General features: G+C 35.5%; 1 pseudogene; it reads right to left on the bottom strand.

Annotated features, from left to right (window-relative positions):
- Positions 1 to 160,442: 160,442 nt before the first annotated feature.
- LOC122128170 lies at positions 160,443 to 175,414 on the bottom strand (annotated as a pseudogene).
- Between the last annotated feature and the right edge of the window lie 112,944 nt (positions 175,415 to 288,358).

Genomic DNA, 288,358 nt, shown 5'->3' with positions numbered 1-288,358 from the left:
CACTAAAATACAAATTTTAAACACAATTACTCCACCTAACTTTCGCATCTTAGTTTAGTAACACAGCATATTGTAGAGTGTTAGTCATTTCTCTTCCTCATCATGTGATAAGTAGGAACTGTGGCTCACTGCTACTGCCCAGAATTTTTAAGGAGGATAACACAGCATATCACTAGTTTTTGAGGTCAAATTCAAATTTTCAAGGATAGTTTTTACTGAATATACTTATTTTTTCACCATTGTACATTTGAAAAATCTAAGTATATCCATCTGGATTTCAGCTAACATAATTCCATGCACTTTGATAATTTTAAAAAAGTAAACTAAAAAATTTTTTAAATAAATGTGGCTATGTATAAACTGGAAAATTTCTTCAGGAATTCAATATGAAGTCATCTGTGCTGTTGTCTGAAATAAATCATAATTACAATTTATGCAATAAAATTACCATGAATGTTTATTAAATGCTGTTGAAATTTGAGAATGGTTTAAAAGTTTTATCATCATTTACTTCCTTTAATAAGTAATGACCAATTTTCCACTCTACTGAGCTCAATTTCCAGTCATATAGATTTGTATTTACAATTTATTTAAATAGGAATCTTTGGGCTCGTATTAAAGGACACTAACTTTGCTTTTTAATACCTCTTACCACACATTCTTTTACATTTTATTTCTTGTTTGTCTTAATCCCTTCAACACACTCGGCTGTTCGCACTTTGGAAGGGAGACAGTTGGTTTCATCATAATTTTATCTTCATTGTTAATTGCAGCCCAGAGTTCATAATAAGCACTTATGAAATAATTGTTAAATGAAAAATAAATGAATAATATAGGATAGTATAGTGATGACTGAAAATGTAGACTAGGGTGGGAGCGCACCTTTCCACAGAAACAGTGTTAAAGCTAATGTTGTAAAAGTTCACTTTATGAAGTTGGGCTCCGGTGGCTCACACCTGTAATCCTAGCTACTCAGGAGGCTGATACTGAACATTACTGTTTGAATCCATCTCAGACAGCAAAGTCCATGCAAGTATTATCTGTGGCTCAAGTAGAGCTCTAGTCTTGAACAAAAAAGCTCAGAGACAGTGCATAGGCCTTGAGTTCAAGCCCTAAGACTGTCGCTCACCATTAATACACTTTATCAGAACTGTAGAAAATAGTAAAAGGTTTAATGCAATCAAGGAACACTGAAAGAAAGCTAAAGAAATGAACAGCTTTCAGAGATACATGCTGTGGTCTTTCAGTGTAGGTCTCCTCTATTTCTCTACCTGGAAAAATGCTGGTCTTCAAAGATGGCAGTCCATGTTCCTATTGTATTTGGCTCACAGGGAAGCAAAGTTGATATTGCTATAGAAAATTCTATTTGTATTAAAATGTCTAGAATTTCTATAAAGGACTGATATGTAGTGATTGCTTTTGCTTCATCTAATTCCAAATATCGTCAGAGCAGCAAAGAAGAGACAATTCCTCAGAAACATTAAAGTCAAATGAACAAGATGTTGTTGCTTGGAGCAACTGGTTATAACTCAGCAAAAGTATTGACATGCTGAAAGCCTACATAGAAAAAGTGAGAACAGACTTATTTGCAAGTATAAGGATTTTGTAAAATCCTTATGTACAACAAGGAATCTAGAAAAATCTATCAACTGGCCACAGTGGCTTATGCCTATAATCCCAGCTAGGTGAGAGACGGAAATCAGAAGGATCACACAAGGCCAGCCTATGCAAAATGTCAGCAAAAACTCCCCATTTTAACAAATGAGTTCTGTTCTGTGGCTCATGCTTGGAATCTTGCCTACTCAGAAGGTATATGTAGCAAGGACGGAAGTCTAAGGCCATGTCAGGCAAAAATGTGAAGCCCTATCCAAAAGAAATAAACTAAAGCTAAAAGGGGAAGCCCTTTTTGTGATAAAAGTCACTTAACATACACAAATCCCTAAATTCAAACTCCAATACTGCCGCACAGATACACACACACACACACACACACACACACACACACACACACACACACACACAAAGATAGGTCAGTGCCCAAGGCCTAACCAGGCATAAAATCGAAACCAAACACAACAAAGAAATCCTGCAACATAGTGTGTTGTACATCTCATTGTTACAATGGGTCAGTCTGTATTTAAACATTGTGTTTTTCCCCTTCCCCTCCCCAAATTATATTGATATCAAATACAGTGAAAACAGGGTTTATATCCTGGGAGAGGAACATAAAAAGCAACAAAAAGACCACATGGTACCTTATAAATATGTTAGAAACAATAGCAAGAAAGAAAAAAAATAACACTGTGTCGTTCAAAAACGAACTTTACAATTTAGACAGGGGGTGGGGGTAGTTGTGAAGGTGGGAGGGAAGGGATGGTAGGGGAAAAACAAAGGAGGAGGCAACAATGCTTGATAAGAAATGTACTCATTACCTTGCTCATGTGATTGTAACCCCTCTGTACAGTATTTTCACAATAAAAAAGAACTTATTTAAAAAAAAAAAGAAAACCTGCAAAGCTAAAACAACCTTATGCTTTCACTTCAAGATGATTTTTAGGGTCAGGAAAAGTGAGAGGTGAGCACTTAGGAAGAGCGTGAAGCACCTAGCCACACATTGAAGGGAAGATCCAACCTATCCACTCAGCAAAAACCGCAGAAACTGGCAAAGTTCTTTTCCGCTGGGGTCATTGAAAGAAATCTGTGTGATCACAGCCTAAATGACAGACTATAGAGATCACATGTGAACAGAGATGCCATTCTTTTTAAATCCCTGTAAAACAGTCAGAAACTAAAAATGTATGCCTGGCACAAATATGGTTTCTTTTAGCACAGCCCATGACCATTTGATTGTGAACCACTTAGTTGCTAATTTTAACAGGTAATTTTAGCAGGTAGTTTAAAGAGGCAGCTTCCTGTGCCCTAGTCAGATTGAATGAATCAAAATCTCAGGAGGTAGGCTCAATATATTCTTTATAGCAATCTCTATAGGTGATTTGTATACACGGCAAAGTTTGAAGAATTCTACTCTAGTATGATGAAAGATAATGCTATTAATCACATTATCTTCTGACTTTCCCAAAAGCTGATTGAAAATGAACAGTGATTACTGTGGAAAATTTGAGCCTCCAAATGGAGTTTTAAACCTGTAACACAGTGGAAATTAACACTCAAGAAATCAGACTTTAAAAAAACTAAACCAATGGGTGTTGATATAATTTTCTTTCTATAAATGTAACAATGATGAGATTTATGTCTTCTTTTCTGTCTTGGAAACCTCAGTTGTTCCTTCTGACAATCTCCAGTGAAATAAGGTTGCTGGATTAAAAGTGTTTCTCTCTCTCTCTCTCTCTCCCTCCCTCTCTCTCTCTCTCTCTCTCTCTCTCTCTCTCTCTCTCTCTCTCTCTCCCTCTCTCCCTCCTTGTCTCTCTGAAATCTTTTAAGGTAAAATAGTAGTAGTGCAATTGCAATTTATCATGCTGTAATTTCTTTACAAATGTAATTTTGTCAAATTTATATTCATTAAAATATTTGGAGTTTTAGTAATGTTGCTGAATTTGCATTCTGCAAATACTTAGAGGGTTAAAATTAATTTTTATGTTTCAGAGATACTGCATTACTTATAAAGGAAAATTCAAAGCCCCTGTAAATGATCACATGGTAAGTGCAAATAATTGTGAGCTGACAATATTGCTGAATTAAATAAAAAAACAACCTTTAAGAATTTTAGATTATTACCTTACTGTAACTAAAACTGATCTGCTTTATTCTTTTACATATTATGTATGTACAATATAAAATTCATGACTTATGGCAAGAAATTCAGTTCATAATGTCTCAAGTCTTGACATTCATATGAAGAGGGAAATAGCATATGTGTCAAATGATTATAATATATGTCACTGCTGATTTGAAGTTCATAGTGGTGGACAGGCTCAGTTGTAAGCACCATTAGCAACAAATCAGTCAGAGACATGGAATAAGATTCATTTTGATTGGAAAATTGGTGAATATCATGACAACATTAAAATAATGTCCTCAATACAGCCTCAAACAGAGATGCCTAGGGATAGTAAAGGACTCTTAAAGTTGACCTTCACATGCTAGACATTCTGAACAAATGACTAGAGGATATTGTGCTATTGCCAGGATGCAGGCCATTGGTACCATCCTTGCTTAATTGAAATTTAACCGAACCCCAATGACAGTATAAAATAAATGTTTGCTTTTACAGTTTCACTCAATAATCTAGGTAACATTAAGTATAGTAATGAGTTTTTAAACACATCAAGGCACAATATATCAATAAAATAATTAATAAACTGATATCATTAATATTAAAAACTCCACTAAGACAATGTTAAGATAATAAAATGGCATCCTACAGAATAGGAGAAAATATTGGCACAAAAAAGCCCAGTTGAAAGTAGAGGTGCACCTCAAAGGGTAGAGTACCAGCCTTGAGCTGAATGCTCTCCATTTTGAGCTGGATTATCTATTCATAATTTACTTAAAATTTCTTTCTTTTCATCACCAATATTTATTTAAATATAGTGTGTTGTTTCCTGTTGTTCTATGACCTTCTTTTTTCTTTTTATCTTCCTATCTGCTCCTGTTCACTGGGACAGAAAATTGGAAAAGGCCTCCATTATCTGCCACAGTATAAATATAATGTAATGGAAATCCATGGTATTGAGTTCCTTGAATTGCCAGACTATTAATACTTTAAGGACTTATAGGACAATATTTGTGCATAATATTAATTTTAACTTTGATCACACTATGTTTTAATTTAGCACTATAAGACTATGCAGTGAATTATCAAAAGAAAAGCTAGAACTTTTTAAGCCATTTTAATAGATTGAAATTACATGTATATTTTACATATTTATCCTAATTTGAGTGCTCAATATCAACTTATACATTTTAAAATCAGAATGAGTTTATTTCTGAAATTTGTTAATACACTACAAAAATATTGTGTATTTCAAATACATTCAGTTTTAAAGACTAGAGTTTAAGCATATGTATTATTGTTCATATCCCAAAATTATCCTAAGGAATTTCCAAAGATGTTCTCCAAAATAATTACTCATTTTTCCTTTGTATTTAATTTATATCTCCTATGTTAAATGTCATAAAAATTTTAACATATTGTGAAATGTAGTATTTCCATTATTTTTATTCTACAGTATATAGCTCAAGGGTTCCCTAAAACTAAACCATAGATTTACATATAAATATGTATATTTATATACTCATATTTATGATTTTAAAATTTATTTGCAAATATAAGAAGGAATGATGAGAAAGCCATACCAGGAAAGTTTCATATTCATAAAATAACTTATATTCTGATATAATAAATATAAGCATATAAAGTTGCAGAAGTAATTTAAAATAATTAATAAGTAGAATACAAAGGACACAGTAGAAGTCACACTGGTTAATTAATTTTTAAATCTATTTTTAATTTTTTTATTGTAAAGATACTGTACAGAGGCGTTACAGTTACATGAATAAGGTAATGAGTATATTTCCTATTGAGCATTGTTACCCCCACATTCGCTTTTCCCCTACCATCCCTTCTCTCCCCTTCTCCTCATGTTTAGTGAATGTTTTAAAAAGAATTCTAGATCCAAGTTGACAGATTGAACAGTACTCCAAAAATGGAAATCAGGCAATAATAATGAAGATTTAATGAAAGAGTACCACAGTCATGAATATATTAAATATTAAACACACTACAACCACACAAAACTGATTGTCCATTTATTTTCCTTATACAATATACAATTTAAGTAGTGCTTAGTTCTTACAATTATTGTCACTGATAGACCAAATGACAGTAATTAAAATTTTTAATGGATATGAGACATAATTTGTGGTTCTGTTAACAGTGAAAGAAAAAGAATATCACAATAATCACATTTTTTAAACTTCAAGCTAATTTAACTTCTTATTCTCTTCCAGTGATTTAAAAAAAATAAATAATATATTTGAGACCATATTTTGCATCCTTGGCTGAATGCTTCTTAATTAAAGAAATGCTTTCTAAATAAATTAGGTAAAATACTGAAATACTTTTCAAGAAGCATTGAGCTTACATTGCATTTAAATGACTGATTATTATTTAAAATTTGCTGACAAAATTTGAATCCAAAATAATTTAAAAATATTTAATTTTAAAAGTATGCAGTATTTCACTTGAAATAAAAATACATTACCAGATAAGAATTGTTAAGGGGCTGTTAATTGTTGTTTCTTTCTATGGATTTTCTGGACTGTAATTCATTTAATTCTGATTTAAATGTAATTATTTGTTTCTGTCTACTGGATTGGTGTTTAGCCTTTGCTCCTTTTCTAGGAGCTTCAGCTGTCTCCTTAAATTGTTGATTTCAGATCTCTCCAGTTTGTTGATTTAGGAACTCAGAGCTATAAACTTGCCTCTGAGTACTGCCTTTGCTGTGTCCCAGAGGAGCTCGTAATTTGTGTGTTCATTTTTATCTTCATTGCTGTTGTTTTTAAAGTACTATGTGATTTTTTTTGTTTCTTGTGTATATTCTTCCCCCATAGTACAACCCCTGTTTTCACTGTAGTTGATTCCCTTGCCTTACATCTTGTATATACATTTTTCTAATTTGGGGAGGGGAAGGGAAATAACAAAAAGATGAAATAAGGATACAGGTTGATCCATTGTAACAAAGAGATGTACAAGTCACTACGTTGAAAACGAACTTTACAATTTTGTTGAGGGGGGAGGGAGGAGTTGGGGAGATAGGGAGAAAGGGATGGTAGGGGAAAAACAAAGGAGGGGTAACAATGCTCGATTGGAAATGTATTCATTACCTTACTCGTGTAACTGTAACCCCTCTATACAGTATCTTTACAATAAAAAATGTATATTAAAAAAGAAATAAATACGTTACCAGTGATATGAATCACTTATATGTTTTATTCTTTTGGATATATATCAGACTTTTGACTTAAAAGTTTTTTTTTCCCTTTCAGAGACATTTTGGGCAATGAAATTCTCTGAGTCTGGTGATAGTGGAATTATTTACTTTTGTGTCAATTGCTATTTCTAGGTGAAATTGAAGTCTGCTGTAAGTCCAATTTAGTATTACAGTACTTATATTTTATATAATATGTTACAATATAAATAATAGTTAAAGTGATAATATAAGGGAAATGCAATCTCCCTTTCAAACTCATGAGTCTTCTGAGATTTGAATAGTACTCAGCAAGCAGTATTTTTTTCAGTTATAGAGAGATAAAATAATAACTAGGGCATGATATGATTTAAACAGTCTGAATTCTATGATTCAAGTACTTGGGACAAATGTGTTATAACATGAATGTATTGAGGATCTGAAATATCCCAGAAACACAAAAGGACTTGTTTTGAATTTTATTTTTATTAGTATTATTATTATTTGTGTTTTTAACTTTATTTTTATTTTCCTGGTATCAGGGCTTGAATCCTGAGCTTTTGTGCTCTACCTTGACTTTCTTGCGCATACTGGAGCTCTACCACCTAAGCCATGTCTCTTGACTAATATTTAAAATATATTATTTTTAAGTAGTTGTACAAAAAGAGTTTCAACATGTCCATTTACAAATACAATGTATAGTAACCAATGAAGCCCAACTTTTGCTAGGTAATTGGTGACAGTGTCACAGACTTTTCTATCCTGGCTAGCTTTAAACCACAGTCCAAAAGAACCCAGCCTTCTGAGTTGCTAAAATGTGAGCCACTGGCAACAACCTTTGGCTTGAATTTTAGACAGTCATCTTGTGCCCTCATAGTTTCTCTCTTAAGACTACAATTCTTTGGAAGAATAAAATAGTTTTCCTAATTTGCTTAGTCCATGTCTGTTTACTTCTTTCTCTTAAATCCTAGAATTATCAACTCTGTCTCTGATGTATTTCAATGATAAAATGATAAAACAGATATAATGGAGTTTTTATGAGACAGATTATAATGGAATAGGTTCAACATTTTACAATAGTGCCATTTCTATTGCTTAAATTTTAAAATACTCATTTATAATACATGACATTTTGACTATTATGAACCAGCTCCACTTAATTCAATCAATTCAATTCAATACACCATGGTCAGTACATTTAATGACCTTCTGTGTTTTCACCTATTCAGGAGTGGCAGTATGTTGTTGGGCCCTAGGAAATTAGGATTTTTTTTTTAAAATCCTCTTTTTCATCTCCAGCTCCCTGTAGGAAATATCATGCTGGGAGCAGAAATAGCCAACCCTGAGAAGCTGGTCTCTGGCACCAGTAGAAGGCTTTATATTTTAACTCTGGAAACTAGGGCTCATAACTAAATCAACAATATGTATATATTTTGGCTTTTGTTTCAATGCTTCTGTAATGTATAGACAGACTGAATTGCTGTGTCTCCAGTACTGACCAAACATTTGTTGATAGTCCGGAGGGTGGAGCACCTATGCCCCTTGAGATTCTTTATTTCTTGCTTTACTATCTATCACCTATGTTGCCCTCATCTGAATGGTCAATTCTGTAATTTTACCTGCAATGGAAAGCTAACTGATTCCATTTAAACCATGATTTGAAGTTGCATACATGATCTTACATCCTGTTGGTGAAAAATCAACTATGTCAGGCATGAGCTACATAGTAAGGTTTTGTTTCAAAAACAACACCCTAAAGCCCAAATAAAATACATGAAAAACTTCTATTACTAAAGGAGGAAGAAAATATTTGGGTAGACATTTAATAGTTTCTGTTGTATTTCTCTGTGGATTAATAAGGTATACCATATATTTATTCATCCAGAAATATTTATTGAGGTTGGACCTTGTGGCATATTCTATAATCTCAACTACTTGGGTGGTGAAGGAAGGAGGATTGCAAATTGGAGGCCAGCCTGGGCAAGGATTAATTGACATTAGATTTCAGAGATAAAAGCTGAGAAACTTAGTAACAGGGGTCATAGCTCAAGTGGTAGAGAACTTGCATTGCATTCTGAGACTTTTGGTTCAATTAGTAGAACCATAAGAGAAGGAGGAAGAGTTAAAGGGAGGAAGAGGAGGAGGAGGAGGAACAAGATGAGAAGGAGGAGGGCGAGGAGGAGGGAGGAGGAGGAAGAGGAGAAAGAGGAGGAAGCATTTATTGATATTGTATTCTACATCAAATATTTAGCCTAGGAATATATCTCAGTGGTAGGCCACTTGCCTAGCATGCCTAAAATTATGTTTTATTCCCAGCACTGCAAATAAAGAAGTAAACAAATCAATCAACCAATTAATTAATTAATTGGAATCTATTTCTGGGATTAGGAACACAGGGATGATAGAAACTTTTTTCATCATATTCCATCATTCCTCTTCATCCACCAGGTTAGTTTGCCCTCTGTATGACACAACCTTATTTAGCTTCAGATCAAAGGGTCAAATATATATGCCTCCTTTATACTCCATGTGATTGATTAGGATTAGTGTGGCTAGCAATTAGAAATTTCTCATTAATTGAGATATTTTCTAGGACACAGAATTATCTGATGATAAAACTAGAAAGGTTATGGGAAAACCAAGATGATGAGTTACCAGAGTTTGCTAACTATCTCTCTCCAAGTCTTTTGGGTAAATTATTCTCCACATTTTCATAGTTTCTATATTCCTGTTCCTAACATTTTCTACCATGCCCCATCTTCCAGATTAAAAGCCATCAGTATCTATTCCAGATTATTTTCTCCACTGTTTCAATAATCCATGAAATTAAGTAAGCGATTTATCTTTATAATAATTCAACCATTATTTCACTTAAGCTGAGTTGTAAAGGTGATGATTTGTTTGAAGTCATATAGCATGAGACTACCAAATATTAGATATGAGTCTAGACTAATCTGTTGGATTTTCTACTTGGTTTGATTCTGTCACATTTTTATTGTTTTCCAATAGTTATATTCACTACATATGAATAACATATTAGGTTGTAACACATTAAGTAGCCAACTTTATTAGGCAGAATAGTCAGTCATTGAAATTATATGGTATAGTTATACTTTAGACCTCCAATCTACTGTGAATTTGCAACAAATGACTTCTTGTTTGAATTTGTCAATTGCTTTTCCATTTTATTAAATATCTTAGGGACAGTGTGTCTAGTTTATTATAAGTATTAACCTATTGTGTTCTTCCGTATGCTATCACTGTCTTCTTCATGATCTTATAATATTCCCTCAATCATCTGTCCCTTGTTCCAGGTGGAATCAATCAAGACTGGTTTATGAATAATTTCCCCACGCTCCTTTTGCAGTCAGAACATAGAGACTGGAGTTATAAAACACAAAAAAAATGTGTTATCTGTGTTTCTTTTCTTTTCTTTTCTTTTTCTTTTGGAGATAGAGTCTTACACGTCATCCAGGCTAATCTCAAACTTGCAATTATCCTGTTTCAGCCTCCTGAGTACAATAATTTCAGGCATGCGTCACTACACTTGGCTAGGGGAGGCTCTTAATTCATTTTTGCGGGGCATGTATTCTTCATTCTTTTCCTCTAAAAGACTGGGTTTTTTTTATACATTCTTACCGAATTATGAATCTGTCTTAGTCATTATCAACCAATCTGTTGTTTACCTTGTGAAATCCATAATGTCTTTTAGTATTGTTCAGACAAAAGTGCCCTTGCTTACAACTATAACTTAGACAGTATCCATGGTAGACTCAGTAACTATTAAATATTTTTTAGGTAAACCAATGAAAAATGTTATCAAAAATTCTTTTACCACTTCTACTGATGAGATAAAAGTAGAGAGCTATGAAGTGAATATTATCATATATATCCAACTATATCCCATAATTCTTTCAAAAGTAAACAAAGTTTTGGACATAGCAAACAAATTCTTTTTATTTATCAATCAGTATTGCATTTTAGAAGATAAAATGACAATACTACGAGGAATAAGTAATTTTAATGATGTTATTTAAATAGATATCATGTCTTTTATTTGAATGTTCTAATTTTGTAATTAGGGACAAACAATATTAGTGACATGAAGCTTAAGTTAAGAAAATTGGAAATATCTACATAGAAAGCTTAGATACCTGATTAAGTTTCATTGTAAAATATTCTATTGTCAACTTCCTCAGTTACTATTTAACTTATGCAATTATTTGTTTAGCTTCAAAATGGATAGATAAAATTAGTCAGTCCCACTTATATTGGAAATGTTATCATAATCTAGGCCCATGATTTGGTTTCCTGAAATTATTAAATAAATTATGGAAATACAATGTTTCTTGATAATAATTCCTGAAAGCCTTTCTTTAGTTTATAGGAAAATTGGGAACACATAGTGTATTAACCTCAGAGTTCAAAGGTGTAACATTTAGCTGCCAAAATTCAGAGCTGAGGTAATTTTTTAAAGTATTTTATGATCAAAATAGAACACAATTTTAATAAGTACGCAAATTATATTTATGATACCCTGGAAATGGCCAGTCTCATTCAGACATGGAAAGATTGTTTTGTATAATCTTGCTATACTTAGCTCAGTTTAATGGTTGATTAAGTTTCATTGTAGAAGCTTAAATGAGATTAAGTGTTCAAGTCTTCATTTCTATTTGAAACCTAACCTGATTAATGAAAATTATTCTATGCACAAAGGAAAGGATAATGAAATGCTTAATATATTCTTACTGTTACCTTCTGAGATTTTATATAAAAGAAATTATAAATCTGATCATAGAATTGATTAAAAGTTGCTATCCAAGAAACAAATCTAATTTTTCCTAGATGGGTGAGAGCTATTTGGAAGCTTCTCACATTATTTGGGGGAATTTGAAAAGTATATTAAGAAAACAATCTCTCTCAAATAGATCTTGAAACACCTTTTTAAAATTTAGCTCTAATTTTACCATGTCATTGTTGTTCATCATGAAAAATAACAATGTTGAATATAAATATATGGAAGGTTTGCAGGCCTATCTTTACCAATCATTACCTTTTAACTACTTTTTTCCCCTCTCCTGAGTGCTACAAGCTTAAAAAGATGGTCTGTCATTGGGTTTAAAAACACTTCAATTTCTAACTGTTCTTTCTGTATTCTAAAACACATCCTGCAATACAAAATCAGCCAACTGCCATACAACTTCAATTTTTTTTCTCTCTGTATGGTATCAGAATACTTATTTAAAAAACCAACACTCTCTTTTCTGCTAGTTTCTTTTCTTTATTTCTTGCTGTCCTTAAAAGCATCTGGAGTTAACTTATTCCCTGTCCCTTCCCTCAGTCTGACTGTGCAACAAATGGCCCACAATTGTTTGTTTCTTGTCTTGCTGAATATTTATGAAAGGGCAAGCCTGATTACAATTCTAAATGTGATTTTATTTCTTACTAGATGCAAAGCAAATCAGCTTGTTTTCCCCTTATGTGTAATTGAATTATAGTTCATTCAAGAAAATTAAATACTGTCCAAGAGAGTTGTGTTTTCCATGCCATTTTGTAATTCCTGCTGTCTCAAATCCCTTATGGTAGAAATTAAAGCACTTCTCTCTGAATTGGACTCAGATAGGATTCTAGGAGTGATAATTAATCACACTCTTGTCTTCCTCTTCTGAATTTAAAATAAACTGAGAAGTAGATATAGAAATAAGGCAGATGGAGATAATAATGTCAGCTTAATCATTTATAAAGATGAATTATAAAGAGGCCTGGAACTGTGAACACAATGGGCTTGTTGGTATCTACCACCAAAAGTGGATGTATTCACCATAAAATGGAAAGCTGTAGACTTTCTGAAAGTTAAGGTACTCACAAAGAGAAAAGAAGAAAATATGTGTTGGTTTCTAAACTGATTATATTAGAAGAGCAAAAGGAATCTACTCAACTGTTGGATGTTCCCTTCCTTAACTCATATACATTAGTCAGATATACTGCCTTTCCAGCTACTAATTGTATGTGAGAGGAATAAATTGAAAATGGAATATTTTCCTTCCACACTTCTCTGTCTAAACCTGCTGGGTAGGACATAAAATTCCACACCACTTACTGTTCATCTGTCTCCTTTTGTTGTCTTCATCTTTTATCCACAGTCCAATAAGACTATCAAGTCTTATTAAATGAAAATACCCAGATTTTTATAATCCTTCACTCTTCAGGGTGATTGCTTTAACATCTTTATTATTCAACAATGGCCTAGCGAACATCTTTGCTGACAAATAAGCTTAGCCTCAAGGATGCCAAAATTACCAAAATACAGACTCTTTTCTCAAGCTGTTCAAAGGGCATCTATCAATCATGTTATTATACATATATACTATTTGAAATCACTTAATAATGACTTATTCAGAAGATTATTTTCCTGAAATATTTAGATTATGTCTTACTGGGTCACTTTTACAAGTTTACAAAATGATTATAATTAGAATTTTCTACATTTGTATTTCCTGTGTACTCTCCATCCAGATGTACTTTGTGCTTCTCTGGGGGATTATTTTTATGACTTTTTCTATGACACTTTGTCTATAGAAGTAGTTCACTGCTTAACTGTATATGAGTCAGACAACCTGAGTTGTTAGTCTCTGTAAGACCTTGAGAAAATAATTTATCTCATTATAAATTCATTTATTTCACATAGTTTCTTGAACTATATTATAAATCTGATGAAAGTATCTGTTTCATAGACCATTGTTGATTACTAAATATGCAAAAGTGTGCTTAGTTCTTATAAAATGCCTGATTCTTAGTGAGTATTCAGTGATAGATAACTCCACTACTATCATTTAAAGTTCTGGTTCAAAATCATATATTACTGATGCACAGAAGAATCCATTTTCCATCTTTAGCTACTAACACATGGTTTTCTCAGTGTCATTCAGTGTATTCTCTCAGAGTTACACAAAAAAAGAACTGAAAAATGGGATACTAAATCTTGGATAGTCTGAAATTGGATGTTACACTGCAGATGAAATATTTATTTCCAAGCTGCCTTTACATTTATTTCTGATACATTGTTAACAAAAAAAGCTGGAAAGATCAACAAGCATGTGGCTACTTTCAACACTTAATTCTTACTATATTATTTACTAATCTTACAATCATAGCAAGGAAAATGAACTTATTTCTAATCATCAAAATGTCTGATCTATTAAATGACCTTATGAAAGCAAAATAAAAACATGCAAATGGAGTGCTCCTTGAATAAGACATGTAATTTTACAAAAATAATAAGCATTAACAGATGACATTTTAAAAAATTAAATGTATCAAGAAAAAAGCTTCTAGTAGATTTTCTATCATCTTCTGTTCTCCTTCAATACCTTATAATCTTCAAAGACTTCATCTATTTATGTTTATTATGCTATGCTTTCACACAACAGTGTATATATAATATTATATATGTATAATATATACATATGTAATAGTATAATGTAATAATATGATACATACATAACATAATATTATAATACAATACATCCATAATATTTAATTTCTATAACTTATTTATAATATCATATATTTACATACAATTTAGACAGAGTAAAATCACCAAATTTAGAGAGCATGAATAACAAATTTCATTATGTTTTTATATACATTTTTGAGATATTTTCATTGGATTTGCAGCAAGGTATATTTTTTACAGATTGAAATGGATATTTCTTGAATGTTTTAATAATTAAATAGTTTAAAATTATTATTAAATTTTATAAAATATTTGTTTTTATTACTTACTGATATTTTGGTTAACTCAGTCATTGTCCTGAGAAAATTCAACAAAGTGACAGGAATTCTTGGCCAAGGTTGATTCCACTCTATGGTTTGTTTGCAGCATGATTCAGGAACTAATTTAAATAACAATATACAGCTACTAACCCCTTTTATTCAATATTATTGTTTTCTGTCACATCCTAACGATGTTTGCCATTATTGTCTTATGACACTATTTTCTTATATGTACATATTTATGTTTATATATGTAGCCTATGATCTGTGAGCCTTTGAAACTGTTTGACTTAAACATTGTGTATATTTGCTATGGATTTGAATTCAATCTTGAAATGATAAGTAATAATTCTAGTTGCCAGGATTATTTTTTACAAATCTTTATTTTACATAGCAGAATATTTCATAATTTGAATCTACATATCCACTGACCCTTCTGCAAATCACCTGAACTAATGTGGAGTTTTCACCTTCCCTTCAGATCTCTCTCAGTTTACTACTAAATGAACATACAACTTCCAATCTTAAACATTGAACTGTCTCCTGTTTTTTATAGAAGTAAGAAAAACTACTTGTACCTTGAATTGTCTGTCTCTTGCTTACTTTGCTGATCCATCTCTCACTCTGCTTCATCTACATAATTTTTTAAATCGTAGAGCTTGTTTCTACCATTCACAGTTCCTACAAGATGCTTCAATGAATAAAAGGCACTTTCTAGCTCTACATCTGCCTAACTTTCACTCATCCCTCAGTATTAGTGGATTGATCTCCTCACTGTAAACCTGAGTCTCTGTACTATGCTTTCATAGATTCTTTTTCTCTTCCATTATGGCAGCTACCACAGTTGTAATATTAAAAATGATTGCTTCATGAATATACAATAACTTTTCTTTTGATTAAAAGTACACAATATTTGTTGGATGAATTAAAAATGGAAAACATATATGACTAATAAGAAAAATATTATAAAATAATATTTTGGTCTACAATTGGTTGCATGAATTTCATGATAGCCAGAAAGTTCAACTGTGTTGACAGCTACAGCTATTGATGATTGGTTGGAAACTATCCTTGAATGGGAGATAGTTGAAAATAGGAGGTGTTTTGAGATGACATCTATGTTATTATACAAAAATACAAAAAAATATACATGGACAGTTGGGTGCCCTTAGCTCACATTTTTAATTCTAGGAAGCTGATATCTGAGGATTGTAGTTAGAAGAAAGCCCAGGTAGGAAAATCCATGAGATATTTATATCCAATTAACCAGCAAAAAAAAGCCAGAATTAGGGCCATGGTTCAAGTGGTAAAACACTAGCATTGAGCAAAAATGCCCAGGAACAGTGCCCATAGCCTGAGTTGAAGCCACATACAATTAGCACAGTATAAATGTGTGAATTTTTGTGTGTGTCTCTGTGTGTGTGTATGTAGAAAAAATATGGAAGCAAAATAAATATTCACCTATATTAAATACTGTTTTCATAACTGATTACTTTATTGTGAGTTTGCTAAAATAAACAGAAATGACATTTTAACCTGATATTAAAAGGTTACTTAATACTACTAAGAACAACTGAGTTGAAATATTGGAAGGTAATTTTTAAATACATGTAGAAGTCTACATTTGAAATATCTAAAATCTGGAAATCTACATAGTGTCCCTCTACTTGCAACCCACATGATGGAATGCATTAAAACTTTTCTCAGCTAGTGCAAGTGGCTCACACCTGTAATCCTAGCTACTTGGGAGGTTGAGATCTGAGGATTACAGTTTGAAGCCAGTCCAGGCAGGAAAGTCTATGGGATTCTTATCTCCAATTAACCACCAAAAATCCAGAAGTGGAGCTGTGGTTGTAGAGAGATAGTCTTGAGCAAAAAATACTCACTGACAGGGAGTTTCTCAGTTCAAGCCCCACAACACACACACACACACACACACACACACACACACACACACACACACACACACACACACCACATCTTTTCTCCCTAGTACTTTTTAAAAAAGCATACACTTCCTTTTATCAAAAGTATTCAAAGCTCCTTATAGCTTATGAGGAGTGGTATCTCAATTATGTATGCTGTCCACAGTCCAAGTCCACTCAGATTTTGCAAGTTTTCTCTTCTCAGTTTCAAAACGATCCTTTGCTTCAGTTGTATACAAAGAATCACTATTTACAAAGCCTATGTTATGTATCCATCTATCATTTACCTTAAGCTCCCCAAATACCTTCTCTATACCAATTTAAATTCTGTTTCAAATTCACATACCACTTTGACTTCTATAGCTCTTCCACAGAAAAAAGGTGGTTTACTTCATTTTTAACTTATGTAGAGAAAAGCATGCTTTTAAATGTATGCATACATATAATTGCATACTATATGGAGTACAGTTCTGAGTTTAAACACAATCTATAGATTCCTATAACTACCACCAAAATAAAGACATAGAAAAATCACATCAATTTTTTCTTTTTTTTCTTGTTGCACATTTGTAGTTAAATGCGCTCTCATCCTTAATTCCTGGTGATCCCAAAGCTGCTCTCAATGTCTATAGATTTACATTTTCTTACAATTTCATATGAATGTAATGTTTTAAAACTTTTTTCATTATTCATGTACCTCTGTTATACACACACACATATGTCTCTAGGTATTATGAATTCAGTTACAATAAATATATGTATATAGGTCATTGTGTTAAAATGTTTTCATTTCTCTGAATAAATAGTTGGTAATGCTGGTGCTGGGAAGGGCTATGTCAAAATATATTGGATCCAAAGTCATTTTGCATTACTACCATCACTGTTTGAAATTTCCCAGGATTCTACATCATTCTATATACATAGAATTGCAAATTCTTTTTTTAAGGTAAAATCTATTATTCTAATAGATACATTGTGAAATGTCCTTGTGGTTTTACTTTCTATCTTCCCTAGTTTTTACTTATGTTGAACATCTTTTTGTGTAATTAATTGACATCATTAAAATGTTGGTAATTTTTGTGTTGATGCTCTTGAAGACTACTGACATTTATTGCAATTTTATTACAGTTTATTTCTCTAGTTTGAGTGTTAGGATGATTGTAGGCTCATAAAACAATATGGAAAATGTTGCCCTCACTTTCTACTCTGTATTTTCTGAAAGAGATTATTTATGATTGATTTTATTTCTACTTTAGAAAATTGAATGTTAAAGCTTTTGTTATGGAATATTCTTTTTGCTGTAAACATCTTTTATTATTAAAATGATGACTATATACAGACAGTGGACTATTTAAATTTTCTAACTATTTTTTGTAAAGTTTGAGTGGTTTGTGTCTCAAAAGAAATCGCTCTATTTCATCTAAGTTGTTGCATTTATATATACATATATATATGATGTAATGTCTTCTTGGCTTCATGTCGGTGAAATGTAAGAAGTATAATTTTTGTTTTGTTATTTCCATTAACTTTTTGTGTGAGTGCTAATATTGGGACTTGAACTCAGGGCCTTATTATCTTGCTCAGCTTTTTCAATCATGGTAGACACTCTTCCAATTAAGGCATGCCACATTTTGCTAGTTAATTGATGATGGAATCTCAAGGACTTTTCTGCCTAGGCGGGCTTTGAAACACAATCCTCCAATCTCAGCCTTGTAAGTAGCAAGAATTACAGACATGAGCCACCAGTATGTGGCTCCATTAATTTTTTAATTGGTGATACTGAGTTTGAAGTCAACAGTTTATGCTTGCTAGATAGGCACTCTGCTATTGGAACCATATATCCAGTGTGTATTTATTTATTTTTAGCTATTTTCCTGATATGGTCTTGTTTGTATTTTTTCTCAGGATGACTTCAACCTGTAATCCTTGCTATCTCATTCATCCATAAAGGATTATAGGCTAGATGTAACACAGCTGGACTCTCTTGCTATTTTAAAATACCATGTATCCATATTTTACTGCCATGTCACCTTGACACAGCCATTATTTTCACATGCATACATGGTATCTGTGTGATTATTTTCTTTAGCATAATTTGAAATTCTACATTGTACCATGTACTGGCAGTTTATTTTTCTTAACTAGTAATATTTTATTGGCTCATGCATATAGTGGAACATAGCTAGCTATTATCAGTGATGGACATTTGATTCTTTCTTATATGTGTGTACTATGAATATTGTATTTATAATCATTTGTGTAAAAGTGTGTTGTAAATATATGTCTTCAAATCTCTTGGCCATGAGTCTCAGAATAAAATTCATAGATCATTCCATAAATTTATGTGTAATTTTTAGTGTTGCATATTAGGCTGTAAAATAGTGATATTTTTTACCTTCAAACCATGTATAAGCAGTCCAAATTTTCTACATCCTTGCCAGCACTTATTATCATTTTAATTATAGTTATTTTAGTTTGTTTGAAGTCATAGTTAGCATTTGCATTTCTTCAAATGACTACTGATGAGTATCTTTTTATGTGCTTATAGGGTATTTTTCTACCTTCTTTGAAGTGATATCTATTCACGTTTGTCCACACTTTACATGGATTATTTTTCTTCTCATGGTTTAGTATTAATAGCTTTTAATTCATTTTATATAGGTCACGTACGATACAAATTACTAAAATTCTCTTCCATTATATGGTACATTTTTTTCTTTTATGATGGTTTCTTTTGAAGCACACATGTGTAGTATTGAAGTTTAATTCATTTATGTTTTCATTGTGATAGTTGTGCTTTTGATAAACATGTTCAAGATACCACTGTTTCATCTGAGTCCATTAAGAATGCACTTACATTTTTCCCCCAAAGCTTATAACACTGACGATTTCATCTAAGTTTCAGGTACACTTTTATCTGATTTTTGTGTGTCATGTGAGACAAAGGGTTCAATGTGCATTTTTAGCATCTAGCTACACAATTGCCTCCGTACCTTTTACTGAAAAAAATGCATTTTTTTCTACTGAACTGTAGCAACAACCTCAATTCTCTATAATCATATAGATGTATTAAGTATTCTCAGTCATACAACATTGATCTTTATGCTTCCTAACTTCATTTTATTGGTACTTAGATAACTCATAAACAGCTGGAACTGGAGACGTGGCCCAAGTAATAGAGGACCAGGTATGAGTGAAAAAGTTGAACAAGAGCATGAGAACCTGAGTTCAAGCCCCAATACAAACATAGAGGAGGGAGGATAGGGAGAGGGAGTGAGAGAAACAACCAAAAGATGGGAGAAAAAAAGAATTACCAGTTTAATGAACGAAAGATTAATATTCAGAATCCAGAAAATATACAGCTCAAAAAACTCTAAATAGCCAAAATTATCTAATTAATAAATGAACAATTGAGTTGAATAGACAGTTCTCAAGAAAATCAATATCAGTGGCTAATAAATAAGTGGAGAATTGTCAACATCCTTAACCATAAGGGAAATGTAGATTAAAACTACATGAAGATTCCATAAAAACTCAGACAGACTAGAATTCACCTAGAAAAGAAACAATAAATGCTGAAAAGGATTCAGGGGTAGAGGAAACCTCACTAAGTGTTCATGTGAATGAAATCAGTATGGACATTCTTCAGAAAACTAAAAATAGATTTACCCTATGATTGTACTAGACCACTCTTTAGCACTTACCTAAAAGAGTATAAAAAAGATACAAAAATGTACCTGTATGTCATTTTTATTGTATCTCTATTCACAATGGCCTAACTCTGGAATGAGCCAAGTTGTTCAATATGTTTTTTTTTTCACAAACAGAAATTTTAACTTTTGTAAGGTTTAAATATAGTTGGCAAAATAGATAAAAGAGGCATAGCCAAGGAATTGCAGAACAAGAGAAGAGTTTGTATAATGACATAGAAGCATTAGCCAATATATAGTATTTGAAATGTCATGGGGAATTAGAACTATTGTAGCTTATCGTGGCACAAATGAAACTGGGAACAGATGAAGCAGGATAGATTTTCATTGACAAGCCCTTAAAAAGAGAACTTTATAAGTCTCTAGAGTTTCGGATTTACCTCATATTTTTTGGCCTTTTGAGAAGATACAAGTGACTCTGACAATATTCTTCAATAATGTGTTCAAATGAGAATTATTATAAGGATTAATTATTTTAAGGATTAATTCCAGTCATCTGTATCCCTAATATTTGCATTGGTTACCACAAATGTTACTTCTTATTATATTCATCTCTCTTAGTGCCAAGATTATGAACTTCTACAACAAACTAGTCAATAACTTCAAGAGAAAATGATAAATGTTAGTATTTCAATTGGTAATTGAATAACTGGCAATACATAAATGCATCTTGAAGATCTTGTTGTTCAAATGCATAGGTGATCGACATTTAACACAGTAAAACTAAAGCATTTTCAAAAGTGGGATATGTTTTTCTGGTAAATACATAGAAGCTATTAAGTATCCAATATCCTCAAAAATATATAACCAAGTCTGAATAATTGTGATTAGTTAACCTCCCCAAATGGGAGACCATGATAGATTTTCGTATCTCTTCCATTAAAAATACCTTTAACTTATTTCACAAGTATTTGAAGTTATAGGATCATATATTTTTCTAAGTATAGGTTGTTAATCGACTACAGAGTGAATTTTATTATCTTTTTATTTATAAAAACTATTTGAGTCAATTCGTACCATATATGATAAACAGGACCTCAAATCATAAGACTTTGTTGAAAAATGGAATAGCCAAGTATTGGTCAGCCCAAATGACCCGGAATGGAACAGAAAAGCTATATTTAAATCATGTAGATTATATACCTAATATTTATATATTATATATTATTTATACATTGTAATTATATATTGTCTATATATATGCATACATACTTACATACATATGTACATACATAAATACAGTGTGAAAATTTGGCTTGGTCATGGGAGTCAGAAAAATTTCCCCAGAAGAGGTATTTGAAAGCTTGTCAAGAAGTGAAGTGTGAAGAGGAGGTGAATAAACTTCTCAGCTCTCATACAGAAAGATTCACATGAGCAAAAAATTATTTGATGGCAACAAAGCAAAACATACAAGGAACTAGAAAGGACAGGCTAAAGAAAAGCAGATGGCAAATAGCTACTAGAGAAGTTGGCCACATGTTATAACAAATGTTCTTGGAAACCAGCATACATTGAAGAAGGAAAATCAAATTTAGTAGTTGATAGAGACAGAAACTAAACTGTAGTATAGAATCCACAAAAGCTTCAGATTAAACTCAAACTGGCATAGCCCTTCAATGCAATCTCAATTTGGACTAAAAAGATCTACTTTTCATATCTGTTTTGTCTGACTACTGCATGCAAGCAGCCTTCTAGAGGAAAGAGGTGGGCTTTTGAATAAACCAATTATCTTCACCTTAATTCTTTCCTTCTTAAAAAGTGACCTGGGGAGAATATTATAATGTCAATATACCTATCCATGTCTACCCATTTTCCAGATATCAACCTAATAATCTTTTGGTTATTTTTTAAGCATAGTGGATAGGCAGAAATATGTTCCTCTAACAACAGCACAGCTGTTCTCTTTAGTAATAGTCCACATTGTTGTTGCTACGTGCAATATCTGCTCTTTCCATTAGCTTGAGTAAAATGAGATAAAGAACCACATCCATTTTGATCAAACATTATATCCAAAACAACCAACACAGTGGTGGTAATGGCGATCTTTATTTTTATACAAGCAAAACAAAACAAAAACCAATTGTATCCATTTATGTGGAGTCTTTTCATAGTAACTGTTTATCATCTTTTAATGAATTAAGCTGCTCCAAAGAAACAGGAACATGAATAGGAACTCTTGCTCCCATAATTGATAACTGTTCCACAAAACTTTACAAATTTCACCAGGTTTTGAATATTCTCCTTGCAATCAGGAACCGAAAAAGGAATTTCCACTTTTTGGTAGGCATTTTTTTTATGATCTTATTTATTTACTCTGAGTCCATTTTAGAAATTCTTTATCACAAATTTCCAGTATAGGTGAGAATTATCTAAACAGACGCTAAATATATTCTCCTTTAAATATGATGCAATGAATTGGTTACATAGCTTGTATGAGCCTTAAGTAATTAAAATTATCTTTATTCTTTCTTCACTGTAGAAAACATTCCAGGGTTCAGTATAATTGAGCTATGATATGGTGTCCTAATTAATTAATCATCCCAGAAAATTATCCTGCATATAAATTAGTGAAAATAGAGCAATAAAACCATTTCTATTAAAAAATAACACAAGTTCCAGCCCCTATTTCCTCATTTGTGATTGAGCTTGATAGATGTAATTAATAATTAAATCATCATTTATAGAAAAGTACAATAAAATTTTAAAAATAATCTCTGGATGACACAGAAAAACTTCAGCAAAGATTTTAAAGTAAATGAATGAGTCTTAAGTGATAATATCACAACTATCATTACTACTTAATAGAAAAAGCAATTATTCATTGTCTTTAAATCTATCTGAATTTACTGTTTTAATCTCTGCCTACAGATATATCCCATAGATCCACGGTCACATAATACCACATAATACTGAATATACAATTTAATTCAGGTGTCAATGTGACCCTTTATTCTGATTTTAGGAGTAATAGTCTAACTTACATAAGCTTTATGATAGCATTTATATTAATGCAAAAGCTAATATGCTGTGCATGTTATTTACTCATGATATTTGCATCTTTCTCCCAGTAATAAATTGGAAGCTCAATTTTCATGTTTTATTCCCCACTTTTATACATTTTCCCCAATCCAATTCCAAATTGATTTGCATACTACATTTCTGCATTTCTCTGGCTTTTAAGAGAGTAATTACAAATTAATTTCTTCTGACTACCATATACTTTAGTTTTATCTTTTCATTGATAATGTCAATTCTTTTCATGCATTTGTGGTAGTTTAGTTATGGTTAGGACTTAAAAATAGATGGTGTATGATCCAGTTTTTAATGTAATTAGGTCTACTTCCTTATGCCATGGTTTTTAAATGGCATAAAAATAGTTTTGTATATTTGTAAGAAACAAAAAGCAAGAAATAATTCTGCTTCATAGCTAATAATTGAGTTAATTATTCATTAATATTCTCAGAATGTTGTTAGGCATTTCATTCAAATACCAGCTTTTAATTTTTTATTTAGATATAGCTCTCCAAGTATTAATTAGGAAAATAACTTCAAAAGAAATATAAAATAAGACCTAGTTTTTAACTTTCAATAAATATTTCCAAGGGATAAATACATCCAATTGGAATCCTATAATATTGGTAGTGTTTATCAAATAAATTTAAAACAGAAAGTAAAATAAGACTTCTGCACCAAATTTTGATAGTATTCTTTTAAAAATGAATTATTTAAAATTTTTATGTAATCCAGAAATACCGACAGCATTTTATATAAAGACTTTATATCTCGGTTTAACTAGCTCTGAGAATATAATCACTCATCTCTGTACATAGATACTGGAACATTAGAAAAATACTAAATAATTTTCTTCATAAATTAGAGTTGATGTGTGGATTTGGAATGCATTTTTAGTATTGTTTAATGATTGAAGTTCTTTCATGAGGGTAAAATTACAGGTTGGCCATGCCCACTGTTATTTGAAAGATTAGAAGAGCTGAATGATCAAAATGACTTGCTTTTATGACTGATAGCTCATGATGAGTGTTGGCTAGAAGCTCAACAGGAACTGCCAACAATAGTGCCTACATGTCATTTCTTTGTTATTTCTATTCCAAGTCATTATAATTGTGTGCATGGTGGTTATTTCCACAATGTATATTCTAAGAGATCCAGGTGGGAGATGCACGGTATTTTAGCACTGTCCTTGAAAGTTCCAGTGTCTCTTTAATTGCATTCTTCTAGTTAAAAGGCAGTAAGTAGTTAGATTGATATTTAAAAAAATGGAACATAGACACTATTTTCAATGGAAAAAGTATCAAAAATGTGCAGCAATATTTTGATGAAGTATGCTTACTTGAGTATTTCCAGCTTCTACGACAGCAAAGTCTTTCCACATTCTTGCTCTCTATTGTCAACAGCAGATAGATAGCCTTTAAGTAACAAGGCTGAGATCATGGTAGATAGCATTGCTAAGCTACAGAGAGGAGTAAATTTATGTTTTATTCCTAGGTAGTTTTCTGGCATATTGAAAACTGTCATTTGCCTCATATCATCTGTCTTTAAATTTATGTAAGATGACCCAAGCTGAACATTGGTGGCTCCTGCTACTCAGGAGGCTGAAATTTGGGGACTGTGGTTCAAATCCAGCCCAAACAGGAAAATCTGTGAGACTCTTATCTTCCATAAACTACTAAAAAAGGCTGACATTGTAAAGAGCTACTCTTGAACAAAAAAAGCTTGGGGATAGCTTCTGTGATCTGAATATAAACCCCAGGACTAGAATATATATATATATATATATATATATATATATATATATACATACATACATATATATATATATGTATATAGTAACACAATTATATGAATATATCTATTATATCTAGCTTGTTTTCCAGCCCTGAGAAGAATATATCCTGGTAAATGCTAGAAATTTGCAGTCCCTGTAGTTTAAGAAAATATGTGAGTAATATATAAGAAGCACAATGGCATAACAGAAACATCTACTAATACTCCAAACTTGACTAAATTCTTCATGAATACATTGAATACCTCCCTTTTCTACAAGGCTCAAGAGTTAAGTGCTGATATAGAATTACTCCAATTTCCCAAGGCCTACAGATTTTTCTTGTTTACATAGGATGCCAGAAAGGGAAAAGGAAGAAAAATACTTGGCCAGCTAGGTAGTATGAGTATATCGACTTGTAAATTAAACCTTTTTATGGTATTTGGTGTCTTTAGAGAGGAGGAAAAGGGATTAGAGGAGACTATTTAAAGAACACATTTCACTTTCATAGATTTCCATTATAAGGAAGGGCCAAAATTTATCAAGAGATCATTTTAAACATCATAATTGAGGGCTGTAAACTGTTTTGAAGACAATATAAAACCATAATAGAGTTCAAATATCAAAGCATCTCATTTATTACTTGTAATGATAATATTATGAAGCAAAAGAACTAAAGGTACTTCATTTCCAGGAAAAGCAAGCATTATGACAGGACTTGAGCCTTCTTACATATTTATCTGTGATCACATTTTCCCTATTCTATCATCCCTTCCTGTGGATAACAGAATAATAATAATAATAACCAAACTTTATTGTATGTCTACTAAGAGTTTAAATTAATAATTTAGTTAATACAATTTTACAATGGTACTACAAAGTAGATAGATGTCTCCAATTTATCTGAATATGCACACATTTATCACTGTCATAATGAAGATAGTTTATTAGACTTAGTACATAGCAGAGTGTCCATTTAATAAAGATCTATCAGACACTGTTTTTCCCCTTTTAAGAACCTGAGTTGGATACTAAAGCAATAAAAATAAAGCATGATTAATTAATAAATAGTTGCACAGATTTAATCTGGGCTTGTTGAACAGATTACAATGATTGTGGACTGAAAAAGAATTATGTACTTTAAACAGTAAAATCTTCACTATCCATTTTTTCAGTTTGTAAACATAACATTTAGAATTAAATAGGACAAAGCAGAGCATATGACTTTTGTGTTCAGAAATTTAAAAAATACTGTATAAACAAAAGTAATGATTGATGTGTGAAAAAGAGATGTCAATACTCTATTCAGAATATCACAAGGATAAATAAATTTTTAGCCAAAAAGCATGTTAAAATATCAATGAATAAAAAATTACTATGAAGAGGTATCAACAGAATAAGGAATCTGTCTAGCTTTGCTAAGCAGGATTTTTTTCTATGATGGAATTTGACTAGGAGAAACACAGAAAGGCAAGGTACTGATTTAGATGAGGAAAAAGTTCACAGGTACCTTATATTTTCGTTGAGAGAAATCTTATCATTTCCCTCCAACTGCATCTTAACAGAAATACTCCACTTTCCTATCCCACTCCACCATGGAATTCTGAAAATCTCAGATTGAGAGATCTTCCGACTTATGATGGGCAAAAAAAGAGAGCAGCTCTGCTCGGTGACATTTTCAATATATAATGGACTAGAGAAAATTATATATTCCATTTCTTTTAATTCACTCTGGAAGTAGCTTTGGTAGATATAGTCAGAATGATCATTCTACTGGTACTATAATTTAAGAAGTACTTATTGCAGAAAAGGATATTTATAAAAAAATATTTGCCATTGTATATTAGGGTCTTATTGTATTAAGATTTTTACTTATAAAGCAAGCTACTCTTTCTTCCTCACCCAACCAATCCTTTCCAACATACATAAAATTCCATATAATTTAAATCAGGAAACTTCTATTTCGATAGATAGATAGATAACTTTTATATAGGTATATCTTTATATAGTATATTATGTATAAATTTTGTGCTTCTATGCATCTTGTTTAATAAAATGAATGTATGACTAAAAATATAACTCAATATAAAAGCTATCACTGGGTGGAGGAGAACATTCCCTTCCCAGAGAAATGAGCAAATTCCCATTAAAAAGAAACTGTTTGGGCTAGGTAACAGTTATATTAATGTAGATGAATATAGGGTTTTACAAGCCTCAAAGGGTTATATAGCTGAGGAAGGACCAACATAAAAAGCAAGAAAATAATTTTGGAAATAAGTTGTATGATATTCAATCAGGGACAATAACATTCCCTTGATCAATATTGGAAAACTTGTGAAGCAGTTTTTGTTTGGGTGCTACAGATGCTTAAAGCTTCAAGGAAGAGATACTCAACCTTCCTCTATCTTCAGAACTCTGCGGATAACTAGGATCATTATTCATTTTCCAACTCTCAAAACAGTCAGCATTGAAACTCAAGCCATCACAATGTCCCTCTTCCTTGACACAGTCACTAATTGTTTTCTAATAAAAATCTATAGTAATATTCCATCAGCACTCACTTGAAAATCCCCATTTTCTGTGTCATGCTTTTTTTGGCGGGGCGAATATTTTTATTTTCTTTAAGTAGTTATACAAAGGAGTTGCATTCAATAGAGAAGTTTATGAACACAGTGTGTCTTGATCAATGCCACCCTATTTAACATTCTCACCCATACCTCCTACTCTACCCTTTTCTTCACTTTTCTTAATTTTTAGGTTATGTATTTAATTTTTTGCCACTTAACAAAGCATATTGATCTGTGTCATCCCTTCAATGTCTTCAACTCCCTTGGACCCACACCTTCTCTTATTTTTTCTCAATTTTGTGGGATATACAAAGCATTCTTGCTTACAATCTATTCCTTTCTCCCATTCATTCTTCTGCCCATTTCCCTTTGGCCCAACCCTTTCCCCTTGCAAGTACCCATTTCTTGGTACTTTTTTGTTGTGCTTTGACTTAGTCTTTCTTTTATTTTTTTATTGTGAACATACTGTACAGATGGGTTACAATTACATGGGCAAGATAATGAGTAAATTTCCTATAAAGCATTGCAGCCTCCTCCTTTGTTTACCCTTCACATCCCTTCCCAGCCTCCCCTCGCAGCCCCACCCAATCATCCCTCCCCCCACCAAAGTTGTAAAGTTCGTTTTCAACATGACAACTTGTACTTCTCATTGTTGCAACAGGTCCACCTGTATCCTTATTTAAACGACTTGTTTTTCCCCTTCCCCTTCACAAATTATACTGACATCAAATATAGTGAAAGCAGGGGTTATATTGTGGGGGAAGGACATAAAAAGCAACAAAGAAATAATCTTATAAATGCATTAGAAACAAATGCATGAAAGAAAAAAAACATTTAAATACATATCTAAGGGTTCATTTTCCTAACATCACATTATCTGACATTTTCTGCTTGGCTCATACATATACTAGATATTGCAAATAAGGGAAACCATGGGACCTATGTTTCTTTGGGCCTGGCTTACTTCACTTAATATAATTTTTTCCAAGCCTTTCCATTTCATAACAAATGGGGCAATGTCATTCTTTCTGATGGAGGCATAGAATTCCATTGTGTATATATAACACATTTTCTTGATCCATTCATCTACTGAGGGGCATCTGGGTTGCTTCCATATCTTAGCTATGGTAAATAATGCTGCAATAAACATAGTTGTGCTGGTAGCTTTAGTGTGGTCTTGTTTGTAAACATTTGGGTAAATGCCCAAAAGTGGGATTGCTGGGTCATAGGGGAGCTCTATGTGAAGTCTTTTGAGGAACCTCCATACTGCTTTCCAAAGTGGTTGAACAAGTTTACACTCCCACCAACAGTGAAGTAAGGTTCCCTTCTGTCCACATCCCCTACAGTATCTGTTGTTATTAGAGTTCTTGATTATAGCCATTCTAACTGGGGTGAGGTGGTATCTCAATGTTGTTTTGATTTGCATTTCTTTTATGGCTAGGGAGGTTGAGCATTTCTTCATGTGTCTATTGGCCATCCTTCTGTCCTCTTCAGAGAAGTTTCTCTTTAAGTCTCTAGCCCACTTGTTTATTGGGCAGTTGTTTCTTTGAAGATTTGTTGTTGGGGGATTTAATTTTTTGAGTTTCAGGTATATTTTAGATATGAGACCCTTGTCCCTTGTATGGCTAGTGAAGATCTTCTCCCAATCCGTGGGCTTTCTAATGATCTTGCTAGCTATGTCCTTTGCCATGCAGAAGGTCTGGAACTTCATGCAATCCCATTTGTCCAACCTTTCTTTGATTTGTTGTGTTTTTGGGTCTCTATTAAGAAAATTTCGGCCTGTGCCAAGCAGACCTAGGGTTTCTCCTATTCCATCCTGTGATGTTTTCAGAATGTCTGCTTTGACTCCGAGGTCTTTGATCCATTTGGAGTTGATTCTTGTGCAGGGTGATAAAGATCTAGCTTTAGTTTTCTACAGGTGATTAACCAATTTTGCCAGCACCATTTACTGAAGAGGCTGTCTTTCTTCCATTCTATTTTTTTAGCTCCCTTTTCGAAGATTAGATGGCTATGGGTCTGTAGGTTCATTTCTGGGTTTTCAATTCTATTCCATTGGTCCTGAGGTCTGTTCTTGTGCCAGTACCAAGCTGTTTTGAATACTGTGGCTTTATAGTAGAGTTTGAAATTTGGTATTGATATTCCTCCAGCAGTGTTCTTTCCGTTGAGGAGCGTTTTTGCTATTCAGGGTTGTTTATTGTTCCATAGGACGTTTTGGATTGCGTCTTCTATTTCCTTGAAGAATGAGGTTGGAATTTTGATAGGTACCGCATTGAATTTGTAGGTAGCCTTGGGAAGTATTGCCATTTTCACGATGTTAATCTTTCCAATCCAGGAGCATGGGAGGTTTTTGCCATTTTCTAAGTTCTGTGTTGATTTCCTTTTTCAAGTTTTTTAAAGTTTTCATCAAGGTCCTTCACTTCTATAGTCAAGTTAATTCCTAGGTATTTTATTTTTTGTTTTTATTTATTACAAATGCAGTTGCTTTCTTAATTTCAGCCACACTTTTCTCATTGTTGGCATACAGAAAAGCCATTGATTTTTGGGGGTTAATTTTATAACCTGCTACTTTGCCAAAGTTTTGAATCAGCTTGAGTAATTTGGGAGTGGAGTTTATGGGATTCTTTAAATACAAGATCATGTCATCTGTAAAGAGGGAGAGTTTTATTTCTTCTTTCCCTATTTGGATCCCATTTATGTGTGCATCTTGTTTTATTGCTGTAGCTAGGCATTCTAATACTAGATTGAAGAGAAGTGGAGAGAGTGGACATCCTTGTCTTGTTCCTGAGTTAAGAGGAAATGGCTTTAGTTTTTCACCATTAAGTACAATGCTGGCTGTAGGTTTGTCATATACAGCCTTTATTGTATTGAGGAATGTTCCATGAATTTGTAATTTTTCCAAAACCTTCATCATGAAGCGGTGTTGGATCTTGTCGAATGCTTTTTCTGCATCTATTGAGATAACCATGTGGTTCTTATTCTTGCTCCTGTTGATGTGATGAATAATATTAATTGATTTGTGTATATTGAACCAGCTTTGCATCCCTGAAATGAATCTTGTTTGATTGTGGTGTATGATTTTTTGGATGAATTTTTGAAGTCGATTGGCCAAAATTCTGTTGAGAAGTTTTGCATCAATGTTCGGATGACAGATTTCACAACCAGCAGGTGACGTTTTGCATCAAGGTCAGTCAACCACAATTTCATGTTCCAGCTCATCAGCCTAGTTCAAGTGAAAAGAGGATTTTTACCTTATTCCTCCATGGAATGCAGCTCTAGCTTCTAATATCCTATTTGAATTTACCATTTGGAAACTAAGTTCTCCATATTTCTAGTTTAAAAGCCCTGTTAATTTTAGGTGTTTATTTAAGAAAGTTGATTGACACCTTTTAATATTCTGTATGATGGAAAAATGACATTGTACTATTTCTTTCTTTGGAATCTCAAGCATAGTTTGGCAAAGCAAGAGCTCAGTAACATTGAAAAATTTAAAAGTTAAGTATATAGACTAAAAAACTTGATTGAAATCTGATAAAATGAAAGTGTAATAAATAATGGTTATTATTTTTGCATATGTATAGATTTTATTTTTGTCCATTTAACAAAGCGGTTCATGAAAACAATAAATCTTGATCTAGGTCACCCTTTCAACATTCTCACCCATCGTCTCGCCCTGTGAGAGAAGGAATGGCCCTTCTCTCACTGTTCTTAATTTTGTAAAATACACGTTGGATTCTTGCCTGCATTTTAACCCCTTTCCTAATTTACATTAGTCTACCCCCTTACCCTTGATCACACTTTTGAATACCTGTTTCTTATTTTTTTTTATCCATACAGTGAAACATTAATCAGTGACATAGCTTGCTCAGTTCCATAGGTAGCCTTATTGTTCTTTTTGAAATTTAATTAAAATGTAGACTATATTAAAGGAAATAGTGTATAATTTACTATGGCTCTTCACATTTCTCTCTGATTTCAGATCTTCAATTTTAGCAATACAAATGACTGGGTTATATTTTTTAAGAATACTTGCTCTTTACAATTACACATTTTATTTTTTGGTTATATGCTACATAAGCTTCATATTAATATATTCATTTTTTTAAACTTCAAATAAAGGAGTCATATTATTTAATGAAATAATTAAGATATACTTTGAGGAATTAATTCACCATCAACATGATATTTGTTTTTGAATACAGTTATTATATCTCTACTTCTTATGTTGACAATATTTACAATTTGTATCTAGGACATGTCAACTCTAATCTTTGTGATAATTTATTTTTACTTATATTGCATATTGTGAATTGTCTTTCTGTTGGAGTAAAATAAAATAGAATGAAATTGGCTCAGCCAGAGACTTATCTACAGTATGACTCATGAAAATAATATAAGTACGTAATAGACCGCATAGAGTTATTTCAAGCTCAAGGTCCATTATTGATAACTAGATAATTAGAGGGGAAAACACATTACAAAAGGATACTATTTAAAGTAGAATTCTCCATGACAATTTTATGATACCAATACATTTATTCCTTAGGTACATAATATTTATCTTTTATATGATGAGATATTTGTAAGATTTTTTAAAAAAGATTATTAGTTGCCTTTAAATATCTAATTTTAAAATTCTGCTCCAGACTGAGCTTCTTGAAAATGGCATCTCTGACTTATCTCTCATGTGTTGTGCCATTCAGAGGTAACAAAATATCAAAGCAATTATCATAACGATAATGACCATAATAATCTTTCTGTGTGCCAACTGCTGATCTGATGGAGCTTTTATAGGAGATATTTCTAATAGAAGAGAAAATTTAAGTACAAAAAGCTTAAGTAAATTGCCCAAAGTCATGTACCTAGATAGATCTAGGACTGTAAACTGGACTGTCCACATCTACAAACCAGACTCTCACATATTCTTCCAACAATCCTCAACATCCATTTACTGAGTATAACAGCGAGATATCACCAGGATTTCCCCTGCTGTCTTTTTTCTTAAAAATGAAGCCTTCTTTAATTTTTTTAATTTAAAATTTTTTTTATTGTTGTTATAGAGTTGCTATACCGAGGGATTATAGTTACATGAATCAGGTAATGAGGACAATTCTTTTTGAATCATGTATCATTTTCCTTCACTCTGTCCCAGTTTTTCCCTCCTGTCCCCACCCACAAGATGTACTGTTCATTTTCACATACGGTCTAGTAAGTAAAGGAAAAAAGATATATTTACATATATATATATATATATATATATACATATATATGTTGTCATTATTTTTGTTTTGTTTTCCTTTTTTCTTGTTATTTATTTGTATTTAGGAGGGTGGGGGCACACAACAAGGTGGAACAGCTGGGCGGAGGTGACTCACTCCTGTAATCCTAGCTACTCAGGACGCTGAGATCTGAGGATCAAGGTTCAAAGCCAGCCCAGGCAGGAAAGTCTGTGAGACTCTTATCTCCAATAAACCACTAGAAAACAGGAAGTGGCTCAAGTGGTAGAGCTCTAGTCTTGAGTTGAGAGAGCTAAGGGACAGCGCCCAGACCCAAAGTTCAAGCCCCATGACCGACCAGTAAAAAAAAGTGGAACAAAGGGTGATCAAATACAACAGTGGTATTCACTAAACACTATGTAGAAAATGACCTCTGTTGTCTCTCTCTGTGTTTTAGTAATAGACATGTCCTCAGAGGCTACACAGTGCCTTCTAATTACATCTAAGCCAGAGATTTGGATTTATAATTTCTCATCTGTAAAATCATGCACAGTGCTCTACCACCATTATTCTACTCAAATGTCTTTGATTGGAAATCTCTATCATGAATATAGTCAACCTTGACATGAAAGTCTTAAATGAAAATCACTAAAATCTTAAATGTCACTCAGTGCATTTGGGATTATGGTAATGTATCTGCAGGATCAAGAATCTTTAATGTGTCTATAAAGTTTTCAAAGTGTTGTCATCTCAGTAGGGAGTAGAAAATGAAGGGGAGTGAGCAACTATCAGAACGGAATACAAATCTAAACAGAACACTTTGTGCCAGCTGTTGTAGCCAATCAGTTTACATTTAAATTTACTTACAAATGACTGAATTTTCAATTGCAATACAGTTCGAAGGTCTATAGGGATGACATTTGTTTTCTTTGTATAATGTAAACATGAGACTGGATTAAACAAATCTTTAGAACTTCAATTTGTCACTCTGAGACCAAAACTGTTTTTAATTTTAAAAAATCTCCTGATTATTATTCTGTAGTGGTCTGTAAAGTAACATGTATCAGGTTCACAGCTGCACACTTTAATGTTTAAGTGTAGGCCTATTGCAGCAGGATATAAAACAAAAGAATGTAGTAATGATCAAATTTAGTAGGTGGATATTTTCACTATGTCCCAGAAATCTTTGAGTCATGCAATGCATAGTTCCTATATGATAGTGATATAATTTGTTTTAAACATCTGATTAGAACTTTTCCATTTTGATACAGATAGAAATCTCATCAATGTAGAATTTAAGTTGTAAATAAACATTAAAAAATAGAACTTGCATAAATATACACAATGGAATTATATGCTTCCATCAGAAAGAATGACATTGACCCATTTGAAAGGAAATGGAAAGACCTGGAAAGATTACATTAAGTGAAGTAAGCTAGTCCTTAAAAAAGTAGGTTGCATGGTTTCCCTCATTTGTAATAACCAGAATATGTCCATGATATTCTTAACAGGGGATCAAAATAGTCCAACTTCTAAGTGCATAGGGCCATATGTAATGAAGCATAGCAACGTGAACTCCAAGAATTAGAAACAAAAGGTTCTTATTATGTCCTGTATGCAGTTATTTCTCTTTTTTTTTCTGTTTCAGTTTTCTGTACCCTTTGTCTGGTATATGTTTATCCAATCAGTGTAAGGGAAAGAGAATCACAGAACCAGCAGGACAAAGGATGATCTACTGCAACAATAATACTCACTTGACACTATGTTGGAAATGAGTGACACAACTTGGGTGGGGAAGAGGAATTGGGAAGGGTAAGGGAGAAAATGAGGGAGGGGGTAATAGTGTTTAAAAAGAAATATACTCATTACTTTACTCATGTAAGCCCCCTGTTCATCACCTTTACAATAAAGATACTAAAAAACAAAAGAAATAATACTGAGCTCTACAGAAGCAATAGGCAAGGATGCCTAATGCTACTGAAGGCATTTAATCAACTTTGAAGAAAATATTTCAGTTAAAGATCCCAATTAAAGAACAAATATTACCTCTCAAAAGTCAAATTATTTCAATTGTTCTGTTTTGTTTTAGTTTTATTTTGACAAGCCAGTTAATTATTTACAGAATATCAACATATCCGTCAATACAGTAGAAAGAAGAAAAACCAATAAAGCAATTCAGATATTGATAGATTCTCTATAATATGCCTTTCCAAGAATGCTACTAAGATAAAAATTTGAGGGCAGGAATGTGGCTTAGTAGTAGGGTGTTTGCCTAGCATGCATGAAACCCTGGTTTTGATTCCTCAGTGCCACATAAACAGAAAAAGCCAGAAGTGGTGCTGTGGCTCAAGTGGTAGAGTGCTAGGCTTGAGCCAAAGAAGCTCAGAGACAGTGCCCAGGCTCTGAGTTCAAGCCCCAGGACTGGCCAAAAAAAAAAAAGACATTTTGGTAATTTTGGAAATTTTGACTATAGCATAGAATATTACAAAATATTTTGAAAAGCTGAAGTGAAATAAGTTAAAATATTTTAGATTGAACAATAAAGTGGAACATTACATATTAAATATACAAAATCTATTGAATTATTAACTGCAAATTTAAATATAATTTTCAAATTATACAAATAGGCAAAATTTATATCAGCTGTCACAGAGTATTTACTAGCACTTTAGAATAAATACTATTTTCAACTTATTTCTGAAAAGATATCTATTATTATTATCTGTTTCCTCAACAGTTACAAAAGACATATTGTCACATGAGAACACACATGTTCAATTGCCACAGTCATTTCTCATCTTCATAAACAGGCATTCTTGGGTTAAAAAAGTTGAACAACTGTTTTACCTAATAGAGAAAGGAGAAAATACTGAATATTTCTTCAAATATATTTGTATTTTTTTATTTTGAGAATCCTTACAATAGCACTAATAAAAATATTTTCTCTGTAGTCTTGCTGTACATATATGTTTTGATTTCAGTAATTTTTGTATGCACCTGTTCAGAAAAAGAACATACTTTCAAGAGTATTAAATAATTTTTAAAATTAAAGCTGCAAATGAAGATATTGTTCATTTTTACTTGTCATAAAATTGACAGTTATAAATTTAACTACCTAAACATTTTAACAACAAAATCTTTCTGGTTTCTCTTTGTTGATTTGATAATTAAATCACTAATAACAGAAATGGATGTTTTAAGTGAAGGAATTCAGTGACATATGGTATTGACTGAGAATGTTTGCAGTTAGTCTATGATGGTACAAATTTTGAGTGCTCCTATGAGGAAAATTGCAATTGAAACATGTTTAAGCAATCACTAATTATGTTTTATTTTGCCATGGAAAATCCTAAATATATGTTAAGTAGAATAATTAATTTCTACTCCTCATGCACATCAACATTATTAGCCATTTTTATGTCCATCTCCTTCTCAAATTACCATATTATTTGGAGAAAACCCTGGATGGCAATCATCTGAAAATATTTCCTGTTAATCACTAAAAGTTAAAAATAATAACCAGGAACCATTACCACATCTAAAATTAAACAATAATTCCTTTATATGTAATCAAATCTCAACGAGTATACAAATTTTCAAGTTTTATAATTATCGTATTTTAAACTTATACTTTAAATATAACTACAAGAGGTTGAAAAAAAACAGTATATACAAACCTGTGAACTTTTCCTCCAATGCTTACATGTGAATTAATTGTATCAAAACAAGAAACTTTATAGTAATACAATATCTTTAATTCTAACACCAATATTACTGAATTTTCATTACTTTCTATGCATTGGGTGTGTCTGTTTGTGATTGTAGCTCCAGGCAATTTGAGCCCATGTATAGATTTGTGTAACTACAGCATCAAAAATGAAATTGAACTGTTGTGCCACCACAAAAAACGTATAGTCCAGCTAAATCTTGTAACATCCTCCCTGCCTCTGTCAACCATTGTTCTCATTTTCACACACGTAGTTTTTAAATAGAGAATGTTCATGTAAATGAAGTCAAATATGATATAATCTTTTGAGATTATCTATTGATACCAACCATGATGTCTTTTGAGATTCATCCAAGTTACTGCATGTGTCAAAACCAAGAATATTTTAAGGATAAAAAACTTTTGTCTTTTTTACTTCAGAGCCTGGATCTTAACAATATCATGCTGTCCATCATGAAAGATATGAAGAAATTTTTAAAAATAAGCTAATCTAGAATGAATATGTTGTATTTATTATAATATTAGTATTTTTAAATTCACTTGAAGAGTTAAAAAATTTTTGAAAAATTAGAAACTGTATGTACTCTATGCTGTTTTATTTAGAAGAAGATAATTACTTGGGCATCTTTTAATTGAATAATGCCCCAAAGTTTAAAAATCATATCAATAAGCTCTATAATTTAACTAGCAATTAAAGCACACTAAGATTCTAACCTATTCATCCTGACCTGTTCCTTTCAATTATTAAGCAAGGCAAGTGGCACTAGCTTTGAGGAACTGAAATTAACTCATTCACATGGGTAAATAATTCAGTGATAATTAAAAAGAATGCTTAATCTGCCAAACTTTGCATTGTGGGCTTTGTAAATCTAAAATTGTTTATGACATATGAAGACTATCAGAATAGCACAATGAAAATTTCAATATGTCTATCAAAGTAATATTCATACATAAATTTCTACAATAATTAAAACAACCCTTGTATATAATATGTGTTTCTATGCTTTGTTATTAAAGGACTCAAACATTAATATAAAATTGTAGGAAGTGACATTGTAAGCATGTGCATGCACACACACACACACACACGCACACACACACACATTGGGGCTGCTGTTCTCCCAAAACCAAATCCTATTAAAAGCATGACTTTCAAGCACACATGGAACATTCTCCAAGATATATCATATACTAGGCCACACAAGCTATAACAAAATTAAGACTGAAATCATATCAAGTGACTTTTCTGACCACAAGAGTATAGAACCAGAAATGAGTAGCAAGGATGTACCATGTGATTTTTTTGTTTCTTTGGTATGTTCTTCCCCAATGGTATAACCCCTGTTTTCACTGTATTTGATTCCAGTGCCCTGAACCTTGTATATACATTTTTTCTAATTTGGAGCGGGGAAGAGAAATAACAAAAAACTAAAATAAGGATACAGGTTGACCCATTGTAATAACGAGATGTACAAGACACTATGTTGAAAACGAACTTTACAACTTCGTTGAGAGGGGAGGGAAGGAAGAATTGGGGGGAGGTGGGAAGGAAAAGGATGGTAGGGGAAAAACAAAGGAGGGAGTAAAAATGCTCAATTAGAAATGTATTTATTACCTTATTCATGTAACTGTAAACCCTCTGTACAGTATTTTTACAAGAAAAAAAAGAAATAAAAAGATAATGCTGAAAAAAGATGCATTGTATACATAAACTTTTTGTTAAATGGCAAAAATTTAATATATAACTTAAAATTAAGATATGTAAGGGAATGGGTGGGTGGGAGGGGTGAGTGAGAATGTTGAAAGGGGTGACTGATCAAAATGCATCATGTTCATAAACTGCTTTAGTGAATGGCAACTCCTTTGTACAACTACTTAAAGATTACATATATATATATATATATATATATTAATTTTTGGTCGTGGGGCCTGAACTCTGGGCTTGGGCACTGTCCCTCAGCTCTTCAGCTCAAGGCTAGCGCTCTACCACTTGAGCCATAGTGCCATTTCTGGCTTTAATTTTTCTGATTATGTGGTTCTGAGGAATCAAACCCAGGGCCTCAAGCATGCAAGGCAAGCACTCTACCACTGAGCCACCATCCCAGCCCCAATAAAAATGTACCCCTGTTTTCACTGTATTTGATGTTGGTATAGTTTGTGGAGGGGAAAGGGAAAAAACAAATTGTTTAAATGGGGATACAGGTAGACCCATTGCAACAATGAGATATACAAGATGTTATGTCGAAAAACGAACTTTACAACTTTGGCGCGGAGGGGGGGGGGGGGAGGGGGAGGGGTGTGTAGGTGGGGGGCAGGGGAGATGGAAAAGGATGGGAAGGGGAAACAAAGAACGAGGCAACAATGCTTGATAAGAAATGTACTCATTAGCTTGCTCATTTAATTGTAACCCCTCTGTATGGTATTTCACAATTTAAAAAATCCCTATTACTAGTTAAAAAATATTTTTAAAAAAGAAAAAAGAAGAAATGAGTAGCAGGAAGATTTTGGAAAGTTCACAATATAGATATATAAACATCTTTCTGAAAGATAACTGGATAAATAAAATGTTTACTAGAATAATAAGATAGATAGATAGATAGATAGATAGATAGATAGATAGATAGATAGATAGATAGATAGATAGATAGATAGATAGTAGCTGGTGAGGATATGTCCTTACCATGTAGAGACTAGCTTTAGCACCATCCCTAGTAAGAAATCTCTTTCAGACTTCTTTTTTGCTTTTTTTTTTTTTTGGTCAGTCATGGGGCTTGAACTCTGGGCCGGGGCACTGTCCCTCAGTTCTTCAGTTCAAGGGGAGCACTGTGCACTTGAGCCACAGCACCACTTCTTTTTCTTTTTCTTTTTGATTATAATCTTCGATCTGTTCTTATTACTGTGGGATTTTTCTGAACATACTTGAACCATATTAATTTTTATATGTATTATTCATAATTAATTGCCTAAATAACTATTCAGAGGAAAATAATCAGAAATGAAAATCTGATACTTTATGCATTACTGAGCTATACTTGGTTTTAATCAAATATAAGTTCAATATCTATTGGTTTAGTGTTTAAAAGTGGCTTTATTCCATTCTTGATTAATAATTACAATTCCCTTGGCTATTCATAGCTGAACATTACTTCAGTTTATGTTTTACTATGTTGTTCCTTATTAACATACTATACATTAGTTAAAATAAAATAAAAACTCAGAATCATGGCTTACTCATTCAAGTATAAATTATTGACTATATAAGTGTCTAAGGTGAAATGAAGATGGTTTGTGCCTCAATTTAGCAGTGCTGAGATAAAGAGAACATTCCAGAAACAAATCTATTTCAGTAATTGAACAGCTTGAACATTTTAATTATTTTATATATGCTTATTTTTGGATGAATCCTTATGGATTCATAGGGTACTATAAGTGATGCCAATGCCACATTAAACTTTCAAAATGATGATTGTGAGAAAGGAAGAAATTTTCTTCCATGTTTGATTAACATATTTTTCAAGTTCTTGACTGTCTTTATCATTGATACTTTGATACAAGTAGATACAAAAATAAAAGACATCAGTGAGCTGTTCATATTTCATATTTTGGTCAGAATATATAAGATTCTGAATATTATGGCATATTTAAGTAAAGATTATAAATATAGTATATATGTATGTATACATACATATTTCTAGTGGTTGACATTATGAATAATAATGTTTTACTGAAAAGATAATATACTTTTGGCTCAAGTGGGAATAATTTTGAACTTCAATAGTCATAGCTTAAAAATTACATTATTTTTGCAGCAAAATGAGTGACAATGACAATTTCTATTCATTTCTTTTAGATAAAAGACTGTGTTTAGTTGAGGAAAAATAGTAACTACAGTTATCTTCTCATTTTATGTTCACTGAGCCATATTAATTTCCCCTATAACCTTATTATTACCAGAACTTTAAATAAAAGTTCACAATATGTCAGGCATGTTGGCTCAATACTTTAAACCTAGATACTTTGGAGGTTCTGATTGGGGGAATAGCACTTTGAGACAAGCCCAGGGAAGATATTTCTATGTAACCATTTCAGTGGAAGAATCTGGACATGGTGTTCTGTGCACATCAGCTATCGTGGGCAATATAAATCAGAGGATAACAGTGTAGGCTAGCATTAGCAATCATGAGACCATATTTCAAAAATAAGATTAAAAGGGATAGAGTTGTGGTTCAGTACAAAAGCTGCTCCCTAGTGATCAGAAAGTCTTGAGTTCAAACACTGACAGAAAGAAAGAAAGAAAGAAAGAAAGCAAGAAAGAAAGAAAGCAAGAAAGAAAGATAGCAAGAAAGAAAAAAGAAAGAGAGAGAAAGAAAGAAAGAGAAAGAAAGAAAGAAAAAGAAAAGGAGAAAAGAGAAAATTCCTTCTAGATAAAAAAGGCAGCTATCTGAGGAAACCAAAAGCAGGTAGATTGAAAACCAAATTAAGAATTTGAATAATAGCCCACAATGGAAATACATATAATTTTTCTTTTATTGTCTGACCTTCATACTATCAGAACAGTGCAGGATGTACTGACATGAAAAACCACACATCTCTGGTAAAGAGAACAAGTATAATAGTCTTATGTGTGAACCAATGTAGGAGGAATCCTCCTGGTTTGCTTTCCCTCTGTCCTTTTCAGTGTGGCTCTGTGGACAGCTTCAGGCATAAACATGGACAACTCTAGCCACAATAGGAATATTTCAACCACCAAAAGAAGATATATTTCTTTGGTTAGAGGAAACGTAAAATGGGACCCTTATGTGCAAAGAGTATGGCAAAAAAGTATTTATTTTCTTTATTTTTTCTTTCACTACCATGTCCTGAAAGTGACTTCATCATAATAGAATTTAACAGTATTGTGAAAAGTTAGAGATCTAACAGAACCCCCCTTTCTCACCAGAGGAGTCAATTGATTACCCATGTAATTCTAGCTATTCAGGAGGCTGAACTATGTGCTGTTCAAAGCCAGCTTGGGTAGGAAAGTCTGTGCAAGATTATTATCACCAATAAACTACACAGAAAAAAAATAAGTTGCTCTGTGGCTCAAGCTGTAGAGTGCTAGCCTTGAATAAGAGAAGTTCAGGGACAATGTCCATACCCTGAGTTCAAGCCCAAGGACCAGTGCATGTGTGTGCATGTGCACACACACAACATTGAATATATACATATAGAAATATTGACACATTTTTGTACAATTAGTGTAAAAAAGTTTAGAATTCCTCAATCTATAATATTGAGATGTAAGGTAATTTGTCTAATTTCATCTCAGTTATTGTTTCTGAATATATTTATGATTTTTCAAGTTTTAATTCATCAAAACATCATAATGGATTAACTGATATACACTTGCTGTCTTACTTGCTAATAATTTCTGAATTAAAATTGCAGATTATTCTTCAAAATAACAGAAAAAATAGTAGGTGTATTAGAAATAGTGGTTATCTTCAGTGTGAAATTGCCACATTAGAGATCAATAGTAATTGATCTCTAATAGCAGGGTCTACATTTTACAATTGCCAGTGTCTGGTCTCTAGGATAAAAGGACGTCAACATGGATTTATGTTAGTTTTCACTTTAATAACCAGAAAAAATGCACGTGAATTTATTTAGAGATTGGAATTTCTAGTGTCTTTCTGCATATGTGTATCAAATGGTGAAAATTACCCTTCTTTAAACTACTATATATGAAAATCACTCATTATAATTCAAAATAATTAACCAAGAAATATTGACAAACTGGATTAATTTTCAGTGAAATCATGTAATATGTTTTAAAGGCATACCATCTGGGATGTTAGCATAGAAAGAAATTAATCCATAGAATTAATTTCATGTCAGCTTTGCACTTTTGAAAACAGGTTACCAATAATTAATAGGTTTCTTCAGTGTAATCCTTGTTCCATTAAGAATTATTCAAAGTGACCCATTATTGCTGTTACTTTTGATAATACCTTAACATTTTTAAGGACTTATTTTTTTTAATTCTCATTTTAAAATAAGCAAGAACATAAAATTATTGATCTAAATATAGCATATAATGCACCTATCTTATTATGATCTTTCCTCTAAAAATCGTTTGCTATAGGAAATTCTGAATTCCTTGTTTCTTATCATTTTAATAATCACTCCTTCTATTACTTACACATTCATTTTCATAAGACATGTTAAACATCTTTCAAGATGAAATTGAAAAGAAATACCAAGCAAATAAACAAGCCCACTCATTGATTTTAGAGGCACTAAAATGTAATCTCTTCACTTTGTTTAGCTTTATTTATTTAACTCATTTTATGACCCTCTGACAGAGACTGTCAATATATAGCTAGCATTTCAGTTCCCTGCTGCATTTTGTTTATTGCAAGTGGTAGCAATGTTATTACTGTGCAAAATTTGCTCACTATGATTCCCAGTGCGCTTTGCTCCCCTTCTGTCCACTTTTTTCATATTCCATCTGCTCCTTAGCCAAATTTGATTCAGCTTTTTGAGGAAGAATTAATTTGTCACTTCCAAAATAAATAAACACATTTCATCCCAGTAGAAGTCTCATAAACCTTTCTAAAGAATATTTTCTTCCTTTATTTCCTACCAACGCTATACTGAATCCATACTGAAACCTGATTTTATGGTGCTCCTGTAAAATTTTCCTCTACTAAGTGCTAATATCTGCTTTCTTCACATTTGATGTTTATCACTACTCTAGATAGCAAATGTAGCTGGATATCCTGTAATGCACCAAGAAATATTGCTTTATTATGATCATTCATGTAGCTATTAAGAAACTGTTTGTATTCATCAATGATGGTAGCTCCTGAAAGTCTTATGTCTTTTTTCCCTTCTCTGTCCTTTTAACCTCTATTTTGCTTCAGAAATTGAAAATAACTTTACATTCTAAACTGAATTTTTCCCGGATGCAATTATTTTTGCAATTATTTTTAACACAGTAAAAGCACACTTATTTTTCAATATTTTGCCTGAACATCCACAAGGAAATGAAGTATAGAAGAGGACAGAATCTTGAGAGCCAAGTAGGTTATTTTGCACTTTATTAGTGGCATGATTTTCTTAACATTCTTAACCAGTCTAGTCTTCTATCTGTACTACAGGGTATGTGTTATAAATTGAATTTTAAATGAAAAAACATATTGCACTTTGTAAGCTATAAGTCATTGGTGTGTGTGTGTGTGTGAGTGTGAGTGTGAGTGTGAGTGTGTGTGTGTGTGTGAGTGTGAGTGTGTGTGTGTGTGTGTGTGTGTGTGTGTGTGTGTGTGTGTTGGTCCTGAGACTTGAATTCAGAGCCTGGGCACTGTCCCTGATTTCTTTACTCAAGGCTGGCATCCTATGACTTGAACCACAGCTTCACTTCTGGCTTTTGTGGTGCTTAATTGGAGATAAGTCTCATGGACTTACTTGTCTGGCTGGCTTTGAACTGCAATCCTGATCTCAGCCTCTTCAGTAGCTAGGATTACAGGCATTAGCCACTAGTGCCCAACTTTGTAAGTCATTTTTAAGCCCTATCTTTATCACTGGTCCAAATCTCTCTAACAATACTCAGATCCTTGCCAAACTTCACAGTATTCAACCAATATTATATTTATATATGTATTTATCACTCCTATCCATGCCCACTCTCTGTGGAATAAAAAAAATCATGTGAAGGATGATGAATATGAGCAAAGGTGTAGGAATGAATGTGAATGACTTGTGATTTTTATTTAAAAGCAAATCTTGTTACCATTGTAAGAAATGTCTATACAGATCCAACTGCTTTTATATTTTCATGGTTATAGAATGTATAACCTTTAAATAATATCAAACATTTTATGCTGAGTTGTCTGAGAATCAAAATTGTTATCTTATCTGAAATGGTGACATATTTTACAATTAAAGCATTCAGAATGGAGTACATTTGGATTTGCTGAGACACAGAAGGAAGTGATGATACACTATTAAACATTTCATACTATTAACATGCTACTAAACATTTCATGATGAGAATATTTCAAATATTTAAAATTGCTATAATAGATTATCATGTTGTCTTGAATGTTATTACAAAGAAATGTCTGTATTTATATGTAAAATGGTAGATAGTGCAAACTGGGTTTTTTTGTGTGTGTGCAAAGGTAAATGGGACAGAGACTGGTTATTTAAAGACACAAAACCAAAAGTGAATAGCATTCTAAGACTCATGAGAGGATGATATAACTAAGCTCAAATATGTTGTGTAATCACCAAGAGAACTTAAAGAGGTATCTTGCATATATCCCCATGTCTCCACTGTTCCAAGACCAAACAAAAAGGCATTCTGCTGAATCACTTGCAATCTATTCGCCTATGGGATAACTCACTCTCTCTGTGACCACTTGAGTATGATTGCTCTAAAAGGGCAAAGTCAAACTAAGAGTATTAAGTTTGTCAACACCCATAATCAATAACTAAGCAACAATGGTTAGCCAGAAGTTGTTGATGTGTCTATATCTTCTCTATAATACTTACAACTGCAGGTTATACCTCCTATTCTCATGTTTACTTTTCTAACTTTCATTTTTTAGCATTACATTTCTTTATGTGTTGATTGCAGGTTTTTACTTTGCGTTGTTTTCTCTTCGATATTCTCATCTCCTTCCTTCTGGGTAGTTGACTACTTCCACCATTGTCCAGTGTCTCTCAAAGGAGAAGCAGCTTCCATAATGAGATCTTAGGGCTCCTCCCTTGCATGAATGTGTGTGATATACAGAAGTGTTTAGTAAGCTTCTGGCAGCCACTCCCCAGGCTATGTCAATATCCCAAGGCTTACATTGCCCTGCAGCTCCTTATAAGTATAGCCTCAGGCAACAGTTGTCTGTATTTACCTCCCCCTCCCTCCCCACCCAAGCTCCTGGATTTAAACAATGAAGCCATCCATTTCCTCCTTTCACAGGAAAGACCAATTGTCAGGATTGTCTGGTACTAAGGGAACATTAAAAGAACTTTTCACATGCATGTAACAGATATGAGACTATCCCTAGTTGGTATGTAGCCCATCTCAGCAGTGTTTTTTCTGTGAGACATTAATATTCATTGACAGTTGTTTGTATTTCTCTCCTAATCAATTTGTTTATGTTGTATATGATACACTTGAAAAAGCAAATATCACCAAACCCTCAAAGAGGGCCCTTGATATTCATCTGAATTTCCCCACAAGGCCGAGTTAACTAGCTAAAGAACAGGAAACTGACAAGGGGCAGGGGATTGAATAAGCTTCTGCTTTCTCTGGGAATTTGGCATTGGTGTGAGAGAATCTATTTTGGTCTCAACCATTCAGTTAAGTAAATCTGAAAGCTGTGGGATGGCAATGTGAACAACTGAAAAAAAATCAATAATGTCTGACTTCAGAGACAGCTAGGAGGCCTATTTACAGAGACAGACAAACTAGAGATACTATGATCTGCTTTGATTATTGATAACATTCTAGGGATTGGCTTATATTTTTGTCCCATTGCTTATCCTCGGATTTTATGTGTTACACATAAAATTGTTCTTAAACTCCAGCCACTAATTCTTTACTCTGAACAAGTTTACCAGACAGGGTTCATTCTGTATTTCTTTAAAGAGAAAGCACAATATTAGTCCATGGATAAGATCCTTGAAGATATTGCCCTCCATATTTTCAAGATCAAACCAATTGAGATTGACCTGGTAAAGTATCTAACCAGATGTAAAATGAATAATGGTATTATATGATAACCTATTTATAAATCAGAGAGGAAGACTTTTGAGTCTTCAACAAAGAGAACCTGATATTATTCATTTGCAATATGTTTGCTTTCCGTTTCTGCTACACTATAAATACATATTTTAATGCCTCCTTTAAAATACAATTCTAAGATTCTAAGGTAATTATAGGTTCTCATGCAGTGATAAAATTAAAAAGTGAGATTCTACATACTCTTTGTCAAATTTCCACTGTAGCATATTGCAGATATATACTGCAATGCCACAAGAAGGATATTTATACAGATGTCGTCATGATAGAGAACAGTTATAGCTCCACTTCATGTTTCCCTGTGAAGCTTACTTCATTCTCAATTTCATTTCTTCCTTTCTTTCTTTTTTCTTTCTTTCTTCTTTCTTTCTTTTTTTCTTCCTTCCTTCCTTCCTTCCTTCCTTCCTTCCTTCCTTCCTTCCTTCCTTTCTTTCTTTCTTTCTTTTTCTTTTCTTTCTTTCTTTCTTCTTTCTTTCTTTCCTTTCTTCCTTCCTTCCTTCCTTCCTTCCTCCTTTCTTTTCCTTTCCTTTCCTTTCCTTTGTCTCCTCTCTTCTCCTCTCCTCTTCTTTTCTTTTCCCAATTCCAAGGCTTGAAATCAGAGCTTGGGCACTGATCCTGAGCTTTTTTGCTCAAGGCTAATGCTCTAGCACTTGAGCCACAGTTCTGCTTCCTGTCTTTTTGTGGAGATGAGTCTTATAGGCTTTCCTGTTTGGGCTGGCTTTGAATCTGATTGTCAGATTGCAATCTTCTGAGTAGCTAGAATTATAGACATAGGCCCCTGGTGTCTGGCTGGACTCATTCTTGAAACACTGATTCTTTATTTCTAAAACTATGTGAAAATAGAACTTAAATTGAACAACACTATATTACCTTTGTGAATTGGCTTTTTTCATCCAGAATCATTCTATGAAGTTTTATCTAGATTGCTGTATGAACCAGTGGTTTTTTTTCTTTCTATTGGTGAGTAGCATTCCAGCATATGTATTTGTGTAATCCCTAATCTATTGAAGGAAACTTGCATTCTTCTCACTGCTGACTATGACAAATAAATCTTGCACATTCATATGCAAGTTTTTATATGAACCATATTTTAAATTTATATATGACAAATATCTAAGAGCATAAATACAGAGTTATAGAGTAGCTGCATGTTTGCTTTCATTGAAAAAAAGCCTATTAATTATTTTCAAAGTGGCTGTGTCATTTTATTTTTTTTATTTTATTTTATTTTATTTTAATTTAATTTTATTTGTGAGCATACTGTACAGAGGGGGTTGCAATTACAAGGGCAGGATAATGCGTACATTTCTTACCAAACATTGCAGCCTCCTCCTTTGGTTTACCCTTCACATCCCTTCCCAGCCTCCCCCCCTCCCCGCCAATCCCAATCCTTCTCCTTCCTCCCTTCCCCCCCCCCCCCCCCCCCCCCCCCCCCCCCCCCCCCCCGCACCGACGACGTTGTAAAGCTCGTTTTGGACATGACAACTTGTACTTCTCATTGTTGCAACAGGTCCACCTGTATCCTTAAACAACTGGTTTTTCCCCCATCTCCTCCACAAGTTATACTGACATCAAAATATAGTGAAAGCAGGGGTTATACTGTGGGGGAGGGACATATAAAGCAACAAAGAGATAATCTTATAAATGCGTTAGAAACACATGCATGAAAGAAAAAAACATTAAAATACATATCTAAGGGTTTCATTTTATATGTAATCTAGTTTCTCTCATCTTCATCAACATTGGTTGTTGTAATAATTCTTAATTGTAGCCATTCTGTTGAAGGATAGTGGTATCTCATTGTGGCTTTAATTTGCATTTCCATAATGTTTAGTTATGTAGAACATCTTTTCATATACTTATATATCCTTTTATACTCTTCAGTGAAATGCTTCTTCATGGAGTTTATCAATTTTTAATCAGCTCTATGTTGTTTTGAATGTTGCTATTTTTGTTTGTTTGATTTTGGTGCCAGTACCAGGCTTTGAGAGGCCTTGTGTTCTTTCTTTCTTACAAAAGGCTGGTGTTTTACCACTTGAACTACATCTCCAGTTGAACATTTTGCTGGTTAATTGGAGTTGAGTCTGACAGATTTTTCTGCCAGGGCTAGCTCTGAACAAGGATCCTCTAGGTTTTAACCTCTTGAGCAGACAAGATTATAGGTATGAGCCACTGGCACCTGTCTTGACTTTGTTTTTAGTGCTGTGCCTTAATAAATGTTTTGCTATCTTGTGGATACTAAACTTTTTGGCCAATATATGGTTTGGTGTGAAATTGTTTTCTCTCAGTCTGTACCATTGTGTTTTCATCCTCTAAAACACTGGTTCACTGAGTAAAAATTTCTATTATGAAAGGTTCCAAGTTGTCAATATTTTCTTTTCTGATTTGAGCTTTTAAGTATCAAGTCTGGGAACATTTTGCTTAGGCCTGGACTCTAAAGATTTCTTTCTTTGTTTTCTTTCTCTAAAAAGTCATCTAGCTTTAACTTTAATCCTTAAATTGAGGATCTATTTAGGGTTAATTTTTATGTGAGATTTAGGCTATGGTTCAATTTATAGTTTGTTTCTGAACATCTACCTACTTCAACCTTATTTGTTTAAAGGTAAATTTTCTCATTTGAATTGCTTTTGCTTGTTTGTTAAAACTCAGTTGTGCAGGAACTGATGACTCATGCCTGTAATTCTAGATACTAAGGAGGTAGTGATTGGAAAGATGAAAATTTGAGGTCAGCCTGGGCATAATGTTCATGAGAACCCACAGATCAGTTTATAACTGGATGCCTGGCATAAGTGTATGGAAGTGGTGCTGTGGCTCAAGCAGTAGAGTGCTCACCTTGAGCTCAAGAGTGCAAGGACAGCGCCTAGCCCCAAGTTCAAGCCCCAAGACCAACCAAAAAAAATTCTGAGAAAATGTTTACCTTTAAAGTAGAATTGCTTCAACAAATACATGATAAAGTGGGAAGTGTAGATAGTAGGATCATAGTCCATGCTGGTCTGGAGGAAATGGAAAACCCTATCTCAAAAATAACCAAAACAAAAAGGAGTAGAAGCATAGCTCAAAAGGTAGAGCACCTGCCCACTACATGTGAAACACTGAGTTCAAATCTTAGTACACGTCAAACAACTCAATTGTGCTTATTACCTGAATAAATTTATAGGCCTTCTGCTTTCTTCCATAGTCTATGGAACATATTTTAGTCTTGATTACCATAAAGATAGTATAATAAACTTGAGATTGTATAAATTGATTTTCTTCATTATGCTGCTTTGCATTGATTTTATCTGGTTCATTTATTTTCATTTCCATATAAACTTTAAATAACTTTGTCTATGTCTTCAAAATAATCTTTCTGAGGTTTGATAGGAATTAGCTTAAATTCTTAAATTAATTTAAATTAAATTCTATATAAATGTCTAAGAAATAGTCGGGCACTGGTGGCTCATACCTCTAATCCTAGCTACTCAGGAGGCTAAGATCTGAGGATCACAGTTCAAAGCCAGCCCGGGCAGGAAAGTCTGTGAGACTCTTATCTTCAATAAACCACTAGAGAACTGGAAGTGGCGCTGTGGCTCAAGCAGTAGAGCCCTCACCTTGAGCTGAAAAGCAAGAAATGACTTATTTAATATGCTAAATAATTTGTTTCAATTTGAAATTGGTCTATTTTTAAATTTATTTTTGTATCATCTTTATTTCATTGCTGCTTGGTAGATCACAGAATGCAACTCATCTTCAATTTTTATTAGATTTGTACCCTTGTTAAAGCAATTATAAACTGTTTCATATTCTAATTTAGTGTATATATATATAAATGATTTCCATATGTATCTTAAAACTTATGGGCTTGAAGAACTTATGAACTTATGAACTCTAGAAAATTCTTATAGATTTCCTGGGATTTTCTACAACAGCATGGCATCTACAAATAGATGTCACTTTATATCTTCAATTATTTTTTTTGCCAGTCCTGGGACTTGAACTCAGGGCCTGGGCACTGTCCCTGAGCTTCTTTTGCTCAAGTCTAGCATTCTACCACTTGTGCCATAGTGACACCTCCAGCTTTTTCTGTTTATATGGTACAGGGCTTCGTGCATGCTAAGCAAGCACTCTACCACTAAGCCATACTCCCAGCCCTCTTCAATTATTTCTATCTCTTCGTTTCTTTTCCCTTTTGTTAAATTTTGGATTTTTTCAATGATCTTTTTAATTACCTTTTCAGACTATCCCTTTCAGGTCTTTTGTTAATATTCCATGTAATTTTTTAAAATTCAATTTTCTTATTATTTAATTTCTATAACATTAATTTGCATTCTTTCTCTCAGTTCATAAATTCTTTTCCCTAACTCCTTCATTGTACTACACAGCCTGCTCATTAACTTTATTTTATTTTGCTTTTGGTGCTTTAATTTCTAAACATTCCATTTGTTTTTTCAGTGTCCATACGTTTACTGAAGCATTCTATTCTTTTGCTGAGGTACACTATTGGGTTTTAAAAAACTCTATTTCTAATATATTTGCAATTGTTTATTAAAGCTGTTTATCATGGTATCTCTTTTTAAAAATTGTCAGACACTTCTAACATTTCTGTTACCTGACTGTTGACATGTATATTATGGGTTTTCTTTCTCATTCAAATTGAGATTTTTATGTTCTCTGTACTAAGAACAATATTCAAACTCTGGACATGTTGTTGAATATGTTTTGAGACTGCAATGTTACTTCTTTTTACCCTGGGTTAAATATGTCTCCATGTTGCAGAAGAGAGCATTATCTTTTTCAAACTAGATAGGTAGATGCTCAGGTTCCCCATTCATCCATTCAGGTGGAGATTTACTTGTAGATGTGTATGTTCTAGTCACCCATTTGATTGCCACTGACACACTTGTGGCTGGAAAGAGTAGAAATAACTGGTTACTGCTTCTCACATGGCCTCCAATAATATTACAAAAGTGTTAACACTGGTAAAAGATGGAGAAAGTCTCCATTTCCCTCTTCTGATATAATCCCATTTAGGGCCTTCCTTTCACTTTGTGCATGTGGTTGAACTAAGATATACCCAAGGAGCAGGGTGTGAATACCAAAGTCCATCCCCCCCCCCATTCAACTCTCTGTGACAGCACTATATTGAAAAGTTATAGTATCTCATCATATCTTGGCAAGTGTGAGTGCAGATTGGCCTTTATTAGAGAAGTTGAGGCCATAGTTTTTCCTGTGGAGTTTCCTTGGAGTAAAGCAGCTATTATCTAAGGTTTTTTTTTTTCTTAAGGCTGAGATTTCCTGGCTTCTTTAACTTTGTGTATCAGACTTTGTGTATTCCCTTTGCCATTTCAGGTATTCATGTTTATGAAATGCTTTGTCTATATCTGAGACAAAACAAACAAATGCAGGGACTCACAGTGCTCTTGTTCTTTGATTCTAAAGCTCATTATTTACTCTATCATTGTCTTTCCACCTTCAATTAATTATATAGAAATGATTTTTCAATTATTTTAGCTTTCTTTAATGAAATAGAAGAAAAGCACATTAACTCCCTTTGTGAAGAAAATGAAGCTTATTTTCCTATGTATTAAACTAATTCATAAAATAAAATGGATGTTTCTAGTTTCCTTAAAAATCTGTGTAACACTAAAAAAGAAAGAAAAAAAACGCAAATTCTTCTTTCCATATCATGAAATTCAAAATGAATTCAAAATGTTTAGCATCATTTTATATCGTCATATGCACATAGCTATTGGGCTATTGTGATCTTCCACTAGGTCTATGCTAGGCCTATACTAATTATTACAAATAAGGGAAACCATGGAGCCTATGTTTCTATAGGTCTAGCTTACTTCATTTAATAGGATTTTTTCCAAGTCTTTCCATTTCCTTATGAATAGGACTATGTCATTTTTTCTTATGGAAGCATAGAATTCCATATGGTTTGCATTTATTTCTTTTTTCTTTCATTTTTTTCCCCCTGGTTTATTCCCTGTGATCATGGTTTCTGATTTTGGTACCCTTTGTCTTGTATATAGTTTATCTGATTTGGGGAAGGAAAGAGGAATCACAGAAACTGTGGGACAAAGAGTGAACAAGTGTAACAGCCATATTCACTAGACATTATGTTTACAACTTGTAGGGGAGGGGAGTTGACAAGGAAGTAAATTAGGAGAAAATCAGGAATGTTTAGAAAAAATGTACTAATGAGGGAGGTTTAGAAAAAAAATTTTACCTGTTACCTTATCTATGTAACTGTACCTCTCTGTGCATCACCTTTACAATAAAATAAAATAAAATAAATCTTTGTCACACATTTATTTCAAAAATCTACAGAAACGGAAGTCAAATATCTCTTCTCTAGTCTATTGGAAGCTGAGATTTGGCATGATTCACACTTAGGGGAATTTTCTATCTATTTCCATTCTTGAATACTCAGAAGAAATTCTAAAGTATAGGGGCTTGAGGTTAGGCTTCATGTAATCATGGTGAAGGGCCCTCTAAAGTAATGAGATTCTGCACCCTGACTTTTCAGATTCCCTAACAATTTAGGCCAAGCTGGTCTTCGTGTCTGGTTGTGTCCTATCCCATCACAAGTTTGAGTAACCACCAGGTAATATCTAACATTATCTCAGTACAATAGCTCCAGTAAATTATGCTGAAATTTTATTATAACTTTACAAAAATATATTAGCTCTAGTATTCTTAAGAAAATATTTTATTTTTCTTGATTATGTACTTACTGAAACAGAATAGCCAAGTACTATTAAATGATTAAATGAAGCACATTATCAAGTGTAATATTCCACAGGAAGTACTAGTTTTGCCTCTATTTATTTCCTCTTAGATATTCATAATTACATTTCCTTGCTGTACCTTATATTAAAATAAGTGACTGAAGAATATTATATTGCTGACATACATCAGTGTTTATTGTTAATAGAAGATTAAATCCTTTTATGTAACTTGAAAAAAACAGTTGAACCATGATAAATTAATCATAAAAGAATTGAGCTCATTTTGTGGCTCTGCTATTTCCAATGATATAATACATCTTTCGTATTCTACTTTGTTTCAGCCATAGTAATGATGAGAATGACATTTGACCTGTGATAATATATTTTAATTAGAGAGAGGTGACACATTTAATAAAATATCAAACCCAGGATATGAAGGACAGGTACTTCCCCAAAGAAAAATGATATCTAAGAATGCCCTCTGATATAAAAATTAATACTGAGAATTGAGAGATATTCCATCTCAAATATCAAAAAGCAATGCTGTAAAAACATTCTGAAGTTTGCAGAGTAAAATCTTGTAACTTTAATTAGGAATATAAGTACTATACAGTTGCATATCTGGGAAAAATACTCATAGAGATCTGTGCAAATCTAGACTAGTCTAATGTAATCTAATACAAATCTAGCCAAATCCATGCCTTCAGCAGACGTCTTGGTAGCCAGTAACTTCCTACCTTGTGTACTTCTCTGGGATAGTCTACTCCTTTCTTTCTTTCTTTCTTTCTTTCTTTCTTTCTTTCTTTCTTTCTTTCTTTCTTTCTTTCTTTCTTTCTTTCTTTCTTTCTTTCTTTCCTCCCTCCCTCCCTCCCTCCCTCCCTCCCTCCCTCCCTCCCTCCCTCCCCTCCCTCCCTCCCCTCCTCCTCTCTCTTTCTTTCTTTCTTTCTTTCTTTCTTTCTTTCTTTCTTTCTTTCTTTCTTTCTTTCTTTCTTTCTTTCTTTCTTTCTTTCTTTCTTTCTTCTTTCTTTCTTTCCTTCTTTCTTTCTCTTTTTTTTTTGTCAGTCCTGGGGCTTGAACTCTGGCCTTGTGCGCTGTCCCTCAACTCTTCAGCTCAAGGCTAGTACACTACCACTTGAGCTACAGAGCCGTTTCCTAGTGGTTTATTGGAGATAAGAGTCTCATGGACTTTTCTACGTAGGCAGGCTGGCTTTGAACCATGATCCTCAGATCTCATCCTCCTGAGTAGCTAGGATTACAGACATGAGCCACTGGTGCCTGGCCACTCCTGCTTTTTAAAATAAAACCAATATTTTCTTGTAGAATGTGGTTTGGAATTGAGGGAATTACACATTTATTCTGGGTATGCATCGTTTTCTTCGAAATAATAATATTGTATATGTCTTTAAACTATTAATACAAGAATTTTGAAATAAGAAATAAGAAATTCTGAAAAATAAGATATTCACATGACATATGCTATTCTAAATCTTAATGGAACTGAAGGTATGGCTAAGTGGGGGAGCAATTGCCTAGGAAGTGTGAGGTCCTGAGTTTAAACCCCAGTACTGTTTTTTTTTTCATTTTTATTTATTTATTTATTTGTGTCAGTTATAGGGCCAGAACTCTGGGCCTGGCTCTGTCCCTCAGCTCTTCAGCTCAAGGCTAGTGCTCTACCACTTGAGCCACAGCACCACTTTCAGCTTTTTCTATTTATGTGGTGTTGAGGAATCAAAGCCAGGGCCTCATGCATGCAAGGCAAGCACTCTACCACTGAGCTACCTTCTCAGTCCTTTGTTTTGTTTTTATATAAATCCCAGGGGAATTTTGAATGTTTTGTGAAGCTATTAGTTACTTTAGTGACTACTTTCAAGAAGATATATAAGTTATAATGGCATCAAGATATATGTACATTGTTAATTGCTTTTAAGTTGTAAACTTACATGCTTAAGAATATAAAATGATGAGCTATATGCCTCAGAATGGGGGTCATGAGAAGTACTCACTTAATGTGGTATTTTATAATTAAAATTATGATAATAAATCTACACTTAAGTACCACTTGATCCTGACTACAGCATTTAAAATATATAGCCCATGATAAATTTGAAGGAACATAGTCTGCTGACTCAGAAAGCCTTTCATTCTCTGGGACCGAAGTTATGCGCTTTGAAATCAGTCAGTACTGGAGAGTTATTTCATCAGGACATTTAAATTATTTTAGATATGTAGTCTTTTTTATTCTTCTAAAGAATATGATTATTAGCAAATAAAATTTAACTGTCATCTGGGTTAAATTCACATTCACAAAACTAGCATCAACAAGATATAGGCTGTATTTAAAAAGCCAAGAATGCTCCCTTGCCGTTACTGTATACCAATAGTTTCGGTTGCCTTTTAACTTTATACAAGGAATTATAGTTTGTACTTTTTCCTTCCTCTTCAATTACAGAGTATAATTTACCTAAGAAGATGCATATATGTGTATTTGTATGTTATATATATTGCTAGTTTTTCCTCAATGAATTTTATCACAATAAATGAATATACAACTTGCACTTATTTATTTGCCCATGCACTCACATATCTTTTTTTAATTTTATTTTATTGTAAAGGTGATGTACAGAGGAGGTTACATTTATAACAGTCAGTTATTGAATTAATTTCTTTTTTTGCCAGTCCTGGGGCTTGAACTCAGGGCCTGGGTACTGTCCCTGAGCTTCTTTTCCTCAAGGCTGGCATTCTACCACTTGAGCCACAGTGCCACTTCCAGTTTTTTCTGCTTATGTGGTACTGAGAAATCCAACCCAGGACTTCATGCATGCTAGGCAAATACTCTACCAGTAAGCTGCATACCCAGCCTTGAACACATTCTTTTCCAACAGTGCTACCTCTTCCCTCATCTTCTCCCAGGTTTTTCCTTCACAACCCTACTTCCCCACAAGTTTTATAGTTCATTTTCAACATAATGCCTAGTATCACTGCTACATTTGTTCACCTATTGTCCCTCCATTTCTGTGCTTCACCTTACCTTCCCCAAATCAGGTAAACTTACATACAAGACAAAAGGTACAGAAAGAATAAAAACTGCAACAAAAAAAGAAAAGAATAAAAGCACAAAAAGTAAAATAAAAAGACCTCTTGTTTGCATTTCTTGGAGTTCATTTCAATAAGGCATCATTTATATTGTTCTTCTGTTTAAGACACTCTATAGAAAGCGACTAAGATAATATTTGTCCATTCATGTTGGTATAGTTAAGAAAGTTATAGGCAGCCTATATCCTTGCCAACACTTAACATTGTCAGCTTTAATTATTCTGTTCTTCATAGTATCTTATTGAGCTTTTAATTTGCAATTCTAGTAAGTAATTTGAGCATCTTTTACATGCCAACAATATGGACTGCTGTACATCTTTTAATATAAAATGTGTTATCAAGCAAACATTTTAATCCGCCTCATAGAATTTAGAGAAAGCATCTGCCTTTTCATAAAACTGTTGTTCATTATTATCTCAAATTAATAAAACTTGAAGGGAAAAAGTGGAATCTTTTTTTTTTTTTTGAATGTTGATATTCAGTTTTCTTTTTTTTTTTTTTAAATTTAATTTAACTTTATTTGTGAACATACTGTACAGAGGAGTTACAGTTACATGGGCAGGATAATGCCTACATTTTCTTACCAAGCATTGCAGCCTCCTCCTTTGTTTTATCCTTCACATCCCTTCCCAGCCTCCCCCCTCCCCCCCTAATCCCAATCCTTCTCCTTTACCCCCCCCCCCCCCCCCCCACCCCCCCCGCACCAACGTTGTAAAGCTCGTTTTGGACATGACAACTTGTACTTCTCATTGTTGCAACAGGTCCACCTGTATCCTTAAACAACTGGTTTTTCCCCATCTCCTCCACAAGTTATACTGACATCAAATATAGTGAAAGCAGGGGTTATACTGTGGAGGAGGGACATACAAAGCAACAAAGAGATAATCTTATAAATGTGTTAGAAACACATGCATGAAAGAAAAAAAAACATTAAAATACACATCTAAGGGTTCATTTTCCTGACATCACATTATCTGACCTTTTCCGCTTGACTCATACATATACTAGATATTACAAATAAGGGAAACCATGGGACCTACGTTTCTTTGGGCCTGGCTTACTTCACTTAATATAATTTTTTCCAAGTTTTTCCATTTCCTAACAAATGGGGCAATGTCATTCTTTCTGATGGAGGCATAAAATTCCATTGTGTATATATACCACATTTTCTTGATCCATTCATCTACTGAGGGGCATCTGGGTTGGTTCCATATCTTAGCTATGGTAAATAATGCTGCAATAAACATAGTTGTGCTGGTAGCTTTAGTGTGGTCTTGTTTGTAAACATTAGGGTAAATGCCCAAAAGTGGGATTGCTGGGTCATAGGGGAGCTCTATGTGAAGTCTTTTGAGGAACCTCCATACTGCTTTCCAAAGTGGTTGAACAAGTTTACATTCCCACCAACAATGAAGTAAGGTTCCTTTCTGTCCACATGCCCTCCAGCATCTGTTGTTGTTAGAGTTCTTGATTTTTGCCGTTCTAACTGGAGTGAGGTGATATCTCAATGTTGTTTTGATTTGCATTTCTTTTATGGCTAGGGATGTTGAACATTTCTTCATGTGTCTATTGGCCATCCTTCTTTCTTCTTCAGAGAAGCTTCTCTTTAAGTCTTTCGCCCACTTACTTATTGGGCAGTTGTTTCTTTGAGGATTTGTTGTTGGGTGGTTTAATTTTTTGAGTTCCAAGTATATTTTAGATATGAGACCCTTGTCCGTTGTATGGCTAGTAAAGATCTTCTCCCAGTCCGTGGGCTTTCTATTGATCTTGCTAGCTATGTCATTTGCCCTGCAGAAGCTCTGCAACCTTATACAATCCCATTTGTCCAACCTTTCTTTGATTTGTTGTGTTTCCGGGTCTCTATTCAGAAAATTTCGGCCTGAGCCAAGGAGACCCAGGGTTTCTCCTATTCCATCCTGTAATGTTTTCAGAGTGTCTGCTTTGAGTTCAAGGTCTTTGATCCATTTGGAGTTGATTCTGGTGTAGGGTGATATATAAGGATCTAGCTTTAGTTTTCTACATGTAGTTAACCAGTTTTGCCATCACCATTTACTGAAGAGGCTGTCTGTCTTCCATTCTATTGTTTTAGCTCCCTTATCGAAGATTAGATGGCTATAGGTCTGTAGGTTCATTTCTGGGTTTTCAATTCTATTCCATTGGTCCTGAGGTCTGTTCTTATGCCAATACCAAGCTGTTTTGATTACTATGGCTTTATAGTAGAGTTTGAAATTTGGTACTGATATTCCTCCAGCAGTGTTCTTTCCGTTGAGGAGCGTTTTTGCTATTCGGGGTCTTTTATTGTTCCATATGAATTTTTGGATTGCCTCTTCTATTTCCTTGAAGAATGAGGGTGGAATTTTGATAGGTATTGCGTTGAATATGTAGATAGCCTTGGGAAGTATTGCCATTTTCACGATGTTAATCTTTCCAATCCAGGAGCATGGGAGGTTTTGCCATTTTTTAAGTTCTGTGTTGATTTCCTTTTTCAAGATTTTAAAGTTTTCATCATAGAAGTCCTTCACTTCTTTAGTTAAGTTAATTCCGAGGTATTTTATTTTTTGTGGGGCTATTACAAATGGAGTTGCTTTCCTAATTTCAGCCACACTTTTCTCATTGTTGGCATACAGAAAAGCCATTGATTTTTGGGGGTTAATTTTATAACCTGCTACTTTGCCAAAGTTTTGAATCAGCTTGAGTAATTTGGGAGTGGAGTCTATGGGATTCTTTAAATACAAGATCATGTCATCTGCAAAGAGGGAGAGTTTTATTTCTTCTTTCCCTATTTGGATCCCCTTTATGTCTGCATCTTGTCTTATTGCTGTAGCTAGGCATTCTAATACTAGATTGAAGAGAAGTGGAGAGAGTGGGCATCCTTGTCTTGTTCCTGAGTTAAGAGGAAATGGCTTTAGTTTTTCACCATTGAGTATAATGCTGGCTGTAGGTTTGTCATATACAGCCTTTATTGTATTGAGGAATGTTCCATGGATTCCTAATTTTTCCAAAACCTTCATCATAAAGGGGTGTTGGATCTTGTCGAATGCTTTTTCGGCGTCTATTGAGATAACCATGTGGTTCTTATTCTTGCTCCTGTTGATGTGATGAATAATATTAATTGATTTGCGTATATTGAACCAGCTTTGCATCCCTGAAATGAATCCTGTTTGATCGTGGTGTATGATTTTTTGGATGAATTGTTGAAGTCGATTGGCCAAAATTTTGTTGAGAAGTTTTGCATCAATGTTCATCAAAGAAATGGGTCTATAGTTCTCTTTCTTTGATGAGTCCCTGCCTGGTTTTGGGATGAGGGTTATGATGGCTTCATAGAATGTGTTCGGTAGTGAGCTTTCTCTTTCAATTTCATTGAAGAGTTGGAGGAGTATTGGTGTGAGCTCTGCTTTGAAGGCTTTGTAAAATTCCGCTGTAAAACCATCTGGTCCTGGACTTTTCTTAGCTGGGAGGTCTCTTATTGCTGTTTCTATTTCAATGCTTGATATGGGCCTGTTAAGCTGGTTTAACTCATCTTGGTTTAGTTTTGGCACGTCAATATTTGCTAGGAAAAGGTCCATTTCTGTCAAGTTCTTCTTTTTTTGTCTTATCACTACTTAGTGGTAAGAAATCGTGGAACTGCCAAGCTTATTCTAAAGTAGAGCTTCTTTAACCTTTTATTTTTTTCACAGAAATGTACTTTAGAACAAACTAACTACAACAGTTGCATCTCAAAAAAATGGTAACTGTTAAACCAGGCCAAATGTTAGGGGTTTAAGATGAGATTTCATAAGACATGTTGAGTGGCCTTGTATCTCTTTCACCCAGATATACTTTATATTTCTAAATAGTACATCAAAACTGAAGGTGAATAACTCACAAGCTATATGCATATGTTTGTATACTTCAGCAAGCTATTAAGATATTAGTGCTACTATAACTATATTTGCAGAGTTGATAAATGGTGGCTTGTAGTTTTAATTCTAACTACAGAAGAAGGGAATCCTAAAGGTGGCAATTTAAAACCAGTCCAGGAAGAAGAGCCTTAGAGATTCCATCTTTAATATATCCAGTAATAGCTAGACTGGAGATATGGCTCAAGTCATAGAACAATGGCCATGAGCAAGAAAGCCAAGCAAAAAAAAAAGCCCTAAGTTCAAACCACAGCACCGGCAAAAAAATTAAAATAAATATACTTTCATATAAATAGCTCTTTGTAAGTCATTAAGCCATATAACTTGTTGGGGTTTCCCAAATGAAAAAGAGGATCCACATTTCTGTAAGTAAGAGACAAAGTTTCTAGGAGAATTAAGATTAAGATGAGGGGCAATGTTTAAATCTTCAGAACAATTAACTACATGAAGAGTTTGGTTGTAATAGTCTCTGCTCCATCCAGGGATCTGATTATTCCTAAAACACCATTCAACACTTGGCCACAGTGTTTTGGTTGTGGCACCACTACTGGTTATACATATAAAAATAAGTAAAGGTAAAAATATGCTTTTGAATCAGATGAAATTGAGTAATAATACTTGCCAATATTACTTTGAAGTACAATTCTAAGTTTAGTCCTTGATAAGTGACTTAATAACTATACTTCATTTTGTTTGTTTACTATGGAAACTCCTTAAAGCCTCCATGCATGCTTTTTGATAAAGATGTAAAGACAGTGCTCATTAAATAACTGCAACCTGAAAATGTCTGGAGTAATCACAATATTATTTCATTAGACATTTGGAAACTGTGAGAGTGTCTCTTTTCCTGGACAAGGTCCAAAAAAAGCAGTATGTTTAAAAGTCTTAGACTGACTGTTTTGAATGGCTGTGGTACTTGATATATTTATGAAGTTTCTTTGTATATTTCTGTCTAAATCTCTATATTTTCTAATTCCCAAAAATACCAATTTTGAAAATAAACTAACAGAAATGAAAGAGGAAAATGCTCTAATGTCGTGATTCTCAAAGGGTGGAGTTCAGGAACAATAGCATCAGCAGCAGTATGGGAACTGATATAAAATGGAAATCGTGATTGTGTCCCAGACAAACTGAATCAGAAACTGTGAGAGTAGGATTCAGTAGTATATAATTTAACGTGCCCACTAGGTGGTTTTGATGTACCTCTGGAGTATAAGGAACACTGATGTGGTGAAAATACTATTTGGTAGCTAAGAGATCTGAATTGGAATTCAAGATCATTTGATTTTCTAGTTTGGGCAAAGCACCTCCACTGAGCCCAAATTTTTAAATCTTTAAGTCAAATCTGGATCATATGATATTCTGTGTCATCTCTAGTTCACTCTTCTAGCATAACAATGATATACACAATGTAGGTAAAGAAAAGGGACAATCAAGCTTTTCTCTAGAGAATGATCAGTTATATGGTTTTTTACTTTAAAAACTGCTATCAATTACACTAATGTTGTCATTAATTTATAGATTATTTTTATTCAGCTTGAAAGGCATTCATAGTCATCTACAGTGAAAATACTGTTTCAAAAATAGGAAGGATTTTCATTCCAATAGGCATTATTTTTTAGATTTTACCATTAAGCATAGATAATTTTGGAAGACTTTCTTGAAATTTTATAATTCTGCATTCTGTTTTCTGCAGACTAGGTATTTCTGCCTTCTAAGAAACTAACACTTAGCTTCACAATTATAACCTTCTATAATTAACAGTTTAGTGTGAATGGGAAAAATATTTAGAAAGTACATTTAAGCACCAAACTTTGTCAACATTTGTGCAAATCTGCCAAAACTCTTCCAGCTCAAGAAAAGATGTTAAAAATTCAGGGTCATGAAATTTTTGCTACTCTGAATTATCTTTAGAGAGAATGGGCAGTAAAAATTTAGAATAATTTCTATGAAGCCAAATCATCAAATATTGAGACCTCAAAGGGGCAGACCATTTCAAAGTATTAGTAAAAGAAAAATAAGGCAATTTAGACTTGGAAAGTTGTAACTAAGGACACATTCAGAAGCAGGAGAAAAGCTAGGAGCTCATTTACTTCTATGTAGTTGAGCTTTAAAAAAACAAGACCAATCTTCCTTTGTTGTCATGTGTATAATTCCATACATGCTGATAACAATTTTTGTGCCTAGTAACTGTTGGAACAGTGCTCAGAGTTCCTCATAACTCTTCTCAGTCAACATTAAAAGAGAATACAATAGGAGACCAAGAAATTGTCTTGATTTGTATCCTCTAAATTCAGTGACTGTGATATCTAATACCCCAAAAGGGCCAATTCTTAGCAATAAATCATTAGAGTCACTTTTTATCCTATAGTGGTCAGTTATTTGAAGTTTAAAATATCTTGAGGATAAAGGATAAACTTAAAGTAACTTAAAATATTACTATATTTTAATCCCTGAAAAAATGGACAATAAGTTTGGAACAAACTAACCAAAGAGCACTTGTGATTCTTACAATATTATGTGTGTAAGGATTGCAAGATGCACTTATGTATGGTATGTAATAGTAAAGACCCATGTGGATTTGTTTCTTAAAGAATGCTGAATCCCCCTGAGTAAATGAATCCAGTCTTTTCCAAAGTTAGGCATCACATGTGGAAACCAAAGGTAGAACCTTTAATTTTTTATTGTGTCTGTCCATAGGAAGCTCCTTGAGATCACATTCCTTAAGAAAATTTTGTCATTAGTGTTAGAAATGATAGTATTACAAGAGATGGAAAGACCGTGTTTGTTTGATGTGAGAAGTGTTATATCATCTTGTCAGGAAAGAATACATTTCTCTGCTCCTCTACTTCCTTGTCGAAAGCACTACTAGATATATGTGGTTGGTGTAGGAAAAAGAGTATTTCTTTAAAATGAACTATAGCACTTAGCTTATAGGAGAATGTCTTATGGTCTATAGCATGATCTGTGACATTGCTTTGAAGATTCATTTCTGGTGAAAATGTAGAGACACACATGGAGCAAAAAAAAAAATGGCTTTCTTTAAGAAGGAAATACAGGGATAGACCAGAAGTTCCTGGGACCGATCATAGGCTCTCCATGGTGCTTTTGACATTGTGACTTTTCAGAGAAGTTGAAATTAATTACATGTCTTCTCAAGAGAGTTCAAGCAATCCCATAAGTTTGGGTCTTCAAGCCATTAATGTCACACTTCTGATTTTGTTTCTCCTATTAAACTATTCTTTTTATGCCAGGACTCCTGGGAACCAGAAAACTCTGACACCATTTGACTCTCATTGTGATTCATTGTGGTTGGCTTTTTTATGTAGCCAGTTGTGAAGTTTCTCTAGGTGGCAGGAAAGAATGGCTTCCCTATGGTGCAAACTGTACTCTGGGCAAGCAGACCATCTGAGGCACCAGAGATTGAAAGACAAGCAAAATCATATATTTATATAACACCATCTCATTCCAAGATCCAAGCCTAAATCATCAAGTTTACTTTCTAAAATCACAATAGCTCAGTCCCTTAACAATTGGCCCCTATTGAATCCCATAGAAGATATCTTCAATTTGGAAATAGAACCTGCTTGATGTTGGACACCATTTCTCTTTAATGTGCTGAAAAAATTTTCACAGCACTAAGAGACAAAGTGTTTGGAACTCATGAATTCATTTGTTCTCATAAACGAATAGAAAAGGAATCCCTTTTATATCATTCCATGTGAGCTTTCTGCTAACAATAAGATTGTTCTGAAAATAGCCCCCCAGCTCATTATGTTAATTCTCTAATTATGAAAAAAGTCTCTTGGTAATCCCACAGTAAGACATCTCAATTTTTTCCTTTAAATGATTGAGAATTAGGGTTTTTATTTAAAAAAATAAAACCACGTTCCTGTTTCATATAGGATAAATGTTAAATGATATTTTAAATAGTTTTATTTCATAAGCCCAGTATGCACCTTTTAAAATTCAAACACTTTCATCCCTTGTCAGCTTTGAAAGTTCATTCTCTCTTATGTTTTGTCTTCATCTTCCTCTTCTTTCCATGAAGGGATTGAACGCTAGGCCTCTTGACGCTAGCTAGGCAAGACTTCCTCTCCTCTAAACATTAGCAAGTAATCTAAAGCAAGGCTTCCAAAACTGTAATGTTTTAAGAAAACTCCCGTGGATCTTGTTAAAATGTAGGCTTTCATTTTGTAGGTTGGGATGAAGATATTACATTTCTAACAAGCTCCAGGTGCTTCTGCATAGACACATTTGTTCTGGCCAATGTCCTAGTAGGAATTAATCTTTTCCATGTTGTGTTTTGGCTTGGCTTAAGATATATGATATTCAGGACCAAATAGTTCAACTTATTTAGTCGTGTTGAGGCACAATCAAATGCAATCATTTTTTGTGAGTTTTGAAAGTAGTTTGGATATCTAACCGCACAAATGGACACATTTAGCTTTGTGCATGCATTTTAAGTTGAACCGGTCTACACTAATGCACTTTCCACATCCTGCCCTTCCTGCTCTCAGACTTCAAAGAACTCAGCTATCTGCATCAAGAATGTGAGGTCATGTATTCATCCAAGAGGAAACAAAGAGCAAAATATGTTTGAATCCTATTTCTTTTCTCTCTTCTTATATCAATCAGATTTCTTTGGACCCTTGCATGAGACAGTCTGAGCTTTTCTGATTGCTGTAATCCTGAAGATGATTCACCACCTCTACAAATGATACTTTGCTCTGCCCAGGGTCTTTCTATAGCCCATTGCATTTTGTAGTATGATATTGTTGAACAAGAAAAAGAAAGAATACAGTAGTTCCTTTAAATATGACTCCCACAATCACTGCAAGAAAATATCAATTTATAAAAGCTTAGTTCATTGGAATTCAAGCTTTCTTAGAAAGATGGTAGCTAACTGAATTTTAATCCTTCAACTTTATGTGCCTTCTAAATGAGTCATTAGCACATGTAATTTTAGGAAGAGATGAGAAACAGGAAGAGATGAGGATATCATCTGCAAAGACTTCTACTAGAAAGGCTTCAATTAATTAAGCAATGGTATCTGACTAGCCTCTCTGTCTGAAAGTGAAGCCATGAAAAATGGCACTTTGAGCTGACACAATCCACAAGACATATACTGCCCACACAATAAATTGCTGTTAGAAGATGCTATTCCTAAATAATATAAAAGAACAATGTGAGAATCTGTTTGTAATTTTATGGGTATTATTAATATGAGTCTGACAATTACTGACAGCCAGTCAAAACATTGTTTATGTTTTGTGCTTCCCTGGAATTTCCTAATTATGAATAATAATTCCATTAATCATGCACTTGAAGCAAATATGTAACCCAGCAGAACATCATAATCATCTGTATCAAAGAGCCTTCCCAGAAGTTCCCACGTAATGGTTTTAGCCTCTCCACTTGTAGTTGTCCTCACATACCTTCAAAAAGTTGGAAGAAAATGGCTTATATTGTAGCACTGGTAAGCATTTATCAGTGGAAATCTTTGCAAATAAAGTAATATTGTTGAAAAACTGGAATTTATGAAGTTGTTTAGGTTTAATGGCAACTCTCTGACACCCCAGATTTACCCTGTGGGTTATTATCAGGAGATATTACATAGTGAAGATTTGCATTTGCCTTCTTTTTCAAGAATTTCAATGGCAAGCTTCCTGGACATCTACTAAGTGTTTCTGACTTTCAGATTTTTTCTACTACCTGGACCTTCCTGATATATCTAGATAGTGTCAGCTTTTGTATTCACAATGCCATTAAGTCCTGGAGAATGGCTATTAAACTGTACCTCCCACAAAAAAAAAAAAAAGAGTTAACACTTTACTTTGGCCTATGATGCCAGGTCTTTCAGAGGAGGAAGTAGGAAAAGAGATCACATATACCTTTCTTTTTTTTTCTTTTTTTTTGGGGGGGGGGTCCGGTTGTGGGGCCTGAACTCTGGGCCTGGGCACTGTCCCTCAGCTCTTCAGCTCAAGGCTAGTGCTCAACCACTTGAGCCACAGCGCCACTTCCGGCTTTTTTTTCGCTTTGCTTATGTGGTGCTGGGGAATCGAACCCAGGGCCTCAGGCATGCAAGGCAAGTACTCTACCACTGAGCCTCCTTCCCAGCCCCTCATATATCTTTCTTGAAGACTTGGCCAAAATATATAATTTTCCATCACTCTCACCACTTGGATTTAGGAGAAAAAATATGAAAAACGAACGAAGGAGTCTATTTGGTCTATATCCAAGAATATTAGGATGCTTAGCAATAGTATAGCTCATTGAATTGCCTCTAATCTTTTATTGAAGAAGGCATTCATAGAAAAGTACTCAGAATTAAATGGATACATGGAGTTTGTCATTGTTGTTCCTTTACCAATCATTTTTCTTTATTGACAGTATGGGGAAAACCTCACCCAGTATCCCCTACTCCATTTTCTCATATATACAATAAAAAATTAGACATCAGTAATCTTTCCATACTTATTCAAGTTCAATAATACATGAATCAAAACCAGGATTATAGTACTATACCACTTTAAAATTAATTTATTTACTCATCAAACATTTATGGGATACTAACAATGGCTATATGGTTATGTATTATATCTTTTCTTATACCATTAAGCCCTCAATAACAGCAGAATTATATTAGATTCTTTTTATACCTCTACCATGCAATGGATCTTAAACAAAGCTTATTTGAAAAATATGTTTATTTTTAAAAACATTTTTACTATCTGTAAGGAGTTAACTGTACAAAGAAGGTGCCGTTTAACAAATTAGTTTATGAATAAAATACATCTTCAACATTCTCACTCCCCTTCAACCCACACCTTCCCTTACTTGTTAAATTTTTGTGATAAATATATTGAATTATTGACTGTATTATCCTCTCCCTTTCCTTTATTCATTCTTCTACCCCTCTCTACTTGGCCCCACCCCACTTCTTGAATGTTTCCATTTCTTGGTGCCAATTTTGTTGGGCTTTGACTTAATCTTCAAAAAATATTACACTCTTTGTTTCCCCTTCCCATCCCTTCCCATAAACAAAGAGGAGGCAACAATGCTTGATAAGAAATGTACTCGTTATCTTGGCCATGTAATTGTAACTCCTCTGTACAGTATTCTCACAATAAGAAAGAAAGAAAGAAAGAAAGAAAGAAAAAATATTACACTCTTTGAGCTCACCATTCAGTTAACTCATTTGTAACCATTTTCATACCACCCAAAGTATGAAAAAATATGTTTTAGTGAAAATTATAGATAATTAATTCTTAGTAGTTGTTTGTGGATAGAAAAATATCACTATTGGCTCTTCTTTTCCTGCAAAACTCACATCATATCATGATTCTACAAGACTAAAAAGAAGCAGAACAATTCTTGACCTTATGGAGCACATGAATCATTTGCCCTCTTGCTTTTTCTCTAGTTGGCAAAGCAAAATGAAATTAATAAAGTTGTATTTTAATACATGCATGTGCTGAAACATGTTTCCTAGGGAAGATACGGGTGAGAGATCAGAACAAAAATATATACTTGCTCCCAAGCAATATTCTTGAGGAATATGAGCTGGACAGGAAGTTTAACTTTATTATCTTGTATAGTTGATCTATGACTAAAATTTAAAATATCTGTAGTGCATATTCGTGTGATTCTGAGTTGCTGGAGGTGTGATCTATAGACTTATATAGTCAAGCAATAAAAGTACAGATTCACTTACATTGATTTGCCTTGAAAATTCTTGTCAAGAGATGGGTATCAGAAATTCCAGAAGGATTTAATGACCACTCAGATTTATCTATAGTATCATCATCAGGATCATTGTATACCTTAAATCACTGTTGAAAATTCTGGTTAGATTCCCTAGGAAGTGAATGGGTCCCTCAGTCACATGTCAGTATTCTTTAGGAGATGAACCTGGGTAGAGTATGGGAGGCTGCCAAAAAGAGAACCTATCTAAGCACTGCTGGCAAATTTTCTAAAGGTTTCCAAGAAAAGGAATCTGAATTTCCATGATCAAAGAAATTTGTTGAAATTGTTTTCTTATTTTACACACACACACACACACACACAAAGCTAGGCAAGAAATGGACTATATATGTATAGCTAGCTTTACATTCACAAACTTGCATTATTTTACTTATAGGGGTACACCGAAACTATTCAGACTTTAAATCCCATAAAATCTGAAAATGTCCTTTGCTACTAAGTTTTTAGCCTAAAAATTTAATATATTTTGGTTATCTTTCAATACAGCTTCAATTCAACATGCCAAGTGTATGAGTATAATTCATTTTGATCAATACCACCCCTGACATAATTCTTCCTTATCTTTCCCAACCCTATCCCCCCTTTAGATTTTGGGCTAAGTTCTGTTTACTTTCAGACTTTTTCTACATTCCATTTATCTTATTTCATACCTATCAATCTCCTCAATTCCAATTAGCAGAAGAAAGACAAACATTCCTACATTATTTTTCATGAATAAATAAACACTGTTGTAAACTACTACTGCAGACTAGATTTGAAATGTCAATATAACAATTACTGATCTATATTTACACTTACATTAAAGTTGGTGCTATAGCAAATCTGTCAGCTACTTATCTATAACAAATAATATAGCTTATCAAGCTATATCAAATGTGAATTAATAATAGTCTTTCCTATTGATTTGGAGATTGTAAATTAGTTTCCAATCACAAAAACCTCTTAGTTTCGTTCTTGATAAGTATCTCTTTGCATGTTTATGCTTGTGACTATACAAATTCAGTGGCAGCTACAAAGTTATCTGTGCATACTCAAATGAAAATCAGTGGGAATACAAACTTGATGCAAGTAAAAAAATGACAGGTACTGTGTGGTCAGAGGCCAATAAAATAAGCTAAGTTTGTCATTTACTTCTTACATATTTCCAAATCATTCTTAGAACCCAGATTATCCCTTTGAGTTGAGAAAATTAATGTTTTAGTAAGTGAAAAAAATACCAGATTGAAGTAAGGGGACTGCTTCCTGAAGAAATAAGATCCATTCATCTAAGTAGCAACACTATAGTACAGTGCACTTTGGATTTGGCTGACTTACACTTTCAGAGAAAAGTTGCAGTGTAGGCAAATATTGGACCAACAAATTTCTTCCTTTTCCTGAAAGTTTTCCAGCAGAATATTTGTTTTTACACTGTGAGACTGATAGTTTCTGGGCAGACTCAGCTGAAACTGTTTAAAGGAAGAACAACTGAATATTTTCAGTCATATTCCGGTAACCTAGCTCAGAGTCAGTGAACATCCAGATATAGGTTCAGATGTACTCCAGACCACATTCTTATATACATATTTTGTTTATATTAATCAATCTTTTGAAATATGTGTACTTTTTACGCCTTACACAGTTCCTCAAATGCTAGTATTTGCATTACTTTGGAGCTCTGCACTACAAAAATTCAAGTAGATCAAAAATATCCTAACCCTTACATTTATACTCCTAAAGTTAGAGCTTGTATATGTATAGCCATATTTTTAAATGAAGACTAATCCACAGAAATGAAATGTTTCTCTCTACTCCTTCTGTTTACATAGCTACTCACTTTGATGGATTGATTTCTCAAGTGGTCAGCCTAAAATGCCTCACTGTCTATGCAGTGATGAAAGAATATGCATAACTTAGCTGAGAATGTTTGCTTTTCAGCATCATCTGTCATCATTGCCATCTACTGCACCTACGAAATAGCATGTAAAACCTATTTAACACATTTAAAGAATAATGACACAAACAGTATAATCACTAGGAAGTACAATGCCTTTGTTCAATCAGAGAAAGTGCGGCTTTAGACTGGGTGAAATTCATATCATGTTATTTGTCTTATTTGGTTGCACGTGCTGAAGGGAGTCTGTCTATGAAAGACGCATTGTTCTCATGATAGAAATTGAAAACCTCTGCCTTTTTTTTTTGTCAGTTGTGGGGCTTGAATTCTGGGCCTGGGCACTGTCCCTCAGCTCTTCAGCTAAAGATGAGTGCTCTACCACTTGAGCCACAGCGCCACTTCTGGTTTTCTGAGTGGTTAATTGGAGATAAGGGTCTCACAGGCTTTTCTGCCTTGGCTGACTTTGAACAGTGATCCTCAAATCTCAGCCTCCTGAGTAGCTAGGATTACAGGTGTGAGCCACTGGTGCCTGGCAAACCTATGCCTTTTAAGGCTTAGGTTTGAAACTAGAAATTTCATCACTTATATCCATTGTCATGGAATCAAACTAGTTTCTTGTGGTTTTGTTTATGGCGAATCATACTGGTGAGTCAGTAGATGTTTGAGAATCGTCTTCCTAGACTGTTGTCCACAGGGATCAATCTCTGGCTTCAATGTGAGCTGCTTGATCTCTTCCAGTGATGGATGCAGAATTGCTCAACTTCTAGTTATGCTACCAGGCTTTAGAAGGCACCATAGCACACAGGATTATAGAAAATATTCTCCCACCCTTGTACCAGGAGTGGCGATGGGTGTCTGTGTGGGGAGTGATACATGGTCATGGAGTGCTGATCGGGAGACTAACCAATGCAAACACCTTATTCACATTCCTAGCATATGAGGAGGATTTTTTCTTTTAGAGCTAGAATTCAGAGGCTTATATGCCTGTAGTCTACATAAGGGAAAAATTAATCTTTACAAAACAGGATTCAATTTTATTCCTAGAGAGATGGAGTTGTGCACTTCCATAGTTTGCACGTCTGCTTGACAGGGCTGTGATTCTTCCATAACTTATGAAGCCTCTGAAGCAGCACTCGCATGTCTACTGAAGCTGATTTCCCTTCACTCAAAGACAAACTGACCTTGAACATTGCCATTAGCTGATAAAATAAAGCTCCTATTTTCTCTCAAAACAAACTATCCACTTGCTTCAAAAATGCCTTTTTGACAAAGGTGAGGAAACGACAAAAATGCCCTGAACCAAGCAAGTTTCAGCTTACAAATAGCATGGTTTGTGCATTGCACAAAAAAGGAATTGTTTAAAGCAGCCTTTGTTTTGATGGTTGTACAAGGATGCCAATCCACGTGGTCTAATGGTGGTGAGCCAATAGTTTCCTTGGAAACATCTGGTCCAAACTAGTTTTCATTCGTATTTACTGCTTTCTCTTTCCCCAGAATTTCCTACTTGTACTTTTCCACAGCATGGTGCTCACTGTGCCTCAAGAACGTGACTTTCAACAGATTCTCAACTTGTGTCCTGTACTGCACATTCTGTAAATCTCTTACTTTTGTACTTGATGTTATCTGTCCCCACAGCACAATGTAATGTTCTTGTAACTTCATAGATGGTTCAGACTACATTGGTGTATTACAGTGGGTGTTTTTCATCTTTCATATATGAAGCTTGCTGATATTAGTAAACAATGTAGATCACATAAGATTTGAAAGTGGGTTCTGAAAATTTGGGGTTCTGACAAGCTACATTTAAAAAGTATTACCATAGCAGAAAGAGTAACTTGGTGGATTGCTAACCAGCAAGGGAGATTCAAGTGCCAATTTTTTTTTAATAAAATGGCAAGTGATGTTGCATTTAAATAACAAGAAGGTTGCTTCCTATACTATGATCCCAAGGTCCTCAAAGGTGAAACAAACTACTTCTAAGATTGAAGAAGTGCTTGAACAACAATTAAAACAGTCCCAAGAGTGCAACAGTAAGTGACATTGTAACTTCTCCTGGCACAGGTTTTACTATTTGAAAATTAATAATTTCCTATAAACCAAGAGAGTACTGATGACCTTTCAAGTTGTCTACATATATTATGCAGCCTAAGGCTCAGAAGTATATAGGAACCTCTCAAAGCAGCTCCTACAAGTAAGTGAGCATCCTACAAAGAATTTCTATCAAGAAAATCAGAAAAGTTCCTATAAATAGGCATTTAGCAAATTAGTCTCAAATAAGGACCAAGTGAAAGGGAGTCCAAGGCAGGATTCATCCTATGAAGCTACTTAAGAGAGCCCACATCTGTGCATATAAAGACTCAGATTCCAGAAGGCCAAGTTAAAAAGAGTCCTCCGCAGGATTCCTAAGAAGAGCATATAGGAAGAACTAGCTTATGCATATTTCAGGAATTATGGACTAGAAACGTATAGTATAAAAGTATCAATTTAATGCAGATTTCTTAAGATTAGGAGCAGGAAAGAGCATGGATGTTTGCACTCAGGAAGTTGATCAGGGAGCAATCCAAGAAAAATTGTCCCAATGTTAACCTACTAAATAAGAAAAAAGCTTGATGATTGTCCACTCAAAAAGAACAAGAGTGGGGAGAAAAAAAACACAAGAAGAAAAATCTCAGAATTTCTAAAGGGAAAAGGTCAGAAAGGTCTGCATATGTGCTCCTGGAGGAAGGGGAAGTGAGTGGGATTGTAACATGGATTCTTAAAGGACAGAAAAGGTCTGTACATATTGTACTTAGGGAGTCATCTCCAAGAGAACGTCAACTAACAAAGAGACATAAGAGGGAGAAAAGTTGAGATTAATAGTACTCAGACACATAGGTTTGTAGCTGATTTTTCCTGATCCCATGTAGTAAAATGGGGCTCAAAACATTACAGGACAGAATAGGAGAAACCCTAGGTCTCCTTGGCACAGGCCAAAATTTTCTTAACAGCGACCCAGAAACACAACAAATCAAAGAAAGGTTGGACAAATGGGATTGTATAAAACTGCCGAGCTTCTGCATGGCAAAGGACATAGCTAGCAAGATCAACAGAAAGCCCACGGATTGGGAGAAGATCTTAACTGGCCATACAACAGACAAGGGTCTCATATCTAAAGTATACCTGGAATTCAAAAAATTAAATCCCCCAACAACAAATCCTCAAAGAAACAACTGCCCGATAAATAAGTGGGCTAAAAGAATTCTCTGAAGAGGAAAAAAGAATGGCCAATAGTCACATGAAGAAATGCTCAACTTCTCTAGCCATAAAAGAAATGCAAATCAAAGTATTGAGATTCCACCTCACCCTAGTTAGAATGGCTATAATCAAGAACTCTAATAACAACACATGTTGGAGGGGATGTGGACAGAAGGGAACCCCACTCCATTGTTGGTGAGAGTGTCAACTTGTTCAACTACTTTGGAAAGTAGTATGGAGGTTCCTCAAAAGACTCCACATAGAGCTCCCCCATGACCCAGCAATCTCAATTTTGAGCATTTACCCAAATAACCACAAACAAGGCCATAGTAAAACTACCAGCACAGCTATGTTTACTTCAGCATTATTTACCATAGCTAAGGTTTGGAACCAACCCAGATGCCACTCAGTAGATGAATGGATCAAGAAAATGTAGGATATATACACAATGGTTGTCTATGCCTCCATCAGAAAGATTGACATTGCCCCATTTGTTAGGAAATGGAAAGACTTGGAAAAAATTATATTAAGTGAAGCAAGCCAGGCCCAAAGAAACATAGATCCCATGGTTTTCCTTATTTGCAATAACTAGTATAAGTCTAGGACAAGCAGAAAAAGTCAGGTAAAATGATATTAAGCGAAATGAATTCCAAGATAGGGACACAAGTGGTTTTGTCTTCCCTGCTACTGTTTCTAACGTACTTATAAAGTACCATGTGATTTTTTTTTCTTGCTTTGTATGTCCCTCCCCCAAGGTATAACCCCTGTTTTCACTGTGTTTGATGTTGGTATAATTTGGAGAGGGGAAGGGAAAAAACAAAATGTTTAAATAAGGATACAGATTGACCCATTGCAACAATGAGATGTACAAGATCCTATGTCAGAAGATGAACTTTACAATTTAGGTAGGGTGGGGGAGGTATAGTTGAGGAGGTGGGAGGGACAGGATGGTAGGGAAAAAAAAAGGAGGAGGCAACAAGGCTGGATAAGAAATGTACTCATTACCTTACTCATGTAACTGTAACCCCTCTGTACAGTATTTTCACAATAAAAAACTTATTAAAAAATGAAGTTCACTTTTCAAATGTGTTTTGTCATTATAAGCACTGACATTCTGAGAATTTTTGTTGCATCAACATAGACCACAGCCTGACTTGCTTTCCCAGTTCCTGTTTTGTTGAATAGTATTGTAGGATATTTGAAAACATATTTCACTTATATGTTGATATTAATTTTGTATGATTCTCTTTAGTTCTTGGTCCTTTTTTAAAAAGAAGGTCTGGGCCTGGGAAGGTGGCTCAGTGGTAGAGCGCTTGCCTTGCATGCATGAGGCCCTGGGTTCGATTCCTCAGCACCACATACACAGAAAAAGCAGTAAGTGGTGCTGTCACTCAAGTGGTAGAGTGCTAGCCTTGAGCTGAAGATCTTAGGGACAGTGCCCAGGCCCAGAGTTCAGGCCCCATGACCGGAAAAAATAAAAATAAAAAGGAAGAGCTGAGCTGAGTGCCTGTAATTCATGCCTATAATCCTAGCTTCTCAAGATGCTGAGATCTGAGGTTCTGTTTGAAGCCAGCCTTGGCAGGAAAGTCCTTGAGATTCTTGTCTCCAATTACCCACCAAAAAGCCACAAGTAAAACTGTGGCTCAAGTGGTAGAGTGCTAGCCTTGAGCAAAAGGGCTCAGGGACAGTGCCCAAGCCAGAAGTTCAAGGACTGGCATGAAAGTAAATAAGTTAAATGGCCATACATGGGTGGCTCATGCTTATAATCCTAGCTACTTGAGAGGATGAGATCTGAAACTCTTATCTCCAATTAACCATCAGAAAAGCAGAAGTGGAGCTGTGGCCCAAAGTGTTAACACTCGTCTTGAGGAAAAGATCTCAGGGGCAGCACTCAGGTTCTGAGTTCAAACCCCAGGACTGCCAAAAAGTAAAATAAATAAAATAATTTTTAAAAGGAAGATCTATAAAGTATTGTAAAGATTATTTTTGTGTTTTTAAAGCATTCCCTGTAAGTTCTTTATGTTTCAAGTTTGACTGACCTAGATTTGCATCTCAGCTCTATTATAGACTCTTTGTGTGGTTTGGGGTAAATTTGCAACTTCATTAAGTCCCTATTGATAAAACATTTATAATAATATAGCTGAATGTATAGGGTTGCTATAATGATGAAGATTATGGGCTTGAGAATTCACACCAAAAGATTTACTCTGGATGCAATGTGCAGATACATACATATGATATATATCATATATTTACATATTTATACATGTATATATGCACATAATTGATAGATGGATAGATAGATGATGTTGCAGCATTTCAGTCATTCATTCTGGTATTTCAAGTTCAGTAGAATATACCATGAGGAAATAATGAGAAATCATAGAAATGGAATCAAACCCTGACTAATGGGTGTTGTCAGTTCAAATGCAGTAATGATTGCATTTCTCACCTCCTTCCACCCAACTGACTACCATGCCATAAAATTTCAAGGGATAGGTTTGGCTCACACCTATATTCCTAGTTACTTAGGAGGCTGAGATCTTAGGATTGTGATTTTGAGCCATCCTTGGCAGATATATCAAAGAGGTTCTCATCTTCAAATGACTAATAAAAAACCAGAGTAGAGGCATAGCTAAAGTTGTAGAGCACTAGCCATGAATAAAAAAAGCCCCAGTCCACACCCACTCATGTACACATACACACCATACACACACACACACACACACACACACACACACACACACACACACACACACACACACACGGTCCATATTGACTTCTGTTTCTCACCTCTAATTTCCCAAACAGAGATGCTCATAATTTGGCAGAGGAGAATAGTTTCCTGAAAATTGCATAATTATGTGTATTACATACATAGTTTAGAAAAATATTAGCAATTTGAAAGTAAAAAAAAGAGGGACAGTCTTAGACAAAACACTAAAGATTCACTTTGCCATTCTGTTCAAAGCATTCTGAATTCAGATATACTTTGTATGTCCATAGATCTTAGGATGAGAACCATGACACTTAATGAATCATTAGGAGTCTCAACATTCCTCATTGTTCTCTCTCTTTTTTTCTCTCTCTTTCCCTGAATCTGATTCAGCAAGTGAATAATTTTTCTTTCAAATTATTGTTTGTCTTTGGTGGGGGGGAGGAGGATTGAGTGGGGGAGTGGGGGGGAGGATGGGAAGGGATGGGAAGGGGAAACAAAGGAGGAGACTACAATGCTTGATAAGAAATGTACTCATTAGGGGCTGGGAAGGTGGCTCAGTGGTAGAGCGCTTGCCTTGCATTCATGAGGCCCTGGGTTCAATTCCTCAGCACCACATAAGCAAAAAGAAAAAAAAGCCGGAAGTGGTGCTGTGGCTCAAGTGGTAGAGCGCTAGCCTTGAGCTGAAGAGTTGAGGGACAGCGCCCAGGCCCAGGGTTCAGGCCCCATGACCGGACCCCCCCATAAAAAAGAAAGGTACTCATTATATTGCCCATGTAATTGTAACCCCTCTGTACAGTATTTTCACAATAAAAAAATAAATTAAAAATAACAAATTATTGTTTGTCAAGCAAAGTAAACTCTCCTGAAACACTACCTTTCTGTAAAAGGATGAAATGAAAATATTGTTAACTAAACACATTTTAAGAGGGATACAAAATGTTTTTTTTTACTAAGACTATATTCTTATTCTTAGCTATTTTGATCTCTGTTGAGCTACCAGACATATTTTTCTGGCAGTGGGAAAAAGAATAAGACAAGATAGACATTAGTGTAGTAATTATTATTAGGCCCTTTGCTTTTGATCATTAGTGGATGATTGAGATAAAGTAAATTCATAATGAGATTTAAAAAATTCAAGTTGCTTTAGGTCCATTTGACCCTATAACCAACATGACTTCATTCTTGTGATGTCTAATCAATTTATTGTCCATACTATCAAATATTAAATATTCTTGACTAAAAGTTGTCATGACTACCATCTAAGTTCACTGCATGCACATTTTAATACAGTACATGAACCTAGATACATAAACTTTCTTCTTTATGTGTGCTGTTTCTTGGATGTCTAGTGTTCTGACAAAGTCATGTGGGAAAGACTGAGAAAGGTCATACTCATATTTGTTATAATTGGGTTGCTGAGACTGTGACAGCTTATGAAAATGTGATTTTCTCATGTATTTTTTGTAGTACTGGGCTGTGAATTCAGAATCTTGTGCTTACTAGACAAACAGTATACCACTTGAGCCACGTTTTAAGCTCTTTTTGCTTTCATTGGTTTTTTGTTTTTGTTTTGTCGGTCAGGGGTTTAAACTCTGAGCCTAGGTTCTGCCCCTCAGCTCTTCAGTCAAGGCTAGCATTCTATCACTTGAGCCACAGAGCCACTTCCGGTTTTCTGAGTTGTTTATTGGAGATGAGAGTCTCTTGGACTTTTCCTGCTCAGGTTGGCTTTGAACCATGATCCTCAGATCTCAGCCTCCTGAGTAGCCAGGATTACAGGCATGAGTCACTGGCATCCTGCACTTTCATTGTTGTTTTTTTTTAAATAGGTCTTACATTGATGCCCAGGCTGTCTTTGACTATGCTCCTACTATTTACACTTCTCTTATAGTTAGGATGACAGACATGCATCATTATGTCCAGCTTTTATTGCGAGATAAGGTCTCATGAATCTTTTGCCTGGGCTGAACTCTGCGATCCTGCCAATATGCACCTCCTGAGTATATAGCATTATAAGCGTGAGCCACTGCATCCAGTTTGTTTTCTCACTTTTTAAAAGGAGTAAGTCTTGAAATCTGATTTTTAAAACACACCTCTGTTCAATGGTGCAATGACTTTCTGCTGTGATTTAATTTCCTCTTTGGATGGAACATAAAAATATGAATTTAAATTTTTCCTCTACTGCAAAACACTATTCCTTCTTATTTTTGGAAGGAACAAAGGTTAGTTTCTTGTTCTGAGTGCAAACAGGGAGAGCAAATGATTCCATGATAGTGCTTCATTCAATAGCAGTGCTCTCTATTGCCTTTAAAGTAGATTTCTGATAAGGTTTTTCATTTATTAGTGTCTGTGATGATGCAAAATGAGTAATATATGTGAAAGATAAAGTCACAGTTTGCTCCCCTTATTATGTGAGTTGTTTGAAATTTTTATAGAAATAGCAAAATTGGTGAGCAAGTAGGAAAGGGACTATGATCTTTATTACTGCTTCTCTTCTTTTCCCTGAGCCCACATATGCACCCATTCATTGACTGCCTCCTGGACTTCTGGCTTCCACAATTGTTATCTGGATCAAATGTGCACATGTGGACCGCATAAGTTCTCATTTGCATTTATCACTGGCCCACAACGAATCACTACCTTACGTCTATGCTTCACCATTCCTAGTCAGGCTTAAGAGAAAATCCAACTGATTTTGTTATTCTCATCTTTTATAATTGTTTTTCTACTGCTTTTACTGTAGTTCTTCCAATTTTCAGCCACATATTTGCACAGGTTTTTTTGTTTATTGGTTGGTTGGTTGGTTCTGGGGCTTGAACTCGGCCTGGGTATTGTCCCTCAGCTCTTCAGCTCAAGGCTAGTGCTCTACCACTTGAGCCACAGCGCTACTTCTGGTTTTCTGGTGGTTAATTGAAGATAAGTGTCTCACGGACTTTCCTGCCTAGGCTGGCTTTGAAGAGTGATCCTCAGATCTCAGCCTCCTGAGTAGCTAGGATTACAGGCGTGAGCCACCTGCACCGAGCTTCCTTTGCTTTTCTTAATTTTACAGGATGTGCATTGAATTTTGAGTGCATTATACTTCTCTTCAGTTGTCTATGCTTTTCTTCTTGGCCCCCACTCCACCTCTTTCAATTACCCCCTTTCTGGTGTTGATGTGATGTATTGAACTTTGATTTTGCCTTTCTAAAAATTACATTATCTGAATTCTTCCTTGAATCTGCCATAATTCAGTTAATACATTTGTTCCAATACATTCCACTCAACATATTTACTTATAATTTTATAAGAAGTTAAATGTAGCTTTCACATATAAGTGAATACAAACATCCTTTGTCTCTCTGGGCCTGACTTATTTCACTTAATATCATTTCTTCCAGGTCTTCCATTTCTTTATAAATGGCACAATGTTATTCTTTCCAATATATGCGTAAAATTCCATTGTGTATATATTTCATATATTTTGATGCATTTGTTCATGGAGGGACACCTAGGCAGATTTTTACCTTGGCTAAAATACTTTTATTTCCTTTGTTTTGAAATAAACTGGTATAATGAATGTTTGGGTACTATAATTCATAATTATGTATATCCATTAGTCACAGTGTTGGTAGAAACATTGGGTAGGTAAAGCAAATCCATAAGAAGAATATCTATTTTTAGATAAACTGATATACTCTGTCACTGATGTGAAGAATTATTTATAATCAAAGTATTGTGTAAATCATTGCCTTATTCATTTCAATTATGCTATCATGGATTCTTGGTATTAGTTTCTGCTATTGATGGGTTGGACTCAGATACTGAAGTAGAAAATAGATATGGAACCAGCTCAGATGCCTCTCAATAGATGAATGGATCAAGAAAATGTGATATATATACATATATATATGGAATTATATTTATAGATATATAAATTGAATTTTATATCTATAAATATAATTCTATGCCTCCATCAGAAAGAATGACATTGCCCCATTTGTTAGGAAATGGAAAGACTTGGAAAAAATTATATTAAGTGAAGTAAGTCAGGCCCAAAAAAACATAAGTACTGTGGTTTCCCATATTTGCAATAACTAGTATATGTCTGGGACAAGTAGAAAAGGTGAAAAGCTATATACATATGACCAGATAAGATGCAGTTAAGCGAAATGAACCCCAAGATAGGGACACGTGTTTTTTTCTTTCTGGCTATTGTTTCTAACATATCTATAAGGTACCATGTGATTTTTTTTTTGTTTCTTCGTATGTCTTCCTCCTCCCTCATTACAACCCCGGTTTTCACTGTATTTGATGTTTATATAATTTGGGGAGGGGAAGGGAAAAAACAAAATGTTTAAGTAGGGATACAGGTTGACCCATTGAAACAATGAGATGTAAAAGACACTATGTTGATAAACAAACTTTACAATTTGGGCCAGGGGGAAGGGGGGGAGTGTACTTGTGGAGGTGGGAGGGAAGGGATCTTAGGGGAAAAACAAAGGAGGAAGCAACAATGCTTGATAAGAAATGTACTCATTACCTTGCTCATGTAACTGTAACCCCTCTGTACAGTATTTTCACAATAAAAACTTATTAAAAAAAGAAGAAAATCATTAGATATTTTGACTCTTTTTTTTTTTTTTGGTACCAGTCTTGGGACTCAGGGCCAGGGCACTGCCTAGGAGCTTTTTTCTTCCCACTAATGCTCTGCTGCTTGAGCTACACCTTCACTTCTGGCTTTTTTGGCGATTAATTGGATACAAAAGTCTTACAGACTTTCCTGTCCAGTCTGGTTTTGAACTAATTCACCTCCACAATATAATTTATCTAATATTACACCCACTCTGCCTTATATTTCTTTTTTCTTTTCTTTTGTCCTTTTACTCAATTACTTTGGCCAACCAAGGTCATTTGTGGTTCCATATGAGTTTTAGTACTGATTTTCTATTTCTGAGAAAATTGCATTACAGTTGTGATAATTAAGGGTGCAATATATCTATCCCTTTGGATGATATGGAATATCTTAATATTTATTTTTCTAATATATGATCATGACATGTCTTTCCATTTATTTGTGCTGGTATTACAGGCATGAAGGACTGGGAATGTGGCTTAGTGATAGAGTACATACCTAGCATGCACGAAGCCTTGGGTTCAACTCCTTAGCACCACATAAACAGACAAACCCATAAGTGGCACTGTGGTTCAAGTGGTAGAGTGCTAGCCTTGAGCAAAAGAAGCTCAGGGACAGTGCCCAGGCCCTGAGTTTAAGGCCCAGGACTGGCAAAGAAAAAGTACAGGCACGAAGATTCATGGCAGGCTAAACTAGTTTTCCATGAATATAGTTTATCCTATGTAAGTTATACATCAATAATATTAATTCAAGTAATTTTATTGAATTTAAGTAATACTTCCGCATATTAATTTTGCATCATTTCTATAGTAAAAATGCTGAAAATTTTGACAGTTAAAGTCATGATAGATCTAAAAATTGATTCAGGATTATAAATCATATTGTCAATTATAATTACCAATTATAATATTAGGATTATAAATCATATTGTCAATTATAATTACCAATTATATTATTTTATGTATGTACTGTATGATTTATGCAACTGAAATAGTGATATAATAGTGATATTTTAATCTTTGTGGGGTATGTATTTTAAATATTCATCCCTGATATGGTACCTTAAGAGCAGTTATAGACAATATCCAAACAAATGACTTGAGAATGTAACAATAAAATTTATTCATGAAGATAGGAAACACCCTGTATTTGGCCCACAGAAAAATGTTTATTAAATACAGTATGTTTGAAAGCTCTTCTGTAACATAGAATTAGCCTGGATAAATAAGCTTTTTTACAGTCATTTGAAAAAAAGTCCTATAAATTTCTCTATGCTTTAGGAACATAATAGAACTCTTTGATTTCAGACAGAACATATAAACTGAAGCAAGTTAGCATGATGGGTTGGCTGATTCTGGAAACATAACTTGTAAGTGTGAATTGTCAAATTTCTTTAAAAATAAACTTAGACTACCTTTATTTATTACATTTTTCACACAGACTAAAGCAAGTATAGTCAGGAAAGCAGAAAGTAAGACAAATTCTCAACAAACATTAAGACTAACTAAACAAAACAATCATTTTACATACATTTTACTATTTTTATTTTAAACCACATTGCTTAGAAAGCAGTATCATTTAAGACCTGAGAAAGGTATGTTGTCCTATACATTTTATAACAATTTTCCTTTTTCCTATGTTCACTTCTATTCTATTTTCTCTTGTGTCCACCCCTTCTAACATACATTACATATGTCTACATATGTGTAGGGAATTATATATATTGTGCTTATGTGTATGCATGTGTGCACATAAACACTCAACTTTGGACATGAGAATAAGAGCATCTTGTGAAGGCATTCAAATACAGGTGAACTTACATGAGTACAATGCACCCTTGACTTATGGTATTGGGTGGTTATCAAATGCAATCATGCTATTTAGTATACAGTATGTGGAAAATAAACTATGTAATTTGTGGTCAGGGAGAAGAGGGGGAAACTGGGAGAAAGTGAAGGAAAGGGTGATATTGTCCAAAACCAAAATGGAATAATTAACAGATTTACAAAATGGTAAACCCTCTGTAAAACACCTTAATAAAACAATAAAATTATTATTTTTAAAGATCTCTTTTTGTGGTTACAGTATTCTGGGGATAGTAAAATAATAGAAGGGTTAGTTCACACCGAGAAAAAGGATGAATGCTTTAAACTTAACAAAGTAGGTTAAAAATCATATTGTAAATATCCTATATTCAAACAAATTCTACATCTGCAGAATTTAGTGAAATAAACCAGTGCAGAAATATACCCAAAAGCAGGGCTGTCAATGTGGCTCTGTGGTAGATCACCTGCATAGCACTGATGAGGTCCTAAGTTCAAATCCCAGGGCTACCACAAAAATATTTTTTACCAGGCTCCAGTGGTTCGTGTCTGTAGTCCTAGCCACCCAGGACACTGATAGCCAGAAGATCAAGGTTTCAATCTATGGCAGGCAGACAAGTCTGTGAGACTCTATATCCAAAAATTAACTAACAAAACAAGCAAGCTGAATATTTTCCAGGCCCTGTGTTCAACTTTGGTACCTTTCTTTTGAATAAAAAATAGTTTTCTCCAATATAAATCTAGTCATGGAACTTTCATGTTTAAAAATCCTTCTGTCTTCCCATGAGTTTTGAAATGAGTTCATTGCAAAGTGTAACATACACAAGCTTTCATAAACAGGCATTTACTAGTTGCTTAATTTTTCACACCACAGGAGTATTTATTTCCTTTGTTCTAGGCCAACCCTATCAGTTTCTGAGCACTCTAAATTTTGTCACCATTCAATTTTCTTTTGCTGCTGCTCTTGCACAGTTACCTGAAAATTCAGAGAATCTCGGACTATAGATGTAGTAATCACTATAGCAAAAGGAATGATCAGTAAATGGACCTTGTAGGGACTGGAATTAGAGACACATAAAGAAAAGTAGGCTAGCTAAGGAGACTGGTAAGAAAACATCTTCCTGTTTGCCCCTATAAGGACCTAGAGGTATCTTGTCAGAAATCTTACAGACTTTCTTCAAATCCAGTCATGACTTGTTGCTTCTCTTTTAGCTATAAAACTAAAAAGTGCTCTCATATGATTTGTTTACTGATCTATCTCCAAATAGATTATTAGTTTCTTCTATGTTCTTTTAGCCCAATCCCTAAAGATATAGACTAAGGACCATTATTTCACTAAAGTCACAAATGAGGTCAAACTTTATTTTCTCTTTATTTTTGGTAAAATTGACTGCCTTTTATGTTCGAAGAAAAACAACCATTTTTCCTAACAAGTAACATCAACCATTGGGTGGTCCATTACTTCATGTTTTGAAGTGTAAACATTTTCAGAGAGGTGAAATCTCTCACTCAATGTCAACTACTGCAGGTATATAGATTTTGGCATTCTCTGCTGGCACTAGATGTACTAGACCACAGAAAAGAAACAACTGGCACATCTCTCTCTGACCCAAGTTTTCCACTAAGAATCATTGTGTGAGACTTAGCTTTTGGCAATACAGATGGGGGTAGAATTCATCATGTATTGTATTATATGATTATTTGAGAATTGAATGCATTATATATTATGTGTTTGATTAGATTCTTCTCTTTCATGCATTTGAGTTTCTGTTATTAAACGCCTAGCATAATGTTATGAATAATTATTTTTTTCATGCTGATTGATAAAAGTGATTAAATTCTGAACTTAAGAACTTAAGTGCTCTTCCTCTTTCTGTGAATTTGTGTATAAGGGCTTGACATGAACCATGTAACCTACAGGGCTTATTCTTTTCTCTAGGCAATGTTCATTTTATGTCTAAAAATACTTTGGCACATAAAATGAGACTATAAGCAATGAAAGAATCATGTTCTTCTCAGTGATGATGAATGTAACACCTATTACAGAAACTTGCAACCTGAAAATAGAAATTAGTTTAAAGATTCTACTGAAATTCCAATTCATACTTAAATATGTTGTCAACAACTTGCTAATGTGGTTTTCTGTTTGTTGTCTCTAATCTCAGTACAGCTTTATACCATTCATCTAATGTGTTTAATGATATAGTTAAACAAGAAAATGTAATAACTGACATATGAGCCCAGCACTACTCCCATCTGTCTGAAGTCACACTCTGCAAGGTGTCAGCTTTGACAGAATGTTCTCAACAGGGCTCTTGTGAACCTCTGCAGCTAGTGCATTGATGAAGGATTTGAGTAAATCTCAGTGACTTGCATGGAGAAATCCCAAAAGACTTAAAATGTCCAGTAATCATATGGCTTTAATTTGCTTTAGATCTTCTGTACACTTAGCCACAAACCCCACAAAAACCAGGAAACATCATTCCTATCCTTCATAAAAATGCATGACATAAATGATTTTCTTTTCAGCTATGGCTGGATATTAATTAGCGAAGTGAAATTAATGGGTAGCAATGTCATGATCCCTAGTTTTCTAGTCTTATTCTTACCATTTGGATTGGAATTTTGAATCACTTGTTTTGGAATATATTATGTAGGAAATCTTTGTTCTCTAAACCAACATTTAAGAGAAAAAATGATATGCTTAAAAAACAATGCAGAAATTTCATAACCAAATTAGTAAATAAGTTATGCTATAGTTCCTTGGAAAGACATAATCAGGAAATACTGTAAAGCCCTTAGTTGTCTCAAAACGAAGCAGAAAGAGGTTGAAGATGAGGAGAGCCAATAGAGCTAGAATCATGGGAGACAGGTTATTAGAAAATGATGTATAAATAAAGGGGTAACAAGTTTGAAACGAAATGTACTTAATACCTTACTATGTCACTGTAACCCCTTTGTACTTCACCTTGACAATAAAAAAATAAAAAAGAATTCTGAAGACCTGAAATAATCACTGACCTGAAATAATAAACTCAATAATGACCAGAAATATATGTAAGAAAATCTCCTAAGACCAGAAGGCATAACAACCTAAAATTTATTTGAAAAATCCTGGATCTTTCACAGAACCCCAAATAATTCTCATTCCCATCATTCAGATCAGAGAAACACATAATTCATGGGATATTAGGCAGAATATACAAAAGTATCTTGTCTCAGTTAGGGTTACAAATTAGTCATAGAAAAAATATTTTCCTCTCATCTAGCTTCACAAACTTTAAGGGCAAATATTAAATAGCTTTATTTTCAAGTAATTTAACCACATACAAAAGATCAAAATTACTTATACCAATACAAAAATATCTACTACTTAGTGAAGTAAAATTTGCAGTATAAGCTTCCAATAAAAGATAACCAGGCATGCCAACAAAAAAAATGAGACGCAAAATGAAGAGAAAAATCGCTCAATTGAAAGAGATCCAGAAGCTACATAGATAATTAAGTTAGTGGACAAGGATATTATAATAGTTGTTATGCTTTAATTCCTATGTCCCTAAAGTAGAAAAATTTTATTTTAAGAAATCATTGTAAATTATTATAAAAGACAAGTTAAAATTCTAGAAAAAAAGATAATTATGTGTAAGATGAAAAACACACTGATGGGTAATAACAACAGTTAGAAAAAATATTTTTGAAGTTTAATGCATGGTGATAGAAAATAGCTAAAATGAAACAGAGGAAAATAGACCAGAAAAAATAGTGAAACATTACTTGAACAGTGAAACAGCTTTCAGAAATTCATACTTACCATTTTGGAAAAAATCATAAACACACATATGGAAGACACTAAATTAATACAGGAAAATTTTCAGCATTATATGCCTAACCACAGAAAACTGGGATTAGCTCAAATTAAAACAAAACCAAAGAAAACAAATTATACACAGCAAAGGAAACAACAGAGTAAAGATACAACCTACACAACAGAAGAAAAGATTTGCTAACTGCAAATACTTGTATCTAGAATACATAAAGGACTCCAAAACTCAGTAATAAAAGCCAAATAAAGGGCTAGGGATTTAGTTCAGGGGAATAGCATTTGCCTGGCAAGTGTAAGTATTGAGTTCGGTCCTTAGCTTTGGGGAAAAAGCAAAGCAAAGCAAAACAAAACAAATAATCTGAGCAAAAAATGGTAAATTGACACAGACAAACATTTTTAAAGAGAACACATAAAAATAGTAGATCCATGAAAGAACATTCAACAGCAATTAGTTATTTTGTACGCATGTGTGAATAAAGTTGTGGCTATTGTTTTTTTTTTAATTTAATTTTATTTTATTTGAAAACATACTGTACAGAGGGGTTACAATTACATGGGCAGGATAATGCATACATTTCTTACCAAGCATTGCAGCCTCCTCCTTTGTTTACCCTTCACCTCCCTTCACAGCCTCCTCCCTCCCCCCCACCCAATCATACCCCCCCCCCCACACACCGACATTGTAAAGCTGGTTTTGACATGACATTTTGTACTTCTCATTGTTGCAACAGGTCCACCTGAATCCTTAAACGACTTGTTTGTCCACATCTCCTCCACATGTTATACTGACATCAAATGTAGCGAAAGCGGGGGTTACACTGTGGGGGAGGGACATACAAAGCAACAAAGAAATAAGTTGTGGCTATTGTGATTATGTTCTATCCTGTATTTTCCTCCTTTATTGTTTCCGTCCTGTGTTATAAATTCTTCCTTTGCTGGGAATTCACTTTCTTTCCTAACTCTCTGCCAGAGGAAATTTAGCACTTTTCCCCCCTACATCCTGCATTCTAAGAGCAGACTAAAGGGCATCATTAATGACTACATATGAATTCAAGGGTTTGCTTATAAGAGAGAATCCTGGAGAGATAAAGAACACTATAGTCATGAAAAGAAACATGAGGGAATATAAGAAACTTGTAGTAAAATGAGGTAACAAATAGAAATGTGAATAGCATAAAATATGAAAATATTTATCATATTTAAGCATTATACTTCATTTAATATTTCTTTTATAAGTCAGAAAGATTAAAACTTTGGAATGGGAACTGGAGTGTTGTTGACAGAAAGGAAGCAAGTTAATTCCCAGAAGGGAGAATTCCTGATGGGAATCTGTCTTTGTCCTAGGCTTTGTAGATTTCTTCAAAATTCCATGCAGATAGTTTTATCAAGACCAACATTATTTAAGTTCAGAAAAAGAAATACCAGTGTGTGGTCTTGTGGTTTGGGCTCTGCTCAAGATTTTCTTTTTGAAACTGTTTGATCCTGGTTTAGTGACAACAATGAAAAATTATATGTAGACATTAATCAAGAATAAACCTTCTTTTGGGTGAGTCATCTGTCTGTATGTCTATGTCTTTATATGCTATGTTATCTATTTTTAAGCATTTGCATGCACTAGAATCACCTATAAACCATTTATGAGACATTGTGGCCCTCTCTAGTTTCTGTTTAAGTAAATTTGGCTACAGTGGAAAAATTTACCTTTATTACCGCTTTATAGGTATAATGATATTCCTGATTTCAGGAACAAAGTTTGAGAATCACTATTCCACATTATTCGTAGAAGTGCTGTCACAAACCAGTTAAAGATATGTTTTCATAAACTATGATAATAATGGAGAAATAACATTCTATTGCTGGATTTCCTAAGGAATGTATCAGAATAACGGATTTGAAATTTGAGATTAATCATATCCTAAATTTTACACTTGAATACAAAACTCAATTTGCATTAGTTTGAGTGTTGTAAATAAATGTTTAAAAGTATTTCCAAAGCAGCAAGCAATGATGTTCCATTCTCTGTGTGAATGAGTCCTGTGATAAGTTTTTCCACTACAGAAGCTTACAGAAAATATAAACAATCATGTGGATGAATTAGAGCTGAAATCTCATTGGCTTTAACTTTTTCCATCAGTTTTGAAAAGTGTTTTCAGACACATGTACGTACTTATCACATTCTTTAAGGTAACACTGATGCATGAATTATCAAAAGGACATTGAAAATTACTATTTTAATGATTACCTCAATGAAAAAATGTTTTATAAGATAGTTTACTTTTAACATTCAAGCTGCATAAAGCATGAAATGAAGAAAAAAAATCACTTCTTTTTCTGTTATTAAAAATGTACCTATAATAGGTTCAGGTCAGTGGTCTTGACCTTCACTCCATATTAACATAATATGAAACAAAAGAAAATGTGATTCTCATGGTTGATTACAAATCAATTCAATCTGAGACTGTGTATTGGTTTTATATTACTATATATTATATTGCCAAAAATTTAGACTTTTAAGAAAATCTAAGTATGTCATAGTTTCTATGATCAAGATATAGGTTATTTGGTTTCTCTGCTAAGGTTCTCATCAGCCAGAGTTGCGATCTCATCTAAAACTCAGAAATCTCTTCCAAATCTCTTCCAAATTCAGAGATTACAATCTCTAGGTGGGTTGAAGGATTGAGATCCTCAGGTTCTAGAGGCCAGCCACCATTCTTCCTTATGCAACCTTCCCACAACATGGCAGTTTTCTTCATCTAGTAAAAGAGAATGCATTTTACCCTTAATCCTTCCTACTTTATCCTGATTTGATCTATAAACTGTCTTTTAAATGGCTCACTTGGTTAAGTCTGGTCCATTCATGATAATCTTGCTATCTGTTAAAATTAATTAACTAGTATTCCAGCACGTCTATAATATAATCCCAATACTCTGAGACCAGGAGGCTCATAAGTGTCAGAGCCAAACTGGGATACATTTTGAGACTGTCTGAAAATAAAGTTATTGCAACTTTACAATGTCTTTCTTCTTGTTTGATAATACAACTTAATAATAGAAGTCATATCTCATCACATTCACAGTCTCACCTATATTCACCAGTAAACAGATTTGTATATACAATGGCAGAAATAATTTTGGAGTCAACTTAGGATTCTGACTACCACTGGGTACCACTCAAAGGTCCAATGTTTTACAGCTATGATTGCAATGAACATCCCAAGGTTAAGTAAGAACCTTGCTTTTTAGAGACTCTTTCTCTCTATCTTCACCAGGAAATGCTTTAGTGGAAATTAAAGTTCAATATGTTCAGTGGCTGATAAATAAATTAATTTTCTTGATTATCCTAAAATTGTATAAAGGAATACTGATTCATTTAAAATGATATGTTATCAATGTGTATTATGGAAGAATTTTATGAGAGAAAAGAAATTTCCTCCATGATAAGGAGATCATACTATTTAGGATTTTTGATTTAATATTTTATGACAGCTTTATGCAAAGAAGACCCAGATGTTCAAAATTATAAACGAGAAGGATGACAGAATGGTTCAATAAAAAGAGTGAAATGAAGCTATAGGAAGAATGTCAGGTGAATTATAGTTTGTAATGAATGGATGTTTGAGGAACACAGTGTGAAAGAGAAGAAAAGTTCATCTTGAAAAGAATTTTCTTCAAGAGCAATGAAAAAAGACATGAGCTAGTATTATGATAACAAATCACAGAAAAGAAATCCATCAACAAATATATTACTTTTGAAATTTCCTATCAAATATATGGTTTTTACATGAAAAACTGGAAAACAAACATGAGGTAATAGCAATTTTACAACCACTCTTGGTGAAGTGTATCTATCAAAGCATTTGTCTCTTAGGAACAATATGTTTTATACTACTTGATATTTCAAGTAATAGTCTCTCTTTGACATAAAGTTTGATCAATGTGTCCTTTCTCAATGTTCTATTGCTAAGTAACTAGGCTTTTAAGAGCACATATTATGATAGGCAGACTTTCAAAATATCGTACCCAAAATAGATGTTCTCTGGTTATTCATTCAAATGCTTATCTGAGTCTTATAAAAGAGACTTGATAGATTTTATAAGTATACTAATTAAGTGGATTTAAGGAAGTATCTTAGATTATTTAGGTGGGCCCAATATAAGTGCTTGAGACCTTAAAATATAAAGAGAAAGACAGGAGTCAGGAAGAGATATAGAATGGAGAGAGTCAGAAAAATGAAACAAGATCAAATAAAAAATGATTTCAAATTGAAAACTGGTGGCTAATGCTTGTAATCCTAGCTACTCTAGAGGCTGAGATTTGGGGATGAACTTTGAAGCCAGTATGAACACAAAAAGCCCCTAAGATTCTTATCTCCAATTAACCACCAGAAAACCATAAGTGGAGCTGTAGCTAAGTGGTAGAGCACTAGCTTTGAGCACATAAGTTAAGGAACAGCACCCAGGCCCTGAGTTCAAGCCCCAGTACCAGCACACATTCTCATTCTCCTCCCCCTCTATCACACACACACACACACACACACACACACACACACACACACACACACACACACACACACACACTCCTGTGATTCTAAATATGAGGAGAAATGTCTGTTCCTTTTCTGATACAGAGATGTAAGAGACCATATTCCAGATAAAAAGAGTGGCCTTCTTTAGAAGAGCAGCCCTTGATTGACAGCAAGAAAGTAATGAGGATCTTGATTCTTCAACTGCAAGGTATTGGAAAATTCAAAAACAAATTTTTCTCAGAGCCTCCAAGTAAGAATTAATCCAGCCAATACCTTGAATTGACTTTGTATGGCCCAGAGAAAAGAACTCAGCAGAACCAATTCAAATATATGATCTACAGAATAGTAAAATAATATGTTACTATTGTTTACAGAGACTAAGGTACAGTAATTTATTATGGTTGGTACCAATATGAAAATATTATTTATACTTACTTCAATAGAAAAGAATTTTTGCTCATTATCTTTCCCATGTAATTGTAACCCCTCTGTACAGTATTTTCACAATTAAAAAAAAGAAAAGAATTTTTGTCTAAACTCCAATGTAGTATATCTCCTTAAAGGTATAGTTTTTAAACAAAAATATGTAAATAATATGAGATTTGAGAAATCAATTTGTTGGAATATTAGAAAATAATATGTACATTTCTAAGACTCAGTGTGGAAAAGAAGAAAAATGATGTACAGAGAGCATAACATCATTAGAAAGCCAGATATTATTAAAATTATTAAGAGGATAAACTTAAAATATAAAACTTTTAGTGAGTAAATAAATGAACTTAACTCATGGCTTGTTTAAGATTCTAACTAAAACCATAAAAAGTCAAATGCCAATCAGCACATTTTCCCTGAATCCATGAGACAGAGTATTCAAATGTTAAGAAAAGTCAGAAGCCACTTAAAGAATCATCTCATATCACTTGCTCTCATGGTTAAAATGTTGGCAAATACCAGTAAGAAGATTTCAACTGTCAAACTTATTACAGACACAAAAGCATAAGATTATGGGTTCAGAAATGAAATTGAGAGTTATAGGAAAGTAGGTAGTTCAAGAGAATTGTTGTATATCTGACTTTGAATTTCTATATATAATTTTATATTTGAATAAACTTTTGGAACTATGTACTAAAAAGGGTAAATTTGTGTAGATGAATGATAACTTCTTAAATTTGGAAACCTATATTTCAATCACAATCAGGAGCTAATGTAGATTTATTTACTAAGTTGTGGAGAGTGAAATTTTATTTAAAATTACTAGTGAGATGTTGATTACATAATATGTCTGAAGGGTTAAAGTTTTGAGGCAGTGACCACTTGTTGCTTGTTTCTGTCCAACAGGGCAACATGTGGTGGTAATCCAAAAACCTGGTTGATTGTGTGCTTTTATAACCTCTGCAAATCTTTAGCTTGGGGCTCTCCTCCTAGGCTCTGCTGTGTCGGAGTGTAGGACGAGGCCCGAGGCCCGAGCTGCAGTCCATTTAAATAAAACCTTAAAACAGCTGTAGAGTCTGAGTCTCGGTGGTCTCCTTGTTGGGGGTCCTGCGACCTGGGTAACTAATATGTTGTGCAAAAGCATACTGACTGTCCGTGTAAATGTTTAGTCTCTTCCCTTTTCCCATCTGTAGGGCTTTTGTTAGTGCCACTAGTTCTGCTCTTTGTGCAGACGTTCCCTGGGGGAGTGCTTCTGCCCACACTATCTCAGTGTCCTTGGTGACTGCTGCACCCAAGTACTTTTTTCCATCTTGAATGAAACTGTTGCTGTCTGTGAACCAGGTATGCTTGGCATGCGATAGTGGCGAGTCCAACAAGTCTGGCCTCTTTTCCTTGGCCCGGTCTCTCTTTTCATGCTCAATTTCATGTTCTTTGTCCTTCCTTTCCTGTCTTTGCTCCTCTGTCTCTCTCTTATTGTAAACCTTTTCCGCCGCAGCTACTAGATCTCTAATAGACTTTTCACCAAGTCTGTCTAGAGCCTGCAACTTTCTCTTTATGTCTGGTGCAGCTTGATTTATATAGGCACACATAATCATCTGAACTGATTCCTGGGTCTCAAGATCATATGGTGTATATTGACTAAAAGCTTCCACGAGCCGCTCAAGATATGCTATGGACTTTCACTTCCTCCCTGTCTAACATCATAAACTTTGGCCATATTAGTAGGACGGTGAGCTGCTGCCTTGAGACCTGCCAACAGAGCCTGGCGGTAGACAAGGAGTCGCTCCCTACCTTCAACCATATTGTAGTCCCATGTTGGTTGGATCTCAGGAAAATAGGCAGCGATCAGGGCAGGATCCGTGATGGGAGCTCCTGTGGGGCCAGAGATATGTTTCTGGGCTGCCTCTCAGACACGATCTCTCTCTTCGGTGGTAAAAATGACCTGTAAAGCTGACTGCAATCATCCCAAGTGGGCTGATGAGTAAAGAGAATAGTTTCAAGCAAACAAATTAAATCCTGGGGTTTCTCAGAAAAGGGGGCATTTTGGGTGTGCCAATTGTATAGATCACTGGTAGAAAATGGCCAACATTGGAGTTGCTGTTGACCATCTGCATCCAGAGGACTTACAGCGCATGAGGGAAAAACAGCTGCATTAGAAGGGGGGCTGATCCCATGGCGTCGTTGAGTGACTGGCTCCTCAGAAACTTTAAGGGCAGGTGCTGAGGGTTCAGCTCCTGGTTCTATAGCTCCCTCCTCCTCTTGATCATTCTCAGGTTCTGCAAAAGGAACCTGGGAAGGGACTCCCAGGTACAGGGGAGGAAACATTTCTTCTTCCAAGTTATCTCCCTGAAAAACTGGGGAGGGGGGTACGATTTCTTTTCCTCTTTCTCAGTTTCTTTTTATAAGTCTAGGGGGCTAGATGGAGTGGTGCCCATGGTTTCCAGTCCCATCAGTCGTACAGTCCAGAAAAAACAATAAACAGTACAAACAAAACACATGCAGGCCTGACAGTTTAAAAAAAAGCTTATGAAGTGGAGGTCTCCCAAATTGGTCGGCTGACTCCTGTCATGGCAGGGTTCCACACCCACGCCCCACAGCAGAAGGAGCAGACCCACAGTGGGCGAGCTGGGCCTCGGTTAGGAGGCCCTCTTGGTCAGTTCCGGCCAACACCGAACTGACCCCAGCCCCACAATTCACACGGTGAGGGTTCCAAGGACCCCTGCCCCACACGGTGGAGTTCCAAGGACCCCAGCCCCACAAGAGGATCTGGGACGTCTCCCAGTTCCTCCAGGGTTGTTGTGCAAGCCAGTCCACTTCGAAAACCCTTTATGAATCGGAGCGGCCGTCCTCACAAAGGAAAATGAAAGTAAAACAGGCAAACAACAGGACAAGACAAATTAACAAAGACAGCACTGTTTTACCTTTGGAGTCTGAAGTCTCGGGGGCCTTTGGGGGGATCCCGGATTAGCCCCCACTAATATGTTGTGCCTAGGTTGCATGTCTAGATTTCTGAAAAATATTAGAAATAGAAAATAGGACAATCATTTCCTAAATGTAGGCAATTTATTTTGTTCATCTATTTTTTTAACTGGTCCTGGGGATTGAACTGAGGGCCTGGGCGCTGTCCCTGAGCTTTTTCAGCTTAAGGCCTATTAATACTTTACCATTTGAGCCACTTGGAAGTAAGAGTTCCAATGGCCTTTCCTTCCCAGGGTGATTTGAACCACAATCTTCAGATCTCAGCCTTCTGAATACTTAGGGTTACAGCCATGACCCACCAATGCCCAGTGATAATTTTTTTAATGGGCTAATTTTTCCTTACTAAATGAACTCTGACAAATGAGCGGGTGCTGCTATGGTAGAAATCTAGCACAGGGCAATTTTACCCACTCCTGTCCTCAGTTCAGCTCTGTACATTTATATTAGTAATTTGCAAGAAGCCTTAATGATCTATTGCACACGTAGATAATAATTGGTGTGACATAGACTATGTTCAATAACAGACAAGCAATACAAAAAGACCTTGATGTTGGAAAGACAAAATGGATGTACATATAGTCATATTTGTATTTGTTTGCTTTAGTAGTACAAAGACACAAGCTACAGTCATGACAAAAACTGTTTGAAGTTAGAGATGATTATATTGAGACCTAGTGAGCTCTCTGTAGCTATAAAGAAAAATAAAGTAATAATCGCATGACTTAGCTAGCAGACTTTAAGGCATATCACAACTCTGAGAATACTGGTCATTTCTAAAATGCCTTTTATTAGTTACCTGATATTTCTAACTCAGTCTTGGATTTAAAACAGCTTTCAAGTATCTCATGATGAAGCTATTTTAGCAACATATCCTGTCAGTTGTGTCTGCAGAAGTTATCTACAGAATCAGAATCTTCATTGCCCTGATCTACACTCTTATCTGCATTTCTGGAATCACTGTACCTAATGAGGACTCACTGCTTCTTCCCTAACCATGTGGGTCTGGTATCCACAAGGTAGCTTTGTTACTTTTCTTCCAATGTGCCAAACAAGGCCAGGACCTTTACTTTCACCATTTTATTCACCAGAAATTCTCTTCTACTGATTATAGCATGGCTCCTCTCTCCCTCATATTTTTATTCTGTGAGGCTTTCTCTGTTTCTAAACTAAAATCTCAGCTTTCCATATTGACACTTCTCACTTCCTGTATATTTTCTCCTTAGCATCTATCACTACCTAATGTACTATAAATATTATTTTCAAATATTAATTGTGTATCTCCTCCATTATCATGTAAGCAACAAATTTTTATCAGTTCTATTTTTTACTGCATTCCCAGTGTTTAGAGACTGACACCATATTGGCAAACAACAATCATTTGTCAAAGGTGTGGAAAAATGATTTTCAAAAGCCCCCAGTGGGACCAGTCATATTTGTTCAAAGCTTTCTTGGGGCTTGGCACAGTGCTAAACCTGATTGCTCAAAACCATTGCCACAGTGACCTTCCTTGTTTAACAGGTGAAGTAACCCAAAGTTCACAGAGGTCAGGTAAATTGTCCAAGGTACCATAGTTTTTCAGTACTAGGCAAGTGTCTGCAGCTTGACCCTTACCCAGCCCACTAAATCAAAATCATGTTCTGCTTTATTTCTCTCATTGTCCTCAGCTTGATCAAAGATATGAGTCACATATCTCCCAGGAAGAGTTGACCTATTGACAGTGGTACAGTTACAGGGACATTTGAAGGATTAAAAGCATTTTTTTCCAGCATGGATTCAGAAGATTTTATTTCATGCTGCATCTCAGGGAAGTCAGGACCTCCAGGTTGCCATGGCAACAGAGAGCAGCTGCTCACAAAGTCATTTTCTGTGGAGTGATAATCCTTCCTAGTTTTAGCTGGGAACAATTCTAGTAACTTCAGATGTGACTTTGCCAATTCTACTAGACATTCTATTTAGACATATCTGATTTTTTTATGTTACTTTTGCTTTTTTCTTCTTTAAAAGTTAGAAACATTATAGAGTTTTTTATGGGGAAAATAAAGAAAATTTATCATCTCCCAAGCCAATACAATGTCACCATTATTTATTTTGATGTTTGTTTATCCAATGGAAATTCTCAGTCTATCATCTCCTACATTTTTGACCTTAAGGAACTTCTTAACCTTTATGAGTCAAGATAAATTTCAACTACCAATCAATGGTTATAGTAATCATTTATTTATAAGTTGTTCTTTTTAGATTTTATCTTTTTAGTTTCTTTCTTTGAGGAATACATAAAATATGCAAAGAACCTTGCACTGGTGTGTTTCTAAGCAATATTTATATCTCCCTTTGGATCTGCTTTTTTCTCACATTGTTCCAGATCCTAGCACTTTACAGATGTGTTAGTACTCCTACTGAGCACTTTCAGGGTGTATAGTTAAAATGCTTAATTGGTGAAAAAATGATACACAACTGAAGGAAGAGTATACTAATAGGTGAATGCTAAACTCTCCTGATGACCTTTACTTACCCAATTGCCATTTTCTTCTCGATGTTGATAGTGTTGTGGGCATAAGGTATCTCTTTGTCTCAGATTCAATACATAGCCTGTTCAGTCTCACCTGCACTGGACTCAGAAACATTATTCTTGAAATTTATTTACAGATATCCATATCCCATGTTCTCTGCATTGCTTTCACATCCTCAAAGACTATGATAACTACCATTCCAGTTCTGGCCTGTATTAGCTGTAAGCACTTCAAAGCCTTGATGTTCACATTCATAGAAAGGGAATGATAATAAACTTTTGTTAATACTTGTTACCATTAAATGACATGATACAGAAAATTCTTCATTTTGGAAAGTACTACCTACCTACTTCTTCTGGAGAGTAACAGCAAAAATTTAGTTGCTTTTTCTCAATAATCACTTTTTAAATTCTTTATTATGTACAGACTTAGTAGTCCCTTTCCTTGTTTTACTTTATAGAAAAACAAATCTCATTTCTTGCAGATCCACCCATAATGTTTCTGCTGTTATTATATATTGTCAGTATTACTATGAAGACATGTTCAAAACCTTGATGTCTGTGAATTTTTCTTTCTCTTATACTAAACTCAACTTACCTTGTAAGACAGCAAATACTGCCATGGCACCAGGTATCACTAAGGTGAATATCCTATCCCAAGTCATTGACATCTACCTCTCCTGGGTCCTCTTCTTATAGGATGTTCATAAATCTGAATTTGTGATTACATTCAAATTAACATGCTTAAGGTGATGTCATGTAATAAAACTTTTATTTAGGAAATAGTTATTTGGCCCTTCCTATATTCTATGTTATCTCTTCTTTTTTTTTTTTTTTTTTTGGTCCGGTCGTGGGGCCTGAACTCTGGGCCTGAGTGCTGTCCCTCAGCTCTTCAGCTCAAGGCTAATGCTCTACCACTTGAGCCACAGAGCCATTTCCGGCTTTTTTTCTTTTTGCTTATGTGGTGCTGGGGAATGGAACCCAGGGCCTCATGCATGCAAGGCAAGCGCTCTACCACTGAGCCACCTTCCCAGCCCCTATGTTACATCTTCTATGAATATATATTCATTCTCACAGAGCATTCTAGATAAAATGAATATTCAGATTGGGCTGAGGAGGCAAGAAGCAAATGTGTGTGTGTGTGTGTGTGTGTGTGTATGTGTGTGTGTGTGTGTGTGTGTGTGTGTGTGTTTGTAAGTGTGCCAGTCATGGGTCTTAAACTCAGGACTAGACACTATTCTGGAGATTTTTGCTCATAGCTAGTATCCTAACAATTGAGCCACAGCTCCATTTCTGTCTTTTTGCTGCTGGTTAGTTGGAGATAATAGTCTCATGGACTTTCCTGCCTGGCTGGCTTTGAATGGCAAGTATCAGATCTCAGTTTCCTGAGGAGCTAGGATTATATCATGAGCAACTGACACCCAGCTAAGAAGCAAATTAAAAAATAATAATTAGGGATGGGCACTGGTGTTTCATGCCTATAATCCTAGCTACTCATGAGGCTGAGATTTGAGAATTGCCATTCAAAATTAGCCTGGGCATGAGACTATTATCTCCAATTAGCCACCAGGAAACCAGAAGTGGAACTGTGGCTCAAAGTGCTGGAGTGCTAGCCTTGAGCAAAATTGAGCTCAGGGACAGTGGCCAGGCACAAAGTTCAAGCCCCACAGCTGACAATAGTAATAGTAATAATAATAATTATTATTTTAAGCCTGATATATAGGCATTACTATTTCACTGGATTTAAGAATCACTGATGTTCAGTTTTGAGCTGAAATACATGATAACTTCGATCAGTGACTTTCAGAAGAAAATAAAAGAATATATTCCTAATTCAAAGTGATCTATGCTAGTTTAAAGAAAACAGGAAATCTAATACATTCAAATGCAGTTTACTTAAACAATAACATGTGCCAATGTACAAAAAATAAAGAGAAGATGCTGTTAGTAGAATTAGTACTCTGCTCTAGGTATTACTTTAGCATTTTACCAATCAAATATGCACCTTGGAAATGTCTCATCTGCATAGCAATGATGATAAATAGCAATGCAACCTAACCTAATCATATTGTAATTTGGGGTTGTAAATACTGCCATGTACTAAAGATTCTGTATGAGCTTTCATCCTCATAGGAAAGATGATGAAGCAAAAGTTTTTTAGTAACAAGAAACACCACTAAAATTGAGTAGTCATTACATAATCTCTATTATGAATAAGATAAACTCACTTTAGACAAGTACAATGAACAGGAATTTCTTCTAATCAAGAGATTTTCTTCTCTCCAATAAGACCACAACAAATCAGTATTGTTTTAAAATCATGAGATTTAAACTCTTGAGATTAAGCGGTTTGTTCAGATTATCAGAGTTTTTCCTTGCAAGTTAATTTCTATTAACTTTAGATCTACCTAGTTCCACAGAAGTATTAAACTGAGGATAAAAAGGCAAAAGGCATGTGTGCATGTGTGTGTGTGTGTGTGTGTGTGTGTGTGTGTGTGTGTGTGAGAGAGAGAGAGAGGGAGGGAGAGAGAGGGAGAGAGAGAGCGCTTCTTTTGTTGTTGTTGTTGGTTGTGGGGCTTGAACTCAGGGCCTGGGTGCTCTCCCTGATGGCACCCCCTTCGCTTTTTTTCTCAAGGCTAGTGCTCTACCACTTTGAGCCACAGCATGACCTCTGGTTTTCTGTTCTGGTAGTTAATTGGTGATAAGAGTCTTACAGACTATCCTGCCTGAGCTGGTTTCAAACTGCAATCCTTAAATCTCAGCCTCCTGATTAGCTAGGATTACAGATGTGAGCCATCAGTACCCAGTTAGAACTTCTCCTTTTTTTCAAAATAGCTTTGAATTATCCTTGGTTCTTAAAATGCTGTACATAAATACCTACATGTACTTCAGTATGCCAGTGTTTAGACATCTTCGTGTGTGTGTGTGTGTGTGTGTGTGTGTGTGTGTGTGATTGTGTGCCAGTGTTGCCACTTGAACTCAGGGCCTCATGCTCTGACTTGGCTTTTTTTTTTATATAATCAGAGCTGCTGGGCTCTATTACTTGAAACATGCCTTTTTGCTGATTAATTGAACTTAGCAGTGTCACATATTTTCTGCTTATGCTGGCACAGAAGTGAGATCCTCAGTTCACAGCCTCCTTGAGTGACTGAGATTTAGGTCTTAGCCACTGGTGCCTAAGTAACATCTTAAAATATAACTTTGACACCTTCTTTGTCAGGTGAAGAATAATAGTGGATTTAATCCACACATGTCCAACAGATAATTTCAAGAATTGCTTTTAGACAAAACAAATAGTAAAATGATGAATTTCATCATGTTTTCAATTGCATCAAAGATGACTGAAGCCAAAAACATTTTGTTCAAATTTATCCATTCAATAACTGTGTAAAACACTTTCTGTGGCCTTTATCAGTGCCCTATTTGGAAGGCATTGCTAAGGTGGCCCCACCCTTCGACTCAGCTGCATCCCTTTACCTAGTGAGAAAGCAGCAGAGAAAAAGTACAGGACCTTGAGAGTTGCAGCCCTGTGGGTTTTTTGTTGTTTGTTTGTTTTGTTTGTTTGTTTGTTTTGTAGTTCATGAGGCCTGAATTCTGTGCCTGGGTGTTGTCCCTGAGCTCTTCAGCTCAAGGCTAGCACTCTACCACTTGAGCCACAGCGCCACTTCTGGCTTTTTCTGTTTATGTGGTGCTGAGGAATCAAACGCAGGGCTTCATGCATGCTGAGAAAGCACATTGCCACTAAACCACCTTCCCAGCTCATAACTTAGGTATTTACATTTAGTATATGTCTTCATGTCTTATAATAATCATAATCCTAGCCTAATAATGATTGTACAGAAATGAAAAAGACATTTTAAGAACTTTAAGGCAAATCATTGTAAAATTATCTTCTTGAAGTCAATCTGTTCTTTTTTATTTAAGGAATAAGAAGAATCAGAAATGCTATAATGTAGCATTGTATTGGAAATGCAACCTACAATTAGTTGAGCTGCACTTAATCTGATTATATTAAATGCCTGATATTCCAATTTAAGATAAAAGATACAACAGTAATTCAATTTCTGATTAATGAGTTTGTGGTGGTATACGAGGTTTTATAAAACAGATATGACAGTACATAGACCAGCACTTAGACAAGATGCAGTTAAAATACATATGGACCGCAGTTCACTGGCAGAATGGGGTAAAGTCATTAGCAAACAAAATTAAACTCAGTGTACATATAAAGGATTAACAATAAAATGATAACTATTATTTTCCAAGGATATTTAATTTGTTTCTAAAATTAGTGTCATGTCTGAGTAACTTACAGCTTAATTGCCCTAAAACACAAGAATAATATCGGTAACATTAATAAAATTGTAATTTTATATATAGGAAAAATCTCTTTTTCTTTGTTTTGCAAGTATTATTTTTCCTTTTACTCAGAATATGCACTGTATTTCAGGCACTTCAAATGATAGAAAATTACTTCATGGCTGCTCAAATCTTTTCTCATCAACATGATCGATAGTGAAGAAAATGCCTCCCATAGGAGAGCAAATGATGACAGTCAATCCTTCCAAGAATTGTCCTTTATATGGCTTTTATAGTCTTCCTTTAAAAAAAGCAAACAAATTCTTGGTATGTTAGGTTTTTTTTCTAATGCTCTTAGTTTTCTTCATGTGACACTATTAGTAAAACCTTTTAAAATAAGAAAAATATTATTTTAAACTAAGGAAGTAAGATAATATTTTGCCTATAAAATATCAAGTCATTATTTATGTTGTTATAAACTGTTTTTGTCTTTCCTCATGCTATTAAAATATTATAGTTGGGCCTATGTCATGTCTGTTCAAACATCTATGGTCACCATTGTAGATTTTTCCACAATCTTGGACACATAGTTATATTATAAGATGTACATCTTATCTACTATATCATGATAGGCATTCTATATGTTGCAAAGGGCTATCTTTGGGAAAAGGAAATAAGAAGAACTCAGGAGGAAAATGAAATCACTGTTAAAAATAGATGCAAGATTCAGGTGCTTATGGTTCATACCTTTAATCCTGGCTACTCAGAATGCTGATCTCTAAGGATAGTGATTTGAAGCCAGCCTGGGCATGGATGTCTTTGAAACTCTCATCTCCAATAAGCAAGCAAAATGTAAGAAGTGGAGCTGAAGCTCATGTGGTAGAGTTCTAGCTTTGAACAAAAAAGCCCAAGTCCAGCACACACACACACACACACACACACACACGAAAACGAGTCTGACATTATTGAAGACATGTTCTAGTAGTTTCTGAACCAGCAAAAACAGAAGGGCCTTCCTAGATAAGAGGTGTGCATTATAACCTAGGAAATTTTCCTGTATATAAACTTATTTTACTCCCTCAACACTATACAAACTTATCCAATTAGAAATGTACAAAACAAATGATACAAAATTAGTGTTGTAAAACCAGATATTATGTCCATAACTACTATGGGAAACATAGAGCAGAAAGCTCTTGGTTCTTCTCTATTATGTAGACAGACTCAATTGGGCTCATTTGAGGCTTGTTCATCTGGGCTTACAATACCAGTGTGGGGTCACCATATAGTTTTGAGTCTATTCACACTAGGATTTGATCTAGGATATCAGAAGGAACATGGTCTTTCTCATAACCTGGCTTCCTTGCTCCATGGCAACCTCAGAGTACTTGAACTCCTTACATGGTAGCACAGGGATCACAGAGAAAAGGTGCCAGTGGAAAAGGCAGAAGCAACATTGCTTTTCATGACATAAACAATAATCAAGTAGCATCACTAATCTACACTTTTGGTTAGATGCAAGTCACAAATTTACCCATATTAAATGAGAATAGATTAAGTCTGTGAATTTAAAAGTATATTCAATTGTGATGTTGTAGAGAAGGCTGGAGGATAGGGGTGTGGTTAACTTTGAGAAGTATACCATCCCACAAAACTAAGGTTCAAGGATATGGAGTGACTTGATGAAGCTGAAAAATAGTTGATAACATGAACACTAGTCTTTTTGGCTAGAATATAATATTTATTATCTCTACACCACTGTACAATGGTTAAAACACCATGAAATAATATGATGTTATATCACAATTACAAAATGAAGCATGGACCTTTAGGTAGTGACAATATTTCTTACTGTTAAACATCAAACTTTTACCTGTGATACCTACTTCTCTCTTGACAATTCTTCATTATCCCCTCCCTACATGAAATTCTTGTATTCTGGTCATTCTAGACAATATTAAGCACTCAGAACACTACATTAGAGCAAATTTCATATTGCCAAACTCAGAAATGACATTTATGTTATACAAAATAATAACTGGTGGGACTACTAAATTGAAGGCATAAGTTTTCCCTGAAGATATTTCATTATTCAGATTTGATTTTTATCCGGTATCACCGATTTCTCAACCTATTGGATGCTTGAGATTTTCCCATGTAACACATGAGTGTCATCAATGAGGATGTGTCTTCAAGGGAGCTGCAAATAAGAGCTCTCCCCCACCATGATTTTCTAGTTCCTTAAGGGAAATAAAAGATCAGTCTCTCATCAAAGTTCCATTCCAGGACAGCAAAGAGTTTCCAGCTCGGGAGTTAAAAATAAAGATTGTTTCTCCTAGAGTAGCATCAGGCATTACCTTGACAGCCATGGCACGTTGACTCCTAAGTACAAGTATGATGTCATTAGCAGTGCCATGGCATTTCAGAAAGATAGATGCTTCATGAGCAAAGGCAAATATCATACCTCTCTATCTTGCAGCATTAAATATAAAAATTTGGAGTCTACTGAACTATATGTCAATCTACCCAAGAACATTTTGAGTTAGCCTTTATAATCAGAGCAACTTTCATCTTTCTACCATAAGGGATTATTTAACTAACAAAGTCTTAAATGAAGAATGGGTTCTCCAAATAATCCATATGTTCTTTTGGATACTTCTTGTTTATGGTCATTTTTGTACCATACTTGGAATTTCTTTTTAAAATTTATTTATTTATTTATTTTGGGTCCGGTTGTGGGGGCTGAACTCTGGGCCTGGGCGCTGTCTCTCAGCTGTTCAACTCAAGGCTAGTGCTCTACCACTTGAGCCACAGCACCACTTCCAGCTTTTTTCTTTTTGCTTATGTGGTACTGAAGAATCGAACCCAGGGCCTCATGCATGCAAGGCAAGCGCTCTACCACTAAGCCACCTTCCCAGCCCCTTTAAATTTATTTTATTGTAAAGATGCTGTACAGAGGGGTTACAGTTACATGAGTAAGGCAGTGAGTACATTTCTTGTCAAGCATTGTTACCCCTTCCCTTATTGTTCTCCCACTATCCCTTCCTGCCTGTCCCCACCTCCCTCACTCCTCTCCTCCCCCTAACCCCTCTCCCTGGTGCTGGAAGTTGTAAAGTTCATTTCCAATATACTGTCTTGTGGGTATCATTGTTGCAATGGGTCATCTTGTGTCCTTGTTTCAGTGTTTTGTCATTCCTTTTCCCCTCCCTAAATTAGACAAGTGTATATACAAGACACAGGGTACAAAAATCAAGTACAGTGACAACAGGGGATATACCATAGAGGGAAGAACATACAAAGGAAACAAAAAGATCATATAGTACATTAAAAACAGACTTGGAATTTCTAAGCACATCTGTAGTCATTATTTTTCTCAGCCCTAACAGATCTAGCAGATCTACTAGACTAATGTGTAAGGGTTTACAGAAGGATAACATTTTTATAACAGGCAGGCAAATTTAAACATACAGAAATCACATGTTTGGAAATCTCTTTAAACATAAATGCCTAAACTCAGTGAATCCCTTAGTCTACTGAATTTTAATTCTTCCTTTTAAAATACTTAAAATATGCACATAGAATTGCTGTAAATGTTAAATTAAGAAAATACATCATACATACATACAAATTATATATATTTTATATATGTAATCTCAAACTTAAATATGTAATGGTTACTTATTGAATTTATTTGAGATAACAATTAGTTTTTTTCAGTACGATCTGACTTCTATTATGACTCAAAAAAGGCAGTAATCTGCATTGAACAAGCTCCCTGAACATCTCTAATCTTCAAATATCACCATAGGTAGGATGCATCACTCAGTGGGAATAGAAATGAATAGCAATAATGACACCTTTTAGATGAACAGAAAAATGATCAGATATCATTTCAGGATCTTGAAGAAGATACTGTAAGAACAGTAACACAGCTATGAATGAACATGATTGTTGGTGAACATGCAAGCAAATGTTTTATTTTTCCCTTTTTTGGTGGATTCTGAGGTTTGAACTAATGGCCTTTCACTTGCTAACCTTACTTGCTTGGCTTATTTGCTAGGCATGCTTGTTTGGCTTGCTTATTTAGATGACACTCTACAACTTAAGCCATATCCTCAGCCTTACTTTTTGCTTTTATTTTAGAGATGGAATCTAGTGAAATTTTCTACTTGGGATAGCTTTGAACTATCATTTTCTGGGTCTCAGGTTCCTGAAAAGCTAGGATTACCAGTGTGAGCCATCAGAATTCATGTCTTTTCTTTAATCACAAGATATGTAAACTGTACTTTTCTAGAAATAGATCTAGACTCACATTAACAAATCATCCCAGGAATTAAGGACCCAACTATCCCTTTGTATTCCATCAGGTTCTAGTTTCTTTGAAGACAGAATTTTTTGCAAATTCACAGCTTCTGTTGTCAGCAATAGAGAAAGTTCAGAATCGTCAGGTAGTGACATTGATACCCTTGAGGCAATCATTCTCCTCCAAACTCACACAAATAAGTGACCATTAGTTTGCCAGGACTAGGTGTGCCTTTAGACATTATCTAATACCTAAACTCTGTAAAATACCCACTTCCCTCTCCAACCAGAGTTCAGCAAATATATGTTGAGCCCAGGTCATGACATTGCTTCTCCCTTTTCTCCCCTTCCTTCCCCTCCCCTCTTTTTCCCTTCTTCTATCTTCCTTAGTTTATGCTAGTTCCAGAGCTTGAACTTAGGTCCTTAGCTGTTTTACTTACCACAGACATTCCACCACTTGAGCTAAGTCTCCAGGCCAGGCTTGTTTTGTACTGAGACTCAGATCTCAGCTTCCCAAGTAACTAGGATTATAGGAATAAGATACCATATATTTCTAAAATAATAAGACTAGTTTTGCTTGTTGGTAACAAAAAAGAGAGAGAAACCAGGTTATCAATACAGTCAACATTTGGTTATTCATGGATATTGACTATTTCAATTAAAGCTGTAAAAGAAAAAAACGTTGCATAACCTATCAGAGAAAGCACATCTGAAAGGTCATTTCTACCAATCCATGCAACACACTGCCAAGGAAAGAGGTCATAGCCTAGTTAGAAGGAAAGGAGATGAAAATGCAAAGACAGTTTTGTTTATTTAGCACACTAGCTCCTCCTCCTGGTGTGCAAATGGATTTGAGAAGAATATAAAGCCCGAACTTAATAGTCTCACTTTAATTTACCCAGATTTTCTACTCTTTATTTGTCTCTGGGAGTAGTCGTAGACATGTTGGCAGCTTCATCTCCAGTGAAATCTTTTCTCAAGGAGAAAATGTGCATGGTTGCAGGCCACACCTCTATTAAAGAAGCAGCTATAAGCCCCAGGAGGCTGGGATGACTGTAAGGTATATTAAATAGGTAGGTTTCATTAGGTAGCCAATGAGGAGGACACCGCGTGCTATTCAGGCAGAAGAAGTTTATTTACCGAACTGCTGCCCCCCGCAGTGCATGGTGGAGAGGCATGGCTGAAAAGGAAAAGGGAGGGGGGCGACCCACCTCTGGGCCAGGACTTATCTAGGCCAGAGACAGTAAGAGGTGTGGCCAGATGGGGGAAAGGTGTGGCCACACTGGATCTGGATGAGACTTCAGGGTCTGGGACCCTCCTAAGGTCAGATGGGAGGCCTATGACCAGAGGTGGTCCAGGATGTGACCTAGCAGGAGGGGAAGGTGACTGCTTCCATGTCTGCCATTTACCTAGGTAACAGATACTGGGCAGAAACTTAGCCAAGAGGGAGGGAAGTGTCCCTGTGTAGACCTTACAAAGACCATAATCTTTAAATGAGTAAGCAAATGTTGGGAAGTTCACACATATAAGCTTAATCTCTATTAACCCTCAGGTTGCCAGGTGCTGGTAGCTCATGCCTGTAATCCTAGCTATTCAGGAGGCTGAAGATCATAGTTCAAAGCCAGCCCAGGGAGCCAAGTCCAAGAGACTCTTATCTCCAATTAACCACTAGAAAATAGGAGGTGGTGCTATAGCTCAAAGTGGTAGAGCACTAGCCTCGAGCAAAATAGCTGAAGGACAGTGCCTAGACTCTGAGTTCAAGCTCCAAAACTGACAAAAATGAAAGACTAAAGCTATATCTTATGATGGTAAGTGTTTTTAAAAGTATTTTTAGGTTAAATGATTGAATCACCGATTCTAAAAAATTAAAGCTAAGTATGGATTTACCATTAAAATTCATATTCAGAAGTTAGAAAATTATATGTATGATACAACATTTTGGCAAAGTATAGAGATGAATATAAAAAAATCTAGTATGAAAATGAATTATCAATTACTTATTCTTTTTCTGTGCTCTAATATGACATCATTTACATCACAAACAGCTTTTCTTAGCAATTTCATTTTGTGGTAAACTTCTGACTTTTATTAGGGGCAGATTTATTTGCATTAGAAGAAAAAATTGCATCATATTAGCTTTAGTTTTCTCTGCTCATTTCCCCACAAAACTCAGTCATCATAACTTCTTGAAAAAAATCACATTTCTGTTTTTGTAAAGATTCAAATCAGTTTTATTTCTATATTTATTGAAGAATAATGGAAGCTTGGATCACTATCTATATTATACATTATAAGATATGAGTCAGAAAAATAATGAGGTGTGCCAAGAAAACTTGTAAGAAAATTATATTTTACTCTCTCACTTAAAAAATACCTAAGTTTAAATTAAGAAAAGACTCACTTTATTCCTTAATGGTGGAGACTTACAGAAATTGAAGTGCTATTTATTTTCAGTAATAGGCCCAATTTTTTTCTCATCAGTTCTGCAAGTGTTTGTTTAAATTCATAAATAATAGGATTTCACTGGGTTTGAAGATGTAAGGCTGTTAACTTTTAAAGCTTTTCCCTTAGCAGACAAGTTCAATCAATATAAAAAGCACAGTGAGGCACGGAATTGTTATGTTTCATTATGCAGCCATATAATTTATCCCTTGAAACACCTAAGATGAACAAATACATTTCTGAGGCAGAAGAACATGAATTCTATCAATGTTAGATATCATTAATTCAGCATAACCAATAAAGTCCTAAAATCATATTAGGGAAGTGAGCCTACTTAAATGGATTGAATGTAAAACTTATGATGTTTCAAGTAAGCAGAGTATGCTATGAAGCAGTTAAGAAAAAAAGAACAAAAAATGAATATTTAATGTAAAGAAATTAAGGTGGAAATTATTGAGTAATTTTCCTTTCTAGCTCTGCTGAGGAGAATTCTTCCATTCTACTTGTTATAAAAGCATACTTATTGCCTAGCTCCAGTGGTTTATGCCTGTAATCCTAGTACTCAGGAGGTTGAGATCTAAGGATCAGAGTTTACAGCCACCTATGGCAGGAATGTCCTTGAGACTGAGCTCCAATTAATCACCAAAAAGCAGGGAGTGAAGTTGTGATTCAAGTTGTAGAGTGCTAGGCTTGAGCAAAAATGCTCAGGGACATCACCCAGGCCCTGACTTCAAACCCCAAGACTGGCAGAAGAACAAATAATAACACATACTTTTGATGCAGTTTTTGGTTTTGATTGCATTTTTTATTTTATCGGTCGTGAGGCCTGAACTCTGGGCCTAGGCACTGTCCCTCAGCTCTTCAGTTCAAGGCTAGTGCTCTACCACTAGAATCACAGCACCACTTCTGGCTTTTTCTGATTATGTTGTGATGAGCAATCGAACCCAGGGCCTCATGCATGCAAGGCAAGCATTCTACCACTGAGCCACCTTCTCAGCCTCTTCATTATATTTTTTTTAGGGAAGCCTATTTGGATTGTAAAAAAATCCATAAAATTAACTCTATAATTGCTTTAAAAAGACTCAACATCTGTTTTATTTGTTGTTTCCATCGAATAATAGTAGAATTAGATCTCTTTGGATTTTTTCTCTTTTGTCAATTTTCTGCAGTGAAATTCTTTTCACTGAAGGAAAGAGGGAATAAAATAGTGAAGATGCCTCTCCATTTTAGGAAGCACTGATAGTGGTTTTTAGTGCTCTGAGTGATTAATATAGTATCTTGGGTATTGAAGTCAACTAACAAAGGATGTATAACCGGAAATAGGAAGTTTATTCTGTATGTAATGGTGATTCTAGAATAAGTTAGGGGAAAAGGGAATTACATTTGAGCATGACAAGTTAACAGCCACAATTGAGAATGTGCAAACTCAGAGACAGCATGCCAAGTCAGCTTCTCCACAGAACATGGAACAGCAACTCTAGGGACTCATTCTAATTCAAGCCTTTCAAGGTCTATCTTGAAGCCTAATCTTAGATCCAAACACATTCCTCCAGTTCCATTTTTCCCTCTGGAATTAATTTTCAACTACATTAAAATATGATCACACTTAAATATCGGGCTGAAATTAAGCCAGACTTGTAGCCTCTTACAGGACAGTTGATTTTTCTCAAATATTTATTTGAGTTGGCAGGTCCAACGAGCCACTGAGTTAAAGAGGCTTGTCTGTGAAATTCATGATGGAGCCTTCTGGGGTTTGCTCTTTCACCTCTCAATATCAAAGCAAATCATGCCTGTCTAGACTGAGGAATGCCACATAAAACTGCCTAAGAGACTATGTCTGCCACCATGTGAAAGAATTATGAGGAATTCTTGAGTTGTGGGGAAGTATACTCTATTTAGGGCATCAAATTGTGTAAAGAGAGGGAACTATATTCTGCCCTAGGGAGGAATGTCAGAGTTAAATCAGATCACTTATGCTCCAGTGTCCTTATCTCATCCTGTTGTTGAGGGCGTTTCTGCAAGCTTAAGCTCACAATTTACTTCAAATCAGTATTTTTCACAACATCGAATATTTAATCTTGTATTTGCTTTGCAAAAAACTTAGGTTTTCACAGCATCAATAGCATTTTATATCTAACATAGTTCTCTTTAAGATTTTAAGTGACTTTTCTTCAGCTTTCTTTAACAAAATATAGTCTGCCAGAAATGAGAATCAGAGCAAGTACAAAATTATTAATCATAAGATATATGTATGAAATACATTATAGATATGAAACATGTGTATATGTTAGATACATACAAATAAATATATAGGATTTGCATATATAATATATATATTCTATTTATTTAATATGTATCTGCATATATTTAATACACAAAAATACTTGTACATGTCTTGGATGAAAATAGAACTTAGAATATAGATTATCCCTTTATTATTGTAGTCTCAAAATTTGCCTAAGGGCTTACATAAACATTTAAATTAAAAATTATTTGACAAGAGAGTGGAAGCTAATTAGAAAAGCTCATTTTAAAAAAATAATTCAGCTTTTCTCATTCATGTATCTATGAAATACTGGTATAAATCACAGAGATATAGACAATTCTTTCTTAAAGGAGTACCATGGCTGTAAATATTTTGAATCATTTCTCATTTTATTTAATACTAAGAACAACAACATTACAAACAAAATTAAAGTGCCACTGATCTGTTACAGGTTGCCATAAAAGTCCTGCAAGCACATTATCTGCATCTTTCCAGAAGTCCCAAAATCTAGGGAAAGTGTCAATCTTTATTTTAAATGTCAAAATACACAGAGAAACACAGAAAGAATGTCTTATAGCTGGTTTGTCAATGAAGTATGTAGAGATTCTCATAAATTCCTGTAAGAAGGCAGGGAGAGTGAGAGGAGAGGCAAGCATTATATTAGGAATTACATTGATCCTGAGAATAGTTAAACATCAATCAGAATGATTGGGGACATGGGTTAACATGTAAGAAGCTACCAGTAAAGGGATAAATCCTCAGGAAGTATTATTTGGGTTGCCATGAAATGATGATTCTTACTTCACAGTAAGGTGAGAAGACAGGTCCACTACTCAGGATCTTGATTTGTGGTACACTAATGTGGACAAGTGTGAACTATAGTCAATGCTCTTAGAACTCTTGTGTGTATCACCCTCATGAGAACAGATAATGATTCCCAACAGAAGGCAGGCCATTATTATAGAGTAGATAAAAAAAGGAAAATAATTAAAGTGAAAGACACGCCCAATGGATGTATAGTGCGCAAAATTTGGGTGGCTTCGAAATTCATTTTTATTTTAAAAGAAAAGTTGTTCTAGCTATGTGTGGAAGCTAATATAATTAATACCAGGTAATCAGGAGGCTAAAGCAGGAGGAGCATGTCCTGCAAGCCTAGGCAGTTTAGTGAGATCTTGTTTGAAAACTAAACAAAAAATAAAAAAAGGATGGATAAAATTCAGTGGGAGAACACTTGCCAAAAAAGAAGATGGACGTGAGAGCAAAGGAAGATGACAGAAGAGAAGCTGGGGGCTAAACAAGCTTTCGTGTAGAAACCAATTTTAGAGTTCCAGTGAAAAGTCCAAAGCTAGACAGTCACACCAAGTGGGCCAGCATAGCACAGAGAGTTTGGCCAGAGAGGAAAAATTCAGGCAGCTTGGTTGAGAAGACAGATTGGAGCACTCACCAGTGTCCACAGTGGCAGCAGCTGCTTCTGTGGACTCCATATCAACAGAGAGAGTCTGAGACAAAGGGGACAAAGGCAATGTGCAAACAGATTGTACTCACCACCAACAAGAACTGACAAGGAGCAGAAATTTTTATCTTGCTTATCACAGAGAGTTGCAGGCTTCAGATGGCCCAGAAACCAAGGGAAAGGCATGAGTACCCCACAAGACATCCTTACTCCTTCTCATAGAGTAGCAGTGGGAAGGTACCCCTCCCCCACCAATGGAGAAGAATTACATATTTGATATTGACAAAAACAAGGCCAGAGCAACTAGCCCCTAACTCAGGCCTTGGAAGAAGACAATAGAAGCCATTCAACAGGTAAAAGGAACCTGACCTGCAGGGCTCAACTCCACACCTGGGGAAAGTTGCACATCTCAGGCAGAGCAGGCTCCACCTAGTGTAGAGTGAATTTCTTCACTGGGTAATCAGAGCCAGAGGCTGCCTCTCCCCACTGCAGCACAGGCAACAGACTCAGATGCAGGAGGGTAAAAGAAAATCAATTGGAAACTCAATAAACATAAATCCTGAGAATGGCTCCAGATTGGGCTGTGTGAGTCTCAGGAGCTAGCCCCTGAGGGTAAAGCTACTGATTGCTGACAGGCCTCAGCCCTACTCACAACATAGCCCCATCACAGCAACTCCAAGCTGGAGGAAACAACCATCTCCTTCTTTTGTGATACTCAAAGCAATTTGCCCTCCCACTGAACTAGCCTGGGAGAAGTGTCATAAAGTTGCTGGAAAAGTGGAGCTTTCATCTGCCTGTTCAAACAAACTGATTTAAGAAACCAATTAAGCCGCAGGGAAACCAAATACCACAATCAAACCAGAGAATCATCCAAGAGACTAGTTATAGACACACGAGAGACACAAGATCCCCCCCCCCCCAAAAAAAAAACCCAAAGAACTCTTTTTTCCACCTATTATTTTAATTAAAAAATAGTTTTCTATTTTTTCATCATTTTTATTTTAGGTTTGTTTTTTTACTCTCTTTTCACTCTTTTCCCTTTTGGTCCTTTTTGTTTTTTTTTCTTTATTTAATTGCTGCTTTGTTCATCCCCAGTTATATACCCAATTTCAATTATTAGACCGTATCATTCATTATGTACATACTTATTTCAGATATTGATTACTCAATCACAAACTCTCAGCCTTAACTCATTTAATTGTAGTATTATTTCTTTATACTTATATAATTTTTAAGTGTTTCATTTTCAAATATTTTATTTTTCATTTTTCCTTTTCTGTATCTCTCTTCTTTCCTTCTCTCCTCTTCCTCTATCTGAATTTAGGTCTTAGTTGTCTTCCTTCTTTCTCTTTCCCTCCTCACATTCCTCAAATCATATTTTCTCTTCATAGTTCTCCCTAAACCTATTAATTTCTGGTCTGCTGACTCCATCTTTGATTTTTTTGGTCTAATGATCTCTAGTTGTGTGTTGTTGAACTAGATTATATCTGTACTAATTTTGACTACATCAAACAATCTGTGCAACTACAGGGCTCTGATTGATTCTTGCCTTAAAATAGTGTTTTAGCATGAAATTGGTTTTGCTTTCATACCCAAATGTGCAGAACAAGATGGAGAAACCACAAAAAATGGCAAGTCTGGGTTTCTCAACCCCTGCTCATGATAATCAGGCAACATTAATAATCCAGAGGAGAGTTCCCTAAATGCTCTACAAACACAACTGGTAAACATGCTAAATGCATAGACTGAAAGCCTGCAAAGGTCTCTGTGTGAGCATGATGAAGCTAAACATAGAGTAATACAGGAATTTCACGAGCTTGAGGAGGTTAATCAAAGATTAATAGAGAAATTGTGTGAGTGGGAGGAAATTAAACAAAGATTAATAGAGGCATTCATGGAATCCACAAACAGAAAGCTGGAGGAATCCATGGAGGCCACAAAGGGAATGCTGAATGAAGCCCAACAGAAGGAAAGGGAGTCCAAAGAAACTATAAACAGTCAACTAAGGGATTGGAAAATGAACCTTTAAAACAAAATTATGGAGGTAAAGAGGCCCATACAAGATCTAAAACAAAGCCCCAACAAAGTATTTAAAGCCATCAAGTTTGACCAATTAGAAGGAAAGGAAACAAAAAACAAAGTAGAAAGTGTTGACAGTAGGTTAGACCATGCAGAAGATCAAATTTTGGGGACTGAAGACAGCCTAGACATTAGAGAGAAAGAACATACAGATATTCAAGACAAAGCCAAGAAATATGATAGGTCTAATCAACATTTAGAAGACACAATCAGAAGGCCTAATTTAAGGCTAATGGGTATAGAAGAGAGCCTAGAGACAAAAGTTAAAGGTCTAGGAAGATCCTAGCAAAGAACATGCAAATCATGCAAAAAGATAAGCCCATTCAGATACAATAGATCTTTAGATCCCCAAACAGACCAGACCAGAACAGGACATCCCACCATCACATTGTAATCTGCACAGGATCAATAGATACCAAGGAAAGGATCCTTAAAGCTGTCAGGGAGAAAAGATCAATCACTTATAAAGGGAAACCAATCAGAATAACTTCAGATTTCTCAGCAGAGAAAATGAAAGCAAGAAAATCCTGGAATGATATATACTATGTCCTAAAGACAAACAGCTATCAACCAAGAATACTGTACCCAGCTAACCTCTCTTTCATAACAGAGGGACAATTAAAACATTTCCACAGCAAAGAAAATGTGAAATAATATATCTCCAGCAAAGCAGCCCTACAAAAGATACTTAAAGATGCCCTACTCATAGAAAACCAACAAGAGCATGATAAAGGCCAAGAAACAGCCCCCAAACAGAGAATCCAAGAATCATAGGAAGAACACAGTTGGCATAGCCCCCAAGAATGTAGATAACATGGGAGGAACTACCAAACACCTTTCAGTACTAACTCTTAATATTAATGGGCTTAATTCTCCAATTAAGCGACATAGATTTCCTAGATTGATCAAAAAGCAAGACCCTTGTTTTCTGCTGCCTTCAAGACACACACCTTGCCCACACAAAAAGTATTCTGAAAGTGAAAGGCTGGAATAAAATCTACCAAGCAAATGGCCCTCATAAACAGGTGGTAGTTGCATTCCTAATACCAGATAAAATAGATGTCAAATTAAAATCAATGAGAATAGGTAAAGAAGATCATTACATACTAATTAAGGGATCTCTCCTTCAGGAAGATATTATAATTCTAAATATCTATTCACCAAATAACAGATTAACCAAATTTATCCAAGAAACACTACTTTCCATAAAATCTCACATATATCCAAAGACATTAATTGTTGGGGACTTTAACACACCAATATCCCCACTGGCTAGATCCACCTGGCAAAAACCGAGAAACCTCAGATCTAAACAATTGCATAGATCAACTAGAATTAACAGACATCTACTGAATATTTCATCCAGAAACATCAGAATACACATTCTTCTCAAGAGCACACAGAATATTCTCCAATAGATTACATTTTAGGTCACAAAGCAAATTTGTGCAAATTCAGAAACGTTGCAATTATGCCCTGCATTCTCTCAGACCAAAGGGAATAAAAGTAGAATTCAGTACCAAAAGCCCCAAAGAAACTTCTGTAACACAAGGTGGCTTAACAACACACTGTTGAACCAGCAGTAGGTCATGGAAGAAATTAGAAAGGAAATTCAAATGTTCATGATATTTAACAAAAATGAGCACACAAATTACCAGCTCCTCTAGGACACAGAAAAGGCGATACTTGAGGCAAGTTTATAGCTCTGAGTTCCTACATCAACAAATTGGAGAGATCTAAAACCAACAATTTAACAAGGCACCTGAAGCTCCTTGAAAAAGAGCAACAAGCTAAACCCCAATTCAGTAGATGGAAACAAAAAAAAAATTAAATTAGAATTAAATGAAATAGAATCCAAAACTCCATAAAAAGAATCAACAAAACAAAGTTGGAGCTGGGCACTGATGGCTCACTCCTGTAATCCTAGCTACTCAATAGGCTGAGATCTGTGGATCGTGGTTCAAAGCCAGCCCAGGCAGGAAAGTCCATGAAACTCTTATCTCCAATAAACCACCAGAAAACCAGAAGTGGCTCTGTAGCTCAAGTGGTAGAGCACTAGCCTTGAGCTGAAGAGGTGAGAGATAGCATTCAGGCCCAGAGTTCAAGCCCCACGATGACCACCACCACCAACAACAACTAAGTTGGTTCTCCCAACAAATTAACAAAATTGGCAGAGCCTTACCAAATCTTAAAAAAAAAAGAAGAGAACACACCCAAATAAACAAATTCAGAGATGAGAATGGAAACATCACCACAGAAACAACCAAGATTTAGAACCTCATAAGAGAATATTTCTCAAACCTTTATGCTAATAAGTTTGAGAATCTGGCAGAAATGCACAAATTTCTAGTAAATATTTTTATGTATAAATATAAAGTTTATTTAGCCTAGTGTTTAGAAAAATAAGTTCACATCATTTCAGAAAACAAATAAAACACTTAATAGTCCAGGCATAAATCCCCATTACAGTACAACATACATACTTTAGATCTCTTTGGTTGGGTAATTAAGCACAGAAATGTTCTGGGACATGCTCTGTCTGCCATCCCCTAACAAGTGCAGTAAAGACTATGTCCCCCTACCCCATGACATACAATGTGTGTAGCATTTACAATATAGTTCTGAATTACATCTTAGATAGGATGGTCTATCTTTTAAAGAGAAGTTGCACTTGTACCTCACGTAAGCAAGAGCACCTGTGTTGTATTGCATTACATCTCATGTATATTTATAGTAAAGGCTGAATTATACACACATTTCAATGCCTTTCATGTTTGTGAAAGGCAGATAGCTATTATAGCCATAGGTTGTTTTTTTTTTAATCCATAGTTAAACAGCACACTGACCTTAAATCTTATCTTGCATGTGAACAGTTGGATCAGCGGGCATGTGTAGGGGCTTACCCTGCTATATCCTAAGCCAAGTGTGCATCTACATAGCCACAAGTTCTGTTTTGATGGATCATCTCCTAAAAACAATTTGGGAAAACTGGGGAAAAGGTTTATATTTTATAAAAACATGGTTTCACAACTCTTCCTAAAAACTTAGACAATAGAGCCTAATGGTAATTTTGTATCTAATTGGTACAGTTTAAGTTAAATATTACCACTGTATGTTTTATGAATCAAAATGATATATCATGTGACTTTTGGCTTTCAAGGTTCTCAAAACTATTCTTTTGCTGCATGTACTGTATGTTTAGAAGCAACCAGTTATGCACTTTGTGGTTTTACTGTGCCTTGCTCTAGCAAATAGTGACATGCCCAAGATGGTTTAAACCAACTTAACAGTCCATATCAAGCATCAAAAGAGAAGCAGCAATAAGAGACATCCCACCCAAGAAAAGCCCAGGACCAGATGGATTTACAACTGAACTCTAGAAGGCCTACAAAGCAGAACCAACACCAATACTCCTCCAACACTTCAATGAAATAGAAAGTGAAATTTCACTACCAACCTCTTTCTATGAAGCCACTGTAACCCTCATCCCAAAATCAGGCAGGGACTCACCAAAGAAAGAGAACTACAGACCCATTTCACTGATGAATATCAATGAAAAAGTTCTCAACAAAATTTTGGACAATTGAATTCAACAACTCATCAAAAAATCATACATCATGATCAAACAGAATTCATTTCAAAGATGTAAAGCTGGTTCAACATATGCAAATCAATTAATATATTTGATCACATAAACAAGAGCAAGGACAAAAACCACATGATTATCTCAATAGATGCAGAAAAAGCATCTGACAAGATCCAACACCCCTTTATGATGAAAGCTCTGGAAAAACTAGGAGTCCATGGAACATTCCACAATATAATAAAGGCTGTGTATGGCAAACCTACAGCCAGTATTATATTTAATGGAGAAAAGCTAAATCCATTTCCTCTAAATTCAGGAAGAACACAAGGATGTTCACTCTCTCCACTTCTCTTCAATGTAGTATTAGAATGCCTAGCTACCCCAATAGGACAAGATGCAAACATAAACGGGATTGAAATGGGGAAAGATGAAGTAAAACCCTCCCTTTCTGCAGATGACATGATCTTGTATTTAAAGAACCCCATGGACTCCACTCCCATGTTACTCGATTTGATCTGAAAATTTGGCAAAGTAGTAGGGTATAAAACTATCCCGCAAAAATCAATGGCTTTTCTATATGCCAATAACAAGAAGGGAGTGGCTGAAATCAAGAAAGCAACTCTTTCTGTAATAGCCCCACAGTAAATAAAATACCTAGGAGTTAACTTAACTAAAGAAGTGAAGGATGTCTATGATGCAAACGTCAAAAACCCAAAAAAGGAAATTAAAGCATAACTAAGGAAGTGAAAAAACCTCCCATGCTCCTGGATTAGGAGGATTAACATCATGAAAATGACAATATTGCCAAAGGCTATCTACAAATTCAATGGGATACTTATCAGTATCCCAACCTCATTCTTCAATGAAATAGAAGAAGCAACTCAAAAATTTATATGGAACAATAAAAGTCGCCAAATAGCAAAAACAATCCTTAGCAGAAAGAACAGTGCTGGAGGAATATCAATACCAAATTTCAAACTCTACTACAAAGCCATAGTAATCAAAAGAGCTTGGTACTGGCACAAGAACAGACCTGAGGACCAATGGAATAGAACTTAAGACCCAGAAATAAACTCACAGACCCATAGCCACCTAATCTTCAATGAGGAAGCTAAAAAAAATAGAGTGGAACAAAGATAGCCTCATCAGTAAATGGTGCTGGCAAAGTTGGTTAAATACTTGTGGAAAAATAAAGCTAGATCCTTATATATCACCCTGCACCAGAATCAACTCCAAATGGATCAAAGACCTCAAAGTAAACGCAGACACCCTGATAACATGAGAGGAAGGAATAGGAGGAAATCTAGGGCTCTTTGGTACAGGCCAAAATTTTCTTAATAAAGACCCAGAAACAACAAATCAAAGAAAGGTTAGACAAATGGGATAGCATGAAACTGCAGAGCTTCCTCATGGCAAAGGACATAGCTGGTAAGATCAATAAAAAGCCCATGGATTGGGAGAAGATCTTCACCAGGTATACATTGGACAAGGGTCTTATATCTAAAATATACTTAGAACTCAAAAAATTAAATCCCCAGCAATAAATCCTCAACCAAACAACCTTCCGATTAATAAGTGGGCTAAAGACTTAAAGAAAGACTTCTCTAAAGATGAAATAAGATTGGCCAATAGACACATGAAGAAATGCTCAACTTCTCTAGCCATAAAAGAAATGCAAATCATTGAGATTCCACCTCACCCCAGTTAGAATGTCTATAATCAAGAAATCTAAAAACAACAGATAGTGGAAGGGATGTGGCCAAAAGGGAACCCTACTGCATTATTGGTGGGAGTGTAAACTTGTTCAACCACTTTGAAAAGCAATGTAAAAGTTCCTCAAAAAACTCCACATAGAGCTCCCCTATGACCCAGCAATCCTACTCTTGGGCATTTACCCAAATGTTCACAAACAAAGCCATACTAATGCTACCAGCACGACTATGTTTATTGCAGCATTATTTACCGTAGTTAAGATATGGAACCAACCAGATGCCCCTCAGTAGATGAATGGATCAAGAAAATGTGATACATACATATATATATATATATATATATATATATGAATTCTTTGCTTCCATCAGAAAGAATGACACTGTCCCATTTGTTAGGAAATTGAAAGACTTGAAAAAAATTATATTAAGTGAAGTAAGCCAGACCCCAAAAACATAGGTGCCATGGTTTCCCTTATTTGCAATAAGTAGTATATGTCTAGAACAAGAAGAAAAGGTCAAAAGCTATGTACATATGACCATATAAGATGATGCTAAGTGGAATGAACTCCAAGGTAGTGATACAAGTGGTTTTATCTCTCTGTTGTTTTTAGTGTACTTATAATGTACTATGTGTTTTTTTTTGTTTCTTTTGTATGTTCTTTCCCCATGGTATAACCCCTGTTTTCACTGTACTTGATTCAAGTGCCTTGCATCTTTTTTTTTTTTTTTTTTTTGTCAGTCGTAGGGCTTGAACTCTGGGCCTGACCGCTGTCCCTCAGCTCTTCAGCTCAAGGCAAGCACTCTACCAATTGAGCTACAGTGCCACTTCCAGTGCCTTGCATCTTGTAAATACATTTCTTTTAATTTGGGGAGGGATAGGGAAATAACAAAATGCTGAAATAAGGATACAGGTTGACCCATTGTAACAATGAGATATACAAGTCACTATGTTGAAAACGAACTTTAGAACTTCAGGGTGGAGGAGGAAGGAGTTGGGGAGGTGGGGAGAGAAGAGATTTGGGAAAAGCAAAGGAGGGGGTATCAATGCTCTATAGGAAATGTACTCATTACCTGACTCTTGTAACTGTAACCACTCTGTTCAGTATCTTTAGAATAAAAATATATTTTAAAAAACAAGAACATGGACTTGACTTCCATACACCAAAACAGAAAGTCATCAATCTGAGTCTAGTACTCATTCCTTATTTTCAAAAAGTTTAGTCTCTCTCTCTCTCTCTCTCTCTCTCTCTCTCTCTGTCAGTTGTGGGCTTTGAACTCAAGGCCTGGATACTGTCTCTGAGCTCTTTTTGTTCAAGTCTAGCAATCTACCACTTTGAGCTACAGCACCACTTCCAGATTTCTGCCTAGCCTGGCTTTGATCTATGATCCTCAGATCTCCACCTCCTGAGTAGCAAGGATTACAGATGTGAGCCACCTGTACCCAGCCAGTTTATGCATATTTGATAGGATGCAAACTTGGGAATTATGTAACAAAATGTGAATTTGCATTTTCCATAAATAATAGCAAAATTATTTATTTCAAAACCCATAGTTTAGTTACAGATATGAACTCATGAAGGCAAAAATGGAAGATGCATGTATTAAATCCAAAGAGAAAGGGAAGCAAAGAAGCTGTTATGTGGATGTGACCAGACTATAAACCCTGGAGCAGATAATTTTTAATCTGTATTGAAAATATTGCTACCAATGCTCAAGAAATAGAAAAATATAATAAAAACCTGAATGAAAATTTTGTTAACATTTTATATAGAAAATTATTTCTTTAAGAAAATAATATATTTAAAATTGGAGTTTATGAAAAAATTTAATTATGCATTTGTCATTAAATGTCATTCTGTTTTTTAAAAATAAGAAATTAAAAGAATATATTTACATATAAAAATTTCAGTCATAAAATATTTTATGTTTGAACCAAAATTTGTACTCATGATATTGACATAGTGTTCTAAATCTTAATCATAAATGAAAATTCCAATTGAGAGTATAGAAGTGGCAACATTGGTGTAAAGCAAGTTCTTTATTCAGTGTGTCATTTTGTTGAATCTGATTTGGAAACGTTAGTGTTTACATCACTTAGATATTAGAGGACCTCTCTAGCCTATTATAGACTAGGATTTTTCTATAAAACAGAAAATGTATCAATTAACTTAATATATTTATAAAATAGTTAAATGCTAATTCCTAATTTCTAGTTACAGTATTACAATTCAATATTGTTTCGAATTTAGACCAACAGAAGATTTCCTAGGATAGAGTATTTTATCTTAAGTAATATTTAAGAAACTTAATGAACTGGGTTTTGGTGACTCATGCCTATAATCCTAGTTATTCTGGAGGCTGAGATCTGAGGACTGCAGTTTGAAGCCAACCAGTCCATGAGATTTTTTTATCACCAATAAACTACTCAGAAAAAGCCACAAGTGCAGCTATGGTAGAGTGCTAGGTTTGAGGACAAGGAGGCTCAGGGATTGCACTCAGGACCAGCAAAATAAATTAATAATAACAACAATAACAATAATAGAAAGACAAATTAATTAGAGCTGGTTTTGTTTTTGACAATAAATCTTCACAGGGGATGTGTTCCTTTAGTGCTGACCTCACTATAGATAGATTCTCCATAAATAGCCCTTGTTATGCTACCAGAGTAAAATTATTGATGGTGATCCATGAGAATGCAAGTCATCCTATTTCTCCCAGTTTTTTCAAGACTGAAAATGTTCTCCTAAGTCTGCGTTCAACTTTGAAAACTACATAAAACAAAAATTTCAATTCAGGTTGTTTTTTAGGACTTGGTCAGAAATTATGCAATTTGATTAGTATTTTCTGAACTGAAAATCTTACATAAAAATTGAACATATAAGCCTTTTCTGTTGGTTTCTATTTTATCTGTTAGTTTATTTTCTCGGGAATACTTACCCCTGAAGCTTTCCCTCTTTTTCTTTTTCTCAAATGCAGAGAGATAGGACAGAACAGGGAGTAATGGTTTTGGTGGAATATAACACTTCCACCTATCCAGCGTGTCACGTTACCTCCTTTCCTGTCAACTTATAAGTTCTCAAATACAGAATTGATATGATTACTTAATTCGGTGTTATGCAGACATTAAAAAACACTTCACTTTCGTGGTAACTCTGTTTCTTTAGGCTATTTCTTAAATATATCCTTACATTGTTTTAGATGCTTGCCAGGAAGGTTGTTGAGAGACTATTCTAGTTTACTGGTCCTTTCTTTTTTTTTTGAAATTTTTTTTTTTATTGTGAAAATACTGCACAGAGGGGTTACAATTACATGGGCAAAATGAGTTCATTTCTTATCAAGCATTGTAGCCTCCTCCTTTGTTTCCCCTTCCCATCCCTTCCCATCCTCCCCCTGCCCCCCCACCCAATTCTCCCCCCCCCCCCACCAAACTTGTAAAGTTCGTTTTCGACATAATGACTTGTACATCTCAATGTTGCAATGGGTCCACCTGTATCCCTATTTAAACGATTTGTTTTTTCCCTTCCCCGTCACAAATTATACCAATACCAAATACAGTGCAAGCAGGGGTTACACCGTGGGGGGCGGGACATACAAAGCAACAAAGAAATCATCTTATAAATATGATAGAAACAACAGAAACAAATAGAAACAATCGCATGAAAGAAAAAAAAACATTTGAATACATATCTTAGAGTTCATTTCCTTAATATCAACTTATCTGACCTTTTCTGCTTGACTCAGACATATACTAGATATTGCAAATAAGGGAAACCATGGGGCCTATGTTTCTTTGGGCCTGGCTTACTTCACTTAACAGAATTTTTTTCCAAGTCTTTCCATTTCCTAACAAATGGGGCAATGTCATTCTTTCTGAAGGAGGCATAGAATTCCATTGTGTATATATACTACATTTTCTTCATCCATTCATCTACTGAGGGGCATCTGGGTTGGTTCCATATATTAGCAATAGTAAATAATGCTGCAATAAACATAGTCGTGCTGGTAGCTTTAGAGTGGTCTTGTTTGTGAACATTTGGGTAAATGCCCCAAAGTGGGATTGCTGGGTCCTCGGGGAGCTCTATGTGGAGTCTTTTGAGGAACCTCCATGCTGCTTTCCAAAGTAGTTGAACAAGTTTACACTCCCACCAACAATGCAGTAAGGTTCCCTTCTGTCTGCATCCCCTTCAGCATCTGTTGTTATTAGAGTTCTTGATTACAGCCATTCTAACTAGGGTGAGGCAGTATATCAGTGTTGTTTTGATTTGCATTTCTTTTATGGCTAGAGAGGTTGAGCATTTCTTCATGTGTTTATTGGCCATCTTTCTTTCCTCTTCAGAGAAGTTTCTCTGTAAGTCTTTAGCCCACTTATTTGTTGGGCAGTTGTTTCTTTGAAGATTTGTTGTGGGGATTTAATTTTTTGAGTTCCAGGTATATTTTAGATATGAGACCCTTGTCCGTTGTATAACTAGTGAAGATCTTCTCTGAATCCATGGGCTTTCTATTGATCTTTTTTTTTTTGGTCCGGTCGTGGGGCCTGAACTCTGGGCCTGGGTGCTGTCCCTCAGCTTTTCACCTCAAGGCTAGCACTCTACCACTTGAGCCACAGCGCCACTTCCGGCTTTTTTCTTTTTGCTTATGTGGTGCTGAGGAATAGAACCCAGGGCCTCTGGCATGCAAGGCAAACGATCTACCACTGAGCCACCTTCCCAGCCCTTTCTATTGATCTTGCTAGCTATGTCCTTTGCCATGCAGAAGCTCTGCAATTTCATACAATCCCATTTGTCCAACCTTTCTTTGATTTGTTGTGTTTCTGGGTGTCTATTAAGAAAATTTCGTCCTCTGCCAAGGAGACCTAGGGTTTCTCCTATTGCATTCTGTAATGTTTTCAGAGTGTCTGCTTTGACTCCGAGGTCTTTGATCCATTTGGAGTTGATTCTGGTGCAGGGTGAAATAAAAGGATATAGCTTTAGTTTTCTACAAGTTGTTAACCAATTTTGCCATCACCATTTATTGAAGAGGCTATCTTTCTTCCATTCTATTTTTTTACATCCCTTATCAAAGATTAGATGGCTATAGGTCTGTAGGTTCATTTCTGGGTTTTCGATTCTATTCCATTGGTCCTGAGATCTGTTCTTGTGTCAGTACCAAGCTGTTTTGATTATTATGGCTTTGTAGTAGAGTTTGAAATTTGTTATTGATATTCCTCCAGCACTGTTCTTTCTGTAGAGGTTCGTTTTTACTATTTGGGGTCTTTTATTGTTCCATATGAATTTTTGGATTGCCTCTTCTATTTCCTTGAAGAATAGGGTTGGAATATTGATAGGTATCGCATTCAATTTGTAGATAGACTTGGGAAGTATTGCCATTCTCACGATGTTGATCTTTCCAATATAGAAGCATGGGAGTTTTTGCCACTTTCTAAGTTCTGTTTTGATTTCCTTTTTGAAGTTTTTAAAGTTTTCATCATAGAGGTCCTTCACTTCTTTGATTAAGTTAATTCCTTGGTATTTTATTTTTTGTGGGGCTATTACAAATGGAGTTGCTTTTCTAATTTTAGCCACACTTTTCTCATTGTTGGCATACAGAAAAGCCATTGATTTTTGAGGATTAATTTTATACCCTGCTACTTTGCCAGAGTTTTGAATCAGCTTGAGTAATTTGAGAGTGGAGTCTGTGGGATTCTTTAAATACAAGATCTTGTCATCTGCAAAGAGGGAGAGTTTTACTTCTTCTTTCCCTATTTGAATCCCCTTTATGTTTGCATCTTGTCTTATAGCTATAGCTAGGCATTCTAATACTAGATTGAAGAGAAGTGGAGAGAGTGGACATTCTTGTCTCATTCCTGAGTTAAGAGAAAATGGCTTTAGTTTTTCACCATTAAGGATAAAGCTGGCTGTAGGTTTGTCATATACAGCCTTTATTGTATTGAGGAATGTTCCATGGATTCCTAATTTTTCCAGAACCTTCATCATAAAGGGATGTTGGATCTTGTCAAATGCTTTTTCTTCATCTATTGAGATAACCATGTGGTTCTTATTCTTGCTTCTCTTGATGTGATGAATTATATTAATTGATTTGTGTATACTGAATCAGCTTTGCAGCCCTGAAATGAATCCTGTTTGCTCGTGATATATGATTTTTTGGATGAATTGTTGAAGTCCATTGGCCCGAATTTTGTTGAGAAGTTTTGCATCAATGTTCATCAAAGAAATGGGTCTATAGTTCTCTTTCTTTGATGAGTCCTTGCCTGGTTTTGGGATGAGGATTATGATAGCTTCATAGAATGAGTTCGGTAGTTGACTTTCTCTTTAATTTCATTGAAGAGTTGGAGGAGTATTGGTGTGACCTCTGCTTTGAAGGCCTTATAGAATTCGTCTGTAAAACCATCTGGTCCTGGGCTCTTCTTGATGGGGGGTCTCTTATTGCTGTTTCTATATCAATGATGGTTTAATTCATCTTGGTTTACTGTCAGCATGTCAATATTTGCTAGGAAAAGATCCATTTCTGCCAAGTTCTCAAACTTATTAGCATAAAGTTTTGAGAAGTATCCCCTTATAATGTTCTGAATCTTGGTTGTTTCTGTGGTGATGTTTCCATTCTCATCTCTGAGTTTATTTATTTGGGTGTGTTCTCCTCTTTTTCTGATAAGATTTGCTAAGGGTCTGTCAATTTTGTTAATTTTTTCAAAGAACCAACTCTTTGTTTTGTTGATTCTTTCTATGTTTTTTTTTTGGATTCTAATTCATTTAATTCTGATTTACTTTTAATTATTTCTTTCTGTCTACTAGATTGGAGGTTATCTTGCTGCTCTTTTTCAAGGAGGCTCAGATGTCTCATTAAATTGTTGGTTTCAGATCTCTCCAATTTGTTGATGTAGGAATTCAGGGCTATAAACTTGCCACTGAGTACTGCCTTTGCTGTGTCCCAGAGGAGCTGGTAATTTGTGGGTTCATTTTTGTGGACTATCATGAACATTTGAATTTCCTTTATATTCTCTTCTATGACCCACTCATGATTCAGCAGTATTTTTCAGCCTCCATGTGTTACAGGACTTTCTTTTGGGGCTTTTGGTGTTGAGTTCTAATTTTATTCCCTTGTGGTCAGAGAGAATGCAAGGTATAACTTCAATGTTTCTGACTTTGGACAAGTTTGCTTTGTGGCCCCAAATGTGGTCTATTTTGGAAAATATTGCATGTGGGGCTGAGAAAAATGTGTATTCTGATGCTGCTGAGTGAAATATTCAGTAGATGTCTGTTAAATCTAGTTGATGTATGGAGTTGTTTAGATTTACAGTTTCTCTGTTGAGTTTTTGCTGAGTTGATCTCTCTAGTGGGAAAAGTGGTGGGTTAAAGTCCCCAAAATTTTATTTCTTTGAATCTATGTGTGATTTGAGAGAAAGTAGTGTTTCTTGGATAAATTTGGGTGCTCTGTTGTTTGGTGAATAGATATTTAGAATTGTAACATCCTCCTGAAGGAGAGATCCCTTAATTAGTATGTAGCGACCTTCTTTATCTCTTCTCACTAATTTTAATTTGAAGTCTATTTTATCTGATGTTACGATTGCAACTCCCGCCTGTTTATGGGGGCCGTTTGCTTGGTAGATTTTCCTCCAGCCTTTCACATTGAACATGTGTTTGTTTTTATGGGGAAGATGTGACTCCTGAAGGCAGCAGATGGAAGGATCTTGCTTTTTAATCCAACTAGACAGTCTATGTCGCTTAATTGGAGCATTAAGTCCGTTAATGTTGACAGATAGGACTGAGAAGTATTTGGGAGTTCCTGCAATGTTATCCACCTTCTTGGAGGATGCGAAAACTGGGTTCTTTCTATGGTTCTTGGATTCTCAGTTTGGATGAGGTTACTTGGCCTTTATTGTGATCTTGTTGGTTTTCTATGTGTTGGACATCGTTAAGAATCTTTTGTAGGGCTGGTTTGATGGAGATATATTGTTCAATTTTTCTTTGCTATAGAAGGTTTTTATTTGACCTTCGGTTATGAAGGAGAGTTTAGCTGGGTACAGAATTCTTGGTTGATAGTTGTTTGTCTTTAGGGCATGGCATACATCATTCCAGGCTCTTCTTGCTTTGATTGTCTCTGCTGAGAAATCTGAGGTGATTCGAATTGGTTTCCCTTTATAGGTGATTGATCTTTCCTCCTTGACAGCTTTAAGGATCTTTTCCTTGGTTTGAGTTGATCCTGTGTTGATTATAATGTGACGGTGGGATGTCCTATTCTAGTCTGGTCTATTTGGAGTTCTAAAAGCCCCTTTATCTGAATAGTTCTATCTTTTTGCATGTTTGGGAAGTTCTCTGCTAGTATCCTGTTAAACAAATTTCCTAGACCATTAACTTCTGTTTCTAGGTGTTCCTCTACACCCATTATCCTCAGATTAGGCCTTCTGATGGTGTCTTGCAAATGTTGAATAGATCTATCATATTTCTTGGATTTGCCTTGGATGGTTGTATATTTTTTTCTTTATAATATCTAGGCTTTCTTCAATCTCCGAAATTCGATCTTCTGCATGTTCTAACTTACTATCAAGACTTTCTACTTTGTTTTTTATTTCTTTTCCTTCTAGTTGGTCGACTTTGATGGCTTCAAATTCTTTGTTGGAGCTTTGTTTTAGATCTTGTATGAACTTCTTTACTTCCTTAATTTGGTGTTCAGTGTTTAATCTCAGATCACTTAGTTTATTGGTTATGGTTTCCTTGGACTCCCATTCCTTCTGTTGGGTTCCATTCAACATTCCCTTGTGGTCTCCCTGTCTTCTTTCAGCTCTCTGTTTATGGATTCCATGAATGCCTTTAGTGATCTTTGTGTATTCTCATACTGCTCTCTCAATTCCTGTATTACTCTTTGATTAACTTCCTCACGTTCATGCAATTCCTATAATTGTCTTTGTGTGTTCTCAGACTGCTCACGCCATTCCTGACTTTCTCTTTGACTGATCTCAGACTGGCACGCCATTCCTTTATTTCTCTTTGAGTGTTCTCAATCTGCTCACGCAATTCCTGTATCAATCTTTGAGTAGCTTCCTCACGCTCATTATATTCCTGTATTAACCTTTGTTTTGCCTCCTCTCTCTCCTTATCATGCTCATACAGAGTCCTTTGCAGGTTTTCAATCTTTTCATATACTATGTTTACCAGTAGTGTTCGTAGAGCTTTTTGGGAACTCTCCTTTGGAATATTCATTATCTGTTCTGTCCCCTGATTATCATAAGTGGGAGTTGAGTTACCCGAACTTGCCATTTTTCTTGTGTTTTTCCCAGTTGCTCTGCCCATTTGGGATGAAAGGAACACCAGTTTTCTGCTAGCACATTATTTTAAGGCAAACATCATCCAAAGTATTTAGTTGCACAGTCAAAAGTCTGCAGATACAATCTAGTTCAACAGATATATCTATTAAACATCAAACAACTATGTATTAATGGGCTACGAACCGCAAAGAAGAATTTGGCAAACCAGAAATTATTAGGTTTAGGGAGAGATGTGGGTAAAAGTAGGAATAGTGGGATGTGGAAACGCAGAGGGAGATTTAACTTAACTAAGTCCTAATCTCAAAGCGGGAAATAGGTTGGATAGAATGATAGTAGAGAGAGAGAAAAAAAGAGGAAAAAGAAAGAAAAAAATCGAAAAGCAAAATTAAAAATTAAAAAGTGTAACACTTAAAAATTATGCAAATTTAAAAACATAATATTCAATGAAGAACGTGGATAGAATAAGAGAAGGGGAGGGATAGAAAGGAGACATGAAAAACTTAAAAATAAAAATGCTTAAAATATTATATAGGTATGAAGAGGTAGTACTGCTATTAAGGAATGTAAGTCTAAGAGGTTTTAAATTGAGTAATAAATTTCTGGATTAAGTGTGTACACAATGGGGGCTAAGGTCTAATATTCGACTGTAGATATATCTGAGGATGAGCAGAACAGCAATTAAGTCACTCAAAGAAGAATGAAAGAGAAGAAAAAGTGAAAAGAATGAGAAGGAAAGAAAAAAAGGATCAAATGATGTCAGTATAACTTGTGGAGGAGATGGGGAAAAACAAGTCATTTAAGGATACAGGTGGACCTGTTGCAACAATGAGAAGTACAAGGTCATGTTTGAAAACGAGCTTTACAACGTTGGTGGGGGGGGAGGGGGAGGGGGGAGGTAGGGGGAGGTAGGGAAGGGATGTGAAGGGTAAACAAAGGAGGAGGCTGCAATATCCCTAAAATAAAAATTATATGAGGAAGAAAAAAAAGTTAATAGGAAACAATTTTTTAAGTTAAAAATTAAAAATTAAAAAAGTTTAAGAAAAATTTTTTATAAAAGATACAAAAAAGAGTTCTTTGATTTTTTTTTGGGGGGGGGGGATGAGAAGATCCTGTATCTCCCTTATGTCCGTAACCAGTCTCTTGGTGGAGTCTGGTCTGCTTGTGGTGTTTGATTTTCCTGTGGCTTGGTTGGTTTCTTAAGTCAGTTTGTTTGAGCGGGCAGAAAAATGCTCTGCTTTACCCAGGATTTTGTGATCCTCCTCCCAGGCTAGTTGAATGGGAGGGAGATTTGCTTTGAGTATCACAAAAGAGGGAGATGGCTGTTTCCTCTAGTTTGGAGATGCTGTGATGAGGCTAGGTTCTGGGTAGAGTTGAGGCCTTTCAGCAAACAGCAGCTTTTCCCTGAAGAGCTAGCTTCTGAGAAACTTACAGAGCCCAGCCTGGAGCCATTCTCAGGGTTTATGTTTACTGAATTTCAATTGATTGTCAAGACTGCTGTAGGGAGGGGCAGCCTCTGGCTCTGTTTACCCAGTGAAGAAAGCCTCTCCTGGGGTGACTTTTCCCTGGGTGGAGCTGAGCCTGGCATGTCAAGTTAGGTTCCTGTGACCTGCTAAATGGCTCTTTTGTTTTCTTCCAAGGCCTGAGTTGGAGCTAGCTGCTCAGCTGGGCCTTTGTCAGTATCAAAGATGGAGAGCTCCAGTAGTGGGTGGGGGGGAGAGGGGTGGCCTTCCCTCCTCTGCTCCCTGAGAAGGAGTGAGGATGTAAGGCTTCTATTCATGCCAGAGTCTTGGTTCCTGGGTCATCTCTGGTCTGTGAACTGCAGAATGAAGATGTCTGCTCCTTGTCAGTTTTTGCTGGTGTTGAGTAGAATCCGCTTGCCCCCCACGTCTGGAGCCGTTGTCCTGGACTCTCTGTGTTGCAGGTATGGCGGCTATGGCTGCCGCCACTGCTGCCACCACGGCTGTTGGCAAGTGCTCAGATCTGTCACCTTGCCTGGATTTTCCCTCTCTGACCTAGCTCTCTGTACTGTGATGGCTCACTTGGTGTGATTCTCTAGCTTAGGACTGTTCACTCAAACATTAAAACTGCTTTCTATGCGAGAGCTTGTTTAGCCTCCAGCTTCTCCTCCTCCATCTTCCTGGAATTTGGTCCTTTCTTTTTTAAGTCTCTTTTTAATCTTATATTTTGAGTTTGAAGATATGTACATCAAAACATTGTTGAGCTGGGTGCTAGTGGCTCATGTCTGTAATCTTAGCTACTGAGGAGGCTGAGATCTGAGGATCATAGTTTGAAACCAGCCCAGGCAAGAAAGTCTGTGAGACTCATCTCCAATTAACCACCAGAAAATCTGAAGTTTAGCTGTGGCTGAAAATGGCCTTGAGCAAAAAAAACATTAGGGACATTCAGGCCCTAATTTAAGCCCATGACCGACAATGTGTGTGTGTGTGTGTGTGTGTGTGTGTGTGTGTGTGTGTGTGTGTATAACATTATTCACAAAATTGCATGTTCTGTTAATTTCTGTTTACCTTTCCCTTTACATCTCTGATTCTCTGGTTAAAGGTGTAAATCTAAGACTATCATCATTTAAAATAAAATGCACAACAAAATAATCTTCAATGGTGTTTGTGTCATCCTGGTCATTACTGGTATTAAAATAGATTAGTCCAATATAAACTATCAGTTTTATAACATAAAAATTTCCCCCAGCAGCCTTCCAGATCATAGCACTTTTCTTCCAGTATACTAGATATGAGGAAGACATCAAAATAGGATCAACAATTCTAACTCGACTACATTTGTATTAATCTCTTATCTGATTTCCTGATTTTCTGTGTAATATGAACAGAACCTCTATGAGTTTTTTGTGGTCATTTTTTTCTTTCTTATGATACTGAGGGTTGAACTCAAGGGCCTAACACTTGCTAAGTAAGTGCTTTACCACATGAACCACGGGGCCTCCTGTCCCAGACATTCTGGAGGTTTTTTGTGTCTGTGGGGGTGACAATTGCAGTGCTTTACTTAATACTCATGTATGTCTGCTCTTGTCATTCTTTAATAGTTCTCTGTAACAATTGTAATTACCAAAATACATGTGTGACTTTTTTTCTAGTTTAAAATTTCTACTTATAATAATCTATAAGTTGATTATAGTATGAAAAGTTACTGGTGGAGTATGGCTTTCATAGACATTCTACTACAAGATACTAATTAATATAAGCCTCATCTTCTGGCATCAATCCTTATAAACTTCAGTTTTTATCCATTTTAATTAATCTGCCTTTTAGTGTGTGTTTGAGCTGGTCCTAGGACTTGAGCTCAATGCCAGGATGCTGTCTCTGAGTTTCTTTTCTCAAGTCTAGCACTCTACCACTTGAGCCACAGCTCCATTTCCAACTTTTTTTGTAGCTAATTGAAGATAAGAGTCTCACAGACTTTTCAGCCTGGGCGGACTTCAAATCACAATTTTCAAATCTCGGCCTCATGAATAGCTATGATTACAGTCATGAGCCGTCAGTTCCTAGTTCATCTGTCTTTTTGCTTCTCTGATTCTTACTATTTTTCCCACTTCAGTGGTAGAGAAAATTTTATTTAAGGTAAATTTTAAACTGTCTATAATACCATTCCTATTATTCTCAGAGCATTTTTCTCCTTTATTTCCAGGATCATTTATTCATAATTTCATAGCACTACATTATGATTCCTAGACTGGATTTTATCTAGAACAGGTCCAGTACCCTTTTCATATTTGTACTCAAGATCATAAACAATTCTTGGTATAAGTACTCAAGAAATATATAGAAAATAAATAAAGACTCAGAATTACAAAGCCTCAAACCTAATCATTTTTTACAAATCTATCTGTGACAAATTCATATTCATTATTCATTGATTTTGTAATGCAATTTGGCAATATGCATCGAGTTCTAAATCATTCTTATTATTTAGGAAAATATTTTTTTTAGAAATCAGTTCTTAAAAGTGAAATGGAGCTGGGTGCCAGTGGCTCACACTTGTAATCCTAGCTACTCAGGAGGTTGAGATCTGAGGAGTGCAGTTCAAAGCCAGCCCTGGGCAGGAAAGTCTGTGAGACTCTTATCACAAATTAACAACCAGAAAACTGAAAGTGGTGCTGTGGCTCAAGTGGTAGAGTGTTCACTTTGAGCTGAAGATCTCAGGGACAGTGCCTAGGCCCAGAGTTTAAGACCCACGACCAACAACAAAAAAAAGTGAATTGGAAATAATAAATGAGCAGATTTTTATTTTTTTTCAAAAATTTTGCAGCTTTTTAGAATATTTGTGGCTGGGCACCAGTGGCTCAAGCTTGTAATCCTAACTACTTAGGAGTCTATAATCTGAGGATTGTGGTTTAAATTCAGCCTGAGCAAGAAAGTCCTTGAGATTCATATATCCAATTGTTCACAAAAAAGCTGAAAGTCAAGCTGTGGCTCAAATGGTAGAGTGCAAGCACTGAGCCAAAAAGCTCAGGGACAGATCCCATATCTTGAGTTCAAGCCGCAGAACTGGCCCATTAAAAAAAGAGCTACTCTTATCTCCAATTAACCAGTGAAAATGCAGAAGTGGGTTAATTGCAGGTAGTAAATAACCCAGACTGAACCCAGTATGCTTTCCATTTGCTATGTAATAAAAGTGAAAAGCAGATAGATAAGTAATGGTCCTCATTTGTTCTTTAGATTTTTTCTACACCATTATTTGCTAAGAAGAAATTTTATAATCAATTGCAATTATTTATAAACACCAATGATAAAGTTCTAGCATAAACATTGTAAACACTTCTTGAAACCAAATGTTCCTTTATATTATGATTTTTTTTACCCATATAGCTGGGATTTTTGCCAAACTTCTAGTGAAATAAGATATGTTTATGTCTAAGACTGAAATTCGCAGCTTCAAAACATTTCAAGTATATTCTTGAGAAACTTGACTTGTGAAACTAGATACCCAAGAAATGTGCATTAAATGGAACTTGATGATTGAAGATAATTGAAAATCTTTTAGTGTCTCCCGTATGAGTATAGAGGGAGAGACTGAGCTCAGGATTAAAAGATTCAAATGTTGCCAGTCACAACCACTAAAATTGGGCCCTTATAGAACAGTACTAGTGTGCTGGCCAATTGTTAAATGGAATTCTAATGGCGCTTTCCAGTTACAAAATATGAAGTCCATACAGTGAGACCAAAGGAGGATATTCTGAGGAGAATATCACAAAAGCTCTAAAGCTATGTGAGTATGATCATATAAAATTATATTTATCAAAATGAACTCAAGGAATGGAAGGCAGAGGTTTTTTATTTTACATTTTGTGGGTTTTTGTTGTTTTTGTTTTGGCTTTCCCCTTTTGTCTCTATTTTTGATGTTTGTGGTTTTTGTTTTGTATGTAAGCTTATCTGTTGGGGGAGGGTAAAAACAAGCACAGAAATGGTGGGGCAAAGGGTGAACTAATTTAGCAGTGATACTCGTTACACACTGTTGAAAATGAACTATACAACTTGTGAGGGAGAGAGGTCAGGAAGGAAAAAACGAAGAGAAAAGGAAGGAAAAGATTACATTGTTGAAAATGAAATTTAGTCCTTGCCTGACCTGTGTAACTGTAACCCCTCTGTACATCAACTTTAAAATAAATAAATAAATAATTAAATAAATAAATTGAAGTTCACATGTGAAAAGCAGCACAGACTATGTCAAAAATTCTATAGATCTTTGAAACTTTTACTTTTTTGTATCCTTCATAAAAATGATATGAAAAGAGAAAATGAAAAGAATCTTGCTAAGTTGACCATAGGTTTTGGTATGAACAATGAAGCAGGGATACAATGCTATTCTTGGATGTCTGATAAGTCATTTACTTGACTGTCCTTATAACCTTTTATATCCAACAAAAAAGGACGAAAATGTTCCTTTATAAAGGATGGGTCTTTTCTTTAAATGATGAAAGCACTTGAGCCTTTTATTTTCAGCTGTCATTTTCCTTACTAAATGACCTATGGATGACCTTTTCAAGGGTCTAAAAACCAAAAGGCATAAAGTATGAAATTCTGAAGAAAAACAATACCCCTGGGATGGTTTGTAAGTGAATAAGTATTGTTTAGGAGAACAATGGTATACAAAAGGAAGTGCAAAATAACAGAATGTGTGTAGTGGAATTATTATTAAATGTCCGCAGAAAAAGCTCAGATTTATGGTGTTTGCTGAAAATAGATGGCATGAATATTAGGTCAAAGTGAAAAGAAGTGTCACATACCAGTAGGGTACACAAAAGGTTAAAACAATTGAGAATTAGCTTTTAAAACTAGATAGATAGTAGATAGATAGATAGATAGATAGACAGACAGACAGACAGACAGTCTAGATGCTTGGGTCAAGTGTCAAATCATTTGCTTAGCAAGTATAAGACTCTGAGTTCAAACTCCAGTATGGAAACAATAATTAATTAAAACAAAAATGAGAAGAGCAAGATGGCAAACTCCAGACAATCACATTTCTGTATCACCAAAAATCAAAAATAGAACCTCAAGTATGTGGCTACAAGGAAAGGCAAAGACAAGCTACTTAGTAAGTCAGGGGAGGATATCAATAAAATACTAGATGCTAGCTGGTAATCCTAGCTTTTGGAGAGGATCAGATCTGAAGATTGCACTATGAAGCCAAAACATGCAGACAAATCTGAGAGAATTCTATCTCCAAGTAACCAGCAGGGAAGTGGAATTGTGGCCTGAGTGGTAGAGCACCATCCTCAAGTAGAGAAAAGCTAAGCTAAAGCACAAGACTATGAGTTCAGACTCCAGTTCTGATGTGTGGATGTGTGTGTGTGTATGTACATGCACGTGCACATGCACATGCGTGCGCATGCGCACACACACACACACACACACACACACACACACACACACACACACACACATTGCTAGACTGCTTTGGGCTAGAGAAAATTTTTAATGGACTTTAGATATATAAATGAAACACAGAGCAAAACTACTCAAGCAGAGTCTGGAACAGCCCTGAGGACATGTAGATTGTTCTGCTTCCACACTAGCCCAGTCCATCCCGGTGTATTTACAGCAAGAACTACACTGAAAATGAAACAACTGCCCAGAGGGCTAAGCATAACCTGAGAAGTATTACTAGATTGAAGTTGGCCAGATGAAAGCAAATAGTAACTATAAACCAATGTCCAATCAAAAGGGAAGCATAGAAAGAAACAAGTACTGGAACATCTCTTTAACTTACATTCCTAAACCTACCTCCCATCCCAATGATATACATTAACAAAACAGTCCATGAGTCTTTCTGCAAAACAGGCTAAACACCAAGCCTTATTTCAGTTAGGCTACTGGGTGGAAGTCACATGACACCTGAGTTCTCTAGCCAGGGAAAAAGGCAAATAAATGAGCAAACTAATCAGTTACAGCCTCAAACCCACTACCAAGCCCAGTATACATTCATGGGAAAAGAGCTTTCTCTGAGATTTTCTGGAAGGAAGGTTGATCAGAAGCTACCAAAATTTGCCCAAGTTAGGTAGAAAACTCCCAGTGCCTGGGTACCTACCCACAGAGGAAAGAGTAGGTATATATACAAGTGACAAGAACTGTTTGACTGTAATTCTGAAAAGATGACATCAGAACAAAGACTTGCCTCAGACAAAATGGAGCTTCCACTGGATCCCCTGGTAGAGTGAGGCATGGATGTGGAGAGTGGACAGACTAGAAAAGCTAGTGACCTACTAGATGTATTCAGAGGTCCCTCCACTCCCCTCCATCCTCTAATAATGTTTTGAACCTGGAACCATCCTACTCATACTAGAACTGTGCAGTGGGACATAAATGCCCTGCTGCCCTACAGAGCAGCTCAGCCCTTTGGAATTGCTGTACTTGGTCCAGAGCCTTAACCAACTATAGAATATAATACACAGGCTATATATAACCACATGGGTCCTCTGTGAAATTCTAGGCCAGGGGGAATAAGTGAGTAATACCTTAGGAGAACCACAAACAGAACACTGAGGGTTAGAGGCTGGAGCCACATTGGCATACCATTTTTTCTCCTCAACAAGTAAGAAATATCAACACTTGTTTTTTCTACCTCTCTTTTAAATGTATTTTTTTCTGTTCTCAGTTTATTCTGCATCGTTTTGTGTTCATATTTTTTCTATTTTTTTCAGTCCTGACTGTTGTATCATTCTTCATAATAATTAGACTATGTTTCTTTACAGTATTATTTGATTTACCTTCAGTCAATACATATCACCTTCCTTCTTCATATATTCATTTTTCCTTCTCTATTTCTCCTTATTTTATTACATTATTATGATTATTATTACTATTATTATTACTATTTTATGCTGGGCTTGGGCCTCTGCCCTGTCCTTAGGCTTCTTTGCTCAAGGCTAGCATTCTATCATTTAAGCCACAGCTATACTTCTGGCTTTTTTTTTAGTGGTTAATTGGAGATGAGTCTCATGGACTTTCCTACACAGGCTGGCTTTAAATATTGATCCTCAAATCTCAGCCTTTTGAGTAGCTAGGATTGCAAGTATGAGCCACTGGTGCCCAAGTTTAACATGGAAGTCACTTCTCAATTTGAAGTTTTCTCCTCAATTTGAATTAACTACTGCTAGGTGCTCAAATGCATTCTTTCCCCCAATCTAATTACCTGAACTAAGCTATGTACAAAAATTGAGGATGTTAGCATCTCCATCTTTGTATGTCCAGATTCAAGCACTATATCAGGTATTGTGTATTTCATATGTAGCAATGATTAGCAGAAAAAGAAACCTTTCAGATATGATGTCTGGTCTGATTTCTGGAAAATACAAAGGAAATAATAGGAGATAACATGAGATGAATATGAAAATAAATAATAGCCAGCACAAGCAGGGGGAAAATGACTGGTTTATGAGACTAGAAAATAAGGCAAAAGTTATAACAGCATTTTAATTACTACATTATTAATAACTTTTGACTGTATTGAGAATATTATATGAAACTCCTGAAAGGATATAAGGAGTGAAGCAAAAATGTCATAGGAAGGTAATTCTGAGTAATTTCTAGCTTAGGACTCCTGGTTATTGAAGTGCCTACAGATAAGGATATGAGAAGAAGAAACTGATTAAAGTGACTATTGGCTGTAATTTAGTGGATGTAGTTACAGATGGAGCACAAAATGATACAAATGCCCTTATTTAAGTGTCTGGATGAGTGAGGATGCTGTGAATAAGGATAAAAGCAGATGCATACAAGTATGGTGCACATCCACACACATCCACACACACACACACACACACACACACACACACAGAGCGTTTTCTTCACAACCACTACTTATACTTTAAACTTCCGTTCTTCCAATGTGCTAAAAGCCCTCAAACATCCAAATCTTTGATCATGCTTTTCCATTTGCCCAAAATTTCTCTCTATTTTTCTCTTGTCTTCAAAAACCAGCCCACTAGGTGCTTCCCCTTCCTTTTATGTATTGTTGAAGTCTTAAAGCCGAGTAAAGATCCTCTTTTCTCCCTATGCTAAGTATCTTCTTCAAATGCAAGACTTCTTAGTATATGGTCTTTTGTATCTATGAAATGAGTTGATAATCTAAGGAAAGATGAAGATTAAGAGACTATGGCTGAAGATTAAAGAAAAGTTCAAATAGCTGTTGTAATAAAGCAATAGAAATTCCATAACAAGTAAAGACCAACAGACAACTAATAACACAAGGAAAAATTTGCTTAATACAAATAAAAGCTGAAGTGACCAGGATTAATTGGTCTAGATCTGAATTAATTACTCAAGGTAAGATTATTAAGTTACTTTTATAAACATTTTTATTTACAAATATTTGTTGTACATTAGGTGGTTTATTGTAATATTTCTACACATGAATACAATATACACTGAACAAATTCACCCCTTCTATCATTTTTCTCTGATGTCTTTTTCCCCTTCTTAAAGTAATTTCTTTGAATTTAATTTTTCTATTTCCATACCACCATGCAAAGTACTTCTACTATGTTAACCCTCATTTCACTCTTCATTTTCCTACCTCGCTACCACTGGTACCTACCCCAAAAGAACTAGTCTTGCCTCTCCATCATTTAGTCTTTCAGTGTATATTAATTGTATATTTTAGTATATACTAATTTTATACCATGATATTTCACACAGACATGTATCACATTTTGAACAGATATGTTTTGCATTTGATCATGTATTATATTTTAATTTTATTAAAATAAATCAGATATAATACTGTCTCTTTTCCTGCTCCTTCTCATGAGCAAGCAATTCTGTTAGTACCTAGGTAGTAATAGACTAGAGTTTGACAGCTAAGGCAGATTCATATTGAAGAAATGGCCTTTCTATGTTTCTTCACAGGGACTCACAGACATTTTCCTGGCACCTTTAAAGGCTGCTGTGCCTGATATGGAATCCTCAGTAATCACTGAAAGTGTGAGTTTTATACATGGATTGTATTCACAAATGTACATAATCTTTTCACAATTGCCTATGGCAAAATCAGTGGTAAAGAAACAATACCTATAGGAAAACCATATATGAGTACCCGGAAGAAAGAGGGAATTCACTGCTTCAGGAAAATATGCTGAAAAGGGGGAGAATTAAAGATCATGGGGCATTAACAGAACCAGTGTGTGTGATATTGTTTACTCTCAAGCTCACTCTTTAACAATGTTTCTACAATGCATAAATCATTCCACCATATCCAAATTAGTCCTTTGTGATGTGGTGCAAACACTGATCCTGTAGAAGGTCACTTGTTATCACACAATATTATGCAAACACCTCAATCTATATCCATTATTTTATGATATTCTCCTTTAGTAAAACAAATTAAAATAAAAATTCTGGAGTATTTCCCCCATACCCTCAAGATTTCTCCCTCATTCCATTATGTTCCCCAGTGAAGTTTTTATTGCTTTTACAAATCATGTATAGTATTTCTTTTGTAAAGAGATCTGCAAATCACATTTCAGTTTAACACCAAATTGATGTTATATAAGAAGAAAAAAATATCTACAATCAATCATATGAAAGGAAATTAGAATGAATTCTGCATACAGCTTTCTATAAAATGGCTTCATCCTTCCTGGGGGGAATAAGCTAACCAAATTGACCTGAATAGATTTCTAAATGGAAAACATCATAGGCTGTATTGAGCTGCACATTGGAAGGAAGATAGGAGGAGGAAAATACCGCAAGATCCAAGTAATAATTTTAAACCAAGGACTTACAGGTGAATGGTCTTTCAGAGAAAAGCGATTATGTCCAGACATAAAACTAGGTTCTAACAAGACTGTTTTAAAATTTCTCCTTGAAATGGAATAATATCTGCACAAAAATGATTTTGAGAAGTGCCTCATATGCTAAAATCCATCCACATCTTTCTACCTGAACTATATATAGGCCTAAAGATGGAGGTAGATTGCTCCAAATCTGTGCTTATCTGACAAAATTCTTATTACTGCTCAAAGCATGTCACAGTTTGGTATTTCGCCCTTCAAATAAAAGAAATAGAAATATCATTTCCATTAAGTAAGTGCAAGGAGTAAGGCACATTGACCTCTTCAACAGAGTGAGAGCTCCAAGCTTCTGAGAATCCAAGCCAGCTATGCCCAAACATGAATAAACCTGCTGGCCTTCTCCAGGCTAGACATAGCTAAAGCCATTCTCCAAAGACATTTAGGAAAAAGTTAAGTACCTGTGTGTTTTAGAAATGTGTTTTTATTTATTATCCTATGTGGAATACATGTAGTAATAAAGTCTTGATGGCATTTTTCCAGTTTACTGGCTAGCTCCCTCCTAGCTAGGTGGAGATTGTTGGCAAAGGCTTAAGTTCCCCTTCAGGTCTTGACAAATAATCTTCCAAGAGAATTCATAAAAAAGCAGTAGTGAGAACAGTCAGGAGTTTTCTGGGCTTCTCAAACCCTACACTATCATTTGGTTTATGAGTTTATGGTAAAGATTAGCTATATTTTTGTCAATTTGAATTGGATGCACTGTCTGTATATATGGCTACCGCTTCTGAAAATAATCCATAAATATCACACTATTGAGAGCTAATGCAACTTGTGGCAAGTAAGACTATGCTAACCAACAATATTGATGATACTGATATTCATCTCTATTACTTTTATTTCTTTAATGAAATTGGTAGAGTTCAAGGACCCAAAAAAAAATTGACCCATCCCTGTTTTCAAAATGAAAAAGGTTTTTATTTTTTGATCAGTAGGCTTTATTTACAGAAGTCTTGGACCACAGCAAAATAAGTGAATAGAACATGCATAGATTCCTCCACCATGACAATGTGAATTAAGACAATCAGTAAACCTATACCGCACCCAAAGTTGACAATACACATTAGAAAGCACTTTCAGCACTCTACATCCTATGAGTCTGGCAAAATGGGTAATTATATGTATTATTTATTTATTTATTTATTTAACTTATAGTTTGTGTTGCTTTTATATTGTTTTCTACCATTTTACTTTGTTTTTAATGCCTATTTTAAGGATTTTTTTGGAAGGTGGAAGGCTTGCATTCAAGGCCTGGGCACTGTCCCTGAGCTTTTTTGTTCAAGGCTAGGACTCTACCACTTGAGCCACAGCTACGCTTCTGACTCTTTAATTGGAGATAAGTCTCAGGGACTTTCCTTCACTGACTGGCTTCAGACCATGATCCTCATATTTCAACTACCTGAGTAGTTAGAATTTCAGGCATAAGCCACCAGCACTAACTTTATCTTTTCTTTTCTTTATTGGTGTAGGTCTTGAACTCTGGGCTTGGGCACTATCCCTGCACTCTTCATCTCAAGGCAAGCACTCTACCACTTGAGCCACAGTGCCACTTCCAGTTTTCTAGTGGTTTATTGGAGATAAGAGTCTCATGGGCTTTCCTGCCCGGGCTGGCTTTGAACTGTGATCCTCAGATCTCAGCCTCCTGAGTAGCTAGGATTACAGGTGTGAGTCACCAGCACCTGACTAGCACTAACTTTTTCTATATGAACTTTTTTATGTCCTTCAGTGGCTTAGAGCTTTTGGACAAAATTTTTTTTGGGGGGGTCCAGTCATGGGGCCTGAACTCTAGGCCTGGACGCTGTCCCTCAGCTCTTCAGCTCAAGGCTAGCGCTCTACCACTTGAGCCACAGCGCCACTTCCAGCTTTTTTCTTTTTGCTTATGTGGTGCTGAGGAGTCGAACTCAGGGCTTCAAGCATGCAAGGTAAGCGCTGTACCACTGAGCCACCTTCCCAGCCCTTTTGGACAAAATTTTATGTATTTATATGTGCTTGGCTCTTTTTCCTTAGGTCCTCCTCTTTTCTTCTTACTATGGCACACTTAGAAGTTTTATAGGAATCCTACTAATTCTTTTAGCATAGATTGACTTCAAAATAAAAACTTTCATAACCTTTATTTAATATAGTGGTGGAGGTCATTCAGCTATTGCAGAAAATATGCTAATTACGATATGTGTAACTCTCCAGATGATGTGCTCAGTGAACTCTAATATAAATCCTAATTTTTCAGATAAAGAGACTGAGGTGTAGGTAGATGTATCAATTCTTTGTGGTTAGAAAACTAGAATCATATCTCTTCTTCCACTGCAAATGAGAGATTCCAGTAAAAGCCATAGATCTCATTTATCTATCTTCATATACATGATGATACATTTTTATTCTGTGTCAGAGAGTTGGAATTTTTGCTAGGACTTGGTCTCTTCTCAGCTTCTCTGACAGTGAGGTTGTGATGTTGAGGACTGTCAGAGTCAGGCTGAAGAATATGTGAAAGAAATTGGTTTCCATTGGTCTCATTGTGTGTTTAAAATCCTATTTAATTTGTCATGTCCACATATAATTTTTGTCTTTTACTATCCACTGGGTTTACTTGTAGAATTATAGGCTCATTTTAATTATTGCAAATGAGGTAAACAATGCAAACTATGTTTCTTTTGGTCTGATTACTTCATTTAATATAACTTTTCCAAGTCTTTCCATTTTCTTATGAATGGGACAATGTCATTCTTTCTGATGGAAGCATAGAATTGCATTATGTATATATACCATATTTTCTTTATCCATTTGTCCACTGAGGGGCATCTGGGTTGATTCCTTATTTTAGCTATGATAAACAATGCTACAGTGAGCATGGCTGTGCTGATTATATTTTTGTGGATATTCTTAGGAGAGGACCACAAGGGCTCAATAGCTATGAGCCTATGATCATATAAAATGATGCTTATTGAAATGAAGTCCAAGAAATGGAAACAAGAGGTTTTGTTTTTGATTATAATGTTTGTGGGTTTTTTCTGTTTTTTTTTTTTTTTCCTTTCTGTCACTGTTTTTGATTTATTTATTCTTTGTCTTGTATGTAAGTTTATCTGATTTGGGGATGGAATGGGAAGCACATAAATGGTGGAACAAGGGGGTGAATTAATACAGCAGAGACACTGTATTGGAAATGAACTATACAACATGGAGGGAGGGGGGTGGGTCAGGAGAGAAGAAACCAGTAGAAAAGGAGGTAAGGGGTGACACTGTTAAAAAAAAGTACTCATTACCTGACTTATGTAACTGTAACCCCTCTGTAAATCACCTTTACAATATTTTTTAAAATAAGTAAGTAAATAAAAACAATTCTGATAGGAAACTACATAAATGTAAAAGCATTAGTCTAAAATTTCATAAAGAAAATAATTTGTTAATTACTTACATGAACATTAAAATTATTATCTCATGCATTTGAGCATTGAGAAATACTTTCAATTACAAAAGTAAAATTTGTCATTTAATATGTTAGTTTTTCTTAAAAAAGAAAAAATTAAATCAGGCTGGGAGTGTGGCTTAGTAGTAGAGTGCTTGCCTAGCATGAATGAAGCATTGGGTTCCATTCCTTAGTACCACATAAACAGAAAAAGGCTGGAAGTGATGCTGTGACTCAAGGCCCTGAGTTTAAGCTCCATGACTGGCAAAAAAGAGAGAAAGAAAGAAAGAAAGAAAGAAAGAAAGAAAGAAAGAAAGAAAGAAAGAAAGAAAGAAAGAAAGAAAGAAAGAAAGAAAGAAAGAAAGAAAGAAAGAAAGACAGAAAGAAAGAAAGACAGAAAGAAAGAAAGACAGAAAGACAGAAAGAAAGAAAGAAAGAAAGAAAGAAAGAAAGAAAGAAAGAAAGAAAGAAAGAAAGAAAGACAAAGAAAGAAAGAAAGAAAGACAGAAAGAAAGAAAGACAGAAAGAAAGAAAGAAAGGAAGAAAGAAAGAAAGAAAAATAAGTTTCAGAAATAAGTAGTATAAAAAAACAACCCCAAAGAAATTGGTTTCCAGCAGGTAGTAGAGATCATCACAGAGAAACAGACCCTAGCAGAGAACATGCCACCCTTTCTCACTATCTGAAACAGGCAACACTACTGCCAACCTTTCATTTCGATTCTGGAGTCAGAAAAGTACCATTTGTGAATATTACTTCAAATTGATTTTCCATTATAATCTCCATCTTAGTTTTTTAAGGAATACACTGAAGTTTATTTTTTGTTTCTGTTTTCTAATCAAAGGATTCATGAACTCAGTGTTCTAATACAGTGTTTGGCAAAGTAGAAACTCAAAATAAGAGCATAAAAGTTAAGGATGGTTTCAAATAGTGACCTTTGGCTCTTCTTTCTTGAATAAGAATTCATGATAACATGATAAGCTAAATACACTAATAATCTGATGAAAACAATAATCTCTAAGCAGAAATGGGAAACTTTAGACAGTTAAGGTCAGATTTACACGGTATATTCTTTCAGGGAATTGTCACACAGAGAGAGGACATCTGATGAATAGGTTGCAAAGAGGAGACAATTGGTAAAATGAAAAACAAGTCTACATAGAAAATTAGTTTCAGGATACAAGCATTCCTTGTTTCATAAGAATCAAGTCACTAGGAAAGTGAAATAACTTGCTGAATTGTTATTATAGCAACTAACCTTCTTTAAGTGCTTACTGTGGGCTGCACACATGGCATGTAATAAAATCTTCACATCCATATTAATAAAGAATCCAAACACCACTTTCCTACCCCAATTTAGCAAAGAAGAAAACTGGAAAAAAGAGCTTAACAATGTGGCCTAAGGGCATCTTTAGAGTAAATGATAGGAATGGAAATTGCAGCAAGGTAATCTAAATTCATGGCCCAGGGGTTAAACAAATTGCTTCAAAGCCTTTAGCATTTGAAATTTCTGATTAGATGAAAGCCAAAAACAAAACAAAACAAAAAACCAGGAAGTTATTCAGTTTAGTGAGTTAATATAAATTTATTGTTTAATGTAATAGGAAACTAAAAAAGTTACAGGTAAAAAATCATTAAATAACTCAATAAAATAATATATACCAAATCACATTTTCAGAAGTCCCTAGACTGTAAATAAAGAATGAAGAGGAATTCTTCACTTAAAGTAATTTAAATCTAAGAGATATATCATCCAAAGGAAAATAGAATTTTCTAATTTCTGCATGGACTTATAAAATTACATTGAAAACAAAGTTTTGAATCCAGTTTCAAACTCTTAGGTTCTATCTGTCAAGTTAAGCACTGACCCCTATACACCAAATAAAGAAACCATCATAGTGAAAGTCAGAGAAATGAGGCACATCCTAGGAAGAACCAAAAGAAGCACTTCAGCCCATCCTCAGCCACCTTTGGGTTACAGATACTAGCCTTAGGTTTAAATAAACAAACCACTAGGGACAAGGAGGGGAAGGATACATAGAGTTAAACAGTCATAGTTTCAAGCACAGCTTGGTTTGGCATTATCTCAATCCTTGTTTTGGTAGGGATTCCGGAAAAATTGCTGTATTGCTTGAGAGGAGAAGTCTGGTAAGAGTAAACAAGGCTTTGCCTAGTGAGAGGTCTGTCCTGAGGAGGTTTTCTATTTTTACCATTGAGACAGTTTCCTCAATCCTTCCTTATAAACACTATGGGCCATTCTTGTCCTTCCTGGTTTCCAAAGTAATTATATAGTGACTACAGAAATCAAAGACATATAAAATAGAGGCTGGGATGGCAAGCTTCTCTCTGGTTTTAGTTAATACATGTACCAAAGTAGGGAGTCACTGCTTTTCAGTGAAATCAGTCGAATGCCTCATATACCATCTCTTACAATGCAACTGGCTTGTCCATTAGAAAAATCTGCATTAAAATATGTTAACAGTTCTAAATCTGTTTGGTCAATGGCATTCAGTTAATGCCTCATAGTAGTTTTCCAAATCTGACAAGAGGTAGAAAACTTATGGAATACTCCTCCTCCTTCTCCATGATAATTTCCATTTGAACCCAGAAAATCCTATAAACTGATTGTATCCACTAAAGCACTGGAATCCAGTTCAATATTTCCATGATTTACAATGAATTAGAGAATTCTCATTTTCAAGTTTCAAGATTGAACTTTGCTATAATTATTGCAGGTCACAGGACTATTGTTAAGTTAGATTATATTGGCACATTCTATTTTCCTGCTTTTTCTCATTCTTTCTCTTTCTCTCTCTGGCCACCCCCCCCCCCCCCACCTTAAAGTGACATAGTTTCAACAGGTTCTTCAAGATGCAGAATATTGAGGGGCATTGTCAGTTACTTTATTCTATTCTAGTATTTATAAAATGTTGTATTCTAGTATTTATAAAATGTCAAGCATATTTCTTATATGTTAAGAAGCCAATAAAATATTAATGGATAATTTTGTCAAAGTAAAAACTACTACGTTTCTTGTTTTAAATTTACTCCATTTTATTCAGGTTTTATTAACAGATTTTACCTAAATATTAATAGAGTTTCATGTGAAATTTTTATGCACAAATAGTGTGCACTAACCGAATGTGGCTGCCCATTCCTACCCTTCCCAATCTCCAAGTAATATTTTATTTTCAGGTCAAGGATTAGTTACTACTTTCTTGGTTATCAGTCACCAAGAACTTATTTATATACTAGTGGCATCCAAATTCTTTTTCCTTGCCTTCAGCCACAACCCCTCCAATTCTTTACATTGAATAGCATGAAATGGAAATCACTATGAAAAGTAAAAAGATTAAAATAAATCTTCCTTAAGATAGTTTCACGTTTGTCAAACATATACAAAGATGTTAATTTATATCAAAAATAACTATGGAGGAAATGAACAGTATAGTAAAATTTGAATGCATTCAAATGCATTCAAGAAAACTCAGCAGAATTTTGTCTCAATAATTGCAAGGATCAGGCACAGACTCTCTCTACCAATACAGAATCAGCAACCAAGCAAAGACAGACACACCAAAACAAGATTGAAGAGCAGTCTCCTGAACCCCCATGCGAAAATCACAGAGAAAAATCACAAGGTTTACCACTACCCAGGACAGCAAGCTCACCTCAAAAGCCAGCAGCCACGCAGGGGAGAGCCCCAGTGGGAGCAAAGCAGGAATGGAAGACAAAAACTACATCCAAGGGTTGCTGGAGGCAATGACTCAAGAAATAAAGCGAGAAATGGATCAGAAATTGAAAGAGCACAAGGATGAACTATCAAAAGATATACAGGATATCAAACAAAAGTTGGATGCAAAAATAGAAGCTGCACAAACCTCAGTAAGAAGTGAGATAAACGCCAAATTAGAGGTAATGCATAATGATCTCACCTCATTGAGAGGTGAGATCAGTACTCTGAGAACCAACATTGAATCCATAAAGGGATCCATTTCCACCATGCAAACCACAATAGAAGCCACGGTCAACAGAGTGAATGAAATGGAAGGTAGAGTGTCAGATACAGAAGACAGAATACACCAACTGGACCAAAAAGTGACAGATATGGAAAAATCACTCAAATTAAACCAAAGGGAAATTCAAGAGCAAGCAGATAATGCTAAAAAATTTAACCTTCGCATAATCGGAGTGGACGAAGGTGAGGAATTCCAGAGCAAGGGAATGCAACACCTATTTAACAAGATAGTCAATGAAAATTTTCCCCACCTCAAAAACGACCATCTTAACTACATCACAAAAGCTTATCGAACACCCAACAAGCAAGATCCCAGGAGAAACACTTCTAGGCACATAATAGTAACAATGATGGATCTGAATAATAAGGAAACAATCCTGCATGCAGCAAAAATGAAGAAGGAGCTATACTACAACGGGAAAAAAATTAGAATCACTGCAGATCTCTCCACACAAACAATGAATGCAAGAAAAGCCTGGGAAAGCACCATACGAGCCCTGAGAGCCAATAACTGCCAACCCAGACTGATATACCCGGCAAAGCTAGCATTCACATTCGATGGAGAACTGAAAACTTTTAATAGCAAAGAAAAACTAAATGAATACATAAACATTAAGCCAGCATTACAAAGAATTCTAAGAGGGGGGACACAACCTGAAGAAAGCAACCAGGAACTGGGACCTGCCCCAAACAGGCATTACTCAAAGTCTAACTGAGCAAGCACAGGAGGAAAGGAAAGAAGAAAAACTTAGGAAAACGGAATGGCAGGGACAACAATGCATCTCTCTATACTTTCTCTTAATATAAATGGGCTGAATTCGCCAATTAAAAGAAAACGAACTGAGGACTGGATCAGAAAACAAGACCCATCCATCTGTTGCCTTCAGGAGACCCACCTCTCAGCCAAACATACAAACAAACTCAGAGTGAAGGGGTGGAAAAGGATCTACCAATCAAATTCCCCCAATAAGAAAGCAGGTGTAGCTATCCTGATATCTGACAAAATAAACTTTTCATTAAAATCAGTACAGAAAGACAAGGACGGACACTACATATTAATAAAGGGAACAATCCAAGAGGAGGATATAACCATCATCAACTTATATGCCCCAAATATTGGTGCACCCAGATATGTTAAACAAATGCTCTCAAACTTACAGAATAAAATAGATCCCAATACGATAATACTAGGAGACTTTAACACGCCACTCTCACCAAAGGACAGGTCTACCAACCAGAGAATTGGCAAAGAAGCTACCGAATTAAGTGAGGCCATACTTCAAGCGGAATTAACTGACATCTACCGAGTATTTCACCCTAAAACAACACAGTACACATTCTTCTCAGCAGCTCATGGAACTTTCTCCAAAATAGACCATATCATAGTTCATTCAAGGAACTTAAGCAAATACAAAGGGATCAACATAATCCCCTGTATCCTATCTGACCACAGTGGAATCAAGCTAGCTCTCAATAACAAAGCATACCGCAGAAATTTCTCTAATACATGGAAATTGAACAGCACACTCCTTAACAAGGCCTGGGTAACAGAAGAGATCAGAGAAGAAATAAAGCATTTCCTAGAACTCAATGAAAATGAAAACACCTCACAAAGAAACTTGTGGGACACAGCAAAAGCAGTCCTGAGGGGCAAATTTATTGCCCTCAGTGCCCACATCAAGAGAATGGAGACAGACCAAGTAAATAATCTCATGTTGCAACTAAAACAGCTAGAAAAACAAGAAAAAATGGGACCTAAAGCTACTAGACGAAGCCAGATAACCAAATTGAGAGCAGAGATTAACCAATTAGAAAATCAGAAAACCATAACCAAAATAAACCAAACAAAAAGCTGGTTCTTTGAAAAAATAAACAAAATTGATGGCCCGTTGGCAAGATTAATTAAAAAAGGAAGAGAGGAAACCCATATTAATAGGATTAGGGATGCCACGGGAAACATCACAACACGTACCCAAGATATCCAAACAATTCTAACAGACTACTTTCAAAAGCTATACTCTCTAAAGGAAGAAAATCTGGCGGAAATGGATGCATTTTTAGAGAAATACAAGTTACCCAAACTGAGCAAAGAAGAAGTTAACCAATTAAATAAGCCAATATCCTATAATGAGATACGGGAAGCTATCAAAAGTCTATTAACAAAAAAAAGCCCAGGACCAGATGGATTCACAGCAGAATTCTATAAGACCTTTAAAGAAGAACTAATACCCATACTCCTCAAGCTCTTCAGAGAAACAGAGAAGGAGGGAGCTATCCCAAACTCATTCTACGAAGCCAATATCACACTCATCCCCAAACCAGGCAAAGACCCAACCAAAAAGGAGAATTACAGGCCAATCTCCTTGATGAACACAGATGCAAAGATCCTTAACAAGATTCTAGCTAACAGAATCCAGAAACACATAAAAAAAATAATACATTACAATCAGGTAGGCTTCATCCCAGAGACACAGGGATGGTTTAACATACGTAAGTCAATAAATGTAATCCAGCATATCAACAGAGCCAAGGTCAAGAATCACATGATTATCGCCACAGATGCAGAAAAGGCCTTTGATAAAATTCAACATTCATTCATGCTAAAAGCTCTGGAGAAAATAGGAATAGAAGGAACATTTCTAAAAACAATAAAAGCCATTTATGACAGACCAATAGCCAATATTATACTTAATGGGGAAAAGCTACAACCAATCCTCCTAAAAACAGGAACAAGGCAAGGATGTCCACTGTCTCCACTCCTCTTCAACATAGTCCTAGAACCCTTAGCCAGGGCAATAAGGCAAGAAAAAGACATTAAAGGGATCCGCATAGGGAAAGAAGAAGTGAAACTATCCCTTTTTGCAGACGACATGATACTATACCTCCACGATCCCAAAAACTCCATCCCCAAACTTTTAGAAATCATAAGTCACTTCGGCAAAATAGCAGGATACAAAATAAACCCACAAAAATCAGTTGCCTTCCTATACACTGATAACGCACAGGAAGAGAGGGAAATAAAGGGAGCAACCCCATTCACAATAACCTCCCAAAAAATAAAATATTTAGGAATTAACCTAACCAAAGATGTAAAAGAACTATTTAATGAGAACTATAAAAAGTTAAAGAAAGAAATTGCAGAAGACACTAGGAAATGGAAAGACCTCCCATGCTCCTGGATAGGCCGACTTAATATAGTAAAGATGGTGATACTTCCAAAACTAATATACAAATTCAATGCAATTCCTATTAAAATCCCAATGATGTACATCACTGAAATACAGAAAACAGTCCAAAAATTTATATGGAACAACAAAAGACCTAGAATAGCCAAAACAATTCTAGGGGATAAAGACAATATGGGAGGGCTATCCATGCCGAACTTCAAACTCTACTACAGAGCTATAATCACAAAGACAGCATGGTACTGGCACAAAAACAGACCCGAAGACCAATGGAACAGAATAGAAGATCCAGATATAAATCCACAGGCCTACAGCCAGCTGATATTCGACAAAGGAGCCAAAGACATACAATGAAAGAAACACAGCCTCTTCAACCGCTGGTGCTGGGAAAACTGGGCAGCCACATGCAGAAAACTAAAAGTGGACCCCAGCCTATCACCATGCACCAACATCAACTCAAAATGGATTAAAGACCTTAACATTAAACCTGAATCTCTGAAACTACTGCAGGACAGAGTAGGAGAGACACTTGAACTAATAGGCACAGGAAGGAACTTCCTGAACAGAGTCCCAGGGTCACAACAAGTTGGAGAGAGACTCGACAAATGGGACTACCTTAAAATAAAAAGCTTCTGCACAGCTAAATCTATCGCAACTAAGCTAGAAAGACAACCAACTAATTGGGAAAAAATATTTACCAGCAATATATCAGACAAGGGGTTAACATCCTGTATATACAGGGAACTCAAGAAACTAATCCCTCCCAAACCTAACAAACCAATTACTAAATGGGCAAGGGAACTAAAGAGGGACTTCTCAAATGAAGAAATAAAAATGGCAAAGAAACACATGAGGAAATGTTCATCATCCCTGGTGGTGAAGGAAATGCAAATAAAGACAACCCTGAGATACCACCTTACCCCAGTCAGAATGTCCCACATCCACAAATCAGCCAACGACAAATGCTGGAGGGGATGTGGAGAAAGAGGAACCCTATTACACTGCTGGTGGGAATGTACACTTATACAACCACTTTGGAAAGCAGTCTGGAGGGTCCTTAGAAAGCTAAAGATTGACCTCCCTTACGACCCAGTCATACCACTTCTAGGCATCTACCCTGAACAACAGGAACCAATATACAAGGACGCGTGCACCTCCATGTTTATTGCAGCACTGTTCGCAATAGCTAGGATATGGAAACAACCTAGGTGCCCCACCACAGATGAATGGATCCAAAAATTGTGGTATCTATACACAATGGAATATTATGCAGCCATTAGAAATGACAAAATAATGGCATTTGCAGGGAAATGGATGGAGCTAGAAGGAATCATGTTGAGCGAGGTAAGCCAAGAACGAAGAGACAAACGGTACATGGTCTCCCTCATAAGTGGATGCTAAATCCAAAAGGTTAGGTGATACGACAAAACTAACAGGACTTAAGAAACAAAGAACTCCCGCTCATCTGGTTGAACCACTACTAAATATCCTCATGCTGCTGATCACAAATATGGTATATAACATGTGAACACTGTTATATATTACAGACTGTGGTAGACAATTTGCTCCAGGGAAGTTAGAATGAACTTGTGACTTTGAAATTATGTAATCATTTAATCACAATCAAAAAAAAAAAAAAAAAAAGAACCTCGGGGAAGGGAGGGAGGGAGGGGATGGTAGGGGGAAAACAATGGAGGGGATAACAATGTTCAAGAGGAAGTGTACTCATAACCTCACTCATGTAACTGTAACCCTCTGTATAGTAGCTTTACAATAAAAAAAAAATAAAATAAAATAAAAATAATTGCAAGGGAATATTAGAGCATGCATGAGGGATATGCAAGGTGGCCCATTGCTTTAGCATTTGATTTTACTTCGAAACTAAAAGGAATAAATGCTTTTCACTAGTCCTTGGTAATTTTCCTCTATTCACTGAGTGCCACTTAATTTGCCCTCACAGTCTCCCGTGAAGTACTGTAAAAGTGGTTATTATTAGTCTTAATAGTAATAGGTAGGATTGTGGTGAAGTAACTTGTCTCTAGGATACAGCAAGTCTGTCAAGCCCCTCGGGTACTCAAGTCTTCTGTCTCCTGAAATATTCACTTAGTAATACAAAATAAAATTATAACTATGGATATGTCTACATTCTATCAAGATAACAGATTGATTCAGCTGGGGGAAAAGCATATGCACATTTATAGCACTGTACATTTAACAAATAAGAACTGACAGGTTTTTTATACATATTTTCATTTTGATTTCAGTGTTGTGAGAATACAGCTGAAGTGTGACAAAGAACCAGCTAGTAATTGAAATCCAGAGTGGCTAAACTTAAAAAAAAATTTAACATGTTGAATATTGCACTTTTTGATATGTACTTATTAACAAAATCTGTTTCCTATCAGTCAGGACTAGCCTTTTAACAAGGCCAGTCATTTCATTTCCTATGCCTGATAAAGGAGGATATGTAGTACCATTAATTTCTTAAGATATAGTAATTTCAGAGCAACTTATAGAGGGTAATTAGGAGTTTCATTTGGTGTCTTGGGGATAAATTGGCTCGCTTTGATTTTATATAAATCTAAACAGGAGAGAATTTACCCACTAATTGAAAAGAAACTTGGCTTCGGTGGTCTCCCTGTTATAGTTACTCATCAGCTTAGTGGAAGAAGTTGAAAAAAAATCATTTAATATTTTTTCTCTTTTGCTTAACTATTTTCAGAAGAAAAAAGAAGGAAGGGAAGAAGGAGACTGGGAAGGAAATTCAAAAAGAAAAAATGGTAGCTGGTAGCTATGAGCTGATGGCTCACAGGAGGCTGAGACTTGAAGATTACAGTACAAAGCCAGCCAGAGCAGTCTGTGAGATTCCTAACTCTAACTAACAAAAAGTCATAAGTGGAGCTGTGGTTCAAGTGGTAAGAGTGCTAACCTTGAGGGGAAAAAAAAGCTTTGGGACAGCACCCAGACCCTGAGTTTAAGCCAAGGACTGGCACAAGAAGAAGAAAGAAAATAAGCAAAAAGATAATGAAAGTAGGGGCTATCAATGGGAAAAAATGAAAAGATAAAATAAAGGAAGGAGAAGGAAAAGAAAACAGAAAAATGATGAGTGAAATTGTATGATAGTCTTAATACTCTCAAAAGATACCAAGTTCTTTTAAGTTGTGTGCTGCTATCATCATCATCATCATCATCATCATCATCATCATCATCATCAAATCATCATCATTATCATGATTATTTGCTCTAACAGAATACCTAAAATTGGGCAATTATAAGCAATAGGGATTTATTTTCCACAGTTCTGGATATTGGAGTATTAATCCTCCAAGATGCTTTGTATTCACAATCTGACACATTGAATTAAAACCTCTTTGTTCAACTACTTAAGTGTAATAAAGTAATAAAAGTAAAAGAGAAAGAAAAATCCTGCCATTTATTTTCAACAAGATGGATAGATTTGGAAGATATTACACTAAATGAAATGTACAAGACACACAAAGAACAATGCTGCACGATCTTCTTTGTATAAGGAATCCAAAACAGTCAAACATAGAGGTAGAGAACAGGACAGTAATTGTATGGGACCATAGAAAAAAAGAAATGCAATGATGTTAATCAAATAGTATAAAAATAGTGTAGGTAGATGTGATAGATACAGTAATGTACTAGAATGTGATCATTTCACATTATGTATCAAAAGATCAGATTTTATACTTTAAATATAGATAAAATTTTGTTTTGTTTTGGTGCCAGTCCTGGGGCTTGAATTCAAAAAAATTGGAGCTGTCCTTGAGCTTTTTTGCTCAAGACTAGCAATCTACCATTTGAGATATGGCTCACTTTCAGCTTTTTACTAGTTAATTGGAGATCAGAGTTTCATAGACTTTACTCCCTGGGCTGGCTTTGAACTGTCATCTTCATATCTTAGCCTATGGAGTAGCTAGGATTACAGACATAAGTCACTAGCACCCAGCTCACATGTAGATATAATTTTTTATGCTGGTCCCGGGGCTTGAACTCAGTGCCTGGGTTCTGTCTCAGAACATTTTGCTCAAGGACTAGTACTTTACTACTTGAGCCACACCTCCATTTCCAGATTTTTCTGTGGTTAATTGGAGATGAGAATCTCACAGACTTCCTGCCTGAGCTGGCTCTGAACTGGGATACTCAGATGTCATTCTTCTGAGTAGCTAAGATTACAGGCGTGAGCCACAGGTGTCTGGTGAAATACCAATATAATTTTTATTTGTTAAAAATTCCATCTTCAGCTAAGTGAAGTGACATGCCTGCATTCACAGTTACTCAGGAAGCAGAAAGCAGGCTGATCACAATTTGTGGCCAGCCTAGAAAAAAATGTCATCTCAGAAAATATGCTGGGCATGATGGCGCATGTCTGTATAAAATCCCATCTATGCAGGAGGCAATAAATAAGGGAATCATGGTCCAGTATCAGTGTACGTAAAATCACAAGTTGCTATGTGGAAAATAACTCAAGGAAAAAGAGTTCAGTGTGTGCCTCAAGTGGTTGAACCCCTGCCCAGCAAACATGAGGGAGTCTTAGTTTCAAATTTTGCATGGCCAAAAATGATATTATCAAAAACCTTTAAAACACTTTAAAACACTTGAAATATTCCCCATACTCCAGAAACTTACCCAAAGTTAACTATCACAGAATATCACAATCTGGTAGGAAGTGAGACAGACAAATAGACAGACAGACAGATGGACAGACGGACAGACAGACACAGATATGTACTTTCCAATTAAAATAAGCATACCTGGTCTATTCTGACACAAATAAAGAGCAGATTGAAGTAATGCATAAACAATTAATGAGTGGGTACTATGTCTTTCATATAGAGGAATTCCAAATAGTTTAATAAGTCATCTCCTAGAATTAGTAAGGATGGGAGATGAAATAACTTTACAGTGGACAAACCCAATATACTAATTTGGCTAAGTAATCGAGGTTAAAACCACCAGTGATAAATCATGTTGGCAGCAGACAAATATTAATGTAATTCAATTAAAATGAAATATTACTTCTGTATTTTTTTTACTAAAAAAATCTGATCATGGGAGACATCAGAAAACAAACCAATAAAATGAAGGACAGTTAGTATAACACCGGACTCAAAACTGCCAATATTATGAAAAACAAGGAAAGTCTAACAAGCTATTACAATTGAAAAGAGATCAAGGAGACATGAAAACTAAATATAATGTGGTATTCTATATTGTAACACAGAATATAAAAACATTATTGATTGAAAAACGAATGAACTGTATAATGTAGCTATAACAAATCTGTAAGCATTTTGTTCTTTCATAATTTTGATGAGTAAAGATTGTTTTACGTGTTTCAAACCTTAAATGGATGGCGTGTTACATAGGAATACTTTGAGAAAAATTATCTTCTTACATTATGAAGTGGAAGTAATCAGAGTGGAAATTAATACAAACTCCAATTTGGTTTTCTTTTTGAAAATCAGAATTAGAGATCAATTATTCGTTCATGAATTTGAGGCCTCCATTCTGAAATAGGGTTGGTCTCTGCTAAGGTTGGGGTTGAATTTTAGGGCTGCTGCTTCTATGGTTTTGTCATTTAATGGGGACTTACTGAATCACAATGCATTTATCTTTATGAATAAAGCCAGTATGTGAGACAGTAGCCACTGTTGCAGGATATAAGACACTGTCTTCTCTAAGGAGATTTACGTTTTGTTTTCTTTCTTTTTCAGTGTTTTACAAGCATTTATTCTTGTATAATTCCAAGTTTTCCATTAGCTTTAAACTCTCTGGATTTGGAGCAGAGACCACAGCCAAAAAAAGATAGGATATTCTTGGCTGAAACTGAATATTCTTAGTCCCCTCCCAGGATCACCTTTAATCTTGTAGTTTCGTTTTCCAGTGCTGCTTTATTTATATTGTTAGTATTCTCCTTCCACTCTTGGTATTTCCTTCCATTGGTGTTAACCCATTAATAAAGAAGATGTCTTGACTGGAACATTTCTCCTAATGCTTCTCATCTGCCCTGTCTGGAAGCAGAGGCAACAGAATTCAATGGACAGGATTTTGGCCTCCTTTCTCTGTATATACAGTGGTTTCATACAAGGAGTCAAAAAGTGATGGTTTGGGCAGATTCTGAGGTTCACCTTGGTGCTGGACCAAGTGTTACACATCTGTCCACTGTTTTATCTGCAAAGTAATTAAACTCTATGCAAACCTCTGAGAATCCAAAGCTTTTGAGGCCCAAACCTTCTTGCCATCTGTGTTCTCTGAGAAGTTTTGAGAGACAGATTGTGCTTGGCAGGCCTGTGCTGCTCTCCAAACAGGCATTTATCAATCAACAAATTCAATGCTTTACAAAATCTCCATTGAGTAAGCATCACTGCTCATTTTCCAGGCTTGGAAGACAATTTATTTCCAGAAGCAGACTCTAATAGACTTTGGGAAATGTTTTCACAGGCCATGCTGTTAAATCCCCCCAAAAGACAAGTATGCTGCCTTATTACTCATCCCCAGACTATGTTTTAAAGCCAGAACTAGAAGACAGATGGTTTGTAGTCACCAAAAGAAGGAAGGTTCATCTATTGGAGGCAAGTATATGAAGAAATAAGCCAAATGACCCAGACCAACTTGTTCATGCATTTCTCTTGAAGATTTTTTTTAAATCTAGATACAGAAAAGCCTTTAAACTTTCAACGGGAGTATAGGTGAAATAAGAATCTAAATCCTCACCTCCAGGTTATAATGAAAGTAGGCTTTGCAGTCAGGTTTGGTGATATATACTCAAAGTCCCAGAATGCAAGATGCAGAGTCAGTAGGTTTTTAAATTCAAGGTTACTTGAGGCTAACTAGTGAGTTTGAGACCATCTTGGACTGCATACCCAAGACCATGCCACAAATGAACACACAAAAAAACTCACTAGGTTTCAGTACATTGTGTGTCTTACTAATTATGCATTATGAAGTGTTCATAAAAATTCATGCCTTATGAAGTGTTCTAAAGAAATTCATGCATCTTAGAAGTGTCACTTCATAACATTTTAACAAGTTTCTTAGACATTCCTGAACAACACAGACGTGTTGCAAACAGTGCCTTGACTTACACACATAAGACCAAATGCCTTCCTTATCTTCCTCCCATTTTTTCTTTGGAAGATCAGGAAAGACCTGATGGAAGAAGGAAAATGGCTAGCTATCTGGTTTGCATTACACTATCAATCAGGTTTATTTATTTAAAAGTATAGAAATTATATGTGGAAATTATTTTTACAAACAAATGTTAGGAACAGAATCAAGGCTTCCTGAATCTACATGCTTGCTTTGGAAAAATCATATGCAGTTTTCAATAACTTCATGGTTGATTCTAATGCCGTCATATTTCTGAACCAATGATACTGAGGTAGTCAGAAGCAACTTCCATCTTCTGTTCAAGCCCTTGAGTATCAAGCAAAAGGAAAACACTGTTTTCATGCTCTGAGTTGCTACTGAGTAGGAATGCCTTCTCAGGCAAGTCATTTAACATATCAGAGCTTCATTTTTCCCACAAGAAAGTGAATAATAACTAATAGAACTGGTCTCCAGTGACTCACACCTATAATCCTAGCTATCCTGAAAGGCTGTATCTGAGCTAGCTGAGATGTGAGGATAGCAGTTCAAAGCCAGCCCAACAGAAAGTCTAGGGAATTCTTACCCTTCAATTAACCAGCAAAAAGCCAGAAATGGAGGTATGGCTCAACTGGTAAAGCACTTGTTTTTGAGCAAAAAATCTGAGCAGTGCCCAGAGTTTAAGCTTAAGCTCCAGGAATGGCAGCCCCCAAAAAAGCTAGTAGATATCTTGATAAGGTGTTATCCTAAGTCCCATTATCCATGATGCATAATTTTTATTAAAAATATGGCAGGAGCTATTTGGATAATATTCATGGCTGTTATTCTTCCACTAAAATCATCTAGGATAATCCACACATAATTAATGACTAATTGACTAATTCTGGCTGAGAATAAAAACAATTCAAGTGATTTTTTTAATATACTGTTATACACAAGAATTAAGCAAAGCTGATCTGAGAATCCAATAAGCTCATTTTTTAAATTAAATATATTTTTATTGTAAAAATACTATACAGAGGGGTTACAGTTACATGAGTAAGTTTCCTAAGTTACATGAGTACATTTCCTATCGAGCATTGTTACCCTCTCTTTTGTTTCTCCCCTACCATCCCTTCCCTTCCCACCTCCCCAACTCTTCTCTCCCTACCAGAAGTTATAGAGTTCGTTTCAACATAGTGTCTTGTACATCTCATTGCTATGATGGGTCAACCTGTATGCTTATTTCAGCATTTGTTATTTCCCTTCCTCTCCCCAAATTAGAAATATATATATACAAGATGCAGAGCACCAGAATCAAATACAGTGAAAACAGGAGTTATACCATGGGGGAAGCACATACAAAAGAAACAAAAAAAAATCACATAGCACATTATAAGTACATTAAAAAGAACAGCAACAAAGATAAAACCTCTTGTGTCCCTATCTTGGGGTTCATTTCACTTAGCATCATCTTATATTGTCATATGTACATAGCTTTTGACCTTTTCGGCTTGTCCTAGACATACACTATTTATTGCAGATAAGGGAAATCATGGGACTTATGTTTCTTTGGACCTGGCCTAATATAATTTTTTCCACGTCTTTTCATTTACTAACAAATGGGGCAGTGTCATTCTTTCTAATGGAGGAATAGAATTCTTCCATTCTATTTTTTTAGCTTCCTTATCAAAGATTAGATGGCTATAGGTCTGTAGGTTCATTTCTGGGTTTTCAATTCTATTCTATTGGTCCTGAGGTCTGTTCTTGTGCCAGTACATAACAAATCAAAGAAAGGTTGGACAAATGGGATTGCATGAAGTTGCAGAGCTTCTGCATGGCAAAGGACATAGCTAGCAAGATCAATAGAAAGCCCATGGACAAGGGTCTCATATCTAAAATATACTTGGAACTCAAAAAATTAAATCCCCCAAAAACAAATCCTCAAAGAAACAACTGTTCAATAAATAAGTGGGCTAATGACTTAAAGAAAAACTTCTCTGAAGAAGAAAGAAGGATGGCCAATAGACACATGAAGAAATGCTCAACCTCCCTAGCCATAAATGAAATGCAAATCAAAACAACATTGAGATACCACCTCATCCCAGTTAGAATGGCAAAAATCAAGAACTCTAATAACAGCAGATGCTGAAGGGGATGCAGACAGAAGGGAACCTTACTTCATTGTTGGTGGGAGTGTAAACTTGTTCAACCACTTTGGAAAGTAGTATGGAGATTCCTCAAAAGACTCCACATAGAGCTCCCCTATGACCCAGCAATCCCACTTTTGGGCATTTACCCAAATGTTTACAAACAAGACCACACTAAAGCTACCAGCACAGCTATGCTTATTGCAGCATTATTTACCATAGCTAAGATCTGGAACCAACCTAGATGCCCCTCAGTAGATGAATGGATCAAGAAAATGTGGTATATATACACAATGGAATTCTATGCCTCCATCAGAAAGAATGACATTGCCCCATTTGTTAGGAAATGGAAAGACTTGGAAAAAATTATATTAAGTGAAGTAAGCCAAGCCCAAAGAAACATAGGTCCCATGATTTCCCTTATTTGGAATATCTAGTATATGTATGAGTCAAGCAGAAAAGGTCAGATAATGAACCCTAAGGCAAATGAACCCTAAGATATATATTTTAAATGTTTTTTTTCTTTCATGCATTTGTTTCTAACGCAATTATAAGATTATTTCTTTGTTGCTTTGTATGTCCCTCTCCCACAGTATAACCCCTGCTTTCACTGTATTTGATGTCGGTATAATTTGTGGAGGGGAAGGGGAAAAACAAGTCGTTTAAATAAGGATACAGGGGGACCTGTTGCAACAATGAGAAGTAGAAGTTGTCATGTCGAAAACGAACTTTACAACTTTGGGGGGGAAGGATGGGGGGGAGGAAGGATGGGAAGGGATGGGAAGGGTAAACAAAGGAGGAGGCTACAATGCTTGATAAGAAATGCACTCACTATCTTGCCCATGTAATTGTAACCCCTCTGTAAAGTATTTTCACAATAAAAAAAAAATTTAAAAAAATGTCAAAAGCTAAAAAAAAAAAAATTTTTTTTTTTAAAGTAGGTAGAAAAAAAGAGTTCTTTGAGTTTTCGGGGGGAAGGTAAATCTTGTGTCTCCCCTGAGTCTATAACCAGTCTCTTGATGGAGTCTCTGGTTTGCTTGTGGTGTCTGGTTTTCCTGTGGCTTGACTGGTTTCTTAAATCAGTTTGTTTGAACAAGCAGAACGAAGCACTGCCTTAGGAGGGACTTTATGACTCTCCGCCCAGGCTAGTTCAGTGGGAGTGCAATGTGCTTTGAGTATCAGAAAAGAGGGAGATGGGTGCTTCCTCTAGCTTGGAGATGCTGTGATGGGGCTAGGTTGTGGGTAGGGTTGAGGCATATCAGCAATCAGTAGCTTTTCCCTGAGGGGCTAGCTCCTGAGACACTCACACAGCCCAACCTGGAGCCATTCTCAGGATTTAGTTATGTGCTAGCTGCTCTGGCCTGATCTTTGTCAGGATCAAAGATAGAGTTCTTCTCTGGTGGTGGGGGAGGGGCTACCTTTCTACCACTGCTCAGTGAGAAGGAGTGAGGATGCTTTGTGGGGTTCTCACGCCTTTACCTTGGTTTCCCGGCCTTCCATGTTCTGTGACTATCTGTGGTCACCAGGATGAAGATTTCCGCTCCTTGTTTGTTCTTGCTGGCAGTGAGCAGAATCTGCTTGCACAACAACTCTGGAGCCTTTTTCTCAGGCTTTCTTTGTTGATATGGCGGCTCCACTGCTGCCACTGCCGCTGGCAACAAGGTTGTCGGAGATGGGAAGGTGGCTCAGTGGTAGAGTCCTTGCCTTGCATGCATGAGGACCTGGGTTCGATTCCTCAGCACCACATACGCAGAAAAAGCCGGAAATGGCCCTGTGGCTCAAGTGGTAGAGAGTTAGCCTTCAGCTGAACTGTTGAGAGACAGTGTCCAGGCCCAGAGTTCAGGCCCCATTACAGACAAAAAAAAAAGAGAGCATAAGTGGAGTTTACATCATAAATATTCAACTCATAAGTTTTTATAGAAATGTGAGAATATATTCTTTTCTCTGTTCATTCATGCATTAAAGAAAGAATAATACTTCGTGACATTAATTAAGGAAGTTAAATGGTGTAATGCATGTCAAAGTATGCATTAGTGGTTATTGTATTATCAAAAGCAAGACAGATTATGGATTAAACAATCATTAGGGATTTTTGTCAGTCAAGGGGCATGCATTTAGAACCTGAGCACTGTCCATGAGCTTCTTTTGCTGAAGGCTAGCACTTCATCCACTGTGCCACTTCTGGCTTTTTCTGTTTATGTGGTACTGAGGATTTGAACCTGGGGCTTCATGCATGCTAGGCACACACTCTACTGTTGAGCCACTTTCCCAGCAGCCCATTAGGATATTTTTTATAAACAATCCTAACTGGAAGTTGGTGATCAAGAATGGATATTTCACCTTAAACTCTTTTTAACATGATAAATCATGTCTTAGCATAAATACTGCCAAATATACAAACAGCAATTAATCAAAAGCTGAATATCAAGCAGGTATGAAACAATTCCTAAAACCTATAATACAACCTCCATGAAGTCCAGCTTTCTGACTCTGTAGCTAAGCCAACAGCATTTTTGAATGAGTCCTAAAGATCTAAATCCATTGTAGTGGCAAGAATCTTCAAGTCCTACCATAATTGGTACCATATGTCCTTTCAGACCTGTGTTTCTCAGATTCAGCTGCACATTGGATAAACACCCAGGAAGCTTTAAAAAAGACACCCATATTTGTATTCCTCTCCACTTACTCTGATTTAATGTTTTGAGCATCTGTGTGTGTTGCACATGGGATGTTGAATCTATGACCTCACACATGCTGGGTAAAACCTCTTCCACTGATCTGTTGGCTGCACAGAGTATGCATGTGTGCACGTGTGCTGCATGGGGCCCTTATTTGTGTTCCTAATGGTAGCACAGGTGCAAAACTAGGGTTGTCCCATAAGGGTATTTGATAGTGAAAGAAGCAAATAAAAATACTGAATTACATTCTGGTGTTGGAGAACTAATGGATTCGGGAGATTTGTTTTAGGTTTCAGTGCTTTCAGACCTTTTCCAGCATTTTACCATCCTTTGGAGGGACAGGAGCCTGTGGTATATCATGTGATCTCCAGGTCCTGTTCTCAGAGCAGTCAGCCTTGGCTGGCAACAAGCACCTGCAGCTGAAAGATAACTCCTGAGGCCAAGCACTCAGCCAGCTACTATCTAGTGCTATTTTTTGTGGTGATCCTCAGCCAATGAGATTTGCTCTCATCATGGAGAGTGAAGCTGCAGATCTCCAGGTCCTTCACTGTGTGTACTTCCAACTGCTAAAATTCAGTATTTCCACATTAGACCCTCTTTTTCTCCACAATCATTTATCTTGGCTGTCTACTATCCAGACCCAGTGACAGTGTATTCCCAAGAATACCTAAGGCATAGTTCAAACCTAACCTGGCAGCAAACCCCAGCAGTGACTACTTGTGGAAACACAACTGCTTACTAGTGATGGGTTCTATGATCTGTTTGTACAGTGATCATCAAGGCAAAGTAGGATCTGGGAAAGTAGGATCACTGACCAAAAGGCCCGCCACTATCTGAGCACCCATAAAACTTCCCTACCTGCCCATGTCAAACCCTCTCCCTCTTCATAACCACCTTGCAGTGCCATTTACTCCCAGTCACTGTGGCCTGGTCTCCTTAGGCTCTCTGCAATCTTTTGTTGTTTTCAGATCCCTGAGTAGCTGAGTCTCAAAATCTGTCTGGCAACATATCCTTATAGCTAGCCAGCAGCTCCTGGAATCTGAGCTCTCTGCCAGTTATGAGAGCAATGCTTTGTTTCCACAGTAATCCTTCCTCTGGGGAACTATGTTCTCATATATTACCACTGGGTGTTAACATTTCTTTACTTCATGAAATGTAACAGCAACCAAGTATTGGTCTCATATTCCTCTCATCCAATGAACTAGTTCTACTAGTTCATGAATTATTGACTAGTAGAACTCAGACTTAGATAACCTTTGGGAGAAATTATACAGCAATTTCCTTAAGTGAAAAGTGAACTAAAATAGTTTTATTCAAAAACACCAAGCTCTGACCATTGTTTTCTTGCAGAGAAGCACAATCAAGTCTCTTGCAATTATCTGGCTCCAAAGAAACACAAGCACAGACAATCTCCATAAAATGGTGACATGATGTCACCCCCTTCCTTTCTTCCCTCTTTCCTTCTAATCCTTCCTTCTTTCTTTCCTTCTTTCCTTCCTTCCTTTAAAGATGACCTAACTTTATGTTATTAGGGATGTCCTCTCTTCATTCATTTATTTCAAATAAAAAGTACGTTTTTTTCATACATTCATAGTACAAAATGTGATGTTTGTGGAAATTGTGTGATGCCAAAATCAAGCTGTTTAACATATGGAACTCACATGCTTAATTTTTGTATGAAAACACATAAAGCCTACTCTCTTAACAAGTTTCAAATGCACAATGTATCATAATTAACTGCAGTCACTATGAGTAACAAAAGGTCTTATACTTTATCTTCTATCTAATAAAGTTTTGAGTCTTTCAGCAACATCTCCAACCTCCAACCTCTATGACTACATTTTGTTCCTGTTTCCTTTCATAAATTCAACCTTTTTACACTGAAAATATATGTAAGATCATGTAGTATTTGACTTTCTTTCTCTGGTTCATTTCACTTAACTCACTGTACTGCAGATTCATTCATATTATCAGGACTATTTAATTGCAAATTTTTCTCATTCATCCATTGCTGGACATGTATTTTGACTCTATATCTTAACTATGATAATGAACATGGAGTCCAGATATCTATTCAACATACTGGCATCATTTGTGTTTTTATTTCGCAGTAGAATTACTAGGTCATGGAATAATTCTATTTTTAATATTTTGAAGAATCTTTGTACTTTCCATACTGGCTGTACAATTTACATATTCATTGAATGGAAAAAATGTTATCTCTAGTGACTTTCACTAACATCTTTGTGATTATTGAGAGATAGAACTTTTTAACATATCTGTTTATAATTTGTGAAATACCAAAGCTATACTTCACTGAAATTTTTATATACTAAAATTCATATGGAACAATGAAAACCAAAATAACTAACACAATCTTCATCAAAAAGAAGAAAACTAGGCATCACATTTCCTAATTTCAAAATACACTACAAACCTATAGTAACACTACCCAAATAGAATGTTATTGGTATAAAAAGATACATCACAGCTAGATGGAACACAGCCTAAAAATAAACCCAAGCATATACATATCACCCAACTGGTTTTCAACAATGGTGCAAAAAATGCAGGAGTAATGACTCTACAATAAACGTTGCTAGGAAACTGGATGATCACACAAAGAAGAATGAAACTACAGTCCTACTTATCATATATAAAAATCAACTCAAAATTTAGTAAATACTTAAATACAAAACCCAGAACTCCAAAACTACTAGAAGGAAACAAAGTGAAAATGTACCATAGCATCTTTCTGAGCCAAAATTTTTTGAACAAGAAATTAAAAGTAGGTGAAACAAAAGCACAGACAAGAAAGTATGTGGAAGGAAGGAAGAAAAAAGGAAGGAAGGAAGGAAGGAGGGAAGGAAGGAAAGGAGGATTAGCAGGGAAGATGGAGGAAAGGAAGGAGGGATTATTTGTCAGTTTGTAATTTACTTAGTTTTATTCACATCTAATTTCATGGTATAGCTACGAGACATTTTATCAACTGATTAATCTGAAATCAAGTTAACACTAAATTAAAACCTTTACTTCTGGAAATAAATTATTTATTTTCCTGTTTTTAAAGTATGTACTGAGAAAACTGCAAAATAATATATATGGAGAGAAAGAAAAATGGAGAACTACAGATTAGAAAACCCATGAAAACCTCAGGAACATCAACCTGTAACTCAGGACAGAATGATTTTGAGTATGTTTTATTCACGATTTTGTAACTCTTTTTTTAATCAGTCATGGGACTTGAACTCGGGGCCTGGGTGCTGTCTCTCTGCTCTTCAGTTCAAGGTTAGCACTCTACCACTTGAGTCACAACACCACTTCTGGTTTTCTGAGATAAGAGATAAGAGTCTCAAGGACATTCCTGCCCTGGCTGGTTTTGAACCACAATTCTCAGATCTCAGCCTCCTGAGTAGCTAGGATTATAGGCATGAGCCACCAGCGCCTAGCTAAGATTTTGTAACTTATTTCTATGTACAATAATTTTATCTTTACTAAAAGCCTACATTGTACAATTGTGGCAAAAAATGATTCCAAATATACAAAAAGATATGATTGCAATAAAAAGTTATAATAAAAAAGATTGGCTTTCAAATGTAATTGTTCTAATTAACATTTGAAATACATGCAGTGCCTGCCTATTTTCTCAATACTACTATGCTCTTGCAAGAATGGAACATAATATTTCTTTTTGTCCTCTACATACAGAAAAGATAAATATATTTGAAATAATGGATCGCAGTTGTGTTAAATAATTTTGTTTCTAATACTAGGCCAACATATATTACCCAATTATCATTATTATTGTCATCATCATCAACTTCACATTTATCAGGTCTCATCTTCTGTAGAAAGAATTTTAACTTCACTTCAGGATTATCAGTTGGTAAAATGTCATGCAATCACACTATGAAATCATATGTGAAAGGCACTAAATATAAGAATTAGAAACTGACCAAAGATTTCTGGTTTCTCTCCCTCCACCCCCTCTTCCTTCCCTGCTTCCCACTTCATAAAAATTCTGAATGTGGCTAATTGAAAGGTAAAATTTCCTTTTAAATTAATTTGTATGAGTCTAGGCATATTTTCAGACCTAGAAAGCTGGTGATATTCTTTTTGGATAGGAGATTGCTTTGTGGAAAAGTTCAATGTAATAGATTGAGGTGATCACAAAATTCAAATGGAGTAATTATTCTTAAGTTGACATATTAGGAAAGCAAAGGTTTTAAAGCATAATTTTGCAAATTATACATTTAGAAAAAAGAAGACACTTTAGGAAGCTCTAAAAATATTCAGATATACAAAAGAAGGAGATATCTTTTTAATGTAACCCTGTAACCCTGTCATCAATTTCCAAAAAATCTAGTATTTTCTAAACAGAAAAGACTGGCATATATCCTTTAGCCATTCCATTTAGTAATCTGAATAGAATCTTTTCCTTAAAATAAATTTTGGGCTACTAACATTCCTATTTTCTTTCATCATGCTATATATGAGACATATTGAGTCAAAAATCAGGCAATACTTTTATCAATGTTTCCTGTATTATGTGTGCATCTTTTCTTGCTGAGCTGATATGAATATTTTGGAAGGCAATCTGATAATTTCACATTAATGTTATCCCATGTGGCTTCATTCATTTTTTTGTTAATTTAATTTTATTGTGAAGATGATGCACAGAGGGGTTGTGGTTGCCTACATAAAGCAGTGAGTACATTCCTTTCTTTCTTTCTTTCTTTCTTTCTTTCTTTCTTTCTTTCTTTCTTTCTTTCTTTCTTTCTTTCTTTCTTTCTTTCTTTCTTTCTTCTTCCTTCCTTCCTTTCTTTCTTTCTTTCTTTCTTTCTTTCTTTCTTTCTTTCTCTCTCTCTCTCTCTCTCTTTTTCTTTTCTTTGTCATGAGGCTTGAACTCTGGGCCTGGGTGCTGTCCCTCAGCTCTTCAGCTCAAGTCTAACTCTCTACCACCTGAGCCACAGTGCCACTTCTGGCTTTTTCTGCTTATGTGGTGCCGAGGAATCAAACCCAGGGCCTGATGCATGTAAGGCAAGCACTCTACCACTGAGCCACCTTCCCAGCCCACAGCCCATGAGTACGTTTCTTGTCAAACGTTATTACCCCCTCCCTTGTTCTCCCACTTTCCCTCCCTCCTAAGGTTCCCACAAGTTATAAAGTTCATTTCCAACATATTGTCTTGTGAGTATTGCTGTTGCATTGGTTCACCCTTTGTCCTTGGTCTGATGGTATTACATTGAACACTGATCTGATATTTTCATGCCTGTCAAATTTTTCTGTCTTATTTTCCTGTGTTTGACTGATTCCTTTCTGCAAAATACTCCCAGAAGTTTTTGTTACCAACTATGTCTAACATTGATGCATATGCTCATGATCATATTCTTTGGTCATATCTGCAAGATTTAATTTCAATAATATGTCATATTGCCAGTAACCACAATAAATAGAAGATTTAAGTGACAATCATCCAGTAATTACCTTCCAGTAGAGTACAAGATGTTATGCATTACAAGTTTACAAAAACGTAGTCACTACTTCATTGAATCAGATTTCAGTGTTGGAATTTGGCTTAATATTGCAGGTGTTGGTTTCGTGGCAGAATTCCTAAATGCAGATATGTCTGAGGATTCTTGCAAAACTAAAATGTTTAATAAAATTGCACTGGCTTCTCAGAAGTTGATATCATGAACCTTAAAAACAAAGAGCATTCCAAACAAAGCTTTTGCTATTTTGCATCTAAACTAAGAGTTCACAAATTAACTGAAAACACAGGTTAAGAAGTCAGAGGATTATTCCTGCCACAACTTCTGCTTTGCATGGACAACATTACAGATGCTGTGTAGCTATTGAGATGACAAAAGCATTATTAAAAGGGTTGAGTCACATTTTAATTGTATCACTTTTGTGACATTGACTCAACCTCTTTGAACCTCAAGTTAATGATCTGTAAAATATGACCTAAAAGCCTTGACTTTTATAAGAGTACTGTTAAAAGTTTATGAAATAATTATGCAAATTCATATTAGAAGCCACTAAAGTGTTATGAAAATGTAGTTGCCATCCATTCATTCATTTCTTCATCAATTCAGTATTTATTGAGAATTCTCCATGAGTTTTTTGACCTTCTGTTTTGTATTTTGGGTTCCTCATGATCACTTCCCTCCTCTTAGCTCTACCCACAACTATTACTCTCAGCACCTATGTCATGACTACCTATGACTATAACATTCTGGATAGATAGTGAATTATTCTAGCTTTCTCATGTTGTGACCCAAATACATATGATAAACATCTTCAGGGAGGAATTATTTAGTTTGCTTCACTTGAAAAGGCTGTTGAAGTTTCTATACATCATAGTAGGAAGTTATATCAGAACAGAGCAGAGCACTTCACATAATGGAAGCCAGGAAGAGAAGAGATAGAACAGAGGATAGAGGACAAAGGAGAGAGAAAAGTGCCAATTCCAGTGCTCATTGGATTTTTTCTTTTTTTCTCTCATTTATTTCATTTGGATCCCCCAGTCTATTCAATGCTTCTAATCACACTTAGAGTGTATCTCCCCCACTTTCTTCATAATCTCTGGAAATGTCCTCACAAACAAATTCATTGATGTGCTTTACTGATCCCCTAGGATCGTCTCAATCCTATCAAGTAGACCATAATAATCATCAGAATAAGTTTGCTTTTCTAGTCTAAAATGTATGCCTCATTACAGACAATTGAGTTTATTTATAAATTGCTCTCAATAGCCACACAAGAGACAGACATATCAGTATCATGGTGCATGACTGGTCTGAGCAAAAGTGCAAGACCCTATCTAAAAATAACTAAAGTAAAAGTGGTTGTAAGGAATGGCTCAGATAGTAGATCACTTGCCTATTAAACATGAGGCCCAGAGTTCACGTCCCAGTACTGGCATAAAAAGAACCCAGCCCTCTGACAAGAACAGAACTGCTTATTTTCAATTTTTAGTACTTATCTAAGTACTTCACCAAGAAATTGGGGATGTGTTTTGGAGGAATAGTAAGAGAAGTGGCTAGTGGTTTTGACTCCAGATATTTCCTTTAATGTATTGCATTATATTGGGGGACTAGCAGGGAAGGATTGTACCTATAATTTATACATTACAAAATTTAGAATCTCCAAGCAGCCTAAACCAATAATCATGTGGACAAGCAGAAGCATGTTTACAAAGACTTAAAGATTTGTTGGAGATAATTCCTTTAAAAGAAGCTTTGATCAAGAGTATATAATTAGACTTAGTCTTACCAGTGGAGTAATTTTAATTCTAGTATAGGATAATATTCTGAAGAACAATCCTTTACGAATTCATGTCTAAGCACTAGAACATAATATGAGCAAATTCTCTATGTGCTAATTTCAAAGAGAATTCTTCATGAAATCAAAGCACAATGTAGTAGGATCTTGTTAATCCCATACTTGAAACTAGCATAGTGGATAACACAGAAAAGAAGCAAAAATCTTTCTAAATTCTCCACAGAATAGATCTATGCTCCTCTTGGAAGCCATGAAATACATGCAGTGATCAGCAACGGAAGCCACACAAGGTCCCATTATAGTCACAGTGTGCAGAGAATAGGCAAAATGCTCAGCAAAGGCATCATGAATCTGGCAGCAGCAGTGCCCACCTCTGCATTGGCTTCACTTGAGGATGGGTGAGGACAGGAAGAAGGCAAAGTAGCCTAGCGTTTTACTCCTATTCAGCAGTTTATTGGATCAAAAACTGTATTTCATTGTATTTCATATCCTCATTATTTAATAGGATGCCTAGGCCTGACTAGTAATACAAATGAAATAAATGATTGTTGTGAAATGTGCATGATTAAATAATCAGCTGAATAAAGAACACGATATTAAATGAGGTTGCCTTCTATAACTGTGCAGCAGGTGTTGCCTCCAATGATGATAAGCAGGCAAAGGAAATTATACCACTAAAGACACTTGAGGGAAAGCAATGCGGAAAAGTAAATTGTTGGGTTGTATTTTTTTTTTTGAGAGGTTGTTTGCACAGTATAATTTCTTGGAGTGGAATCTGACCAGCCAAAATTGGTACTTTATAATTGTTCTTATTCAGTTTCCATCAGCTTCATATACTTTAACATTTGCATAAGTACAAGATTTTTAAACACTAACTGCTGACTCATTGTCTAGAAGGGGAAAATAGAAGAAGTGAAAGGTATGTATGTGTCTCAAAGAAAGAACTTTTTAAAACTATAAGCAATGAGCCATTTTTAAAGCTTTTATAGGAGTATTCTTTTCTTCAGATGAAACAATATATAGAACTGTTGCTTGGAGCCCTCCCTGAGCCACATGTCTGGTTGTTTTGTTCTGTTCCCATTGTGCCTTAGTGTTTTTTCTTTACATGAAAAGCAAGTATTGATATTTCAGATTGGATAGCAATAGGTCTTATAAGTACTCAGGGGAGCACTGCATAAATGGTTTAAGAGACTCTCGACTGTGAAAAGGGAAATCAAACCACATTTAACTCATATTTGTGAGAATTTGGTAGACTTTCCTTTTTTGATGGTGTATTCTCTATCAACTATAGGTTATATGCCATGAGAATTTTTATATAATTCCAGGAAAATTATGAAAAAGTTCTTGCATATTTTTAAATTAAATTATAGGATGTGTTTGTGAATATTTCTGTTCATTGGAATCACAGAATACAGTCTATGATTGTAATTGACAGATGAATACCATATATGGCTACCTTCTATCATAGAAATGTCCATTTTGAAAAAATATTTGAATATGTAAAGTATGGATAATTAGTATAAGCTTTTACACTTAGAACACTGTCATACTTTGAACATTGACCAATTATAGATACATTTTGTCAATCTAAAAACTAAGACTTTTAACTAGCTCTTATATTGGGCTAATATATATTTGGAATTTGATGTATCAAGTCTTTTTTGTCAGTCATGGGGCTTGAATTCAGGGCCTGGGCAGTGTCCCTGAGCTCTTCAGCTCAAGGCTAGTGCTCTACCACTTGAGCCACAGTACCACTTCCAGTTTTCTGGTGGTTAATTGGAGATAAGAGTCTCACCAACTTTCCTGCCCGGGCTGGATTTGAACCACAATCCTCATATCTCAGCTTTCTGAGTAGCTAGGATTTCAGGCGTGAGCCACTGGCATCTGGCTTGATATATCAAGTCTTAAACCACATATGTTTAGTTAGACTTAAAAAGTTCCAACTGGGCTAGGAATGTGGCTGAGTGATAAAATGCTTGCCTAGCATGCATGAGACCCAGAGTTCGATACCTTGGTACCACATAAACAAAGAAAATTAATTTTAAAAAAGAAAATCAGAATAGACCTTTAAAAATGTTCCAACTGACATGTTTTATGGTTTATGTAAATTTTTCCTTTGGTATAAGTATATTTACTTCATCAGTATCTCAAAATTCATACAGGTATCTTCGCTATGTAACTCTGGTATTAAATGTGTAAAATTTTAGAGCTAAACACATTGGCCCATGCCTATAATCCCAAGCTCTCAGAAGGCACGGGTTGAAAAGACAGTGGTTTCAAGTGCATGGTCAAAAAGTTAGTGAGACCCATTCTCCATCAGCAGGTTGGGTATAGTGCATGCTTCTCATCCCACCTCTGTAGAAAGCCATAAGAAGGAAAATCATGGTCTGAAACCATTCTCAGACCACAAAAAAAAGGAGAAAATATCCAAAAATTACTAAAGCAGAAAAGAGCATGTCTCATGACATACACTAGTTGCCTCAAAAGGTTGAGGTTCTGAGTTAAAATCCCAGTACTAAATCCAGACGTGGCGCTGTGGCTCAAGTGGTAGAGTGCTAGCCTTGAGCAAAAGCAGCTCAGGGACAGTGCCCAGGCCCTGAGTTCAAACCCCAGGACTGGCAAAAAAATACCAGTACTACCGAAATATAAAATAGTATTTTATATTTTTTTCCTTTTTCCTTGGCTCCTTACACTTAAGCAAAACCCTATCTTTTCCTCATATATCATTGTGTGAATAAATATGACAATTTAATATGCAGTCTCTCTTTTTTTCTACATGATCTCACCTTAAATTCCCTTATCCTTTCCAATATAAACATTACTTTGCTCTGCTAACACACATACATTCACTAAGTTGTTAGCATATAAACTGCAAGGTTCAAATCATAGGAGTACCTTTGTAGTTCACCTCTCAAATGAAATTAATTTATAATGAGAAGCCCATATTTCTAATTACTTGATAAGGCTGAATGAGCTAATTATCATTTTTATTTTCTGGGAGCAGGAAATTACAGTTAGCTGTTAGATTCACAGGTTTTGTTGGGTACCCTATTGCATTTTCTGCATTACAAATTGTTACTCTTCCAAATTATGGTAACTATTCATGTTTTAATATTTATTTTTAACAAATTTATTAAATTGAAAGCTATAAACTGTAAGTATTTGAACTGTACAGTTTAATAACTTTTCAATACAGCCAGGAGAATGTCAGCAAAATCAAGATAAAGAAAATTCCTATCACCTCAAAAATTTCCTCATGCTCCTTGATAATCCTTACCTCATTCCCTCCTCCACTCTATTCTTTTTCCCAGGTAACCTTTGACCTGTTACTGTATCTTTGTTTGCATTTATTATAATAAAAATGGAATTAATTATATCATATTCACTAATTTTAACCAATTTCTTTCACTCAGTATTATTGTTTGAATTGCCCAGGTTATGGCACAAAACAATAATCTATTTTACTGTTCAGAAGTATTCCAGTTGTTTTGTTCTTTCCCTATTGATGGACCTGGAAATAGTTTCAATTTGGAGGCTGTAACAAGCACAACTTCCATAAACTCTCAAGTATCAGTCTTTATTATTTTCTTGTACCATCCTGGGGCTCCAACTCAAAGCTTGGGTACTGCCCCTGAACATTTTTGCTCAAATATAGTGCTCTACCACTTGAGCTACAGTTTCCCTTCTGGCTTTTATTGTGGTTAATTAGAGATATGAGTCTCATGGGTGTTTCTGCTAGCTTTGAACCGTATCCTCAAATCTCAATGTCCTAAATAACCAAGATTACAGGTGTGAGCTCCTGGAATCTGGCATCAATTATGGATCTTTGTCCTAATGGATTTTATTTAAATGCCTAGCAGTGAAACAGATACTATAGTTATCTAGTTACATTTTACATATTAAACTACTTTTTTGGTTGGTCATGAAGCCTGAACTCTGGGCCTGGGTGCTGTTCCTCAGCTCTTCAGCTCAAGGCTAGCGTTCTACCACTGAGCCATCTTTCCAGCCAATGTCAAACTATTTTTTTATTGTGAAAATACTGTACAGAGGGGTTACAATTACATGGGCAAGATAATGAGTACGTTTCTTATCAAGCATTGTAGCCTCCTCCTTTGTTTCCCCTTCCCATCCTCCCTCTGCCCCCCCCCCACCCAATCCTCCTCCCCGCCCACCAAAGTTGTAAAGCTCGTTTTCAACATAACGACTTATACATCTCATTGTTGCAATGGACCCATGTGAAACTATTTTTATGTTTACCAGTAGTATATTTATCCAAGGCTGGAAGGGTGGATAACAGCGGATGTTGATCAAACAGTACAAACTTTCATTTATAAGATGAATATGTTTTGGAAATCTACTGAATTAAATATTGATAATAGTTTATGGTAATATGTTTTATAAGTGAAATTTTCTAAAACAGTAGATCTTAAGTAACCTCATCATAAAAAGAGAATATAAAAATGTGTAAAGTAATTGATATTAAGTTACATTTGGGTAATAAAATCAGAAAGTATGCATGTATGTATATCCATTTATCATATTCTGATCCTTAAATATAAATTTTGTTTTGCAATCACACCTCAGTAAAGCTGGAAATAGTAAAAGGAACTACCTATGATATGGCTACATTGGCTGCAAGAAAGACTGACTCAGTTCTAATTTATCTGCCCTAGGCTCTTCAGTAGAGAAAAACAAGGGAGAAATGGTTGTTTGGAGTTGTGTGTAGCCAATCCATCAGTGTAAAGTGCTTTGAATTAATTGAAGCAACTAATCAAAGATGATTCCTTTTGTAATTGATGATAAATTTAGCTGACAGCACAACATCAATTAGTTGTTTTGATACCTGAAGACATACTTTGAAAAAGACTAGTAGTCTCTTTGGGAAAATTACACAATAGCAAAATCCTTTGAATGAATTGTGTGGTCTTGCCAGGAAAATATTCTCATGCTTTTGCAGCCCTTGTAGGGCAGGAAAATAATCAATCACAGAGTAAAATTTTCTGCATTGTAATTTTACCATAAGAAAATGTATGGTTTTATTTCTTTATTAAGCAAGAATGACGTCTTCATAATAAGAGTTTTCTATTTTTGGTTCTGTATAGAGAGCTTTGACTGATAGTATGGCCACAAAGTAGAACTCTAAGTCCCTCCACTTCTTCGGGTGTTTGGGATGGAGATTGTGAGAAGAGCTTCTCAGCGTGTTGAGGGGCTGAATAGGAGCAGGGATTCCCCAGCAATTGAGGACTCTCTGTCTCTCTGTCTCTGTCTCTCTGTCTCTGTCTCTGTCTGTCTGTCTCTCTGTCTCTGTCTCTCTCTCTCTCTGTCTCTGTCTGTGTCTCTGTCTCTCTCTGTCTCTCTCTGTCTCTCTCTCTGTCTCTCTCTCTGTCTCTCTGTCTCTCTCTCTCTCTCTCTCTGTCTCTCTCTCTCTCTCTTGCATTCTTCCTGGGGTGGATAGTACAGGGGTGCTTATTCTTTGGAGACCACGCGGCCATGATGTCCACCATCCTGTTACTGTAGCAAAATTCACTGTCAAACTAGGAAGTGAGTTTGAAAATGTAGTCATTGAAGGGAATGCCAGTCCACCTATGTCAAAGGTAAAAGAGTGGTGGTCAGCTGTTAAACTTGCAGGAGACAAGCTGGTCTTTGAGACAGCCAGGATGCCCTTTAGGGGCCTTCAGACACCTGATTACTACTCACCTTCTTTTTTTTTCTTTTTTTTTTATTGTGAGAATACCGTATAGAGGAGTTACAATTACATGGATGTTTTCATATTTAGCAGCTTTCTCTAGGTGGCAGGTCAGATCCACCACAGACAGGTTGCTGTAGGGACATGGAAGGCCTTGTCAGTGAGCTTCCCATTTAACTTGGAGAAAACTGTGCCTACAAATGACATACTAAGCAGCCCTGCTGCCATCATGCCACCATTTCCCAAAGGGGTGGTCCACCATCTTCTGGGTGATGGTGAGAGTATGGACTGTAGCCCTCCACAATGCCAAAGTTATTGTGGATGACCTTGGCTGGGGGAGGGGAGGGATGCTAAGCAATTGGTAGTACAAAAGGCATTGCTGACAATCATGACATTTTATAGACACTTTAAACTCCTTTATAGGAGTTGTCATTCTTTTCAGGGTTGACATCCATGACAAACATGGAGGCATCAGGAGAAGGGGAAGAGATGAATATACTTTTGGCTCTATCCTTCAAGTTAGATCCAACCTTCTCTATAGTGATGAAGACATCTGTGTTCTCCACCATGTACTCAGCCCCAGCATCACCCCATGTGATGTTTGTGGGATCTTACTCATGGAAGATGTGTATGACCTTTCCATTGACAACAAGCTTCCTGTTCTCAATTTTGACCTTACCATTGAACTTGCCATGGGTGGAATCAATCTGAAACATATACAACATGTGGTTGAGGTCAATGATTGGGTTATGATGGTAACAATATCCACTTTACCTGAGTTGAAAGAAGCCTTAGTGACCAGGCATCAAACATGATGGCCAAATCCAATCACTCAAAGGCTATATCTCAGGGATGCAGCTGACCCTGCATGAGAATATATGGCTGTCTGTGAAATGAAGATGAACCGAAGGCTGACACTACTTTCAGTAAAGCAAAGGTAGTTTATTTCAACGTGGAGACTGTTTAATATCTTTACTCATATGTTTAAAGTATGATTTTTATAATGAATGCACATTTTTAGAATATGGCTACTCATACTTTTAGGATACAAGTGTCTTTGTAAGAAAGAGCTAGACTATTACTAATTATTTCAAATATTAAACTAAAATTAGCTCAATTTCTTTTTATAAAGGCTTTTTTCATTCTTATTTTCCTGTATTGTGATGTAATATATTGGTTATCTCTCTCCTGTTTCATGATGTCAACAAGAAGGGCTTGACATTGTAAGTTGTAATTCCTTTTGGGTATGTCACACCTGCAGCTTTGATTTCTTCTTTGTCATGTGTCTTCATATATAAATGGAGCCTGGCACTAGTGGCTTACACCTGTAATCATATTCAGGAAACTGAGATCTAAGGATCATGGTTCAGAGCCAGCCTGGACAGGAAAGTCCATGAGACTTTTACCAATTAACCACCAAAAAGCTGGAAGTGAAACTGTGTCATCAAATGATAAAGTACTAGCCTTGAGCTAAAAACTAAGGGATAGAAACCAGGTAAAGGTTCAAATGTCAGTACTGGCACACACACACACACACACACAGCACATATATTCTGTGTATGTAGAATCTCAGAGAGTAAGCTACTACTTAGCATTATTAATTGTGATGTATTCTACTTTCTCACTTTTTCTAAAAGTAGATCTTTGTAAATAATAAATAAATAAGGGAGAGGGGAAACTCTCCCATGCAGTGTAATTCCAAGTAACAAATGGAAAAGAAATTATAAAAAAAATAAAAAATTCAATTTGGAAAACACCAGGAACTCATCAGTGGATACTAAAATTAATAAGTCAAAATATTCTCAGTAATAGGATGCTTACTTAGTTTCAAAACTCCCCACAAAATACACATTAATCAATGAAGGGAAAATGATAACTTCTCGGGAAGTTATCTTCTGGAAGAAACCCCTAGCCTTGCTAGTTGTGGGGCCTATTGTCTGCCTGTACCTCTTCCTGACAGGATACACAACCTCACCTCTGCCATCCTGAGCCTCTGTAGCCTTCACTCTGAATTCTGCCTTCCTTTCCATTGTTTCATTGTTCTCTGCTGAATGACCTTCAATCTCTTCATTCTACCTCATAGGTATATCTTATTTCTAGGATTTTCCCCAGGAAATTTTTAGATGTAGCCCAGATATAGAAGGTTGTGCTACAGTCAGAGATGTAACAGAATAAAACACATTCTCTTGTCTACAAGTTCAGAGCATACACTCTTTTGTTTATAAGTTCAGAGCTTAGCCAGAGATGCATATATATGAACATATGAATAAAACACAGACATAACCAAGTTAATTAATTGAATAGAAATGGCATTACCAGCATGAGTGAGCTCAGCCTAGGCAAAAAAGAACTGGCTGTCATGTTTAGATTATTCTATGCCCCCACTCCTATGGAGGATATATACTCTCCTTTAAGAATCTTTAAATCACAAGATGATGTGAATAAAAAGATGGAAAGTAGAAAATTCTAGATATGTGTATTCAAACCTGTGTTAGACTCTTATTCTGGTATTATAATAATCCTTTCCCTCCCTTTTTTCTATCAAACATTTTATCCTTCAAATAATCCTTCTCTAATTCTCCCCTTCTTGAAAGCACCCTTTCTAGTTTCTTCTACAAAGAAATATGGCTACCAAATATTTACAAAATTTTTAACTAGAGTGGTATCTATGTCCTCATTATTTTCTTATCATTTTGGTTGAAAATTATACTTATTTTCTCTTTAGAATTATTTATGAAAGAAAAAATACATATTTATATTTTCATAATTTCTTTCCTGTGGGTCTATAAACATTAAGTAAACATCTGTGTTTGGGTCTGATTTGAATATGTTCTTACCTGAAGGCCAATGCTTAAGCAGAAAGGCCCCTTAAAGTATGTTTTGACCCTGCTTCATTTTTGTTTTTTAGGCATTTTCACAAATCATCATCATCATCATAATAATCATCATTATCATCACCATCATGTACATAATACAATGGCAGTGACTACTGATATTACTTACTCATTCAGATATAATTTGAAATGCTAGGTATCAATTACATTGTACTGACAGTATTAGAAGATCAAGGATGAAAGACTGTCATTCAGTTGTTTAGACTGTAAGTTATAGAATTTAGGGTACAGTTTCTGTGACATAATGTAAATTTAGGATTAGCAGAGAATGATTACAATATGCAAAACAAGACATCTTTTTGCCCTTGAAAAGTTTAAAAATCCTATTTGTGTCTAAAGTAAATTTTCTCATTCTTTTTCTAGAATGAATATATTGGTGTCTTGGTCAAATCTTTGTCTTGCTGGAAAGCAACTTTTAATTTTAGTGGGAATGGACATTTATGTAATGTTTTAACTTGTACAAATGCTTTCTTTTTTTCTTTTTTTAATTGTCAAGGTGATGTACAGAGGGGATACAGTTATATTAGTAAGAAAGTAAGTACATTTCTTGTCTGACTTGCTAGCCCTTCCCTCATTTTTCTCCTACTTTCCCTCCCTCCTACCCCCCTACAAGTTGTACAGATCATTTCCAACATATTGTCTGTGTATGTCACTGTTGCATTGGCTCCCCCCTTCACACTATCTCATGTACAAATCACAACTCTCATGTGAGATAGATTTGTCAAACATTCTTACTTTATTTAACTTTTAAAATTTAATTTAATTTTATAGTAAAGCTGATATATAGAGGGGTTACAGTTACATAAGAAAAGTAATGAGTACATTTATTGTTGAACAGGGTTACCCCCTCTCCCCTGACTCCCCTCCTCAGCAAGTTCATTTCCAACATAGTGTCTTGTGAGTATCACTGTTGTATTTGTTCACCCTTTGTCCTTTGTCTCACCATTTTGTCATTTCCTTCCCTTCCCCAAATCAGATAAATGTATATTCAAGACACAGGGTACCAAAATCAAAAACAGTGACATAGGGGATAATCCAAAGGGATGGAAAAATCTTCACACAACACATTAAAAAGCCCACTTGTTTTAATATCTTAGAGTTCATTTCAATTAGCATCATTTTATATGGTCATATGTACATAGGTATTGAGTCATTGTTATTCTCTGCTAGAACTATCCTAGACATATATTAATTAAGACAAATGAGGGAAACCATGGAGCCTATGATCCAGCAATCCCATTCCTGGGCACTTACCCAAATGATCACAAACAAGGTCACACTAAAGCTACCAGCACAACTATATTCATTGCAACATTATTTATCATAATTAAGATATGGAACCAACCCAGATCCCCTCTGTAGATGAATGGATCAAGAAAATGTGGTATATATACGTAATGAATTCTATGCTTCCATAAAAACAAATGACATCGCCCCATTTGTAAGGAAATGGAAAAACTCAGAAAAAAATAACGTTAAGTGAAGTAAGCCAGACCCAAAGAAACATAGGCTCCATGGTTCATACTTACTTTCTTTTTATTTTTGTTTTGTTTTTTGTTTTTGGGTCCAGTCGTGGGGCCTGAACTCTGGGCCTGGGCACTGTTCCTCAGCTCTTCAGCTCAAGGCTAGCGCTCTACCACTTGAGCCACAGAGCCACTTCCGGCTTTTTTCTTTTTTGCTTATGTGGTGCTGAGGAATCGAACCCAGGGCCTCGAGCACGCAAGGCAAGCGCTCTACCACTGAGCCATCTTCCCACCCCCTTACTTGTTAAGACTGCTGATTGCAAGTGTTCATACTTAGCCCAAGGTAATGGTATGCAGCACACAGTAAACAACGTTCTCAATACTATGTCTATTCCAAGAACTATTCTCATTTCACTCAGTGTCTAAAAAGCCAGCTGAGAAAACAAGATGATAGTTATTGTTCTCTGATGTAAATTTTTGATATAGCTTTTCTCTTTAAATTCTTTAATTCTCAACCAATCTAAAAATGAATGATACAGAATTTCTAATATTATTTAAGAAAATATAGCCTTGAAGAGGCACCAGTAGAATAAAATAATATTAGAATCCACGGCAACAATGTCTTTTTCATGTCAAAGCCTTCTTTTTGATCACAAAAGCGGCTACCTCTTTCTTTCTACCCTCATCCACTTCCTTCATCTTCCTACAGTGAAATATTTCTGAAGGTCAGAGCCATCCTAGGGAGTGAAGGAATGAGTGCTATTTATTTTTTCCCTCAGCTCCTCATCATTTTTTTTCAAATTCTTAATTTATATATTGAGTATTTTACAGAAAGGTTCTTAACTCTGTTCTTTTCTCAGATAATCACCAGGAAAGACAGGAAACAATTCACATAGTTTAATAGATTGTTCTCATAAAGCTGCTACATGTTCAAACGGGGACTAAAATGTGCTGCATCCCTGAGAGATAGAAGAACAATACAAAGCATTAACAAAAGAAACCATACAAATGTCTTTTCAGAGCCTTTCACCCATCAGTCAGTACCTGCCTCCAAATTTAATTCAATTCCTAGCACTGACTTGTATAATTATCCTCTACAATATATTGTTGAGGAAAACATTCTCAAACTTGTTTGGATTTAAAATTTTTTTAATATCATTAATTATACCTTGTTTTTGGAGGAAAGCCTTCATGTCAAATTATTTCTTTTAAAACAAAATGCTGATATTAAATAAAGGCTAATTTTTACATATTCCTTTCTGTAGCCATTTACAACCTCATCCTTTGACAGACTCATCCTGAAGACTTTGAGAGTTTTACCACACTGGTGACTACTTACAGGAATATTGCAACAAACTGACTCCATGAAGAGTGATTGAATTAGAATGATTAAGGATGGAAATATCAGAAGGTTGTATGACTACAGAAACAAGCATGATGGCTGCAAAGGAGAAAATGAATGGATTGCATTCTATTAGTGTTCTAATTCTTCAGCAATACCACTTCTCTGGTTCATATTTTCTGTACAGAAATTTCCATTTTGTCATTTAGCTATGCACAAACACACACACACACACACACACACACACACACACACAGAATTAGAAACATTCATTTTTCTCAATCCAGGGCTAATCTTCTACCATTCTTTCTCAGAGGCCACATGGAACTTAAAATTATTTTAGATGCTTTTCCAGAACCATTAAAAAGTGTGTGGAATTCCCCTGTGTCAGGATTGGTTAGTGAATTCTGGCTACAAGTGCTGATTCTCATTGCAGTTATACCAAATGTCTTTTAGGTGGAAAATTACTTATATACGGTAAAGACATATGTACTCATTACCTTGCCCATGTAATTGTAACCCCTCTGTACTGTATTTTCACAATAAAAAATTTAAAAAAGTAGATTTGGATATTTTTTAATTGCTGATAGGTTCACTTAAAAGTAGTCAACAGCTTATAAGAGGATGGTTTACATTAATAGATTGGCAGTGGCTTTCCTAGAATGTTTTTTTTTTCATGTTAGGGCTCTACAGAGCTGTAGTTTGGTTTATTTATAAAGTAATGAATATTCTATTAGCTCTAATTGGTGTAATCAGCAAAGAAATCATAACACTCAAAGAGTATTTTAGATCTTTTAAATGTTTTATGTTTTTGCTATGTCTCATAACATTACACACAATATCATAAGGACTGTTCATTTGCTAATTGTTTATTTTACTGGGGAAACATTAAAAGTTTTCCTTTCTGATTTATGAGACATTTCCTTCTTTCTCAAGAATCTTTGTAAACTGAAGAGAAAAATACAAGTGGTTTCCAGGATTCTACTCAGATTGTGTAATATAGATAACAAGACACAAAATCAAAGTACAGTTTTCTTGACAAAAATGCAATGAGCATATTTTTGATGGAGTGTTTCAACATATGTAGTAATTTAGAATATTGCTTTCCACAGTATAGTTGGTTTCATTATCTTTGCTTCTAAGAAATTTAGATTGCTATTGTTTCAGGAATAGAACATTAAGTTTTATTTCCCCAGTATTAGCATTTTTAATTTGCATATTACCAATAATAGAATAACATTTAACAAACAAATATTAAAGGAAAGAAAGCTAGTACAGAGGGAGGGAGGAAGAGAAGAGATAAGAATGAATGAGGAAGAGGAGGAAGAAGAGAAAAGGAGGGGCAAGAGCATACAGAAATAAAAAAGAAAAGAGTTGGAAAAAGTTGTCACATAGCCTAAATGTATCCAGATATTCAACAATGCTGTAATCAAATTAGTTCTATTCTGTCACAAAAGGTTTTTGGAATAATCACATGAAACTGTAATACAGCTTCTCAGTGGTTCTTAAACCTGGCTACCTACAGAGTTTAAATATACAGGATACCTTACCACAAATCAATTATATCAGAATTTGGGGATTGGAGACTGAGAATTGGTTGGTTTCAAAGCTCCCAGTACTCTGTTGTTATTTAGTTGTGATTGCTGTAGCCTCAAATGACAACTTATGTGATTTCTTCAAATTTGTCACCATTGTGCACCATCTTTCCTTGTTGGTACTTACATGAAGTTCAAATAGTCATGGAATGGACATTTACCTGCAGGCATATCTACAGAAATGATTGAAACATGTGTAAAGACTGTGAGAAGCTTTTGTTCAATGGGAATGGTCCATGTTCATTGTAGATTTTTTTCCCCCCTAAATCTCAAAAGTGCTTTGCGATCATTCAGGCAACCAAAAAAATGGTACTCAATGTTCTCTAAGTATTCCCTTGGGGGTTGTACCACTACCAATGAAAGGCATTGATATAGTCTTTCCTTTTGGTTCAAATGAACCCTGGGAAAACTAGGTTTAACAACTGAAAAAGTTAATATCACAAATTAGGCTTTATCCCACATTAAATACAACAAACTCTCCACCCTGAAGATTTCTGCTGTATTTATGTTGCCTATATTTGCCTTAAGCAACTTTAGCATGACTTTTTTACACATAAATATATTTTAATCATATCTAGATCTCTTTTTTTTCTTGTGTGTGTCGGTCGTGGGGCTTGAACTCTGGGCTTGGGCGCTGTCCCTCAGCTCTTCAGCTCAAGGCGAGCGCTCTACCACTTGAGCTACAGCGCCACTTCTGGTTTTCTGGCGGTTTATTGGAGATAGGAGTCTCACGGTCTCTCCTGCCCGGGCTGGCTTTGAACCTCGATCCTCAGATCTCAGCCTCCTGAGTAGCTAGGATTACAGGCGTGAGCCACCAGCGCCCGGCATCTAGATCTCTTTTATTACTTTTTATTATGTGTGTGTGCCAGTCCTAGGACTTGCACTCAGGGCCTGGGCAATGTCCGTGAGCTTTTGTGCTCAAGGCTAGCATTTTACCACTTGATCCACAGCTTCTTTCTGGCTTTTTGGTAGTTAATTGGAGATAAGGGTCTCACAGGCTTTCCTGCCAGGTGGGGCTGGCTTCCAACTACAATTCTCAGATCTCAGCATCCCAAGTAGCTAGGATTATAGGTATGAGCCACCCGTGCCAGGTTTCCTCTATTACTTTCTTATGCCTCTATTTGTCTTAAATTCCTACTGAACTGTCTAATTTCAATGGCCTTTTTAAAATTCAATGGCATTCCGAGCTTAGCATTCATTTTTTCCTGGCCATTGCATTTCAAATTTAAGCATGAGCTCCACTTCTTCCTTGGTCTACATTCAGTTCCCAAGTTTCCCACATTTTGTTTTACTTTCCAATTTGTTTTATTCAATTTTTATTGTCATATATTAATTGTGTATGCTAATGGAGTATGGGGTGATATTTACATATATACATATAGCTTACAAAATCTCCATTTGGCCACAACTACCACATATAAACATACCCTTCTTAAGGACAAGGTAATCATTATCCTACTTTTAGGATGATTTTTTTTAGCGCAGACAAATAAGAGAGAATATGAGAGACTTCTCTATTTGCATCTAGCTTACTTCACATTGTTTGGAAGTATTATTTAACCATCTTAACATATAGACAGAATAGAAGCATTTATCTTTCTCATAGGATTTTTATGATGTTCAATGCGGCCAAAAAGGTTCTAAGTATATAAATTGAAAGGATAATGAGAAAAAATTTTGGTTGGGCCTCTTTTTTTTTATTTAACGAATTTGGGCCTCTTCTTAATTGAAAGCTGATATCTGGAAGAAAAGTTGATATTTTAGTTCAATTTAGTATAGACAAATGAGCTGAGTAGCCCTCTATACATAGGCATGCTTAAGAATATAAATGTTAAAATATTAATACACGGAAAGACAATTTTATGTTAATAGCTAATGGCATGCATCAGTTTTAGATACCAGCCAAAACCTTACTACTGGGACTGCAAACTCAAGTTTATGGGACAAAATGGTTTTGTCCCTTAAAAATGCTTGGATAATCTTTGCCAGACTTTAAACTCTTTCTGTTTTATGCTTCAATTATTGAGTGTCTCTTTCTCTAGTAAGTACATATTCTCATTATACTATATTTTAATAATGTTTAAAGGGCCATTACTATTTCCTTTTTCTTCAAGTGAATTTTTTCTACTTCTATCTATGTAATGTCTGCACTTATCATTGCCCAGTCATGAGGGTTTGTAATCTTAGCACTGAACTTCATTTCATAATTTGTTCAGCTGAACTGAAATGATATTTTAATAATAATGCAAGCAGTAATTCAGGCCTTCTCTATGCAAACGCTTCTACTATTTTGTGCTACCACAGTGGTCCTCAAATGTTATCAGACACCAAAAATCTTCAAAAAAAAGGACTAGAGATGTGGTTCAGGTGGCACAGTTTCAGCCCTAAGTGACAAAAAAAGCAAAATTGTGAGGATCTGAGATAAAGCCCCAGTTCTGGCCCAAACAAAACAAAACATAAGTGTTGAATTTTGTTTCATAAGAAAATCAGTGCTCAAATTATGATTTCTATTCGCTGCTTGACACTATTTGTTATCAACAATGGTGCAATTGTGGTATTATCTTTGGCCTTATGAAGACAATAAGACACAGTGAGAAAGTATCACTTGGTAAAGTTGCTAATTACTTTCAGAATGATGACAATTTAACACAGTCTTAGAAGACTTATTTGCATGCTACTTTAAAAAGCTAGACAATTCATTCAGATCAAATGATTGTTTACCTAAGTTCTTTCACTTACATTTGTCTTTAAAGTTTGTCTTGCTAACACAAGTAATGATATATAGATTTTAATCATGCTTTGGCATTGTGAGCAGAAGGTGCTTCCTTTTAAGAAAATATTTAATTATTCAATGATTATCATGTGACTATAACTGACCATTTCTCACGGAAAACTAGCCATTGTTTTCAATTTCTGAGTCATATAGTGTTTTCACAGTTACTTCTTGGTTATTTTTAGGAACAAATGAAATGTTCTCCAGAATGATTTGCTACAGACACAAAAGACCTTGATTTTGAGAGGAATTGTGTAAAACCTACAGATCAATTGGAGAGAATGTACATCTTTTTTCAGTGGTATCTTCCAGTCCACGGTCCAGTTCCTCCTCCTGATTTCTTTCTCCAGCATTGTGTAGAGTCCGTGCATTAAGAGATTAAAGTTATGTCCAAATATTTCATTTTCTTCAAAATAATTTTTAAATGGTATACTGTTTTAAAGTTTCATTTGTGCAAACATTTTGCACATGATAGTCATTTCTAGAAGTGATTTATACATTCATTATGATTTTTAATAAATTATTGGTATAAACAGAAATGACATTTTTCCTTTTCACTTGTAGGCCATTTATATCATATGCTAGCCCAACTGAACTGGCCAGAGATTCCAAATTTATGTTGAATAAGTTATAAGCAAATGCAGGGTATAGGTGGCTCAGTCCTGTAATAGTAGCTACTCATGAGGCTGAGATATGATGATCATGGTTTGAATAGAGGCAAGCAGAACAGTCTGTGAGACTCTTAACTCCAATTAACTACCAAAAAGCCAAATGTGGAGTTGTGTCTGAAGTGATGGAGCACTAGCCTTCAGTCCAAAATCTTGGTGACAGGTCCCAAGCCCTGCATTCAAGCCCCAGTACCAGCACACACACAAAAATAATAGCCTATTTCACAATATAGAAGGGAAAACATTCTGTATTTCACTATTAAGTATATTGTTGGCTATAAGGTTCTTCTAGGTGTCCATTATTTTATTATTTATGCATTCCTGAGAATTTTTATCATAGCAAAAATGTTTAAAAGGGTTTATTTTATATTTAATTGTGAAATGTTTTTCTGCATCTATTTTCTAAGATCATAGAATTGTTATTTAATCTATCACCCTGGTAATCACTGACATTCAACTGATAAACAAACCTCATACATCTCAAATAAATCCCCCCTGGAATATGCTGTATTTTTTGTATATATTTCTGGATTTGATTTAGTAACATCTTGGTAAAAGTATTAAATAAATAAAAATAAATAAAAAAAACACAGTAGACAATGTAACACAGCAGCTAAAATTTTGCAAAAACCATGTCAATCTATTTTTAATTTCTGACTCAAAATACACATACATACACACACAAACTCAAAGGTTTATTAAGAATTTAATTTAATTTAATTTGGAATGCTGTTCAATGCAGTATTGCATTTTCCTCAGATATCTGAGAAAATTGTACATATTTGAACTATTTGCATTTGTAGTTTCTGTTTTGTTTGTTTCTACAATAGATTTGCTCAAACTACCAATGTGCATCTGCACTTCAGTGAATCATGACATTGATTTAATGTGCTTTAAGACTCCTGTGTCACACACTTTTAAGTAGTTTTGCAAAGCATGCTTCCTTATTGGGCAAAATTTTCTTTGTTAACAGTAACAGATAGCCAGGCTCTAGTTAATCATGCCTGTAATCCTAGATATTCAGGAGGCTGAGAGCTAAGAATCATAATTCAAAGCCAGCCCAAAAGTCCATGAAAGTCTTGTCCGCAATTAACAACAAAAAGGAAAGTGGAGCTATGGTTCAAGCCTTAGAGGTCTATCTAGCCTGAGCAAAAAGACACTCAGAGAAGCCAGGCACTGGTGGCTCACACCTGTAATCCTAGCTACTCAGGAAGCTGAGAGCTGAGGATCACAGTTTAAAGCCAGCCCAGGCAGGAATGTCTGTGAGACTCCTATCTCCAATAAACCACCAAAAAAACCGGAAGTGGTGCTGTGGTTCAAGAGGTAGAGCACGCTCCTTGAGCAGAAGAGCTCAGGGACAGTGCCAGACCCAGAGTTCAAGTCCCATGACTGACAAAAAAAAAAACCCACTCAGGGACAACATACAGGCCCTGGGTTTGAGCTCAAGAACTGACATAAACACACACACACACACACACACACACACACACACACAGAGAGAGAGAGAGAGAGAGAGAGAGAGAGATGAATTCAGGAGCTGGATAAACTGCTTATTTTTACTCTTGTGGGTTTTTAAGCATCACAGTTTCTCTTTGTGCTTCTCTCTTTCAACCATGAAGTTTTCATAGGGCAATTTCCTCATTTTATCCTCTTTTTCCCAATGAAAGAATTACCTTCCTTAGATAGCCTCCTAAAATATTCACACATGGACACACACACACACACACACACACACACACAAATACATAGCATCTAGCTACCTATCTAACTAGCTAATTTCTTTTTATAGTAGTAAACTTTCCTTTTCCAGCTCCTAATACTTTTCTGCAGATTATTCTGAGAAGGCATGTAGATTACACAAGGGTGTTGATGTACTTGGATTTGATGTTTAGTCTTATTTTAACAAGTAACTGAACATTTGGACATTCTCTGCCTTTTAGTTATGCCTAGCAAAAAGCATCTGTGTCATGTTATTTCTTCTTTTTGTTTTTCTCTTCTGTTTTAGAAGATATTAAGGAAGTTTTCAGTAATGTTGATGCTACTGAGCATTCCCAGTGTTAGTTTTAAATTGCTTCTATTTGGAAGGTAAGATTCAGAGAAAAGGGAAAGAAGCAATTTAGTAGCCTGAAATTCTTCCTAGAACCCTGATACCAGAACATGTTGGGACACAGGAAGCCTCATTTTTCTTCTCTCATAATTTCTAACCCTTTCTACCAAAAAGTAAATGCAGTGTTCATTTATATAAGCATATATTAATTTCTATACTTATCATCTCCATGTTACTTGAATGATATTGTAGCCATCATTTTGTCTATTTTATTTATCATAGCGAGACTCATCTTTGCACTTCAGCTATACTTCAGTTCTCTTCATTGCTACATGTGACTTTTTGAGTTCTAGTGGTTCACAATAACCCAATGCACTATTTATAGTCTCATATGTTTGAAGTACAATAAGGATCTCACTGGGCTAAAATTAAAGTGATAGCTGTGCTATATTCCCTTTGGATGCCCTAAGGGAGTATCCATTTCCTTTTCATTGTAACTTCTTGAAGTTGTCTCTGTTCCTTGGCTTATGTTTCCTTCTTCCAGCTTCAGTATCAATAATGGTCAGTAAAGATTTCAACATAGCTTATTATTCTGATCTTTTCTGTCTCCTTCTTCAACTTTTAAGAATCCTTGTAATTGTACTGGGATTCGATAAAATCCAGGATACTCTCTCCATAGTAAACTTATGAACAACCTTAAATCCATCTTAAAATTTTAATTTCCTCAAACAATAACTTTGGCAGTAAGAGAATCTTGGAAAATAAGAACAATTTGGAATTGATAATGTGCTTGATCAGTAGGAAGAGAGATAAGTGATATGTCATTACTGTGTTGGAATTGCTACACAGCCCAAATAAAGGGAATTTAGGATTATCACAGAAATTTACTATTAAAGAAAGATAAGAAAGCAAAGCCTACATATTTTACCTGAGTTTTCTTCTTTCTATAATAATTTTTCATGTGTCACACAAACTGCTGAATGAAACATATCTACAAAAGTTTTAACTTCTGTTATAACATTCAGGTTATAATTTATTTTAATCAGTGAAAGAAAAGAATTTGATGCTCTAGTATTAAAAATATCCTATCACATAAAATACCTTGTATAGTCAAATAGATAACACAAGAACAAAAATGCAGAATAATAAAGAATCTAAAACCCAGAATGAAACAAAAACCCTTCATTATAGATAAGTTTATAGTCACTTCTCAAAATGTTTTGTTTTGTATTATTACTTTCATGATTCAGTTCCTATGATACGTTTTGCCTACCAGAAATTGATGAAGAATTGTCTTCTTGAGAATTCTCAATGAATCACTAATTATTTTTCATAGCAAGTATAATTATAATTTCTGGAAAATTTCAATTTTTTTCAAAATAATTTAATATGTTATTCATATGAATAGGTAAAGATTCTCAGATTAAGTAATTCAATGAGTGGCATCCAAATTTCATGTTTGATACCCTACTGCACATGTTATATTTGTTTCTGACCTAACATATTTCATTCTTTACACACACACACACACACACACACACACACACACACACACACACACACACACGAAGGGAAAGGAGTAGACATGCATACACACATTAAGAACAACAGTTTACAAATGTAAACTGAGAAGAGTAATCCATTAAAAAGAAAAAAATTGCAAGATGTACTATTGAATGTACTATTGAAAAGACAAGATATTGGATCAATATGTTCTCTGAGATGAAATTCTGTAAAGTGTAGCTGCAAGAACTATGATTTTATTTTTTGGCCATGGGTCTTGAACTCTGGGCCTGGGCACTGTCCCTCAGCTCTTCAGCCCAAGGTTAGCACTCTGCCACTTGAGCCAGAGCACCACTTCTGTCTTTTTTTCTGCTTATGTGGTGCTGAGGAATTGAACCCTGGGCCTCATGCATGCAAGGCAAGCACTCTACCACTGAGCTACATTCCCAGCGCTGATGTTTTCTTTAATGACATTTCCACAGAATGTTTCAGGCCATATTTAGTAATCAGGGTATGGATTTTTTAAAAAAAAGAACAACTGAACTAGAAAAATAAAAACATATCCATATCATATTCATAATATGTACTTTCTTTTTAATGTAACATAATTATAATCATCCTCTGTTAGTATGAACTGATGTACACATAACTATAAAAGATGATGTTAAACCAGGATCAGAAAACTCACACCTATAATCTTAGCTACTCAGGAGGCTGAGAACTGAGGATCATGATTCAAAGCTAGCCTGGGCATAAAAGTACCTATGAGGCTCTTATCCCCAATTATCCATTCAAAAACAAAACAAAACAAACAAAATGGAAATGTAGCTGTGGCTCAAAGTGATAGAGTACTAGCCTTGAGCAAAAGAGGTCAGGGTCAGTGCCCAGGCCCTGAGTTAAAGCCACATGTCTAATCAAAGCAAGCAAACAAAAACAGATGATGGTAAAAGGAGATGGGACTAAATTATAAAATAAAAGCATTCAAAAATGGTAAAAGGAGATGGTACTAAATTATAAAATAAAAGCATTCAAAAATAGTATAGTTTGCCTTAAATATGACAAATCTTGAGGAATACACAAATATAATGAATTCATGATCACCTCTTGAAATCAGCCAGGGCAGGAAAGTCTGTGAGACATCATCTTCAATTAACCAGCAAGATGAGGGACTGAAGGCATAGATGAAGTGGTAGAATATCAGCCATGATATGTGCAAAAAAGTATGAACAAAATACTAACTAACCAAATCTCAAAATTAACAACCTGATCTAAGCTTAGTGGATTGAGGAATGTTCATCCTAGTACAATGCTTTATAATCTTGAATTTTTTGAAAAAAATATTGCTCATATTAGCATCAATAATGATCCACAGGAAAAATATTATGGATCACAGTGGTTTTAATAACGATGAAGAAAGACTAAGAAATTTTATCCTACTAGCCTGTTAACAAGTTAGACTGCCACAGTTTAGTGGATACTAGCAAAAGATAAATTATCTCTGGGTTAGATACAAATGTCTTTAATCATCCATAGCACAGCAGACAGAGTAAGCTTTGTGGTTTCATTGATTTCCTTTTGTTCTTTAGGTCCTATTGGATTGATGTGGAAAGATCTGTGGAGGGAGAAGCAGGATGCTGCTGCAGTTACAGTGTTGGTCTTTGTTGCAGCTGAAAACTAAACTGACTCTAAGAAACTCCAGTCCTTATAGGAAATTACTGATACCCTGCCCAAACTTTACCTCAAGAAAACATTGTCGTGATAATCTTGGAGAGATAACAAATGTGTCTTCTGAGCCAAGTCTGAGACTCTTAAGGCTGTTTGCATATACAAACACTCCTGTAAAAAGAGTCTAGAACAAAAGTTCTCAGTGCTTCTAATAAAAGGATAAAATAGAAATGTGAGAAATCCATGGGAAATTGTTTCTCATCTGTCATTCTTGATTGATGCACCAATGAACTTTGCTCTAATCAGTCACCTGTTAAGCTTCACTAGGCTGATGAATGGCATGCAACAGATGGCACTTGCATTCAGGGTCAGGCATGTGAACACCATAAACCTTAAGTTATACAAATTATCTCACAGCATTCCTCCAAATCCTTCATTAATCATCAAATTCCTGTGCTCCTCATTTCTACAAATTCTTTATACAGCACTTAATAGAATAAGAAAAAGAAGAAAATGTCATGATGTAACTATTTTATAATCTAGTGTGTTTATGCAGTTGTTACTATGACATTTTCTGTTTTCAAAAATAAAGCTATTCTGTACTATAATGGGGTAATTTTCTGGGGGAAAGACAGAAATTTACCCTACATTACGATGCAGGACCTAAGGCTTTAGAGTGTGAAACCATAATGTCCAATAACTATTGCATTACTCACAGATATAATTTATCAAACAGAACTTTGGGTTTACCCAATTAAAGCTCCTTTTCAGTCTATTATCTGTTTGTTCGAGGAAGTGGCATAGGCAGCAGCATACCAAGAACTGGAGTTCTTCCAAATTGCCAGGATGTGGACCCCACCATTATCAACAATAGTAACATCTGCTTGCATAAGACACCCCATAAATCTGGATCTGGAAGGAAATGTAATTCCTTAAAATTGTATTTTATAAGGTACTCAACATATTTTGTAAGTTCCAAAGAATCTAATTCTTAACTATTTGTCTTTCCTTAACTGGTGACTAGCAATTTTAAGATGCTGTAATTTTCCTACTTTATTTTATATAAGAACTCATACCCATTTTTAAAAAGTGTACTTACTACTTGTAGATATTTTAGTTTTTAATTCTTTTGTTAGCACAAATACATTTATTTCGTTTTGACTTACTTTTAACAAATTATCATGGCAAAAATCTTATTTAAATGTGACTGCCTTTTTATGACCACTATCCTCAGCATGGATCTGTTTAAAATTTTCTTGTAACATAAAAAAAAACAGGAGTGTTACCTCATTGACATATGAGAAAATTTTGTCTTTATTTTTGTCTTTATTTGTGTTAATTTTTTATTTACATTAACTCTTATATATAAGGCACTAGACAGGTAATTTTTGTAATATTTTCTTTAAATGGAAAATGAGATGTACTAAGATTTAAAAAATACTGATACATCGCTTACCTTTAACTTTGAGCATGCTGCCTTAATAAAACATGGCTCTAAAAGATGAGCACTTTTCAAAATAAATCAATTAATATTATTTAAATTCTGTTTTATGCATTAAGGTGGAATATAAAATATATACACATAGAGCAACAGAGACAGAAAGAGAGAGATACAGACAGATAGAGCAAAGTTATCAAGAAGGGAATAGAGTTATGCATCCTTTCAACTTTAAGTTACCAGCATTTTGGATTTATGTGAATTCAAGAAAGCCTGCTTCCCATCTCATTTGAAATTTTTCATATTTGCAAACAAGTTCTGTCGATACTTCATCTTATCACTGTGTTGTGGAAGATTGAAATGGAGAAAAATGAGGTAGAATTATGTTCTTGGTCCTTGCTTTTATCAAATTTAGAAATAGTTTGTTAGACTAAAAACAGATAGCCTGTGCTGTTCTGAGCAATTCTTGATTGTTTATTGCCTCAATCTACTGGCATAAACCAAGCTATCAAATTGGATTTGGGGTATGAGATTAGGATTTAGTAATACTTTCTTGTTAAATCAATATCTAAATGCATCTTGTGTTTTGGAATACAAATGACTTCCTGTGTGAAAAGTTAGAAAAATTTCTACCCAAGGGCACAGAATAGTGATACAGACTTCATTCTAAGAAAGTTGCTTTGTGGCTACTTGAAATTTATTCAAACTTAAACTTACTTTCCAAGTGAGAGAATAGACAGGTAAATGTAAGTTTAAATACAATTCAAAAGGGAATACAAAGAATGTATATAAACATCTGTTGTGTGATTTTTACTTATTTCTTCTGTTGTTTTCTGTTTTGTTTTGACATGATAACAGATGAGCTAATTTCATCTAGGACAGGGATTTGTTTACTTTTATTTCTCTGTGATCAGTAAAAATGGCCACATTAGTTGCATTTTATGTGCTAGTTGACAGGTTTACCATTTGTGTGTCTATCCTGTCTTATTTCTTTTCTGAAGATTCACTGTAGTAAGGAGGAGTAAACATGTGATTCTAACTCTTTAAGTATTTATCTCAAGAAATCTCTGCAAAAAGAAAAACAAGGGAATTTGATTATTGTTTATAGGGTTGGTAATTGCCGACTTGACAAGTCAGCATGATCATCCTGTTTAAAAGTCATTCCTGGGTCTGAGTTCCTCAAAAATCTATTCTCTTTACTACTTCTGTATCTTCTAAACTTTTTGGTTCCTATCTTATTTTTGACCTCCGCCTCCCCCTCCCCCCAAACACATGTCCCACTGCATGTTATAAACTTCAAACATGGATGGTTAAATGAATTTTTGAAGGATATTTTCAACACATTCTTTTTGCGTTTCCTTTCTTTGAACTGTCTTAACATATTTTAACTAGTCTTCAATCCTGTATCTTTCTCACAAATTTATCTCAGACATTTAAGTTCAAATCTTCTTATGGCATAAAAATTAAAATAAAGTTATTAGATTTTGTATGAGTGAAAGTAATATAAATGAGTGGCTTTGCTTTAAGAAGTTCACTTTTGGTTAACATTAAAATGTTACAGTAATGAGGAACCAACCAACTTGAAGTTATGGTTCACCCAATGTCCAAAGGCGAAATAATTTTTAAGCTCTTCTCTTCAGTTATTACACCAACCTACTCTACTTTGTGATTATCCTTGGAGTAAAGGAGGCAGAGAATAAGTTAGAAGAATCAATGGATGTTGTAATATATTCTACAAAGGAAATTATACTTGGTTTTTCATTTATTGAAGAGTGAAAAACCAACTATGGAGACAGAGTAGGATCACCTGAGATGGCCTAATTAAATAACTCCTGGCCCCTAGAAAACTATTGATAAGGTTAGAATCAAATAAGCATTTATTGAGCAATTACTGGGGAGAGGTTTTACATGGGTACTAGATTCAAAAAATTCAACCTTACCCTTCAAGTTCTAATGATTTAAAATGATTTAGAATTTGGGGGATGATAAAAGCTTCTTCAGTTCATACATCTGAGTTTTAAAGATATAACAGTCATAAAAAGAAAACGAAGAAGCACAACAATACAAATCCATGTTACAAAAAAACTCATTTTATCCCAGTTGCCTTCTCACTCTAGTCGGAGAGATTTCCAAAAGAAGAATCTACTCTTTCATTATATCTATATAATATGTAAAAACACAAGTACACACAGTGGAGTATCTTTTGTTTTATGAAAACAAAATCTGCTAAGTACATTCCTTTTGTCTTTTTTTTTTTTTTTTTTTTTTTTACCAAATTGGAGAAGGGGAAGAATAAAAATTACTAATGCTGTGTTATGCACAGTTTTCCTGAATGCATTTCAGGTCTGATGTCTTTAATTGGTACTTTTATCTAAAAGGTCCATGCTTACTAAATCTTGCTTCTAACCCAAGAATCACCTTTGCCTTCTCTGAGATCCAGTGAATCAGAATCTGGATAAAGTGGGTTTGGAAATCTACATTATTAACAGATACCCCTGGCCATTTTGTTGGTAAGTTTAGGAAACATTTCTATTGCTGGTGCTTTATTTGGTTCTAACGGACATCTCAAAGCTTAACATGCATAAAACATTTAAATCTCCACCAGTTAAGCACAAAAATCCCTTTTGTTCAGCAGATGAATACTCACAAAAGATTTGAGTTAACCCGGCTGGTAAGAGATTATATTTTAATACAGCAACATGGGATCCCAGAATGTGATGCAAGATGTTGGTGAGGGAGTAAACATGAAGTAAGACTGTAGTCTTCTCTTCTTATGAGATTTCCCTATGAACTTATAGATACAATATTCAATTTCATTTTACCTCACAAAAGGAAAGGGGAACCTGAGTATCAAATGTTTTGGGCTCACTGTCTCACCTCTGTTCTTTACAGGTTTGCATGGGATTCAGTCTCCCTTTATTCATCCCTAGGGTTCACTTGCTCTTAATGTTACCAAAAGATGCTGCATATTAGTAAACTCAGAAGTAGGGGAAAAATCAAACCTATGGTATGAGCCCTCCCTGCTTCTGTTAGGAGCCCTGTGATCCACAAATACTTTCAAGAGGGAAGAATTGTGTCCAGCAGAGACACCATCTGTTCTGCTTTCTCTCTTGAGTGTGAGAATTATTATGAGGACACTATAACGGCTTCTCCCAGCTGTTCCTGGATCTGGGCCTCTGCCCTTTGAGTGCTGATATTTTCAGGGACAAGAGTATACAGACTGTGCAAATGAGATTTGGAGTTCAACAGTTGGACTTCACTGCATATCAGTGTGTGTTATAAATTCAAGTACAGATTTCCCACATTGATGAAGATCTGTGTGAGGGATAAGAAATGAATGGCATCTATTCCATGCATCATGCTCATGTAATTTTATTCTGAAAATATTGGCCCTAAGAAAGACTGTACAGTTTTGGTTTCTTATGGAATACGGAAGGTGTCTGAGAATGTTTCCATTTTCATGCAAATATCTTATCTGTATGTGAAGATTTCCAGAATATAAAGAGTTTTGTGTCAAAGCTTCATTTGGGGGAAACTAGATGATGATTGATACAGAGCATAAGTAACTCCAGTTTTCAGAAATTAGGACTTGGTCTCTGGTGACAGGTACTCTGGAACAACCACTTATTTTAGGACAAAATTAGTACAGTTGTAGAAGATGTTAAAGCTAACCAGGTGTCTTCACAGAGTGGGTATTTAAAATCACAACATAAAACTGAAAGATTAGACATTGTCTGCTTTTTATACTACAAAGATGGGTTCAGCGATCTTAAAGAAATACTAAATATTGGTTATACCAAATCCTTTGCTTTTTTTCATACTAGCACAAGATGATTCTTACAATGATGGAGCATAAAGACTCAAATTTTGAGTAGGAGGCTTAGAAAGGATATGCTGGAGTTTTACACTGGATTTGGAGCTGAAATAAACTCAAGTACTATTTCACATGGCTGGATGCAGAAGCAATAGTCTCCAGACCAACAGTAGTAGCTGCCCCTGGGAGCTTATTATATATACATTGCTGCACCTCAGGTCCCACTCAGACCTGATGAATCTGAAAATCTGGAAGTGGGGACTATGTTTCCATCAGTCCTACAGGTGATCGAGAAACTCTGGTCTTAAAGGTACAGTCTTACAAATCGTTACCCCTAAATTTCCTTATTCCCATATGTGGGCCTCAGTCAAAAACGTTTATTTGAGACTTCATAATTACTTTCCTGTCAGTGCATCAGGAAGGGTTTCATTGTAATAGTTCATGAGAATCAGGATTAACCACAATGCATGTTTGGATGGGTGAGGAGGGAAAGGAGAAAGCTGTGGTCTGAGTGATAGATGTTCTGAGAGGCTGTTGATAGTTTCAGGTCTTAGGATATCAAGGTTAAGAGAAAGTAGTGAAAGGGGATGCAGAAATGAATTCTAAATTTCCTTTTCCCCCCATATGTCTGTTATTAATTCTATCACTATTAATTTTCCTGAAATGACGATTATTTTTAAAATTAATAATTCTACCCTATTTTTGTTGTTTTTTGTTGTTGTTGATTGGGGGGAATTAAACTCAGGGCCTGGGCACTGTCCCTGAGCCCCTTTGTGCTCAAGGCTAGTGCTCTACCACTTGAGCCACAGCACTACTTCTGTTGTTTTTTGTTGTTGTTGTTGTTGTTTCTTTTTTTAGTGTTTTACCAGAGATAAGAGTCTCACAAGAACTTTTCTACCTGGAGTGGCTTCGAACCACCATCCTTAGATCTCAGCCTTCTGAGTAGCTAGGATTACAAGCATGAGCCAACAGTGCCTGGCTAATTCCACCCTATTAGTTCAACAAATAAGCTTATCTATTCTATTAAAATAAAAAAAGAAAAGGAAACATAGTAAGTCTTACAATGGGAACCAACTTGTGATGGAAAAAAAATCCCTTACATTAACTCTGTGAGAGACCAGTGCAATGGAAGCAGGAGATGCTTGTCTAGTGGAGACTATAGTATAATTTGGGGCCAGCTCCTAGGAGGTCTGCAAATGTAGAACTTGGAGGAACTCTAGGTTTGGAGGAACTAACCACAGAGCACAGAATGACAGCCAACCATTGTGCCCGTTATAGCCTATACTGCAGAGAAGAAACACTCATCATGGACCTTTTCCAGTACGAGCTTATTATGTGAAGATTTGCTATGAATTCAGATGACAAAAACCAAAGCTTTATTAGGGGTTAATCACATGAATATCCTTTTGCCTATAACCCCAGCTACTTGGGGGCTGAAATCTGAGGATCTCAGTTCAAAGCTATCCCTGACAGAAAAGTCTATGAGACTTACCTACAATTAACCATCATAAACTGAAAATGGAGTTGTGTCTTAAGTGGAAGAGCACTAGATTTGAGCACAAAAGCTCAGGGACAGAGCCCAGGCCAGAAGTTCAAGCCCCAGGACTGGCACAATATAAAATGTGAGAAACAGTTTCTACACAGCAGCAAAAGCCTTTTAACTGTTTACTTGCGTCTGCACTGTAGACAATATTAGACTCTAACTGCCAGAGAACTTTTCATATCACAGGGAATTAGTCTTATTTTGCAATTCAGACATAGAAGATGTATACATTGTGAGGCATTTGTTGTCTCATGTTGAATAAGAGTCATGTAAAAAGTATATTCTTTCTGATAATATAAGCCCTTAGTTTTGTGTGACCATAAGAAAACTGTTTCCAATCCAAATGGGTATATTGCTATACATCAGATAGTGTTTTTCTGCGATGAACATCAAACAACATAGGTTTAAGGACTCTGTGCCCACATAAGCACTCTCATTTCAAACATCAACAGCAAAGATCAAAGGACACTCTTCTTAAAACCAGCAAGTATAAATTCAGGTATTCCCTTGAGCTCCATAATTTCAACAATTCCCTAGAATGTTTCATAGAACTGTGAAAGCTCCACACTACCAATTATGGTTTTTTAAAGGTAAATGTAGGCCAAAATCTGAAAAGATTCTGAATTGCGGAATTTTTTCTTTCCCGGTGGAGTCAGGGGATATAGCTTTTCCTTCACTTCAGTCTATTTGATCATGAGGAAACTCCTCTGACTCTCAGGAATGTAGATAAAGCTTCATCCTTTAGGCATTTCAGTGAATGCTTGACTTCGAACCCATACATAATGGAGACCTAGCTCCATTCAAAATTCTCTATAAATGGCTGAATACAAGAATTAGACATAATTCTAGACCTAAAATACATTAAAAGGTACAGGATACTAAGCCAGGTGCTGGTGACTTACACCTATAATACTAGGTACTCAGGAGGCTGAGATCCGAGGATCCGCATTCAGAGTCAACCTGGGCAGACAAATCTGAGAGACTCTTATCTCTAATCAACCATCCAAAAGCCAGAACGTTAAGCATGGCTCAAGTAGTAGAGCACTACCCAGTCATTTCTCCCCATTATAACATTTTACATAACTATAAGATTACCTGAAGATTTTATTAAAACCAAAGGTATACCATGATTACTAAATAATTAATTTTTGAATGATTTTTTAATGATGATTAATCCTTTTCCTGGGCATACTGGCATATGACTAAAATCCCAGCTAAAATGAAGCAGAAATAGTAGGATTATAGCTGAAATAGGCAAAAGTTAGCTGGGTCCTATCTTAAAAATGAAATAAGGGCAAATGACTTGAGGCCTGGTTCAAGTGGTAGAGTGCTTTCCTAGTATGTTGGTGATCCTAGGTTAAATCTTGAGAAAAAAAGAAAAAGAAAATTTCAATTTTTTTAAAGTGAGAGAGCTGAGTTTGAACTCTTCTACTGCCACGTGGAGTCAAAAATGTTATAAAAACCTCTACCCTTCCCATTCCATGTGATGAACAGTGGAAGCCTTTGGAGAGAAGGGAAGTTCTCTTCTCCTTTAAACAACTCCACTGTTGAGAAGCATTGCTTCAGATGAAGGATACCTCTCCAGCACACAAGATACATGGTAACAACTCAAAGCAGATAAAACACAAATCTCAAGAGTCACAGAATGTTTATTTCAGACTCAGAAAACCTCTTGATGTCTTGAAGATAACAGCCTTTTGCATTTTTCTTTTTCAATGAAGAAAGTGCAGTAAAGTATCCAGTACTGATATTGGCTGTAAGATACGAATTAGGACAAAGAACTCCATTACTTTTGTTCAAATACTTCTCAAGGAAAATCTGACAAGAGTAATCATATTCCTCTCCTTTGACAGGATTGCCCAAGGGAAAATAGAGCAAGAATGTGATAGTTATAAGTGTAATGTTTATTAAACATACAATGCATCACGAGGAATGCTCATAGAGATTATACAAGAAAATGTCAGAAAATTTAATTAATTGAGATTAATCTTAATGTATCTTTTCAGATTTGAAAGCATCAATCATGTTTTATTATGAGAAGAACATATGTGATATATACCTACAAATTTCAATCTAACTGAACTCATCAAACACACTCATTTCACGTGAAAGAGCCTTTGATAGAATTTTCAAAGAGCAAGTCCTTATACCTCAATTCACATGACAGTTTAATGAACTCTTGGATATTCATCATTTAATATACCAGATTTTAATATATCGTGATGTATATTACTGTAAGATAATAGTTTTCTCCTGAAGAGAAAAAAATGACAAATTGTGCCAAATATCTTTAAAGAGTCTACTATCACACATGGTCTCTTACTAAGTGAGCATCACTACCTCATCAGGAACAGCACCCTGAAGTAAAAGGGAGAGAGTATATCTGGGGGAAATGATCAGATAAAAGCCCCTGAGTTTAATTTATAAAGCATTTACTTCAAGCACTTGTAGGCCTAATAAACTTCACTGTATTAAATAAATAGGGAGGCTTTTAAAAAAAAAACAATTTTGTGAGACAATTTTACATGATTTACCAGAAATAAAAGCATAGCTGTGCACCAAAATATGCTGTTGGCATAATGTCAAGAAATAGATTTTGATCAAATTCATATTATTTTTAGTTTTATCTCCATGGAAACATAACATAACTCATTAACTGTGAAAATAGTTATTAATGTGAAGAGGTCCATGGAACCTTAAGAATTTTTATAAATAAAAATTATCTGTTAGACAAACAGACATTTTAAGGAAGCAGTCTCTTCTTGTAGAAACAACCCCTGAATCAATTTTGAAAAGAATATCTTTTTTTAAAAAACGGACATGCCTTTTTCGATTTTAGGAAATCTTGAAAGACCATTAGAAATCCATGCAGTCATGACATTTTTTAGTTTGGACGAATGAATAATTAGAATTTAAATGTTCTGATCAGTTCACCATTTGGTCTCATGACAAACTCAGAATTAACAGTTGAGAAGAGCAATAATTCACTGAATATAAAATTTATGCTTGGCATTTATATGCATGTTTTACTTACCTAGGTGATAACAGCTCTAACAGCTGGATTTCACCATTCCTATGGTTCAGATAACATAGAGAAAGATGTATCATTTCTTTTAGATCTCACAATTAGTAAACAGCAAAGTCAGGATTGAAATCCAGTCCATTTGGTTCTATTTTTTAAATTTGGTGTTTGGGTGGAATGGGATATGATTTTTAAAATCAAGTTTATTATTATAGTTTACATAAAATAAAACACCAATTTTAAACACACAATAAATTATTTTTGACAAATGGAATAGTTGTATAACTACCACCACTGATCTTTGACAACCACTTACTTCTTTCACATATAATTTTACCTTTTCTATAATTGTAGGTGAATGAATTCATGAGGAATACAGTATGTCGGAGTTCTTTTTTTCTGTCTTTATAAGTATTTTTATTGTGAAAATACCATACAGAGGGGTTACAATTACATGAGCAAGGTAATAAGTACATTTCTTATCAAGCATTGTTGCCTCCTCCTTTGTTTTTTTTTTTTGTTTGTTTGTTTGTTTTTTGTTTTTTGTTTTTGGGTCCGGTAGTGGGCCTGAACTCTGGGCCTGGGCGCTGTCCCTCAGCTCTTCAGCTCAAGGCTAGTGCTCTACCACCTGAACCACAGTGCCACTTCCAGCTTTTTTCTTTTTGCTTATGTGGTGCTGGGGAATCGAACCCAGGGCCTCAAGCATGCAAGGCAAGCGCTCTACCACTGAGCCACCTTCCCAGCCCCGCCTCTTCCTTTGTTTTCCCTACCATCCTTTCCCTCCCACAACTACCCCCCCTCCATCTAAATTGTAAAGTTAGTTTTTCAACATAGTGTGTTGTGCATCTCATTGTTACAATGGGTCAACCTGTATCCCCATTTAAACATTTTGTTTTTCCCTTCCCCTCCCCAAATTAGAGAAGTTATCTACAAGATGCAGGGCACCGACATCAAATACAGTGAAAACACCAGTTATACTGTGGGGGAGGAACATATAAAGTAACAAAAAAATCACATGATACATTTTAAGTACATTAGAAACAGTAGCAAGAAAGGAAAAACCACTTGTGTCCCTATCTTGAGGTTGATTTCGCTTAACATCATCTTAACTGGTCATATGTACATAGCTTTTGACCTTTTCTGCTTGTTCCAGACATACATGCGTTATTGCAAATAAGGGAAACCATGGGACCTATGTTTCTTTGGGCCTGGCTTATTTTGCTTAATATAATTTTTTCCAAGTATTTCCATTTCTTAACAAACTGGGCAACGTCATTCTTTCTGATGGAAGCATAGAATTCATATATATATATATATATGTATATATATATATATATACATAATCACATTTTCTTAATCCATTCATCTACTGAGGGGCATCAAGGTTGGTTCCATATCTCAGCTATGGTAAATCATGCTGCAATAAACACAGTTGTGCTCGAGCTTTAGTATGGTCTTGTTTGCAATCATTTCGGTAAGTGTCCAAAAGTGGGATTGCTGGTCATAGGGGAGCTCTATGTGGAGTCTTTTAAGGAACCTCCATACTACTTTCCAAAGTGGTTGAACAAGTTTACACCCCCACCAACAATGCAGTAGGGTTCCCTTCTAGCCACATCCCCTTCAGCATCTGTTGTTATTAGATTTCTTGACTATAGCCATTCTAACTGGGGTGAGGTGGTATCTCAATGTTGTTTTGATTTTTTTGGGGGGGGGGTGTCGTGGGGCTTGAACTCTGGGCCTGGGGGCTGTCCCTCAGCTCTTCAGCTCAAGGCTAGTGCTCTACGTCTTGAACCACAGCGCCACTTCACTTTTCTGAGTGGTTCATTGGAGATAATAGTCTCATGGACTTTCCTGCCCTGGCTGGCTTTGAACCCCGATCCTCAGATCTCAGCCTCCTGGGTAGCTAGGATTACAGGCGTGAGCCACCGGCTCCCGGCTGCATTTCTTTTATGCTAGAGAAGTTGAGCATTTCTTCATATGCCTATTGGCCATTCTTATTTCCTCTTCAGAGAAGTTTCTCTTTAAGTCTTTAGCCCACTTATTTATTGGGCAGTTGTTTCTTTGAGGATTTGTTGTTGGGGGATTTAATTTTTTGAGTTCCAAGTATATTTTACATATGAGATCCTTATCCATTGTATGGCCAGTGGAGATCTTCTCTAAATCTGTAGGCTTTCTATTGATCTTGCTAGCTATGTCTTTTGCCGTGCAGAAGCTCTCCAGCTTCATACAATCCCATTTGTCCAACCTTTCTTTGATTTGTTGTATTTCTGGGTCTCTATTAAGAAAATTTTGGCCTGTGCCAAGGAGATCTAGAGTTTCTCCTATTCCTTCCTGTAATGTTTTCAGATTGTCTGCCTTTGACTCCGAGGTCTTTGATCCATTTGGAGTTGAGTGCCTCCTGGAATTTCATGCAGCTTTATTGTTTGAATGTTTGTGCAAATATATTGCCAATTGTTTTGCATTATTATTAATAAAGCATGAAAGTTATCTTAAGTATTCTTGATACACATCCTTTATGAGCTAAATCCTCTCAAATATATTCTTCCAGTCTTCATATTGTCATTTTTTAATTAATTAATTTTTTGTCTTTTCTTGGCACTTTCTTTTATTAGTAATATTAACTTAGTTTTTTGAAGAGCCAAACTTTTAATATTTTTTCATTAATGGCAACTTGTGTCTTCTTAAGAAATTATTGCCTATCTCACTTTACAAATATTTTCTCTTGAAAGATTTATGATTTAATCTCTTACGTATAAATGATCAATTTAAGTTTGCTTCTGTGTTATGTTAGATGAGATTCCAATCTGTATTTTTCAGACAATGATGATTAATTACAATCCCAATTAAGTTTATTTAGAAACATTTTGTATCCCAGCATGTGTTCTATTTTGGAAAATGTTCCATGTGCACCTGAAACAAAAGATGTATTCTGCTGTGCAGGTTATTCTATAACTGTTAGTTAATATAAACTATTTTCCGGTTGCAGTACAATAGTCTATATCATTTTTATTGTCTGTTCTAGTATTTAGTAAGCAGAAGAATGTGAAAAATTCTACCTGTAACTGGGGAAATACTATTTGTTTTTTAGTTCTATCTAATTTGCTGCATAGTATTTAAGACTTTGTAGTTGTGTAAATCTATACTTGAATTACATTCTCTTGATAATGATTTTATTATGAAATATTCCTGTTTTCATTTTCTAAAGGAAAAGGAAGCAAGAGTTTATTTTTTGTCTTGTTTGTTCATTTATCTGTTTTGGGGGTTGGACAAGAAAGGCACAGAAATGGAAGGAATGAACAAATACAACAATGTTACTCACTAGGCACTATGTGGAAAATGAACTACACAACTTGTGGGCAGAGATGGAAGGGGAAAACTGAGAAAGAGCTAGGGAAAGTGGACCAAAGAGAAATGTTGTCCAAAAAGAAATATACTCACTACCTGACTTAATAAAATGTAACTCCCCTGTACATCACCTTTATGATAACAATAAAAAGATTAAACTCCACCATATAATAGTTACTTTTATTTTCCTTTGATAAGCATTTTTGTAGTTTTTATTTCATCTATCTGTGGATTTTTGTAGAACATAATTATTGTTTTTATTTGGGGAAGACTCTATTTCCTTTATCAAGAAATGTAGATTGAATATTCGTATATAATATATTAAACTCGGTAAGTTACATTTTTTTTTTTTTTTTTTGCTGGTCATGGGACCTGAACTCTGGGCATGGGTGTTGTCCCTCAGCTCAACGCTAGCCACTCTACCACTTGAACCGCAGTGCCACTTCTGTTTATTTTCTGCTTATGTGGTGCTAAGGAATCGAACCCAGGGCCTCATGCATGCAAGGCAAGCACTCTACCACTGAGCCACCTTCCCATCCCTAGTTACATCTTTATGTATAAATATTTATTTTTCTCTTGTTACCCTTCTCTTATTCTTTCTACATTATTGAGTACAAGAAACTTATTTCAAATTCTTATATTTTTATTTATTGATTTAGTTAGTTAGTTGGTCGTTGGGTTGATCGGCCTGGGCGCTGTCTCTCGGCAACTCAGCTCAAGTGAGCGCTCTACCAATTCAGCCACAGTGCCACTTCTGGGTTTCTGGTGGTTTATTGGAGATAAGAGTTTCACAGACTTTTCCTGCCAGGGCTGCCTTTGAACCCCAATCCTCAGATCTTAGTCACCTGAGTAGCTAGCATTACAAGCATGAGCCACTGGTACCCGGCTCCTTTTTTATCAATTCAGTCATAGCATTCTTTTATGAATTTATCAATTTATTAATGTAGCACAAATATGTATATATATTGTTTCTTTGCACACTTTATCTTTTTGAATTCCTTGAATGATGTTTGTACATTCATATAATGAATTTGGCTCAAACATAAATTTGTTTACTTATATTTATTTTTTTTTTGTGAATATAGGGTACAGAGGGGTTACAATTACATGGGCAGGATAATGCGTACATTTCTTACCAAGCATTGCAGCCTCCTCCTTTTTTGCCCTTCACATCCCTTCCCAGGCTCCCCCCCACCCCCCCCCCCACAATCCTCCCTCCCCCCATCAACGTTGTAAAGCTCATTTTCGAAATGACAACTTGTACTTCTCACTGTTGCAACAGGTCCACCTGTATCCTTAAACGACTTCTTTTTCCCCATCTCCTCCACAAGTTATACTGACATCAAATATAGTGAAAGCAGGGGTTATACTGTGGGGGAAGGATATACAAAGCAACAAAGAGATAATCTTATAAACACGTTAGAAACAAATGCATGAAAGAAAAAGAACATTAAAATACATACCTAAGGGTTCATTTTCCTAACATCACATTATCTGATCTTTTCCGTTTGACTCATACATATACTAGATATTGCAACTAAGGGAAACCATGAAAACTATGTTTCTTTGGGCCTGGCTTACTTCACTTAATATAATTTTTTCCAAGTTATTCCATTTCCTAACAAATGGGGCAATGTCATTCTTTCTGATGGAGGCATAGAATTCCATTGTGTATATATTACACATTTTCTTGATCCATTCATCTACTGAGGGGCATCTGGGTTGCTTCCATATCTTAGCTATGGTAAATAATGCTTCAATAAACATAGTTGTTCTGGTAGCTTTAGTGTGGTCTTAAGTCTTTAGCCCACTTATTTATTGGGCAGTTGTTTCTTTGAGGATTTGTTGTTGGGGGTTTTAATTTTTTGAGTTCCAAGTATATTTTAGATATGAGACCCTTGTCTGTTGTATGGCTAGTGAAGATCTTCTCCCAATCCGTGGGCTTTCTTTTTTTTTTTTTTTTTTTTTTTTTTAATTTAATTTTATTTTATTTGAAAACATACTGTACAGAGGGGTTACAATTACATGGGCAGGATAATGCATACATTTCTTACCAAGCATTGCAGCCTCCTCCTTTGTTTACCCTTCACCTCCCTTCCCAGCCTCCCCCCTCCCTCCCACCCAATCATACCCCCCCCCCCCCCCGACATTGTAAAGCTGGTTTTGACATGACATTTTGTACTTCTCATTGTTGCAACAGGTCCACCTGAATCCTTAAACGACTTGTTTGTCCCCATCTCCTCCACATGTTATACTGACATCAAATACAGTGAAAGCGGGGGTTACACTGTGGGGGAGGGACATACAAAGCAACAAAGAGATAATCTTATAAATGCGTTAGAAACACATGCATGAAAGAAACAAAAACATTAAAATACATATTTGAGGTTTCGTTTTCCTAACATCACATTATTTGACTTTTTCCGCTTGACTCATACCTATACTAGATATTGCAAATAAGGGAAACAATGGGACCTATGTTTCTTTGGGCCTGGCTTACTTCACTTAATATAATTTTTTCCAAGCCTTTCCATTTCCTAACAAATGGGGAAATGTCATTCTTTCTGATGGAGGCATAGAATTCCATTGTGTATATATACCACATCTTCTTGATCCATTCATCTACTGAGGGGCATCTGGGTTGGTTCCATGTCTTAGCTATGGTAAATAATGCTGCAATAAACATAGTTGTGCTGGTAGCTTTAGTGTGGCCTTGTTTGTGATCATTTGGGTAAATGCCCAAAAGTGGGATTGCTGGGTCATTGGGGAGCTCTATGTGGAGTCTTTTGAGGAACCTCCATACTGCTTTCCAAAGTGGTTGAACAAGTTTACATTCCCACCAACAATGAAGTAAGGTTCCTTTCTGTCCACATCCCCTCCAGCATCTGTTGTTGTTAGAGTTCTTGATTTTTGCTGTTCTAACTGGAGTGAGGTGATATCTCAATGTTGTTTTGATTTGCATTTCTTTTATGGCTAGAGATGTTGAACATTTCTTCATGTGTCTATTGGCCATCCTTCTTTCTTCTTCAGAGAAGCTTCTCTTTAAGTCTTTCGCCCACTTACTTATTGGGCAGTTGTTTCTTTGAGGATTTGTTGTTGGGTGGTTTAATTTTTTGAGTTCCAAGTATATTTTAGATATGAGACCCTTGTCCGTTGTATGGCTAGTAAAGATCTTCTCCCAGTCCGTGGGCTTTCTATTGATCTTGCTAGCTATGTCATTTGCCCTGCAGAAGCTCTGCAACCTTATACAATCCCATTTGTCCAGCCTTTCTTTGATTTGTTATGTTTCCGGGTCTTTATTCAGAAAATTTCGGCCTGTGCCAAGGAGACCCAGAGTTTCTCCTATTCCATCCTGTAATGTTTTCAGAGTGTCTGCTTTGAGTTCAAGGTCTTTGATCCATTTGGAGTTGATTCTGGTGCAGGGTGATATATAAGGATCTAGCTTTAGTTTTCTACATGTAGTTAACCAGTTTTGCCAGCACCATTTACTGAAGAGGCTGTCTGTCTTCCATTCTATTGTTTTAGCTCCCTTATCGAAGATTAGATGGCTATAGGTCTGTAGGTTCATTTCTGGGTTTTCAATTCTATTCCATTGGTCCTGAGGTCTGTTCTTATGCCAATACCAAGCTGTTTTGATTACTATGGCTTTATAGTAGAGTTTGAAATTTGGTACTGATATTCCTCCAGCAGTGTTCTTTCCGTTGAGGAGCGTTTTTGCTATTCGGGGTCTTTTATTGTTCCATATGAATTTTTGGATTGCCTCTTCTATTTCCTTGAAGAATGAGGGTGGAATTTTGATAGGTATTGCGTTGAATTTGTAGATAGCCTTGGGAAGTATTGCCATTTTCACGATGTTAATCTTTCCAATCCAGGAGCATGGGAGGTTTTGCCATTTTTTAAGTTCTGTGTTGATTTCCTTTTTCAAGATTTTAAAGTTTTCATCATAGAGGTCCTTCACTTCTTTAGTTAAGTTAATTCCTAGGTATTTTATTTTTTGTGGGGCTATTACAAATGGAGTTGCTTTCCTAATTTCAGCCACACTTTTCTCATTGTTGGCATACAGAAAAGCCATTGATTTTGGGGGGTTAATTTTATAACCTGCTACTTTGCCAAAGTTTTGAATCAGCTTGAGTAATTTGGGAGTGGAGTCTATGGGATTCTTTAAATACAAGATCATGTCATCTGCAAAGAGGGAGAGTTTTATTTCTTCTTTCCCTATTTGGATCCCCTTTATGTCTGCATCTTGTCTTATTGCTGTAGCTAGGCATTCTAATACTAGATTGAAGAGAAGTGGAGAGAGTGGGCATCCTTGTCTTGTTCCTGAGTTAAGAGGAAATGGCTTTAGTTTTTCACCATTGAGTATAATGCTGGCTGTAGGTTTGTCATATACAGCCTTTATTGTATTGAGCAATGTTCCATGGATTCCTAATTTTTTCAAAACCTTCATCATAAAGGGGTGTTGGATCTTGTCGAATGCTTTTTCTGCGTCTATTGAGATAACCATGTGGTTCTTATTCTTGCTCCTGTTGATGTGATGAATAATATTAATTGATTTGCGTATATTGAACCAGCTTTGCATCCCTGAAATGAATCCTGTTTGATCGTGGTGTATGATTTTTTGGATGAATTGTTGAAGTCGGTTGGCCAAAATTTTGTTGAGAAGTTTTGCACCAATGTTCATCAAAGAAATGGGTCTATAGTTCTCTTTCTTTGATGAGTCCCTGCCTGGTTTTGGGATGAGGGTTATGATGGCTTCATAGAATGTGTTCGGTAGTGAGCTTTCTCTTTCAATTTCCTTGAAGAGTTGGAGGAGAATTGGTGTGAGCTCTGCTTTGAAGGCCTTGTAAAATTCCGCTGTAAAACCATCTGGTCCTGGACTTTTCTTAGCTGGGAGGTCTCTTATTGCTGTTTCTATTTCAATGCTTGATATGGGCCTGTTAAGATAGTTTACCTCATCTTGGTTTAGTTTTGGCATGTCAATATTTGCTAGGAAGAGGTCCATTTCTGTCAAGTTCTCAAACTTATTAGCATAAAGTTTTGAGAAGTATTCCCTTATAATGTTCTGAATCTTGCTTGTTTCCGTGGTGATGTTTCCATTCTCATCTCTGAGTTTATTAATTTGGGTGTGTTCTCTTCTTTTTCTGATAAGATTTGCTAAGGGTCTGTCAATTTTGTTGAGTTTTTCGAAGAACCAACTCTTTGTTTTGTTGATTCTTTCTATAGTTTTTTTGGATTCTAATTCATTTAATTCTGATTTAATTTTGATTATTTCTTTCCGTCTACTGGATTGGGGTTTATCTTGCTGCTCTTTTTCAAGGAGGTTTAGATGTGTCATTAAATTGTTAGTTTCAGATCTTTCCAATTTGTTGATGTAGGAGCTCAGAGCTATAAACTTGCCTCTGAGTACTGCCTTTGCTGTGTCCCAGAGGAGCTGGTATTTTGTGTGTTCATTTTTGTTGAATAGCATGAACATTTGAATTTCCTTTCTAATCTCTTCCATGACCCACTCATGATTCAGCAGTGTGTTGTTCAGCCTCCATGTGATACCGGACTTTCTTTGGTGGCTTTTGGTGTTGAGTTCTAACTTTATTCCCTTGTGGTCAGAGAGAATGCAAGGTATAACTTCAATGTTTCTGAATTTAGACAAGTTTGCTTTGTGGCCTAAAATGTGGTCTATTTTAGAAAACGTTCCATGTGCTGCTGAGAAAAACGTGTATTCTGATGCTGCTGGGTGAAATGTTCGGTAAATGTCTGTTAAGTCTAGTTGATCTATGCAGCTGTTTAGATCTGCGGTTTCTCTGTTGAGTTTTTGCCGAGTTGATCTATCTAGTGGGGAGAGTGGTGTGTTAAAATCCCCAACGATTAATGTCTTTGGATCTATATGGGATTTGAGGGAAAGTAGTGTTTCTTTGATAAATTTGGGTGCTCCATTGTTTGGTGAATAGATATTTAGAATTGTAATATCCTCCTGAAGGAGAGATCCTTTAATTAGTATGTAGCGACCTTCTTTATCTCTTTTCACGAATTTTAATTTGAAGTCTATTTTATCTGATATTAGGATTGCAACTCCCGCCTGTTTATGCGGTCCGTTTGCTTGGTAGATTTTGTTCCAGCCTTTAACATTGAAAATGTGTTTGTTTTTACGGGCAAGATGTGACTCCTGCAGGCAGCAGATAGAAGGGTCTTGTTTTTTAATCCAACTAGACAGTCTATGTCGCTTAATTGGAGAGTTCAGTCCGTTAACATTAAGAGATAGGACTGAGAGGTATTTGGGAGTTCCTGCCATGTTATCTACCTTCTTGGGGGCTGCGAAAACTGGGTTCTTCCTATGGTTCTTGGATTCTCAGTTTGGGTGTAGTTTCTTGGCCTTTATTGCGGTCTTGTTGGTTTTCTATGTGTAGGACATCTTTAAGAATCTTTTGTAGGGCTGGTTTGGTGGAGATGTATTGTTTCAATTTTTCTTTGCTATGGAAGGTTTTTATTTGGCCTTCAGTTATGAAGGAGAGTTTAGCTGGGTACAGTATTCTTGGTTGATAGTTGTTTGTTTTTAGGGCATGGCATACATCATTCCAGGCTCTTCTTGCTTTGATTGTCTCTGCTGAGAAATCTGAGGTGATTCTAATTGGTTTCCCTTTATAAGTGATTACCCTTTTCTCTCTGACAGCTTTAAGGATCTTTTCCTTGTTCTGAGTTGATCCTGTGTGGATTATTATGTGACGGTGGGATGTCCTATTCTGGTCTGGTCTATTTGGGGTTCTAAAGGCTTCTTGTATCTGGACAGGCCTATCTTTTTGCATGTTTGGGAAGTTCTCTGCTAGGATCCTGTTAAACAGATTTCCTAGACCATTAACTTCTGTTTCTAGGTGCTCCTCTACACCCATTATCCTTAGATTAGGCCTTCTGATGGTGTCTTCCAGGTGTTGGATAGATCTATCATATTTCTTGGACTTGTCTTGGATGGTTGTATGTTCTTTCTCTATAATATCTAGGCTGTCTTCAATCCCTGAGATTCGATCTTCTGCATGTTCTAACCTGCTGTCAAGACTCTCTACTTTGTTTTTTATCTCTTTTCCTTCTAGTTGGTCAGCTTTGATGGCTTCAAGTTCTTTGTTGAAGCTCTGTTTTAGGTCTTGTATGAATTTCTTTACTTCCTTAATTTGGTGTTCAGTGTTTGTCCTCAAATCACTTAGTTGATTGGTTATGGTTTCTTTGGGCTCCCATTCCTTCTGTTGGGTTCCCTTCAGCATTCCCTTTGTGGTCTCCCTGACTTCCTTCAGCTCTTTGTTAATGGATTCCATGAATGCCTTTAGTGATCTTTGTGTGTTCTCTACCTGGTCTCTCAATTCCTGTATTACTCTTTGATTAGCTTCCTCCCGTTCGCGGGATTCCTGCAGATCTCTTTGAGTGTTCTCAGCCTGCTCACGCCATTCCTCCCTTTCTCTTTGAGTATTCTCAAGTTGTTCACGCAAATCCTGTATCAGTTTTTGAGTAGCTTCCTCACGCTTATGATATTCCTGTATAAACTTCTGGGATGCCTCCTCTCTCTCCCTATCACGCTCATACAGAGTCCTTTGTACGTTGTCAAACTTTTCAATTATCATGTTTGCCAGCAGTGTTTGTAGAGCTGTTTGGGAACTCTCCTCTGGATTATTCATTATCTGTTCTAACCCCTGATTATCAGGATTGGGAATTGAGATACCCGAATTTGCCATTTTTCTTTTGTTTTTCTGGCTTACTCTGCCCATTTGAGATGAAGATAGCACCAGTTTTGTGCTAGAACACTATCTTAAGGCAACCATCAACCAAAGTTTGCATTTGTACAGTCAATAGTCTACAGATACAATCTAGTTCAACAGATACATCTATTCGACATCAAACAACTATATGTTAAAGGACTTTGAACTGCAGAGAAGAATTTGGAAAACCAGAAATTATTAGGGTTAGGGAGAGATGTGGGTAAAAAATAGGAATAGATTGGTGTGGGAAGGCACAGGGAGAGTTAACTATGTCCTAATCACAATGCAGGAAATAGGTTGAGTAGGATGTAAGTAGAGAGAGAGAGAAAAGGGAAGAAAGGGAAAGGGGAATGAAAAGAGACCAGAAAAAAAATAGAGACGTAAAAATTAATGTTATTTTAGAGATTAAAAGACCATCTATTTATAGAGGGATATGAATATGTTGAGAGAAAGGGAGGGACATAGAGGAGATGAGAAAAACTTTTAAAAAATGCTTAAAATATTATATAGGTATAAAGAGGTAGTACTGTTATTAATGAATTTAAGTCTCAGAGGTTTTGAATTGAGTAATAAGTTTGTGGATTAAGTGTGTACACAATGGGGGATAGGGTCTACTGGTTAACTACGGGTTTATCTGAGGATGTGCAGGACAAGAGTTAAGTCACATAAAGGTGAACAAAGAGGAAAAGTTGGAAAGGATAGGAAAGTGAGAAGAAAAGATCAGAAGTTCAGTAGAGCTAGAAAAAAAGCAAAAACAAAAAGATAATTAAGAATGAATGAAAAAGAGAAAGAAGACAAGAAAAGAAAAGAAAACACACATTCATGTATTCCTAAAATAAAAATTATAAGAGGAGAAAAAAAAAATTAATGGAAAACAATTATTTTTTCAGAAGAGGCAAAAATTAAAGATTAATAAAAGTTTTAGAAAAGCAAAAAAAAATTTTTTTTATATATATATAAGGTAACAAAAAACGAAAAAAAAACAAAACAAGAAAAAGAAAAAAAGAAAAGAAGAAGAAGAAAAAAAAAAAAAAGTTCTTTGATTTTTTTTTTTTTTTTTTTTGGGAGGGGTGGGAAGAGTCCTGTATCTCCCTTTTGTCTGTAACCAGAGTCTGGTTGGAGTCTCTGGTCAGCTTGAGGTCCTGTGGCTTGATTGGTTTCTTAAGTCAGTTTGTTGGAACAGGCAGAAAAATGCTCTGCTTTACCCAAGATTTTGAGATCCCCCTCCCAGGTTAGTTTACTGGGAGGGTGATCTGCTTTGAGAATCACAAAAGAGGGGGATGCAGTGATGAGGCTAGGTTCTGGGTAGAGTTGAGGTCTTTCAAGGAACAGTAGCTTTTCCCTGGGGCTATTTTGTGAAAAAAAAAACTCACAGCACCCAGCCTGGAGCCATTCTCAGGGTTTCTGTTTTTCAATTGATTGTGGTGGCTGCTAGAGGGAGGGGCAGCCTCTGGCTCTGGCCACCCAGCGAGGAGAGCCACTCCAATGGCTGGTACCTGAGCTGGGCGACCCCTCCCTGGATGGAACTGAGTCTGTTCCCGTGAACTGCCAAATGACTAGCTCTATTCCAAGGCCTGAGCTGGAGCTAGCCGCTCCTCCGAGCTTTGTCGGTATCCAAGATGGAGATCACCGGTGCTGGGGGGGGGAGGGGTGGCCTTCCCTCCTCTGCTCCCAGAGAAGGAGTGAGGAAGCGGGGCTTCTACTCACGGGGAGTCTTGGATCCCGGGTCGTCTCTGGTCTGCAAAGTGCAGGATGAAGTTGTCCGCTCCTTGTCGGTTCTTGCTGGTGTTGAGTAGAATCCGCTCGTCCGCTGCGTCTGGCTCCTTTGTCCCGGACTGCGTCTCAGGTATGCCTCCGCGGCGGTGGTCGCCGCTGCGACCCTGCCGCCGCAGCGGCAGCTACTCAGATGTGTCTGCTTGGCTTCCCCTCTCTTGACTAACTCTCTGTTCTGTGATGGCACACTTGGTGTGATTCTCTGGCTTGGGACTGTTCACTGGAACTCTGAAACTGTTTTCTATGCAAGAGCTTGTTCAGATTCCAGCTTCTCCTCCGCCATCTTCCCGGAACTCCAATCCGTGGGCTTTCAATTGATCTTGCTAGCTATGTCCTTTGCCATGCAGAAGCTCTGGTACTTGATGCAATCCCAGTTGTCCAACCTTTCTTTGATTTGTTGTGTTTCCGGGTCTCTATTCAGAAAATTTCGGCCTGAGCCAAGGAAACCTAGGGTTTCTCCTATTCCATCCTGTAATGTTTTCAGAGTGTCTGCTTTGATTTCGAGGTCTTTGATCCATTTGGAGTTGATTCTGATGCAGGGTGATATATAAGGATCTAGGTTTAGTTTTCTACAAGTAGTTAACCATTTTTGCCAGCACCATTTACTGAAGAGGCTGTCATTCTTCCATTCTATTGTTTTAGCTCCCTTATCAAAGATTAGATGGCTATAGGTCTGTAGGTTCATTTCTGGGTTTTCAATTCTATTCCATTGGTCCTGAGGTCTGTTCTTATGCCAATACCAAGCTGTTTTGATTACTATGACTTTATAGTAGAGTTTGAAATTTGGTATTGATATTCCTCCAGCAGTGTTCTTTCCATTGAGGAGCGTTTTTTGCTATTCGGGGTCTTTTATTGTTCCATATGAATTTTTGGATTTCCTCTTATATTTCCTTGAAGAATGAGATTGGAATTTGGATAGGTATCGCGTTGAATTTGTAGATAGCCTTGGGAAATATTGCCATTTTCACGATGTTAATCTTTCCAATCCAGGAACATGGGAGGTTTTGCCATTTTCTAAGTTCTGTTTTGATTTCCTTTTTCAAGATTTTAAAGTTTTCATCATAGAGGTCCTTCACTTCTTTGGTTAAGTTAATTCATTGGTATTTTATTTTTTGTGGAGCTATTACGAATGGAGTTGCTTTCCTAATTTCAGCCACACTTTTCTCATTGTTGGCATACAGAAAAGCCATTGATTTTTGAGGATTAATTTTATACCCTGCTACTTTGCCAAAGTTTTGAATCAGCTTGAGTAATTTGGGAGTGGAGTCTCTGGGATTCTTTAACTACAAGATCATGTCATCTGCAAAGAGGGAGTGTTTTATTTCTTCTTTCCCTATTTGGATCTCCTTTATGTGTGCATCTTGTCTTATTGCTGTAGCTAGGCATTCTAATACTAGATTGAAGAGAAGTAGAGAGAGTAGACATCCTTGTCTTGTTCCTGAGTTAAGAGGAAATGGCTTTAGTTTTTCACCATTAAGAATAATGCTGGCTGTAGATTTGTCATATACAGCCTTTATTGTATTGAAGAATGTTCCATGGATTCCTAATTTTTCCAAAACCTTCATCATAAAGGGGTGTTGTATCTTGTCAAATGCTTTTTCTGCATCTATTGAGATAACCATGTGGTTCTTATTCTTGCTCCTGTTGATGTGATGAATAATATTAATTGATTTGCGTATATTGAACCAGCTTTGCATCCCTGAAATGAATCCTGTTTGATCGTGGTGTATGATTTTTTGGATGAAATGTTGAAGTGGATTGTCCAAAATTTTGTTGAGAAGTTTTGTATCAATGTTCATCAAAGAAATCGGTCTATAGTTCTCTTTCTTTGATGAGTCCCTGCCTGGTTTTAGGATGAGGGTTATGATGGCTTCATAGAATGTGTTCGGTAGTGAACTCTCTCTTTCAATTTCATTGAAGAGTTAGAGGAGTATTGGTGTGAGCTCTGCTTTGAAGGTCTTGTAAAATTCTGCTGTAAAAACATCTGGTCCTGGACTTTTGTTAGCTGGGAGGTCTCTTATTGCTGTTTCTATTTCAATGCTTGATATGGGCCTGTTAAGATGGTTTAACTCATCTTGGTTTAGTTTTGGCATGTCAATATTTGCTAGGAAGAGGTCCATTTCTGTCAAGTTCTCAAACTTATTAACATAAAGTTTTGAGAGGTAGTCCCTTATAATGTTCTGAATCTTGGTTGTTTCCGTGGTGATGTTTCCATTCTCATCTCTGAGTTTATTTGTTTGGGTGTGTTCTCTTCTTTTTTTGATAAGATTTGGTAAATGTCTGTCAATTTTGTTAATTTTTTCAAAGAACCAACTCTTTGTTTTGTTTATTCTTTCTATAGTGTTTTTGGATTCTAATTCATTTAATTCTGATTCAATTTTAATTATTTCTTTCCATCTACTGGATTTATCTTGCTGCTCTTTTTCAAGGAGGTTTAGATGTGTCATTAAATTGTTGGTTTCAGATCTCTCTAATTTGTTGATGTAGGAGCTCAGAGCTATAAACTTGCCTCTGAGTACTGCCTTTGCTGTGTCCCAGAGAAGCTGTTAATTGTTTGTTCATTTTGTTGAATAGCATGAACATTTGAATTTCCTTTCTAATTTCTTCCATGATCCACTCGTGATTCAGCCTCCATGTGATACCGGACTTTCTTTGGTGGCTTTTGTTGTTGAGTTGTAATTTTATTCCCTTGTGGTCAGAGAGAATGCAAGGTATAACTTCAATGTTTCTCAATTTAGCCAAGTTTGCTTTGTGGCCGAAAATGTGGTCTATTTTAGAAAATTTTCCATGTGCTGCTGAGAAAAACGTGTATTCTGTTGCTGCTGGGTGAAATGTTCGGTATATGTCTGTTAAATCTAGTTGATCTATGCAACTGTTTAGATCTGGGGTTTCTCTGTTGAGTTTTTGCCGAGTGGATCTATTTAGTGGGGAGAGTGGTATGTTAAAATCCCCAAAAATTAATGTCTTTGGATCTATATGGAATTTGAGGGAAAGTAGTGTTTCTTGGATAAATTTGGGTGCTCCACTGTTTGGTGAATAGATATTTAGAATTGTAATATCCTCCTGAAGGAGAGATCCCTTAATTAGTATGTAGCGACCTCCTTTATCTCTTCTCACGAATTTTAATTTGAAGTCTATTTTATATGATATTAGGATTGCAACTCCCGCCTGTTTATGGGGGCCGTTTGCTTGGTAGATTTTGTTCCAGCCTTTAACATTGAAAATGTGTTTGTTTTTACGGGCAAGATGTGACTCCTGAAGGCAGCAGATAGAAGGATCTTGTTTTTTAATCCAACTAGACAGTCTATGTCGCTTAATTGGAGAGTTAAGTCCCTTAACGTAAAGAGATAGGACTGAGAGGTATTTGGGAGTTCCTGCCATGTTATCCACCTTCTTGGGGGCTGCGAAAACTGGGTTCATCCTATGGTTCTTGGATTCTCAGTTTGGGTGCAGTTTCTTGGCCTTTATCATGGTCTTGTTGGTTTTCTATGTGTAGGACATCCTTAAGAATCTTTTGTAGGGCTGGTTTGGTGGAGATGTATTGTTTCAATTTTTCTTTGCTATGGAAGATTTTTATTTGGCCTTCAGTTATGATGGAGAGCTTAGCTGGGTACAGTATTCTTGGTTGATAGTTGTTTGTTTTTAGGGCATGGCATACATCATTCCAGGCTCTTCTTGCTTTGATTGTCTCTGCTGAGAAATCTGAGGTGATTCTAATTGGTTTCCCTTTATAGGTGATTAATCTTTTCTCCTTGACAGCTTTAAGGATCTTTTCCTTGGTCTGAGTTGATCCTGTGTGTATTATAATGTGACAGTGGATGTCCTATTCTGGTCTGGTCTATTTGGGGTTCTAAAAGCTTCTTGTAGCTGAATAGGCCTATCTTTTTGCATGTTTGGGAAGTTCTCTGCTAGGACCCTGTTAAACAAATTTCCTAGACCATTAACTTCTGTTTCTAGGTGTTCCTCTACACCCATTATCCTTAGATTAGGCCTTCTGATGGTGTCTTCCAAGTGTTGGATAGATCTATCATATTTCTTGGACTTGTCTTGGATGGTTGTATGTTCTTTCTCTGTAATATCTAGGCTGTCTTCAATCCCTGAGATTCCATCTTCTGCATGGTCTAACCTGCTGTCAAGACTTCTAATTTGTTTTTTTATCTCTTTTCCTTCTAATTGGTCAGCTTTGATGACTTCAAATTCTTTGTTGAAGCTTTGTTTTGGATCTTTTATGAACTTCTTTACTTCCTTAATTTGTTGTTCAGTGTTTATTCTCAAATCACTTAGTTGATTGGTTATGGTTTCCTTGGACTCCCATTCCTTCTGTTGGGTTCCATTCAGCATTCCCTTTGTGGTCTCCCTGACTTCCTTCAGCTCTTTGTTAATGGATTCCATGAATGCCTTTAGTGATCTTTGTGTATTCTCTTCCTGCTCTCTCAATTTCTGTGTTACTCTTTGATTAGCTTCCTCCCGTTCGTGGGATTCCTGTAATTCTCTTTGAGTGTTCTCAGCCTGCTTATGCCATTCTTGACTTTCTCTTTGAGTATTCTCAAGCTGCTCATGCAAATCCTGTATCAGTTTTTGAGTAGCTTCCTCACGCTTATGATATTCCTGTATAAACTTTTGGATTGCCTCCTCTCTCTCCCTATCACGCTCATACAGAGTCCTTTGTATATTTTCATTCTTTTCATTTATCGTGTTTGCCAGCAGTGTTTGTAGAGGTATTTGGAAACTCTCCTCTGGATTATTCATTATCTGTTCTGTTCCCTGATTATCAAGATTGGGAATTGAGATACCCGGATTTGCCATTTTTCTTGTGTTTTTCCGGCTTACTCTGCCCATTTGAGATGAAAATAGCACCAATTTTGTGCTAGAGCACTATCTTAAGGCAACCATCAACCAAAGTCTGAATTTGCACAGTCAATAGTCTACAGATACAATCTAGTTCAACAGATACATCTATTCAACATCAAACAACTATATGTTAATGGGCTACGAACCGCAAAGAAGAATTTGGAAAACCAGAGATTATTAGGGTTAGGGAGAGATGTGGGTAAAAAATAGGAATAGATGTGGGGAGGCACAGGAGAGTTAACTAAGTCCTAATCTCAAAGTAAGAAATAGATTGGGTAGGATGAAAGTAGAGAGAGAGAAAAAAAGAAGAAAGGGAAAGGGAAAAGAAAAGAGACCAGAAAAAATAGAAAATTAAAAATTAATAATATGATGCAAAAGCGAAAACAATCTATTTAGAGAAGAATGTGTATATATTGAGAGAAGGGGAGGGATATAAAGGACATGTGAAAAACTTAAAAATAAAAATGCTTAAAATATTATATAGGTATAAAGAGGTAGTATTGCTATTAAGGAATTTAAGTCTCAGAGGTTTTGAATTGAGTAATAAATTTGTGGATTAAGTGGGTACACAATGGGGGATAGGGTCTAATAGTCAACTACAGGTTTATCTGAGGATGTGCAGGATAAGAATTAAGTCACATAAAGAACGAAAGAGAAGAACAGGTGAAAAGGATAAGAAAGGAAGAAAAAAAGATCAGAAGTTCAGTAGAGCTAAACAAAAAACAAAAAGATAATTAAAAAAGAAAAAAAAAGAAAGAAAACAAGAAAAGAAAGCAAAACGCACACTCACATATCCCTAAAATAAAAATTATAAGAGGAAAAAAAAGTTACTGGAAAACAATTTTTTTTTTCAAAAAAGGCAAAAATTAAAGATAAAAAAAGTTTTAGAGAAGAAAAAAAATTTTTTTTATATAAGGTACCAAAAAAAAAAGAAAAAGAAAAAAGAAGAAGAAGAAGAAGGAGGAGGAGGAGGAGGAGGAGGAGGAGGAGGAGGAGGAGGAGGAGGAGGAGGAGGAGGAGGAGGAGGAGGAAGAGGAGGAGGAGGAGGAGGAGGAAGAAGAAGAAGAAGAAGAAGAAGAAGAAGAAGAAGAAGAAGAAGAAGAAGAAGAAGAAGAAGAAGAAGAAGAAGAAGAAGAAGAAGAAGAAGAAGAAAGAAGAAGAAGAAATTTCTTTGATTTTTTTGGGGGGAGGGGTGGGAAAAAATCCTGTATCTCCCTTGTGTCCATAACCAGCCTCTTGTTGGAGTCTCTGGTCTGCTTCTGGTCCTGTGGATTGGTTGGTTTCTTAAGTCAGTTTGTTCGAACAGGCAGAAAAATGCTCTGCTTTACCCAGGATTTTGGGATCCTCCTCCCAGGCTAGTTAAATGGGAGGCAGATCTGCTTTGAGTATCACAAAACAGAGGGATGCAGTGAAGAGGCTAGGTTCTGGGTAGAGTTGCAGCCTTTCAACAAACAGTAGCTTTTCCCGGGGGCTAGTTTGTGAACAACTCCTAGAGCCCAGCCTGGAGCCATTCTCCGGGTTTCTGTTTACTGAATTTCAATTGATTGTCGAGGCTGCTAGAGGGAGGGGCAGCCTCTGGCTCTGATTACCCAGTGAAGAAAGCCACTCCTACGGCTGGCTCGGAGCTGGGTGACTTTTCCCTGGGTGGAGCTGAGTCTGGCAGGTCATGCCGCCTTATGACCTGCTAAATGACTCATTTTATTCCAAGGCTTGTGTTGGAGCTAGCAGCTCCACCGAGCTTTGTCGGTATCCAAGATGGAGATCTCCGGTACTGGGGAGGGAGGAGTGGCCTTCCCTCCTCTGCTCCCTGAGAATGAGTGAAGACGTCAGGCTTCTACTCACGCCAGTCTTGGTTCTTGGGTCGTCTCTGGTCTGCGAACTGCAGGATGAAGTTGTCCGCTCCTTGTCGGTTCTTGCTAGTGTTGAGTAGAATCTGCTTGCCCGTTCTGTCAGGCTCCTTCATCCCAGACTCTCTGTGGCTCAGGTATGGCTCCTGCAACCACTGCCGCCACCGCTGCCGCCGCTGCCACCGCGGTGGCTGCTGGCAAGAGCTCAGATCTGTCTCCTTGCCTGGATTTTCCCTCTCTGGCCTTACTCTCTGTCCTGTGATGGCACACTTGGTGTGATTCTCTGGCTTAGGACTGTTCGCTGGAACGCTAAAACTGCTTTCTATGCGAGAGCTTGTTTAGGACTCCAGCTTCTCCTCCGCCATCTTCCTGGAACTCTGTTTACTTATATTTCAACCCCATCAGCCCCTCACCTTGTTATCAAATTTATAGCAAGTTTCATTATACTGCTTTCATATATATTTGAAATGTATTATTTGTATGTATATTATATGCATAATATATTTGAAATGTACTATATATATTTTATATTATATGTACCATGTATAATTTCACATATATTTGCAAAATAGTATGTGTATATATATATATATATACATATATATATATATATATATAGTGTGTATGTGTGCATTTGCACGTGATTGCATGCATATGCCCATCTTTTATTTGCCTTTAAAGCTAAATTGTATTGCATCGTGTTTATATGCCACATTTTATTGAGTTGTTCATCAGTTTTGGGCATCTAGGTGGTTTCCATTAGGATAGTTACTATCAATAATGCTGTTACATGCATGGTTATGATGGTATTTCTACTATATGTTGGTTTATATTCCTCTCACTGTATGCCTAGGATTAGTATGAAAGAATCATACAATAGTACTCTTTTTCATTTTTGGAGGAATTACCATACATTTCCACTAATAATATATAGAGAATTTCCCCCCTACATTCTTACTGGTAGTTGTTTGTTTGATTGTTGCCATTTAGACTGGGATGAAAACATAATCTGTGAATTTATGACTTGTATTTCCTTTTTGACTAATGATGCTACATATTTCTTCATATACTCATTGACCACTTAAGCATTTTCTCTTGAGAGAAGTTTGTTCAGTTCATTTGTCCACTTATTAAAAGAGGTGTTTGCTGTTTTGGTGTTTATTTTTGGAGGTTTTTATATATCCTTTATCTGATGAATATGGAGTAAGACTTTCCTCATATTCTGTGGGTGGTCTCTTGATTTTGGTAATAGATTCCTTTACTGTGCATAAAAATTTTAACTTAATACAATCTTATTTGTCAATTCTTGCTCTTATTTTCTGAGAAATTGTAGTCCTATCCAGAGAGGCTTTGCCTGTATCTCAAGTTCCATGAACATTTATATGACTTGCAAAGTCAGTAAAATAACCAATATCTCCTTTGTTCCATTTTCTGTTTTCCATAGGGTGCTATGGCGTAGATTCTCATTCTAGAAAATGAACTGGAATATTCACAAAGTGTCATTTACTTCCTTTGTTCCTTGGATTATACTTTATTGCCTATTAACCAATGTCTGAAAATAAAAAACCTGTTTACATTAATTTATCTGAAAGGGTCATTTTTTTTACAAGTATTAGTTTTTTTTTTCTTTTCTTTCTTTTCTTTTCTTTTTTTTTTTGCCGGTCATGGGATTTGAACTCTGGGCCTAGACACTGTCCCTCAGCTCTTCAGCTCAAGGCTAGCACTCTACCACTTATGCCACAGCTCTACTTCCAGCTTTTTCTGCTTAAGTGGTGTTGAGGAATTGAACCCAGGGCCTCATGCATGCAAGGCAAGCACTGAGCCACCTTCCCAGCCCCCAACTGTTAGGTTTTTGTTTTTAAAAGACCTTTGCTCATTAACCTGGTTCACATGATATGTCAAAATACATGTTTATTTCTGCTATTAATCAGCTATGTGTTTGAGCAAAGTGCTTAACTACACAGTAATTTATAGGAGACTGTGGATAGTAGTAAAGTGTGTTCTAAACTGGCTTAGAATTCTGATTAAGAAGTCGAAGTGCTGATAAGTGCATCACTATACATTTTTCTCAGAGCAAGGTAATCCAGGCCATTTACTTCATTCTACAATTTTAAAGTTAGTATAAATAATACCTGTTTCATAATTTTTATAAAATGTAAATGAGATAATGTATATTCAGAAATTAGGTCAATAAATACATGCAAACTTGAGTACTCATTTAATTAAGGAGTTATAACTTTTAAATTAAATCTTTATTAAAATGTTTTAGTGGAAAATATGTAATAAAATGTGTTACTGCATTTTCATATTGCTACAAGAAAGCAAATAGAGATTAGTGTACAGATTCACATATTTTACTGTTATTTCTTGTGTTGTACAATATAATAAGAAAGTTGTGTTATTTTCATCATAATAATTCATTTCATCAAAAGTGTATGAACACTAATTATACATAAGACACTATTAAGCATGTACGATAAGAAAATACTGAAAATATATTACCTATTCCATCAATACTTTTCTGTGTAGGAGTGGGGAATAACTCTTCCATTCACAAAAGTGTAAACTCCTGCTAAAGTTTTCTTACAAAGGATTACGAACATGCTAGAAACTTTTTAAAAAGTTGTGTTCCTTGTGCTTTCAGGCTATTGTGACAAATAAGAATGAGAAATCTCTCCTGTCTTCATCTTCATCTATGTCCTTGCCTCCTAATACTAAATTTTCCTCTTCCCCATAACAAAGCATACACATACACACACACACACACACACACATCTATCTACTATTATCTCTCTACATATAACTTTTTGGTTTTTGTCTGTCATGGAGTTGGAACTCTGGGGCTGGGCACTGTCCCTGAGCACTTCAGCTCAGTGTTAGCACTCTATCACTTGTGCCACAGTGCCACTTCTGGTTTTCTTGTGGTTAATTAGAGATACGATTCTCACTAACTTTCCTGCCTGGGCCAGCTCTGGACCACGATCCTCAGATTTCATTCTCCTAAGTTATATATAACTTTTATAATTTTAAACTATCTTTATTATTTTTACTACAACGCTTCAATCACATATATTATCATTTTTCCTTAAAATTCATTAAATAAAAAATATATGGTGTAGAGAATTCTGTAACAGTTCTAATAGCATATACTAGAGTGACCAAACTTATAGTAATAATCTGCTTTTTTGTACTGGCACCTGAGATCCATAACAAAGAAAATAGCTTATCAATCTTCATGATCAAATGAAAAAGAAGTTAAGAGTGACTCAACACTAAAGATGAAGACAGACAAAAATAATGTAAAAGAAAACATGAACAAGTTTTCTTTCTATGGGGAAAACTTTGTCTAAGAAAGTTGAGTAAACAATACTTGCATACTGATTTGCTCTACTATGTTTTCATGTTCATGCCTATATACTTCTAATTGCCTGTGAGTTGGAAATTTCTACAAAGACATTCCTATATTTTTAGTACTTGTGGATAATAACATAAAAGATGTTTCAATGTTGAGAAAATATGATTGTTTTCTTATGAAATATTTTATATAATTTTCTATGTGTGAGAAAATGTGTTAACCTTAATGTTAAACATAGTAATTAGTCTGGTACTTCTAGTATAATTATATTTTGGTCAGAATTACATTCTTTCTATTATATTTTTAACTGCCCTTGGTCATATCTTTGTAATGATTGTGCTGTCCTGTCTGTTAATGAGCCATAGTTCATTTTAGTATTAAAATCATGAACCCTTGCCCCTATACCACCTCAGACAATATATTCAACTTTCCATACAAATATGCCAGATACAACTTCTACCCTATAGTTTTTTGGCCTTTATTTTGAAATTTATTTATTAGTTATTAATTTGCACTAAGGTTGTACTGGATATGGAAGTATTCTCCACTATGGCATACAGTATTCTAACTGGTGAAAGGAGACAGTCACTGTATAAGCTTTCCTGGGCCAGAAGTTGTGAGTCCCTGATGAAACGAAATGTACTTGTCTCATGTGTGAAAGAACAGGAGAATAAATGGTCAATGAATCCCTTCCTTTGCTAGGGATAAGGAATATTTTCTCAAGAAGTGGAAGACAATGATCAGACCTTCTATGACAATAGAACTCTGCCCATATCTTTTGTAGTATCCTTCATAAGATGTTAAAGTACAAATTTTGTGGTAATCTGCCCTACATGGTCATAACTTGATCAGTCATGGCTTGAGTTCCCATGTATTTCATCTATACACAACTTAGGACCAGTGAAATCTGAGGCTTCTAGTTAGCCTACCTGCAACTTTCCTATGACAAAAACTAGTAAACATGACATGGAAAATCTTCCTTTCTATAAACTGCAAAGCTTTCTAAGTGCTTTGTTTGTTTTGAACATCTTTCAAATGTGAATAGTGGTAGGGGATTCTTTTACTATAGAAATTTCTGAGTTGATGACCACTGTTTATGTTCATTAGAGTAGTCTTTACTTATTTCTAAAATATGATATTACCAAAAGATTTTAGAATTTATTTCATGATTCATCTAGATTGGGTCTAAAAATGATGGGCTCTCTAAAACTGTTTTTATTATTCATAGGGAAGTAATTATATCCTCCTTTTAACTTACTTTTTAATTATTTTTATTGTCAAGGTTATGTACAGAGACTAGTTACAGTTACATACGTAAGGTATTGAGTACATTGCTTGCCAAACATTTTTATCCCCTCCCTCATTTTTCTCAGTTTCCCTCACCCCCAATACCCCTCCCCCAAGTTGTAAAGTTCATTTCCAACATGTTGTTTTGTGAGTATCACTGTTGCATTGGTTTGTCCTTTGTCTCACCATTTTGTTAAAGTACAATCTTATAGTACTTCAAATTCAAGAGTGCAATCTCCTTGAAGGCAAGGTATGCTACTTATTTCTTTGGGACACCAGTGTCACAGATAACATTGTTTTAAACATGTTTAGTGTTTAAAGGTGAGACGATCTTGAGAGCCTAAAATTTGACTTATAGTTCCTGAATTTCCAAATCCAGTGTTAATGCACAATAAATGTACATTTGGAGTATATGACCAAATGTTCCAAGTTTTCAAGACTTTCTTAGATTTAGTACTGAGAACTCCATTTCCTAGGAAACATTGTTGTGTAGAGTAAACTTGTTACTCTAATTTGGAGGAATCAATTGAATTAATGTAAGCATGCTGTCTGGTACATGTCCAAAAGAGGCTATTTTCTTCTTTCCTCAGTAAATATCTGCTGTAAAGGAAGATGAACTTAAAGTTTCAAAATTGTATATAAATATATATAAATGTCAATATATAAAAGTCAAAACAACCATACACTGGACAGAGCTAAATAAGCAAGGAAGACTTTACCTAGGCTATTGCAATAGAAAATAGAGACAAAATTGAGCTCCAGTGGAAGAACAAGTGAGGAAGTTTTTAAAACTGCTGTGAACTAGTTGAAAAGTACTGGACTATGTCAGGGAATAGATTAACCCAAGTGGATCACCTTGTGGAACACACTGAGTTAATTCTGAATTTGCAAAAGTTTTTCCTCAGAGATTAGTCCATTTGTGCTTGCCATTTTGCACCCATCTATGTTAGTCTTCTCCTTTTCAGCAGGGTCTGGGACATAGCATCACTTTATCATCTTTGATGTTAAAATTTCAATGAGATAGTTCTCAGGTTCTTTTTTTCTTTTGGGTCCGGTCGTGGAGCCTGAACTCTGGGCCTGGGTGCTGTCCCTCAGCTCTTCAGCTCAAGGCTAGCGCTCTACCACTTGAGCCACAGCGCCACTTCCGGCTTTTTTTCTTTTTTGCTTATGTGGTGCTGAGGAATGGAACCGAGGGCCTCAGGCTTAGCAAGGCAAGCGCTCTACCACTGAGCCACCTTCCCAGCCCGGTTCTCAGGTTCTTGAGAAAGACATTTCTTGGGTTATAAAATTGGCAAGAACGTGGAAGAAGATTCACCTACAATTCAACGAAGTAGAGAAAGAATTTACAGTTATTAAGCTTTTAAATGTGAAATCTCTGAGAATTCTATAGTACACTATGGTCACAAAAACCTATCTGAAATTAAGGAACTTTTATATTGGTCAATAAGTAATATATTGGCCTTTCAGAGTATTGGTCTTGTTTTTTATTCTTTTTTTTTTTTTTTGGGTCCGGTCGTGAGGCCTGAACTCTGGGCCTGGGTGCTGTCCCTGAGCTGTTCAGCTCAACACTTGAGCCACAGCGCCACTTCTGGTTTTTCCTTTTTGCTTATGTGGTGCTGAGGAATCAAACCCAGGGCCTCATGCATGCAAGGCAAGCGCTCTACCACTGAGCCATCTTCCCAGCTCTTGTTTTTTATTCTTTTTCCTTATGCTTTTCTTTTTGTTTTTCTGCTGTCTTGAAACTTTCAGCTACAATCCAAATTTATATAATAACTTCATCACATTTTATATTTTTCACTTAAAAGGAGTCTCTAAGACTTTAGAAAGTACAACATAATGAAAATAAAACATCAAAAAACCTCTGCTAATTTTGTACATAGCACATTTAACATATGACAGTATAACGAATAACATACTTAGCAATTGTTAGTCATTCTTTATTCTGAATTAGTCCAAGAATATTTGGTGATATTAGAACATATGCTCAGGGCATCCTGTTTGCTAGACATGGACTCTACATCTAAGACATGCTTTCAGACTTTTTTTTGCACTGGTTATGTTGAGTAGAGTTTCACATTTTGTCCTGGCCCACTCATAGACTGCTATCCTTCTATTTTATACTTCCTATCATAGCTAAAGTAGTAGGCATGCACTACCACACTCAGATTCTTCCCCTATGATGCAGTTTAATGAAATTATTGCTCAGGATGGCCTACAACACAATCTTTGAACTTTCAACCTCCCATGAAGCTAGGAATACAGGTGTGCACCATTGTACTAGCTAATGATTGATATAGTTTCTCATAAACTTTTGTCCAAGACAGATTTGAATTGAAATTCTACTGCTTTCATCCTCTTAGGTAGTTAGAATTATAGACATGAGCCACTGTTCTGATAATATTAGAGGAATTTTTAATTTTCTCCAATAAAACATCATTAATTTAGATCTTCAAGAAGAAACATGGTGGAGAAGATTTATACTATCACAAAACTGTACAGGCAAGAGAAGACAAATCATAAGAATGGACACAGAAAGTAATCTGAATTCTTATTGACAATCCCTGCACTCAGAATCCTTAGACTTTTCTTAGAAGCTTTGTTTCCCTTTGTATTCCTGTTTCTGATTATTATAAATATTATATATTGCATCTGTGAAACTGTTTATATTGAGGAAGTCTGATTGCAGATTGTAGAGTCCAGTTGTTTTTTTCTCCATTTAGACCTTGTCTTTTGTGGTATATCTTATTTGTCAAGTACAGATCTATAGGTAGTTTTTGGAAGAATAGATGAAATGTTGGTTTAAAAGAGAACAGATTTGGGATAGAAATAGAGCTCAAGGATAGATTGCTTGCCTTGCACAATGTCTTGGGTTTACTTTCCAACACCTCATGAATACAGAGGAAAATAACACAAAAGAACAGATGTGCATAACTTGAATCAATCAAACAGAAGCTGAGATGTATATATATGATATGTTCCACATTGTAAGTTTATATCCTGAAGTCACTTAGTATAAGCTAACAATGGCACTGATGATATAAGAGCCCATATGTAACTTGTTCTTTGGCAGATGTGTGTGCTTAGGCTGTCTTTGAATAGCCAGATGGGACAGTTTAAATCAAGGAAGGAGAATAGCTCAAATATAGGTTACACTATTCCATGATTAACAAATATTTACCAATAAGTAGTGGTCAGTATAAACAACAGTATAAATAACTCAATTGGACTATGGATAGGAGTGGAAATTGATAAACCTCTTTGAACAAGTGTTCAATAGTGTCTACTAAAACAGAATATACATACACTCTTTGACTCAATTATTCCATTTCCATGAATATGTTTAGCAAAGGACAGGTACAATAATATGCACAATAATATTCTAAAACCATGAACTAGAAATAAATCAAATGCTTATTATCATTAAATGATTTGATGAAAAAGTTAACGTCATTTTTTGATAGTTAGGCTTGTGACATTCAGTTCTTACATTTCACTAACTGCCCTGTATCTGGGCCAGCCATTAAGAATATGTAGGTGTTCCTGTTTTAACAAAAGAGAAAATTTAAACCACACAGATTCCTGCCTACATGTAAAAGTTTAGCTCAGACCCATCCCTCATATTTGAGAGGTTTGCAATGCTTTCCCCCAAGAACCTCAAATATGTATGTAATAGACCTTTATATATTATATATCATATATATTCTTTATATATTCTCTTGGTATGTGTGTGAGAGATAGAGAGAAAGAGAGAAAGAAAAAAGACAGAAAGGGGAAAGGGAAAGAGAGAAGAGACAAAGATCATTATTCTGAAACATTGGAAACAACCTTTGGATGCAGGCTTATCTACCGCTGCAGATTTTTATAACAATTGACTATATGAATCAGCTTACTTCTGTTTATTGTGTTTATCTTTTTAAATTATCTTTAGTTATTATTACTTTCAAGTAGTTGTACAAAGGACCATTTAGCAAAGCAGTTTATGAATATAGTGCATCTTGATCAATGTCACCACTCTCAACAATTTCACCCACATTTGACCCACCTCTTCCCTTACTTTTCTTAATTTTGTAGTATATACAATAGATTTTTCACTGATTAATTTCCCTCTTCCCCACTTCATTCACCTATCTCTCTCCTCTCCTCCCCTTGCAGGTACCCGTTTCCTGGTGCTTATTTGATTGGGCTTTGATTTTGCCTTTCTAAGAAATCACGCAAGTTGAGTTTTCTCTTGACTCTTGTGTCTATCTTGTCTTATAAATGTTTGGTACTTACCTTCGTCTTTTTGTACTGCTATAAAATTATGCTCAGGAATGAGTAATGATAAAGAACAAAAATTTATTTCTCATAGTTCTGGAAGTTGGGAAATTTAAGCTCAGCATGCCACTGGATTCAGTGTTTTGTTGAGGCCTACTTTCTGCTTCTAAGATAGTGCCTTGTTTCTGCATCCTTGCATGGGAGGAATTATGTGTCCCTGTCCGTGTCAGAAGGAAGGAAAGGGGGAAAAAGACTCCCTCTATTAACCATTTTGGTAGGACACCTAATCCTACTCATGAGAGGAAAGCCTCCATGACTATCACCATCTAAAAATTACATTAATTCTGCTGTACTGAAGATTAAGGTCCAACGTGAATTTTAGAAAGGACAAATTCCTTAAATCTATAGCAGGTCTAAAATTAAATTTCATAAGAAATTATAAAGTTCTTAAATTCACATTAATATTTACTCATATGTCTATAAGCCTATCATATATGTACATAGATACATATATACATACATATATACACACAAGTATACACATATATACACACAAATACACACATACATATATATGTTTGCTATTTAACTCAAAATTCTCTATAAAAGACGTCTTCTCAAAGAATTTAGCTCCCAGAATGCTATAATGGAAAAGATTTCATATCCTTTTATGCTAACACATTCAAACTAGAGTCATATGATTTGACATAAGAACTTGACATTCAAATATTCTACTGCCAATAATACTATAATACTAAGCATCTGAACCCTACTGACCACATTGACAATGTTTTCCATTGTTACTGGCAGCTGTATATTAGCATGTGATTATGAAGCAGCACCAGCTATTATGCTGGCATCCTAATTTTCTGGGAATTTAATAAACTATTGTAGAATAATTGTGACATGTTACAAAAACAAAAAACACAACTAATTTTAAGCCATTTTTATAGTATAAATAGTTGGTAGTTTCATGATGATAAATACAATTACTCAGTAGAATTTTTGGTCTCAATTTATAATGATAGTATGTATTTCCTGTAAGCTCATGTAAATTAAAGTAGAAAAAGGAAATTTAGGGTTTATAAGCAACATGGCTCAAATAATATGTAACTGAGGACTTAGATTTTATAAATTATAGCCTGAGGTCATCTTATTAGGTCTAGCAAATTGAGAAATAGATTGACTTTTCCCAGTATTGTAGAGCCAAGGTTTCTCATGTATTTCTTTGTATTTTCAGTAAACATTGGTAGTCTGACTGATTTCTATGTCAAATAAAGAAAATAGAAATACAACTATATATAATGTTTCAATTTGTTCTCCCTCTTATTTCTTTCCAATGACACCCTTTCTATGTAAATTAAATTGTTATTTCAGGGGAGATCTTCATATTTTCTGTTATCTTGATTTCATAACAATACCAGTGTCTTTGGTTTGAAGGGAGGTTGTGATACTTACATGGAGAGTTTCTGTAGTCAAGCAATAAAGAAATATTCTGCCGTTTGTTGATGCACTTAGAATCTCCAAGGGTCAGGTGGTAATTTCACTCTGTGAAGCACAGACTTGGTTTACTGCATGGGAGTTGGGCCTTTCTTTCATTTAGAGGGAAAATAAACAATGTGTTACTTCTCCACAGATAAGCTCTAAATTTATTCTTTATACTTGGACAGCCATTAAGTTCTTATTAGGAAATTTAATATCACATTTTCTATGGGATACACATAGACAAACTTATACATCAAGGATATTTCCAAAAGAGATTCTCAGAGAAATCCTTAACAAATTAATGATAATATTTGCAGATCCATTTTGTATCTCCTCTTATCTAATTCATTTTTAATGAATTATGTAAATGAATTTGCCACTAAGTTCCCTGAGTGTCCACATTTATCGTTATTCACTTCATTGAAGTGTCTATTTCCAAATATGTTCATATTCAGTTGTACTATTTCAGTGTATGAATTTTAGAGGAAGGCACAAGTCAGTCTAGAATAGTTATGCTTTTTAAATATATCTCAAAGTTTTGCAGTGAAAATAGAATACTACCCTCTATTTTAGGCTCACTAGAGGAAAGCTCACTTTGTATGTTCTTAAATTCTTGTGTAAGAGATTGCTCAGCTGTTCAGAAAGCCTATGTTTTCTTGTTCCTATGAAAAAGCTAGACTATATTTTCCAGTCTCCCTTATACTTAGTTGCAGTCATTTTTCTGCATTTTAACCAATGAAATGAGTTCCTGACATTGTGCCTCCTATTTCTTGACAGTTTGTTTCACATCAGGGTGACAAATATGGTATATCCTCCATTTTAAAAGACATTGAATCACTACTTAGAAGATTGGAACTTGAAATTAATTTCCATTGCCTTAAGTCACTGAGATATGGGGGTTTATCTGTCACAATATCTGATAAACTATATCTTATGCAGTTGCATAGAGGTGTATTTTTCATTTTTAATGTAGTAAAATATATATTTATTTACCACTCGAAACACTTCTAAGATTCTGTAATATTTTGTTAGGTTTTGTAATTGTGTTGTACACCTATTACCTCGTTCCAGAGTACTCCTTTAAAAGAAAATATTATGCCTACTAAGCAATTATTCTCCTGTTTCTCCCAACCCAGCCCCTGTCACCCACCAATCTGTTTCTGTTTCTGTGGATTTTTTTGTTATATATATTTCATACTTATTCAATCACATAATATATTGTTTTGTGTACCTAGATTATTTTATATGATAAATGTTCTATGCACATTATCTCGTGTCATAATTTCATCTCCTTTCAAAGCCAAATAATATTTGTATATTGGTATTGTAAATACACTTATTTGAATTAGGGAAGGGAAAGAGAACAGCAGAATGATGAGACAAAGGACAAGGGGGGAAACCAATGCAAAAGCAATATACACAAGACAATATGTTGGATATGATCTGTACAACTTGGGGGTGGGGTGGGGAGCGGTAAAGTAGGAGAAAAATGAGAGAAGGGATAAGTTTGACAAGAATTTACTTACTACCTTCCTTATGCAACTGTAACCCCTCTGTAAATCACCTTGACAATAAAAAATAAATTATACAGGTAAGTATTTACACATAGTGAAACCAAAGGAGGACATTCTTAGGAGAGGAACACAAAGGCATAATTCCTATGTGCATCTGATCATACAAAGTAATATTTATTGAAATGAATTTCAGGAAATTGAAATGAGGTATTTTTTTTCCTTTTTGCTGTTTTGTTTTGTTTTTGTTCCGTTTGTTCATTTATCTATCTTTGGGTATGTAAGAGGAGCCACAGAAATGAAGGGACAAGGGGTGAACAAATGTAGCAGTTGTACTCACTGGACACTATGTTGAAAATGAGCTATATAACTTGTGGGTGGGGATGGGAGGGAGAAACTGGGAGACAATAAGGGAGGGAGTGACATTATCCAAAAGAAAATGCACTCATTACCTTGACTTATGTAACTGTAACACCTCTGTACATCACCTTTGTACTAAAAATTAAAAATAATATTTGTATAATTTAAGGAAAATGTTATAATATCATCTTTAATCTAGATGTTTTATCACTTCTTTAATATTCTTTTGATCACACAGGCCAACCCTAATTCAAAAGAGAAAGGAGTACACAAGTATTTTTATATCTGGAAAACAAGATCACTGGGAGACATTTTCATGATGAACCAAGTGTAGATTTCTTTGAAGGTAGAAATCCTTAACTTTGTACTCCCAGATCCTAGCCTAGTACATGAATAATCTGAAAACTGAAGGTTGACTTTGAGCTTTTGAACTGGGATAATGGAGAAAATTGTATCTCTGTTCTTTGCAGAAATGGAGATGGAGAAGCTTGCTTGAAAGAGGATTATACGTTTGATTTCTTTTTATGTATTTCCTTTTAGGAATGAAACACATATAAGAATACATTTATTTGATTTTAAACTCTTAAATCTCAAAGTCTAATTGAAAGAGACAAAGTTCAATACATACTCTTCTATATTACAGTCCCTTCCAAGTACATGCATTGCATTGTGAATAAGAAGTGTCACGAACCATTGCTTCATTTTAGATGGAATTTTATGCTTTCTGGCAGGTGCTGCAATATTGAAAAACTTGAAAATTTTTAGAAAAGCTTCTTAATGAGTTCAGAACTCATGGAAAGGTGATAAGGGAGTGAAGATTTTTAGAAGGATGAGATAAAGATTTCAGCTTTTGTGAGATTCCAAAATAAATAAAGATGTAGTTTAAACAGATGCATTAATCTTTGTCCTTACTCAAATTTCTAATCTTTAACATTATTTTATAGCTGCAATAGGTAATATGACTACCTGTAACTCCTCCAGTGACACAGAACCTGATCCATTTTATAATACAAAGAGTCAGAAATATCTCTTGACTAGTTTAACCCTGAGAGACGCTATTCATTTTGCTTTAGTTGCTTGTACTACAAATGCTGCCTAAAAACTGTCAAATACAAATCTGAAGATGAGCATATAAGAATGTGTTATATTACTTTAAAAACCACAATATTCTCTGGCTTTTGGGTGGTCAGTAAGAGTATCTCAAGTATTTTCTTCCTGGACTGGCTTTGAACTCAAATCCTCAGGTCATAGATCTCTGCCTTCTGAGAAGCTAGGATCACAGGAGTGAGCAGCTGATTTCTGGCTCCAGAAATATTTCTTAAAGAATCTTTAACAAGGCATCAATTTCATGTTAGAATAACACTGTACCTGTCTAATCTGTTATAATCTTTCATAAAATGATCCTAATGAATCTGCTAAGTGCAGAACCGCTGCATAGGCATATAGCCAATTGGTAAAGCATTTAGAAAGTAGCTAATATAAGGAACATCATTTCTGAGTTCACAAGATTTCATCACAACCGAAACAAAACAAAACTGAGTGTGGTGGATTATACTTGTGATTCTAATTATAGAAGAAGAGAAATAGGAGGATCATGTCCAGATCAGCTCAGGCAAACCGTGAGCCCATATTAGAAAAGTAGCAAAAGCAGATAGGACTTGAGGAATGACTGAAGTGGTAGAGTGTCTGCCTAGCAAGCACTAGGGCTTGAATTCAAACCCCAGTACTGCCAGAGAAAGAGGGGATGAAGAAGAAAGAGAAACAAAAGAAACATTAGAGGCAAAATTGGTTTAGAATTTTCAAATTAAAGAAAAATGGCAAACTTTGTTTTTAGAAAGCTTGTAGAGCACCAAGTAGGAGAAATAACATTACAAGTTTATAAAGTGGAAGTTGTTGCTACTCCAAGTTCTAGGGTAAGAGCTATGGAAAGAATTGTTCTATTTTTTTGTAGCCTTACATTTCCCTCCCCGATAAAGGAATGTATTAATCAGAGACCACCAAAGAAATAGTACCAACAGAATATATATATACATATATATACATATAGATATATAGTGTGTGTGTGTGTGTGTGTGTGTGTGTGTGTGTGTGTGTGTGTGTGTGTGTGTGTGTGTGTAGAAAGACATTTGTTGTGACTGACTGACTCTCTAGCACAATTATGGAGGCTGAGAAGTTCCAATATCTGCCAAGTACAAACAGGAAAACGCAAGTTAATGAGAACCAGGGGAAGCAGTAATGTTCAGTCCAACTTTAAGCCCATAGCTCTGACCAGGTTTCAAGAACAGAGCATGTATGTCAATTCAACAAGAAAGAGTAGTTTTTCCCTTCCTCCATTGTTTTTTTTTTTCTATTTAGTCCCTTACTGGGTTGGGTGGTATCCCTCTGTACTTGGTGAGGGTGATTTTTCATTACTCAGTCCACTGTTTCAAATGCTAACATTTTCCAAGAGCACCTCCACAAACACAACACAAAATAATGTTTTACTCACTATCTTGGCATCCTTTCACTAGTCAAATTGACACAAAATTACCCATCACAATTAAGAAAGAGCTTTTGAATACAGAAGTTACAGATTTGTGCACACGCTTAGCTCAGCTTTATCTGAGTTTCTTCAACTCAAAGTTGATCTAATTCACAGCGAGTTTTAGAAATCCCTTTGTAGCTTCACATCTAAGCAGCACCCACCAATTCATCTTTAGAGTAATAGAACTGTACTTTGATTTTTTTTTTCTCTATTTGATTCTTTTGCCTGTCTCCCAACTAGTTCTATATTGAGTTCAGGGAATAGAGTTACTATTCAGGGGCCATCTAACACCCCAGTATCTAAAATCATTGGATGGAAAACATTAGGTTGTTATTTGATCGTGCTTCTGGCACAGCTTTGGCAGAGGAAATCAGATTTCAATGCTCTTATAGGTCTGGTGGTTTTGTTATTTTTTTAACTTTAGTGGTTTGCAGCAGTTTATATTGCAGCGTGTTTTCAACTAGCTCAAGTGGGAAAGGCCCCAGTAAGCATAAACAATGGGAGCCTCTGGCTGACCTTACTCTGACCCATACCAGTTTAGCTTTCAACCAAGCAGTCTCTGCTGACACAAAGATTAAATGATCAAAGAAGAAAGCCCTTTAGTCCTAGTTAAGGTCTATATCAAAACAAGCTGAATTTCCAAGTGTTTGAGTTTTCCACACATTTGTGCATTGGATAAAAAAGAAAAAAAACTTTGATGTTTTTTTGGGCCAGATATATTTGTTGAAATGTTAAACTTATAAAGAGCAGAAAAAATCATGTCAGGTAAAGGCAGCAAAATGGGTGTTTGGAGCCAGAATTGAGTAGGCAATACTGGTTGAGAAGACGCAATTCAAATCCTTCTCATGTAATTGAGGACTATGAGAAAATAGTGGATAATCTAATATTATGAAATTAAGTTATTTTTCCCATGTGCCCAAGTCTAAAATCTGACATATGATCTGAACTTCAATATGGATTTATTAATTTAGCAAATGTAGATCAAAACTTTAGCATCCGTAAACCAAACTCTGTTTTCACCTTCAGATGAGTGTAGAATTTATTCATAATCAATTAGGATGGGAAGGCACTCAACTATAGTGTATTATCTTTTATTTTTGAGATGGAAAAGCATCTGGATGAAATTGGAATACCAAAAGTCTGAAAGAAAAAATAAATATGTCTAAAATACTCATAGAGATTAATACTTATTAAGTAACTAAAAGAGAATGCAATATAGTTTTAAATGAATACATTTTTCTGTATAGAAGCAATAGGAAAATGAATGAAAAAAGGAAGATGGAGCAAATTTGTAAAGAAAGAGACTTACTTATGACCTCAAAACCAGGCTGGGAAGACCTAAAAGAGAATTAAAAAGAAGAAGTGCTTGTGTGTTCCTTGAGAAGAAAACTCAGTCATTGGATGTTAATTGTAAAATGGAAGGCACAGGATGCATATTATTACTGAAAAAACAAATAAGCAAAACCTGAAAACAAGACTTCACCAGGGACCAATACCAGAAATTAAACTAGGTCAGATAACTACGTAGTTGTGGAGATGAGAGGGAAGGGATGGTAGGGGAAAAACAACGGAGAAGGTAACAATGCTTGGTAAGAAATGTACTCATTACCTTGCTCATGTGATTGTAAACCCTCTGTACAGTATTTTCACAATAAAAAACTTATTTAAAAATAAAAATAAAATGTGTACATGTATATTAAATACCTTCACCTAAGAAATAGTTTTCTTGACTGTTTTTCTAATGAAGAATATTTTTATAAAAAATCAAAAAGTTTAAAAATACATGTCATAGTCACCAACTTTTAAATTTTTATAATTTAAAACTGATCTACATTTGTGAGTGTATTTTTATTTCTAAATAATCAACAGACTTCTTAACGAAGTTATATTTATTGTTTTTCATTATGACTTGTGCTTCATGTGTTTTATATGTGGAAATGCCCTAAATAAAGAATTTCAAATTAATCTTTAAACATTTTAACTATTTTTCCACACTGAAATAATCACTATACATGGAATTAGCTGTTTACACAAATACTATGATACAGGAACTAAATCTTTATTTTCTGGGGCTGGGAAGGTGGCTCAGGGGTAGAGTGCTTGCCTTGCATGCATTAAGCCCTGGGTTTGATTCCTCAGCACCACATAAGCAGAAAAAGGTAGGAAGTGGCAGAGTGCTAGTCTTGAGCTGAAGAGTTGAGGGACAGGGCCCAGGCCCAGAGTTCAGGCCCATGACTGATAAAAAAATACTTATTTTCCTAATAATTCTCACATTATTTCTGGAATAGTCCCTTGTTTGTCTCTACTGATGTACATAGTAAAATGTCTATCATAAACCAACTAATTCATATGAGTCATATTTGTCATTTCTAGTCCTTAGGTCTGTATATCCGTTTCAAATAGCATACCACATTAATAGAGTTTTAGGATAAGTCATGATTTAAGATAGGATAAGCATTCTGATTTCTTCATAAGCATTTTTCTTTCTAAACCAATCGCATTCCTAGGAATCTAAGAATACAGTTACAATATGAAAAAAATCACATGTAACTTAGTTATGTTCTCAAAAATTTTCCTTTAAAACACCTAAATATACCCAGCAAGTAAGTGTATGATTATTGGCCCATCATTTTGTCTTATCCTTTGAAAATATCTGAATTTTTCTTAGTCACAGAATAAAACAAAGCAGAAAAATTATAATGCCTGTTTAAAGTATGCTATGATTAGACAACTTTATTCTTTGACAAATTAAATAATAAAAAATGAACAGCAACAAGAATACATGAGACTGGGTCTTGGAATGTGGCTTAGTGGTAGAATGCTTGCCTAGCATGCATGAAGCCCTAGGTTCTATTCCTCAGTACCACATAAATAGAAAAGGCTGAAAGTGGCGTTGTGGCTCAAGTGATAGAGTGCTAGCCTTGAGCAAAAGAAGCTGAGGGACAGTGCCCAGGTCTTGAATTCAAGCTCCTGGACTGGCAAAAATAAAAAAGAGAATATGAGACTGGTTATTTGTTTTTGTCAGTCATGGGGCTTGAACTCTAGGCTTGGGTGCTGTCCCTTCAACTCAAGGCAAGCGCTCTACCGCTTAAGCTACAGCACCACTTCTGGTTTTTTGGTGGTTTATTGGAGATAAGAGTTTCACGGAGTTTTCTGCCCTGGTTGGCTTTGAATTGCGATCCTCAGATTTCAGCCTCCTGAATAGCTAAGATTACAGGCATGAGCCACTGGCGCCCGGCGAGACTGGTTATTTCTAAGTTTTAACCATTTTAACCCGAACTAGGAAATATACCAAGCTTGTCAGTATTTTGTTATATATATTGAATTTTCTACTAAAATGTGTAAAAATGATTTGAACTTCTACTCTACATAGTTCATGATTTAAAACAGAATAATATTTAGAGAGATAAAATCAGACTGTCCCTTTGATACCTTTTTAATGAATTTAAATGTTTACTATGGATACCAGCTTAAGTTATATTATGGCTATGGTAACGTTTTTGGAAACAGATGTATAGATACAAGAAGTGAAAGTTACATTTTGAAATCTATAAATACATGCATTTATTACACTATTTCAATAGGTGAAAAATTCATTAAATATCTTTCATACAGAAGATTGTATGAAAACATTTAAATACCATATTATTCTTAATGTTATAAGTGCATAGATTTTGTACATTTTAAACTCTAATTACTATGTAATGCCAAATGTACCCAGTATGCATGTTTTATAGTTTAATAAATAATTAAATTATGTCTACCACTTATTATTTATTGTCACACATAAAACAATAAACCCTTACAACATTCTGGTCATTCTCTTGTCAAATTCATAAGTAGCACAATAGAACCTCAGCGATTTTAAACCCGTATAGTTAGTAAGTGTGAGACTCAAGGTTTTCACTGAGGTCATTTTAATTTCAAAGCCAGCAGTTTTTCTGTCATATCACATTGCTTCTCTAGCAGTAGAAATAGGAGTGTTAAAGAACAACCAATTATAAACAAATAAGTTGATATGTCTGTTAACACATTCTTGTCAATTGCTTGTAAAGATTCCTTTGTGTATTCATTTATTAATTTTCACAGTAAAAATACAAAACTGAATTTCTGCTCATGGATCATCACAATCCATGCTTCTCTCTCTTCTGTTCCTTCTCTTTCAAGTGAAAGTTGTACTGCTAAACAATTGACTACCCAGCTCAAAATCCTATCCAGATCCAATTATTCTCATAAATAGGAATATGTTGATAAGAATTTAATCCTCCAAGCCTCTATCAAGTCTGTTGGTGCTTCTTTATATAAATGGCTGCCACAGAGTTAGTGGGAATCACTATAATATAATAAGGGTTCTATGCTATTATGATTTTTCCTCAAAGATATAATGAGAAATCAATGAAAATGTAAAACAGGTTTAGGGTATATTTATCATAATGGACAACTTTACTATGAAGCTCAAACTTCAGGGTCTTTCTCTTATCCAAATTTCAAAAACACGATTTCACTTATAAATTTTCACTTTTAAAACACTTGTAATTTCAATATACTTATGTGAAGATGGAACCAGGTAAATTGATGAAGCAGGTAGAGTTCGGAATGATAGCAGAGAATGATAAAAGGGGTGATATAGAACCAGACCTATGGTACTCGCCAACTGACATATTCAATTGAAACCCTTTTGTAAAACTATTTAAAATGACAAAACAAGATCTGACTGTGCTAAATTAAATTTCTGTTCCTTAGAAAGTGTCTCTAAAGTGTGTATATGTTCTTTTTCTCAAAACTCTAAACTTTCTCCTGGGAAATTTGGAGATAATACAAATATTGCTAGCTTAAATTCAAGACTGACATCAAGAACAAAGCAGAAGGTAACAATGCTTGATAGAAAATGTACTCATTACCTTGCTCATGTAACTGTAACCCCTCTGTACACTAATAACAAAAAGAAAGGCATTAAAGAGCAAAATTACAGAGTTGATTTTAAAGAGCAGAAAGTTTGGAGTAATCAAGAAATCTTTTCTTTTTTTTTTTTTGGTCGGTCGTGAGGCCTGAGCTCTGGGCCTGGGCGCTGTCCCTCAGCTCTTCAGTTCAAGGCTAATGCTCTACCACTTGAGCCACAACACCACTTCTGGCTTTTTCTGCTTATGCGGTGCTTAAGTATCAAACCCAGGGCCTCTTGCAGGCAAGGCAAGCAGTCTACCACTGACCCACCTTCCCAGCCCCTCAAATATTTCTTTTCTTTCTGAGTCTATGTACTTTGGATTTCTTCTCCTTAAACTTCTTCCTCTCAAGAGATTTCTTGAGGGCTGGGAAGGTGGCTTAGTGGTAGAGTGCTTGCCTTGCATGCATGAGGACCTGGGTTCTATTCCTCAGCACCACATAAGCAGAAAAAGCTGGAAATGGTGCTCTGGCTCAAGTGGTCGAGCACTAACCTTGAGCTGAAGAGCTGAGAGACAGTGTCCAAGCCCAGATTTCAGGCCCCATGACCTGCAAAAAAGAAAAAGAAATATTTGAGTTCTCCTTTGGTTGGGAGTATAGCTTAGTAATAAGGTTTACATATTAATTACTCATAATTCCTAGGTGATATCCAGAGGGGTTACAGTTACATAATAAGTTAATAAGTACATTTCTTGTTGAACTTGTTACCTCCTCCTTCATTTTTCTCCCACTTTCCCTCCCTCAACACCCCCCAAGTTGTACAGATAATTTCCAACATATTGTCTTGCATTGGTTCTCCCTTTATCCTTTGTCTGACCATTTAGTAGTTTTCCTTCCCTTCCCTAATTCAAATAAATATATATACAATATCCAGGGTGCCAACATCAAATACATTGACAAGAAGGGATAAACCATAGGGAAATAAACACAAAAGAAAAAAGAAATGACATAGTATATTAAAAAGAACAACCACAAAGTAAAACCTTTTGTTTCCATATCTTGGAGTTCATTTCACTTAGCTTCATCTTACATGGTCATATGTACTTATATTGTTCAAAGCCTTGAGTTTCACATATTTCTATAATTCTCTTAAACAGAAACAGAAACAAACCTTGGTGTCCACATCAAGGACAAAGCATAGGTAAATAACAAAATAGAAGAGGTAGTGGTAATGCCAGAAAAAAAATTGTCTTCATCAGAAAGATTCAGGAACTTCTGATCTCCACTGATTTATGAACAAAGTCTGGACTCATCTCAATTATGAAATGCATTGTTTGCTTCTCAGCTGCTTGCAATCAAAGAGATACTTTTATTTTTCTCCTTTTAACTAAAATTGGAGAGCTGAAAAGAAAAGAACAGAATGACTCCCTTTTGCCTAAACATATTCTTCTGTTTTGTTCTGATTTGTAGTAATGTTCTGGTTCTGTCTTACTTTTCTCTGATCTTTGTTAGTTCCATGAATATTTTATTTTTGCTATTGCTCTATCTTTCCTTGAATTTGTCAAAATGTGAAAATCTCAGCAAAAATATCACAGGTAGAAATGCATGAAGTTGTAATTAATAATAAGTAAATTATAAGTGTCCTTATAAATGCCAAAATAGTGTGATATTTCATTCTTCTCAGCTTTAAACTTGCATAAGATCTGAAATGACTGAGTATTAAAGCACAGGAAGAAATTTCAAAGGATCACATTTCTCTTGCATTAAGGAGAGAAAGCTTAGATTCCAGAGGCACCTCAAATTCGTAAATGTTTGTTAGAAAAAAAAAGCAAAAAGAGTCACAGAGTTCTAATTTATCTTGATGACATGAAAATAGTCTGAAAAGTAGGAAAGTACAGCACAGAGAGGAAGATTGAGTTCACTCAGAAACTTACAAAAGGTGATTGGAACAAATAGATACAAAGAAAAAATTCTTATAAATAATTCAAAATTACCTCATGGAATAATTTGTCAAAAACTTTCATTTTCATTTTAAAGACACATTATCAGATTAATTTTATTCATTTTAGGCCTGATCCATGGTGCCTTTGGTAGTTCCCATTGGGTAGGGAAAGAGTAAGAAGAAGTGAATAAGAGAGGTGAGTGAAGGAAATGCCAAGTAGAAAATTACCTTGGGTTAAAAAAAACATAGGTATAAAAAAGATTGCTCCATATATTCCAGAAAAATTAATTTTTCATTACTTCATTGTCAAATTTATCATGTCTGAAGATTATACTTGAAGAAAATCACATTCATATTAATAAAATATCAGCATCACATAGTACTTGAGAAACTGTCACTAATCCATATTACAAAATTACTAATCCATATTGAAAAATTCTGTATAGTTTTTTCCTACTAACACTAGTTATTATGACCCAACTGTAATAACCTGTGGGGCCCCAATCATCAGCGGGGACCAATAGTCAGTGTGGCCCTGTGGCCTGGCCTGCTGGAGGGGTGGGGCATCAAGAGCCATGGGAAAGAGCAGGGCTTTCAGAGGCTGACATCACAACCCCAAGGGGCATCTCCAGAGGCTCACCATACCTTGGAAAGGGGGCGGGGCATGCCATGCTACCTAAGGTGGCATGCTACTGGAGGGTCATGGAGCGAGGAGCCCCACATGGTGAGCTGTTAGGAAGTGATTGGACAGTGGGCAGCTTGGGGGAGGAGCATGAAAGGCAGTTGTAAAAACCGTTAGGGAAAAACGTTAGAAGGACCTTTAGGGGAAAACAGGGAATTAGTAGGGAGTGAGCGCGGAGGAAGGGGAGGAGTAGGAGTGGAGGAGAGATGGCAAGAGGGGAAAGCTTGCCGGTGCAGGGCAGGCCTATGCAGGACAGGGCAAGCTTTGGGAGGTCATTTGAGGCTTCCTTGAGAGGCCATTTGGGGCCTCCTCAAGAGGTCATTTGGGACCTCCTCTGGAGGTCATTTGGGCCTCTTAGAGGAGCCATTTGACACCTGCTCTGGAGGTCATTCGGGGCCTCTTCTGGAGGCTAATAAGGACCTCCCTCTAGAGAGGCTTGTGGAGGCTCCTCTCGGAGCAGAGCAGGCAGGGCAGGCCTGTGGAGAGTGGAGAGGCCTGCAGAAGAGAAGGAAGGGAAGAAGAGGGAAAAGCCTTCCCCTTTGGGGGTTTGGTTTGGAGCTTTGGGACTTTGGAGGTCTGAGTTTTGGAGGTTTGCAGACCAACTAATAAAGGCCGGGGGGTCGAGACTGCCTATTGAAGGTTTAGAGGTTTGGTGGTGGAGGCTTCTCTTGGTTCTGGGTATCTAGTCCAGGACAAGGTAGTCTCAAGACCCTTTTCTGGTGTAAATAATGTAAATAAACTTCTTTTGTCCACCTTTCATTGTCTGTGCCTCGATGGATTATCTCGCTCTCCTGAGTTAAGTCAACAAAAGGAAATAGAAATGATATTCATCGCAGAATTCACCCCACGTATCAATCTTTCCATTTATTCAATTGTTCATTTATTAATTATGAAAACTCTGTTATCTTTAATTATCTCCAAGACTCTAGGAATATCACATTATGCTAAGAAGAGATCCACTGTAGTTTATGATTTTCTTATTCAAAAGACGTAATTTTGCTATTTCTTTTTAGGTATATCTCCTCATAAAGAAAATAAAAAAATAAATACTTGTTGGAAAGGGACACTATATTAAAGGATTTTAAAGTATTCCAAATTATTACATCCTTACTTTTATACTTTTTCTCCACAAAAAAGCACATACTAATATTAGTGAAAGAAGAGAGCTCAATAATAAAGATGTTGATGTTGACTGTTGGTAACCGTCAAGCTCTGACATCCCTTTTCCCTCCAGACTGGTTAAATGTTCTCTCCATTAGTTTCAATGGAAGTTTAAACTATAAATGGAATGATGCAGACCATTAGAGGGAGCCCTTACAATGACTTAATCCTCTGTCCACTTAGAAACTGGGTGGCCTTTTCCAACTATTTCCATTGTGTGTGTGTATCCTCTGGGTTGGTTCCATATCTTAGCTATGATAAATAATGCTGCAATGAATATAGTTGCGCTGTTAGTATGGGCTTATTTGCTGGGTCACAGGGGAGCTCTATGTTTAGTCTTTTGTTTTGTTTGAACTCTGGGTCTGGGCACTGTCCCTCAGCTCTCCAGCTCAAGGCTAGCATTCTACCACTTGAGCCACAGAGCCACTTCCAGTTTCCTGGTGTTTTACTGGAGATAAGAGTTCCACCGGCTTTCCTGCCCGGGGTGGCTTTTAACCACAATCCTCAGATCTCAGCCTCCTGAGTAGCTAGGATTACAGGTGTGAGCCACCAGTGCTGGCTCACTATGTTTAGTATTTTGAAGAACCTCCATACTTTAAGCGAAGTAAGCCAGACTCAAAGAAACATAGATTCCATGTTTTCCCTCATTTGTGATAATTAGTATATGTCTAGGATAGTCCTAAAAGAGGATCATAATCACTCAATAGCTATGTACATATGACCATATAAGATGGTGCTAAGCGAAATCAACTCCAAGATACGGAAACAATAGATTTTTCTTTGTTGTTGTTTTCATAAATGTACTCTGTGATTTCTTTTTTTGCTTGTGTTTTCCCCCCACCCCTATGGTTTATCCCCTGTTGTCACTGTATTTGATTTTGACACCCTGGGTATTGTATGTTTATCTGAATTAGCAACAAAATACTGAGACAATGCTTGATAAGAAATGTACTCATTACCTTGCTCATGTAACTGTAACCACTCCTCTGTACAGTATTCTCACAGTAAAAAAACATATTAAAAATGTAACAAAATTAAAAAGTCTTTGTAAATCCTCCAAAAAAAGACAAAGGAGAAACTTACGCAACACCAATACTCACAAGACAATATTGGAAATGAACTGTACAACTTGGGGGATGGGGTTTGAGGCAGATGGAAAGTGGGAGAAAATGAAGGATGGACTAACGAGTTTGACATGAAATGTACTCACTACCTTATTTAAGTAACTGTAACCCCTCTGTACATCACTTCAACAATAAAATTAAATTAAAATAAGAAACAAAGAAGCTGTGGTGGTCACCATTTCTTGCCCTCTCGATCTGTTTTTGTTTTGTTTTGGTTGGCCATGAGGCTTGAAGTCGGGGCCTGGGCACTGTCCCTGATTACTTTCTCTCAAGGCTAGCACTCTACCACTTTGAGTAACAGAGCCACCTTCAGTTTTCTGGTAGTTAGATGTACGAGTCTCCCATACTTTCCTTCCTGGGCTGCCTTCAAACTGTATCCTGACCTCATTCTCCTAAGAAGCTAGGATTATCAGGGTAAGCCATCAATGCTAGGCTCTCAAGCCATTTTTAACCAAATTGGGAGCCTCCCTTGCTTTCACAAGAAATGGTCATTCTGTGAGTTTTAGAAAGGCAAGGTGTGAAGAAGGTCCCTACATACTAATTAAGGGATGTCTCCTTCAGGAGGATATTACAACTCTAAATATTTATTCGCCAAACAACGGAGCACCCAAATTTATCCAAGAAACACTACTTTCCCTCAAATCCCATATAGATCCAAAAACATTAATTGTTGGGGACTTTAACACGCACTTTTCCCACTAGATAGATCAACTTGGCAAAAACTCAACAGAGAAACCTCAGATCTAAATAACTGCGTAGATCAACTAGATTTAACAGACATCTACCGAATATTTCACCCAACAGCATCAGAATACACGTTTTTCTCAGCAGCACATGGAATATTAACCAGAATAGACCATATTTTAGGCCACAAAGCAAACTTGTCCAAATTCAAAACATTGAAGTTATACCTTGCATTCTCTCAGACCACAAGGGAATAAAATTAGAACTCAACACCAAAAGCCCCCAAAGAAAGTCCTGTAATACATGGAGGCTGAACAACACACTCCTGAATCACGAGAGAGTCATGGAAGAGATTAGAAAGGAAATTCAATGTTCATGATATTCAACAAAAATGAACATACAAACTACCAGCTCCTCTGGGACACAGCAAAGGCAGTACTCAGGGGCAAGTTTATAGCTCTGAGTTCCTACATCAACAAATTGGAGAGATCTGAAACCAACAATTTAATAAGGCATCTGAGCTTCCTTGAAAAAGAGTAGCAAGATAAACCCCAATCCAGTAGATGGAAAGAAATAATTAAAATTAAATCAGAATTAAATGAATTAGAATCCAAAAAAACCCCATAGAAATAATAACAAAACAAAGAGTTGGGTCTTCGAAAAAATTATCAAGAATGACAGACCCTTATCAAATCTTATCAGAAAAAGAAGAGAACACACTCCAAATAAATAAACTCAGAGATGAGAATGGAAACATCACCACAGAAACAACCAAGATTCAGAACATTGTAAGGGACTACTTCTCAAAACTTTATGCTAATAGGTTTGAGAACTTGGCAGAAATGGACCTTTTCCTAGCAAATATTGACATGCTGAAACTAAACCAAGATGGGTTAAACCATCTTAACAGGCCCATATCAAGTATTGAAATAGAAGCAGCAATAAGAGACCTTCCAGCTAAGAAAAGTCCAGGACCAGATGGTTTTACAGAAGAATTCCACAAGGCCTTCAAAGCAGAGCTCACACCAATACTCCTCCAAATCTTCAATGAAATTGAAAGAGAAAGTTCAGTACTGAACACATTCTATGAAGCCATCATAACCCTCATCCCAAAACCAGGCAGGGACTCATCAAAGAAAGAGAACTATAGACCCATTTCTTTGATGAACATTGATGAAAAACTTCTCAACAAAATTCTGGCCAATCAACTTGAACAATTCATTCAAACAATCATACACCATGATCAAACAGGATTCATTTCAGGGATGCAAAGCTGGTTCAATATATACAAATCAATTAATATAATTCATCACATCAGGAGGAGCAAGGATAAAAACCACATGGTTATCTCAATAGATGCAGAAAAAGCATTTGACAAGATCCAACACCCTTTTATGATGATGGTTCTGGAAAAATTAGGAATCCATGGAACCTTCCTCAATACAATAAAGTCTGTATATGACAAACCTACAGCCAGCATTGTACTTAATGGTGAAAAACTAAAGCCATTTCCTCTTAACTCAGGAATGAGAAAAGGATGTCCACTCTCTCCACTGCTCTTCAATCTAAGAATGCCTAGCTACAGCAATAAGACAAGATGCAAACACAAAAGAGATCCAACTAGGGAAAGAAGAAATAAAACACTCCCTCTTTGCAGATGACATGATCTTGTAGTTAAAGAATCCCAGAGACTCCACTCCCAAATTACTCAAGCTGATTCAAAACTTTGGCAAAGTAGCAGGGTATAAAATTAATCCTCAAAAATCAATGGCTTTTCTGTATGCCACCAATGAGAAAAGTGTGGCTGAAATTAGGAAAGCAATTCCATTCATAATAGCTCCACAAAAATAAAATACCAAGGAATTAACTTAACCAAAGAAGTGAAGGACCTCTATGATGAAAACTTTAAAAACTTGAAAAAGGAAATCAAAACAGAACTTAGAAAGTGGCAAAACCTCCCATGATCCTGGATTGGAAAGATCAACATCGTGAAAATGGCAATACTTCTCAAGGCTATCTACAAATTCAATGCAATACCTATCAATATTCCATCCTCATTCTTCAAGGAAATAAAAGAGGCAATCCAAAAATTCATATGGAACAATAAAAGACCCCGAATAGCAAAAATGATCCTCAACAGAAAGAACAGTGCTGGAGGAATATCAATACCAAATTTCAAACTCTACTACAAAGCCATAGTAATCAAAACAGCTTGGTACTGGCACAAGAACAGACCTCAGGACTAATGGAATAGAATTGAAATCCCAGAAATGGACCTACAGACCCATAGCCATCTAATTTTCTCCTTACAATAGACAAGGGTCTCATATCTAAAACATACCCCAACAACAAATCTTCAAAGAAACAACTGCCCAATAAATAAGTGGGCTAAAGACTTAAAGAGAAACTTCTCTGAAGAGGAAAGAAGAATGGCTAATAGACACATGAAGAAATGCTTAACCTCCCTAGCCATAAAAGAAATGCAAATCAAAACAACATTGAAATACCACCTCACCCCAGTTAGAATGGCTATAGTCAAGAACTCTAATAACAACAGATGCTGGAGGGGATGTGGACAGAAGGGAACCTTACTACATTGTTGGTGGGAGTGTAAACTTGTTCAACCACTTTGGAAAGCAGTATGGAGGTTCCTCAAAAGACTCCACATAGAGCTCCCCTATGACCCAGCAATCCCACTTTTGGGCATTTACCCAAATGATCACAAATAAGGCCACACTAAAGCTACCAGCAGAACTATGTTTATTGCAGCATTATTTACCATTGCTAAGATATGGAACCAACCCAGATGCCCTTCAGTAGATGAACGGATCAAGAAAATGTGGTATATATACACAATGGAATTGTATCCCTCCATCAGAAAGAATGACATCACCCCATTTGTTTGGAAATGGAAAGACTTAGAAAAAAATTATATTAAGTGAAGTAAGCCAGACCCAAAGAAACTTAGGTCCCATGGTTTCCCTTATCTGCAATAACTAGTATATGTCTGAGTCAAGCAGAAAAGGTCAGATAAAGTTTATGTTAGGGAAATGAACCCTAAGATATGTATTCAAATGTTTTTTTCTTTCAGGAGATTGTTTCTAACACATTTATAAGATTTTTTCTTTGTGGCTTTGTATGTCCCTCCCCCATGGCATAACCCCTGCTTTCACTGTATTTGAGGTTGTTATAATTTGTGGCGGGGAAGGGAAAAAACAAATCGTTTAAATAGGGATAAAGATGGATCCATTGCAACAATGAGATGTACAAGTCATTATGTGGAAAAAATGAACTTTACAACTTTGGTGCGGGGGGAGGAGAATTGGATGGAGGGTCAGGGGAGGATAGGAAGGGATAGGAAGGGGAAACAAAGGAGGAGGCTACAATGCTTGATAAGAAATGTACTCATTATCTTGCCCTTGTAATTGTAACCTCTCTGTACAGTATTTTCACAATAAAAAATAAAAAAAAGAAAGGCATGGCATTATATGTCTTTAATCTGTATACTTAGGAGGCTAAAGTAAGAGGATCACACGTTCCAGCCTGGTAGCCTGAGCTTCAGAGTGAGCTCCTATCTCAACAAAGAAAATGTAGGAGAACAATAAAGGAGGGGGTAACAATGATCAACAAGAAATATACTCATTACCTTACTCATCTAACTGTAACCCCTCTGTACAGCATCTTTAGCATACAATAAAATTTAAAAAAAGAAAAAATTAAAATTTTAAAAATTAAAATAAAATAAGTCTTCCTCCCTCAATGTGTGTGTGTGTGTGTGTGTGTGTGTGTGTGTGTGTGTGTGTTCAACAATCTTGGTATCCATACTACATTTTGAATGGGGGCAGGGTGTCATTGTCATTTCTAGAGAATGATCTTTTAGTTGAGGGAAGTCCCAGGATGGAACAATCATGGTCCCTGAGTAATACAAGAAAGTGGCGCTTGCCATTGTTGATATTATTATACTGTAAATTATCAATTTTTCTTATTTGGTCAATCTACTTTTTAGCCAATATAACATAAAGTACAGTGCTTCTACTACAAATGTTAAAAATTACAATGAGTTAAGAATGAGGTATACCAGAAACTAGAAAGATGGCATATTGAACACAAGCAAGATTTTTTTTGTCTGTAGTAAGTAGAAGGAATACCAGAAACTACTGTTTTGCTTTGAGGAAAAAAGAGGTTTAAAATTTTCACTGTGTGCAAGTTGTTAGTAGTTGTATTTGGTAAAATATCTGATTTCTGCCAAAAAAAAGTCTGTCTTGAATAAACTGGAATACAGAATCTACGCATTAATAGGTTTTACAGTTTGGGAAAAATACAACTGTTTCTGGGCTACAAATGTGCATGATTGCAAAAACGGTTTTGATCAGTCAAGTTCTAATAAGATTTCTAAGTTGAAAATAGTTGCTGCATTTTAGAACCAAGATAATATTACGTGTATAGACTTACCACTGAAATCTGATAGCCTCAAAAAGATAACTTCCAATAAATGAGAGAATGAAGTAAGGGATGAATGCATACAGAAAAAAGTAGATTTGAAAATAATGACTAGAAACAAGTGTTAGAAAGGTCACTGGTATATAGAACCATTGGATGGAAAAGTGTAAAGATTACTGGCATAGGCAAAGGCATACATCTGTAGCCTATTAGGGATTTTAGGGGATTACATTGCAAAATTAACTAAAACTTTTACTGGAAAAATATTGTAACTTGTTGGTTAGCCTTAAAACAATCATTACATAGAAAGGAAACTATGACAGGTACTCAGAAACTTGGAAAGATATATGCTTCAAAACATTCTATGTCACCAAGGAGAATCATGGATGAGGATGAATCTCTTAGAAAGCAAAATCAAGGACTATGGAAAACAATGGAAAAGGAAGCTCTTCCTATAGATCATGATCTAGACTTTCACAATGTCTCTTCATTGAGATTTTATAATTGAATGAACCTAGAACTGTTCTCATTTAGGGTATGATTGTGTTTTATTTGATGTGGTATATAGAGAGCAGATTACTAGCCTTTTAGCTTACAAGTTGTCAGAATACAAGGAATATTACATATGTTGTCATCCAAAAATACTATACTTTGAGCAGGAGAGAATAATTGACAAAACCTTGAGGTCTTACCTGGGGAGGGGGAAATGTTTTTATGTATAGAAAAGCAGAGACGAAAGTGGCACTGTGGCTCAAAATGGTAGAGCACGAACCTTGAGGGCAAAAGCTCAGAAATTGTGCCTAGGCTCTGAATTCAACAAAAAAATAAGTAGAATAAAATAGCAAAGAAGAGAAATATATATTTAGTAGTCATAAACATAGACATCAAATTCTACACATCCATTTAACATGTAAATGTGATCATATAAGTAAAGTGATTGAAGTATTTTATTGATAAACCCCAACTTCTCAGTCCAGCAAATAGGCCTTCTTTCAATAGCACACTTTAAATGTTGAGAATCTGTGGATCTCACCTTTCTCCACAATAAGATATTTCATGAGTTACATGTTCTTTTTTTCCCCCGAGAAGTCCATAAATCCCATTAATTTTTGGATTAAAGAAAATGTCTAGGAAGTGGCGCTGTAGCTCAAGTTGTAGAGTGCTCTCCTTGAGCTGAAGAACTGAGGGACAGCGCGCAGGCCCAGAGTTCAAGCCCCACGACTGACAAAAAAGAAAAAAGAAACAAGAAAGAAAATGTCTGCCCAGTGTACATTTTTAATACTACCTTCCCTCTTCCTAATAAAATTTACCATAGTTAAAAATGAAAGAAAAGCTAATTAACTTTTAGCTTTGAAGGGCTATGTCTTTTTTTTTTTGTTTCTTTCTCACAGCTACTCAGGTATTTTATTCTGGTAGTGCTATGGATAAAGTAGGATGCATATAAACACCATGAAACCCATCCTGCTCCTTCTGTTACCTTTTCACTTGATTCATTCAAGAAAACATCCGAAGGCAAACAATTCCAAGTAAAGTTATTAAAATAAACCCGAATATATTCTAAAATATACTCAAAGACAATCATTCACAAATGTGGATGTTTGCAATGTTTTTACTTGCTTGCAAATTGCCTATTACACTTTAGAAAACAAGTATGGTGATGTACAAATGCAGATAACAGGCACCAGGCCCTCTCTTCTCCCTAGACCATGATCTTACAGCAATTGTGGCACCACTTACACTTAAAATTACACTTAAGTTGTGTGTTGACAGACTTGTCTCAGCTTACATATTTTACATTCCCTCAGAAGAGGGACACTGTGTACAATTTTTCCCATTGGTCCATAGGACATTTCCCAGAATATGGAAATATCTAATACATGCTTGCTCAACTAACGCATGAATGCATATTGACAGTATTTTTAACTAGTAAAATGTTCCTCATCCTTTATTCTCTTTCTTTATTATAAAATTACTTCTGCATTCGTAGTTTTAAAGGCTAAGCAGTAAGCTTAACTTTCGTCACAAACAACTCTAAATTTGAAGCTTTAAGGAGCATCAGAAAGCAGTCATTTGAAAGCACAGTACTTCAAATAGAGACAAGCAGCAGACATGATTATGGGGTTCAATGATCCTCTTTTCCATTTTCTCCTTATTTAATGTGCTAGTTCCATTTGATTCGAGGACCTTTAAAAGACAAACAAGCTCTGCATATCACCTATTTGACAGAACATTTCTGAATAAGGTACATACAGCTAGGGACTATGAATCTGACATTACCAAAACCCCAATATAGGTGTTCGTTTGGATTTCCTAGTATATTAACTTATCCTAAAAATGTTAGTTAATTTCCTTCTTCTCTCATTCAGAACTAGGTATTTTCTAAATACCAGTATAGCTTTCCTAATATCCTTTTGTACTGACAAGCTTTTAATGGCATGAAAATAAATCATTCAAAGATAACAGCACAGTGGGGGATTTTATATTTTTATGAAAAAATAGCAATAGCCACACATTTCTTTCATTTTAGTTCATTTACTGTTGCTCCTATGTTTGTTCATCATCATCCTCTCTCTGATGAAAGTCATTGTTTAGCAATGGTAATTATAAGTATCTCTAATAATTTCTAGAGGAGTGTCTTACATGGTAGAGATGACAAGAAGCAACAAAGAGACTTATTCAAGACGAAGTGAAAGGAATATAAAAGGTAGATTTGAACCCTAAAAAGGAAGATAGGTACCCCACTGTACATCACCTTGACAATAAAATTTGAAAATAAATAAATAAAAATTTAAAAAGGAAAATAGAGAGAGCTATATGAAAAAAGAACTCAGTATATCAAAGCATGATAGATTTTTAAAGGCCATGGAGTTCTATCCCTTTGTTTTCCTATCCAGAAAAATAGAATCAAAGACATTTTAAAAAATAGCTGAAGGCTTCAATTTCCAGATTTTATACATTTTTTATTTTTCAGATTTTATACATTTTTATTCATTTCAATTACTCATAAAAAATAAGGATAAGGGAGTAATTTCAGGGAATTTTCACAGTTGACAATTCTACTGAGCAATTTTTCACCCTTATGACAAAGATTTCTCTGTGTTCACTCAGGTGTTCTCTTTGTTTCATTTCAGCTTCCAATGACCAATTTTGAGTATATCTTCTTAATAGAGCAATCATTCTAAATGCCTGCTTTTGCTAAAGGCAACAGGGTGTTGAAAAATACTTCTCTCCTACCTCTATGTTACTTCTGAAAATATAAAAAAATTCAGCTTTGGTAATTTTTGTTGTGTTTTTATCACTTTCCTCAGAATTAACTTCATCTATTTCAGGATATATGTACTCTACTGCTGAAGAATCAGACTAGCATGAATTACTGCAAGGGGTCTTGTTTCTCATTTATATTACCACATTATTTTCTATACTAAAGGAGACTAACCTAGACAGGACTAAAAATTGGGACTTGTCAGGCAAATCTCAGTGTTCAGAATTTTCATGTCCCTATCTGACTAGTGTGATGAGAGCAAATAAGCTTATTTTATGATTTTTCCCTTATATTAAGACCAAGATTTTTCAATAACTGGTATCTGAACAGTTTGATCTTTCCTATTGATATTAATCCAAGATTTTCTCTTACATCAACTGGCTGTGGAACACTAGTAAGATTCCCTGAACTGCTGATAATTGTTCTAAGAAAGATTTTTTAAAGACCTTGCTTAACTTTAATTCTTCATTAGTATTCTTTGCTTCTCTTTTACCTCTTAGGGTAACAAATCTGTTTTTCACCAGATATTTTAGCTAACAAAGAAAACTCCCCAAGCTATCATTATGTTATAATTTTTCACATCACAATTTGTCCCTCTTATTATAATTGGAAAATAACAAGCTCCAATATTTGAACTATATTTCAAGATATCAAATTATTGTCAGGACTGATAAATCCTTGTGTTTTCTTGGAATAATTGGTTCCTGGGTTAATAGCTAGAAGTGCCTCAGTGTATTTCAAGACCACACACATTTGGTAACTATGGCATAGACAGTAAAAGCATAATTATATTATCAGGGCAAATGTGATGCTTCAATTCAAATCATGGCAACATATTCACTTAGTTTTATTATAACATTCTTGATATCACTGAATAATTATGTTAATGTAATTAAAATAGAAATTACTGGACCACAATGTTTTATTCCTTCTGACAAACTGATTTCCTAAAGGCTAAGAAAGCATATTTTGTGTGAAGAATAACACATATATTATATAATTTTAATGATTATGAAGAAAACTATAAAGAAATGCAATGAATGATACACTTAACATTTCTTCATTGAGAATACAAATAGTGTTTGAAGATCTTTATGTTCCTAAACTTATATCTGATTTTAATGAATATTTCATTCATTTTTTAGAAGGTTAAACTTTTAGATCACCTTCAAGTGTTAATCTAAAACTTTAAACTTTATATTACAACTTTCTATAGATCAGCCTTTGAATATCTCAGGAGAAAAATGCAATGCTCATCACTCAATTTTGTAAAATATTCATGAAAGTAAGATGATATCATGAAGAATGATACCTTCATTCTGTAAACTAGATCTTGACTCCTTCTAAAGTTACCTAAATTTTCTAAAACAAACTGTCATTGCAGAACTTTATTTAAAAATTAAAGTAAAATGTGACCTATGGAAAGATTTTTTTATTGTAAAAATAATATATAGATTGGTTACAGTTACATAAGTCAGGGAATACGTACATTTCTTCTTTAACAGTGTCACATCTTTCTTCATTTTCTTCTAGCTTCTTTTTCCTCCCAACCTCCCTTCCTCACAAGTTGTATAATTCATTTCAACATAGTGTGCTGTATCATTGCTGCACTAGCTCACCCTTTTAAACAGGCAGATTTAAAGTCAGATCTGTATCATCCTTATAGTTAGCAAAATTTATAACAGAAGCCTGTGTTTCTTTTCTTTTTCTTTCCTTTTTCCTGTCCTGGGGCTTCAACTCAGGGCCTGGGTGCTATCCTAGAGCCTCTTTGTGCTCAAGGCTAGTGCTCTACCACTTGAGCCACAGTGCTACTTCTGGCTTTTTCTGAGTAGTTGATGGGAGATGGGAGTCTCAAGGACTTTTCTGCTGCCATTGTGCTGCCATTGAAACAAAATCTTCAAATCTCAGCCTCCTGAGTAGCTGGGGTTACAAGCAGGAGCCACTGGTGCCCAGCTGAAGTTTTTACCTTCTAAGAAAATTTACCCTCAATCTAGACAAATAGGTTTCCAAATGATTATCTATGGTAATTATGTGATACTTTTATTACTTATTAATTTAAAGTATTATAAACCTGTTGTAGGTTAGGCCTAGTGATTGATAAAAATATAAAACGGAATGCCTTAATCCATGTTAAGAGAAGAGACAACTATGTAAACAAAAGAAACAAAATAAAATATGGTAAGTGATATGGACAGTTTCAGTGTCAAATGCTACTTATATTTCTCTCTTCTTTGTGCATGGACATAATAAGGTATTACATGGAGAAAGCTTGATATCAGGGAAGAGCCAAATGTATGATATGAAGATGCCTCATAAAATATCAGAGAAAACATACTAGGGCATTCCTAGAAAAAAATTCAATAACAAAATATAAGTTGTCTCCTCTTTGTTCATCTCTTCCTCTTTCTCATTCCTCCTCCCTCCCTCCTCCTCCCTCCCTCCTCCTCCCTCCCTCCTCCTCCTCCTCCTCCTCCTCCTCCTCCTCTCTCTTTGTCAGGTAAATTTTTGCTTTTTTGTAGTACTCAGGGCTTTGAATCTGCTAGGCTAGCACTTTGCAACTTGACCTATGTTTGATTTTTTTATTTGCATTCTTTCATTTGGTCGGTGTTTCAGATATTGTCTCCTGTTAATTTTATGAGGTCTGCTTTCAAATAATAATTCTCCTACATCTATCTCTTGGTGTAACTGAAACCACAAAGGTATACTAGTATATATGGCTTCCTTTTTGAAATATTTTGATCTAGCTTCAAACCATGATCCTTATATCTCTACTTCCAGAGTAGCTGAGATTACGGCATCTGTTACCATAACCAGCTTTATCTCTCCTTCTTAACTTTGCATAACATAATACTTAAGATTTAGGCCCTGATTTGATAAAAATTAAATAGTAAACTATAGGTTAAGAACATCATAAGGATATCAAAACAGGATGGTGGAAATGAAAAGCTGATATGATTTAGCAGCTGAACGAAGTCCATATTTTCATAGTTCTTGCAATGTTAGAAAAACCTATTATGTTTAAATTAACATTACACTTTCTGTTACTGTAGTTTAAAACATCTTCACAATTGTAACTTCGTATGAGGGGAGATGTATGAATTTGATTTTGAAGAGTGAATAATAGAATTTCAGATGCATAAAAGACAGGAAACCAGTTGGAGAGAATAACACACTGCTATTTTTAAGTAATGGTGCATAAAATTGTGAAAATTTTCTGTGTGCAATTGTTGTAGAAAATAGCAAAGAGAAAGGTAGAGGCAAGTTTGTGTATGTCATGCTCAAGAGATCTGATGGCAATCAGGGGAATAGCTGAGATGGAGAGTTATGTGATAGAACCGAACTCCTTGTGTTTGATACTGCCATGAAAGCTTTGAGGATTGACTTAAACAGGAAGAGATTGATAGTGGAGCAAATTCATTTGTAATATTTTTTCAAGAGGGTCTCATACGCTGGTTTCTCAATTCCCATACTACACAGTAGTGCACGTCCTGTACATATCATTTGAGACTTAGCTATTAGTACTAGGAGTTGTGGTAGGTAAAAAAAAAAAAAAAAAAAAAAGTGCACCTCTGCCTCCCTCCTCGGAAATCTTCTCAGTCAAATGCCCACTTTTTGTCATAGGCTAAGGTTTGCTATAGTAATTTTTAGTGAAAATTTCTCAATTGAAGTTTAGATTGCCTCTCAATTTGGTCCAATTGGCCTTGTACAGTAACACATTACAAACTTGTAAGTTTTGCTTAACAATGTTGTTAACTTAACAATATAATCTCAGAGACCAATATCATTGAAATTAAATCCAAATGCCTATTAAAATGTTAGAAAATAATGTCAAGGAATAATTTCACAAGATAAAAGGAAAAGGTTTCTAAGATAATGGTATAAGGAGGGTCTAGGGAGTGGCTTGAGTGGGGCAGAAGGGTCTGAGCTTTATCCACAATACTACCCAAAGGGAAAAAGCAGATTGAGAGATTTATAACGCTAAGGTATAAATATAGGACCACTAAAATTTGAATCACAAAAAATTCAAAATGAAAATAACAGAAAGAAAATGATGGCAGGATGTTGATTATTAAGAAATTTTATCTGAAAATAAAACTTTCTACAAGTAAGGAGATCAGTTTCTTGAATTGAACAAATCTTTAAAAAAAACATGAAAATGATAGAATATGTAATTTATATATATATATATATATATATATATATATATATATATATATATATATGATGGGAAGTTATTTAAGCCAACATATGACTACATTATAATGAGGTACATTTCATAATCAAGTTCTATACTAAAGGTTTGGGCATTGTGAGGGAAAGTGATTTTTACCAGAGAACTTTTTGCAAAGAAGTAACCATTTATTTATCCATTCACTTATTCAACACATGCTGATCAGGACTTTCTAAGAAGCATTTCTTTGCATACTGAACTTATAGCAAGGAACAAAGTACCTTTAAAATCATCGATGTCTGATAGAGCTTAAAACCTAGTTGGGAAGCCGAGAGAAAACTAACAAAATGAAAAAGCTAAGTCATAATAGGTGCCATTACAGCTGAAGAAAATAAAACATCTTTTAGGGTTCAGCAATGGAAAAATGTGCAATAGGGCAGAGAAGGGTGGATGGTATTGAAATGGCCATTGATTGATAAGGGTCTGCCAAGCTGAAAAAGAGACTTATTATTCCAAAGGAAAAGTCTTCTAATGAGAAGGCTATTAATTCTACTGCCCCAAGAATGATTTAAATCACTTGTTCCAAGGCCAGGGTAAATGTAGTCAGTCCACAACTGATCACATGGTAGTGTTTTCATCATCATAATTGATCAAAGAGCATCAAGAAATTGATTGTTTCCTAGAAACAGATCTCTTCAGTAGTTCTTAGACTGTGGAATTCTTTTTAGCTGAAGCATTATTGGAATTGGTCATAGTTGGGTAACAAATTTTGCAAATGGGCATGATAGACAATAAATAGGAGTTTAAAATTCTAGCTCTGCCACTTACTGCCAGAGTTTCAGACAATGTTATAGATTAGTTTTTCCAAGTTGCAAAATCTAAACTGGAATTTGGCAGGAAAATACTTAGTGAGGATATCCCTGGGATCAGCACCTGAAAAAGAAGAAGGAAAGAACTGAACAGAGGGATCATTCAGGCCTCAGTGAAGACTCAATGGAGGGCTTAACCATTCCTATGTATATCAGAAGCTAAGAGCAACTTAGTTTTTATGTTAAGCCAAGACAGACATATTTTGTACACATATTCTCTCAGGTCAGTGGAAATTTATCCAGTACAGAAAATCTATTTGATAGAAAAAACTATGATTACAGTAATGAAAGGGTACAACTTATTGGTATAGATAGAATTATTCTGAAGCAAGGATATAAAGTCATCAAAAATAAGTAGATAACCTTGTACAGAAGAAAATTTTCCACTGGAAGGAAAAATTAACTATGTCTAGTATTTAAGACTTTCATAAGTGCAATCAAATATTTGAAAACATTTTGAGGTCTTATTGTCTCCTTGACAATGTTTTCCTTTTTTTCTGGGGCAGTGTCCTTGTTGAGTCTCATCTCTACTTCAGATTTTTGGTGATTAATTGGAGACGAGTCACACTGGAGTTTCCTGCTTGGGCTGGCTTCAAATCTTGATCCTCAGATTCTCATATCCCCAGATTCTCAGCCTCCTTAGTGACTAGGAGTACAGATATGAGCCACCAGAGCCTGGCTCAACATTTTTTTCTTTTGTTTGTTTGGTTTGGTTTTGTTCTTTGAAGTCATAGGCAATTTGAAAACTCTACTGTACAGTGGTTGTATCCTAAATTTCAGACTGCAAAATACCAGATGAAAAATGAGGCTTTATAATCAACATTCTGTAAGTCCGAATCAGATACAAATAACATGTCACTAAAGCTGATGCTCACTCTACTAAGGTTATTAATGTGGTCATATCCTTACAGCACTAATGACACCACTACATTCATATTCTCACTGGAACTGTTGCCTTGACTTTGCCTTCTAAACTGTCATCTCCCCACCTCTAGATCTCCACTGATGTCATACTTATCTTTCAAAATGAAGGGTCTAGCCATTTTTAACCCATAGTGACTTTTTTCCCCAAACAAAGATCAGATTCCCAAGACTGATTTCTGAGGTCTTGGCTACCCCTTGAGCTTCATTACCTGAAACGCGCCAACTTTCACTCTGGAAATTCAAGTCTCTGATAAGCTCTCTGTATTGTTTATAGTTTCATATTCTTTATCCTTTATGTCTGAAATTACTTTGATCCTTTCTTTCCTATGAACTCCTTCATAGTTCAAAAATAATCTCAAATATAATATCCCCAAAAGGGATGATCCTGAGTGTTGTTATGTCCATAGTGTCATTCTTATACACATAGCCATTACAGCTCCGATTCAGAGTATTTCTTTACATTTCCTTCCCCCTGTGTATATTGGAGACACATTATGAACATGTTATACCCTCACACCCCTGTCAGTTTTTGGAAAACACTAGGAGTTCAATATTTTGAATAAATGATTCAATCAACCCACATTATTAAAATACAAGAAATAATTTATGGACCTGGGGAATAGGCCTTTGAGAAATAACTTGTGTTCAGCCTTAAATTTTTTCCTGATAGCATTTATATTTTGGAGTTCAAACTTAATTATAATGTCTTTAGCCTTTACAATTGAAAGAGTAAATTGTGCCACAAATATAACTTTCTATCAGTTTTATTTTCTGCTTTAAGAATAAACTCAATGTTTACAGTTTTATTAAAAGATAGTTCTACAAACTGAATTGATACAATCCATTCAGACCAAGTCATAACCATGAAGAACAAGTCCAAAAAAACCTGTACTCTTTGAATCTAAACACCGTGACAGGTTAAATTTTCATAAATTCTAGAAGCAGTGGATAAATTTTATCTTCTTTCATGTGGTAAAGCAAGTTTCATATGATGACTCTCCAAGACAGCTGCCAATAAAAATTATAATATTCCATCTTCTCCATTGCTTTCTTTCCTTCCGAACACTAATCTAAAGACTCTGCAAAAAAGAACTTACTGTTTCTCATGCCTATGATCCCAGCTATTCAAACCTCTGAGGATCTGAGTTTAAAGTCAGACAGTCTCTGATCTCCAATTAATCAGCAAAAAGCCAGAAGTGGTGGTGTGGCTGAAGTGGCAGAGCATTAGGCATGAGCAAAAAGCCTTGTGAGTATATGGCCCTGAGTTCAAGCCCCAGTACTTGAAAATAAAAGAATATATGAAAAGGAAGAAAAGCATAAAGCAAGGAAAATTACCCTAAGTGAGCGCTCAAAGTAATCAAATACCTCATTCAGAGTTAAGATTTCAGAAATGTATGGATTCATCAAATAAAGATTTTGCAAGCATACACTGGTTCATGGAGAGTAGGGAAAAAATCTGTGTTTTCTATTTCTTTAGTAAGTGGCATATGTTTCTCCTTTAAAAATTTGGCACTGCAAAATGACTAAGACCAGTTACAACATTAAATACTACTATAGCATGCAAACCTTACTGGTGACTTTGCTAGAGCTTTTAAAGGACAGCTGTGCCTCCTCAGCCTTGCCACAGAATGCAAATCAGTAAAAAAACAAATGGCATTTCAACATTGGGCTCTAGTGAATATTAAATATCAAATGCTTTCCAATGTTGGCAATCAGTGAGCTGCATTGATTTTCTTCAAGCCCACTGACATCCTACTAATGAACCCCATGTCTGCAGATTTTTACTTTATATGCTAATATACATCATCGGAATATTTCATCATATCAGATTCCCTAATCCCGGTGAGAGCATCTTGTGGATAAAGATCATGTGCTCTTAACCACAACCCACATTCAAACATCTGATTTGGGAAAGTTGTTTAAAATTACTGTCTTATCAAAGTAAGTTTTCATTGTTGGAGCTACTGCATGATGTCATAATTCTGCCCCCTGCAGGAGCATAAACAATGTTGTGATGAAAGGATCTTGAAGGATATAGTCCTGAACAATGGTTACACACTTGAAAAGCTGTTGTATGTTAGAAACAATCGCAAGAAAGAAAAACCATTTGAATCCTTCCCTTGGGGTTCATTTCACCTAACATCAACTTATCTGAGCATTTCTGTTTGTCTCAGACATGTACTAGTTATTACAAATACAGGAAACCATGGGACTTATGTTTCTTTGGGCCTGGCTTACTTCACTTAATATAATTTTTTCCAAGTTTTTCCATGTCCTAACAAATGGGGCAATGTCATTCTTTCTGATGGAGGCATAGAATTCCATTGTGTATATATACCACATATTCTTGATCCATTCATCTACTGAGGGGCATCTGGGTTGGTTCCATATATTAGCTAAGGTAAGTAATGCTGGAGTAAACATAGTTGTGCTGGTGGCTTTAGTATGGTCTTGTTTGTGATCATTTGGGTAAATGCCCAAAAGTGGGATTGCTGGGTCATAGGGGAGCTCTATGTGCAGTCTTTTGAGGAACCTCCATACAGCTTCCCAAAGTGGTTGAACAAGTTTACACTCCCACCAACAATGTAGTAAGGTTCCCTTCTGTCCACATCCCCTCCAGCATCTGTTGTTATTAGAGTTCTTGATTATAGCCATTCTAACTGGGGTGAGGTGGAATCTCAATGTTGTTTTGATTTGCATTTCTTTTATGGCTAGGGAAGGTTGAACATTTCTTCATGTGTCTTTTGGCCATCCTTCTTTCCTCTTCAGAGAAGTTTCTCTTTAAGTCTTTAGCCCACTTATTTATTGGGCAATTGTTTCTTTGAGAATTTGTTGTTGGGGGATTTATGATTTCTTTGTTGTTTGTATGTCCCTCCCCAACGGTATAACCCGTTTTCACTGTATTTGATGTTGGTATAATTTGTGGAGGGGAAGGGAAAAAACAAATTTTTTAAATAGGGATACAGGTGGACCCATTGCAACAATGAGATGTACAAGACGTTATGTCGAAAAACGAACTTTACAACTTTGACGGGGGTAGGGGGGGAGAATGAGAAGAGATGGGAAGGGAAAACAAAGGAGGAGTCAACAATACTTGATAAGAAATGTACTCATTACCTTGCCCATGTAATTGTAACCACTCTGTATGTTATTTTCACAATAAAAATGATATTATTTATCAAAATGTCTGCATATTGGAACGACATGTAAAGTTTATAAATTTATATATAAATGGACACATTTTGATTTAATAATGTAGCCTGTGACTTTAACACTTTTCAAGTGACTCTTATGGGTATTCACAATGTTTACTAATGAAAAATATATGTGCTATATAGTTCAGGTCCAAGAGTTGTTGTTCTTGTTGTTGGTGTTGGTTTTGGTTTTTGTTTTTTTGTAGAGGGGTAAAGGGATATGCAGAAAGCGAGCAAGGAAGGGTAAATATACACGACCATACTATACTTTGTGTAAACTCAGTATATATTAAGTGGAAAATGAACTATAACTTATGGGAAGAAATGGATGAGGAAAATTAGGGCAAGCAAAAAAGGGGTGACATTGTCATAAAAAGAGCAATGTACTCATTATCTGACTTATGAAATTCTAACCCCTCTTAAAGATAACCAGAACATTATTTTTTGTTTTGTTTTATGTCAGTCATGGGGCTTGAACTCTAGGCCTGGGCATTGTCTCTTGGCTCTTCAGTTCAAAGCTAGTGCTCTACCACTTGAGCCACAGTGCCACTTCCAGTTTTCTGGTGGTTTATTGGAGATAAGAGTCTCATGGATTTTCCTGCCCAGGCTGACTTTGAACGGCAACCATTAGGTCTCAGCCTCCTAAGTATCTAGGATTACAGGCATGAGCCACCGGTGCCTGGTTAACATTTTAAAAAAAGAAAAGCATTCTTTCATATAGTCACTTATTATAATTATGCTTATATATGCTTTATATCAATCATTCTGATTCATATAGAGGTACTTGATATGCTTTCTCATCTTCTGTTTATGCATGTACTTGTGTACATACATATGTATGTTGGAAGGGTACATTACCAGATTTTGGGAAGAAGTTTGTTATATAGACTATTGGTTTCCTGCAAAACTTGTTCCTATTTTATGGAAAAAAGATGTATCATTTTTAGAAAGCATTACCAACAGATAGTCATCTTTACAGACTATTTGTTGGTATAAAAAACTGAACACTTTCATCCAGTTGAAATGTGAGTAGGTACATTGTTCCAAATAAACAATTTAGAATACTGTAAAATTCTTGACTTCAGGTGTTTTACTTTCTGGAATTCAAATTCTGTATGTTCTGCAGACCATAGTGAGTAAGTTAGCCAAGAGAAGTAGAAGGAGCTTCCTATCAAAAATGCTGTCTAACCTCCATTTCCAAAGTTAAAATATATACTAACTCAGATGATGGATGTAACTGCTAAATCAGAGGATTATTTCAAAGCCAAATAGATTGGATCAGGGATGGGTATAGGATGGAAATGCGTGAAATTTCACAATATTTCTTTTTTTAATTTAAATCTTATTGTAAAGGTGATGTACAGAGGTGTTATAATTACATAAGCAACATTTCTATTTGAACAATGTTACCTCCTCCCTCATTTCTCATTTTTCCCCTACCTAACCCCTGACCCTTCAAGTTGTAAAATTTATTTCCAACAGTGTCTAGTGAGTATCACTGTTGAATTGGTTCACCCTTTGCCCCATTTTGATTCTCCTTTCCTTCTCCAATCAGATAAGCTTATATATGACAAAAAGTACAGAAATAAGAAACAGTGACAACAGGGAATAAACCAAAGGAAACAAAGAATATAAAAAAGAAATAACTTCAAACAGTACAACAAAAACCCCTTGTTTCCATTTCTTGGCATTCATTTCAATAGGCATCATTTTATATGGTTATATGTTCATAGCTATTAAGCCATTGTGATCTTCTCCTAAGAGTAGCCTCCTTTGTTCTCACTGTGTGACGCTTAGAGTGCTGTTTAATTAATCATATGCAAGTGTAATTATTTGTCTTTTATTATCCATTGGATTAACTTATAGATTCATAGACACATTCTAGTTACTACAAATGAGGAAAATCTTTCTTTGGATTTGCTTACTTCACTTAATACAATTTTTTCTGTCTTTCCATTTCCTTACATTGGGGCAAGGTCATTTTTTTCCTCCCTTCTAGTTGATAGTTTTGATGGCTTCAACCTCTTCATTGAAGCTTTGTTTTAAATTTTGTATGGACATCCTTACTTCCTTGATTTGATTTTCAATGTTTTCTCTCAAATTCATTAGGCAGTTACTGCTTTTTCACTGGAGTCCCTTTCTTTACTGAACTCATTCATCTTTCTGTTTGTGGATACCATGAATTCCTCTAATAATCTTTGGTTAACCTCATCACATTCACCCATAGCCTTGTACAGGCTGTCTTTCATTTAATATATTTATCAACAGTGTTTTTAAAGCATTTAAAGAACTATATTCTAGATCTTTCATTAACTATTCTATTGCCTGGTTATTTTGAGTGAGAGTTGAAGTTCCTTGACTTGCCATTTTCCTTTTGTTTCTATGGTTCATTCTGCCCATTTGGAAATGAAAGCAAATTCAATACCATAACTTAACAAAATTTTAAGTAAAAAACCAACCCAGAGGCCCATAATTGCATCACCTTTAGAGGTACAAAATCACAGATAGGTACTCTCCTATCTAACTCTCCTTTTCTTTGTTTAGGGAGGGGTGATTCAGAAGAGGAGATTGTATATAGCTGTAGCCATTGAGCAAATCTGTTGTGAGTGATAAAACAATTCAAACCAAAAAAATAACAGGAGGAGTCAATTAGACACAGTCAAACTGGAAACAAATATAGTCTAACTCACAGACAAACAATTAGGGATCAATGAACTAAAGAAAATGAAGAAGGAGAGAAGGACCAGAATGAAGGAAGACAGGTTAAAATGGAATTAAAAGAAATGTTAAGAGATATAATGAAAAATAGAGGGAGGAGTAAATTAGAATAGAGGAATAAAGAAAGTGAACAGAAGGAAGAAAACTAAGACCTAAAATTAAAAAATATATTTATATATAATAAAAATTTTAAAAACTAAGAATGATATAAAAATAGAAAATTGAGCAATCAAAAATATAGCCTGAATTAAGAATGCACACAATTAAGGAAGAAGCCTAGTAATCATCCTAGACTATATATTTAAGACTAAAAAGAATAGCAATGAAAAAGAACAAAAGAAAATAGGAGCAGGGCTGGGAAGGTGGCTCAGTGGTGTAGTGCTTGCCTCGCATGCATGAGGACCGGGGTTCAATTCCTCAGCACCACATAAACAGACAAAAGCCTAAAGTACTGCTGTGGCTCAAGTGGTAGGGTGATATCCTTTAGCTGAAGAGCTGAGGGACAGTGCCCAAGCCCAGAGTTCAAGAAAGAAAAGAAAATAGGAACAAAAAGAAAAATAAAAAAAATGTTTTCCATTTTGGTTAGGGGTTCCAAGTTGGTTGTTTCCCTGATGTCCACCAGTCAGTCTCTTAGTGGAGTCTTTGATTTCCTTACAGAAGTCAGCTTTCTTTGTAGCATAGTTATATTAAGAAGCCTTCTTGAGGGGCTGGAAGGGGAACATGGCTCAGTGGTAGAGTTCTTGCCTTGCTTGCATGAGGGCCTGGGTTTGATTCCTCAGCACCACATAAGCAGAAAAAGCCAGAAGTGGCGCTGTGGCTCAAGTGGTAGAGCACTAGCCTTGAGGTGAAGAGCTGAGGAACAATGCCCAGGCCCCGAGTTCAAGCAAAAAAAAAAAAAAAAAAAAAAGAAGAAGCCTTCTTGACATGGGGGTGTGGCTATTGGCTATTTCCTAGATTCCCACACTCAGGCCTGTCTGATCCTGATTTATAACTCAAAGTAAACAGAAAAATTCTCAAATTAGTTTGAGAGGGCAGAAAATAGTTTTGCCTTACAAACTTGGGTTCTTTGTAGGCCTCCTCCCAGCCTAACTCAGTGGGAGGAGGATTTTCTTTGTGTGGTAGAAAAGGAAGAAAGTGGCTGTTTTCCTTGTCTTAGAATGTCTTCAGTGAGTTTGGATGTGGGTGGTACTGCAGCATATCTGGAAGCAGTGGCTTTCCCTGAAGGGGCTAGCTCCTGATTTTCCTTTTACCCCAGCCTGAAATCACCCTCAGCTTTTTTTTTTTTATTGTGAAAATACTGTACAGAGAGGTTACAATTACATGTGCAAGATAATGCGTACATTTCTTATCAAGCATTGTTGCCCTTTCCTTTGTTTCCCCTTCCCATCCCTTCCCATCTTCCCCCCCACCCCAGTCCCCCAACCCAATCCTCCTCCCCCCACACCAACCAAAGTTGTAAAGTTCCTTTTCGAAATAATGACTTGTATATCTCATTGTTGCAACGGGTCCACCTGTATCCCTATTTAAACGATTTGTTTTTTCCCTTCCCCTCCACAAATTACACCAACATCAAATACAGTGAAAGCGGAGGTTATACCGTGGGGTAGGGACATACAAAGCAAGAAAGAAATAATCTTATGAATGTGTTAGAAACAATCCCATGAAAGGAAAAAACATTTTAACACATATCTTAGGGTTCATTTCCCGAACTTATTTGACCTTTTCTGCTTGACTCAGACATATACTAGTTATTGCAAATAAGGGAAACCATGAGACCTATGTTTCTTTGGGCTTGGCTTGCTTCACTTAATATAATTTTTTCCAAGTCTTTCCATTTCCTAACAAATGGGGTAATGTCATTCTTTCTGATGGAGGCATAGAATTCCATTGTGCATATATACCACATTTCCATTCATTTACTGACCCTCAGCTTTTAAGATCTGTGAAGTTGTTCTTTTTTCAATGAAATTTTACAGATTTTTGGTTCTTGTACTTCCAAGGTGCCAGCTAGCTGCAGGTTGAGCAGGTTGAGTGTCTGGAACACTGAGCTTGACTTTGATGTGGAAGTGCCTGGACACTTTCCCCTGGGCGGGGTTTTCTCCTACTGGGTACAGGGAAGGTTTCCTTGTGCTGTTCTCTGGAAAGAAGAGAGGATGTCTTTTGTGGGGTGCTCACATTTTTTTTGGTGTTTTGGGCCTTTCATGATGTGACAAGTTGACTATGTGTCCATCTGTGGCCAGCTGGGTTGTGGACTCCGGTTCCTGGTCTTTAAATTCACGCTATGAGTAAGTGAGTAGGTGGAAAGCCCTTGGGCACGCTTTCAATGCTGCAGCTGCCTTTGTGCGGCTCCCTAGGCCGCCACCACCACCTGGGGGCGGACTTTCAATCTGTCATCTTTTGCAGACTGCTTCTAAATTTCTTTTTTGGTATAAATCTCTGTATAATTATAGTTTACTTGGTGTGACTCTCTAGACACTGAAAACATGGTGGGACCCTAAAACTCTGCTTCTTCAGAAAGAGCTCTGTTGGTCTCTGTTAACTTACCCCCATCTTCCTTGTTTTTCCACAGTATTTCCTATACTGCGCTCACAGACATGCCATCAAGTCATTGTGTCAAGGTGAAGAATGGGAATAGAGATGAAAGGTCATCTGAGAAACTCCTGAGCCCTATTCAAGTATGTTTACAATCCTCTTAGATGTGCCTAACATGTTCATTGTATCATTTAAATTCTGTCCCTATGTTTCACTTGACCCAAGTCTCAGATAACATTACCTTTGCCTAAGGAAAGCAAAGTGGCTCTTTAAGTCTTGCAAATGTAGCGTTTTGGTTATAATGAATGCAAACTATTTCTGAGTAGTCCAGTTATTGCTGGTTCTACCCAGAAGGGAACTGGTGAGGGGTTTTGGAAACAACTTTGGAAGCACCTTTTCCCTAAAATATTTCTGAAATTATTCAAATCACATCTTGTAGAAGACAATTTTCTTCCATTGCCTTTCAAATATTCCCATCAGGGTCACAACATTTTTTTCTCTATCTACCTTGACTTTGACCTTATTTCTAACTCAATACTATCTTGGCTTATATTAATAGATTTTCCCCTTTCTTTGCCCTAGTGATGTGATAACTTTTCCTGTATTAACTATTAATGAAGGGCAGCCTACTCAGATTGCTTTACTTTGATTCCTAAATCTAATATGTCTAAGAGAGGCATAGAAACCTCAGTTCACCTCACCACACTGCATTGTCAGCATAGCTTATTTCTTATATCTGATGTTTACTTTGAGGTGTGGAGTTCAGACAAAAAATGACAGAGGGTGATGAAGTACAACTGCATATTACCCAAAACAAATATCACCTACTAAGTCAATCTTATAAGTAAAATGTCAAGAATCCACTCATAATTTTAATAGGAATAACGAGTTCTGCAATCACCTTACTGCCCATGTTCTTTTTTTTTTTTTTTTTTTTTGTCGGTCGTGGGGCTTGAACTCTGGGCTTGGGCGCTGTCCCTGTGCTCTTCAGCTCAAGGCAAGTGCTCTACCTCTTGAGCCACAGTGCCACTTCTGGTTTTCTAGTGGTTTTATTGGAGATAAGAGTCTCACAGACTTTCCTGTCTGGGCTGGCTTTGAACTATGATCCTCAGATCTCAGCCTCCTGAGTAGGCAGGATTACAGGTGTGAGCCACCGGCACCTGGCTGCCCATGTTCTTATAGCTAAGAGCAGTGATAAATCTCTCTTGTAATTCTTTTCTTGAAACTAAAAGCCAATCATTATTGACTTCACCAAACACCATAATGAGATTATCAATTAACAAAGCTTCTTGTATATATTAGATTTTCAAAAATATTTGGTAACTATATGAAATTCAAAATATTTTGTTAGGATAATTAAGACTTTGATTTCATTCATAGTCCTTAAAGAATTACATTCAAAAAATTGAAAGTCAAGTGCTGGTGGCTCATATCTTTACCTAGGGTTACAGAGGAGGCAGAGATCTGAGGATTGTCATTCTAAGCCAGCAATGGCAGGAAAGCCCATGAGACTCTGATCTCCATTTACCACCACAAAGCTGAAAGTGGAGCTGTTGTTCAAGAGAAAACTCAGGGACAGACTCCAGGCCCTAAGTTCAAGCACCAAGACTAGCAAAAAAAAGAAATAAAGAGAGAAGGGGGAGGGAGGGAGAGAGAAAGAGAAAGAGAAAAAGAAAGAGAGAAAGAAAGAAAGGAAGAAAGAAGGAAAAAGTAAATAAGAAAAGAAAGAGAGGAAGGAAGGAAGGAAGAAAGGAGGAAAGGAAAAAAGGAAGGAAGGGAGGAACATTGAGTTGATGAGGCAAACAGATTAAAAACATTTCTGATCTACCTTGATTTGATTCAATGAGAGAATGAAATGCTTGGAATTTTATGTGTACAAGAGGTAGGAAAAAGAGAAAAGGAATGTTATAGATCAACTAGTTAAAAGACAAAGATGTGTATAATCTTTCCATAACTAGAAAATTTGTAAAGAAAGCCCATTCCCTTACCAAAATGCAATTGTCATTTTCTTAATTATATAACATGTAGTATATTGTGAAACTCTTTGTATGGAAAAAGAAATGGAAGTAAGATTATAACTTACCTTTGGCATTTGTAATAAAAAGGCTAGAAAAACATGAAATGTATTATGAAATTATATTTCCATGCTAGTGCTAAAGGACTGAGATAGGAATTAAATACTAAGGCAAAAATATGCTTCATTGGTACTGTCCCCATTCAAAATGACTCAGACTGAAAGTGGTTCTATATCAAACACTTCTTATTAAATCCCTGCTTTGCATGCTATTTGTGACACATAACTGAGTACAACCAGTTCTGAAAAGATATTTGAATTTATCTCTGTTCAAATTAATTTAATTGCCAAAAGGAAATTGTTCTGATTTGTAATTGCGACAAGATATAATCGTACATAATTATGCACAATGTGATTGCTATCAATATAAATATATCACCAACTAGGTGGATCCTTTTCTTATATAGGCTAGAAATGAGATGCAGATTAGTTCTAAAGTAAAAGAGAAGTGCAAGTTTATTACAAGAAGTGCCATAGTCTGCTCCTTTTCTTCTGATTCCCTGTATCAGCTCTACCCCCAATATTTATTTTAGGTTTAAATGTTAATAAAAATGAAATATTCTCTTACATAGATTGATGACCATAGAGGATTGCTGGGTTTAAAAAAAATTCTACCCTATGAATTATTTCTAACAAATAATATTAGATCTTCAAGTAGGCTTCAATTATAATTGTGCAGTCTTGATTGGAATATGATATAATAAAGAAGAAAAGTTTCTGATAATAAGTATTAATTTACCTTTTCTACTCAAGTATATCAAAAGAATTAAGTCTTTGGGACCAATCAACTAGATAATGTGGTTCCTGACACATTAATTTGGGGATATTAGGTACAAACTTCAGAATATATAAAAAGAAATATGTTTAGGTCCTTGTTGTGTCAAGGGTTTTATTACCAACCTATTGTGGTTATATCAATCATGAATGCAAAGATAAACATACATGGAGAAAAGTTGATGCATATATAGTAGGAGAAATAGTAGGACAAAGAAATGATAAAATGAAGAAAAAACACTGGTAAGACAAGTTATAAAAGAAAAAGTAGAGCCAAGCATGATGTGGGAAGAGATAAGAAAATAGCTAGAATACACATATGTGTGTGTTTGTGTATGTGTATATATACACATATATACATATAAATAAGAGCATATATGTATACATGTGTGTGTGTAATATATATATATATATATATATATATATATATATATATATATATATATATATGGATGGATGTAGTGGCACATGCCCATAATCCAAGTATTCTGGATGCTGAGGTATGAAGATAAAAAATTCCAGACAAGCCTGGCCTACTTATTGTGGCACTGTCTTAAAAAATAAAACAAAGCTGGGCACCCGTGGCTCACGCTGGTAATCCTACCTACTCAGGAAGCTGAGATCTGAGAATCACGGTTCAAAGCCAACCCGGGCAGTAAAGTCATGAGACTCTTATCTCCAATAAACACCAGAAAACCGGAAGTGGTGCTGTGACTCAAGTGATAGAGCACTGGCCTTGAGCTGAAGAGCTGAGGGACAGCGCTCAGACCCAGAGTTCAAGCCCCATGACTGACAAAAAAATAAATAAATAAAAATTAAAATTAAAAATAAAACAAAAAGTCATCTGTATCCCCATGGTTTCCCTTATTTGCAATATCTAGTATAGGTATGAGTCAAGCGGAAAAAGTCAGAGAAGGTGATGTTAGGAAAACGAACCCTCAAATATGTATTTTAATGTTTTTGTTTCTTTCATGCATGTGTTTCTAACGCATTTATAAGATTATTTCTTGGTTGCTTTGTATGTCCCTCCCCCACAGTGTAACCCCTGCTTTCACTATATTTGATGTCAGTATAACATGTGGAGGAGATGGGGACAAACAAGTCGTTTAAGGATTCAGGTGGACCTGTTGCAACAATGAGAAGTACAAAATGTCATGTCAAAACCAGCTTTACAATGTCAGGGGGGGGGGGGTATGATTGGGTGGGGGGGAGGGGGGAGGCTGGGAAGGGAGGTGAAGGGTAAACAAAGGAGGAGGCTGCAATGCTTGGTAAGAAATGTATGCATTATCCTGACCATGTAATTGTAACCCCTCTGTACAGTATGTTCTCAAATAAAATAAAATAAAATTTAAAAAATAAAATAAAATAAATAAAATAAAATTCAAAAAAAAAGTCATCTGTATAAATTATAGTTTGTACTGTTTGAATTTTCTTGGAAAGTTTCATCCTCTTGAGGTCTCACTGTTCCTGAAGTCAATAATTCTAGGAAGCTATAAAGGCAGTCAGAAACACAAGTTTAAAGAAACAGCTACTGCATTTTTAAAGTTTAGTTCTCCCCCCCCACACACACACACTCCTTTAGGTATACTTTTCTTTTTCAAGGAAATTAGTGCACAGTTATACTTGAAAATAAATTTCTCTGATTGAAAACACATCTCAGAAAAACTTTGTCCATCTAAAGAATTAGTAGCGTAATGAGGGCAACTGGCCAGTCTCACTTTTTTTAATCTAGACTTGCATTGCATGCATTGTTAATACCAGATGGTTCAATTTCCCATCTGTCCAAAACCACTCAAATCTTTTCCAAAGAGAAGCATTTAAAATGCCAAAAGACAATAATGTGAGTCACAAGTGGAAAATGTTAATATAAGTGTGCGTGTGTGTGTCTCTCTCTGAGTGTAAATTTCCATTAAAGGTGCATTTTCATAAGTCATCAAAAATTAGCCTGTATTGTTTCAGTTGCTACTATCTATTTTTGACTACCAATGGATGTTCATCTCTAATCATTTTCTTCCCTCTCTGCTTCTTAAGTGAATAACTGTCCATTCACAACTTATCAGAGCTTTACTCAGCTATATACATTGAGACTTATGAAAATACACATTGTTTTATCTTGCTTCTGCCTTTAATAAATAATGGAAACCTACTGGTCTCATTTGAAAATATAGAAGACATCTTACTTCCCTGACCTTTACATCTGATATGCCCTGGTGGCCCTAAGCTGTAGGCTTCATACAAATGAGTGTCATAATCAAGAGTTGGCTCAGGTATACTATTTTGTATACTATTTTTACTTTATTTTGTTATCTCAATAGACCATAATGCAAATTCCTCACAGATACCTAGCTGCAGTGGTAGACCACAACTTAACTTCAGTTCTTCATGAAAGGGTACTGAGCATAGCATGTAGCGTAAGGCATTCTGGACTCCTAATTTGGAAGCCAGCCTGAGTTATATAACACACGGTTTCAGAACAAAGAAAGACAAGTCAAGACAAAAGAGGGAAGGGATGGGAAGGGAAGGGAAGGGAAGGAAAAAAGAAAGGGATGGGAAGGGGAAAAAAAGAAAGGAAGAAAGAAAGAAAGAAAGAAAAAATAAGAAAGAAAGAAAGAGAGAAAGAAAGAAAGAAAGAAAGAGAAAGACCATAAGCTCCACACTGGCCTAGACCTTATCTTGCTCAATGCTTCCAACCTCAGGAAGTGTCTGTTGAGAGCAAATAATCCTTTCCACATAAGGAATACTCTATAAGCTGCTGAGAAAATTATTATTATGGATAATTTACATAGGAGAAACTGTAAATCTGTTTTAAAAGAAACTAATATGTTTTTAAATAAACAAGATATTTATTCCATACATAAAAGTGGAAAGTTGTTACTAAAGAAAAATAGCATATACAGCACTACTACTACTACTACTACTACTACTGCTTACTCATCATTTGTGCTAGTGTGATTCACTCTGGTATTTCCATACATTTGTTTGTGGAGCATTCATAATGCTTATTCATTATCCTCTTCCTTCATACCTGTCCACTGTACAAAAGTCTCTTTATTTCTATTCTTCCTACATTCTCTTTTTTTTCCCCATCTCTAATGACCACTGTTATGTTCAATATTTCCACAAGGTGAACTTATTGGTTTCTTTAAATGAGTGAGAACAGGTGATATTTGTCTTTCTGTGTCTGGCTTGTTTGAGTCAATATAATCTTTCAGTTGCATCCATTTTGCTGCAAATGACAGGATTCTATTCCTAATGGCAAGGCAGCATTCCATTGTGGAAACACATCACATTTTCTTTATCCATTTGTCTGCTGAAGGGCATCTGGATTGATTCTGTATTTTAGCTATTGTAAGTAGTGCTGTAATAAAAAAGGTACAAGTATGTAACCATATTGTTAACTCATATTCTATTTTCACTTTTTGTGTGTGCTGTCCCTGAGCATTTTTTCCCTCAAGGCTAGCTTTCTACTACTTGAGCCACATTTCCACTTCCAGCTGTTTGGGTAGCTAATTGAAGATCAGATTCCCACAGACTTTCCTGCCCAAGCTGTGTTTGAACTGTGATCCTCAGATCTCAGCTTTCTGAATAGCTAAGATTACAGGACAGAGCCACCAGCGCATGATTTACTTGTTTATTTTTTGTATTACTGTCCATAAAGTTTCCTATGATGACTGTATTAAATTACATTCTCTTTAGCAGTTTAAGGGATTTAGTTTATTCTGCATATTCCTATGCAATTTTCCTAGCTCCATTTATTGTCTTTCCTCTGCTGTATAGTCTTAGTTTCTTTGTACAAATCTATTCAATGTGTAAGTTTGGATTTACTGGATTAGTTTCTGAGTTCTCTATTCTGTTCAATTGATCCATGTATTTGTTTTTTAAAACAGATTTTTATTGTAAAGATACTGAAGAGAGGAATTACAATTACTTGAGCAACGTAATGAGTCCATTTCCTACTGAGCATTGTTACCAGCTCCTTTGTTTTTCCCCTACAATCCCTTTCCTCCCACCGCCTCACCTCCTCCCTCCCCGCCCCGCCCAAAGTCATAAAGTTCGTTTTCAACACTGTCTTGTACATCTCCTTGTTACAATGAGTCATCCTGTATCCTTATTTCAGCATTTTGTCATTTCCTTTCCTCCCCAAATTAGAAAAATGTACATACAAGATGCAGGGCACCGGAAGTGGTGCTGTGGCTCAATTGGTAGAGCACTAGCCTTGAGCTGAAGAGCTCAGGGACAGCGCCCTGGCCCAGAGTTCAAGCCCCATGACCAACAAAATAAATAAAATAAAATACCTTATCAAATACAGTGAAAACAGGGGTTGAAAATAGGGGAAAGAAAATAGGTTGAAAAAATAGGGGAAGAAAATACAAAGAAACAAAAAAATCACATAGTACAGTATAAGTACATTAAAAAAAACAACAGAAAGGATAAAAGCACTTGTGTCCCTATCCTGGGGTTCATTTCACTTAACATCATCTTATCTGGTCATATGTACATAACTTTTGACCTCTTCTGCTTGTCCTAGGCATATACTAGATATTACAGATAAGAGAAACCTATGTTTCTTTGAGGTGCTGGCAAAATTGGTTAAACACCTGTAAAAAAACTAAAGCTAGATCTTTATATATCACCCTAAACCAGAATGAACTCCAAATGCATCAATGACCTCGAATTCAAAGCAGACACCCTGAAAACTTTACAGGAAGGAATAGGAGAAACATTAGGGATGCTTGGCACAGGCCAAAATTTTCTTAATAAATACCCAGAAACACAACAAACCAAAGAAAGGTTGGACAAATGGGATTGTATAAAACTGCAGAGCTTCTGCATGGCAAAGGACAATAGAAAGCCCACAGATTGGGAGAAGATCTTCACTAGCCATACAATGGACAAGGGTCTCATATCTAAAATATACCTGGAACTCAAAAAATTAAATCCCCCAACAACAAATCCTCAAAGAAACAACTGTCCAATTAATAAGTGGGCTAAAGACTAAAAGAGAGACTTCTCTGAAGAGGAAAGAAGAATGGCCAATAGACACATGAAGAAATGCTTCTTCATGCAAAGAAATGCTAATCAAAACAACATTGATGTTCCACCTCACCCCAGTTAGAATGACTATAATCAAGAACTCTAATAATAACAGATGCTGGAGGGGATGTGGACAGAAGGGAACCTTACTGCAGTGTTGGTGGGAGTGTAAACTTGTTCAAACACTTTGGAAAGCTATATGGAGGTTCCTCAAAAGACTCCACATAGAGTTCCCCTATGATCCAGCAATCCTATTTTTTGGGGGGGGGGGATCCGGTCGTGGGGCCTGAACTCTGGGCCTGGGCACTGTCCCTCAGCTCTTTAGCTCAAGGCTAGCGCTCTACCACTTGAGCCACAGCGCCACTTCCGGCTTTTTTCTTTTTGCTTATGTGGTGCTGAGGAATCGAACCCAGGGCCTCAGGCATGCAAGGCAAGCACTCTACCACTGAGCCACCTTCCCAGCCCCCAGGATTCCACTTTTGGGCATTTACCCAAACAATCACAAACAAGGCCATACTAAAGCTACCAGCATAACTATGTTTATTGCAGCATTATTCACCATAGCTAAGATATGGAACCAACTCAGATACTCTTCAGTAGATGAATGAAAATGGAGTGTGTGTGTGTGTGTGTGTGTGTGTGTGTGTGTGTGTGTGTGTGTGTGTGTGTGTGTGTAACGGAATTCTATGCTTCCATCAGAAAGAATGATACTGCTTCATTTGTTAGGAAATAGAAAGATTTGGAAAAAAGTATATTTTTTATATTTATAATATGGTACTGTAATTGTAATTGTGATGTCTACAGAAGTTGTCTGTTTTTTATTGTGTGTGTGTGTGTGTGTGTGTGTGTGTGTGTGCGTGTCTGTGTGTTTGGTTTGTTTATGTTCCCCTTGGGACCACTTTGGCTTTTCTACGTCCTTTTGGGTTCCAAATGAATTTTTGAAATTTTTTCAGTTTTATATTAGGAAATTTCATCAGAAAAAAAAGATGTTGAAAATCATTAGAATCAGCTGAAGTGCCCATTCAGTGTCAATTATTACCATATTGTAAAGATCGCCTAACAGCACAAAGATAATAGTTAAAAATTACAATCTGAAGTTAAACACTGACAAAATTGGCAAGTGACCTAATGCTAGCAGGCTCTTGTAAAGCACATTGAAGTGGGCATGTGGAGTGGTGACTAGGTGGAGGTAGTACTGCCTCCACATGGCTTGACTTTTCCACCCCCTAACTCTCCAGGAATCTTCTCTGCAAGATTTTCCTGCCAGCACTAGTGGCAGATGCTTCAGGCCAAAGAGACAAGCCTTCCCCAAACATCCCTCCCCTGCCTTCTCTTCTTGAACTCTATTTGTCAGTTTGTCCTAATTCCTTTCTCTTTCTTTCTCCTCACTCCATTCTCTCTCTTCCCTCCTCTCTCACGTACAATTCTCTCTCTCTCTCTCTCTCTCTCTCTCTCTCACACACACACACACACACACACACACACACACACACACACACACACACTATCTTCTAGGCTAAAGGAAAGTAATTATTGTGTAATCTGTTCTCTTCTTAGAAGTATTCAAATTTGGAAAGAATTAATGTAATACTTTTCAGTGTAGTATACACAGTAGAGTGTTTGTGTGTATGGACATACATATACATGATTGCATGTACTTTTTATTGACTCCAGGGAATTTCTGTGAAAGTCATATTTATTGGCTGGAAAAAAATGGAACAACTCACATCACTGATACTGTCAGAGTATCCATTTAGCTACTCTGGGAGAAAAATCTTGTACTGTAGTGAACTGAAATTCTATTCTAGAAATGCTGGGCTTTAAAACCACCATATTGGGAGAAGAGGGCTAAATTATTGCATATAAAGTCTGAGAGGGGAAAGAACACTGCTATATTTCTTAAGAAAAAAACCCAGAAAATGTTCTAGAGCCACACTCCATATGTTTTTCTACTGAATGTATAAGATGAGCTCATGTTTATAAAGAGGAGAAAGGTAAATGCATTAACACTGTGCTGTTTCAAAAGGCTGAAAAAGGCATTTGATAACATGATTGATTTTCATCTGTCATGAAAAGCTTTCTTATAAAGAAAAAAGGAATCTTACTATGTTTCTAATGGTAAAATGGCTGGTTCTCATTTCTGCTTAATGAATTATTTACATAGTTCATTGAAGGCCATTTATACTCAACCTACACTTAGGCAATGCTCCAGAACTGGTTATGCTCATTTATAATAGCATTTCTTCTGATTTTAGTGCATTCCCTTCATGTACTATGGGCAAATGTTGATGTTCTTCACTTTAGAGATGAATGAAGACGCATGTTACCATACATATAACAGATCTTATATGCCACAGAGCAATGGGTGAAATGAGTTTTGTAAGATTGTCATTTCTTTTTTGTGTGCCAGTTCTGGGGCTTGAACTCAGGGCCTGGGTGCTGTCCCTGAGCTCTTGAGCCACAGCTCTACTTCTGACTTTTTTGATAGTCTAATTGGAGATAAGAATCTATGGACTTTCCTGCCTACGTTGTCTTCAAATTGCAATATTCCGATCTCAGCTACCAGTACCCAGCTAAGATTGCCATTCTTTGAGCAGTAAACACAGACAAAATGGATAACTGAGAACTGAGTGAGACAGGCACATTATGACCTCTTGCATGGTTCAACCCCTTGCCCAGCCTGCCTTGGAGAACTGTTGCCATCTTCCAGAAGTGTTTTATTCTTTTTATATATTACAGAGTCCATTTCCTGTTGTCATTTCTATGCTGTTTGCATCCATGATCATGGGTACAATTGGCCTATGAATTGCTCATCTTTGACTTTTCTACTCAAGTTTCTAGATGAGGGGTCTGGTAGCATAAAGCTGAATTGGGAAGTACTGCTTTTTCATCTACTTTGGAAATTTATGTGAGAGACAAGAATCATTTTTCTCCTAAATATCTGAGATCATTTCCTCAGCACGTCTTCAAGGAAACATTCCTTGTTCTTAAAGGTGATTGCCTGGTAGGTAACTGTAACCCTGACAGTTCTTCATTTCCTAAGAAGCTAGCTTATGTGGATCTACATTTACAGGGAAAGGATTGTAGGGAAAGGACAAGCCTGAATGTTTCCCCTTTATACCATAAACCAAGATTTTGAAATCTTAAAGTCAAATTCATTAAATGTCTTTAGATTAAAATTGGCTTCTGTGCACAGATGATTTTAGCTGACACTTAGATTGTCCCAATCAGTCTTTCCAATTTTATTCACTCTTAAATGTTTTTAAGAAAGTCAATTTTTCTATTTAATCTAGCATTTTTTGGTTATTTCAGCAAGAACTTCGTAAAATACATTCCAACCCCTCATACCAAAATAAAATTTAGGTGTGCACTTAGATTTTCATAAAATTACCTTTGTTTTTTCTTTCTAGAGAAAAAAAACAGTTTTGGTCAAGAAAAAATTCACTTCAGTCTCTCTTTTTTGGTAGCCATATTGATGGAATGTGACTAATACATGGATGAAATAGCTCTTCAGAAATTTATACTGTAATAAGTATAGGAAACATTTAGAATTAACAAAAAACCTTAATTTTGTTCATTACTTTTTAGTTTTTTGTGTCAGTCTTGGGGCTTGAACTCATATCCTAGGCACTTTTGTGCTTAAGACTTGTGCCCTACCACTTGAACCAAAGCTCCACTTCTGGCTTTTAGGTGGTAATGGAGGATGAGAACCTCATGATCTTTCCTGGCTGGACTGACAGGATCTCTCATATCTCAGCTATGAGATATGAGAGTAGCTGTGATTACAGGCATCAATCATTGGAGCCCAGTCATTACTTTTTAATTTACATAATATTTTATTTCCATTCTTTGATTTCCTTATTCCTAACTATTGCTCTTGGACTAAGAAGACTTGGACTAAGATATGAACTTCTAAAGAAAAATGATTAGGCTGCTTGTATTATTATCACAGAAATAAATTGAGGAATTCATTATAACCACAGAGAAGGTGAGAGGACATGAGAAGAATATTCACAGCAACATTGTGCAGAACTGTCAAAGTATGACTATTTTTTTCTAGTTTATGTTTTGTGTAATGAAGGTTTAGGTAGTAGGAATATTTCAGAGTGAATTCCATGTTGTGTGAAATTTGTACCCTGGAATGTAAGAAAAAAGCAAGGTAGACTTGGTAGACTCACTATATTGAATCTGTCAGTTCTAAAAATTCATGGAGAATCTATAGAGGTGGGAAGTAGGGAGAAACCAAAGTGAATGCCATTTAAAAATATTCTTTCCATATAGAATAAATCTAGATTTAAATCATATGCTAGTGCAGAATTGAACTAAATCTCTACTGGTTGTTGACCTCTTCCTGACAAATGTTGAAGAAGGCAAATTCCTTTAAAACATTCTTAACAGTTACATATTTAAGAAAGCTAGACTTCATAAAGTTTCCTAGTATTAAAATAAATGAATCTCTACTGATTTAGTCTTTTAAAATGAGTTTTGAGTGTATTGGGATGTTTATCTTTCTGTTTCCTTTTAATTCATGTCTGAGCACATGTAAGTTATATAAATACTAGTCTAAGAAGCTCTACCAATATATCATTTATTCTCTAGGCAGATGGTGACATAAAAAGAATTTCCGAAAATGATTTAGAACTAGTTAATTAGAGAGTATTTTATGACTGTGAGAAATTAAAGATAAAATTAATATAAGATTCTAACATTAAAAAATTTCTTGTCTAACAACTTTATATACTTTAAGGATTAGAAATACAATAGTTTTTATTAAGCTATCTAAGATGAATATGTTAGTATTTTTAAATGTTAACTCATTTTGAAAGTGTTGCTTACAATTGAGCAAAAAAATGTATAAATTTCAGTCTGCTAAGCAACAACATCGTTTGAGATGAACCTGTTTAACATCTGGAAATTTCACACAATGGAAGCTATTTTTTAGTAGTAAAAATTATTAACTTGTTCCTCAAGGCAGCTTCACCATTAGGACAAGTAGGGTGCACATGCTGGGGACTTAATAACTAAGCATTTGGGAAAAGTTGAAAGACTATTGCTCTTTTAAGCTCTCCTAAAATAGCACATTTTCCATTAGCAAATAAATACATGTAAACTTTGGCTGATTAAAGCTTACTTCCTATGATTTTGCACTCCATTAAGCAAATTGCCTACATTAATTTTAATCTTTTCTCCAACCAGCAAAATGTAGCAGTATTAGTACCCCCATTCAACAGGTTAACAACTTAGCCCAATGTTATATAATAATGGTAAAACTAGAATTTGAAAGCATTTCTTACTAACTCTAAATCTTGAATTATTTACACTATATCACTAGCTTAACATATAATGTCATGATCAAAGAAAATGATGTACATATCTGTGCTTGACATATATTTTAAAGTGTATATGTGAGTCACATAAATCTATTTATTATAGATTCACATTAACTATGCTATTTCCAATGTTTCCCCTTTCTCTGATATTGGTATCCTTCATGGATGAAACACTACCTGCAATTAGCTGTAGATTAATCTTCTTTCACACATTAAATATTAAAGCCTAAGATCCTACTTGATACACTATTCTGTAAGTTCTTTCCTATTAACTCTCTGAATTGCCGCCATTACAAATAAATGCCTCAGAATGGTAAAATTGAGAAGAAATTAATAAATTTAAATACAACTCTTTCATAAAATGTAGTCATTTTATAAAGACATATAAATAGCAGATACCTTCCTATTCTCTGTTCCATACAAAGAAGGCAAATGAGAAAATTATTCAAGAAGTAAAGACCTTAGAATCAAGTAACTTGAGTGGATGGATGGGAATGAGAGAGATGGAGGAGAATTATGGAAAGTTGACATTGATAAAAATGCATTGTACTCATAAACTAACATGGTGAATTGAAACCCCTTTCATACAACTACTTATAAAAAGAAATAAGGGGTTTCACCTTAGCAATTCAGGAGGCTGAGAACTGGAGAATTGTAATTTGAAGCCAGCCCAAGCAGGAAAGACTGAGATTCTCATCTCCAATTAACTATGAGAAACACTGAAAGTGGAGCTGTGCCTCAAGTAGTAGAGTGCTAACCTTGAGCACAAAAGTTCAGGGACAGTTCCCAGGCCCTGAATTCAAGCTTCAGGACCAACACAAAAAAAGAAAGAAAAAAAAAGCCAAAGAAAAAAAAGCTATAAGAAGGTGAGGGTAACGATTGAATGACAAAACATACATGACTCTCCATCAGGACCATAATGTTCATACTTAGAGATAATTTTGACATGAGGTTACTACTTATTTTGAAAGTCTATTAATATAACTTTTACTAGTGAGGAGTTATTTGTGGTCTATAAATTATTAAATGATTTGATTAAGTGGGAGAATGGGCTTGGCCAAATTAATAATACATTCAAAAATGTGTGCTATCTACTAAGGGCCCAATTAATGAACATTCTCTTTCTTCCTCCTTTTGTCCTCTTTTTTTCTTTCTTCTATTTCTGTCTCCATCTCTCTCTTTCTCCTCCCCCTTCTTTACGACTTAAAAAAAATAGTCGTTTTTATTTTGTCCAAAAGTCCTGATTTTGTATGGAAACTACTATTTGAGATGTTACATTTGTTTTCATGTTGTTAATCTATATTCCCATAACTGTGATACAGGATAACTCACGTTTGTTGTTTATACATCAGTTTTCTGATCTGAAAAATGGATTCATAATATTTATTTATGAGGCATTTTATAATGTTTTAGGGAAAATAGCTGCTAAAATTCCTGATTGTGTTGTAATGATTCAATGGCATCACTATAAAGACTGATTTATAAGAAAATTATTTCTATTAAATAACTTATTTAGACCTCTCTTGAGGTTGCATAAATAATTTCATATAACTTCATGAAAGTCCGTGAGTGACTACACAAATAAATCACTCTTTAATCCCTGACTTTGATACTTTGAAATAATACATGTCTGTGGCTTTAAATCACTAACTTTGAGGGTAATTTGTTAGACAGCAATATATATCCAAATACAAAGATCATGAATGATATGTATACTGTATTATATATATATACAATTTTTAAACATTATTGGCAACCATTAATAGATGTGTTTAATGTTATCAAGAAAGGTCTAAATAATTAAGTGATGCAGATGTGTGGAGTAGAATGAAAATTTCAGAATGTAATCTGTCTAACTTCAAGGAATACAAATGAGTCTTTCTCTGCTAACGTTGGCATGTTTTATTTGAAGGCTGTTTCCTTGACTAAAGAAATGCCTTGTGTCAGAAGATAAAATTTATGACACAGGAATGGCATTTTTGATGGTTAAGAGGAAGTGTTAAAGTCCAGGACCAGAGAAGCAGAAACATAACTGAAATCAAACATCAGGTTTTCATAGTAAACGAAAGTAAATGAGTTTACAGCCCACTTGGGAATTTGGGGCACCTCAGTAATGTGAAATATGAAAGGGTCTACTTATAATTAGACTTGTGGTTGATGTTCTAATAGGTATAATGAATCCTGAATGGATTGTGTTTTATTACAACGTTGTAGATCATCAGTTCGATTCTCCTTAATCTTTGTTCAGGAAGTGGATAAGCAATGCTGACATGGAAACATCCTTTGTAAGAGAGCAATGGGCTGGGAAGGTGGCTCAGTGGTAGAGTGCTTGCCTTGCATGCATGAGGCCCTGGGATCGATTCCTTGGCACCACATAAACAGAAAAAGCTGGAAGTGGTGCTGTGGCTCAAGTGGTAGAGTGCTAGCCTTGAGCTGAATTGCTAAGGGATAGCACCCAAGCCCAGATCTGGTTCAGGCCAGGCCCCACGACTGACAAAAAAAAGGGGAGGGGGAGAAAAGTAAGCAATACTCTCTCAGAAACAGGAGTCATTAAGTCTCTTTCTACTATGGTGTTGCCTTTTGTATAAACATTGCTATTATGACCTTGTCAATGTCCCATTGGAATCACTTTTATTGGTAGCCTTACTTTTTCACTTTCTGGCACCTCAGTGAAGAAAGGTGTCATATAGGTCCACTGGGATAGGGCATTAGTTTACTTTTTTTCTGGTCATTTGATAAATAATTGAAATTGTAAGTCAGGAAAAACTTAAAAAATATTATCATGTGGATGGAGAATCTGAAACAAAAAAAATTATGGCTAGTTTAGGATCATCCAAGTGCCTTGTACCACAGAAGGGATTAAAAACCTGATGTTCAACTATTAGACAAGGATATTTCATGTGACAGTAGCTGTCTACTCCCTTGTAACTACAATGATTGGGGCATCTGCATCCTGGGTAAAGTTGTTCTTAAGTTCATTTTTTACTTAGTCAAGTCAAAAAAAGGAAATGGTTTTCTACAGATATTTTCTTACTGCAAAAATTTCAACATATAGTGATAAAAAGATTATCTCTTAAATTCCCCCAACTCCCTTTTCTATCTCTATCATTATATAACCTTATTATTCATTCTATGTATGTATAAATGTATATGTGACTGATATATAACTATGATTATTATTTTAAATTTTATCCTTTTAATTAATAATATCCCTTGGGCATTGTTCCTTATCAGTGTCCTTACCTTGCGGAAATACAGATAGTAAGTATTATTTTGTACATTAACAATGTATCTTATGATATTTAATATACAAATTTAGTGCTGTCTAAGGATAGACTTCTTATTTAAAAAATAAAATAGAGTAGTGGCCCACATCTGTCATCTTAGCTACTCAAAAGGCTAAAATGAAATAATAGTTATTTGAGGATAGCCTGGACCTAAAAATTCACAAGATTTCTTCTCAAACCATAGCATACTACAGTACCATATGCCTATCATCCCAAGATATTTGGGAGGATGTGATTGGATGGATCTTAGTTACAGGCCATCCTAGGGATAAAAGTACATGAGACTGATTCCCCAGAACTAAGGTGGACAAACTGATGACAGGAAATGTTAAGTTGGTATATTGTATGTAGCTCAGGTACACACCCAGCAGGAATCAAGACCCTATTTTAAAATTAACCAGTGAAACATAGGGCTGGAGATATGGCTCAGAGGTGTTCTATCAGCCCAGCAAATATGAGATCTCAAATTCCAAAATTTTAATACTGCTAAAGTAAACTAAAAATGAAATAATCTTTTATGTAAAATATTTTTAGTGTTTTCATTTAAAATTATGCGTAAGTAAAATAAGATACACAACATGGTAAATATTTCTTATAAAAGCAAGAGCATTTTTTCTCTATATTACAAGAAATTGAGAAACAAATAGTGTGAATATTGATTTAGCACATTTTCTGTCTTCTACAAACATACTCTGCATTTCCAATTCTTGATATTTAAGGTATAGTACACAAAATCTGGCTGATCAAAGGAAATACAACCATGAGTTATCAAGTAATAGATTCAAAAAGACTCTAGGCACAAAACTCCTTGTCTTAACTTCCAAAGGCCAAATCAGAAAACAGGGCCAATAAGAGATTTTTCATTTATCTATTGCGAGATTAAGTCATTGCTCTTCTGTATTTGAGTCAAGCAGTTTCTTAAGCTTATCCATTTTACTGGAGAAAAATTTTATTGCTGCTTATCTCATCGGTCATCTTGTCTCATCATCTTAAGAAGAACAAAGAGATTTTTATACAGTGTATGAGATTTATTCTAACATAGGATTATAATAATTTCTTCTTCATTTGCTCCCATATTTGGCTTTTAATTTGTCTTCATTATAGAGCAATTGAGCCTATAGGTAAAGTACAGAACTAGAAAATATAGCATTGCATCATTTAATTTAGATTTTTAAATGGTACATTAAACATAATTTATAGTAACTGATATATAGTAAGTGAAAAATGAAATTGCAACTTATTGTTAAATATAACAATTGGACTTTTAATCACAGCTCTTTCTAATATGTCTACTGTTCCATGAATCTGTAATGTGGCAACTTACACAGGAAACTTCCTCTATCTTAATAAAGGAAATTAGACTATTCAATTAATTTCTGTTGAATACTGACATTAAGACAAAGTCTGAAAAAGCACAGTCTCCACATAACTTTTTAACTAAACTGATTATGATTATTGTGTGTAACAAAGTGTCATATTACATGTGGTATTTAGTCTGCATATGCCACTTTCTGTTAAAGAAAATAACACTATATTTTGCAATCTCAGTCCACTGTTCCCACTGTTTGAAAACGATGTTCACAAGAGCAGCAAATATGTCCTTCAACATTAGTTGATGAAGAGTGTGTCCATGCAGAGGTAGTCTACCTTAACAACTTATTAACAGGTCAGGAATTAAGTTAGTACCAAGCTATATGAATCAATTGAGTTTCACGTAAAATGAAAGTGAACTGTTTTCCCTTCAAGATAAAAACAGTTATACAACTATAGACTAAGATACTCTTAATAACTCACTGATTTTTAGGAATAGATAGGACATTAGAACAATACATTTCAACTTCAGCATTAACGTTATTTTGGCTTGGATAATTTGTCATTGTGGCTGACTGTCCTGTACATCGTAGGCTGCTTAATAGCATCCCAACTTTATCCTACTTAAAGCACTAATAGAACCCTTCCTCAATTTGATAACCTGAAATACATCCATATATTACCAAATATGTTCTGGATGGGCTGGGCGTCAAAATCACCCCGAGATCTACCACCTTAGAGAACATTTGATCTGCTATATTGATTTATGAAAGAAAAAAATGAAAGCCAGGTAGAAGGAATTACTGAGTAAAGATCATTAAAATTTATATGTGACATTATTGTATTTTTACTTGGTTGGTCATAGAGATTGAACTTGGGGCCTGGGCACTGTTCCTGAGTCCTTCTGCTCAAGGCTAGTGCTCTACTAACTTGATCACAACTCTACTTCTGGTTTTCTGCTGGTAGTTTACACCTGGAATCCTAGATACTCAGGAAGCTGAGATCTGAGGATCAAAGTTGAAAGGCAGCCCAGGCAGGAAAGTCATTGAGACTGTCTTATCTCCAATAAATTACCCTCCTCCCTCAAAAAAAGTGGGCAGTAAAGTTGTGGCTTGAGTGGCAGACTGCTATCCTTGAGCAAAAGAAGCTCAGAGAGAGCTACTAGGCCCTGTGTTCAAGTGCCAGGACCAGCAGAAAACCACAACAACAATAACAAAAACGATACAGAAGCATGAAAACTACTGCAAAACTGGTAAGAGGTAAATCAGTAGGGAACTAACAGTGTCTATTCCACTGATGTTGTAGCAAAAGCAGACTTTGTAGAAGCAGAAAAATGTGCATTCAAGTTCTGTCTACTTGCTTCACAATCGTAGGAAAACTTATTTATTCACTCACAATTTCTTTACCTTCACACTTGAGGCAAAAATGCCTGAAAATGAGAATTGTTCAATAAATGCAAAATGTATACCATATAACAAAATAGTTATTAGGCTTTTCAATTCATGAAAAGCTATATCATTCCATTGTTTAATTCTTTAAAAATTTACCTCATTAGGTCTATGAAATTCTCTTTAAAGATCTTTTACTAAATGTATTCCAAAGCACTTGATATTTTGGTCCTATTATAGATGATCCTTCTTAATTGTATATTTAAACTACTTTGGCTGACATGTAGACATACATTGATTTGTTATAACATATTTATATCCAGAAGACTCATAATTTTCCATATATTTTCTTCAGGTTATTTTATGTATATTTATGATCACAACTGTATTATTTATGTAGAATTGTGCTTCATCCTGCACCATTCTGATACATTTTAATTTTACTATTCAGCTCACTGTAGTGAAGATCAGTAATAAAAGTAAGTGGCTTTGTGGAATATCATCTCAAGTTATTTACATTTTTACCTTTGAAGCCAGGCATTGGTAGATCATGACTGTAATCCTGGATATGCAGAAGGCTGAGATTTGATGATCATGATTTGAAGCCAGCCCACACAGAAATGTCTGTGTGACTATACCCTCAATTAGACAGCAAAAATTTTAAAAATATGAGTTGAATTCATGCATGGACCAAGTAGTAGTAGACACCAGCCTTGAGCAAAATAGCTAAAGGATAGTAACAGTGTCAAGGCCTTGAGTTTAAGCCCCCATACCAATACAAACACACACACACACACACACACACACACACACACACACACACACACACACATGCACATTTCACCTTTGATTATGTAAGACTGAAGAACTTCAGTATACTACTGAGTTACTAAACAGGCATTTTTTTCCTTTTTAAAACATTATGAATATGTTTTTAATTTTATTATATTATTTCTTTCATTATTAAAATGAGTGTATGATTTTTAGCTCTTAAAATCAAGCAATAATTTACATTAGTTAAATTTCAAATGATGCATTAGCTTGCTATAAATGTATTAGTACTTTGCCATATTTTATATTCTGTTTGCTATTACCATTCCCAGGGCTTTTGCACCAATCTTCATGATTCTGACCTATAAATTGTTCTTGTACTTTTTAGGTGTCCTAAGACACCTGGATCTACCAGCATAAAACTGACTTAGGAAGTATTTCTCTATCATCTCTGAAAACAGGAATTTGGATTAAAATCATTTGCTCTTGAACAATTGAGATCACTTCTATTTGAAGCCAGTTTTGGCTCACCATCCAGGTAGTTTTCTTAGGGTGGTTGGGTCACATTACCATAGCTTCCAGATTTAGGAAATAACAATGCAAGGCATCTCATTAGCTATGACTTATTTCCAGTTGTCTACATAAGTTTGCTAGAGTGTCATGAAAAAATTAAAACAGACTGCTTGGCTTAAAAGATCATATATTTATATTCAGATACTAAGTGGTCTGTAGAGTTAGTTGGTCCTTAGATCTCTCTTCTTAGGTGATGCATGCTGAATTTTCCCAGCACCTTCACATTATCTTACATTGAGGTCCATCCTAATAACATTTTTACTTATCATTTTTTTAAAGATCTCATTCCCAAACAAGTTAAAATTAGAAGTAAAAGAAGTCAGAATTTTAACTTATTAACTTGGGAGACGCATAACAGTCAATAACATTGTCTCTGCACATGCATGTTAAGATAAAAAAGATAGAGAATATTTGTCATGAAGTATTATTTGCTAAATTTATCTGAAATAATCTCTAAACATCTAAATTGTGTATTTCTTTATTTAATTATATCCCCAGAGAGTTTACTTGTCTTTAACACTC

This window comes from Dipodomys spectabilis, unplaced genomic scaffold (assembly GCF_019054845.1).
Source record: "Dipodomys spectabilis isolate Male_0828 unplaced genomic scaffold, ASM1905484v1 ptg000324l, whole genome shotgun sequence".
Classification (NCBI taxonomy): domain Eukaryota; kingdom Metazoa; phylum Chordata; class Mammalia; order Rodentia; family Heteromyidae; genus Dipodomys; species Dipodomys spectabilis.
Note: the sequence above shows the minus strand (reverse complement) of the source record. Positions and strands in the feature narration are given on the sequence as shown.